The 261,456-nt window shown below is 41.3% G+C and overlaps 3 protein-coding genes across 10 annotated transcripts; 2 read left to right on the top strand and 1 right to left on the bottom strand.

Moving 5' to 3' along the window:
- The first annotated feature begins 24,558 nt into the window (after positions 1-24,558).
- Fgf2 (fibroblast growth factor 2) lies at positions 24,559-81,078 on the top strand. The gene is made up of 3 exons (XM_041659162.1): positions 24,559-24,933; positions 64,930-65,033; positions 75,659-81,078. Exons 1-3 carry the CDS (start codon positions 24,759-24,761, stop codon positions 75,842-75,844), a joined length of 465 nt encoding a protein of 154 aa, XP_041515096.1. The 5' UTR covers positions 24,559-24,758; the 3' UTR covers positions 75,845-81,078.
- On the bottom strand, positions 76,045-93,200 carry Nudt6 (nudix hydrolase 6). Of its 5 annotated transcripts, none has more exons than XM_041659161.1 (5): positions 92,935-93,200; positions 88,862-89,065; positions 83,442-83,497; positions 80,506-80,560; positions 76,045-76,574 (listed from the first exon to the last, which is right to left on the bottom strand). In XM_041659161.1, exons 4-5 carry the CDS (start codon positions 80,549-80,551, stop codon positions 76,177-76,179), a joined length of 444 nt encoding a protein of 147 aa, XP_041515095.1. In that variant the 5' UTR covers positions 80,552-80,560; positions 83,442-83,497; positions 88,862-89,065; positions 92,935-93,200; the 3' UTR covers positions 76,045-76,176. The 5 variants fall into 5 exon arrangements, with proteins under 5 accessions (XP_041515095.1, XP_041515090.1, XP_041515092.1 ...); XM_041659156.1 differs by lacking the exon at positions 92,935-93,200 and adding an exon at positions 92,397-92,634; XM_041659158.1 differs by lacking the exon at positions 92,935-93,200 and adding an exon at positions 91,775-92,049.
- Positions 93,201-93,369: 169 nt separating this feature from the next.
- Spata5 (spermatogenesis associated 5) lies at positions 93,370-258,281 on the top strand. 4 transcript variants are annotated; one of them, XM_041659595.1, is made up of 17 exons: positions 93,370-93,590; positions 97,511-97,635; positions 99,310-99,467; positions 104,468-104,526; positions 106,209-106,829; positions 107,864-107,993; positions 108,380-108,436; positions 111,242-111,365; positions 113,784-114,039; positions 118,302-118,456; positions 131,276-131,485; positions 136,137-136,190; positions 137,644-137,723; positions 143,211-143,337; positions 200,841-201,005; positions 202,909-202,947; positions 257,174-257,301. In XM_041659595.1, the coding sequence occupies exons 1-16, from the start codon at positions 93,431-93,433 to the stop codon at positions 202,945-202,947; spliced, it is 2,520 nt and encodes an 839-aa protein (XP_041515529.1). In that variant the 5' UTR covers positions 93,370-93,430; the 3' UTR covers positions 257,174-257,301. The 4 variants fall into 4 exon arrangements, with proteins under 4 accessions (XP_041515529.1, XP_041515528.1, XP_041515527.1 ...); XM_041659594.1 differs by lacking the exon at positions 202,909-202,947 and having other exon boundaries at positions 97,514-97,635; positions 257,174-258,281; XM_041659593.1 differs by lacking the exon at positions 202,909-202,947 and having other exon boundaries at positions 257,174-258,281.
- The last annotated feature ends 3,175 nt before the right edge of the window (positions 258,282-261,456 follow it).

Below are 261,456 nucleotides of genomic sequence, written 5' to 3'. Positions count from 1 at the left end.
ACGTCCACTTTGTGCTGTCCTGGAAATGGAAGCCAGAGCTGCATACGTGCCAGATAGGCGCTCTACCAGCTGAGCCACATCCCTAGCCTCACAGAAGTAGTTTGTTCTCTCCATAGCTCATACTAGTGTTTAATAAAAGAGCATCCAAACAAACTGATAACAAAATAAAACCATTGCATTTGGGAGTACAGTTAGGAAAGCCTTCACTGAGCTCCGCAGGCTTCCTTTGAAACAGGTTGGCTGCTGACAGCACTTGGAGCACACCAGCCTCAGGTTGGGCAAACACCCAGAAGAGTGCCCAGTAATGATGGCCGCTTGCTAATAAAGGCCAGTTTCCAGGGGCTCAGAAGGGAGATGGGAGCATTCTATGATTATATAATGGTGGTTGTTCAATAGTAGATGGGCTAAAAACCATTGAAATGAGCGTTTAAGGTGGAGAATTTTATATTTTATATATATCTTAATAAACTCACTAAGACCATTTTTATAATTTCTGAGCCAAAGGGCTAGACTTGGAGTTAGCAGCTGTTTGGGGGAAGAAGGAAACTAGGAAAGCAAGACAAGTAATAGGAGCTGCCTGGTCAGACTCCTTACCTGGTGTTGGGTACAAGATGAAGTAACTTTGTGATCATTTTGTACTACATATTCATGGTTTGTGCTTTGGAAAGACAAGGAATAGTTTAAAGAAGTTCAACTTCCTTCTGATAATGAAGGAGAGACTGACCCAGATTCCACTTTAACATATAACAGAAATAACTCACTGTCGAGAAAAGTCTAAGTTCTTTAAATGACATATTTTGAAGGTCTTTGAAGTGTTGAAGATTATCTAACTGAAATATATCTATATATCTAGAAAACCTAATGTAACTAAAAGTTTGATTATTATAGATGGTTATAACTCTGTATTTAACTATAAATTACATTTTTAATGAACTATATAATCATAATACCTTAAAAAGAGTAGAAATATACATATAACAAAATTGATCATAAATTTGTATCAATAAACCAAAGTTCTTACCAATGTAAAATATTCATTACTGTATCATATCCCCTGCCTTTTGTAGAAAGAGATTGACTATGACTATTAACCATTTACACCCAACCCCTTTTAAATGAAAACAAACATTTATAAACAGTCATTTTGGGAATTTGAACATAGTTTTCTCCCAACTGTTTTCTGTTGTTGTTGCATAAAGTATTTTTAGGGTTCATGGAGACCTTTGTGGGGGGTATTTTTCCATCAAACCACATTAGCCTGAAAGGAATCCACAGGTTCCCATCTTCTGTGGAAACAAAAGCAGAACCTCCTTTCCAAAGTAACACATCCTTAGGCTCAAATTATGAAATCAGGATACCTTTAAAATATGTATTTTGGTTTAGCTTAGCAGCCCCCAGAATCAAATGTCTCTCTGCAGTTAAAAAAATTCAAAGGAAACACAATAACATACAATATCCAGATTCTCTGATTTTTCCATCTTTCCGTGACTTTTTTTTTTACTGTATTTCTTTTATTTTTATTTTTAATTTTTGGTTTTTTGAGACAGGGTTTATCTATGTATGTTTGTCTGTCCCACATCTCACCCTGTAGACCAGACTGGCCTTGAACTCACAGAGATCAGCCTGTCTGTCCCTGCCTCCCAAGTTTTGGGATTAAATGCATGTGCTACCATGCCCAACTATATTTCTTTTTCAAAAAGACTTTCTCTATCCTTTTTCTTCTCTCTCCCAAGCCTACATATATTTTTAAACACACTGTAAACCATTTAGAGGGTTTTTCATCCAAATCTGTCTTTACTGTATAGATCTTTTATCTTTTTCTGACCACATGAGTCTTTAATTTGCTAAGCAATATGGCTAGGATTAAACCTGTGGCTTTGGTGGCTGGATTTGTCCATTTCTTAGCTTCCTAAGAGTCTAGCTTTATGGTAGAGGTACTGGCAGGAGCCATGTTTATTGCCACAACACTGTGGGGGTTTCAAGGTCCCTGCTACCACCAAGAAGCATACTGCCAGCTACTCATAAACACCATATAAGTGTTTGGTGGCAGGACCTCTTAAAAGAGCTGCAACGTTTTGCAGCTAAAGCTGAGTAAGGAAGACTCTCTTAGAGGAGCCAGCAAACAGAGCCTACTGGAGAAAAAACAGTTACCAAGAAGCTGTGCTTGACTCTGTTCTTGTCTGTCTAGAACCCTTCTTTAAAAAAAAAACAAAAACAAAAAACCAAGACAAAACAGAAAAGAAAAAAACTTTCTCAGGCTTTATGTGGAAATTCTATTCCTAGCTCTTACGTCTTAAATTAACCCATTTCTATCAGTCTATGTATTGCCACGTGGCCGTGGATTTACCTCATTTCCTACTTGTCTTGTTTCCTTAGTGGCCAGCTGATGTCTGCTTTACTCTGCCTACTATTTTTCTGTATCTCTGCTTGGATTTCCCACCTGGCTTTACTCTGCTAAGCCATTGGCCAAAACAGCTTTATTCGTTAGTCAATAAAAGCAACATATATACAGAAGTACATCCCACTTCAAACAGCATGTAATAGCAGAATGTTTCACTGAGAAGTTTGCAGAATGTCTCTGAACTCAGATGAACCGCTTGCTTTGTAAAAATCAGTTCTCTTTTAGGACCTTAGGGCAGCTGGTCAGATAACCTTTGAGACTTAATCTAGCCTGTTTTTAACTTGTATCTACTTTTCAATATTCAATTCTATAAATCAAAACAAGAACAAAATAAAACTCAAGGATGCTTGGATTTCCACACCAGGTATATGGGTTATTTTTCACATTGCTGTGACCACAAAGGCATGACAAGAAGCATCTTGAGGGAGGGTTTGATTTCACACTACCATAGTCGGGAAAATACAGTGGAGTTCATAGTTGTAGTGTAGGTGGCTGGAACTCCTCTTTCTAACCAAAACCCAGAGATACTGGCTAGCAGTAGGATGGAGCTATAACCCCGCAGGCTGACTTCCCAACCAACTCACTTTCTTAGATATATCCCATGTCCTGAAAGATCCACAACCTCCCAAAGAACACCACCACCAAGTGTTTAACAGACAAGCCTGTGTGGGCATTTCACATCCATACCTAACACTAGGGTTCTTGCTTAGGAATTTCCCGCAAACTTTATTGTGGTTTAGTAGTGATAAACCAGAAACAGTTTCCATGACTGTTGCCAGTTTCTTTGCCCACTTGCTGCTAATGAGACAATCCTAGACTCTGCTTCCTCCTTGGCTGATGGCTTTTCCAGGCTAGGACTGGTTCTTTCTGCTCCTTTCCTCCCAACTCCATACCACCTTTCATATTTCTCTGGCTCTTCACATATTTCTAAGAGCTTCAGTTTTGAGAAATGACGATAAAATATTGAGTTCTGGAAAATAGCTTCTTTCTGGAGAGGTATGTGTACGCCTCAGCATTGCTCAGCGCTGACTCCTGCTTCTGTCTGTGGAGCTGACTCTCATATTGCCACTGATTTCTTTTTTTTTTAAATATTTATTGATTTATTATGTATACAATATTCTGTCTGTGTGTATGCGTGAAGGCCAGAAGAGGGCACCAGACCTCATCACAGATGGTTGTGAGCCACCATGTGGTTGCTGGGAATTGAACTCAGGACCTTTGGAAGAGCAGGCAATGCTCTTAACCTCTGAGCCATCTCTCCAGCCCCCTGCCACTGATTTCTTAATCTACTTTGAATGCAATGCATTCCCTTTGAAGTGTCATGAATATCCAGAACTCTATTCTGTTAACCACTTGTATACTATACCTTTTTATTGTTATATGCAAATTTTTATTTATTTAGTTTTTAAAAAACATGGCAATTTATGTCCAGCACTACCGTCTCGCCAGCAAGAACGACGCGGCACATTCAGGATCCTTCTGCAGAAAAGCTTTATGCGTCTTGAGAGGGAGAGCATAAGCTTACAGAGCGAAGACCTCAAGGGTCAAAAACCCGGCCCTTATATAGCTTAACAGTCCTCGCCTCGGACGTGTCAAACTCTAACTGGCTGCAGCCTGTCAAACCCTATGACGCCACGGGAGAGGCAGAGAGCAAGGGATGGAAAGCTACTATGTGCATGCGCACTGGCTTGACAAGGTAAACTGTCATTTACCATGCACATGTGCACTGGCTTGATTACAGTGGTGGTGCTGATGGTCAGCGTCATCTTGCAATGGAGTATGTGGGAACGGCTCCCCACAAATTTAAAACTTTCTGTGTTCCCCTTGGCCAAGATATCAACATAAGAACGTATAATATTAACTTTTTCTACTTGTTAGTTGTTCTAATAGTTTTTATCACTGATTGACAAAGCTGTCAAATCTTTTATTAATGATACATTTTATTTTAATTTAAGGAAACAGAATCACATGCAGAGCAGCGCATCTTGTTCCTCAGATGGCCTGTGGAAGCCATGCTTTCATAGCTAGAAGAAACTAGGTTTCCTCCTTTTTAAAAAGCTTTTTCTGTTATTTAAAACTTTTTAGCAGAGTGTTTGTCTTCTTTTTTGTACCAATTGTTCAAGCTAAGCCCTTAAGTACCCTAAAATACAGTATTGGCACAACTTTAGAATTATTCTGACTGCGTTTAATTGCAAATCATTGGTAGACAGGGTGTGTAACTAAAAGAAGCTAACAAAATCCAGAGCATGTCAGACATGGGGCTTGTGTCTAATGCTAGAGCCTGTGGGCCATGAAAGTTGCATATCAGATCTCCTGCACATCAGATATTTACAATACTCTTCACAACAGTAGCAAAATTACAGTTATGAAGTAGCAAAGAAAATAATGTTATGGCGGCGGGGGGGGGGGGGTCACCACAGCACAAGGAACTGTATTAAAGGATTAAAGGGTCACAGTACAGGATGGCTAAGAACCACTGGCCTAGAGGATTCTTAGATGTGATACTAGAAAACACACACTTTGTATATCAAACTTGCAGAAGGAGAAAGCCAGCATCTGAAATTGGGCTATTGCTGTATTGCTGGGTGATTCCAATAATCTCAGGTTTATGCTTTTCGTTCTGGATTATTAAAAACTGTTTAACGTTATACTGGAAATTGACTGTCTTCCTGCTGCTTTCCTGGATGTGGGCGAATATGCATAAAAAAGACCCAGCACACCATCAGCTCTGGGGCCTCAGCTCATCTGCACCCCTTTTCTGTTTATCTTGATAAGACTGGTACAGAAGAACAACAGTGCCTGGGTTCTTTTGCTTATAATATTCTTTCCTGTGAACGTTCTTTGCTTTTGTTTTGTTGTTGTTTTCCTGACGTCTGGGCATTTTGATCTCTTCAACTGTAAAAATCCACCGGTGGTGGAGCAAGCCTTGGCGTGATACAATGGCTCACATGCCAGCATGCTTTGCCGTAACCTCAGGCCATCAGGAAGGCCTTCTGGGAAGACTGGCATTACGGCCTTCCAGATCTCACCTTCCAGATGGCTCTGCTTCCTACTCTCGGTTCTTGCTCTACTGTCCACCTGGAATGGGAAGTAAAGCGGGGGGTGGGGACTCACCAGGAAATGAGGTAAAGATGTGTAAAGACCACATAACAATAAGATGAAATACACATTTCCCATCTGGATATTACATAATCTGGTAGCCAGATTTTCTGTTAATAACACCTGCTCATCTGCTTAATAATATTTGCTTTGTAAAAATCAATATTCTTGAAAACGCATTGGTAACATTTAAATAAAATGGAAAAATGCATACAATTCTTATATTTTAAACAAAAAATTATTTTTTATGGAGAGTTACTTTTAATAATACTTTAAATCTTCTTCAATACCAGTCCTTTGATTTTTTTAAATTCTCATGGGAAGGAGCAATTTGGGGACTGGGGAGATGGCTCTGGGCAAAGTATCTGCTGTGCAAGCATGAGGACCTGAGTTTGCATCCTTGGTACCCCCATAAAAGCTGAGCATGATGCACATCTAACCCCGTGCTATGCTGGGGAAAGGGGAGGGGCCGCAGGAGAGGCTGGGGGCTCTCTGGCCACCTAGCCTAGCCAGTCAGTGATTTTCAGGTTCAGTGAAAGACCCTATCTTGATACATAAGGTAGAGAGAGGAGCAGAAGAAGGGCCCTTCCACCTCCACATACTCATGCACACAGAGACTTGAACACAGAAAAATCACAAAACAAAGGACCAGTTTAGGAGAGATAGGAAATCAGCATTGTCTGAGTAATATAAACTCTCTGGCTCCATTCCTGCTGCTGTTGCCCATCTGCACCCAGCACTGCCCCTCGCCTCTGTGACCTCCATAGTCCTTGATTCTGCTGTTTAACTAGACCCCGAGTCTCGGCTCGACTTTGATCCTGCAGCAGAGTTTCTGGCAGATGTCTAACAGGGCTCTTTTGCCTTAGTTCTCACGGGGACTCTGTCAGCTTCCTCTGCTCTGCTTCTTGGGCCTGTTGGTGCTCCTTGAACTCTGCTGTGGCCTCTTCCCATTAAAACCATTGTGAAAGCTACAGATGTAGATATAGATATATTTACTCTGTGATATGTAATGTATGACCTGAGAGTTAATATTAGTAATTAAGATTAGAATAAAAGAACATACGTTTGCCTGTACTGGTTATCCAGGAAGTCGGGGAATTATATGGGAAATTACAACCAATAAAACCACTGTACCTTTTAAATTAATTGCTATTCAATAAATTCTGGGGCTAGAGATGGCTCATTGGTTAAGATTGCATCCTGCTCTTGCAGGGGAAAGTTCAGTTCCCAGCACCTACATTGGGTGGCTCATGACCTCCTGTAACTCCAACTCTAAGAGACCCAATACCCTCTTGCAGCTTCTGTGTGTGCCTGCACTCATATGCACACACCCCCACAAAAACACAGACATTGACAGAGTAGTTTTTAAATCTTTAAAAATACCTATCAATAAAGAAATTCTGACATGATTTGCCAGAAAGACACAAACATGTTTGTCTATGTTTCTGACATAGCACACTTACTGTGAGGGAACATTGCTTGATTCCAGTTTCATAAATAGAAATTACTGTACGATTAAGAACAGGCCTTGTAATTTAAATGAACAAATGCGTTCCAGAAACTCACCAGGGTAGAGTGAGGACACCTAATTCTTCTCAGCTCTAGAAAGCTGGATCAGAAAGACTTTGCCAACTCATTCCTACATAAGTGTTTTTGTTTCTAAACAAATGCTGTTTTTAATAGTTTGTCCTTTTAACTAGTAGTGCATCATCAGTAGGGTAGCTCTAAATTGGCTTTTGATCACATCAGCATTTAGAGGGTTAGAATACTGACTGTACATGTGATAGCTCATCTAGTGTAGCATTCCCATTGTACAATGAGGAAGGTAAGGAAGTTTAAATACTAAACTCCAGGTACCAAGGGCCTTATTCACAGTGTCTCAGTTTTGATATATCCACACTATAGAATATTATGCTACCACTAAAATGATGCTGTGAAATAACAACATATGTGTAGTCTAGTTTTATATTAAAAGTCAATAAAAATGCATGCCCATTTTCTTAGGAAAGAGCATAGAAGCAAACTTAAAATATGCTCTTGCTCAAAAATTAATTTCAAGATGGCAACAACAAGCTGGTGTTTAACCTGAGCACAGAGTCCTCTGAAGCTGTCTATGTCTAAACAGCTCTTCCTGTCCTTCTTTTGTTTGTCACCGTTACATAAATTGTGTTTCTTGCTTTGGTAATAACAAAGCAATAAACAACAGAATAAAAGTTGCCAAGTAGGGTGGTAACTGGAGCACACGTTTGTGACTACAGGGACCCACATGACACTTTACTGTCTTTGTTGCCTACCCCCTTCCCCTTTCCTACCTTCTCCAGTGTAAATACTGCTAGCTTCCTAAAGGTCCATATGTTGGTCCCAACTGAGGGGCCTGAGAGGTGGTGACCCTTTAAGACCCAGTAGGACCTGGTGGGAGGAGATTGAGTTACCTTGGGAGGGAAGCATGTCCTTCTGGGACAGGACTTACTAGGAGAGAGCAGGCTGCTGTACAGAGGTGTGACTTTTCTCACCCAATACATTGCTGCTTCTTGCCACACAGCCTCTTTATCTCTTGTACATGATTTTGTCATGCAGTGCCATCTGCCATGAAGCTCTCACCAAACACCGATGTCAGAGTAATTAACTGGGAGCTTTAAAAATTATCCAGCCTTAGGTATTTCATGGCAGTAACACAAAGCAGACTAAGACATTGCCTAAATATGCTCCCCCAGTTGTTTTGGTGTGTGGGGGTCACAGTCAACCAGGAGCTGCTGGCCACACCCGGGTCTAAATCAATGGGAGACACAGATGGTACTTCCCCAGACTTCTTAGTCTGGGGGTGGGGGTCACTATTAACCAGGAGCCATCACCACTGCCCCCTGCCCTAGGCCTGAATTAGCAGAGGACATAGATGATACCTCCCCAGACTTCTTGGTCTGGGGATGGGGTTCACGGCTAACCAGGAGCCATCATACTGAAGTGCCATCATACCAAGTGCTGCCCGGGGTCTCTAGGCCCAGGCATGGGAGAGAGGAAAGGCAACAGCTCTGTGCCATCCCTCATGGCTGGGTCAGGAAGTACTCAACCAAAGACGCCTGTGACCCAACCAAGAGCTCTGGCGCTGGGCAGTCAGGTACCGTTGTAGTGAAAGAGTACAGGGTGAGGGGAGGAAGGGAAGGAGAAGTGGAATGGTTGGTGGGCTGGAGAGAGAAGTGGGTATGGAAGGGGGAGGGTGGTGGGGAATGGGATGACGTGAATGACCAGATGGATGAGTCCAGGGAGATGTCTGAGCCTGGGCTGTGACCAAGGCCAGGTCTTGGTCCCAGGCCCTGGAGCAATTAAGGGGGTCTAGGTTGATGGCTGTGCTTCCTGTTGTCACTGCGAGCAGTGCAGGGGCCTGTGGACTGGGCTGACACCTGAGGCCATGTTGGTGCCTGAAAGCTGTGATGCCACCAGGGCCAGGCCAGTTTGGGTGGCCAAGACTGGGATCATAGTATTGTCTGCACCAGGGCTATAGCTGAGGGCCATGTCTGGGTCCATGGCCTTGCTGCAGCCAGGGTCTGTGATGATGTCTGTGATTCCTGAGACCATGCCGGGGGTCTGAGCCTCCACCTGGGGTCATTGGTGTTCGAGGGCCAAACTGCTGAGGGAGCCATGCTGTGCCAGGGGTGGGGTTGTTGCATTGCCACCTGGAACCATGTCTGGGCCCAGGGTCCTCCTACAGCCAAGAGCTGTACTGATGTCTGTGGTTCATATAGCCACCAAAGGCAACATAGATGCCTGGTGTCTGGGCTGCAACCTGTGGCCATGAGGGTGTCCAAGGGCCTGTACTGTCACCCGGGACCATGATGTCATCTGGGCCAGGGGTGCTGCAGAGGGCCATGTCTGGATCTGTGGTCTTACAGCAGCCAGGGTCTGAGTTGATCCAGGGTTCCCATTGTCACGGAGGGCCCTGCAGATGACCGGGTTCTGGTCGTCACTTCAGACCATGTGGGTATCCAACGACCATGCCACATCCTGGGCCATGCTACCTGGGTAGCTGATGCTGCCACCTGGAGCCTTGCAGATGTCCAGGCACGGGCCACTGCCTAGCTCCATGTCTGGGTCTCTGGGTCCATGGCCCTGCAGAGACTGGGGTCTGGGGTAGTGTCTGTGACTCCAGTTGCCAGTGAGGGCTCTGTTGATGCTTGGGGTTTGGTCAGGCACCTGGAACCATGTTGGCTCCCCAGGGACTATGCTTCTGCTGGAGCTGTGCTGATCTGGGTCGTGGCGGTGTTTGGGCCTGAACTGTTGCAGAGTGCCATGTCTGGGCCCATGGTCCTGCTGTGTAGCTGGGGTCTGTGATAATGTCCATGGCCCATTTTAGCACGGGGGTCCTTGAAACCATGCCTTGTTGAGCCAGCCCCACCCTTTACTGTCCCTGAGATGGCTGTCCCTGTTCCTTGTTGGGTACTGCAGAGGAGGCAAGTTGACCCTACCCCTCAGGGGAGAGCTTGCCCTGACACTCCTCTCAGGAAAGATGGCCCCACCCCTCACCATAGGCATGAACCTCTCCTGGGAAGTACACCAGTACTGACTCTGTGACTGGGGACACGTGAGCCAACCCTTGAGAGTAGGAGAGCTGAACCCAGCCTCCCGCCTCTCCCCATCTGCCATGTGGTGGCATGGGTGAGGGAGCTAGCCCCCTACCCATTAGCACCTGGGGCAGGGTCACAGAGTAGGAGCTGCACCCTGACCTCACAGGCTGCAGCTCATCAGAAAGCAGCCTCTGCTCTCCATCTAGGCTGTGCACTAGAGCTGACTCTGTTGTCAGGGATGCAGAGAAACCCAGCCCAGAGGGCAGGAGAGCAACAAAACTGATGCCCCCACCCCTGTCTGCCATGTAGTGGCATGGATGAAGGAAAGATGTCCTCCCTGCTTTGCCCCTTGATGCCTGTGGCAGGTGAGAGAACTGGCCCCAGGGTACGGGAGTGAGAGGACTAGCCCTGCCCCACTTCAGCTGCCACACAAAGGAGAAGAGGCCCAGCACCCCACCTGGGCAGCACACTAGTGCAGACCCTGTTGTGTTTGTGTGTGTGTGTGGGGGGTGCGGGTGAGCCAGCCCTGAGAGCATGAAAACAGAAGAGCTGACCCTGCCATCCCCTCACATTCTACTTCAGCAATCAGCATGATGTGAAATGCACAAAGAATAATAAATAAAATAAAAATAATAGAAGTAGAAATAATAACAATAATAAAAGACACTGCCTGAATAATTTTATCCTAAAAGCAGCTAGAGAGAGTCTGAGCAAAGCCTTCATATCAGGGAGTTGTGTGTGCAGTCATATTGGAGATGGAATCTGAGAGGGGTGAGAAGGGCTTCTCCATGGCGGGGATGGCACCCTGGTACCCAGGCTAGATGAAGAGAACACCCACAGAAGGGGACAGTCACCCAACTTAGCACATGGAGGCGCAGTGAGGTGAGGAAGAAGCACATTTGGGAGAAGTATTGAGGAGAAGAGATTGGTTACCTTGCGGAGAGGTCCGAAGAGCAAACACACAACAGCATTTGGAATAGTGTTTCTCCCTGTTATAAAGAACCACACATATAGAGAGGGAGCACACTGGTGACAGGTCTAATGTGTATAAGATCCAAACTGGATGTGTCACTAATCTAGTGTTGTCCATAAAATAAGTGTGAGGGGTGTGTGTGTGAGGTGTGTGTGTGTGTGTATGCGTGTGAGGGTGTGTGTGTGTGTGTGTGTGTAGGGTGTGTGTGTGTGTAGGTAAATGCATTCCCCATTAAGAAAGCTGAGAGCAGAATCTTCTCAATAGTGCAGAGCTGATCTTGCATCTAGATCTGTGTCTAAATTCTTTTCCGTGCAGACTCCCCCCAAATAAGAACAAACATCTCAAAATTTCACAAACACAAACCTCTTACTTTCAGGGGCAGGATAAATTATATATTTGATCAATTTCATGATGTCAGAAACTAGCAAACCATGTTAAATGGATGACTGGAGTGTGTTAAAAGGACACAAAGCCAACTTGAAGGGCTAGGCAATTCGGGCATAATTCAGCTGTCTTTAAACAATGATAGGAAAATGCATTGCCTAACTGAATAAACAGCCGTGAGTCTATGCTGTATACAAGTGGGTGGATAAATGGGTGAAGGAAAGGAAGCTTTTTCTTACAGTAACATCAACCAGCAAGTAAAGGAAATGCTATTCAGCATCACGCAAGAACCTCATGTGTCTAAGCAAAGAGACCACTTTCAAGTGTAAAATGCCAGACAAGACAACGGGGCTGGTCACAGATTTGTTTATGTGACCTCACTGAGTCAGACTGTTACATATATGTGTTCAACACATAGCTCTTAGCAGTGCTCCTACATCAGCAAGTGTTATCCTCAACATGTGTGTGCAAAGTAAAGTCTTCAACTTGGCATGTCCTCTGAAAGTGCATGACCAGGTATCACTCGAGAAATGATCCTATCAAGTGGAAACAAATTTTATGATAAGAAAAGTGAAAATTTCCCAAAACACCAGTGAACAATGAAACTTGCAATGCTCTAAGTGGGTGATGATGGTTCATTGGGAATTACACTCTGACTCCATGAAAGCCTGTAATTGTGTCTGGGATTGAAGTCCCGTAATCAGCTCCAGATTTGGTCAATCAAGAGGATGAGCGGGAAGTTCTGAGGTCTTATTTCAACAGAAGTGGAGAAAGCAGCATAGAACTAGATAAATAGTCAAAACCCAAAGTGGTCAAAGTTGTTCCTTTGGCCAGAAGTGCATGGGTTTAATCATGATGATGAGAGACTGGAAGACAATGTTAGTATAACTCAACAGCATGCGAGCTTTTTCCTATCAGTCAAAAGTCATGAAATTTATGTTGGGGGTGGCATTACTGAATGTCCATTCAAAAGAACCACTCCCAAACCGAGGAGCCTCAATAGACTGCTAGAATCTAGTAGTTAGACTGCTTTGGGCACATCAACTAATAGCCATCGCCCAAGATCATATGGAAGGGAAAATAGGGAGGTCGGTGATTTGTGGGCCTTGGTTAATTAAATAGGTGCTTTGGCTGAGAGGCCCTTGAAGGAGTCCAGAAGTGCTTGGAAGGCAGGACCTGTATTTCTCTATGACCGCAAGATTGTTGAAGTGAGCATACGCAGGTTCAACCAGGTGGAGCTTCCAAAGCCATGCTGGCCAGAGAGCTCTTGGGAGCTCGAGAGAGAGAAGTGTGGGCCACGCAGGGCCATGGACATGGTGACTGCCTCTGGTCTTAAGGCCGAGATGGCAATCATGGTAGGAAGGCTGGGGCAGAAGAAAATACCTAAGAAGATAGAGAAGCACTTCTCCTGGTGCTGGCTCCTGCGGACTGTGATACTACATAGGGATCTCAATACCTTTTCAGCAGTGAACTGTTGGCGCTTACAGCTTAGGTGCAAACCACTGTTGGAAAGATTCTAGGCTGGAGATGTAGCTCCTGTGCCTAGCACACCAGTACTGCATAAACCAGTTACAATAGTGCATGCCTGTAACCCTAGTGCTCCAGAGACAGAGGCAGGAGGATCAGAAATTCAAGGCTACCTTTGTCTATATAGCAACTTTGAGGCCAGCCTGGGGTACATGAGTCGTAAATACATGAGTCTAAATAAATAGGGTTTATTTTATTTTTTAAAATTTATTTTATTTAGTTTATTCCACTAATATATGTGTGAAAAAGCAATTGCCATTTGACAAATTATGTATCTAAAGTACATAAACCTTGGGAAAAAGAACTTAAATGGCCAGAAATATCAGGAGGGGGAAATGAGTTATACACACACCCATTTGATGAAATTTAATGCTTAACAAAAAGGCCTACCAAAAATCTATTTTCATTGTATACAGTATTGGGATAAATTAGGACATTTTCACACAAATACACTGTGCTGAAAGACCCTCTGGGTTTTGAGGAGGGGGTCTGTAGGGTCTTTCAGTGCATTGAGCATCTCTCCATCCTCTGCTATCCTGACCTTTATCTCCACCTCCTGCTGGTCCTCTGTCTTCTCCTAGAGCAATTGTTCTCAACCTGTGGGTCGTTACCCCTTTGAAACCAGCCTTTCACAGGGGTTGCCTAAGACCATGGGAAAAGACAAATATTTACATTACGATTCATAACAGTAGCAAAATTACAGCTACGATTTAGCAATGAAAATAACTTTATGGTTGGGGTCACCACAATGTGAGGAGCTGCGTTAAAGGGCCATGGCCCTGCTTTAGACAATCTCACTTATACTTTCAAATGATAGGTACGTATGCCCATATGAAAGTAAAGGATATGTGTTTGTATAAAGTCTAGAGATCCCAGATAAGAGACAACATGAAAAACCAAAAGCTACAGAGAAACCCTGTCTCGAAAAATCCAAGAGAGAGAGAGAGAGAGAGAGAGAGAGAGAGAGACAACATGAGCTATTTATCTTTCTGAGACTGCCTTAATTCACTTAATATCCATTTTCCTGTAGACACGAACTTAAAATTTCATCCTTAAAATACTAATCCTACAAATTAAGTAGCAAGGTAGGAAGCTACAAGGCTAAGTAAGAAGAACATTAAAATATTTTTATATAAATAATCTCAGCCATGGTTGCCTCAGAGCACAAACGAAGCATGAACAATTGGTGTCTTAGGCGAGTGGGATGCGAGGGAAGTATTATTGTGTTCCTTATCTTGTCGTCATGAAGTTGCTTAAGCAATAAATGAAATCAAACACTTAAAAATAGGAAATAAATGGGTGGAAGCAACAACAGCTATTAGAGAATGCTTGAGGAATTTTTCTGTAGAAGGAAACAGAAAATGGGCCATTGTGTGGAAAGCAGAGTGGGCTCGGGAAGGGAAAGGCTGTTTTGAGATAAACAGCACTGATGTTTGATGCTGGTGAGAATGAGCAGCCAGAAGGGGACCGGGTGTTACAGGGAGCAGAGCTGTAAGAGCCAAGGGCTCTAGGAAGGGAGAGGGGCAAAACCCAGCTTGCTGTTGCAGGGTTCGTCTGGGTACCTAAAGGATGCGAGAGGGTGGGTCCTTGACTGCAGAAAGCTGAGGGAACTCTGCCCTGGTTGGTTACACTGTATCCATGGCCTAAGCTAAGCAAGGATTTGACCTCGGGTTGTGGCTGTTGGAAGAGAGTCCCAGACCAAGGCAGGTGGAGGGATTCCAGAGGGGAACCAAGCAACCAACCACGGCTGCCATGATGGATTACATCTTCTTGAACTGTAAAACAGAATAATCCCTTCTTCCCTTGAGTGGTTACAGCCATGCAAACACAGCTCATCTGTTCTCCTTTGGGTTTCCTTTCTGTTCTTGAGTATCCACCACAGGGCCCATCTCTCTGCAGAATTGGCAGCCCTTCCCTTCCAGTTGCAAGTTGATACTGAGTGATTTTAGCCAGAGGTGACGTCTGTCTCTCTGGTGACTTCAGCGCGCCTCTTTGAGTCTGCTCCTTTGGGCCCTCTGTGGGTACCAGAACTGTTTCTAGAACTAGCCAGAGTAAAACCTCATAAATCACAGAACGAAAATACATACATGTTCATTTTTTTCTACGGTAATTTAAAAATCTACATAAAATCATTAAAGAACTGCCCCTGTGTATGAAGTTGTTCAAAGACAGCTTCTAAGACATTTAGTGTTGAAGAGAGACAGAGAAGCAACTTCACATCCTGCTTTTGAATAAGGCTTGAGAATACAGAGTGGATTCAATAATAAAGCTACAGAAAACTGCATTTAAAGATTTATTTGTTTTGTTTTGTTTTTTGTTTCTTCGAGACAGGGTTTCTCTGTAGCTTTTGGAGCCTGACCTGGAACTAACTCTTGTAGACCGGGTTGGCCTCAAACTAATAGAGATCCGCCTGCCTCTGCCTCCTGAGTGCTGGGATTAAAGGCGTGCGCCACCACCTCCCGGCTCTAAAGAAGATTTATATTGATTTTTAATTATGTTTAAGTGTGTGTGGGGTTACATGGGTATGTGCATGTGAGTACAGATGCCCACGAGGCCACAAGAGGGCGTCAGATTCCTGGGAGTTATGTGTAGTTTGTGAGCTGTCTGATTTTAGGCTGGGAACCAAACTCACGCCCTTTGGGAGTGGAAGCACATCATGTGCTTTAGCCACTGAGCCATCTTCCTAACCCAGAAAACTACATTATAATATATAGGATATATTATCTTCATAATATATTGATAAATGGAAAATCAGGCCATAAAATAGTGTGTTTCATATGACTAAATTTTGTAGAAACAAAGCAAAGTAAAATCTACGTGTATATTTCTGTAATTACATCTATCTTCATACATCCTCTTCATCTATCCATGACAGGTTTGCCAGCAAAATGTATCAGTAACAATTTTTGGCTAGAGGCGTTTAGCTTACCATCATGTCGGCTCATTTATTGGCATAAAAAACATATAACTGGACATAAGAGAGCCGGCAGTGAGAGGAACTGAGAGACGCATTAAGCACCCTCCCCTTTAAGTTATCTGAAGTCTGTCTTCTTAGATTAGATCAACAGAAAGTAATGTTCTTCGAACATCACTTTAATCCCCTGAAGTAATGCTGTTGCATAGCTATGAGTAAATATTGAACCCTTGGTTTTTATTAAGATGAAATAAAGAACATTTTCTTTCTCTTTTGCAAAATCATAGTTACAATCACTGACCCTTCTGCTACTCACTACTCTTGTAAAGAGTGACTAGCCAGGGTCCAGGAGCATTGCCACAAGAGATAACCTTTTAGTGAGCTTTCCTCATAGAACACGAATTACTTCCTTCTTTGCCCAGCCTGCCTGCCTGCCTGCATTAATAGATGTAAAGAGCTGGTACAGATCTTGTATAATTAGGTGCTAGCCTATTAACTGGTACATTATACACACTCTTAATTTTACTTAAAATTAAATTGCACATGTGCATGTACACACGTACGTGTATGCATGTTATGTGTGGGCACATGTATATGGGTGCATGCACATATTGGGCATGTAGAAGTCCAAAAAAGTGTTTCTTCATCATTTTCTATCTTACTCACTAAGGTAGAGTCTCTTCCCTGAACCTAGAGCTCACTAGTATGGCTGACGCAGCAGCCAGCCTGCTCCAGAGATCCTCTTTCTCCTCCTTCAAAGCCTTGAGATTACAGGTGGACCATCACAATCACCTCACATTCATGTAGGTGATGGGAATCACACTCCAGCCCTCACACTTATGTGTGCATGGCAAGCAATTTATCCAATTAGCCATTTCTCTAGCCCCTTGTCTTAAATTTTCAGTCTTCTATCAGATTTTTGATAGTCAGTTCTTCTCAAAACAGTTCTCAAAGTAGACAGGTAAGTTCTGAGACTTCCAAATATTCTATAGTAAATAAAAAATTGGAAAATTAATGCTTTTAGCTGTCCACATGGATTTATAAGATTGGGGTTTAAACAGTTGTCCTTGTGGCCAACAGTGTATCCTGCGTATTATTCTCTTATGTACATGAGCCTAACCTGTGGCTCTCATTGAACTTTTACTATAATTTCATTAAAAAATAGTAACTTCCCAAACAGTATATTGTTTCAGATACTTTAGTGGCATGTACTATCCTAATGTAAAAAAATAAATAAAAATAAAATTTTCAAATCTTGCCAAATCTTATTCCAACTTTCAAAAAATTACTACTCATTTCTTCTGGTAGTTTGAGAGGAGGCCTTGGCCTTCAGAAGACTGCACCGAGCTGGAATGCTGTATTCTCCGGAGGACTGCAGGCTGAGGTGACTAAATGACCTTTTCCATGCCGGTGGGGAGTGGGTGACTGCTGTAGGTCAGGACTGAGGTCACTGGCTGGAAAATTACAAACAAAGTCATAATTTTGGCTGAGGGAAAGTAAACTTGGACTCCAGACAAAGCCAGCGCTTCCTTAGTGATGAAAGAAAAAGGTCCCATTTCCCCTGTGTCAAGGCAAACACTGGGCATGAGCACCGTCTTGAGGGCCAGCATTTGTCATGTTCCTGAGCCTGGTGTGTGGACTGCCTGTGTGTGGTCAGGGTGAAGCTACTGATGTCTGGGACATGTCTGGAAAAGCAAAAATGTCTCTCAGGGAACAGAGCTTTGAGCTGTAGAGATGGAAGAAGCCTGCGGTGGTCAGGATCCTTTTGTCCCAAAAGGCTGAGCCCTGGAAGGGTCATGGTGACTGCATGTTCTGCTTGGAGACCTGCAGGAGGAGTATTCCTTTCTCTTGCTCTGTGAAGCATTACTCTGTCCCTGAACAAGAAGACCCTGCCGCTACGTGGGAACCTGTACATGCTCTTCATCCTGCATGGTGGCCACACTGCCTCCATCTTTAACACCATCTGTATTTCTGTATTGTCTGGGGATTTCCCAGTTGGTAGAGTGCTCACCGAGCATGCCAGAGGCCCCGAGTTCAACCCCAGCACTGTATCAAGCTCAGAATGGCAGCTTGTGCCTGTACTATCAACGCTTGGGAGATGGGAACAGCAGGACCGGGAATTTAAGGTCATCTTCGGCAAACTCATAACCAGCCTTGGAAACACAAGATCTTGTCTGAAAACAACAGTTACAAAGCCGGGTAATGTTAGCTCTTTGCATAGGTAGGTGCGGCAGCTCCTCTTGGTCTCTGCTAACCCGGTATCTGCCATGTTCCACTGGCCGAGTCTTTTCTTTTAACCCTAGCTGCAGAGCCCTTCTTAGATCCACACTGTTAATTTTAGTTTAACCTTCCAATTTGTGGAATGGCTTTTCAACTTTAATTTTGTCATCTGTCTACTTATTAGCATCCTCAGCTTTCTAGTGTGGATGCTTGGGCAAGAATGACGTGAAGTTGTGTTCATGGTTAGTCTCAGAGCTGGACTTACGGTGTCTTTAAGGTTGGATGACTCTGTTGAGCAAAGTTTGGGGAAGAATCTTTGACGTCCATGCACATGGAGACAAGTACCAAGGACATTATTGCAGCAAACACATGTATAGCTTGCATGGGGGTCAGCACTGGAGCCTCAGTGTATGGCCATGCAGTTCTCTAGGTACCTGGCAGCTAGAGCGAGCCGAACAGAGCCATAGAACATCTGAGACACAGCTGGAGCGAGTGCCAGCCGCTAAGAGATGCCAACAGCATTGGACCAGCTCTGTCCACACACACACGGTGCTGCTTGTTTCCTGTGGGAACAGCACGGTTGCAAACACACAGGAAAAGGTGTGAAGGGAGCGCAGCAAATCGAGCTCAACCGAAGAGAAAAGATGGATTTGGACGGACCCAAGGGCATCCTCATTATTTGTTAACTTTTGGGGTTTTGTTTTGTTTTTGCCTGTGGGTTTTTTTTAAGCAAAAATATATCTTAAGTAACTAAAAGCTGGCATAAAAGACAAAAATAAATCTAACTCAAATTATCAACGAAGTATTTCAAAGAAACACAGCTTTAAACTTGTGTTTTAAATTTTCCCTTTAATAAAATACTAAATGTCTGGGCTGCTGGAGAGAGCACTGGTGGTGCTCTTGCAGAGGACTCGAGTTTGGTTCCGAGCACCCACATACAGTGGCTCACGACTTCCTGCTTGGATGCCAGGTATACACGTGTTGCATGGACAAACAGACATTCAGGCAAAGCAGTCGTACATGCAAAATAAAAGTAAATAAATATTTTTAAAAATGAATACAATACTAAATTTAAAAACAAGAAACCCATGTTAGAATACTAGTTACATGGAAAGGGCTGGAGCACTGCCCACTTGAGGAGTCCCCTGTGCCCTTGTGAAGGTTTGAGGCCAGGCACGAAGCCACCACACATTGTTTTTGTCTCTGAGCCTTCCTTTCCTTATATCGCCTGAGCTCTGGATCCATGTGTATTTCTGTTTCACCGCTACTATGGAACTGAACGCCAAACATATGAACCTGGGATGAGTGAGGCAAAAAGCAAATAAAGAGATACCGAAGTCTCTCAGAATATAAGGGGAACCATTTTGTTTTTCTAGTTGAAAGGATAAGATGAAGCTCAGAAGCCATTAGAGGGAGAGAGAGAGAGAAAGAGAGAGAGTGTGTGTGTGTCACTGGCAATTTATAGGACATGGCTAGAGGTGACTCATGGGAGCTCTACTTTCTGGACTGTCTGCTTGCTGTCCTTTTCTCTAACACTCTCTCTTCCTTATTTCCTGTGCTGTCTTTCCAAAGATTCATTTTCGGACTTAGCCTTAAACGACAGTGATTGTACCTCCACTCTCACATACAGCATGCAGGCTTCTGACTTATACATGATCACACAGGCTTCAGCACACACAGGCTCCAGCACACACAGGCTCCAGCACACACAGGCTCCAGCACACACAGGCCTCAGCACACACAGGCCCCAGCACACACAGGCTCCAGCACACACAGGCTCCAGCACACACAGGCTCCAGCACACACAGGCTCCAGCACACACAGGCTCCAGCACACACAGGCCCCAGCACACACAGGCCTCAGCACACATAGGCTCTAGCACACACAGGCTCCAGCACACACAGGCTCCAGCACACACAGGCTCCAGCACACACAGGCTCCAGCACACACAGGCCTCAGCACACACAGGCCCCAGCACACACAGGCTCCAGCACACACAGGCTCCAGCACACACAGGCTCCAGCACACACAGGCCCCAGCACACACAGGCCTCAGCACACATAGGCTCTAGCACACACAGGCTCCAGCACACACAGGCTCCAGCACACACAGGCTCCAGCACACACAGGCCTCAGCACACACAGGCTCCAGCACACACAGGCCTCAGCACACACAGGCCCCAACACACAAAGGCCCCAGCACACACAGGCCCCAACACACATAGGCTCCAGCACACATAGGCCTCAGCACACACAGGCCTCAGCACACACACAGGCTCCAGCACACACAGGCTCCAGCACACACAGGCTCCAGCACACACAGGCCTCAGCACACACAGGCTCCAGCACACAGGCTCCAGCACACACAGGCTCCAGCACACACAGGCTCCAGCACACACAGGCCTCAGCACACACAGAGGCCTCAGCACACACAGGCTCCAGCACACACAGGCTCCAGCACACACAGGCTCCAGCACACACAGACTTCAGCACACACAGACTTCAGCACACACAGGCTCCCCTCTGCATACTGCTGTGCTCTTTTTCCTTTTAGACAACCTCACAAGCACCGTAGGGCTCTTGGTAGGGCTCTCAGGTTTTCCTGAGCCAAGGATATTTGAGGGTTCTAGTATTCTCTAACCTTCCTGGTGTATAATAAAGATTTCTGTAATCAATCCATCCACCTGGCTTTTGTTGGAAGTTGTACTGTAAAGCAGCCTAGACTGGTCCTTTCTGAGTGTTTCTGTACACTGTCCCCTGACAGAGGAGCTTTATGTTTTTCTTGAGGATTTCATATCAGATTATTATATTGCTTTATTATCTGTATGTTAAAATAAGCCATGTAAGTAGAAAACAATTGTACATGTATTGGGTGTGTCCTAAAAAGCCAAAGAGTATAAACACAGTTTGATGAGAACTCTTCCTCTGTGGATGCTTAGAAGCAGGTGTTCCTGAAATGTAGCATGCCTAAGCAGTGGACATGTTGTATGTATTTGTTGAAGAACTCGACGTATGTGGGATGCATAGCAGGACATCCTATATTTTTCACTTGCTTCCCAGTTTCTCAGTACATGTAGAAAATCATTTCTTAAAAAAGCAACAATAGTTCATTAGAGAGGTATATCTGGTAATGACAGGCTCACAAACTTTCTTAAGTGAATTACTTACTCACTAATTAATATTTATTACATAAGTCATTTCATTAAATGTGCTCCTATTGATAACCATTCATGCTTTAACTTCGAGTTGTTTTGACTATTAGCAATTTATCTTGGAAACCGGATTTTCATAGAATTAGTTTAACCATTTTCTAAAGTATGGTTGGTATTTTTTCTTTGTTTGTTTTTTATTTTTCGATAATAGGTTTCTCTGTAGCTTTGGACCCTGTCCTAGAACTAGCTCTTGTAAACCAGGCTGGTCTTAAACCCACAAAAATCCACCTACCTCTGCCTCCCGAGTTCTGGGATTAAAGGCGTGCGCCACCACCATCCAGCATGGTTGGGATTTTTAGGATAAGGGAAGATTTGAATAGATATTTCCCCCTTTCTGTATGCTGTTAATATGTTTTATTGTCATTGGTTAATAAGAAACTAATTTGGCCAATAGCCAGACAGAATAGAGCCAGGTGGGAAATCCAAGCAAAGACAAAGGGAAAAAGAAGACAGAGTCTGGGAGATGCCAGCAGCCACAGGAGAACCAAGATGTGAAGTAATGAATGCCAGGGCCACATAATACCACAGCCATGTGGCAATACATAGATTAACAGAAATGGGTTAATTAAGATGTAAAAGCTAGTTAGTAATAAGCCTGAGCCATCAGCCAAACAATTGTAATTAATATTAAGCCTCTGAATGGATATTCAGGAACTGGTGAGTGGGAGAGAAACCTCCAGTTACACCCTCTCTCCTGACTTTGGAGGGAACCAGGTGTGGAATGGAACATAGTTCCATAAATATGTGGCCCACACCAGCCAGCTAACTATTTGACATTGATGCTCCTCAAATTTGTATGGTAGTTGCTATCCCTTATCTTGTATGCCTTGCAGATGGAGTGCTGGGTGTGGTTCTACTACACATTCCCTGGGCATTCTCAACATCTGGAAGGGAACTGCTTGTCTCAGCGGATCCTCAGTGAAGATGAGAGTAATATTCTGGACACAGATGTCAGAGAGCTGATGGGGTTGAGGATGTTGTCCCCAAATGGCATCTCGGCATTTAAGAATACAGCAGCAGGCTGGAGAGATGGCTCAGTGGTTAAGAGCATTGCCTGCTCTTCCAAAGGTCCTGAGTTCAATTCCCAGCAACCACATGGTGGCTCACAGCCATCTCTAATGAGGTCTGGTGCCCTCTTATGGCCTGTAGACATACACACAGACAGAATATTGTATACATAATAAATAAATAAATATTTTAAAAAAAAGAATACAGCAGCATTTAAGAAGGGCCAGCATAATAGCAAGGCTGGGCAGTGCTGGTACACTCTGGAAGCAGAGGCAGATGGATCCCCGAGTTCCAGGCCAGCCTAGTCTGCAGAATGAGTTCTAAGACAGCTACTATAGCACTTCACAGAGAAACCCAGCCTTGAAAAACAAAACAAAACAAAACGAAGGAAAAGAAAAGGAAAAAGCAGGACAGGTGCTCTCACAACCCCTTAGTGTTCTCTTATTCAGGTTGTAAAACCCGCATTTGAGAGATGTCCACCTTATACCTTCAGGTCAGGGAGTTCCCATCTCTGAGGACAGGGTCATAGAGAACCAGAACAACCAAGACTCACTAAGTTCCTCACACCAGCTTGTTGTGAAATATTAGTTGAAGATGTGATGCATTTGTTTATGCTGTGGAATATTTGTTTAATGATACTAGGATGTGTTGGATTCTTTTACATGGCATTTGTTTAACTCTTAGGTTGAAGCTGTGCTACTTTGCCTGTCTAAAATACCTGATTGGTCTAATAAAAAGCTGAACAGCCAGTAGCTAGGTAGGAGAGAAATATAGGCGGGGCTGCCAGGCAGAGAGAATAAATAGAAAGGAAGAAGGGAGGAGGGGAGGAGTGAGAAAAGGAGTAGAGGCGGACAGGAGGGGCTAGCCTCCTAGCCACCCAGCCAGCCAGAGTGAGAAGGAAAGCAAGATAAAGAGAGGCAAAAAGCCCAAGACAAAACGTTGTTAAAGGGAAATAAGATAATTTAATTTAGAAAAGCTGGCTAGAAACAAGCCAAGCTAAGGTGGGGGCATTCATAGGTAAGAATAAGTCTCTGTGTGATTATTTGGGAGCTGGGTTGTGGACCCCCAAAAGAATAATGCATAAAAAAATTTAAAGAATGAAAACTAACTACACCAGTTTATGCCCATTAGATGGCTCTCCCTTCAATCACTGTTCTCCGCAATTATACACAAGTCCCAACCCAAAGACACAGGTTCCTGTGTAGCATGGGGCTTTTGTTTCCTTTTCAAGATTACAGATTTACATTAGATAAGTTAGTAATTTTCTCATGTTAATTTGTCTCATGTCATGGGGGCTTCAGCCATGAGCCTAGCAGGAGGCAAGGGGAAAGCGATCGTGCGCACACTCCTCTGATTGCTGGGGAAAAGGCATGATCTTAAAGGTTTGGGGAATTTTCTAATGCCCGTCACACACTTGAGTCAAGACCTCCGTGGAGACTAAACGCTCTTCAGCATGACCTTTTACAGCTAGCATACAGTGGCACCTCTAGAAGCTTCCCTAAGCCCACACTTCCACAGGGCAGGGCACTCTGTTGTGTCTGAGTCCTCGGAGTAGTCTGTGCCTGTGCCACCGTGGACCACACATCTCAGATGCTTCGAGCATAGACCTAGCGGTGTGCAGCTTTTCCAACTGGTATTTGGTAATCACCTTCACTGGAAAGGTGTGTCCCCAGCAGAGAAGGACTTAGGGGTGAGAATCACCTCGTTTCCCAATACAGAGTGCAAAGAATCTGAATCTACAACCTATTAGGGTCTACTGAAAATCACCAACCGCAATTAACTGTAATTTTGTAAAACTCAGTTTTTCCCAAGAAACGTCTAACAACTGAGGCAGGGCAAGCGCCAGCTCTGCGCTTTTACGTGTTGAGAACTCCGAAGCCGTTTTCATCTTCCCACGCTGTCTAGGGCTAGGCGCCCAGAAAGGGAACCCAGGCGTCCCCTTCTTGGCCTCTGTCTCCTGCACCCTATCTTTCCACAGTTTACGTTCTGCGGGGACTATAGATTTTCAAAGCCTGACGGGATCTCTCCCCCGATCAGACCCTTTCTGCTGCTTTGCGGGTGGAAGGCCCGCGCCGCATTAAAAGACGGAAAGCAAGCGAGAAAGTTGCCTTTAAACTTTAGGAGCTGCGTCAGCGCAGTCGCCTAGAGAAAGCTCCTCCAAGCCGGACAGATTCCTTGCAGTTTTCAGGCGCCAGGCGTGAGGAGGAGGCGGCGCGGGGGGCGGGGGCGCGTGGGGCTGGGGTGCAGGCGGGGACTTGGGGTGACGCGGTCCCGGGCCGCTGTGGCACACAGGGGTTCTAGGCTTCTGGCAGAGTCTTGTGCCGGGCTGCGTGTGCGGCGGCGGGACGCGGACCGGGAGGCTGGCTGCCCGCGGGCGAGGCGCGCTGGGAGGCCGAGGCCGGGGTCGGGGCCGGGGAGCCCCGCGATCAGCCACAGCGGGGTCCCGGGGCCGCGGAGGGGCCATGGCTGCCGGCGGCATCACCACGCTTCCCGCACTGCCCGAGGATGGCGGTGCCGCCTTCCCGCCCGGCCACTTCAAGGACCCCAAGCGGCTCTACTGCAAGAATGGTGGCTTCTTCCTGCGCATCCACCCCGACGGCCGCGTGGACGGCGTCCGCGAGAAGAGCGACCCACACGGTGAGCCATCACCTCCCACCCGCGAGCGTGCGTGGTCTAGACCGACCTGCTCCCTCTCCCTCGGGGACCTGAGGACACTGAGATGAGGCGCCCTTCAGTCCCTAGGCACGGGAAGCAGATCCATTCCTGTGCCCTCATGAGTAGGGTCCCCGCTCTGCACCTCCTACCAACTCCAGGTGGGCTGGCTCCATAGTCTCTGGTCCCTCAAGGGCCACCCGCTGCAGCCGGGTTGCTAGGATGCTTGAGGCGAGGGGTCCGCGGCTCTTGGGGTGGGAGTAGGTGTGTCTCCTCCAGTGCTCTAGAACTCCTTGGCATTCTGCAGTCACCCAGGGAAACGGAGGCAGGAGGACATGTTCTTCAGCTGAGCCCTGCACTTCAATTCGGACTTGGTGACCAGAGCGATGTGGACCCCACCCCCATAGCTATCTCTCACTTCCAGCACCCAGCTTCTCCAGGTTATTCCAAAGAGAAAAGCTAAGGAAGTCAAAACAGACAAAAGACTAGCAAACCAACCTTTGGCTTCCTTAGAGAGCAAGACAGATCTTGTTTCAGTGTGAAGTGCAGTGCAGATCCGTTGACAGCGCTGAAAGGAGGGTACAGGCTTTGTGGTGGGGTGACGGTGACATAAGAATTACGACCTCCATTTGTGGGATAAAAATATACCCGGTAGTAGATGTAGAAACGGTCCTAAGTCAGTAGGCTCAACCGTAAGGGCTCCAGAACATCACCTGCGGCGTTTGCTCTAACAGGTTGAACCCAGCCCGAGTCAGGGATGAAACCCCTGCATTTTTGAGTTTGTATTTTCAATAGTGCTCCCCCAGAAACCACACTCGGGGGAGCCACTGTCTGGAAAAGGTCCAAGAGGGCTAGTTTAGGGATCTAAGGGTTGAAGGTGAGAGAGATGACCTGCGGTTAAAAACAAATAGTTTAAACATCTGCTTAGGCCAGTGGTGGTACTGCATGTCTTTAATCCGAGCATTCGGAGAGGTAGAGGTAGGCAGATCTCTGTGAGTTCAAGGCCAGCCTGATCTACAAGAACTAGTTCCAGGACAGCTAGGGTTGTTATACAGAGAAACTGTGTCTCGGAAAAAAGGGGGGGGGGGTTGCTTAAAGGGCTGCAGGCTGCATTCATCTCTAAGAGTTTGGATGTGTAAGGGTCTGAATTATTTTATTTTTATTTTTATTTTTATGGGGGGGGGCTGAGAGAAGAGTGGTCAAGGGCCCGAGTTCCCAGTCCCCAGTTCCCAGTTCCCAGTCCTGAGGTTTTCCATTCAGGAGCTTTGTCTTTGTCTTAAGATGGCTAGGGAATTCTATTGGCTCTGTAAGGAACAAGAAGACCAGAATGCCCCATGAACAAAAGGAACTGCCCTGCGTATGCAACATACACTTTCATATTTGCTGAATATTTTAAAAACGTAATAATAGAATTTTTAACCGACATATAAAATATAAAAGTTGGGCCGGGCGGTGGTGGTGCACGCCTGTAATCCCAGCACTCAGGAGGCAGAGGCAGGCGGATCTCTGTGAGTTCGAGACCAGCCTGGTCTACAGAGCTAGTTCCAGGACAGGCTCCAAAACCACAGAGAAACCTTGTCTCGAAAAAACCAAAGAAAAAAATATAAAAGTTGGACATATTAAGGGGAAAGGTTGATTTCCCACACACTGTGCAGTGTTTAAATAGGTTTTTAAAAATCCCCATCTCCTCACTTACATTTTTTACGGTCAGACCTTATCCCGATGCTTTCTTTCCCCTTGAGATGTGGCACAGTGGTTTCTGTCATCACTGCCGGTGTCACTGCTGTGTCCCCACAGCGAGACGTCTCGTTGCCACCTCCTGCTCTGTAGGGACCACTAAGAGACTGTACATCTATTCTTTGTTTCGGGCCCACAGTAATTTGGAAAAGATGCTTGAAAGCTATGATGTGAATTAGCACTGTGTCTCTATTTTAGTTTATTGTGGATGTTTAAAAGAAAAAGTATCTTTGCTTTGAGATTTGTCTGCTGCCGGCTCTGCTGCTAGGACAGGCTGCACATGTGTCCCAAGTGGTTTTATTCTTTCCCAAAGCATGTGTTGTTTGAAAGCCTGTCATGACTAAGGGCAGAAGGAATACCTTCCAGTCTGGGTTCTGTGTGGAGCGTTACCTAATGCTCTTTTTTTAAATGCTGTATTAGTTGCAGGATTATTTTTTCTTTGAAGCTGTTTACCTTATAGTAAGACAGAAGTGAGTAGGGATAATTCTGAATTGCATAACATATTGCCATACTGTAAAAACAGCTGTGCATTCCCCCAAGTAGCGCGTGGTTATTGTACCATTTTTTTCTTTTCTTTTTCTTTCTTTCTTTTTTCTTTCTAGAGATTTTTCTGCTTCGGTTTCCTGCCTCTTGAGTTTTTACAGGATTATAGGCTTTATAATCTTGGGATTGACCATGTGTCACAATGCCCAGCTCAGTTTGTAATTTTTCTTAAATTTGATCTTTTAGATTTATCTTATTTATGTGAGGGTTTTGCCTGCATGGATGTGTGTGTGCCACCTGCATGCAGTGCTTGTGGAGGTCAGAAGAGGGCATTGGATTTCCTGGAATTGGAATTAGGATTACTGTGAGCTACTACCACGTGGGATCTGAACCCAAGTCCTCTTAAAGAGCAGCAATTGCTCTTAACTGCCTAGCCATCCCTCCAATTTTGTAGTCTTTAACTCCGTGATTCTCAAGCAGAGTAATTTGGCAACTCTTAGAGGCATTTGTAGACTTCATAACCTAAAATGGTATTTCTGGGGTTTATTGGGGGCACTCCTGGTGTTTAATGGGGTGCATTCCTGGGGTTTAATGAATGTTATTACTGGATATTTGGTGGGGACCTATTCTGTGTGTTTATTTAAACACTGCTGGGTGTTTAGTGGGGGAGCACTCCTGGATGGGTGCTTAGTGAGGGAGTACTCTGGGTGTTAATGAATGGCACTCCTGTGTGTTTAGTGGGGACCATTCTGGGGTGTTTAGTGGCAAGTACTTCTGACAACTTAGTGGGGACACTCCTGGATCTTCAGTGGGTAGGGAGGGACCCATCTCTTAAACATCATGCTGCACTCAGGACATACACACAGCTAAAACATTCTAAAACTAAGGTCTGGGATCTTCCTGACTGTATCGTTAGCAAAGACAGGATGCTGACAGTCAAGATAGTCTGACAGTCAGGAGTAGAATAACTCGTCCAGACGTGTGCCGGCAACTAGGTCTCCTAGAGGACATCTTTCTCCCAACAAGAATACCTAATAGATCCTTTTGTGTGGTCTCATATGTACGGTATATTTTCCTAGCACGTGAAAGGTACACTGATGGTTGAGCAGATCGGGATGAGGCTCAAGGGAAAGATACAGGAAAGCACAGTTAAGGGCAAATTGGCGGTATCTCCTCAACCACACACTTCCCCGAACAAACGGAGAAATAAAAGCAGCCGCTTTCCCTCTGCAGTAATGGCACTGATTCTCAGCTCTCTGTGGTCTCAGGCCTCAAAGTGTCCATTTGGCCCAAAACTATATCATCCAAGCTGTATTCCTTTCTAGGTATCTCTTCCAAGTTGCAGAAAGCTCTGGAAGGCGGGCACAATCTGATGGCACTGCTGGCTGGTGTTGACAGAAGCTGGAGTCGGCAGTGTTTTTCTCTTTGAGAAAATACCTCCATAAGGTCGGGCTCTAAGCAGACCTATAAAGCACTGTCTTAATTAGTGATTGATGGGAGAGGGTACAGCCCATGGTGGGTGGAGCCGTCCTCTGGGCTGGTGGTCCTGGGTTCTATAAGAAAGCAGCCTGAGCAAGCCAGTAAGCAGCAGCCCTTCATGGCCTGTGCATCAGCTCCTGCCTCCAGGTTCCCATCCAATTTGAGTTCCTGCCTTGGCTTTCCACAGTGGACTGTGATCCAAGCTATGTAAGCCAAATAAATCCTTTCCTCCCCAAGTTGCTTTTGGTCATGGTGTTTCACCACAGCAATAGTAACCCTAGCTAAGACAGTAACTCGGAAAGAAATCGTGAGTGTTATGGAGTTTTGGGAAGCATGCTTCGAAGACTGTGCTCTACACAGTGGGTGCTGGCTAGGTGGGTTGTGCAGTTCGGCTGGAGAGGAAGGAGCAAGGTGGGGACAGGGGTAAAATGTCCCTGAAGGGAGGCCAGAGATGACAACCAAACACGGATGTGTCCAAGGTCACAGAGTCCGGCATGTGGAGGAGTGTGAGATGCTGGCTGCTTATGGACCTGCTAGCAGTGGATATATCCCAGATGCTCTTCCTTAGAGGAAATGGACGCAGTTAGAAATGCTGGATCTACCCTGAGCTGATCCCTACTGCTCGTTGGGAACCAGTCTCTGCTTCCAGGCATCGGGGAGACCTGAGATGGGCAGAGGTTGTTAGCTAACCCACACCCACGAGGAGGGGGGTGATGGTCAGGTCAGCTTGCTCCCTGCACTCTTTCCCACTGCACACACTCCACACCGCACCAGAGTAAAAACATGGATTGTGAAATTCACAGATCTCGTTTTATAGAGGCTTGGAGTAGTAGCCGGTTGACTGAGTTACCCCCCTGATTCACTCTCCTGACCCAGCTTCTTGCCCACCTGGCTGCTGGCCTGCTTCTACAGCCTCCTCGCTCTCTCCCGCTCAGTAGTCGTGGTACCCTCTGGATGCCTGTGGCCAAGCTTCCTCAGGACACTGAGGGCCAGTTGCTTCCAGGGCTCTGTGAACCCAATATTACTGTTTTCTGAGGATTCTGGGCAAAGCAGCCTTAGCTTTTCCATTGCCCTGTGTAAATGCATCCTTTCATTAATGATTCTTAATGCTTTGGCCTCCCCCTCCTTTGGTCATATCTGGCAAGTGGCTCCTGCCAATTTGCCTTAATAAGCATGGTATTTACTGTAATGCTGCTTTGTGCAGTAAACAAATGAGGTCAGGCTCTTGGAGCTGATGCATCCTGGAAATCATGTAATCTGCACAGAGAGAAAGGACAATTCATGAGTCACAGATATTACCACACCTTAGGAGTCTTTACAGATGCACTCCATGCCAAGTGACTTCAGCCCAGAGAAGGCAGCATCCCCCTCTGATGTGCCCTGAGGGCTTTTGTTGGGTTTATAAAACATCCGTTATATAACCAGACCTCTGACACTACAGCAATCTGAGTGTTCTCTGGTTATGTCATGCAACACGGACAGACATGATTTTAAAGTTCAGTCTGAAAACATAGTCTTGTAGAAACAGTAAACAAACCAGATCCAAGCTTTGTACGTCACAAATGAAAAGTCCACAGAGATGCTGGGAAGCTGTCATCAGTGGGGCTGGCAGAGGCATTTAGGGTCCCTGCTACAGGACACTGCTTCCTCTCCCGGAGGATGCTGACAGTGGGATGGCTGCTGCACATGTCAGGAGTCTTCTCGTCTTTTCCCAATTCCTGTCCTTGTTGATTTTCCAACACTCTTCCCGGGCCTCTTTGCCCTGACACATTTGTAAGGCGGCTGGCCTGGGGCAAAAGCCTGTGATCATGAAATGTGCACATCTGGGACACGCATCTTAGCCTCATTAGCATATTCTGTGCAAACAAACCTGTGCATGTGTGTGTGTGTCTGTGTCTGTGTGTGTGTGTGTTTTAGCAAAACAATGATGTAGAGTGTGGGCCAGTGGGCTGTCATGCTCTTGGTAATTAGGATATCCACAGGACATTTGCCAGTCAGAGATGCTCTACTTTATACACCCAAACCTTTCTTGCAATGCCGTGCTCTTATAAAGGTCATGGTGATCTCATGTAAACAGACATCTCACCAAGTAGGGCACTAGCGGTTGGTCAGGTAAAAAGCCTGCAGGTTTTCCCTGGGGAATCCTCTCTGGTGAGAATGCTTTGGGAGAAAGCAAAGCCACTAAAAGGTCCTTTAGGTGTAGCAGGTCAGGAGGATGGCACCATTGGAGGTCCCTTAGATGTAGCAGGCCAGGAGGATGCCACCATTGGAGGTCCCTTAGGTGTAGCAGGCCAGGAGGATGGCACCATTGGCGGTCCCTTAGATGTCACAGGCCAGGAGGATGCCACCATTGGAGGTCCCAGGAGGTCCTTGAGAGCGTGGCACAAGGGACTAGTGCTGGTGGGTGGGCATGTGTGGACTAAGCAAGCCAGAGCCACCCAGTGGCCAGTTGCAAAGTCCCCTTGCCATTGGGAATCTGCACAGGGGCTTGGGATGGTGTGTCTCGGGAGCATGGCAGTACAATCCTAGGAGCTGTCTACGGAGTTCCAATGTTTGTAGTTTTGGGCGACTGCAGTGCCCAGCGTGGGGCTGGTTCATTAGCATGCGTACCAAAGTCTGTCTTGGGTTTGGCTCATCTATCTTGAAAACATTACATTATTCCAAGTCACAGAAAATGGTTTTCAAGCTACATAAAATGGCTTCACTCGTGTTAGTAACAAATTAGAAATCATTCTTATACCTACAGGCCTCCAGTTAAGCATTAGGTAATAAGAGCTAGCTGCAATTTTGGGTGTTTCCTCCTCCTGCCCACTGTTAGCTCAGCAGCTAGTTATCTGCCTGTCAAAGTTACTCTTAATAATTGTGTCTGGGGATCCTCTGGAATTTGGGAGGGGTTGAGAACAGGTTGTGACTTCCCTTTTGAGCCACAGCTTGTGGCTCTTAGAAGTCACACTGGACTCTCGTTAACCCTTGTCTGAGATTTTAGCCAGAGGAAATGTAGCAACGGTGAGCCAATAGCCAGTGTTTAACTTTGACTCATCCTGGCCGACCTGTTACTCTTCCAACACAGGGCAACCTGCCTGTGGTGACCCTGCTGCTCGTCCACCTGTTTATAGAAACCTGGAGTGTGTGTGTGTGTGTCCTTTCAGAGGGCCACTGACCCCAGTCTAACCTCTGTCTTGGATTATTCAGAGAATTCCTCAGTAAAAGTTCCAGGTTTTTAAGGTATTATGGATGTTAACCATATAAAGGAAGACAGGTGGAAAGTAAGGATTACATCCCAGGTGCAACTGAACTATCAAAAAGCCCGCTCTCAATAATTAATCCTATATTAGTTTATAACAGAAATTTGTCTTACTAATAATTCAGATTATCCCCTAAAGGGGTGGTTTATCTAAAAGAAGTATTTCCAGAGGAGTAATGATCCAGCCGGGTTCCGTGAGCTTAGAGTTCTTTTTTTGTTTTTGTTTTTTTGTTTTTTGTTTTTTTCAAGACAGGGTTTCTCTGTGGTTTTGGAGCCTGTCCTGGAACTAGCTCTTGTAGACCAGGCTGGTCTCGAACTCACAGAGATCCGCCTGCCTCTGCCTCCCGAGTGCTGGGATTAAAGGCGTGCGCCACCACCGCCCGGCAAGCTTAGAGTTGTTTGTTTGTAACTCAGGCCCTGTGAGAGGATGCTGGGACTCATGGAGGGGCCCCGCATCCTCTGCGAGATGTTTGATTCCGTACATCCTAAGTGTCGGAGAGTGATAGAGGCATTCATTCCCCAGGGATGTCTGCTCAGCTGACAGTTATAGTTTCCAGTGTTCATCCAGACACTTGCTGAGACTTCACTCGAGATAATTTTATCTACCACTGTTACAGTGGGGAAGCTTAGGGAATCTTGGAGACTGGGTTTTCTAAGGGTTGTCAATGGAAAAATAACACATTGCTCAGTGCAAATGAATGTTACAAATTTATTAGCGGTTCTGATTTCTTGAAAAGCATTTAAGATTTTTGTTTTATATCTGACAGAATGTCTGATTATATCGTGTGTGTCTGTCTGTCTGTCTGTCTTGTACCTGCATGCCCACTGAGGCCAGAAGAGAGAGTAGATCTCCTGGAGCTGGAGCTACAGATGTGAGCGGCAAGTGCTGGCCACTGAACTTTGGGCCTCTGAATCAGAACAAGTGCTCTTAGCCGCTGAGCTCTCTGTCCATCCCCAGCATTTTGTTTTGTTTGAGATATGAGTCTTACCCTGTAGCACAAGCTGGTCTGGAATTTTTGGTGATCCCCTTGCCTCAACCTCCCCAAGTGCTGGGATTGCAGTTATGAGTCACCACAGCCAGCAGCATTTAGGATTTAAAAAAAAAAAACAAAAAAACTATGTGTAGGGGCTGGAGAGATGGCTCAGTGGTTAATGGGGTCTGGTGCCCTCCTCTGGCCTGCAGGCATACACACAGACAGAATATTGCATACATAAAAAAAAAAAACACCCAACTATGTGTGGTAGGATAAATTTTCCTCAGGATTCTGAGAGCTATTGGTTCTTTTCCAGTGGCTCATGCCCTGGAGTCCTGTGCTTCCTTCCACTTTACTTGATTTTCCTTTGATAAACTCGTTTAACTCATCCTGGTGCAGGATTCTGTGTCAGTCACTGGGAGGCTTGCTTCCAGTTCAACCATGTAAACTTTCCCAGTTTGTCACCCTCTGGTGACTTGTGGCCCTATCGCCTGCCTCTGCCTCTAAGGAATCCTTTGTTTTCATTACTCTACAGGATGCTCCTGCCCAGCTGCCTAGCTCCTGCAGGCTCTCTTGGGCCTGCTCCTTAGCTTACCTGCTCCCTGCGTCTCTGCTTTGGGCTCTCCCTTCCTCCTTCTTTCTGTGTATGTTCTAGAATTTTTTCAGCACATCATTTTTAGTCTCTAGTGATACCAGCTCCTGTTTCCCCTGTCTAAGGACAGGCACCCCAGCACAGCCTCTGTGAACACATCATTGCCTCAGATGGGCTCCTTTCCCCACCGAGTTTCCATGTCTGGTTAAGCTGCTTTTCCAGAGGCCAGAGAGCTGCCAGCTGCCTTGCGCTTTCCTCAGTGTGCGAGTGTGCGTGCACGCACGTGGGTCTGTCCCTCAGTCTTGTGGCAAACCCTACTCTCCATATCCCCTACTCCTCTCCTGAACTTTAACTAACCCTCTGATATTCTCAAATATGGCTGTGCTAGTTTCTATGTTAAGCTACTCGATGAAAGGCAACTTAAGGAAAAAAAGGTTAGTTTAGCTCAAAGTTCCAGGTTAGCAGGGAGCTAAACATGGCAGGAACAAAGAGCAACTAATCAAATCGCAGCCACAGTCCAGCAGAGATAAGAGGAGACCAGCAGGATTGTTGCTCAACTCACTTTCTTAACACTCTTAACACAATCTAGGGCCTAGACCCAGAGAATGGTGATCCATCCGCTCACAGTAGTTAACATAATCAAGGTAGTCCCACAGGCCCGCAGACACGCCCACAGATAATGCCCACCGGCAATGCCCACCAATAATGCACACACACACACACACACACACACACACACACCCATCTGATCGGGACAGTTCCTCACTGAGACTCCCTTCCTCCTTGATTCAAAATCATTTCACAGTTTAACCTTACCATCCCTGGGACCTTCAGCATCATCTGTCCCTGTCAGCTGCCTACGCTTGGTCCCTTGATGTCTCCAACATGGTAGAGCCACCTCTTTCCATAGTTGGTCTTTTCTAATGCAATTCTCCAAAGACTTTTTCTTCTTAATTCCCTCTCTCACCTCCACCCCCCACTCTCTACTATTCTTAACTTTCTCTGGGAAAATCCACTTTAATACCTCAACAGTCTTCTATGGCCCTTTCCTCTGTCCTGGGGAGAGCTCATAGAATCTGCTTTCCCATAGTGCTTGGCTCCTTTTCTGTATCTGATGGTCTGTGTCTGTCTATTGAGCTGGGTCTGTGAGCTCCTTGAGGGGAAGGAGTGGGTCAGATTTTCTTATCCATCCTCACACACAGTGGCCACTCAAAGATGTTTGCTGTGTTAACTGTCCGGGCTTTTCACCTGCTTTCCGACCTCCTGGTCACGTCCCTTTCTTAGTTCAGCCAAGGTGACCTCTATACCTGGACCCATCTCCTTTCATCCCAGCCAGGTCCTGTGTACCATCCACAACTCAGTCGGGTCACTGAGTTCCTGTTACATGTCGCCCTTGGATTGAGCTGATAATGGTTTTTAAAGCACGAAGGTAATCCTCGATGTTCCCCAGGAACCCCGCATGTTCTGGGAGTCTGAGGTTCAGTTACTCCCTGAGGCTCCTTGTGCCTCAGCAGCTTAAGGCAGGTCCAGCGTGAGGTGTATGAGGGTTCAGCCAAGCTCCCCTCTCTCTCTGTTGCCTTCCCTCCCTTCGTTCTTATCTCCCTTATCTTTCCCTGGAACTCTTTCCTTCAGCGCTCACTTTCTTTCTCTCTCCCTTTCCGCCTCATCTTTCTTTACCTCATACCAGGCGAGCATTCCCCACAGAACTGTGGCATGTGAGGGGTGTGAAATGCGAGTGGCCAGGGCAGCTCCACCATTCTTTTGTGGGGGCATCTTTCTCATTAGTCTGAGGAAGCAACGCAGGAACAGCAGTCCTCTGTCCCCGTCACTTGCTACTGAGGAAGACTTTCTCCTCAGCTCTGGAGATGTTTCTGTTTGATCTTGATGCTCAGCTCCACTGTCGTCTCACAGATCTCCGTGCACAGGGCCTGAGTGCTTCCCCATAACCTGACTGGGGAGCGCAGGCCCGGGGTGCACACTTGACTCGGGCACCTCAATGCCTAAGTCACTTTTCCTCCCAGTGGCAAACCCGAACCACCTCAGAAAGGAGGGCTGAGGACATCTGGCACGGCCACTGGTATCCTTTTGGGCTGCGAGGAAATGGCACAGAGAGCTCCATTCAGATTTGTGAGCCAGTATTCATCATAACAATCCGCAAACAATCTGCCAAGAGGCTGTGACCGTGAGTCAGCCTCTTTGTGATGGGATGTCTGCAGGGGAGGGTGGGGGCAAGAGGGCTGAGTGACCACCCTGAATAACTGTCTCCTCTGCCTCCTCTCGGTGCTGAATCATTTTACAAACAGGAAACAATTCACAGGTTTTGGAACTGTCATTATACAAATAGGAAACGGAAGAGCGTGAATGAGCAGAGCAGCACCTCCATCACAAAGTTCCTTTGCGGGGGACAGTGGCGGGGTGTGGGAATTTTTCTAGCCTTGGTCCCATTTAAAGGTGGTGTATGCGTAGGATGCACGTGGATGTTGCGTATGCTTGTCTACGTTGGGGACGGAACGGTGTCATTTACTCCCTGGATGCTGGGGACTCGCTGGATGGTGCAGCCCCTTGACTTCGGGGGCTCTGGTTCTTGGATGGTGTGTTCTTGCATTTTACATAGTTGGTGTTTTCTGTTACTCTTCAGCTTACTAGAAATAGATGTTTATAGATCCTTTGTGTAAGCCATGTTTAAAACTTCCATTTTGAATGTGAAACCTCGTAACCTTATTTCTTATTTATATCAGCTATCCAAAACCCGATAGTGCAGAATTGGAATATAATTAAAGTGGGGCGGGAAAGGCAGCTTTGATGGAGTTCACTAATATGTGAAGAAACAATCTTCAGAAGGTGCCAGAGTTAAAAATAATCAGCTGCAGTGATAATAGCCTCAACAATTAGAATAGGAAGGTGAGGCACGTGATGATTTCTGGAGAGGTTCATATGAAAGTCATGATCCATGGATCTATCTAACTCCATTCAAATAATGGAGATTCCTACACCGAGTAGCTGATTCCCTGTGTCCTACAGTGGGAGGAAGGCCAGGTGCTCAACTGTCACTACTCTATCTCAGGATCATAACTGAGGAATGAATGAAGGAAGGAAGGAATGGACAATTTGAGGGCATGCTCTGTTTCATCTTTAGAAATAGAATCTTTTAAACCTAAAATACAAACTTTTTTTTGTTTTGTTTTATTTTGTTTTGTTTTGTTTTTTCGAGACAGGGTTTCTCTGTGGCTTTGGAGCCTGTCCTGGAACTAGCTCTTTAGACCAGGCTGGTCTCTAACTCACAGAGATCCTCCTGCCTCTGCCTCCCGAGTGCTGGGATTAAAGGCGTGCGCCACCATCGCCCGGCTAAAATACAAACTTTTAAGTCAAAGATTATTCCTCATTTTACAGGTAAGAAGGGCTTTGTTTTGTTTTGTTTAACTTTAGACTTTTCAAGCCATAGTTTCTATGATAGCAAGCGATGGATTGTGCATTCTAGAATCTTCCTGTTGAGAATGCAGGCTCACAGCAGAGTTCCACGGGGACAGAAATAAAAACTGGTTTTGTGGCAGTGAGATCCAACTTCTGATTTTGCTTGACATACTGAAAACTACATCCATGTTAAAGAGCGTAAGTAAGAACCCAGGCTCAGGGGCCGGCTGAAGAAAGCTGCTGTCCTGATGCCAAGGTGGCTGTCCCATGAAGACCATGACATGGGGCACGGGAGAGCCCTCCAGAAGAAGCAAAGATGGCTTTTCTCTTTCAGGTTGTCTCAGTTTTGTAGGGATAGATAACCAAATATCTATTAATGGTCTTTGAAGTTTTGACATTGCCTTTTGGATGGGAGAAATTGTTAAACTAATTTAACTGTTGGCTCTATTTAAAAACTGGTTTGAAGTAATTCTGGGGCCGTGGTGTGCCAGAGTTATAGGAGCCGACCGTCTGGCCTCCTCCCATTTGGCTCTTGTGTTCCTTCTCTTAGGAAATAGCTGTCTTAGTACTAAATATTTCTTCACTATTGATGAGTTGTTTTCTAAAGAACTTCTTTTCCTTGTAAAATAAGATTTATTGTTAATTTACACGTGTGTGTCTGTCTGTGTGAGCGGGTGTGCCCCCAGAAGACATGCAGGATCCTCTGGCGCTGGTGTTGCAGACATTTGTGAGCTGTGCAGTGTACGTGCTGGGATCCATGCTCTGCTTCTCACCACAGAGCAGCAGGCACCCTTAACCCCGGGCCATCTCTCCAACCCTTGGAACTCAAGCTTTCAAATGCCATTCTAAAATTAGAGGTAATTTAGGAGCAAAGCTGCAGAAGCATGGAGTGAACCCTGAAGTCAGGATCTGAAAGATGAAAACCCTGGGCAGGATGGTTCTGCAGAAACGCTGAGAGTAACTAATGGCCATTTTAACAGCATAGGAAGAGTCTTTCAAGGAATCTGAGATAGCCTTACTATAAAAACATGGTGTAAGATTTATAAGCAATTCAAAATAACTTGAAAGTAGACACACTTGCATCCCTCTTATTCAGTTTCCTGTACCATGCAAATGTGTTGAAGGTGCCTGTGAGGAAGTGAAGCCCAAGATAGATGAAGAGACATCAAGAAAGAGCTCTACTGCCTGCACCCATAAGACTTCCTGAAGGCAAATTGCTCTTTGCTCGGAGTCTTCTGCCATGTGTGATGTCATTGCCATCTTCCCTGTGGATCAGTCCCTAGGTGGTCTCTCCACCATCCTTGCTTCCTGACTAAGCCACCCACGTCTGGTCTGCCTGGCCTTCCCTCATGCTGATATCTGCCCGCTTACCATGCCATCTACTTCTAGCCCCAAATACCGACTTCCTTGCTGCCCAACCTGCCCCATCCATGCTAGTTCCTGAGGCCACAACAAAACACCAGCTTAGACAATGCACATTTATCTTCTCAAATCTTGTAAGCTAGAAGTCTGGGATCAAGGTGTTGGCTGACTTAGATTGCTCCTAGGCCACTCTCCTGGGTGTGGGTCGGGTGCCCTCTTCCCACCTCCACACCTGGTGTACAGACCTGTGTGCCCCCTAGATGTCCCAATTTCCTGTTATGAGGACACCATTCTTATGAGAGCTGAAGACAAGTATGCATTCACCTCTTCTGGACATGGAACCAGTCCATCTCCGAGCCAGTATTCTATCCCTCAGGCCCCGTGAACAAGGCTTCCTGCTATGTCTCTCTGTTCCACTTACTCAGGTGACATCATCAGTAGCATGAGGGTTTGCTCACCTCAAAATTATAAGCTTCAGCCAGACAGGTAGGCTCAGGCCTTCATACTTAGCTACTCCAGAGACTGAGACAGTTCCAGGTCCTCCTGAACTACCCAGCATCTTCAAGAACAAGACCTTGCTTCGACATTTAAAAACACAGAAAAAGGTAGAGCACTTACCATGTGCCGTGGCTTGAATGTGTAATGCTCCCACAGGCTCGTGTGCTGCAACAGTTGGTTCCCATCTGGTGGTACTTTTTTGGGGTGGTTCTAGAACCGTTATGGGGTAGGGCCTTGGTGAAGGAGGTTCGTCGCTGTGAAGTGGGTCTTTCATATTACAGCCAGCCACAGTTACACCCTGGCCTCTGTTTCTTGATCCACCAAGATAAGCAAATAGCTTCATATTCCTGTCACCATAACCTCATTTGGAGGTAAGCACTCCTTGAGAGGCCCTGTCTCCAAATACAGTCACATGCTGCAGCACTTGGGTCCTTTGGGATTTAACGTCTGAGCTCACAGATATAACTTGGCTCTTAGCACCATCTTAGTAGCTGAGCTTTGTGCTTTGCTGGAGTATTTATTCAGATACCCTGACTAGTTGTTACAGCTGGGCCTGATTCTCTTCTGTTCCGAAGAACAAATGAACTTCTCAAGGCAAACCCTGGTGCCCAATCCCCTAGCCACTAGTGGGTCCCTAGGAGGCAGAAGCATAGGATAGGAAACCGAGTATGTGGGCAGTAGTGGTAAACAGCAAAGCGTTCTAGGAATAGGATTGAGACAGCTGAGGAAAGAGTAGCAGCATGAGGAGTAACTGAGGCACCGCGTGGAAGAGCAGCGATGGCCATCAGCTGCAATGGCATATCTGCATTTCTCAGAGCTGTGCTTTATGGGAGAACTTTGCTCCCTTCAGGAGAGCTTCACGTGTTAGCTTCTTAGGCCAGATCCTACCTCATTTGTTTAGATGTTACCTGTGGCTGCTTTTTTCATGGCAATGGCCGATGCCCATCAAAGCCTCAAGCTTTTATTATTTAGCCCTGGGGTTTTATTTCTATTTTTATTTTGATTTCTTGACTATGGTGTTACTGCTGTTCCCACTATTAAATCTAATATAATAAGCTCAAAGCTTTTACTCCTCAGCCTTTTGTGCATGGGCAAAATTGCTATCTCCAGACTGATCTCTTAAAGTGTTTATTATCTAATGTCATGTAATACATCGGAAGCACATTTCCCACTAAATGCATGGAAGATAAAATGGTGATACTAACTTATTTATCTGCTTATTATAATAGAGTGTCTTAGGGTTTCTATTGCTGTGAAGAAACACCATGATCACAGCAATTCTTATAAAGGAAAACATTTAATTGAGGTGGTGGCTTACAGTCTCAGAGGTTCAGACCATTATCATCATGGTGGGGAGCATAACAGTATGCAGGCAGAAGGAGCTGAGATTCCTACATCTTTTTTGTTGTTGTTTTGTTTTTTGAGACAGGGTTTCTGTCTTGAAACTAACTGTCCTGAAGCTCCCTCTGTAGACCAGACTATCTTCAAATTCACAGAGGTCTGCCTGCCTCTGCCTCCTGAGTGCTGGGATTCCTACATCTTGATCAGCAGGCAACAGGAAGTGAACTGAGGCACTGGATGTGCCTTGAGCATATACGAAACCTCAAAGCCCGCCTCCACAGTGACACACTTCCTTCAACAAGGCCACACCCACTCCAACAAGGCCACACCTCCTCATAGTGCCACTCCCTTTGGGAACTGCTTGAATTCAGGGCCTCGTGCATTGTGGTGTATTGACTACTTCTCACTGTGACAAAATGCCCTATGCAAAGCAGCCAGAGGGAGGAAGGGTTTGTTTGGGCTCTCAGTTTGGGGACCTGGTGCAGTATACCAGGGCAAGGATGCATTGTGGGGGGGAGTGGCCTGTGATTGTGGCGGCAAGGAAGTCAAGCTGTTTGTTTATTTGGAGGCACATAGGGAAAAACAGAATGGTTAGGTCAAAATCAGGGCTATAACCCATAAAACACTTCTCATCCCCCCCCCCAGCAACCCACATCATTTAATGATGCTTCAGCTCCTAAAGGTTGCTCCACCTTCCACGACAGTGTCACCAGCTGGAGACTATTCGAACACGTGGATCCGTGGGGCATTCCACATTCAAACTCTAACCTCCTACCTGTGGCTCCCATTGGTTCCCAGCCATCTCACGTCACAACGTGCATTCAGTCCAGCTTCAAAAACCATCATAGTCGTACTCTTCCAACACTGTTTAGAGGCCAAGGCCCAAGACAGAGGAACGGGCAGAGCAAGGAAAGACTGCACTCAGGCAAGATAAAACCCAGCAGGGAAAACAGACTCCCATCTGGTATCCAGGACTACAATAGGCTTGGGTGGTCCCACCATCCTGCCCTGCAGCCCAAAGCCTACGGCCTTTCTCTTGGCTATGCTTAGTACCTGTACCTCTCCTTGGCAGGGGGCCCACATCCCGGGCATCTATTATAACCTACGTTCTCCACTACAGCCGGCTACCCTGGCAGCACAGCTTTACACAGTGACCTCTGGGGGACACCTTACAGGGAATCTGCCCAGCTGCACCTTGCCTAGTCTCTGTGGCTTTCTGGAGTGTTAGGTCCCTGTGTAACCGTTAACTCGATGTCTAGGAGGCAGGACCTCCAGCACAGCACTGAGAATGTCTGTGAGGGACCGTCTTGATTGTTAGGCCATCTTCTTCTTCTTGAATGGACCTGATGGAGGTCATCCACTCCTTCTTCAACGGACCCTGGTGGAGGCCATCTTCTCCTTCCTGAATAGTCCCTGGTGGAGGCCATGGCTCCTCCTTGAATGGATCCTGGAAGAGGCTATCCGCTCCTTCTTGAATGGAAGCATTTCTCATTTCACCAGTCAGAAACCTTCAGATATCTCACCAGGAAGTCACCTTGCACCCTAACTCCCTTCCCTTTCATAGATCATCCTTGAACACCAGGATAAGTGTCCCCTTTCCTGGGGTAAAGTGAGAGAGACAGAAGAAATATTCTTTCCTGTGGCCGTCAAGGAGGAGACAGGCTCAAAAGTCCAGCCTTCTGGCCTCTCAGAGATTGGTTGCAGCCTGGAATATCAGGGAGTCTGTTGAGATGGGGAAGTCTGTGGATACCTTAGGAAGGAGAGAATGTTAGGGGAGAACAAATACTAGGGTAAAAACCCTGCTGTAGGAAGAGCAGCATCTGAATGCCCTCCACACACAGCCACCTGGGAGCACTGCGGTTTGATTGGGTTCACAGGGAGCTGATGTTTCCCTGTTGTTTCTCTTACTGAGGGTTGAACCCAGAGCCCCAGACAGGCTTTCGGATGTTATTGCAAATCCAAGTTAGTATTTTTTTTTTTGCTAGACTTTTCCACCCAATTTTACCAGCAAAGTAATATTCCTATGCAGGCCATTTCCTTGCCTGGTTGTGTATGTGCCTTGCAATTCATTTTTCTTGGAAGGCACCACAAGGATTTGCGTTACCCAGGGTAGCTTTTTTCTCCATTTGTTCATGAAATTTAAAGGAAAAACAGTTGGGATATCTGTTTGGTTACACCTACTTTGAATATTTTCCAGACCTAAGTTACTTTTGGCCGTGTTTAATGAGGTAGAACTGGAAAGCTTTTGTGTTTCCGAGTTCCGGAGAACCTGGGCCTGTGTACCGCTTCCACAAGGGGACGGGTGTTCCCGGAGGGAGCACTGTTTTTCTGGAAGGAGCCTAACACACCCCTGGCTGACAGGAAGCTCGCGCTCTGCTTTCCCATGAGGCCAGGGAACAGAACCTGTCTAGGGTCCTCCGGTAGGGTGGTGTTGAGGGTGGCCCGCACCAGGCTGCATCTTCTCCTAACTTGGGAGTTTAACATGGGTTCCACTCGGATGGTCTCAACACCTTGAAAACAGATGCAAGCCGTTTCTCTGAACAGGTGCATAGTCTCTTACCAGGTTCTCACAGTCATCCACAGTCCAAAATGCAGTAAGAGGAGAGGATCACAGATGGGGAAAAACTGCTTTCTCGCTGCCCAGCTAGCTGTCTCTGCTAATCTTTGGAACTGCATTACTCTGAAAATGGAGTCATTAGATTGTGTGTCGGTGTGAGCCTGCTTGGTGAGTGAATCCAGGAAACTTGATTCTCTGTGAATTGTGAGATGTGGAGAGGTAAATTTTAAGGAATGGCATAAGAGAGTATAGAGGCAGCCTGGAAAGGAAACGAGAGGGAGTGTGAGGTGGTCTGAGCCCAAGAGCCATTGCTATCAAAGTCTGTCCTTCTAAGTCAGGTCTTTTTGGCCGAATGAGGATAGCCCACACAAGGTCAGAATAGACCTAGACTTGAGTGTCCCGAGAGGAAACTGAGTCAGCCCAGGCTCCCCGTGGTAGTCAGCTTCCTGCTCCTGTAACAGTCAGAGACAGTCAACACATGAGGGAAAAAGGTTGGTGTTGGCTGACAGTTTAGAGGTTCCGGTCCAGGATGGGTTGATTGGTACTGTTGCTCCTGCTGCTGTGGGAAGGTAGCGTGTTGTGGCAGGAGTGTGTAAGGAACACCGCTGCTTGCCTTAGGCCAAGGAGAAAAGAGAGTGTCCGGTGAGCAATGAAACCTTGATGCTCTCAAGGGCAAGGTCCCTAGTGGTCTGAAGATCTCCCATGCTGCTGATCACGCCAGCCTGGACACCCATTATTGCCAGTATGTTTCTGCTATGCCCAGTTATGCCAGTGTAGGACAGAAAGGCCTCATGACAATAGCTGAAGGTTGCTGTACTGCGAAGGAAAAGCTGGGGGACTGAGTGGCAGCCCACAGAGGTAGGTTGCAGGGACAGGAAGCTGGAAGGCAGTGGTTTCTAAGAGAAAGACGGAGCTGGAGTTGCACTGAATGGGCAGAAGGGAGGAGCAGACACTGCCCCTGTGGAGTTAAGGAACACAGCTGTAGAAAGAGGCTCCACCAGCAGCGTGGCAGATCTGGAGTGCTGTGGGCAGGGGTCCGGACGGATCCTATTGGAACAGGCAAATTGTAGGTTGCTTCCTGGTTTACAAGTTCTTCCCATGAGTCTAAAAAGTGCAGATGGGGTCTTGGCCCTGGCGCTCCAACAGGTAGGGTCTGGTAATCAGACCGTTTGAATTAGCATGTGTTCATTCCTCAGAATGATTGGCTTCACTGTGACAGTTTCATACATGAATATGATGCACTTTCATATCTCCTGCATTATCTTTTCTTACCCCCCCCCCCAACAAGCATGCATGCACACGCGCGCGCGCGCACACACACACACACACACACACACACACACACACACACATCGGCCCCAGCCCTGGGCTATCCTCTCTCTCTCTCTCTCCCATCACAGCCCTGGGCTATCCTCTCTCTCTCTCTCTCTCTCTCTCTCTCTCTCTCTTCTCTCTCTCTCTCTCTCTCCCATCACAGCCCTGGGCTATCCTCTCTCTCTCTCTCTCTCTCCCATCACAGCCCTGGGCTATCCTCTCTCTCTCCCATCACAGCCCTGGGCTATTCTCTCTCTCTCTCTCTCTCTCTCTCTCTCTCTCTCTCTCCCATCACAGCCCTGGGCTATCCTCTCTCTCTCTCCCATCACAGCCCTGGGCTATCCTCTCTCTCCCATCACAGCCCTGGGCTATCTTTCTCTTCCATTACAATCCCATTCTGCTTTCATATTTTTGTTTATCTCTAGCTTCAGCGAATGAGAGAAAATACAACGCTCACCCTCATCTGCCTTATGCTGTAACTATCTCCAGTTCAATTCATTTTTCTGCAGATATCCTGCGTTCTCTATTATGGCTGAAGAACACTCCATGTGTGCATCCTCCATGCTTTCTTTGTCCATTAGTTTAGTGGTGGGCATCTAAGCTGTCTCCACATGGGGTGCTTAGGGTTAGTGCTGTGCAGCGAGGCGGGGCGAGAGTACAGTGGGAGTCAGAGAACAGGGCCTCCAGTGAGAACATTGTAAACACTGGGGATAGAAACAAAGGCACTTGCTACTGTGAGGGAGATACACACACGGACCATAAAAGGCAAACAGGCTTTGAGAAGCAAGACCAGTGATGGCAGCCTTGTTGGCTCGCTTCCATGCGAACTTTCCTGTTTGGGAAACACACTCTAGGTTCTATTCCTTGTTTCATAGTCTTGCTTTAATACATTGCTTCTGGTGCAGCTCATTCAATAGTCTGAGGTGTAATTAGGATGGTTGATAACAAGCCAGCCCTATTTCAGGAACTCCAAACCATCCTAGACAAGGCGATAACCAAGAACCCTGCAGCTGCAGTTGGTGATTGTGAGACCCAAGAGCTCCACATAGCTAACAGCACTTGAGATCCCTGCAACATCAGAGAAGGCAACACCAGCCAGAGTCTAATCACCATCAGGGAGTCAAGGTCAAGGCTAACAGTGCCAGGGAGCTTAATGTGATTGATTGACAGCAAGCCACCTGCAAGGTGGGAAGGGAGGAAAGTAGCCGAGTGATTGGCAGGCCAGAGATAGTCACAGTCAGTATACCAGAGTCAGAGGTGGGAGAGGAGTCACAGGCAGTCCTAACTGAGTGGAGAGCACATGAGTAATGCATGACCATGCCCTTGTGCTTGGGGGACAGGCCTGCTATACAGTAGGCCCCTCCCCCATTGACTCAGCCGGTAATAGCTCAGAGGAAAAGAACAATCTCAGTAGAAATGACCTCAGCCTTCAGGCAGCTTCTGCCATGGTTCTACAGAAACCACCAGATGCAGGAAATCCAGCAGCCGTTTCCTATCCCCTCCCACTCAGAAGCTTTCTCACTTTTATTTTTTTCCATAACGCTTAATAAAGCTTGCCCCACTTTGCGTATGGGAGTCCTTCTCTTTCATCTTCATTTGTGTAAAACAATGAACTCGGATCCACAGTCCCAGGTCAGTCTTTGGTGACCATCGGTGGCTGGCACCTTAGGCCCTTGGCTCAGTGATTTAAGCTAAGTAGTGAAAGATCGAATTAGTCTTGCGGACCCTGCATTGTTAGCTTGGGTACGCAGAGCTTTCTAAGGCATACCTAGTCTGATCCCTTTGGGTGTGCTAGCTGTCTTTTGAGGTTTGTTTGCTTTTGTTTTTTATTTTGTTTTCTAATATTCAGACTAATATACATTCCAAACAACATTAGACCCACCCACGCAGCCCCCATTTATCACTGTCTTTTGTTGATGTTCTGTTTTCTTGGTTGCTTCTTTCTTCAAGTACAAATGACCGTCACCTTAGACCCAGACAGTAGGGTGCTCCAGGACAGGCTTGGGAAAGTAGGACACAGGGTGTGAATTGAGCAACATTCTACCTGTGTATATAGTTCTGGTCTTAGGATAATTTATTTGCAGAGGTGACTTTCCCTATCACCTGAAATAGTTCAGCTGGGAGCATCTCTGACAGGATGCTTTGAGAAGTGGGGCAGGGTAGAGAGGACTCAGAAAGGATGATTTAAACTGGGGATAAGCAGGTTAAGGGAAGTAGACCTGGGAGTAGTTGGGGTTTGGGGGCACAGAAAAGAAGCGAAGAGCGAGCAAGCAGGATGTGGGTGGAAGCGTGCTTACTCAGGCTCTTGAGCCTTCCCTGTTTAGTGCTCTTGGCTCTGTCTTCACAGTGGCTACAAATGTGACAGGAGGAGAGCCGTGAAAGAAAACAGTGATTTGTTCTCACAGCAGGGGAGGGAAGAGAGCCCGCCCCCTGCTCCTATTCCCGCCCTGCACCATTGTGGTTCTGGGCTCCCAGCTAGGGTGGAAGTGTCTGTAGTGGAGCCAGGAGAATTTGCCACTCTCCTCCTGCGCCTATTTTATGGCATTTTCAGAAAATTTTATAAGCTCCAGCAGTTGCCTCTGCCCACTCTAGAAATGGAGTCAGGTCAGGAAAGCCGCCTCAGCGGGAGATGCCTCTCAAGTCTTGGGGTTCTCTTCCATCCTCCCAACACTGCCCAAAGCCCAAGGCCAACAATTGCCTGGGTCAAAGCATGCTCTTATGTTTCTTGGTAGTATAATTCTTAAAAAGTATATTAAAATTGACACATAATTGCACATATTTATGGAGCACATGTTCACAACATAAAGATGGACAGTAGTCATGGGACCTGGAAGGGCATGGAAGGACGCAGGCGATGGCTACTGGGGTAGAGCTGGATGCTGGGTAGAAGGGCTAGCGCCTGGGATACCTGCGGCCGGCGCGGATTAACTGCATAGTCTCAGTTGTCTGGTAAAGAAATGCGGCATTCCTAACAGAAAGGAATGTTAACTATGTGAGGTGATGGTTTTGCCAGCCGCTTCTCTCCCTCTTTAGGACTCTGGAGTGTCACGTGACTTGCTGCACGTGACTTTTTCATGTGCTCTGAGTAAGGTCTACAAATGCCAGGATTTTGTTACCTGAGTGTTTCATATATGTACACTATGGTATCTATATATCTTTAACCATTCATCTGCTAGTGACACCTGAGGCGAATCCACATCTTGCTGTTGTAAACAGTGCTGCAATAAACTTGCTAGGGACGGCATCTCTGGCACACTGACTCTCCGTGCGGGCATAGGTCTCGGGGTGGGATCACTGCACTCTATGGGGCAGAGGGTCTAGTGTTTGGAGAACTCCCGTTCAGTTGTCCGTGTGACTGAGCTAATTTACATTCCCTTCACTTTCTCTATATCCTTGTTATTTTTTATCCTTTAAATAGAAGCCAAGACACAGGTTTTGCGATTTCCAAGGGGGCCTAATCCTTAATGGATGGTATCTCAAGATGCCATCATGAAGGATAGCATGGTATGCCTCATGGAGGCACCTGGCTGTGGTTCCGTACCCAGCTACCGAGGAAGGTGAAAATGCTCGGCTCTGACCCCAGGACACTGTGGCCTTGAGCGTGGTAATTCACCAAAGTGGCTCCTGCTTCCTTGATGGTTATGGAAAAACTCAAGACTGCATGACTCTGGGCTGGGACGTAGGGACTTTGGTCTTTGAAGGCTCACAAGTGTAGGGAAAGGAGTGAAATGGGCCACAGAAAAGAATACTCTTACGTTAGACAGGCACTGGTGCTGGCCTGCGAGTACTAACTGTGCTTCTGTACTGGAAGGCCTTGATACTAGACCATCATCTCATATGCGGGTTCGTGGGACTCGGGGAGCTGCTGTCTTTGGCAGAGTTGGGTGGGGGAATGTATTGCTTGGCTGCAGGTGCCGCCTCTGCCCTGCCCTCCCCTCACTTCCGCCCACACTTGTCCGGTCTCACTGGCTCTCCTCTTGAGGCTGTCACCTCTTCCTTTGTGCAGCTACTATGTTGTCATGGATATCAGCCTAATAACCGCAGCGGTTTGAATAAAACTGACCCCCCCCCAAGGCTCGAATATTTAAATGCTTGGGTCTCAGTTGGTGGAACTGTTTGGGAAGGATTAGGAGGTGTGGTCTTGTTGGGGGATGTTACTGGGGGTAAGCGTTGAGGTTTTAAAAGTCTCACCATTCTCAGATCGCTCTCTCTGCCTCGTGGTTTTGTCTTACGAGGTGACTCTTAGTTGCTGCTCCAGCACCACACCTGTCTGCCTGCTGCCATGTCCCCACCATGATCGTCATGGACTCATCCTCTGAAACTATAAGCCCTGTGTGAATTCTTTCTTCTGTGAATTGCCTTCATCATGGTGTTTCTTCATAGCAATAGAAAAGTAACTAAGATAATAACCCAAGCAGAGTCCTTAGGATGGTTCTGTCTCATGCTGTGTACTTGTTGGACTTTTTATCCTGGAATCTCCCTTCTAGAGTCTGGTGCCTCACTGTTCCCAGCGCCGTATTAGCCTATTGCTGTGCCACAGGGATCTCTAAGCCCAGCCCCCTAAAGTAAGTATCTCATTGTTAATCAGGGCGGATGGCGCTCAGCTGTGCCAGGTACGGCTCTGCTTGCTCACGGTTCTTACACAGCCGCAAACACACACGGCCTCCCCCATGACATCTGAAATGTCTTTTCTTATGTCTGGCACCTTGACAGGGCAATGGGAGCTCAAGGCTCTCCTTGCTCACGAGGCCTTTAGCCGAGGTGGGTCTGAGTGTCCTTACAGAGTGTCTGATCTGAAGAGCAGAGAGGTTCAGAGAGTGAGGATGCTCACATGACGTCTGCCTTCATCCCTTTGACTAAATCTCACAGCGTGTCAGGACCACGTCAAGTGTGGGGAGGATGACAATAGTGCAGAGCCCAGGGGTTCTGGTTCAGTGCAGCCCCGGGCACGGCTGTTAGGGGCCCATTCAGAGGCCCCCTCCCTGTCTGAAAGCATCTCTATGTGGGTACACCTTTGGCAGCTCTGTTACAGACACTGCTAATGTACCAAGGGCTAACGAGAGGTGTTGCCATCGAAGCAGAAACTCCAGGCTGTCTCCATGTCACTCTTGACATGACCAGCGTGAACTCCCCATCGAAGCAGAAACTCCAGGCTGTCTCCATGTCACTCTTGACATGACCAGCGTGAACTCCCCATCGAAGCAGAAATTCCAGGCTGTCCCCATGTTGCTCTTGACATGACCAGCGTGAACTCCCCTTTCTTCTTCTCATTCTTTACCCACACGCAGACTTCATGGAAGCCAGGCATTCCGTCCAGTGTTGGACACTCTCTGGCACCATCAAAATCACATGTGTTCTTTAACATTTGGGCAGAATTATTCTAATCCCCAGTACCGATTCTTCAAATGCTTTCAGTTCAATGAAATTCTTTCAAAGAGCCTGAAGTGTCTTTATAGTTCTGATTATATAAAACTCACTCTTTCCGTCCCACACCTCAGGAACCTCGTTTGTCTTTTTCTATTTCGTTTATAGAACTCAGAGCTAGAGCCTGTCATCCATGCCCCAGAGCCAGAATGAGGAGATGACAGAGTACCTCAGCGAACCATAATGTAGGGAAGAAAGCATTTATTAATAGGGGCTTGCAGTTCCAGAGGGGACAGGGTCATCATGGTGGGAAAGGAGGGGTGTGAGGCCTCACCTGGCAGTCAGGAAGGCGACATCATACCTCATGTACACACAAGAAGCAGAACAGGAAGTAGGGCCAGACTATAGGTCCTCAAAGCCCGCCCTCAGTGACCTGTTACCAAGGAAGGTTCCACATCATGTATGTTCTATAACCTCCCAGACAGCACCCCCAGTTGGGAGCCAAGTGTTCAAACATGTGAATCTACGGGGTGTTTCACATTCAAACCACAACGGGAAGGAAGTTACTTAAGAAAGTTGACGAGCATCCATGTTCAGGAATGTGCTAGGACCCAGCAATACTGTGAGGCCGTCTGAAAACCCTGACGGCTGAATGGGAAGAGAGGTTATTTTGTGGCTTTGCATGTTACCAAGGATTAAGGAGGAAGCAGGAGAAGGAGGCCAGAAGTAAGATGGCTCCAGCATTCCTGTGCCTTTTCTGCTGACCGCTGGACTCCCGCCTCAGTGGGTCTGTTTCTGTAGCTGGCGTTTCTGGGGGAGTGTGCCGTGGTACTGAGCTAGGTACACAGAGGGTGCTCCATCAATGCTGTGTGAAGGATATAGGCAAAGCCAAATCAGAGTCAAGCTCTTACAAACACAAGCAGGCAACGCGGAGGCAAAGCAAGGGGAGGCTGCCTGTAAGTTCTCTTCATCTTCACGCCACCTTGCTGTACCAGGGACTGAGGCTGTGCCTGAGTCTGTGAAGGCTTAGCTAGTGATGCTGCAGACAGGAATGCTTCCTCCTGCTGCTGGGGAACACAGGAAAGGCAATCTAGCCTGCCTCTTCTCTTGTAGATCTCTGAGACTTCGGGACCAGACAAGATAAATATAGAACAACACAAGGCTTTATATAGTAGACCTCCAGGCTAGTGCAAATCTAACAAGTTTAACCATAGGCTGTTGGTCCTAGTCTGTGAGTGTCAGCTGTGTGTTCAACTCAGGAGCAGCCAGGGACAAGATGGCATGACGTCTCCTTTAAAGCTGTCAGCATGAGGAGTCAGCCTACTGACAGTCAGTCCCAGGCCACTGCAACAGAGGGGAGAATGGTTATCTCAGCCCTGCTGGGGGGGGGCATTTTTTCCTGGAGACTTTGAAGCAAGAAAATAGTTTTCAAGCTCGCTCCTGCATCTACCCAGTGTCTCTCACGAAAGGAAGGACGAAGGAGGTTTTCCCTGCAAGGGCCTCGGAAATCTTGGAGCCGGTCCTCGGGCTCTTGGCAGGGAACAGGGTTTTCCAGAGTGGGGCTCGTCAGTGATTGAGGGACGTGCTGCAGGGCTATTTTCATGAGAGTCAAATAAAACTCTCTTGTCTCCAAGCTGCTTTGGAAGGTGTTTTCCTAATGATTTCCCCAGTCACACAGAATGGCTGTTCAGTTGCTGGAACACGTTGGGCAGCTTCCCGTCTACCCACACCACTCTGCTGTTCTGGAGCCGCCTGCATTGAGTTTTGTAGATGAATGTTGATTCTAATCCAGAAGGAAGTGCCAGGAACACAAACAGCCCAGCTAACTGGCACTTACCCGAGGGGAGGTCCGGGGCCAGCCAAACCGCTTGCATTATCTCCCGGAACCCTTACCTAACTCTGAGAGAAGACGCAGGCACGGTGGAAGTGTCCAAGAGCATTTCAAAAGGGAAGAAAGAGCTGCCAGGAACAGGCAGGAGTCGGTCCTCTCTTGGGTACATTGGATCCGTTGCAGGAATACTTGCTTGCAGCTTGTGTTTCTGGCTAATATCTTTCGAGCCTGTTATGAGTTTAAGATATTCTAGCTTTTAATGAAGGGTTTCAAACATATTGGTGACCACAGCTAAATGCCAATAGCAGATGTGTGTGTGTGTGTGTGTGTGTGTGTGTGTGTGTGTAGTTGGACCCTATCAAGGCTATCTGTCAGTTGGGTATTGTTTTCTACAGTGTCAGAGTTCCCACTGTGCGTTCCTACTCTTTAGTCTTAACCACAAGCATTCTTCACTGTTAAGTGTTTCCTGTGTGGCCCCATCTGTGCTTTTGTTGCTCGATTTTAAATTAATTAGGAGCCATTGGTTTTTAGGAGAGGGTTCAGGTTCACAACATTAGGAGGAAGACCTAGAGATGTCTCACAATCCCCCTTCCATCCACAGCCTCTCCATCATTGGCGTCTTACACTGCGCTCAAACCTTGGTCACAGTAAACCCACGCTCATCACTGACACAGAGTCTGCCTTTCGTGTTAGCGAAGGTGCTGTGCATTGCAGGGCTTTGGACAGATGCAGTGTGACACCATTTCTGTCACTATGTCACATGCGGTCATCTCACTGACCTGGGAATCTGAGCTCTACATATTTACCCCAGTCTCCCATAGCCACAACCCCTCTTCCTCCCTTTCCGCACGGTTCTAATGCTTCCCATAGTTGGTCACTCATTTCTTTTTAGTTCTGAGTTTTATTCCATTGCCTGGATGTAGGATGTACTGGTTTGTTCTGTGATTAATATAAAGATATCATGCCTTCAGCAATCACATTGTAGCATAAATGAAGTTGCAGTGAGTAGCTCAAAGTTTTCAACTTGTTTGGAGGTGCTACTCACTTCTGGTATTTGTGTCCTTGAATGCTAAGACAACCAAAGGGGTTGGCAAGGAATTTTCAAGAATTAATTTATATCACGAAATGAAACTTTAAAACTACCAGCCACTGTTTTCAGCGATTATGTTCCTCAGCTGCTGGTAGCTGCCAACCCTGACTAACACTCTGACTTCACACGGTTTATTCCTGTGAGGACTACTGGCTTGCTCAGGGCCTCCTGTTGCTGGGCTTCTCAGACAAGGGAGCCTGTGTCCTCCCACAGCTTCCTAAGGCCTCTTCCAGAAGACACTGCCTTCTGATAGCCCAAGCAGGCTGTGTGCACCCACAGCTTCCTAAGGCCTTTTCCGGAACACACTGCCTTCTGGGTAGCTCAAGCGTGCTGTGTACAGCGTGCGTGAAGAATGTGTGGGGAGCAAATGTTCTGGAGCCACCAGAGAAGGCCCCTGGGGTTGGTTACTAATAAAAGTTTTTAAACACCCAGCTGAAAGTCTTCTTGTTGACCCTTAATCCCCAACCCTGCATCTCCTGAAGCTAACATAACAACCCATGGGGGCATAGAGGTGTCTGAACCACAGCTCCCTTCTGCCTGGCCTCATTTGTCTCGGGTGAAAGCAGAGACCATAGGACTGAGGCGAAGGAAATTGAGTTCTGGTGAGTTCTGGATAACTGAGGGCTTAGTAAGTAGAATAAGCCATCGGGGAGATAAAAAACAAAAAAAAAACAATGACACATTCATTTTATATATATTCCTATGATGGTAAGAAAGATGAAATCATTAAAATTCATTTAATCAACTGTAGTAATAGGAGCCGCGGGGCTGCGTCCCCAGCACCCCGGCTGCCTGGCTAGCTTATACCCTGAAATAATTACACGGACACTGTATTCTTTTAAACACTGCTTGGCCCATTATATCTAGCCTCTTCTCGGCTAACTCTCGCCCTTTTCCAATCATGTGTTGTAGCACCCCAAGGTGCGCTTACCGGGAAGATTCTAGCCTACGTCTGTCCTGGGTCATAGCTGAATCGCGTCTGCCTCAGAGAGCAAAGCTATTGCCTCTGTCCGGGAGAGGGGAGCATGGCGTCTCTGCTCCAGAGCCAAGCTGTTGAGTCTGAGCTCACTTCCTCTTCCTCCCAGCATTCTGTTCTGTTTACTCCTCCCACCTATGTTTTAACCTATGAGGGCCAGCCAAGCAGTTTCTTTATTTTTTTAACCAATGACCTTCCTCCATCAATCAACTAAAACTTCTGGCCAGAGTTTTGTATTATGTTGTGATTTTGTGACCAGCATGTGTTTAAGGACCTGCATTCAGGTTGCTCTTTCTGCAGGAGCAGAGCCCCTCTATCTAAACGGAGCCTGGCTGAGGTCTTTGGGCAGCAATGGCTCTAGGACAAGACAATCTACAGGCCATGGGGGCAAAGCCTTTGGTCTGGGTGTGACTCTGGCCCTGATTCCCCCACTTCCTTCCCTTCTCCTTCTAATGGAAACCAAAGCCAGTAGAAAAATAATACCTAGAGGAAACTTCCTGCCTCGTGTAACATAACTGCTCTCAAAGAATCTGTAGACCTTATGCCCAGATACAAAACGTTGATTATCAAACTGTAAATTGAGATTCTGAGCAGTTGACTAATTTTTTTATGTTAAATTTTAAACTTTGGGAGATCTGAAGATGAATTCAGATGCAGTGGTAAGGAACAATGTAGATTTCATCTCCTTCCCTCCAGCTCCCCCCTGTGAGCATCTTGCAAAGCTGTAGTCCAGTATCCCAGCCATGATGAAGACATTAGCACAGTGAAGACATAGGCTACTCCTGTCTTAGTTCTTTTCCTGTGCCTGTGATAAAATACCCTGAAACAAGCGACTTAAGAGAAAGGGTTTCTTTTGGCTCACAGTTGAAGAGATACAGTTCGTAGGGCAGGGAAGACATGAGAAGATGGGGAAGGCATGGTGGCAGGACCAGAGGCTGGATGGTCACATTGCAGCCACACCCAAGAAGCAGAAGGTGAACAGGAAGTGGGGCCAGGCTCTAAAGTCTCAAGTCGTGACCCTGATGACCCACTTCCTCCAGCAAGGCTCCATTCCCTAAGTGTCCCACAACCTTTTCAATAGCTGGGCCCGAGTGTTGAAATATACAAGCCCATGAAGACATTGCACCAAAACCATAGTTCCACCATCACGGGGCCCCTCTGCTCGCTGTCATGCAGCCCAGCTAACTCCCCAGCACCGTGCCTGGCAGCTATAGTCTGTTTCCAATTACAGTGGTTCCCGGGCCACGTATTTTTAGAAACATTTCTCCATTGAACACATACAGGACTAATGACTTTTATAGGGAAGCCAGGTGTTTATTTTTAGCTTCATGTGCTCGGCACTGCCTTGTTTTGCTCTTCCAGAAGACAGCGTGGGGTCCTGAAGTCTAAATTTTTGAGGTGTCAATATTACAGCTGTTTTTGCCATAAATGCCCCTGCCAGAGGCTGACAGTACTCTTTCACTTGAACTATATGACCCCCCACAAAGCGGGCCAGAGAGAGTCCAGGGTGGCTGCATTTGGGGCCTCTTGTGTCTCTGAACTAGTCACCAAGGAAAGGGTAAGGGAAGAGCCTGGAGAGATGGCTTTGTACTTGCTGCTCTCCCAGAAGACCTGAGTTCTATCCCCAGGTGGGGAAGTTTCCAACTTCCTGCAACTCCAACTCCAGGGGATCTGATGCCTTCTTCTAGCCTCTGTGGGCACTCATATGCACATTCAAACCCCTCTCCGTGTGTACACATAATTAAAAAATTGCAGAAAAGGAAGGCAAAAGAAGGATTCTCCATCAGCTTGTGACTGTGAGACAGACCAGGGTTCTCTTGTCTCTCTCTGAACTGTGTCTGCTTGAGTCTGTGTTGCATCCAGAGCTTTGGGACGCCACATTCTGATTAGATGATGCCCCTGGAGGTCTAGAGCCGTTGTCATGGCACACAAGCCACTGTGCCGGTGGAGGGATGCCACCCTAGTGAGTCCTTGTCTTTCTAGACTTGTACTGTCTTTTCTCTGTAGACAGATAGCCTGAGTGTGTCTACCGTAGGGAAGGGAGGGACAGCCTGACAGAGGCGCTCCTGTGGGAAACTTATTTTCTGTGGATTTCTATTGATCAGAATGGCCTGTAATGGCCCTGTTCTTGGCATGAATCAGATAAACAGTGTCACAATTTTTAAATGTATAAATGAAATGGTGTACTCTAGAAGTAGGATAATTATGGCAGGAGATTCAGAATTTTAATCATGATACATTGTGTTAAATTTGATTAAATTTTTATGTAGATTATTATCACTGATAGTTTCATTTTATTTTGCCATTATTAGGGTTGATAACCAGAAAGAGTTAATGGACTCCTAAGCCTATGTTCTGGCTGGGCAGTGATGGAAGAACTCAGATATCTAAGCTGCTTGACTTTCCCTTCCCCTTTCTCTGTTCCCTTCTTCCCCTACTTTCTTCTAGGATACCCAACTTTAACCTTGTGTGCAAACACAATTTTTTAAATAAACTTTCTGCGTGTCTGATATGATTGATAAAATTTAGTTTTCTGGTTGAGTTATGAGTAGGGTTTGGGACGATAGACCAACGAAGAGTTTTTAGAAAGCCTTTTACTGAGAGGAGCCTTGCGAAGCCTCTAAGCCGAATCCGCTTACACACATGCGTGTTGGTGTGCACGCCATTCATATGCACAGAGCTGGCAGCTTCCGTCTGCAGCAGTGGCCCGGCATGCTTTCATCATTCTTAGTTATTCACATGTTCAAGGGATCCCCGTGGCAGGTCCTGATTAAAGACACACAGTGGCTCTCAGGTGAACAGTTGCCATGCTGTGCAATTTAGTTATCAGGGACTGATGAACTTTCGTTCCAAGGAGGCAAGCAGACCTGGTTTAGTTATCTGTTGACTCAATTGCACTAGCACAGGCCACCACTCAGTGAGACACAGTGTCTTTCTGAACGAGGAAAGAACGAGTGTGTGGCTGTGCTTTGCAGTAAGGATGTCCTGTGTTATGCGACCTGTCGCTGTAGGTCAAGACTGTGACCTTGATGTATATATAGTTTTAGCTGCTTTCAGACTGTCTTTGTGTGCCCTGTGAGAAGTTTTGCTTGGGTTTCAAAGACCTTGGCTGAGAAATGACTTTATTGCTGGCCCAAGTAAAGAAAACCCGCACAGCTGCCGCAAGAATGCATGTGTGTGAGGGGAGAGGCTGGCTTCATAGGTCTTGGTCACAATTTCATTTCCTGATCTTAAAATAATTGCTGGTGCGTGAGTGGCTTCTGACCCTGACCCTGACTGAATTATAGGAGAATGAGCAGAGAGGCCGTGTGCAATCGGCATTATTATTTCTGTCTCAGTTCTCCAGGGAACAGGGAGACTGGATGCTTTATGATACAGACAATGGGACTTCCTATAATAAGATAATGCACAGATACACATTTTCTTGATGTGTGGGATTGGAGAGGAGGAAGGGTCTTACTATGTAGCGTTGACTAGCCTAGAACTCATTATGTAGACCAGGCTAACACCCAACTCGCAGAGCTCACCTGCCTTCTGAGTCCTGGGATTAAAAACATGTAACACCAAGTATGGCCAGAAAAGAAACATTAAAAACAATGTCCCTGACATAGTTTGTAGATCATGCTTGCTCTCTCCCACAAAGTCTCTTGCCCCCGATTAAATGTAAGGTTTCCTAACAAATAGGTAATTCCCCAAATAATAAAGCAAAGTAGCTAACATAAGAGGCCACAGTGCTTAAAATCAGTTTCTCTGTCTCTCTTCGTCCCTGTCCCCACACTTCCCCAGGCAGTCTTCTGCCCGAGCAGGTGTTCTCTCTGCAGGTGAGAGGGTGAGAAGAGAGGGTACCCCTGCTAAGGAGGGGGCAATGCTGCTGCAGTGTCCACCCTGGCTGTCAAATTCAGGCTTTTGTTAAAAGCCACCCTCATGGTTTCTACGAGTTTCCCGTGTCCGACATCCTTCCAGGTTATATTTCTGGTTATTGCAAACTAGTCTCCTCCAGGGTTGTTTGTGGTCATGGTTCCAAAGGCCTTGCAGAGGTCAAGGCTAACAGGTGCTTTTTAGCCTGTTACCCGACTTCCGAGCTGTGATGACGAGGATCTCAGGTCTCCAAGGTTCCTGGCTTCAGTGGGCTCCTTACCACTCCTGACTTCTCAGGTCGATGCTACCCAAGGGAGAGGAGTGACTTTTAAGTAACAGTTTTCTCCGATCAAGCCCTAGACACTTTGCTATTATCATTTTTATTTTTTAAAGAAATTACACTTATTTACGTAGCAAGCCACAGGCCACAGTGTGCTTATGGAGGCCAGACAGGGACAGCTTTTGAGAGTCAGTTCTCTCCTTCCACCATGTAGGTCCTAGACTTGAACTCGGGTCCTCAGCCTCGGCAGCTTTGTTCTCTGAGTACTCGTCAGCCCGTTTTGCTGCTGTCGTTTCCCTAACGGACAGTCTGGGATATGGGCAGAGAATGGCCGTTACCTACTGTTACGGTAGACAGTCTTGCTAACTAGCTCCGCTCGTTCTGGAGAATCTTTACTTTGGAGTAATTTTAGATTGTGGAGAGTCACGTGATTTCACAGTGACTCTGTACCCTCTCTAACCCTTTCTCTAGACTGATCGCTTATGCAACAATCGCTGTTTCCAAAACTGAAAGACAGGGATGTCACAGAGTGAACTAACCCCAGCCTTATTCAGGTTTCTCCACTCCTCCCACGGGCGCCAGCTTCTCTGGTCTAGGACCCAGGCCAGGCAAGCGCATTGCATTGAGCCTCTTGAATTTTAACGTAGAAAATGGTCCCATCTGCAAATAATCATGCCTTTCCCTTAGTTTCCAAATCTGTATGCATGGGCATGGTGTGTGTATGTATGGTGTGTGTGTATGTGGTATGTGTATATATGTGTGATTGTATGTGTGGTATATGTATGGTGTGTGAAGTATGTGTATATGGTTTACTTGTGATATGTATGTGTATGGTGTGTGTGTGTGGCGTATGTGTGTGTACATGTGTGTGTGGTGTGCACTGTATATGTGTGTATGTGCTATTCACTGTATGTGTGTGTGGTGTATATGAGCGTAGTGTGTATATGTGTGTGGTATGTGTTTTGTGTGCATATTTGTGTATGTGTGTGGTGTGTATATGTGCATGTATATGTGTGTATGTGTGTGGTGTATTTGTGTGTATGGTGTATGTGTATGTATGTGTGTGGTATATGTCTGTGGTGTATGTGTGTGTATGGTGTTTGTTTGTATGTATATGTGGTATGTATATGTGTGTGTATGTATGTGTGTGGTGTATGTGTATGGTGTATGTGTGTGTATGGTGTATGTGTGTGTGGTGCATGTGCATGTGGTGTGTATATGTGTATGTATGTGTGTGTGGTGTGCACTGTACTCTTGTCCCAGATGGACTGAACGACTTCTCTCCTGTAGGTTCAGCTCACTTTGTTCCTTCCACACACGTGAGCTCGTGAATTCTGCTCATTCCCTTTGATTAGTGCCTGCTTCGCCCTCTCCTGGGGTTGTCACCCACTTTATAGTCCCCATCTGCTTTGGTGCAGCCTGTGCTCCCCAGGAACCCACCGTCCACTGACAGTGAGTATGTCTTGTGTGAGGCACACATTTCTGTAACTGGTCATCTGGGATTTCCTATGTGTGCTCTGACGTCAGCGTCCGTTGGGAATGTCTTTCTGCTGTCTCTAGTCACCTAGCCCTCAGCCGTCTCCCAGCTATTCAGACAGAAACGTATCCGCATTGCTCCTCTGAGCTCTCTCTCTTTCTTCCCTGTTCTCTGCCTCCCTTTTCCTTCCCCTTCTCCTCTATCTCCACTCATGAATCCTCTCATACGTGTTGACTACAGCTCAGCTCACGGTTCCCTCTGAACTCTCTTTCCCTGATCTCATGTCATACTAGAAAACTCCTTGACACAGAATCCCGAGCAGCCTTGGTTCCCGGCACACATCTCACGCAGCCAGGCCTGACCGCCTCACACTCCCTCAGTGGGCCAGGCCTTCCAGCTTCGTCCTTTCTGCCGTGGATCTTCTTTGAGATGCTCTCTTGTTAGTTATCTCTTCCTGAGCAACTGTTACTTCCTTTTCCATCCAGTTTTCCCGGTTCCCAGGAAACCTCTGATCTCAGGCTAGGTTAGGCATCTTCTGATGTGCAGCGTTCCTATCTCTTATTCATGTCACGGTTTGGATATTACCCCCCCCCCATCATTGTCAGCTCATGTTTCAAACGCTTGGTCACCAGCTCACGGGCTCCAGAAAAGGTGACTAGATCTTGAAGGTGGTAACTTCACCAAGGAATGACTCCATGGCTGAATGGACTAGCAGGAGACTGGGACCCGGTTACAGGAGGCTGGTCACATATTCTTCTCACTCGCCCTTTCCGCTGCCTCTCAGCTTTCCACTGATGCTAGGTGAGCAGCTCTACTCCATCCTGCCTTCTTTGCCATAATATTCTGCCTCCTCATGGGCCCAGAGCAAGAGCTAACTGTGCTGGCCTATTTTTGTCAGCTTAATATAAACTAGAGTTAGCGGGGGAGAGAGCATTTCCTCCATTGGATTAGTCTGTGCAGGCATTTTCTTATTAGTGATTGACATGGGTGGTACCACCCCTGGGCAGACTGAGCAAGTCAGGGAGAGCAAGCCAGTGAGTAATGTTTCTCCTTTGTCCCTGCTTCTGTTCCTGCCTCAGGCTTCTCCCCTCCCTGGCTTCCCACAAGGATGGACCATAAGTTGTAAGCGGAGTTAACCCTTTCCTTTCCTGACATCTAAGTCAACATTCTATTGCTGTGAAGAGACGCCATGGCTACGGCAGCTCTTACAAAAGAAAGCATTTAATTGGGGCTGGCTCACAGTTTCAGAGGTTTAATCCATTATCGTCACGGGCAGAAGCCTGCCAGCAGGCAAGCAGACATGGTGCTGGAGAAGTAACTGAGAGGTTACATCTTGATCCACGGGCAGCAGGGAGAAAACTATGAGCCACCAGGCCTAGTTTGAGCTTCTGAAACCTCAAAGCCCACCCCAGTGACACATTTCCTCCAACAAGGCTACATCTCCTAATAGAGCCACTCCCTGGTGACCAAGCATTCAATTCTATGAGCCTGTGGGGCCCATTCTTCTTCAAACCACCCCACCTAAGTTGCTCTTGGTCAGTGTTTTCTGACGGCGGCAGAAAATCACACTGGGTCATCAGCTGACTCAACCCTTTGACTCCGCGCCAGATTATCTTTTCCGCTGTGACTTGTTGTCTCGTCTTGACAAATCTCTCACTGGCTTGGATCTCACCAAGTAAAGTAGGCTGGCTGGCCATGGAGCCCAGGGACCTGCTTGTCTCTAGCTCCCCAGGACTGGGATTACAAGGACACAGTACCACGCCCAGTTTATATGCGGGTCCTGGAGTTGGAGCACAGGCCCTTGTGTTAGGTCAAGCTCTTTTAGTGACAGCATCTCCTCAGCCTTCGATGTCACTGAATATCATGTGGATTCTATGAAAAAGCTTCTTGGATAGAATGATTAATTTGGACCATTCAAGTACAGTGGGCACATCAGAAAGGATGACATGCCATACTGGTGGGGTTAGGATTTTCACACATCCTATTGAAGTAAATGATTGTGGTACCAACATGATAAAGATATATTAGATGATGTCTACCCTATCTAAAAGGCCAAGCTTTATTGATAATGTCATAAGATTGATGTTTTTAACCTATATGTCAGTTTCTGTTTCAAATACTCTAGAGTTCTGCCATACACTGCCTGTGTAAAATGCCTGACTTCATGCCATTGTGTGCTGTGTTGATCGTCTCTGGTTGAGCCTCTTGACTTGGTCTGGGTTGTCATGTGTGGCCACACCCGCTTGGGTTGAGGAGTTCATTTCACATCTTCCACAGCTATTCTCACTTTCAACTTGCTTGCATCTTTCCACCATCACCATAACAGCAAAATAACAGGAATCAGTAAACACTGCTTACTGACAACTCTCAATATTAATGGTCTCGATTCCTCAATTAAAAGACACAGACTAACGGCTTGGATTAGAAAACAAAGTTCGTCTTTCTACTGCATCCAAGAAACACACCTCACCACCAAGGACAAAGGCAGATATCCCCTTAGGGTAAAAGGGACATCAGCTATTGTGAATGGATCATCTGTGCTTGGAGTTAATATGTTTTGGTTTGAGTGCAGCTCGTTAACATCGCTGGTTATTTTTTAAGTCTCTACATTAATGCCCACTACTTAGTGGGTAGATGGCCAAGAACGTGTCACCTGAGATGTCTGTGAAGGAAGCTGAGTGGGTGACCCTGAATGATGACATTTACCCTGGGGCTAACACTGATCCATCCACACATTGATGCCACAGTCACTATTGGGAGTGGAAATGGACATTAGGAAGAGTGAGCTGGAACAGAGGCAGAGTTTGTTGACAGGAGTAGAGGGAGGATTGGTGACACGCTGTGCATCCTTGCCCGACCTGGCACACAGCACAAGCTAGAGTGGTCTGAATCTTTGCAGATCACCTCTTCTGGAGTACCTTGGACCTGGCCTGGTGACCAGAACATGATAGCACTAAAGTCCAGCTCCATTGCTTTTCCCAGTGATAGTGTGAGATTTCCCACTCCTATTATATGTTTAGGTTCTGTGTTTTGATTATCTTCTCTTCATTTTATATTATCTTTTAAATTCAGTCGAAGAGTTTGGCCGGGGAACTTTGTGCTTTACTAGGCCAGTGCTCTCTGGAGCCAGGGGTGACTTGCACAGAGAGAGCTGGAAATGACCTACCCAGCAGGACTACTGTTTTTCATATGAATTCTCAAACACATGTAAGATAGAGTAGAATCATGAAATACCATGTTTTGCATAGATTTGAAGCACATCAATTGTGTTTTACTTCCCCTACCTACTCCATACAGACAGACACATACTGCTGAGTATTTTAATACTAATCTCCTATATTAGGTCTCATTTTATGTATATAATGATTTTCTGATAGGAACAACAGTGTGATATAATAACGGAAACATATCTAGCAATTTAATAATTATTTTAGAGTCTTTCAGAAGTTGTTCTGTGCTGCTTCTTTAGCTACTTATAAACAGTAGGGAAATTAAATTTACCTTACAATCATATTGCATTGGCTTTTAAAATTTCAAAGTGTCATTAGGGTTTTCTACTCCTGTGGGTAGTGCCCAGATGGACCCATGGGCTATTTGTACTGGAGGACTTATGACTTCCTTTTTTTCTGGGACCAAACACATTTGATGAACACTCTGTACCCGACCCTGTTATAATGACTTACATCATAGGTTTTTACTGGGCAGAGTTGTGAGAAGTTTGGCAGTCAAGTTTGGTATTATTTTGAGTTTGAAATGACTGTTATGGGCTCACACATTTGACTATCTTGTCCCCAGCTGGGTGCTGTGTGGGGACTCTTCTGGTAGGGGTGGGTCACTGGAGGAGATTGCCTGGCCCTGCTTCTGGTCCCATTGGTCTACCAAGGTGGCTATCACATTGTCCCACTGAACTGCCCATCACGCCTTTCCTGCTACAATGGACTACACCCCCTGAAACCTTGAGCTACAATTGAAAAGAGAGAGAGAGGAAGAGAGAGAGAGGGAGAGAGAGAGAGAGAGAGAGAGAGAGAGAGAGAAGAGGCAGAAGCTGCCTCTTCGAGAGGGAGACAGAAAAGGAAGGGACTCAGGCTGCAAGCAGGAAGGAAGACCTGCCTGCCTCAGCCGACTGGGGTGGGGGGGCCTCAGCGGACTGGGGTGGGGGGAGTGGGCATGGCTTGTCTCTTAAAGAGACAGAACAGATCATTACAATAAACTTTCCTTCCTTTAGTTTACTTCTCTCGGGTATTTTGTTGTGCTCTGGGCTTTGTTAAGAATTCACAAAATTGCCAGGTGGTGGTGGTGCACACCTTTAATCCCAGCAATTGGGAGGCAGGCAGAGGAAGGTGGATCTCTGTGAGTTCAAGGCCAGCTTGGTCTACAGAAAGAGTTCAACAACATCCAGGGCTACATGGAGAGAAACTCTGTCTTGAAAGACAAACAAAAGAATTCACAAAACTTATTTGACATCAGGACTTGTTTTAGGTAACATTTGTTATGCAAAATACATTTTTGGAAAGGTTGTCCTAGCAGGCAGATGCTCCCTTGAAATAGCAAAATAGAAATGTTTAACTTCATTTTACTCTCAATTAATTTGATAACTTTTTGTCCAAGCCACATTATTATAATCAGTGTTGTTTTCCTGAAATCTCCATAATGTAGTGCAGTGTGCCACTCTGCAGGGGCAAATCATGTGTGAACATACTGGACTTCCACCGATACTTATAAAATAAGGATAGCTAAACAGAAAGTCCCTCAAGAGGAAAGATAATGCATTGGAAAATGGAAAATGGAAAGAAAAGATAGAAGTAAGCTGTGAGGAAGCCAGGGAGACGTCCAGGAAGAGCAGTGGACTGAACTGCTCTTTATTTGTGAAAAAATGGCCAAACACGGCTTTAAAATTGTTTCACAGACATCTTGCAAATGTCCTCATTTCCACATTTATTTTATTAAAAACAAAAGTCCATCAAAACTTTGTTCTAATGAACTCATAAGTAGAAACACCAGAGAGCCGGTTTAAGAAAGCAGTCAAGGCTTTCCCAGTCCTGTCGCTTAGAGTGGCCGTGCTGAAGCCATGGAGCTTTGCCTGGAGTCTCACACTGATCACCAGCTGCGTGTTCATTCACGTGTCTACCAGGGGGAACGACCAGGACAGAACTGAAGCTAGGAAACTTAGCCTTCTATCCTCTCTGATGCCTTTGCTGTGTCCAGTCTTTCCTCATCGCCCAGTGCCTGCTCACTCTCCTTTGTGAATGCTATCCCCACACCTGCTCCTGTTTGTACACGCACACTTAGAACCATACTTAGCGCAGGGTCTACATGGGAGGAAGGGCAGGAGGGTTTTCTCTGAGTTCAGGCTGCCTTACTTAACATTACCCTTTAAAATTGTACCTGTTCTGAGATTTTCATGGGCTTCTTCTTTACAGCAGAATAATATCCATTTGTTTGGTGAGGATACACAGACTGGGTAGTTTCTTTTCTGTAGTAAACAGCAGCACAGACGCAGGTGTGCCAGTCTCTCTGTGGTAGGTTGTCAAGCCTTCTGGGTATATGCCCAGGAGTAGAATAGCTGGAGCATATGGCGACTGTTTAAAGACATGAATGGGGAACAGGGTCAAAGCAGGCCAGCGAGGGTAGTTGTTCCCCATCCATTCCCTCCTCTGTCCTCTGTGTGCATGGTTGGGCATGGCATGAGGACTCTGCATCATCCCCTTTCTAGCCCGGCTCAAGTGACATCCACCCAACTCCTTCTATGCTTGCTGATCTTCACATTAGATCAGTACCTTGCTGGCACGGTGTGTGTGTATGTGTTTGTGCGTGTTGTGTGGTATGTGGTGTATGTGTGTGTGTGTGTTGTGTGATGTGTGTGTAGTGTGTGGTGTGTTATGTGTGCGTTGTGTATGTGTAGTATATATGTGTTTGTCTGTGTGGTATGGTATGTGTGTGTTGTGTATGTGTGGTATGTGGCATGGTGTGTGTTGTGTATGTTTGTGGTATATGTATGTATGTATGTATGTTTGTGGTGTGTGTGTGTGTGTGTGTGTGTGTGTTCTGTGTATAGTGGGACTGCCTCTTTGCTTTCTGGTGCCATAAAGATAATTTTTCTGTGTTACTTACAGTCAAACTACAGCTCCAAGCAGAAGAGAGAGGGGTTGTGTCTATCAAGGGAGTGTGTGCAAACCGGTACCTTGCTATGAAGGAAGACGGACGGCTGCTGGCTTCTGTGAGTAGTCCTTTCTTGGGGTTTTCTTTCATTTGTTTTGTGTGGTTCTTTACTAGCATTGGACCTGGGTCTTTGTTTGGGTTTTATGTGCATCACTTTAATCTTTGTATTCCCCTAGGTAACAGCATTCTCTGCATTTCATAGACTTTAGGACTCCAGTAGGGAGGGACACACAGTGCACGTGAGGTCAAGGCCAGGCATTCTGCAGTCCAGTTGACTCTAGACTCCAAATCGCTACAGGCTGGCCTTGGCAGGATAATCGACACGGCTGTGTGCAGGGCCCATAATTTTCGTTTGGTAGCTAAAAGCATTTTAAGACCCTCTACTAGAGTAGCCCACGCCTGTAGTGTACAGTATGGCAGATGCACTGGACAGCAGCCTTCCAAAGCAAGTATTCTCTGCCCCAGTGGGTCCACTGTGCAGGAAGGCAGAGGAAGTGTAGTGTGGGTGCTTTATTGAGTTCCTTCTGTATTTCACACATATGCATAGTATACATGCATGAGAAGGTTGGAAATAATTTAGGGAAGACAGGGACCAGCTTGCGGAGAATACAGGGAGGTGGCTTCTACGCAGGGTCTGAGGTGAAAAGGATCCCAGGCAGAGGTAGAGCTGAAGCTGTGGATCCAAGAGGCCACTTAGCGTATCTCTCAAATTACACGCCGCTCACCACAGCTGGAGTGTGAGCTGGAGAGGACAGAACACAATGAAAGGGACTGGAGAGGCTGGCAAGGCAACCAGCCAAGCCTGCTGTCAATTCTTACATCATGCTAACCATGCTCGCTGCAAGGCTGCAGAGTTCCCGGGCCAGCAGGGGTTGCCTCTGGGTGAGAGCACTCTGGCAGTGGAGCAGTGTGGCTTAGAGGAGCCTGGGAGGCTAATCAGAGTTGAAGAGGAAACACTGCTGTGGCCAGAACAACCGTGGGCATCTCCTAGGGACTGGGGAAGGAGGGTGAGGTAGACAGAGGCACACGACTCTGGGCTCACTTTAATGAGCGCTGTTTATGCCGCCCGCTGCTCTTCACACATGGCGAAGCTCGCTGTTAGAGAGAGTACTAAGCAGCGCTCCACCAAGCTATCTTTTACCCCTTTATCTGCATTCTTCTGCACTCCCTGCCTCTGTGACCTTGTTTTGTGCTGGAGGACAGTCCTCCTAGGCTTTATCAGCAGTTTTCCTGCAGTCACAAGGCCACATCTGGGCCAAAGTTTCTGCCTGGTAAACGAACTGCAGACTCTCTGGACACCACCAAAACACAAGCAGCATTTGCAGGGCTGGCCTTGTTTTGATCATAACCGGCTGTGGACAGCGCTTGCCCGGGAGCCTTGAGGCTCCATTCTTCCCTTTGTTTTACCTGGTGGATTTACTGGATTGTGGGGAGCCTAGACGGCAATCATGAAAGGAACCGTTCTCAAGAACTCAGGCGGGTTGGCTGGTTCGTCTGCAATGATTAAAAAGCACCATGGCTGTCAAGAGCTCTGGGGATGGAAGCCGCCCGCTCGCCACCACCATCTCTGTGACAACTGGGTCACAAATGAGAGGAAAGAAGTCAAAGACATTAGTGTTGAAAATGGAGTTGTGTCCAGGTCTTCATGGAGAATTCTGTTTCTCTTGACAAATGGGTGTCAAACTTTGTAATGTATTAAACTAGACCGTGTTTCCAAGTCCCTTCCTCAGCAAAGGTGTTGCAAGGTGAAGGCCATCTTGCCCTACTGAGTCTTACTGGATTTCTGTCCCCTTAGTGCAGGCCAACTCTTCATGATGCAACAGACTGCCACCAAGTTGATAGAGTAAAAGTCAGTTTAGGAAACTGTCACAAACTCTCAGCTGGGACAAAGTCCAGTTGTTAAACACACACACACACACACACACACACACATACATACACACAGACAATTCAGGATTTATCAGGCTCTTCTGGACAGCTGGCGTGTGTTCCAGCCCCCATCCGAGGGCTCAGCCCCACCAAGTCACAAGCTACTCTCTGGACTCAGCATCTAGTTCAGATGGCTGGCTGCCATGCAGTCTCAGAAAGTCCTTCTTCTCTGCTGGTCAGGGTGGGCTGAGTCTTCTAGTGAAGAAGTCGGTGCTGTCCCTCACAGCAGGAGAGGTGCCGATGGCCTTGCCAAGGGGCCCTTCTCCCTGAGTCTGATCTGCGATATTGAGCTGTCAACAGCAATGACTTCTGGAGTAACTCCAGTGTCCTGATCGGGAACCATCACTTGGAGAAGCTGTTTGTAAGCTTGTGCTTGCTCAGGCTTATGTCTGGCCACCTTCTAGCTGGCCCCATGTCACCCGGTGTGTGTGAGGGCAACACAGGATTGCTGTGAATGTCTCCCACTGAGTGAAAATGGGCACATAAAACGCTTCTAGGGATAGTTGCGAAGGCTTATTGTACATATGAGAAGAGAACAGACAGAGGCATCTGGAAGAGTCCAGACTGAGCACAGCCAGCAGAATAGACCAGGCCATGAGAGGAGAGAGGGCAGAGAACATGCAAAGAAGAGAAGAGAGGGGGGAGCAAGTGAGGGAAGGGGACCAGGAGCCAAGAGTGGAGAACCAAGAGCACAAGCACTAAGAGGACCAAGAAGGAGGCCAAGAGGAGGGAAAGAGCCCCGGGCCAAAAGGGCTGGGTTCTAAAAAGCGAAGCTGGGGAGGGGAAGGGAAGCTCAGGGCTGGAGCGGTTTAGAGTGGGGGTGAGAAGAGCTGAGAGGAGCCAGGATTCTGTAGCTGGTCTTGTGCAGAGAGAGCCTGGCAGCCAGGGTCCACTCTGATGTGTTAATAGGCTTCCCAATTAGCCATTGTGTTTCTTTGGGACCTAACATTCACTAGGTGACTCCCATGTGGCTCCCAAATACACACATCCTCCTGGCGGCAACAGCACTCAGAGAGCTGAGCTGGCTTTACTACTGGTTGAAGGTGCAAGAAAGGACTGCAGCACCTTTACGTGACGATGTCTGACGGCATTCAGGTTAAAGCTTGCTTGTCATTTAAAACTGTGTGTTTCTCTGTGTGTGTGTGTATTCTCATATGTGTAACTGCTTGTTTGTGTATGTATCATTGTGTGCAATTCTGTGGAGTCCACAAAGAGTAGCAGATCTCCTGGAACTGGAGTCAGTAGACAGTTGTGTACCTTGTTTAGGTTTGTTTTGCCCAGGATCTCTTGCTAGAGCTTGCCCAGTAGGCTAAGCTGACTGAACTGAAAGCCCCGGGGTCCTCAGCCTCTGCTTCAACAGTGCAGGGATTGCAAGCACATGACACCATGCCTTTTTTTTTTGTCCTATTTTTTGTCCTTTTTTTTTTTTATAAGATAGTGTCCTACTATGTAGCCTCAGCTAGCCTGGCACTACCTATGTGTAGCTGGAGGCTTTCTGTCCCCACCCACCTGTTCCTAATTAACCAATCTGAGACTTAATCTCAATTGTAATTGTTTGACCAATGGCTCAGACTTCTTATTGGCTAGCTCTACATATAATTTAACCCATTTCTATTAATCCGTGTAGCAACATGAGGCTGTAGCTTATCGGTAATGCTCAGACATTTTTTTTCCTTTGGTGGCGACATGGTGTCCCCTGACTCCGCCTTCTCCATATCTCTGTTTGGATTTCCCACCTAGCTCTAGTCTATCCTGCCATTGGCCAAATGAGCTTTATTTATCAGCCAATAAAAGTATCACATATGCAGAAGGACATCCCACATCACCTTTGTAGATCAGGCTGACCTCTGACGCACAGAAATCCACCTGCCTCTGTCTCCTAAGTACTGTGATTAGAGACCTGTGCTACTATGCCTGGCAGTGGCAGACTTTTTAAACGTGAGTCTGGAGCTCAGATGCAGGCCCTCATGCTTGCATGGCAAACCCTTTGACGGCATCTCTCCAGCCCTGGAAAGCATTTGTTAAAAGAGATGTTCCTCTTTTCAAAGCAAGGAAATATAAATGTCCAAACAGCAGCTGTACCCCACTGTAAAGGCCAGTATTTGGAAATAGAGTTGTAGTTCTTTGATACATGGCAGGCTTCTTACTCAGTTTCTTTTTGTTTGTTTGTTTGTCATTTTGTTTGAGACAGAGCTTCTCTGTGTAGCCCTGGCTGTCCTGTCTGTAGACCAGGTTGGCCTTAAACTCACAAAGAACCACCTGCCTCTGCCTCTTGAATGATGGGATTAAAGGCATGTACTACCACTGCCCAGCATACTTGAGGGGTTTTAACAGTGAGATAGATTCTATAATGCAAAAAAGTAGGAAAGATGGTGTTTTAGGGTTCAGTATGCAGCTTGAATGTCTGCACTGATCAAATCTGTCAGAAACAAGAGTGTTTTTTTAAAGTTGCATCATTGTAAAAAGATGAACTGCTAGATTGAATGCAGAAAGCATGGTCAAGTCAGAATTGCTGCTCTCAGAAGCCACTCCCAACAATTCTCCGCAGCCTTTTTATAAGATTGAGACCACATTGGCTCTTAACTTTTCCCATTTGTGGTTTTTATTTAGTTTTGAAATCCTCAACAGGGATACTTGCGTCACATCTGCTTTGAATTCTCAGAACTGGCACAATCAAATACATTTTGAGATTCCTATTGAGCAAACGTCTTCATAAGCCAAAATTGCAGAAATCAAAGTACTGTAAATGAGTAAATAACTCAGAAAACAGAGCATCGGGAAGTGGCTCTAAGGTTCAAACCTAAAACGGAGCAGAGGACCAGAGCCAACATGCAAACTCGAGAGGTACTGAGAAGCCATGGGGCATCTTGCCGAGGCACAGATTTCTCTAACTCTGGAAGTCATCTGATCTGGTGAGGCCTGGAGAAGGGACAGAGCTTGTTCAGAAATTGTGCATGTTAGTTAGGGGGTGAGGCAAAGCTGAAACCCGGGCTGCCTGGCTGGCTGGAAGCTGTCGTGGATGTTAGACTCTTGGAAAAAGCCGTCTGAGTTTCCCGAGAGAGTCTGTAGTCAGTACAGATAAACCACAGTCTATATTTCAACTCAAAGCTGGCTCTCTCAGGCCCTGTTTCTCCCCGATTCAGATTCTGCAACATCAGTGTAGCTTTGACCTATCTAAAATATTTTATTTGCTCATTAATTTAGCAGATGTTTATTGACCACTTACTATGTGGCAGGCATGGGTACCACAAACAGATATACTAAATAAAAATGCCACATGGATTTTATAGGAAGGGTGCCACCAAGTAGCTCTGGTTATTTCGAGATAGAGTTTCTTTGTGTAACAGTCCTGGCTGTCTTGAAACTAAGTCTTGTAGACCAGGCTGGCCTTGAACTCACAGACATCTGCCTGCCTCTGCCTCCCGAGTGCTGGGATTAAAGGCGTGCGCCACCGCCTGGCTGCAGTTTACTCTCTTACTATACTAGTTTTATTAATTCTTTGAGAATTCCTTATATTTTGATCATATTCATTCCCCATTCTTTCCCCTAACTTCTCCAATATCCATACCTACCTTCTCACCCCTCCCAACTTTATCCTGTATTTTTTAAAAACCCGAGTTTAATTTATGCTGCTCATACACTCCCGGGTGTGGGTCATACAAAGGAGTATCAGGGGTCACAGCCTTTAGGAAAACTGATTCTCTGCCCTAGAAGTCATCGCTGTCACGGGTGGAGGCTGGCAAGCCCCTCCCACCCCCTGCGTAGAATGCGAATTGGCTTGATCTTGTGTGACTCTTGTGCAGGCAGCAACAGCATCTGGGAAAGCCGTTCTCTCTTTAGGGATGATTACATTCAGCCCCTGGAGAAATGATTTTCTGCATGTGTACGTGTGATGGAGGCGGTGCGGGTGGTGAGTGTGTGCACGTGCATATAGAGGCCCAAAGTTGACATCTCGTACCTTCCTTATCACTATCCACCTTGTGTACCAAGGCAGGGTGTCATGGCAATTTTATGTCAACTTGACAGAAACTCTAGTCATTTGGGAAGAGGGAACCTTAGCTGAGAAAATGCCCCCAACAGATTAGCCCATGGGCAAATTTATGGTGTGTTTTCTTGATTGTTGATTGATGTGGAAGGGCCCAGCTTCCTGTGGGCAGTGCTGCCCCTGGGCTGGTGGTCTCATAAAGCAAATTGAGCAGTCCATATGGGAGAAAGTTAGTAAGCAGCACCCCTGCATGGCCTCTGCATCAGCTCCTGCCTCTAGAGTCCTCTCCCAACCTCCCACAGTCCTGGACTGTGATGTGGAACTATAAGCTAAAATAAACCCTTTTCTCCCAAAGTTGCTATCACGGCAATAGAAACAATAATAAAGACATAAGATTTCTTGCTGAATCTGGAGCGAGTTTGGCTAGTGTAGCTAGCCAGCTTGCTCTGGGGAATTGGTCTGTATTCAGTTTGCTGAGCTTACAGGTGACCACCACTTCTACCTGGCTTTTATGTGGGTTCTGGGCATCTCAACTTTTGTCCTCATACTTGCCTACCAAGTACTCTCTCCACTAAGCTATCCCTCCCGATGGAGGAGTTCTTTCCTGGTAACATTAGCAGTTCTAGGATTGGTCTTTTTGTATCACTTGTGTTTTAACTTTGTCGTGTGGTTTTACATATTTAGGGGGAACAGTGCATGTCTGGTATAGTTATATAATATATAATGATCACATCAGGGTAAACTTTTCTTAAAAATACAATTTGCTTTTATAACAGCTTTAACTGTGCAGGAAAGTCAGGAAGATGGTTCACTAATGGATCTTGCACTAGGGCAGCTGGCTGCCTGTCACACCGTGATACCAGTAGCTAAAGTCCACACTGACTTACAAAACTTTAATTTTTCCCTGAAGATCCTATTCAGAGCTAGCTTTGGTCATCCTGTCTCTGGAGTTTCCTCTAGACAGTGACCATTTCTTAGACTCTCCTTATTTTTCACTACTTTGACATTCAGGCAATTTAAGGATCCTCCAGTTTGGGATTTCCTGGTGTTTTTCTTGTGGCTAGACAGAGTCCCAAAAGTTTGAGAGGATAACCGCAGAAGTACAGACTTCATCATCTGGCTGAGAGAGTGGGTGTCTCCGCTCTGAAGTTAGTCTTTCCTTTCCTTGGAAAGGGAGTCACTAAGAAGGAGTACATTGTTAAGAGATGGAGCATCATAAGGAAGTCACCATGCAGCTGTTCACACCTAGAGGATGGTGTGTTGCAAGTTGGAAGTCATTATGTAGCAGTTCACACCTAGGGGAGGTTGTTGCAGGAAGGATGTCGCTATGCAGCTGTTCACACATAGAAGATAGTGTGTTGCAAGTAGGAAGTCACCATGCAGCAGTTACAGCTAGGGAATGGTGTGTTGCAGGCAAGAAGTCACCATGCAACTGTTCACACCTAGGGGAGGTACTTTTCAGGTAGGAAGTCACCATACAACTGTTCACACCTAGGGCATGGTGTCACCATGTAGGCAATCACTCTTACAGGGTGGAATATGGTGGTTTTGCTATATATCATTGAAGATGGGAAGTGTTACCTAGATAAGTTATTTGAAATTTCTTTGTGTAGAATATTTATCTATTCTCCATCTACTTCTCAGTTCAATTATTTTGATAAGTATTTAACCAAAGACTGATTCTGTTGCTGAAACTTTTGAGAACCCTTGCATTTGGCTCTCTGCTCTTGATACCTCTCAATGTGTTTATTTTGAGCACTCCATTACTTCTTGGGCACCAAGATTCACATGTACCCCCCCCCCCAGTGTGACCTAGAGTGACTTATTTCTCCAAGGAGTCTTGTTCTTTTTATTAGAAAGTGGAATCATACATGACTTAGTGTGCTTGCTGCTTCTGGAGCTGTTGTTGCTTCCAAGCTCTGCCAGAGATTTGTATATTACCAACCTTCTTATATGCATATGTATGAATATCTCTCTATATAGTTATCTGAGTCTGCGTTATACTAAATAAACATGGATTACTATGTCCTGACCACCATCTCACCCATGATCTGTTGGTGTCATGGAATATTAGGCCCCCATCTTGCTTGGCTCTCATTTTTCACTCCAATAGTGCCTTGGTCACGCCATCTCTTCACAACAATAGAAAAGTAACTAAGACAAATGGTTTCTTGGAAGTTTTGTACATAGTACCCTGTGGCATCCCAAATTCACAAGTACTTTTCAAAATCCTATTCTGTATTCATTAGTGAAGGAAAGGTTTCAGTGGTTAAGAGGACTTGTTCTTTCAAAAGACCCAGGTTTGGTTGTCAGCACGCATATGGTGGCTCACAGCCATTGTCAGCTTCAGTTCCAGGGGATCTGATGCCCTGTTCTCACCTCTGTGGGCACATACATACATACAGGCAAAGCACTCATATACATAAGATAACTAAATCTACAAAAATATTAAAGTGGATCCTAATATACCTACTAATACACATCATATATTTGTATATTTATTTATACATCTTGAATTTATTTGTATGGTTTAAAATATCCATGTTATGGTATCAAAAATCAGAAGCTAACACTAAGATGCTTCAAAATAAAATTTAATAATGGTTGGGCCATATTTTCAGTCTTCCATAGTAGGAGAATGAAAGTAGCCCAGATTAAAAGCACAGCAGTCTCTTTATACCAAGTAAGCAAGTGATTAAAAGTGGAATTTTGCAGTTATTTTTTATGATCATAGGAAAGGGACATGTTATAGGTTTATGGTTAGACAGTTAACATACTATGAAACATCTTATGGTCAGTCAATTCTCAGAACCATAGAAACAGTTTATGATATGATTCACAAGATTATTGGGGAAGAACCACCTAACATTGTTAACTAAAGAGAAAATGGAGTCAACTTTCCCTTACAATATATGATAAAAGGTATATGGCTTTCTATATAAGTATCATTTGGTTGACATATATTTATTAAGAAGCAGTGATTTTTTTTCCTGTTTTCTTTTAAAGGAATAGTTGATTCCCCATGACCCAAGGTTACTCTGTGAAGTTGATTTCTCAATATTTCCCTAAATAAGGTGGTAGCTTTTTAGACTGCTTTACTTACATTATTTCCAGACCCAGCGATTTGAAGGCTGTTTTCTTTCTTTATTTTTTTAAATTTATTAAAGACTTTTGTCTCTTCCCCGCCACCGCCTCCCATTTCCCTCCCCCTCCCCCAGTCAAGTCCCCCTTCCTCATCAGCCCAAAGAGCAATCAAGGTTCCTTGCCCTGTGGGAAGTCCAAGGACCACCCACCTCCATCCAGGTCTAGTAAGGTAAGCATCCAAACTGCCTAGGCTCCCACAAAGCCAGTACGTGCAGTAGGATCAAAAACCCATTGCCATTGTTCTTGAGTTCTCAGTAGTCCTCACTGTCCGCTATGTTCAGCGAGTCCGGTTTTATCCCAGGCTTTTTCAGACCCAGGCCAGCTGGCCTTGGTATACAGGCAAATAGACACTAAAAGGTAGAGTCTCTTCCTCCTCTTTAAAATGAGAATTACAGAAACCAGTATGTTCTAGATTGCTTATTCCACAGAAACCAGTACATTCAGCTGGGCAGTAGTGGCGCACACCTTTAATCCCAACACTCGAGGCAGAGGCAGGCGAATCTCTGTGAGTTTGAGGCTAGCCTGGTCTGCAGAGTGAATTCCAGGGCAGCCAGGGCTGTTACACAGAGAAACCCTGTCTCAAAAAAACAAGAAAAAAAAAAAACCAAACAAACCAAAAAAGAAACCAGTACATCCTGGGTTGGTTATTCTTCAGAAGCCAGTGTGTTCGATTGTGTATTCTTCGGGAAGGCGTATGTTCTAGAGTGCTTGTTCTTTGTCACTGGCTGGCATGTGGAGATGGTCAATCTCACCCCATTCACTGTCTCAGACAACCTTAGATGTTTCTACAGTGCAAACTAAGCAACTTTAGCCACTACCAACGCTTGTGACTTCAGGGAACTTACTTTCCCCATTCATTGTAGAAAGAGTACCCTGGGTTACCTTTTAACACTCTTTCCCTTAACCCCACGAGAAATGGAAAACTGAAAATGTCTAACTGTAAAGTTGCCCCAGGGATGAAGTGTGTGTGAGCCATACCTGGAGGAACTTCCCTCCCTCTGGTTCTTGTACAGCACGTGGCCCTCCTGGGGTGGCTCTAGGTACAGCACATGGCCCTCCTGGGGTGGTTCTGGGTACAGCACGTGACCCTCCTGGGATGGTTCTAGGTATAGCACGTGGCCCTCCTGGGATGGTTCTAGGTACAGCACGTGGCCCTCCTGGGGTGGTTCTGGGTACAGCACGTGACCCTCCTGGGATGGTTCTAGGTATAGCACGCAGCCCTCCTGGGGTGGTTCTAGGTACAGCACGTGGCCCTCCTGGGGTGGTTCTAGGTACAGCAGTGGCCCTCCTGGGGTGGTTCTAGGTATAGCACGTGGCCCTCCTGGGGTGGTTCTGGGTACAGAACGTGACCCTCCTGGGGTGGCTCTAGGTACAGCACGTGGCCCTCCTGGGTTTTTCTTGTATAGCATGGTGCCCTCTTGCGGGTCCCTGAGTAGGTGTGAAGTTCTGAGTCTGGGGCAGTCTAGTTCTTCCCCTCCGTGTGGGCTGCTCCTACCCCACTGTCTGATCCTAGGGCTGGCATGGTCCCTGGGCTACTACTGTCCAGGAGGTGCCATCCTACCGTCTCGCCACATCTTCACCTATAGCCTTGCTCACGTGGTTATCTTGCTGTCCTTCTTTTTCAGAAGTGCGTTACAGAAGAGTGTTTCTTTTTTGAACGACTGGAATCTAATAACTACAATACTTACCGGTCAAGGAAATACTCCGGTTGGTACGTGGCACTGAAACGAACTGGGCAGTATAAACTCGGATCCAAAACGGGACCTGGGCAGAAGGCCATACTGTTTCTTCCCATGTCTGCTAAGAGCTGATTCACTTTAGAAACTATTAATGAGAGAAACGAATGTACGCAACTAAGTTTGGACGCCTGGATAAAAACTCATTATGTAACAGTAAGATACTTAACCGTTACCTCAGTAAAGAAAAGCAACAATTTTTGGAAAAAGTTTAGAATTCTCCCTTTTATAGCTTTAGTTGTGACCCAGTGATGATCAGAGCCACAATATTTTTCATTTATTTTCTTTATTAGAAAAGAGGATTTAAAGCGATGTGCATTTACAAATTTCCATCATGGAAATCATGTATGTGAGAAAGAAAGCTGGTGCCAGGTATGAGCCGCAGACTGTGCCCACCTTTGTTTCACTCAATCTGTCCCCGTGGTGGCTGTGTAACTCTCCGGCAGTTCCCTGTGATAGAGTTTGTAGAACAGGCCTGTGTACACTGCCGGGAGTTCCTCCATGCTGAGGTCAATTTTGTCAAACCCTTCCCTGTGTCCATATAGCAACAGCTTAGCTACCCTGCTGGTTATAGGGGTTGTGTTTTTAGTCCTGGCCAGGTTTTCTAGATCCATCCATTCACACGTCAAGCATTCCTGCTGGCAGAAGTTGATAGTGAAGGAACACGGCTGCAGGCGGCAGATCAGGTACAAGTCTGACTTCCCGAAGGCTCCAGGGTGCCTGTGCTGCTGCCGGATGCTCAGCAGAGACCTGAATTCTGACTTCACCCCAGTCTCTTCAAACACCTCTCGGACTGCTGTGTCGCCTACGTGAAAGAGAGAAACAAACAGAGATTTCGTTCCTAGAGATGCTGTCAAAGGTTTTCAGTGACAATCTGGAAGGTTAAAAGCAAAACTTTGTCTTCGAACTGCTTTCTTGACGTTGTGAGATGCACTTTGTATTTAAGGTGCCTCTGAGACACTGAGGGTCTCCTTGAAGGCTATGCATGCTTCAACACATCATCTTAGCCTCTTCCTGCTCTGTTTCCCAGAGGCAAGAAGACACTTGCAAACACAGCTGCAGTTAACCTTCTGCTAAATCCTTCAGGAATCTGTAGTGCTGAGCTTACTTGAATGAGCAGTGAATTGACTCTGACTTGTTTGTGATCTAAGCCCACTGCCCCACAGGGCAAGGCCCTTCACCATGGTTATGCCCCCTCCTAGCCACCGGTGGAACCTAGCCTGATTTGGAAACTGCTTTCTCTTGAGATCAGATTCCAAAGAACTTGGGATTCAACCCCTCAACACCAAAATGCAATAGCTGTTTAATCAAACATTTTCATAAGGCTAGAAGTGCACATAATTTTATAATACAACAAGGGTTTTCACATTTTATAAATATTTTTAATTAAATACAAATTTCCATGGCAGGACTTTTATTGCCATTAACATAGATTTATGTCCAGTTTATCAAGACACCCAGGAAGACTGCCTGAATGGACTTCACTAGTTCTGATGCTCTATAGCTTCCTGTCCTAATCGCTTTTCTGGTCCTCTTTAGAATTATTATAGATTCTTTAACACCTTCTAATGCCTCGCTGGATGTTTGCCAAATAGCACATAAGTTTGTCTTGCCAGTAAATCGACTAATAATGTCGATGCGATGAAGAGCTATCAAAAGCACATAGTTCCTGTGCACACAAACCATAGACTGTCTTCCCTGCCCCCTGGGCACATACCCGCACCTAAGGCATGCTCTTGTTTCTAAGAAACAGTCCTAGAAAGGCTCACAGAAACAATATCTTACTCTAAAACACAAGACATCTATCCACCATTCTTTAATTATATACTGACTTCCCTGTGACTGAGATTTGTCCATAGGTTAAGCATGGTTAGAAATTACATTTCATAACCGAAAGCACCAAGACAAGGCATACCTTGTCTACACCATGTAGATACCTGCTTCGGCGTGTGTGAGATGCTGGGTTCAGATCCTGGTACCACATAATGAGAGGGAGGGAACAGTGGCATCAAAGAACATTCTAAGCTCACAAAGTCTCTGGTAAGAAAATAGTTTTCATCTAGCATACATTATTAAATTTATTATTAAAAATTGTGGCACTAGTCTTAAATGTTTATATAGTGGCCACTAACTCTTGTTTAAACATATATAGTCTTTAATATGCATATATATATACATATATATGTATGTATCTTTAAATGCTCTGAAAATGACCTTAGGGATCCCGCTCAGTTCTTAGCACCACTAACCTGACCAGCTGTCTTAAATGACAGAAACAGGACAGGGTAAACGGGGGAGTGAGTGTCCTGCTTAGCAGTCACTATAGCGCATGGTGGCAGCAGGATAGACACTGCTTGAGTAGACCAAATAGTTTAACTTGAATCAGTGCATCACCAACTAGCCGAAACCAGAAAATGCAAGCCGTACTTTTGTTTCTGAGATGTGGGACATCCTCCCCTTACACTTCAAAATGTAAGCCTCCCCCTCAGTTCCAACGTGAATTTAAATTTATCACGATAAACTGTTGTTTCTTTTCAATTATTTTAACAGACTTTAAACTCAGCTGAAATAATAGTCACTGTGTGTGCAGAATCTAGAAGCTCATTTTTGCTGCTGAAGAGGTACATGCTAAGCATGACAGGCTGGACTGCTGAACAGTAGGACAGTGCAGAGGCTCCAATTTCTCCTGTTTTGTAGGACGTAATGATAGGTGTCTTGAGATGACCTAAGTGATGGGAAACTTTCTTTGAGCTCCCTTGGGCCCTGCTGAACATCTCTGATTGCTGAAACAGGATTTGGTTTTCACCCATGGTAATATCATATTTTAGGAAGGCATTTTGTTCCTTTGAACTGTACAAGACACCTTTAAACTCTATACTTAAAAACTTCTATTTGTTTCGCATTTTCCCAATTCAATTTCTTAAAAAATTCTTGGCATATCAATGTTTTACCTACCTACCATTATCAGAGAATGAAAGATTCCAAACAAATGAGTTCCCAAATTAACTAGCATTTATTTACTGGTATTTAACTGGCTAATTACCAAACAGTAAATATCGAACTGTTCAGGATGGCAGCATTCCAAAAGTGCAGTTCATGCTTTCCTAAACACAGGTGTCAAGAATCGAATCTCCAGGTGGTCTAAACAATCTGACTTCTTCATTAGAGTACGTGTACTTTGTCCTGGAGATCACTAGAAACAGGCTGTAGAAGAGAATTCCAAGGCTATGGTGAATACCAACTTCCGCTTTACTTTTAGTTCAGATAAGTTATTTTGTTAACCACAGATACTTAAAAAAAACGAGTAGGGCATTTAAAATGATTTAGGCTTAAAGGTAAGATTCTGGAATTATACTTAAACCTGAATTTACACATACTTAACTTGAAAATGTGTTTTTTCATTTACATCTAAGTCTGTCTGAAATTCTTAGGATCTACTGGAGTTCAAAGGAAAATAAACCCACCTCAATTCATTTGAAAAGGCATGTCCCAGGAAGGAAAGGCACATGGGGCTGCAGACGGCTTCCCCTCTGTGCAGGGTGAGAAAGCTAGACTTGAGTTACCTTGTTCACACACACTCACATACCACATAGGTAATGGGAGAAAATGAAGAAGGTGGCCTTATAGAAAAATGGCCTTGGCTCTCAGTATTTGGCACCCCTACAAAATACAGATATTTTTTTGAAGACATGGTCTAAGTAGCACAGGATGGCCTGAAACACCATCCTCCTGCCTCAGCCTCCTTAGTAGTAGGCTAAATAGGCATGTGCCATCACGCCAAGGTCCCCAGAGTACACAGTGTCAACAGACTGCCTGCCAGAGAACTCAGCGGTCAGCGAGCATCTAAAACCAAGGTTTGCTTCACACATCTGAATGTCATCAACGTGCTCATGGGTGGTTAGGAGCTGGCCACGTAAATACGTGCAGGGCATTTGGGTCTATGTAAGGTGCAAACTCAGACTTCATGGACATACACTCAAGGAGACTGCTTCGTACAGTGCTGGTTAAAGAGAAATGAGGATGTGCATGTTAAAGGAGAGATCTTTGAGAAATAATATTAGTATCTAATGTATTATTTGCTTATCAGGATAATATTGAATTTAGCCTAATGGTTTAAGGAACAGCCTAATTCTATACTTTGAAGATCAGTGACTGAGTACTTAGTTTCCATCCTATCTCCCTATAAGCTGATTTGGTGGGAGAGGGGAGATACGTCATTTCTCACTTGAGACTTCCTCATAAGGTATTTTGGGGATAATAATAAAACATATTATTATGTTTTAGATTATTCATAAATAGTTGGCAAAAATTTTAAAAGATAATTATATCACTATTTCCTTGTAGTTGGCTTTATTATATTTCAAGCTCATTTTGAAATTATTATTCACCCATATGTGACCATAATGTTGTCAAGAATTCAAAATTTAATAATTTTAGCCCTATTTGAGAAACCTTTATAGTGAACTTTACTGACAAACGTCTCAGGTCGCTCCTTTCCCTATGGCCACAGAACGCCCTGGACAGGTGTGTTAACGCTCCCCTAGGGTTGAGGTGTGCCAGAAAACGCATGCTCACATGCTCACTGTGCATCAGCACTCATGAAATCTGCCTAAAAATTTCTGACTTGGTCTGAACCAATTAGAAAATTTAAATTCTTATTCTTAGATATAAAGCAGAAAAGGAAACATGAATTTTCCAAACATTTTCAACCTTATCAGAAATATATAAATACATACCGATATCTTCTCCAGGCTCTGACAGGCCTCCTGGAAATTTCCACATATTTTTCAGCTGCAGTACAAAGCAAATAAATAGCTCTCATTCTCTCCGGCCTCTCTCTGCCGCTCCTACCCTAGTCCACCCGCAGCTGGTTACGGTAGTAAAAACGTGTTTATTTTACTCTATTTCCTCAGCTTTCTTACTACTGCAGTTTTTCTCGTCTGAGGGTGATGGTGATTGATGAAATCTTTCCCTCTTACTCTTCAGGAAGCAGAGCGGTGTGATTCAGCTAATGTGATAACCTTATATTACTGAACCTTTGGAGGGAAATATCTATTGATTTGTGTACTTTACAGAACTTGGCTGCTAGTTGAATATGAACAATAGGATCTTACAGATGCTGCTATAAGTAGAGTACAGAATAAATGTAACCACCAAGGTTTGCTACTCCATAGAGTTTTACATGCATTTACTGTATCTGTTTCTGTTCAGAGATTACTCAAGACTTCTGCGTGTTAATAGTTTTACGTAAAATGTTATTGCTTTTTATGAATAGTGTGAATAAAATTACTTTGGTTTCTTGACTATCATTTCTTTGTATTTTCTCATTGATCACTTCTAATTTTTGGGGGGTGGGGTGGGAGGATGCTAAGGAGGTAAACCTGATCTCTGGAAGAAATAAGGATAGAGTGAAATAATTATGAGCTGGCACCAGACAGTTTATTCAAGGCTGACATGATTTGTCTCTTTGTAGAATTCTTTTGTTATGTGTTCATCATACTATAAATCTCAAGAATGATGTGACCTCATAAACCAGCAGATCTCATACTCTTCATTCGTAAAACCTTTGTGGACCTTCCACTGTGCGCTGTGCCCTCTGGCTTCCTGGAAGTGTGCTTCTGAGAGCATGCATCACCTCTCAGCTACGTGGACTTGGAGGCCTGTGGCAGGGTTCCTGCTTTCCATACACTGTTGCTTACTCGGTACAGGATCCAAGCTTTCCATCCTTCTGTGTCCAGCTCAGGCCTGACATGAACTCATAAAGCATATTATGCCTCACTTTACTAGCATCAAGATCTCTCTCATCTGCAAGGATACATTGTCTTTTGGGTCACACTTTGAAATGGTTCTGGAAGCTTTGTTTTTCTGGAAACTCCTATCTGTAATAAGAATGAATGATGCAATAGGGCACTTGAGAACTTGGTATTATTATGACATTGGCTGCCCATACACCGCCATTCTGTCTTCACAGCAAAGCCTGACAGTGCCTACGATTTGCATTTTAAACCTAAACCCGTGTCTGGCTCCCAGGGTCCCACACATGGGTCCTACCATGTCTGTCAATCACATTGCCTGCTCTCCAGTCATTACCATTAAATGGATACATTTATGTCCAATGCAAACATAAACCTTACTAAAGGCTAGGTCCAGTACTACCTTAGGAACTGCGTAAGTTTATGTTGATGGCAGAAAGTTTTGTTTGGGTCAGAGATGTGACTTTAAGCCTCATAAGTTACTTAGAATAATTTCAGATAGCGTTTCTGAGAAATTATGATGTTGTAAATATATATAATAAGGAAAATGTTTAATTTTGTCCATCAGTGTTTAACGAAGGGTCAGAAAGTGTAGAGTTAGATATTCTTGCTGGGCTGGCTATGGCTCAGGGGCAGCACTGGCCCCGACTTGATTCCCAGCATCACAGAAGTAGAAAAGGCATTCTCCTTCACTTTGACATCAATGCCAAGCGTGAAAACATTTATTTTTTTAATTATTTAACTTTATCTTATGTGCATTGGTGTGAAGATGTAAGATCCCCTGGAAGTGGAGTTACAGGCAGTTGTGAGCTGCCATGGGAGTGCTGGGAATTGAACTTGGGTCCTCTAGAAGATCAGCCAGTGCTTTTAACCACCGAGCTGTCTCTCCAGACCATGAAAACATTTCTAATTGTGGTGTTCCTCTTAATCTTTGATGCTTCTAGTAGCTTGGACTCCCCCTTTGACCTTTATGTACTGTTGCCGGTCTCTCAGGAGAAATCCCACTACCAGCATTCCTGACCACAGTGACGGTTCTGCATGGCATCCTTCACACAGTCAATTCTAATTTCTCAGTTTTTTTCTCTAGCCTTTAAATTTTTAAAAAATTATTTTAAATTTATATTTATGGGTACGAATTCTCTGTCTCCTTCTGTCTCTGTCTCTCTGTCTCTCTCTGTGTCACATGGATGAGAGCACCAGAAGGGGTCAAATTCCCACAAGCAGAGTTAGAGGTGACTGTGAGCCTTCTGACATGGGTGCTGTGAGCCAAACTCTAGTTTGAGTAGCAAGTGCTTTTAACTGCTGAACCATTTCTCTAGCGCCTAGCCTTTTATTTCTTTTCTTTTTCCTCCCCTCATCTCCTCTCCTTCCTCTCCCATGCTCATTCTCTCCTCTCCTTCCTTTTTTTTTTTTTTTTGGTTTTTCAAGACAGGGTTTCTCTGTAGCTTTGGTGTCTCCTCTCCTTCTTACCCCAGTAAGAAACTCCGCCAGTCTGAGTTTGAAATGTCACATCCGCTGAAGCATCTCTGGAGGCTCTTAGGGCCAATAATCCGTTCTGCAACTGTCCAGAGACTGAGCTGCAGGGCTGTCAGGATGGCATGTCCTCAATCTCTGTCCTCGCCATATTGGGAGCAGAGCTGGCAATGCTCAGGATGCTCCCTCAGTAATGTGTCTTCCCAGTAAACACCATCAGCTATGATATTCTACAGTCATGAGGAAGCACGACACTGAGGATCTCACTGGCACTTTCAGGCCTCTATCTTGACTCGATTTAAATACCTAAGTGTTCCATAACTGCTCGGAAATAACTATTAAAGTATCTCTCAGTATTCCTTTAGCCAGCTCAACATTTCTGCTACATGATCTTTTTCCCTAGGGAGAGTATCTAGAAAGCAATCTACAAGGCAGGAACAACTTACTTTATGTCGATCTTGTACAACCAGCACTTTTCCGGTGCTATCATCAAACACAGCACCTTTGGGGGGAAAAGATAATTGCAGAACATTAATTCCATTCGCCTTCAACTCCTCCCACAGTCACCTTTGGTCATTAGAATCCCACCCATATTTGAAGGTCCAGATACCTCAACCAAGAAGACTGTGAAGCACTTCTCCGCTAAGGAGAGCATTGCTCAGCTGACCAGTTTTCTTTCTTTTTCTCTTCTCTCCTTTCTTCCTGTTTGTTTTCTTTCCTTCCTTCCCTCAACAATTTAGAACTCCCAGGGTAGTTACAGCCGATGTTAAACTTGTACTAGAATCATCTGCATAACTTTTACTATAGATTGTCTATGTCTCATGGCACAGATGAACATCTTTTTCATACTTTAATAATTCTCTTTGGTGTTAAGTTATGAGACACCATCTACTGAGTGTTTAGAACTTTCTCTGTCTCACAGATCTAGAAGCTAAGAAGTCCAGAATCATAATGCCGATACATGTAGTGTCTCAGAAGGGCTGCTCCCCAGAGAGAGCGCCCCCACAGGGGGAAGGGGCTCTAATGCCTTGCTGAAGCTCTGCCCATGGGATATAGCCATCTGTGCAGGCCTCACCTACTCATGCAGCACCTGGGGACAGGGTCTCTAATCCTACACAAGCATTCATCCCTCAGGACTCAAAGCACTGAAGACACAACTGCACTTCTTGCTCTAATTCTTACTCCTGAAGCACAGTGCAGGCCTCTGCTTCCCGAGAGAGATCCCGACTATCTTGATATCCATCAAGACCTGTCTGAGACCAGTTCCGTTTCCTTACTGTGCACACATATATTTTATAGCACACTCATGCATGGAAAGCTTTATTCTCTATGTGCTTAAAGTTCCAATCTAGCACTTTCATTCCCCCATTCATCATGCACACTGCTCAGTACACTGTGGACTCTGCTAGATGTTAGGACCCAGACCAAATATTTCTATAGTATTTAAATATTTTTACCTTTATATTTGTATGGGTGTTTTGCCTTCATGTATGTCTGTACCACGTGCGTGCGGTACCTAAAGAGGCCAGTGAGGGTGGTGGATACTCTGGGACTGGAGTTACAGAGTATTGTGAGTTACCATGTAGGGGGCGGGAATCAAACTCCGATCCTCTGGAGGAGCACAAAGTGCTTTTAACTTCTGGGCCATCTCTCCAGCCCCTGTTTTTAGTATCTTTTGTTTGGGCAATCCTGGGTCAAAACAATAATAACACTTTAATGATTTGTAGTAGATTCCTTGACATGGGCTAAGTTAACCATATCCATATATGAAGGCATTTTCTATATACTTACCCATTGTTTCAACATTCATTGAGTCTTTTTATATAACAGACAGAAGTCCTTTGTGTATTAACTGAGCTCCTGTTATGCAGGAGGCATTTCAGCAGGTGCTGGGGATACAGTGGTAAACACGGCAACACCTCCTGAGACCTCATATCCTGCTGTGTGTGGAGGGGAGACAAACTGAAGGTAAGCTACACAGAATGTCAGAGAGGCCACGCTTGTGAAGAGCAAGCTTGTTTGTAACTGAGGGCCAGAGAGATGCTCAGAGGTTAGGAACCTATACCATCCTTGCAGAGGCCCCAAGTTCAGTTCCCAGCACTCATTTCAGATGCCTTACAACTACTTGTAACTCCAGTTCCCGGGATCTGATGCCCTTCCCTGGTCTCTATGGGTACCTGCTCACACATGGCAGACACGAACAAACACATGCTATAAATAAAATTTACTTTAAAAATTCAGCATTAAAAGGACCTGAAATGAAACACTGCACTTGGTACTTGGAGGCAGGAAAGGACACCAGTAATTGTAATTAACTCCAGTGAGGGAGGGGTCGAAGATGCCAGTCTCACTGGACTTTCCAAGGGTTAGAATGCCAAGAAACCTATTTTTAGATCTGAAGATTTTGTGATTCCCTAGCACCTCTTTTCTTTAATGTATTCACTACCGTCATAAATATAGAGTGAAAAGATATTAAACACAATTGGAGCGACCCCTGCTGGCCACAGGACAAAGCATAGAGCAATATGGGATTAAAAGGAAGTTCCTTTCTAGCACATTAGATAGACATGGTGTGGTTCCTGTGCAGTAGCTCAGACATTTGTCATATGGTCACACGAGTGTCCTAAGAAGTGACTGAGTTCACACAGCCATCTGTGGGAGAGCTGGGCTTAATAGTCACGCTTCATTTCAAGTGAGCACTCTCATGGACAGCATTGCTCCATTAAGATACAGCAACTGTTCCGTACTTAATGATGTCACCATCCATCTATCATCCATCCATCCATCCATCCATCATCCTTACAACCCACCCACCCACCCATCCATCCACTCATCCGTCATCCATCTATCTACCCATCCATCCATCCACTCACCCACCCACACATCCATCCATCTACCCACCCACCCACCCATCCATCCGTTCATTCATCCACCCACCCATCCATCCATTCATTCATCCACCCACCCACCCACCCACCCATCCATCCACTTATTCGTCATCCATCCATCTACCCATCCATCCATCCACCATCCATCATCCTTACACCCACCCACCCACCCATCTATCCATCACCCATGGTATACTGGGTGCCTACTTTGTACTTGGCTCTGTATTTTCTTGAGGAAACAATGGTGAACAAGACACAACATGTCTGGCTTCAGGAAGTTTGCATATTGTTGAGGAGAGTAAGTACATTCATAACTTTGGGTTGCTTTGGATGCTATGAAGAGAAACAGATCTGGATAAAGTATCATAGACTGGTGGAATAGGCATGGAGGAGGTCCCTATCTTAGATAGGAAGTTTGGGAGCTTTTCTGAAGTCAGCAAAATGCTTCCAATGCAAGCATGGGAAACTGGATCCAGATCCTTCGCTTCCACATAAAAAGCCAGGCACAGTGCATCTGCAGACCCAGTGCCAGAAGGTGGAAGATCCTCTTGGCTTGCTACCTCACCAGCCTAGCCAAATCAGTTGCTCTTGGTTATAAACCACAAGGCAGATGGCACCCAAGGTGGCCTACACACACACACAAACACACACACACACACACACACACACACACACACACACGATGGCTTTGCATGACTTCCAGTGAAGCATCAGCCTATCACCAAGTGCAGGGGAAGAAGGCTACAGATAGAGCATAGTACTGGACATTCCCATAAGCTCACTTACAACACTTTAGATATGCAAACCAGCCTAAGACCACATACAGATTACACGCAAAACCCAAATTACTAAGGTAGCCATTAACCTGCATTGTTCTTTTATTTATTTAAGAATTCCTTTCTATTTTAGTTTTTTTTCCCCCCTGCAAACCTAAGAATTCCCTTAATCGTGGTCACAAAGGATGGTCCTGAGAGCTGCATCAACAACAGCTGGCACAGAGAAATTAGCAGGAGTCAGAATCTTGGGGATGGAGGTGGCTGCTCATTTGGCAAGCCCTCTAGGAGATTTTAATGACCTCTGCAATGAGACTTTCCTGTTCCGAAGCCAATGGGGAGTTCAAGGCTCTACATTAGTTATGTTCTTCTCTCAAACCACTACCATTCGGCATAGAAACAATGTAAAAGTGTTAGGGAGGAACAGTCAAACTGCCTGGCCTCAAGTTCAACCTAGAAGTTATCCTGCATGACTTTACACATTTAGTGCGTATTTAATACTAGGATGTGTGAAACAACCATGAGCGTTGTCATAATCAAGATGGGGTTCCTTGTGTCAATCCTAACAAAAGGAGATAAAGCTGGGAGATTAGGCAGACAAGTTCTTAATATGAATGCCTGATAATAACGATTACGAAGAACTGCTGGAACCAGAGCTGGCTGAAGCCAGCACAAAGAGTACCCCACGCCACCATTATCCTTACTGTCTGTGTGCAAGGATTACTCTTTTAAGTACCTGCTCTAATAGTCTCAATTTATCCCCCACCCCCACCCCGGTGTATGAGACTCTGGCCATGATACTACAGTACATCTCTACTTGGCTCCTGGAGAGAAGCAGCAGGTTAGGAGGGAGCAGCTGCTAAGCCAGGATGGGACATGAGTCAAGTTCCAGTTGGCAGCTGTCTTGACTGTGCCTACCTACAGAGAGGCCCATAAAGTGATGCCATGGCCAAGACACCATGCATATGTGAGAGGACAGACCTAACCCCTGCCCTGTTTCTCTGTACTATCCCAGGTAGGGAAAATCTGGCTTCTTGTTGTCACCCTGCTCCCCACCTGCATGGGAAAGGTAAGTCAGATCCACTAGGAAGACAGGGCAGATAGCTCTGAGAGAGAGAGAGCGAGCGAGAGAGACAGAGACAGAGACAGAGAGAGTGTGTGTGTTCTGAGCATGCCTGTGTCTCAAAGAGCCCAAGGACACTCAGCCCAGCACCCTGACTGAAAGAATATCTCATGTACTCCAAACATATAATGCAAGGAAGACCTGGGAGATTGTGCTTCGGGGTTTAAAGTTTTTGCAAAACAGATTCAGGCACTGTTGAACAAAACATTCATACACAAAAATAAATCTAAGGGCTGAAGAGAAGGGTCAATTGTAAGATTACTGTTGTTCTTGCAAAGGGCCTGAGGTCAGTTCCCAGAATGCACATGGGGGCTCACAACCACCAGTAACTCTAGTTCCATTTGATCTGACACCCTCTTCTGTCCTCTGCCAGCTTCAGACATGCATGTCGTGTGCTTACATGCATACTGCAAAACACTCACACACATAAAACAACTGGCTGGGTGTAGTGGCACATGCCTTCAATCCCAACACCCTGGAAACATAGGCAGGTGGACGCTGTGGGATGGAGGCTGGCAGGACATACATAGCGAGTTTCAAGCCAGCCAGATCTTGTCTCAAAAAATGTTTAATTGAAAAAGAGGCCAAGGACTGGAGAGATGGCTCAGAGGTTAGTAGCACTCCCTGCTCTTCCAGAGGACCCGAATTCAATTCTCTCAATTTTATCTTTTAAAACTTATTCTTGCCTCCTTGAATATGCTCCAAATTTACTATGACATGTGTATTCTATTGCAATACACTTGAATCACAAAAAAGTAACTTTCTGGAGAATATCATTGTTTTTTTGGGGTGACATATGCTTTATTTCCTTATCCCAATTCAGTGCCACCCCTGAGAAGTGGCGGTCAGTCATCTGTGTGGAACATGCCCAGTGTGGCCTTTGGGAAGCCCACTCCTCCCCTGTTCTCTGTGCCACCCTGTGATTCACATGACAGACAGCCTTTGCTGTTTTAAAAGCACGATGCCACAGTCACACAGTGCTCACTGAACCAGCATCCATGGACAAACTCGCGGCTCAGCTGCCAGAAGACATGGCAAACCTATGAAAAGGTATTTCTGGTAGGCATGGCTCTGAAACTGACCTGCAACTCCTACTTGGTGTGTAGCGTATCCTGGCAGTCTGCTGGGTCCTTCTCCCAGCCAGAGGGTCAGCGTGGAGGAATCGGATTCTGCGTGGTGGAAGTGAAAGCCCAGGGAAGCGGCAGGGGCGATGAAGTGGCTTTGCAGGATGGGGACGTGCAGCCATGCAGCTACCCTTCCTTCAGAGCGCCACCGTTGGATGGCAGCTAGAAGAGAGGGAGGGAGATAACAATCTGTAAATCTTTTCTGGGACGTGAGCAGTCACTACAGCCCAGTTATGCGATTCTTCTTCACCTATCACTGTACTGGTGTTTATAACCATACCTCCTAAGGACAGGTCAGCACACAGCAGGTGTTCAGTCAGCATAAAGTGGACTTCAAGGAAATATGGGCTTAATGATTTCTTAGTTTCTTCTTTCCAGTGTTGGGGACCAAAGCTAGGGTCCTGCATGCGCTACAGGACATACCACCACCGAGCCACATCCTCAGTCCATTCTGTTTCTTTTAATGCCCTTAATTTTATCATTCTTAATGATAATGTTTTTTTAACCCTTCCTGTGAGAGTTCCGATGTTAATTTTTGGTTTACAAACTGCAAGGTGGTTAAAAATAGAAGTAAAAAAAGTCAGAATTCTCTATTACTAGCTTGAAGAAATTTTAAGTTCTTTTTCTTCTGATTTTTGATTTTCACATGTCTACAGCTTATATTATGCCCTTTATAATATGTTAGATATTAAGCAGTCGATAATAGGAAATATCACTATTCTTACAGTGAAAGTGGATTTCTCAACAGCAGCAGCTTCCTTCATGTATCCTATGCTACCCAGCTAACTTTTACTCTAAACATTTGTTATTTAAAACTCTCTTTATTGTAAACACCATTCTGAATATAGATAGGTTTTCTATTGAAAGACCCTACAGACCCCCTCCTCAAAACCCACAGCTAGCATGCTCCCGGGGGGACGTCCTGTTTGTTTTAAACAAATCTCCGGATCAGCAGCCAGCCTGCTCCCGTTAGAACATCCCAGGTGCCTGAGAGAACAGGAGATAGAGATAGGAAGACTGCAAGGCAAGATGTCAATAAGATAGGATGTCAACAAAGCAGGTTAGCTATAAGATAGGAACAGGATGATTGTTGCCAGGCATCCATGCTGAGAGAGGAAACCTTTCATGCCCCCCCGCCACATTCCGATAACCACGCTTTTGCTTCTGTAAACTTGCTTCTTGCTGACACCCCTGCTGAGAGGGGAAACCATTCGTGCCACGGCCTCATTCCGGTCGATCGATAACCACACTTTTGCTTCTGTAAACTTGCTTTTTGCTCTTCCCTATAAAAAGCCCGCCCTCCAGTTGGCAGGTGCGCAAATCTTCCGAGAGATCTTGCTGCCCACAGGTACCTGTGTCTACTCAATAAACCTCTTGCGATTTGCATCCGTGCGGTCTCGGCCTGTTCCTTGGCGTCGGGGAGGTCTCCTCCCGAAAAGAGGTCCTCATCGAGGGTCTTTCACTATCTTAGAAATCTTTAATTATTTTATTTTCCTGTGAGATTAAGGCAGGGGTGGTGGCGGGGAGGGGCTCACTTCCTTGAGCCTTAGGTGTCTTAGAAGCTCCTTGTCAGCCAAGAGCTCAGACCTTGAAAGACCTGTGACTTGTGGGCGGGGAAATGCAGTGTCACAGCTGAGACCTCAGCAAAGCCTCTCAATCACTGCTCACTCCCCCGCCCTTCATCCCACCTTGGTTCCCAGGTACGTCATTATCCATTTCCTGGTCACCTGCCTTTCTCTTCTCTTCCTTGGCCTTAGGTAAACTTCTCCCTGCTAAGGATCATGGGCTCACCATCTATGGAGGTCAATTTTCCTAGCACAGTGACAAGTTGTTGGTCCTTAAGAGACTTCTTGATTCGATCCAGCATGAACTATAGCTACAGAATCAGATTCAGATTCTTCCAACTGAATCATTTTTAGTTGAGGTATAATGGCAAAGAGCAAGGTGCCTTTGAAGAATTCTGACCTCTTGCAGACACCATAGCCAATAAGAACATTTCTACCACACATTCGCCCCCCCCCCAGTCATGGTAATTACTTCTGTAATCCTGGTGATCTGGAAGCAAAGGTAGGAGGGTCATGCGTGCGTGATAACATTTGCCTGCCTCAAAACTCCTCTGCCAAGGAATAGTCTACATAGGGCTATAATATGTAGGGTGATAGCACACTGTAATCCTAACACCTGAGCTGTCCGGAACAAAGCAGCAGTGACCGGATAGTGACCTTTACGTGCAAACATGCTTTAGCAGCCATCACTAACACATTACAATGTTTAGTCTCCTCCAAGAGACAGGCATCCTATCAGGCTTTCTTCTCTGATTAGTTCTTCTTTACAGGCACTGACGGTTAGCTTTGTATGACTCCATCACAACAAACTACAAGTAACTCATAGAGCAGCGTGGAGAAAACACAGACCCAGAGCCAGGGGAAGGTACACACAGCCTCCGTGCCTTGGTGCCATGGTCAACTGGGATGAGCGTGTACGCTTCAGGTTATGAAGATGACATCAACTCCTATTTGTTAGAGTCTTAAAACGATAATTACAGTGAAATGTTTTATTAAAGAAATGCAAAAAAATTGTACTTCATAGCTGAGGGATTTCATTCAGGTTGTCTTTTGCTCATCCATCCCCAGTAACTAGGGCTGGCTAGCACTATTCACTAAGAAGTCTTTTCAGGGGTCATCTGGTTAGTGCCTGGGAAAGCTCGTGGAACAGTCTGGGACTTAAACCCTGGACACGTTTCCAAATCCAGCCCACTTTCTGGAGTGGCGCTTGAATTAGCACTGGTCACCGGCACTACAAATCCACACGTGTAAACATCCCAGCGGATGCGTGGATCCGATTCTCCCACTGGGGCTTCTCAGCACTTACTAGCAGGAGAGATGATGTGAAGCGGACTGGTTTGACGAGGAAGGTGACGCAGCATTAGAGATGCTCACTTGCCATGCTGCTCACAGGGTAAGTAAGGTTCATCTGTGGTTGCCTGGTTGTGTGCAAAAAACCTTTCCACAGCCGAACTTCCATACTTTGTTTTCAGTTTGAAAAACAGACTGCTCGAATAAACCACACTTATCCCAAAGTTAGGGCTCCTTCTCTCAAGCTTCCTTTCAGCTACTTGGGCTCATCATATGTTCCTATTGGAAACAGCAAAGCTCTGGGGGTAGAAACAAGCACTGGTTCTTGACCTGTCAGCTCCTACCTGCCCCGACTGGGAGACGGTTTTGCCTATCAAAGACCGTGACAGAATCTAAGTGCCAGCAAAACTAAGGCTGCAAGGTAGCAAACAGTGAGCTTATCAGCATTTCCTAAGAGTTAAAAGTGTGGGTGCAGCGAACCAGCGGCAATCGCAAGGGCGAATATCCAGAGTTTAGACCCGGACGTGGCTGAGGGCACTTGCAGGTCACAGCTAGAGGACTGCGGGGTGTCCTTTCAGCTTTCACTTCAGAGCCCGCACGCTCCGCCCTGGTTTCCGGGGCCCGAGTCCCGCACTTGCCCTCCAAGAGCCTCCGGAAGGCGGCAGCGTCCAGCCCGTGTAGCGCGCGGTGCCGTGCCAGATGCACCGAGACGCCCCCAAATCTGTCCAGCTCGCCTTGCAGCTCGCCCGCGTCCCGCGGGCTGCCCGAGGCTGCGCGCGCCCCTGCTCGGAGCCAGGCTAAGCCCGCACGGAGGAGCGGCGACCGCCAGCAGCCGGCTTCCTGCAGCCACCTCATCGTAGCGCCTAGCCAGTCCGACTCCTGACACACGCCTCCGCCCCGCCCACGCCTGCCTCGCATCGTCCCGCCCACGCCCGAGTCTCACCGTCACGCCCACACCCGCCCCGTCCACCTGGCCTCGCATCGCCCCGCCCAGTCCCGCCTCGCTCCCCTCGCATTGCCCCGCCCACGACCGCCTCACCCCGCCCATATCGCATAGCTCCTCCCACGCCTACTGGCTCTCCCCGCCGGGTCTCACCGTCCACGGCACGCCCCGCCCCTTCTCGCCCCAGCCTCGTCACAGCCTCGCCTCTCCTTCCGGCGATCGCCCCGCCCCACCTCGCCGAGAACAATCTCGCGGCGTTTTCCGGCGCTCGCTCCGCCCCTCTCGCCGGGAGGAGGGCTGACCGTAAACTCTAGAAAAGTGTCGCCACCCGCTGAGACTGAGCCGGGTTTCCTCTTCGGCGGCAGAGTGCAGCGGATTCGACCGTGGAGTGTCTTCGGTGGCTCCAGACCGGAGAGAGGGGAGAAATTTTAGTGTTTTTTTTTTTTTGGCTACTTTTACCGACACTTGCTTCGGGTCTCGGCAAAGCGGCGGAGCACCCTCAGTCCGCTTTTCAGGGGTTCATAGCGTCAACGAAGGTTCCCGTTCTACGCCCATCTTCCTTTACGAAAGCGTCACGAGAGCCCCTCGCTCACCAGCTCAGGCTGCGCTCTACGTGGAGCTTTACGGACGAGCGCGCCGAGCCGCTGACCTCTGACCCGGAAGTTTTCTCCCCGAGCCGCGCACGTTGAGCCGGCTTTGGCTCCGGTTTGTTTCCGACAGCCTGCGGTCATGTCTTCCAAGAAGAACCGAAAGCGGCAGAAGGAGAGCGCCGAGGGCACCTCGCCTTCGCTGTCTGCTGCTTCGTCTCGCTCGGGGACGCCGGGTCCACTGGCCCGGCCTGACGTGGCGGCGCCGGGGATGCTGGTGGTGACCAACTTCCTCGAGAAAGGTGAGGAAAGCGCGGGCAGCGGCGAGGCTGAAGCGCCCGAGGGCGGTGCGGCGTGTGCAGGTGGGCGTGACCCGGGAGCCCGCGGGCTACGGCGAGCCCGGCCGCTCCGACCCTCTTTGCACAACATTCCGAATTTTCCCCTTACTATTCGTCCTTCCTTTGCTTCCTCGGGCGGCGGCACCGGAGGGCAAGTCCCTGGGCCTTGCCGAGCGAGACTAGCAGCCCCGCTATGGCCGCGCTCGAGATGGCCTCGGCTCCTTGGAGATTTTACTGCCCAGCTAACCCTGCAGTAATGGTTCTTACTCAGCAGGCTGACGCTAAAAAGCCAGATAGCGGTTTTTGGTGGGGAATCCGTGCTGCCTAGCAGACAGCGTCGTGGCTTTAGGAAGGACGGCGCTTTCTTCATTGACCACGCAGGTTCTGATATCTAGTTGTTGCTGTTGGTGCATTGCACACTAGCGGTAATGGTCACACGCACAGCTCATCCAGTTTTCGCAGAAGCCGTGATGGATGAGCACCGAACGAGGGCCGTTTTACAGAGTAGAGAAAGCTCACTGGGTTCCATCTGGGTTACACAGCCACCAGGGGCAGGGTCCATGTTTGAGTTCAGATCTCTTTGATTCCAGAGCCGTTGTCTTAGATGAGTTTTGTTGACTTGGGTGAATGAACAGACTTAGATCTGAAAAGTCAAGACTAACTAGGGACTTGGTTTTTATGTTCGGTAAGACTTTAAAGACACTCTTAGCGTGAGCATAGTGTTTTTATTCTGACATAGAAATTAGAATACAGCTTGCTCTGTACTGTAGACTCGACCTCTTTTCAAGTAGACCTTCCCCGCTGTCGTGTACATACGTTCATGTTTCTTCTAGTTCAAACCTCTGGGAAAGTTCCACGATTTCTCCCTGCGACCACGCTCTGCACACCTTCTTACTGCCTGCTCATTAAATGGAGTGTTCTCCGCCTCCTTGTCAGTCCCACTCTCCTGGTCCTTTTTGACTTACATGCCATCGTCCCTTGGGAGCTGCTCTGTAGTGGTCACAGCTCTTCAGTGTTGGCAAGCCGAGTGCACGGTTTTCAGTACTTGCCTTTGGATGCTGGTGGCCTTTGGCATTGTAGGTCTCTTCCTCCTCAAAGCATTTTGCTGCTTACTTTATTTATCGTTAGACTTTCATAATTTTTCTCCATGTGCCTTGGTGATCATTTTCTTTGCAGGTTTCACCTCTTCCATCTGACTCCGAAATATTGAAGTTCCTTAATTCTTAAGTCTGATACCCTCTTTTTTCTCTTAATTTATGGCAAGGATATCCAAAGTTAAGTTTCTCATTTATATCATCTTCAATTTTGATTCATTTTTGTAAAGCATTCTGTTTTTTATTCTTGATTCAGTGTGTTTTACATTAGAATTTCTCAAGCACTTCCTGTGGCAAAGTTAAAAATGGCCAGTAGGTCACATATTGACAGTTTTGTAAAGTAGTGCAATTAGAAAAATAAATTTAAAAACCAAAATAATGATATTTATTGGGTTCACAGACACAGACTTTTATCTACTTGCAGTAAAAGTTTTAAAGTGATTGGTTTTGTACTTAACCTTATTATGAACTTGTTAACAAGTAGTTTGTAGATTATATCTTGAATAGTATTGTCCATTACTTCTTCCCTTAGTTTTTCATAGTCCCTGTAGAATCAATTTCCTAAGTCTTCTACTTCCAGTAATACAAACTTTAGTCCTTAAATCATTCAGAAACTGCTGGGCGGTGGTGGCCACACTTGCCTCTAAAACCAGCGCTCAGGAGGCAGAGGCAGGTGGATCTCTGAGTCAGCCTGGTCTACAGAGTGAGTTCCAGGACAGCCAGGGTCACACAGAGAAACCCTGTCTCAAAAAAGCAAAAAACAAATGGAAATCTAGGGATTAGACATAGCACAGCTTTCTCACATCTCTATCTGCTCCATTACTGAGTTGTGTATAAGCCAGATATTTTCTGTATTCCTTCTCACAGCGTTCCTGCTGCTTCTATGTCAAACCCAGACACCATCATCTTTCACCTGAACTGCTACAATGGCCTTTATTTGATTTCTCTCCTTGCAATTTTGTCCTCTTACTCTTTTTTCTACTTTGTAGTCAGAATGATGTTTTAAAATGGAAATCCTATAGTGATACTACTGTTCTTCCCCACGGTTTTCCATGGTTATTAGGATTACAGTTGGAATCTTGATGTAGTACACTACCCTGCATGGCTTTTGCCTTCCTTAAGCAACTTTCTTTGTTGCTCATCTTTTTTAGTCTCTGAAGAATGGATCATACTCCACAGCATCTGTGCTTGCTTTTCCCTTAAGAAAAATAATATGTTCTTCATAGTTAGTTATTCCTTCCTCCTCCATACCTGAATTTTAACACCACTTTCGTTGATTAGCATTCTCTAATTCTTCCTAATTAGGTCAGATCACACAGAATAGGCTAAGTCTCACAGTCAATTTGAGGTTGTATGGTCTTAGTTTGTAACTATACAGTTACTCAGAGCTCACTGGATAGCTAGTCCTACTAGATTACAAACTCCATGAGGCAATGGAGCAAGGGTGGATGATTGTTTGAAATTGACTTTATGAGCTGGTGAAATGACGGGGTGAAGATCTTGGGGCACAGACATAAGGACCAGATTTCAGATATCAAGCACCCATGTAAAAAGCTGGATGTGGAGGCGGGGAGGATGATTCAGTGGTAAGAGCACCTGCTTTGCAAGCATGAGGGCCTGAGTTTGAATCCTGAGCACCCATTTAAAAAGCCAAGTATGGTTGGGTGTGTCTTGTTTTTGGGAGCTAGAAACAGATGTATTTTGAGAGCTTACTGGCCCAGAGTAGCCAAAAACTATCAAGGTTCTTTCTGATTGAGTAAGGCCCATAACACAGAGTTATAATGTAGTGATACATACCTGCTGATTGAGTAAGGCCCATAACACAGTTATAATGTAGTGATACGTAACCTGTGGTGCGTGTGGAGGCTGTCTTAGTTTCCTTCCCATTGCGATAAGATACCTGGGAAAGCAGATCAAGGGAGAATGGATTTATTATGGCTCACAATTTCAGGTTATAGTTCATCATCACAGGAAGGCACAGTGGCAGGACCTTGAGAGAACCGTCCACGTTACATCCACAGTTAGACCAGAGAACAGTAAGGTCTTGTATGTGTTCATTTCTTCCTTTTGATTGTGAATGTAATGTGATTAGCTGATCCAAGCTGTGAGTGCGAGTTTGATCCTTGGAACCTGCATGGTATAAAGGAAAGAGTAGATTCCTTAAAATTATCTTCCACTACCCTGTGTATGAATGCACCTACTAAAAAGAACTGGTAGAATTCTGTGGTCAGCTTTAGTGGATTTGGATGTTATAAGCAGAGAAGTGTATAATAGTGGTATATTAAGACACAAGGACTTGGCTGAAAGTTTGTACATGAGCTCCATTAGCAGGGAGATGTGGAGGGTTTTTTTTTTTTTTTTTTTCCGGTAGTAGTCTTTGAAATCTAGCACCTGACTTGGTTCTTTCTGTGCTAAGTGCAGAGACTCTTGGAAGTATAGTTAGTTTTTGTAGTTGCTGCCATTTGTGACAATGCTGAGGACAGAACCTGAGGCCTTGGCCATGCTAGAGAAGTGCTCTACTCTGAGTTAATATTCCCCATCACAATATGTCCTTAATGAACCAAAAGATTTCTTCTCCTTACGTTAAACTTTGTAGGTTATTCTCACAATTTACCAGTAAGCATTCCAAAAAGTTGGGTTTTACATTAGTTTAAAAAAGAGGTTTCTTCAGGATATGATAAACTCAATAGTATGTTTATATGAATATAGGATTTTCATTTATTCTAAAAATGCTTTAATTTCAGTTATAAGAGAGTATAAAATAAATTCTCTCTCTTTTTTTTTTTATAGTAGATGGCAAAGTTCCTAAGACATTCCAGAATTCCCTTGTTCATCTTGGACTTAATACTATGAAGTCTGCAAACATATGTATAGGCCGACCAGTGCTCCTTACCAGTTTGGATGGAAAGCAGGAGGTAAAATTCCTTATCCTTTTACTAGAAGCATTGGAAATCATTCTGGTTTTAACTTTGAATACAGTCAGGAGTCAGTGAACAGAAGTTTTTAATTGTATATGTGAATCAGGAGTTGATTCTTTCCTTCCATGTCTGTCTCAGGAGTCAGACTCAGGTTGTCAGGCTTGGGAGTAAGTGTCTTTGCCTGTTGAACCACTTGCTGACTCTAAAAAAATATACTTTTAAAGAGAGCTGTAGAGATGGCTCAGCAGTTAGAATATGTTCTTCCAAAGAATCTGAGTTCAGTTCCTGGCACCCACATTGGTCAGCTCACAATTGCTTATAATTCCAGCTATTGGGGAACCCGATGCCTTTGGCTTTTGTGGACACCAGCCCATGTGCATATACCTTCACACCACACATATGTACATATACATAATTAAAGTAATAAATCTTTAGAAAAATAAGTCTGTCATGTACATAGTAGTCAGTCAAATACTGTAGAGAAAGGGCCATTGCTTTTTTGTGTTTTTTACAGGGAGGTAGTGCCCGTGTCCCTTTAAGCTTTGTTTCTCCTAGTCGTTAAGTTCATTTCTGTGCAGAAACGTGGTCTTGAGGTAAGAAGAGCATCTGCCCTACATACAAATACTTACTGAGTCTCCCCAGATTTGCCTGTATTTCTCCTTGATGTCATGTGGATGAGGACTTCAAGACCAGAGCTTTTCTCAGATTTTCAGCAGCCTGACTGCCTGTTGCCAATTCCTGCCTCTGCCATAACCCCCGTTCCCCGCTCCCTGCTTCTTTCACCCATGGGAGATGTTTGTGTGTTCTTTCATGAGAATGTGTGTGCATGTGTCCTATGCATGTAGAGACCACAGATGTTTCTTTGGTTGCCCCACCTCATTTTTGAGATGGGTCCTGTCATTTGACCTGGAGCTCATAGATGTGTCTGTGCTATTTGGCCTGTGTGCTCCAGAGACCCAGTGCCTCCTCAGCACTGAGATTACAAGTGTGAGCCACCACACCTGGCTTTTTCCATGGGTTCTGGAAGTTGAACCCAGGTCCTCATACTTGCATAGCAAACACTTTACACTCTTCAGCCCTAAGACCCAGGATTAAAGAGACTCTTTTTGTTCGTTTGTTTGTTTGTTTTGTTTTATTTTTGAGACAAGGTTTCTCTGTAGCTTTGGTGCCTGTCCTGGAACTAGCTCTTGTAGACCAGGCTGGCCTCGAACTCACAGAGATCCACCTGCCTCTGCCTCCCGAGTGCTGGGATTAAAGGCATGCACCACAACTACCCAGCTGAGCCACTGTTTGCAATGTGTCATAGAGAGGAAGTACCGGACTGTGTTCATTACAAGTTATCCTGCTTTTAATATTTTTCTCCTTTACTTATTACCATCTATTAATGTTTTTGTCTTTTTTTAAGTCTGCCTTCTATCATCTCACTATGAGCTCCTTTCTGATCTTCAGAGAAGATGTAATAGTTGTTAAAAATAATTTGCGAACTTACATAGGATTTCGTTTTATATTTTTGAATTGCAGTTTATCCCACTACAGGTTGTGTGAGATACTGTTTGGGAATAATGATTGTTTTCTGTGTAGTGAATGTGCTTAACATTCCCTTCCTTATAAATTGATGGTATTATATGTACTGATTTTCTGATATTGTTATTTTTTTTTTTCTCTGAGTAGGTTTATACAGCCTGGCCGGTTGCAGGATTTCCTGGAGGCAAAGTAGGCCTGAGCGAAATGGCACAGAAGAATGTGGGTGTGAAAGCTGGAGAGACCATTCGAGTCCAGCCTCTTTTGGGAGCTGTGCTCCAGGCTCAGGAAATGGACTTGGCACTGAGGTTTGGTTCTTTTCTTTGGTGACTATCTAGCTCAAAGCTGCCCAAAGGAAATGTAGTGAAGGGTATTGGAGAGATGGATCAGTGGTCAAGAGTTCTTGGAAAGACCCAGCTTTGGTTCCCGGCACCCACATGATGGATCACAGCCATCCATTACACTGGTTCCATTGAATCCAAAGCCCTCTTTTGACCTTGGGGAGCACCAGGTACAAATGTGGTACACAGATATACATGCTAGCAAAACTTAAAATAAATAGGTTTTTTAAAATAAAAAGAGAAATATAAACATGTTCATTTTGGGTTTTCTAAATAGACGAAGAAATGGATTTATTCACACATACACACTCTGCTCCTTCTCCAAATCAAATCTTTAAAATCCAACATGTCTGCTATATTTGTAGCTCATTTGTCTGTTTGAAGCAAGTTCTTACCATATAGTCCAGGCTGACCTTGAACTTATGATCCACCTGACATAGCCAATAGATACTGGAAAATTTCTCCTTTGTGTTTGGGGTGGAAACCAGGGCTTTGCATATACTCATACTCCCATGTCTAGCCTTGATAGCCACATGTTAAATGAGTAGTGATACACTATGATAGCATTGGCCAAATAGGTGGATACAATTTATGTATAAGGGACTCTGATGCCCTGTAGTTAAGTAGCCCTGACATTTTAAGTGAAGGGATTATAACTGAATACTTAGCAGTGTATTTTATCTTAACTTGCAGTTAAATCAAGGCACTTACAACTTATTGTGACTAGCTAAGAAATCGTTCTTTTCTCTTTGCCACTGAAGAATATTTATTCTTATATGAAAATGTCAACTACTTTATAATTAACAAAGCATAAATTAACTTCTTAATGAGGCATAACCCCCAGAAATACTTTTTTTATTTTTTTGTTGTTAATTCTTTTGAGAATTGAATACAATATATCTCAGCCGTATTCACCTCCCCTTTACCATCTCTTCATTCCTTACCCACCTAGGTTTATGTTCTTTTTGTAAGCACTAATTTGTGCTGCCCACATGCCCTTGGATATGTAGCCTTCTACTGGAGCAACATTGACTAACCAGGGTCTACATTCTTAGATAAAACTGGCTCTTCCTCTCCTAGCAGCTAGCAGCTGCTCTCCCAATAGCTTCAGGTCTAGGGGCAGGGTTTTGTGCCCAATTCCCTTCTCCCTGCTGGGATTTGGTATGGCTTGTTCTTCTACAGGCCATGTGCATGGTGTCACAGTGATGGTTAGTTCATATAGGCAACTCTCTGCTGTGTCCAGAAGATACTGCTTCTTTGTATCCACTGTCTCTGGCTCTTACACTCTTCCTGTCCCCTCTTCCACAATGATCTCTGAGTCTTCAGAAGAGAGGATGCCATATGTGTCCCATTTGATGGCTCAACATTGTGCAGTCTTATATTTTTTGCACCTTTGCTTGTGGTCTCTTTGTTAATTAGCTACAAAAAGAAATGTTTTTAATTTTATTTTTAATGTGTATGAGGTCTTGCTTGTGTGTATGTATGTACATCATATGTGTGGCTGTGCCTGGTGCCTGCCAAGGCCAGAAGAAAGAATAGGATTCCTTGAAACTGGAATTGCAGGTGCTTGTGAACTGCCGTGTGGGTACTGGAACCTGAACACAGAACTCTAGAATAGTAGCAAGTTCTTTTAGCAACCGAACTGTCTCCATGTGTTTTTATTTGTCTGTGTTTTGAGGCAGTTTTTCTTCAACTTTTTAGCTCAATCTGGCTTGCTCCTACCTCCTCCTTTTGAGTACTTTAGATACATGTCACTGTAGGCAGCTCAAGAAATAATTTTAACTATGATAGTTCAAGCAAAGAACTTGATTGCTCACATTCAATCAAGTAAAAACAAAGACCTGTTGCTACCAAGAGTTTTAAATTGCTCCTACTGAAGGGTGAATATAGTGTCTCACGCATCCTCCAGTAGAATTTTGAGTTAAATTGATTGCTGATGAAAGTCTAACCCAAATTTGCTTTAATAAATAGAGCCTTTTGATAATTTAATGCCAGCTTAGTAATAATTTAGGCAATGTATGTGTAAGAATAAAAAAAATTGTTATCTTGAGTTTAAAATGTTTTCTTTTTTTGTATATTCCAAGCTTGGGTTTTGGCATCATCCCTCTGCCCCCTTTGAAAACAGGAAACTGTTTTCAGAACAGTTAATGAACATTTCAGAACTCCTTAATGAACATTGTTTTAGATAGCAAAAGCAAAGACTATAATATTGAGAATCAGTTTTATGTATTAGATGCTTATACATGTGTGCTGGTTTGAATGCGAGTGACTTCCGTGGTCTCATATATTTGAATGCTTGTCCTCAGTTGGTGGAACTATTTTAGCAATGATTAGGAAGTATGTCATGAGGGTGGCCTTTGAGGTTTCAAGATCCCACACCATTTCCACTCGCTCTCTCTCTGCCTTGTACTTATGGATCAGTTGTGAACTCTCAGCTCCTTTTCCAGTACCATGGCTGCCATGCCTGCTGCCGTGCTCCCATCATGATGGTCATAGACTCTAGCCCTCTAGAACCCCCAAATTAAATGCGTTCTTTTATAATTTGCCTCGGTCATGGTGCTTCATCACCACAGTAGAAAGGTAGCTAAGAACACATCACTTGCACACATTGGTAAGAATGAACAAACATGCATTTATCCTTTTGATTTTTATTTTCTTGTCATGCCTTTCAAGGTATCTATTTCTGTCTGTGTACCACCCCTCCCTGATTTAGGATCTCACTAGGTAGCCCAGGCTGGCCTCCATCTCGTGAGCCTCTTGTCTTACTCTCAATTGCTGGGCTCATAAGTCTGTGACTGGTTTATTTACCCCTTTGAGGCAAATGAAATGGGTAAGTTGTATGTTTCATTAAATACTTGATGGCACAGTTGCTGTTAAAGCAGGTTATCATCCGAATGTGTTGAAACAGCGAGACAGGAAGTAGTCATTGTTGACTGGAGTTAGCACTGGTCATTGTCTGAACTAGTCTCACCTTATTGGGGCTGAGCATTGTTGAATGATTTTAAATGACTGTGGATTTAAATGGTATCTTGGTTTTCAAATTTTGATTTCTTTAAAAAATTATATTTTAAATAGGGCAGCAGAATGTAAACAAGAAAGTTAATTTCCACTTAGGAATATCAGTCATTTAAATCAGGGTAGCCAAAGAATTTTATTAGTGATATTGGAGCTATTTCTAATGGAAATGACTTTTATCTATACCTGTTCTTCAAATTTGTAACTGTCTTTTATTCACTTAATAAATAAGTAAGGGCCAGAGAGACTGCTCAGGGGTTAAGAGTATTTGGCGCTCTTGTAAGATGGCTCAGGTTTTGTTCTTGGCACCCACATGGTTTTCTAGTCACCTGTTTTTCTAGTTCTAGGATATTCAGTGCCTTCTGGCACTTAGATTGTGTGTCCGCATACATAAAGGCAAAATACACATATATTTAAAAAAACAAATCTTAAAAGTAATGTAAGTATAACTTGATTTGGTGTTTTACAAATATAATTCAATTTAAGTTAAACTAAGTATGTAGTTGATTCTCATTGTTTATTTGTGGTAGTTATGTTCTCTGAGGTTTCTTTCCTTCACACTGATAGAGAAAACAGAGCCATTGTTCTTGGTGAGGAATTTGTATAGCTGTGTATCTCTTACATAGATCTTGAATACCTAGTTCTGATAGGATTCTATGTATGCTGCATCGGAATAGGAGCACCATTATGTTAAGAAATGGAAGAGGGAGAGAGTGTTTGAAAACTTTATGTAATTATTTAAAATATTTTCTTTAGTGGGGTGTGTGTGCATGTGTATACAAATGTATGTGGGGCTGGAGGTGTGCTCTCTTGTGTACAAGTGTGGATGTCTTTCTCAGTCATCTCATTCTATTTTTGTCTGTTTGTGTCTATTTGTCCATACATTTGTTTCTCTTTCACTGAATCTGGAGTATGCCATTTTGGGTAGATTTGCTGGCTAGAAAGTTCCAAGACATTTATCTATTATATCTTCCTTTGCAGTGTTGGGGTTACAAGCCCAACTTTTATGTGGGTGCTGGAGATCCGAAGCAGGGTCCTGTTGTTTGGGCAACAGATACCCTCCGAACCTTCTCTTTAGCCCTTTGGAAACTGTTTATAAACAGGCTTTTAAAAGTAGGTGCAGTGGTATTAGATGTGCCTACTTCCCGTACTCCTGTATACAGCTCTTCTGGTGGAGACAGTGATTACTAGGACGATCCCAAACTTCTACCAATCAGAGACCCTCAACAAAAGCATTCAAATATTATGAGCCCTATGTTTTCCTTAGGCATATCCCTCAGAATCAATTTTCATTGCAGTTAGTACCTATTTTTCCCTACTTGTATCTCTTCAGGTAATGCACTATACAGGATTTGATTTTCCTGAAGATCTAATGTGTAAATTATGCAAAAGGGATGAAGTTAGCTATGAATAAAAGCCTTTCTCTCTTCTAGGCAAGTTCAGAAATGGAGTAATCAGTTTAGGCAAGTGTGTTTTCAGATGTGTTTGACTGATACACACAGAAATATCCTTCTCATTATGATTTAACATGCATGGTTCTTGAATATCTAGATAGATGGATAGCTATACATACACATGTATATGATACGTGTACATGAAGTATATGTGTATAAGAAAATGTTTTATAGAACAGTATTTACCATTTCCATGCAGTGTGCTCTGACATTTCATATGGGATTGGTTTTTATGGTTTTGTGTTCTCCTAATGAATATTACCTTACGTTTTGAAGATCACTGCCCTTAACCTTCTGTAGAATCAAACTGAAGATATTTTCCTGCAAGAAATATGTATCTGAAAAGTATAAAAAACTGCCTAAATTGTGCCTTTTGCTTTTAGGTTTTAGACAAATTGTTCTTCTGTTCTATAACAGCCATGCTTGGCACTTTTTCTGTGGTTTAGTTTTTAATGTACCTAATGCTGATTTCTGTTTGTTTTTCTTTTCTCTCTGTAGTGACAAAGATAAGGAAATTAATGAAGAAGAACTGACTGGTTGTATTCTGAGAAAACTAGGTGAGAATAGTATTTTAAATTGTCTTCAGTTTTAAGCAACAAACAGTGCTTGTTGACTCTTTTTTTTTTTTTAAATAACTAAGTGACTATTCTCTTATTTTTGTCCATCTCTCCGGCCCAGACTATTTTCATTCTTCAAATACCCATTTGAAGACAAAACTGGTAGTAGAAGTAAAGCGCGCGCTCTCTCGCTCTCTCTCTCTCCCTCCCCCCCTCCCTCTCCCTGTGTGTGTATGTGCGTGCATGCATGCATGCATGTATGTATTGTGCCGCAGTGGTTTGGGTCCTCACACCCTAAATAGGGGTAAGGGAATGAAGAAAAGACAAACACAGAAAGACATATACAGGAAAGCTTGGGTCTAATGTGCTCACTCTGATGAAGTAGCAATTGCTACTTCCACCAGACAGAAATCTCAGTATTTTATTAGGTACAACAAAGAGGGCTAATCTCGGGAGGAAGTGTCTGTAGGTCGACAGTCTCGGGCTGTAAACATCTGGGAGGAAGAGGAAGCTGCAGTTACTAGTTTAAACACACTCTCACCTGGACCCCCCAGGAAAGCTTTGCTCTCCTCCTTTGGAACCTGGTCCATAGGGTAAATAGCTTTGCTAATTTAAAATGGGTTTGAGACTTTGGAGTCCTTCTCATAGCTGTGCACGTCTTCAGTACATACTGACTCAACGCGTCAGTCACTCAGGACTTTCTCTTCTCCATACACGACTGCATGCTTGTGTGTACATGCATGTGTGTGCTTGAGTAGACATGGAGGCCAGAGGTCGACACTGGGTGTTTCAGTCCCCACCTTCTTTATTTATTTAGAGTCTTTGACTGAACCCGAAGTCGGTGGGTTCAGCTAGACTAGTTGATGAGCAAGCCGAAGGCTTCCTCCTGTTTGCTTCTCCGGGGCTGAGATTACAGGGGTGCATAAAGATGCTAGGGATCTGCTGGACTGTGACTGAAAAAGCATGGGATAAAACTGGACTCTCTGAACATGGCGAACAATGAGGGCTGATGAGACGCAAAGGACAATGGCACGGGGTTTTGATCCTGCTTAATGTGATGGCTTGGTGGGAGCCTAGCCAGTTTGGATGTTCACCTTCCTAGATATGGACGGAGGGGGGAGGACCTAGGACTTACCACAGGGCAGAAAACCCTGACTGCTCTTTGGACTGGAGAGAGGGGGGGAAAGGAGTGGGGGGAGGGGGAGAAGGGTGGGAGGAGAAAAAAAAAGATGCTAGGGATCTGTGCTCGGGTCCATGTGTTTGCTCAGTAAGCACTTTACTTTTAAAGATTAACTTATAAAAATTGTGATTGTGTTGTACACGAATGTTTGTTTGCATACACCACGTAAGTGACTAAACTGAGATTTTTGACCTTTGTGCTTGCACATTTTCCAATGAGGAACATTGCAGTGATGGTTTGAATGTGCCATTTAAGCTTAGTTGGTAAAAATGGATCTTTTTTGCTATGATTTCTAGAATTTTAGATTTACTGGTGTATAGGATTTGGAAGAATGAGTTTTTTATACATCTGATACTGTGTCAGGGGAATTTATCCCCTCTGTTTTTTGTGACATTTTCTTTATTAGTGTTCCAGGTTTGTTAATAGCAAGTAAGTTGCTGTTAAAACTGTTAAATGGGAAAATTATGCTGATGTCTATATATTTAATCAATTGTTTTTTTAGATGGCAAGATTGTTTTACCGGGCAACTTCCTGTACTGTACATTCTATGGACGACTCTGCAAGTTACAAGTTTTGCAAGTAAAAGGGACAGATGGCACTACATTGGGAAAGCCTCAGAGTGCCTCTGACACCCAGGGAGTGGCCTCTGAACATTCTAGCGTGGAGAGCAGTGACGTGGATATATCTTTCCAGCTCAGCCAGTTAGATCTGAAAGAACCTCAGAGCCCAGTGTCACAGAGTACCCCCTGTAAATCCGCTCATGACAGGACTGTGAGTGAAGCAGGGGAAGTTTTGTCGGATGTTACACAGAGCCCCAGAGACGGCAGTGGACTTGGACTTAAATGGAGTTTGGATTCATCCAGAGAAGGAAATACACGGCCTATCAGTGAAGAGAAACTACTGAAGTCTACCAATGCAGGGGCAAAGAACAATACTGATACATTTTATTTTATTTCTTCAACAACAAGAATCAACCTTAAAAAAATTTGTACAAATTCAAAAGAACAAGACAGCCAATTCAAAGTAACTTACGACATGATTGGAGGCTTAAACAGTCAGCTGAAAGCAATAAGAGAAATAATTGAACTGCCTCTCAAGCAGCCTGAACTTTTCAAGAGTTACGGTATGTCACCTTTAGTTTGCTATGTTCGTGTTCTATTCAAACTCAGGCAGTTGGTTAGCCCCGCTCTGATACAACTCCTCATCCTCTTGTCCTTAGCTTCTGTGTTGTCTCTTGTACTGTCTTTGGGAGATGATAGTTGAACGGCTTTTCTCGATGGTTGGTCTTTTAAGTTGTGATTTGTATGAGTGACAGGTGTGTCCCCTATGTTAGCATATTACCCAATGTTGGTGGACTGGATCTTCAGAAAATACCTTTATTTTATTTTTGGTTTTTTGACACAGGGTTTCTATTTGTATCTCCAGCTGACTGTCCTGGAACTCACTCTGTAGACCAGGCTAGCCTCAAACTCACAGAGATCCGCCTACCTCTACCTCCCTGAGTGCTGGGAATAAAGTGTGTGCCGCCATCGCCTGGCTGAAAAGTATCTTGTTATGCTAGATAAGTCATAATGTCTAGAGAAATAAGCAGATAGTCATGGTTCAGTTTAACCTTGTTAGGAAATTTAGTTCTTTGTGTGTCTGCCTTGAAGCAAGTAGTTAACGAAGTAACTCACTGCTAGGAAACTCAGAGCTATTTCTCCATGTTGTTGTACAAATTCTGTGCTTCTATTTCTTATGTAGTGCCACCCATTTTCCCCCTTTCTTATGAATCTTCACGTATGTAAAAGGAACTCATGGATTTGTGTAATTTTTTTTAGTAATTTTTGTATTAAGAGTGCAACTTGGAAGAAATTATGTTGTGTTCTGATTGCTGAACTGTGCTACATGAGATGGCACAAGACAAGGGCTCTGTTTTAAAAAAGAAACAAAAACACCAAAAAAAATTCATGCTTCCCTCACTGTGTGATTTGTAGAGATAGAGAAAGTCATTGCTGGGCTCAGGATTTGGGATAAATAGTACATCTTTCTGGGAAGTAGGGAGAGGTAGGATTCCATTTCTAACTTATATTGGAAGTTGTATGGCAGTTTAACAATAAAATTAATAATCATACTGAATACACTGTGTATTTTTGTGTTTTTTTTTTTTTCTTGTAGGAATTCCAGCACCTAGAGGGTTGTTACTCTATGGTCCTCCCGGCACTGGAAAGACAATGATTGCTAGGGCTGTTGCTAATGAGGTTGGAGCTTATGTTTCTGTAATTAATGGTCCGGAAATTATAAGCAAGTAGGTATATGATTTAAAGTAAATGTTCACTACTAAGTTTATATATTTCAGGTGTGGCTTCTTAAATAGTTGTGTTATATTTTTGCCTAGATAGTCCATGCTTTAAACTGTTTTTGAGTATTTTAAATTTGCCCCTCTTTTTCTGAGGCATGGTCTTACCTATGTAGCTTAGCCTGACCTTTACTTTCGATCTTTTTGCCTTCATTCCCCAAATGCTGATATTTTATATTTGCTTCTAAATTTGCTTTATATTATGCACAAAATTTGAAAATAAAAGTAATTTTAAGTATTTTAGAAATGCTTGAAAATTCAGACCACCTTTTTATAGAAAAAAAATTTATAAATCCTAAGAAATGTAAAACACTACATGTTTTTATTCCTCACAGATTCTATGGTGAGACTGAAGCTAGGTTACGCCAGATATTTGCTGAAGCCACTCTACGGTACTGTTAATATTGGATGTTTTCAAATTAATAATTGAAACTCTGTTTCGTGAAAAATAGTGGCACTTTATGTAAAACTAAGGAGTAACACAAAGATAGTGATGGCCTTAGAGATTGATGGGAGACTTCAGGAAATGTTATCTGTTTTTGGAAGTTTGATAAAGAAGTTACTACATGACATAAAGTAGAAGAATTAAGACAATGAAGGAAACTTAGGCTGGGTGGAGATTCATCGCAGGAGAATAGACTGCTTTTGTTGGTTCTCGGTAACATTTCCCATGCTATTAGAGTCTTTTCCAGAAAGTGTTTGTCTGTACTGACTCTTAAAAGTATTTGTCCATGATTTCATATAGCATTTTCAGGATTCAGGTCTAGTAGTTTTTAAACCTTTGCATATGTTTTGGTGTAGTATATGAAATATCTTCATTCTACATGTGGGTATTTAATTTTCCAGGTTTTTTTTTTAAATCCAACAATTGTTTTAGACATATTTGTTAAAAATTGTATGAGTATTGCTGTGTCCTTTATTCCATTAGTCTCTGTGTCTGTTTTTGTGTCAGTACTGTGCTGGGTTTTTTTGTTGTTTTGTTTTGCTTTTCAAGATTGGTTTATTTTTATGTGTGAACGTCTTCTCTGCATGTATGTCTGTCTACCACTTGCATGCAGTGCCTCAGAAGAGGGCATCTGATCCCCTGGAATTGGAATTGCAGACTGTTGTGAGTCCCCAGGGTACTGAGAATCAAACCCACTTCATCTGCAAGGCTCCCCGAGTGCTCTGAATTGCTGAGAGCCATCTCTCGGGCGTGCTGTTTTTCTCACTGTGGTTCTGTAGTAGTCTGAGATTAGAACCTGGTAGCTCCAGTGTTCCTCTTTCTGCTTACTATGACTTTGGATGTGATAGTGTGCCACAGAGGTCTGTCCTATCCTTTATTTCTGTTACTGTGATAAAATACTCAGATAGAAAGCAACTAAATGGGGCAAGGGTTTTTTTTTTATTTTCATGTTTTCCTTTTTTTTCCCTTAGCTTACAGTTCTAGGTTGTAGTCCATTATTGTGGGAAAGTCAAGTAGCAGCTCAGCTCAGCTGGTCATATCACGTCCATGGTCAAGAGCAGAAAGAAATGAGTGTATCAACATTTGCTTGCTTGTGCTCAGCTTGAGTTTTCCGCTCTTTAACGGTTCAGGGCATGTAGGGAATGGTGTCTTTCCTATGGATTTACTTCAGACAGAGTTCCTCATAGACATGCCCAAGAACCAATTCAATTTAGATAGTTCCTCATTGAAATTGTAGAGTGATTTTAGGTTGTGTTAAGTTGACATTTATAGCTAGCCATTATGGAGTCTTATTTTCTATGGAATGTTTTTCTAGTTCTATGAAGAATGTCACTAGAATTTGATAGGGAGTACATGAAATCTATAGGTTGCTTTTAGTGACCTTTGTAACGATTTTAATAATATTAACTGTCAATCCATAACATGGAAGGTCTTTCATATTCTCTTGCCTTCTTTATCTTTTTCAGTGTCTTGAAGTTTTCATGTAGTTTTTTTCACCTTCTTGGCTAGATTTTTTTCCTAGGTTGTTTTTCTTTGTCCAAGTCACTGTGTGTGGATGTGAGTTGGTTTAGTTGTTCTGATTCTCTCTGGGAAAGTTTGTTATCACTGTATAGAAAGGTACTGGTTTTCATGTAATTTTGTATTGGTACTTAGCTGAACCTGCTCACCATGTCTTAAGTTTCCTGCTATAGCTTCTACGTTCTTATATGTAGGATTATGTCATTTGGGAGTAAGGATACTTGGGACTTTTTCCTTTTTGTTTGTACCTCTTCCCTTTTACTTTCCCTTTCCTTTTTGATGATACTGAGGATTGATCCTAGGGCTTCATGGATGTAAACAGAGTTACAGCCCCAGCTGCCCCTCTTATTTTTCTTACTTACTGCTGTCCCTGTGTCTGAGTACTGTCTTGAGAAGGAGTAGTGAGGGTAAATACATTTGTATTGCTCCTGATTTTAGAGGAAATGCTTTTAGTTTCCCCCATTTTGTGTTGTGTTGACCAAGGGCTTTCTTGGCTTCATTATGTGCCCTAAGTTGGTCTACTTAGGCTCAGGGCTATGGTATGACATGCCAGAGTTATTATAAGTATATAAGTTCTACTCTTGGCCCCCAAGTCAGGCTTGTCTTTCTCTGTGCACTCCATTGCCAGAGCAGAGCTGCTTCAGCTTGTTAGTATTTGGCCTCAGGCTTTCCATAACTGCCTCTTAGGGCTTTGGCTTTGCTTCACTTTCTGTCAGTTTCAAATAATGGGTTTTTTCTCAAGATCTTCCCCAGTCTTGCCCTTAGTGTCGTACATAAAATGGGATTTCTCTTTGCTGACCCATCTGCTGAAAGAAATGCTGTCTCCCTGACAACCACAACTGGCTTTCAGGCTTGTGCAAGCTCTGGGCTTGTTCCATGTTGCTTGTGTCTTTTCACTAGTCTGCCTTTGAAAAGTGGGGGTTGCAGGTGGTTCTTCTGTTTTTCCTCCTTCGGCTCAGAGACAGGTGACTGGAGCTGTGTACCTCCTGACATTTTATCTATGTCTTTGAAGCATCTTGCCACTACTGTGAATCTTTGGAATCGTCTGGTTTTTCTTTTACTCTTACCCTTCCCCAGGTCACACAGAGGTCTTTTATGAAAGGCAGATAGGCTAAAATGTGAGGTTGATAACTTTGCAGTAGAAATAATTGAAGTTTTTTTTCATTTAGCATTTGAGTGATTTTGTTTTTAATATTGATAAATAAAATTGAAATGTAATGCGTTTGTTTTTTAGGCACCCATCAATTATTTTTATTGATGAGCTGGATGCACTTTGCCCTAAAAGAGAAGGTGCTCAGAATGAAGTGGAAAAGAGAGTTGTAGCCTCACTCTTAACATTAATGGATGGCATTGGCTCAGTAAGTCTAACACTGGCATTTAGAGTATGCAGTAGCAACACCTACCAAATGTATCTGGGTGTGTATCAGGGTGAGGGGAAATCAAGCATGAAGCTGGGTTAACAATCAAGTAATTAGCTTCCGTAAATTTCTTGGTAACTAAGAGACCCACATAGCCTGGCATGTTTTTCTGTTACATAAATAATTTACCAAGATATATTTGTGTGTGTGTCACATGATATTAATTTAAAACCCAAGACACACGTCAGTAAAGAAGATTCCTTATTAAATCTTAGTGAATTTTATTAAGTTTCCCTGGATATTATGGTATATGCTTGTAGTCCCAGTTCTTAAGGAGGCTGAGGAAGGACGATCATTTTAAGGCCAGCCTTGGCTAAGTGAGATGTGTCTCAATAAACTAAATTTTAATAAGTTCATGAGGTGGGGTTTTTTTTGCCTTGAGATATGTTTTGCTGTGTAGCCCAAGGTGTCCTAAAAACTGAGTTATTCTTGTAACTCATGAGTCTCTTTCTCTTCTTGAGGTAGAGCCTTGCTGTATAACTCGTGTCTTAAAAACTCAGTTCTTTTCTCGCAGCCTCTGAAATGCGTGACTACAGCCTGCTTTATATTTGTGTATTAGTCAAAGCTATGATATGCTAATTCTGAAAATGACTAATATAAACAGGAGTAGAGGAAAATTCTCTCAGACTTTTGACATCTGTTAACCAGAAAAATGTACTTAGATTAGATTGAAAATGGCCAACGTTCTTAGATTCACAGTATGTTAGCACCAAGAGAAATCTTAGACAGCACATAGTCCCACACCTTCCTTTTGTACAGTAAAAAGCAAAAGGAATGTTTGATTTTTATTTCCCATTGGTGGGAAATGAATATGTGAAAATAATGTGAATTTTTGTATTCAGTCAGATTTTCTTTAAGCAGGCCAGGTGTCTGGTTCTGGATGACTGTGATACAAAGAGCTGCATTATATTTGGATATAAGGTCTTTGGTAAGAAACGTGTATTGGGATCAGTGTTGGAGAGTCTTAGACATAAGGGCTTTTTTGGTGGCTTTTCTTTGCAACTGGGACAAGCCATTTGTGGAATGTGTTCTTGCTTTTGACAGGACTAGAACCACGTGACACAGATTTTTTTTTTTTTTTCGAGACAGGGTTTCTCTGTAGCTTTTGGAGCCTGTCCTGGAACTAGCTCTTGTAGACCAGGCTGGCCTCAAACTCACAGAGATCCACCTGTCTCTGCCTCCTTAGTGCTGGGATTAAAGGCGTGCGCCACCACCACCCGACAGACACAGATATTTTAATCTGCAAACATTTAAAGCGCCTGGATGTGTACTTTTAAATTTATAAGTTCATAGTAGTTTATACATTTTCTGCTGGTATTAATTGATAATGTTTTTTTCTTTTCTTATGAAAAATCACTAGATTCTGTTAATTCTTATCTCTGAAATTACACTTGGATCATCTGATTAAAACATTGGATAATATCTAAAAGTTACTAAACATGGTGATCATAGTTCTTTATAATTTGCTATTCTCAACCTCATCTTCAGATTCAGGGATATTGGTTATGGTTCCATATTTTCTGGAATTTAAAAAATTTATTACAATTAAAAACCAGGATTGGCAAGATGGCTGGCTCAGCAGGTATAGACTAGCCACCAAGCCTGACAACACGAGTTCCATCCCCACAACTTACATGGTAAGAGGAAAAGACCTGTTCCTGTAGGCCGACTTCTCTGTGTCTTGGCAGCTGCTCCCAAGTAACCACACAAAGACTTAATATTAATTTTAAATGCTTGACCAATAGCTTAGATTTGTTTTTTAGCTAACTCTTATAACTTAAATTAACCCATTTCTATTAATCTATGTACTGCCCCAGGCTCGTCTACCTCTTGTATGTACTTTCCACCCTGCTTACTCTGCTTCTCATGGTGTCTCCTGACTCCTGAGACTCTGCCTAGCCATCGGCCAGTCAGCATTTTATTAATCAAGAAGAGTAATACATATTTACAGTCTACAAAAAGATTATATCACAGCACACTCTTAAAAATTTTGGTCTCTGAAAGAAAACAGTTGATGTGTGAGAAAGAATTCTTAGATAAGTTGTTAGTTTAGCCTGGTTCTGTATGAATACTATTTAGGTTGTAACCTTCACTTCTAAGTAGAGGAAAAACTACTTAACTACTAGAAAGCTTTATCAGATAAAAGGTATTTAGACCAAACTTTGAAATAGCTATTCTAAAGTTAATAAATGTTTAATAAAAGTTTATTAGAAATAAAATTTGAAAATTTGTTAGTGGAAGTATATGGATTAATGCTTAATACTCTAGACTATCCTAGTCATTCTTTTCCAGAGTCAGTTTTTACCTCTATTTTTTTAAAAAACAAATATGTAATTCATTCTTATTTTATTTTGTTAGGAAGGAAGTGAAGGACGGGTATTAGTTCTTGGGGCCACAAATCGCCCTCAGGCGCTAGATGCTGCACTCAGAAGACCTGGACGATTTGATAAAGAGATTGAGATCGGGGTTCCTAATGCCCAGGACCGGCTTGATATTCTCCAGAAGCTACTCCGAAGGGTGCCACACTTGCTCAGTAAAGCGGAGCTTCTGAGGCTGGCAAACAATGCCCATGGATATGTTGGCGCAGACTTGAAGGCTTTGTGTAATGAGGCAGGTGAGAGTGACTGTCTCTCATGAGTCTGTATTGACAGTTTATATATATACTGATAATTTGGTTGTTTCTAATTAGAAATAGCTTTATCTTGTTTAGTCATAAAATGTATGTATTAAATAAAAATGTACATAACTTAGAAAACTATGAAGAAAAAACACTTTCATTTTTACCTCTAGTAGAACATACTCTTGGAATTTTCTTCAACATGTATGTGCATGCACACATAGCAAGATATGTACGTGTTAGAAATGCTGACATTGTTATTCCTTTGTTTTGGAACTCAGGAAGTTACAGTTTATTTACAGAGTAGTCTGGTGATTGTGTTGGAACCATAATAGCAAAACTCAAGAATGTGTTACAGAGACATTTTAACTGAAATGTGTGAGGGCTGTTAGTTAACTCCTTCACTGTCTGCTTAAGAGCATCATAAGGACATAATGGAGGATGTGTGGACACACATACCATAGTGCATGTGAGGAGGTCAAAGGAGGCCTTCAGGTGTCTGCTCATTTTTTCCAGGCTAGACGGCTCTGGAGTTTCTGGTAAGTATTCTCCTTTCTCTGTGTCATGCTGCTGCAAGTGCTGAGATTCCAAACACGCACTACTACATCCAGCTATACACGAGTTTTAGGATTCAGACTTGGGTCCTCATGCTCTACCCCACTGGGCCGTCTTTGCAGCCCCTGTACTTACTTTTGAAGCTCTTCTGGGCAATAGTTTAGAGTATTTTCAACTGTGGAAAGTATGCTTAAGTGAAGGTAACTTAGAAATAGTTGATTCAACAACTAATTTATTGAAAGAAGTCCATTATGTTTTTCTGAAGGATCAGGCATATCTGTAATCTTAGATGTATCCCCAGGTCTCTATATGGCATGTTTTCACATTCTTTCCTATACTAGACTCTCTTTTTCTACTGTGGCATTATGTCAACATCCACCTTATAGTTTCATATTATGCTTTTTAAAAGGTTTAATTCTTGTGGTAATAGAAGAAATTTGTTTTTAAATGAGAAATTTCATTATGTTGAGCTTTAATTTTGAATGGAAGGCAAACTTTTGTGTAACCAATTTATATTTATTATGCTTTGAAGATTTCTTTAATCCTTTACCCTTTTCAAAAAAGGGTTTATTTTATATTTAGTTTTGTGTATGTGTGTTTTCGCATATGTGCACAAGTACTAGTACCCTCAGAGGCCAGAAGAGGACATGTGATCCTTTGGGCCTAAGTTACAGGTAGTTGTGAGCCAACTGATGGGTGTGCTGGGAACAAAACTGTGGTCCTCTGTAGCAGATGCTCAAATGCTGAGCCACCACTCCAGCCCCTTGTTTTATTCTTTTTACCTGCCCCATGTAAGTATGGGAAAAGAAAGAAATATAGGAAAATAAATTCAGATGAGATAGATGAGAATGTTTGAATGTCTTTCTTTTGATGGAAAAAATATTTTTTTTCATTTTCTCAAAGTTGCCATAATTTCCAAATTGGAGGACTACTGGGTGGGGGAGCTGGTAAATAGAAACATTACATGTGTCTGGTACCTGTAGGGAGGCCTGAAAAGGATGTCATATCCCCTGGGACTGGAGTTAGAGATAGTTGTGAGCTGCCATGTGTCTGCTGGGAATCAAACCCCTGTCTTCTGGAAAAATAGCCAGTGTTCTGCTGCTGAGAACTTCTCTCCAGCGTGTAAATAGGCTTTGAGGAAGGGTTGGGTAGGTTTGCATTTAAAATCTCATTTGTGATCTTAGTCAAATTTGAGCCTTACTCTTCTCCATTTGTGAATTGAGTAGTTTAGAGGAGATGATATTGAGGTGCTGTTGCAACCATGACATTGGTTAGATAAGTGAAAGGGAGAAGATAACAGCAATACTCCAGTTACTTATTAAGCCTGCTGTGGCCTCATACAGAATATGGATTTCCAGGCTGTCCCAGTCTGTAGGACTGAGGCAGCATCTTTCGTGAAGTACTTAGGCCACACTGGCTGTAACTTCTGGCCTAGTTCTTCTCTGTGTCTCTTTAGTTGAAATATGAAATATGAAAAATATGAAAATTGGAAATATTGCAGTAGTATATACCTAACAACTGGATCTTTTTTTGGTCTCCTACCAGTTATAATATTTAATGTTGATAGTTGGGGGTCAAACTTATTTCAGATGTTAATTTTTGAGGTAGTGTGATGTGCTGTGCACAACTTGTCCAGGACTTTGTTTTGTAGCTCACCCTTGTAAGCAAAGAGCAGCTTTTTGAAGTATTTTATCTCAAATGGACATTCTGTTTACAACCTAGACTGTCTTATCCTGACACTTTCTGATGGCCTTTCTGACTAACCAGCTGCATAGCTTTTTATTCCCTTATTTTATAATTTTCTAAAGTAACAACATAGACAACCTGAGTGACCTCTTTTGGAAAACATAAAATATTAATTATGTAAACTATGCTGAACGTTGGAAGATGCTTAGCAGCAGTGTTTTCCATGTATAGAGATTTATAAATTTACCTTTTAAGACTGCCTAATTATATTATGAAATAGAACTTGATTTCTTCAAGGAGTGGGCTGTTGATTTTTTTTTTAATAGAGAAAGGAAGAATTTGCTTTATATTGCTGAGAATTTATCTTAGCATTTATGTTAATTACACATTGTTTCAACGTATCCATATCAAACTGGGGTCCTTGTAAGATAGCATCACAAAACAGAAGAAATTAAAATTTATTTCCATTGATATTGTTATGGCACTTTAATTGGTTTAATAGCAGTACTGAATCTGATTTTTATGACTCAGAAATTCTTAACCTATGGTGTCCAGAGCTATGAGATGTTCATACTTGCTTATTTTTTTTTTAGCAGAAATTTTTGGAGTATCTGCTTTGTGCCTGAAAGAACCTGTTTCTGATGTTTTTTCACCAAAATTTGAATTCTACCAACTTTTTCTTTATTTGAACTAAAATATTGAGTTAATAAAAATTCCACATTTTAAAGACCAGGAAATAACATGGCTTACTAGAAGAAAGCTTGCAAAGCTCTGGGTTAAAATGGTAGTTTTATACTTTATCAGCTAAGAGGTAGGGCAATCCATTCTGCCTCTTGATTTCTGTTTCTTCAGAAGTTAAATAGGGGAGATAGTCTTAAGATGTCACAGTAGTTGGCCTATTGTATGTATCTGTCTTACTTACTATTAGTGCTATGCTGGAAGAGATAGACATGCTTTATTTATTCAGATACACAGGCGCTCAATGTGTTTATTGAATAGATTGTAAGTGTAGTGATATTTTATTTGTATTCTAAGATCAGAGGGCAAAGCAGCCATACTAGATGACGATACTGGCTAGGGAGTGGTGGCTCACACCTTTAATCCCAGTGTTTGGAAGTTACACAACTTTAATCCCAGAACTAGGGAGGTGAAGACAGGAAGGGATATAGCTGAGCATACTGAGGGGAAGAGACAGGAATTTGCTGGACTGTAGAGTCTGGGGTTTGGTGGAGATGCAGTGCACTGTAGGCAATCTGAGGATCACCCCTTTGGTCTGAGCATTGATAGAGGTCTCTCTAGTGGCTTACTGCTCTGCTTCTCTGATCTTCAGCTTTAAACCCTGTCTCTCTCTCTCGGTTTTTATTATTCTTGCTACATCTGAGACCCAGAGTTTGGGGTATGAATTTACCCCAAAGCCTTTTGCTTTTTAGTTCTTTTCTAGCTTTTCTGTTCTCCATACCATAAACTTTCTTGAGCGAGCATTTTACTCTTTTTATCTTCAGTCTCCCTCAGTACCCTCGTAAAATTATCACTCATACAGATTATGTATGTGCATCTAACTCTCAAGTCATCTTCTGTCTTGTGTTCCACCTCCTTTTAGATCTTCTCCCAGTCTCTCTAAAGTCATGGCTTGGTTTTAGTGCATTCAGGAAAAGGGCAGTAGCAAAAGGCATGCGACTATTGTACTTGTTTTAATGACACCATATCAGTGCTATTCTTTGATTTTCTTTGTAAATATTATTTGTAAATCGTTTTATGTTTGCAAAATACCTGTTCTCTAGTATATAATTTCAGTTTGTCATCTTCCTGCTAACTAACTTAAGCACTTGAGTTGTGCTTTATCTTCCTTATATTTCTGTCCCCATCACCATTAATTCCTCCCTCCATTTTATACATACCTCTAAGTACAAAATACTGTAAATGCTATAATATCCACAGAGTTTGGGGTTAGTAGTGTTGTTACTTAGTCGGTATTTATGGAATAAGTGATCAATTTTGTGTTCTTTTCCTCTTCATAGGTCTGTATGCCTTGCGAAGAGTGCTGAGAAAACAGCCTAATCTCCCTGATAGCAAGGTGGCTGGTATGGTGAAAATTACCCTCAATGATTTCTTACAAGGAATGAATGACATCAGACCTAGTGCTATGAGAGAGGTAGCAATTGATGTCCCAAATGTAAGTAATTTATACCCTATGCCACCCTTACTGTTTGAATACTGTTCTTAAGGAAACTGAGACTCCGAGATGACTGACTTAACTAGGCTAACCTTTTTAAAATAGACATGTAAAATTAAATGTTCTCTTGAGATAGTTATAAATCCAGGGTGTAACATGAAGGCCTGCTTGTTGGGGGTTTCTGTCCTCCCACCAGGTTCTATCGCTGTTTAGCTCCAAAGAAAATCACACAGAAGTGTTCATAAGTTATAAACTGATTGGCCCATTAGCTCAGGCTTCTTATTAACTCTTATAACTTATATTAGCCCAATATTCTAGTATATGTTAGCCAGATGGCCTCGGTACCTTTTTCAGCGGGGCAGATCATATCTTCCTTCTTTGGTGTCTGGACAGGACTGGGGAGGAATGGGCTTCCTCCTTCCCAGGATTCTCCTGTTCTCTTTGACCCACCTCTACTTCCTGTCTGGTTTTCCCGCCTATACTTCCTGCCTGGCTACTGACCAATCAGCGTTTATTTAAAACATAATTGACAGAATACAGAATTGCCCCACATAACCAGGGAAGTTCTTTGATAACTCGGAGAGGCTCTGTGTTGTATATCCTTTGCCTAGTTTTCTCTGGTGATAGCATCCTGCAAAACCAGATGGGGTATGCATATTGCTAAACTCTGCTGCTCTGTCTTGAACTTCCTCACTGTCAATTGGACTCTGAGTATTTGGTGTATTTAGGCATATGGGGTTTTGTCAGATGGAAACACTTGTGTTTTTATCATCATATTCAAATGATCACAGTGTCCTCATCCCACTTAACTTTAAAAAGGATATATAAATGGAATTATATGAGACACAACCTTTTAGAATTAGCTTTTTCACTTAACATAATTCCCTGGAAATTTTTCTAAATCAGTAGTTCTCCATCTTTGACCCTTGGGGGTTCAAAAGACCTTTTCACAGGGGTCACATATCATATACCCTGTATATCAGATATTTACATGATGGTTCATAAAAGCAAAATTACAATTATGAAGTACCAATACAATTTTATGGTTGGAGGTCACCACAAGGCATGAGGGACTGTATCAGGGGTCACAGCATTAGGAAGGGTGAGAACCACTACTCTAAGTAGTTACATTTTTCAGTTTGTTCCTTCATATTGGAGAAGTTATGTCACAAGGGATGTCCAAACTCAGGTCCTCATGCTTGTGTCTTACGTACTTGATCTATGTAGCCAGTTCCTCATGCCTTGCCTCAGGTTTTATGGTGTCATTGTTTTCAGACCTGTGATGAGGCAGAGTGGTAGGAGTGCATGGTAGAGGACATTTCTTGCCTGTGCAAGCTAGGAATTGAAAGTGAAAAAGGACTGCAATCCATAAAGGCAGATCCTTGTGACTTAAAACCCTCATTAGGCTCTGTCCTGTAATATTTCCACCACTGCCCCAAGTTGCTTAATTAGGAAAGAAGCCTTTACTACATTGGTTTTTGAAGGAAGTTTTAAAATAGAAACTATAGCAATATTCTATAACAAATGCATTTATTGATGACATCTTGGTTGCCTCCAGTTTTACTGATGTGCTTGAAGCTGGTGTGGACTGGTATTCTATGAGTGTAAGTTTTTCTTTCTCTTGAATAGATGACCAAAAGTAAAAAAGAATTTTTTTTGGGGGGGGGGGTTCCAGACATGGATTCTCTGTAGCTTTGGAGCCTGTTCTTTAACTAGCTCTTGGAGACCAGGTTGGCCTCAAACTCACAGAGCTCCACCTGCCTCTGCCTCCCGAGTGCTGTGATTAAAGGTGTGTGTCACCACCAACTGGTCCAAGAGTAAAATTTAATTGCTAGGTTGGGTTGTATATAAAACTTTTTTTTTTTTTTTTTTTTTTTGGATTTTCGAGACAGGGTTTCTCCGTAGCTTTTGGTTCCTGTCCTGGAACTAGCTCTTGTAGACCAGGCTGGCCTTGAACTCACAGAGATCCGCTTGCCTCTGCCTCTCGAGTGCTGGGATTAAAGGCGTGCGCCACCACCGCCTGGCTAAAACATTTTTTAGTAAGTTTAGTTTTGTTAGAAAACATCAGTGAGCCTAATCAAATTTGATCATTATCAACTAATGATCAAATTCTTCAGGGCTTACTGTGCATAGTTTCACAGGAAAAGAAAGTGTGGGTTTTGTTAATGTCCCTCATGACCTAGTGATGCCTAATGTTCAAAAAAGAAAAAAGAAGATAAACGTGATCTGGATGATTAGTAATAATAATTATTACTAGACTAGACATGGGCTTATTGCTGCCATGTTGTTTGTTTTCTGTATTATGGTTCTTTTGTTCTTTGTATTATGAGGATTTTTTTGATTCTTTACTCTTGATATCTGTGTCTGTTACAGGTTTCTTTTTTATGATTATGCTTACCTCTGATTTCTAATAGCTCAATGATTATTTTAAACAGATAAATGCAGCTGCATACAAACTACAACTTTGCATCTTTAGTAATACTGATATTTTACTTCACATTATTTATATACTGTCTGTCTTTACAAGTTACTATAGTTGCTACTAATAACATTTGCCCTTTAGGTTTATAGTAGAGTTAAGATGATGTATATGCCACTGTTAATGGTTTACACTATCTGAATTTTAGTATGTTTTTACCATAATGGGGACTATATATCTTATTGATAGATCCCTTCATTTCAAATTGGAAAAATGCTGATTGCCATTTTCTACGAGGCAAATCCAGTTATTTTTGCTTATCTGGTAAAACTTTTCATTTTCCTTTATTCCTGAAGGTTCTTTCTTTATATATATATATAGCATTCTTGGTGGACTATTTTTTAAAATACATCTAGTTCTGGGGATCTGGTTTATAGTGGAGCATTTATCTGCTTTTTCCAAGGCCTTGTTTTCATCCCAAGTTCCACAAAGACAGAATTTACCTCAGCCTCCTAGTCTGAAATCTCTCTGCTGAGTACCCTCATTGGGGGCGAAGGGCCCAGTGTGCATGATGGCCTGCTTTTCTCTTGCGTGCGTAAGCATCCCTTGATATTTGAAAACTTGGCGAAGCATGTTGGTGAATGGTGAAGTCTCTGGTCCTCGGTCACCCAAGCAGTGTTGAATATGGGTTACATCTATCTGATGGAGTGGGCCTTAAATCAAATCAAACATTGGTTATTCCCATAAGTTCTGTGCTTCCATTGCCCTAGTTTATTTTACAAGCAGAACAGATTGTAGATTTTTTTGGCTGGGTTTACATTGTTTCTTGTTTACATTTCCCTTTTGGTAGTGTGCACAGTAATTTGTCATACCAAAGATACTAATGTAGGGGTGAAGGCTCCATGTAGACACCAGCTGGACTTCTTCATGTTCAGTTAGTTGTCCTAGCGATGGTGTCCCGCTGTCAGTTTGTGGAGTGCAGCCCATTGTCTTAACAACAGCCTTGGTTGTTTGGGGATTTCCATGTGACCTTTTTGGTCAACAACTCAATTGAATGCAACCCAGTCTCACTACTGGATTCTTGTTTGGTAACAGAGATGGCTAGTCGAGACTCTGTATCTCCATTATTAGGAAACCTCATTAGAATTACCTTCATGTATTTTAGGAAGTTTCCACTGCACTTGGTTTCCATATCAACCCTCAAATGCCCCTCAATTCCAGCTGTTTCTTCCTGCATTCTTTCTTTCTACCCTATCTTCCTTCCACTTTCCCATTTGATCTTCCTATTCCCTTCCCACCTGCCCCTGTCCACCTGAGAAGTCTTTCTCTCCCAGGGATATCCATGTGTCCACCCTAGACCTTCCTCTATATATCTAACCTCTCAGAGTTTACAGATTGTAGCTTGGCTATTAGTCACTGTGTTCTTCAGCATTAGAATTTCTGTTCAGTTTTTTTCTTAGAGTGTCTCTCTTGAATTCCCTTAATTATATATTGCTTTCCTGACTTTATGCAATTGTTTATATATGGTCTCCTATAATTATAATTCACTGATCTTTTTAGCATGACTCTTTTGAGGTTTTTGTTGATGAGTTTGAAGTTTCCCGGTATTATTATTGTTAAAGTTTTGTTTAGTGTGCATGTGTTTGTGTACAAGCACATTTATCCTTGAGCCATCTTGTGTGGTTCTTGATATCCAATTCTTTCAGATATAGTACAAGATATAAAAACATCTTTACCAGTTGACCCTTTTAGGAGATCTCAGGTTCTACATAGTAGTTTGCTGTTCAAGCCTCATATGGTTTGGCCTGGTTCCTGGATCAGCAGATGAGTAGATCTAACCTCTTGTTCTGTGAGTTCTGGCCTAGAAACTGGGTCTGTGGGACTTGGACTTGATGATGGGCTGATAGGACTGGAGCCTGAGTTCACAGAGACAGGCTTGGAACCCAAACCCTGAAGACTGACCCAGTGCTAGGGTAGTCTAGAGAAAACTATAGGAAAAGACTTCAAGCATAAGGCCCGCCTGGGTCTGTGAGAGCTGTTTGAAGTTTGGGGTTGTGATCATAAGCCCAGTACATCAGTGCCTTTCTTTAGGCCAAATGTAAAGCTCCATCACCTCAATAAGCCCACATCAACTTGAGAGAGATGGCCATCAAATTAATGTCACTTAGGAAGTAAACATTGTTGAGTCCTGTCTTACAAGTAACACAAACCACTTACATAAACCATCAGAAGTCTGTTTCACTAATTAGATATTCAGAATGTACTGCTATGTTTTCTTCTGGCTCCTTTTTAGGTGAGCCTACCTCTGGATGTGACTTTTCAGTTGCATTTTATCAGATGAACTCATTAGCTGCTCTTTTTCCTGCTGTAAAGTTTGAATGAAGCAGTTTAATTGACTGTAATTATGTTTCATTCTTCATATGCCCTCAGGATAATTGTGAGGAATCTTTTGAGTTTCTATTTTTTTTTAGCTGCATGAATCAATCCTTTCTTTCTTTCTTTCTTTTTCTTTCAACAGACTCCATGAATTGAAGGTTTTTATGACGTGTTGCTAAGTAAGATTTACTTTTTGGAGTAGATGATACACCCTGTAGAAACTGCTAAGTCCATGTTGATTCTTAGCAGACCTTTTTAATTTTATTTGTTTTGACTTTGCTTATTGTTGTCTAGACAGAAAAGTGTCTTCTATCACTCCCAAGACTCTAGTCTTCCTGGCAGTTTGTCTCTTACGTTGTTATGGTTTTGAGTAATAAAATTGAACAGTAAAGCACATTTGGGAAATAGATTAATATTAACCAGGAAATATGCACTGCCAAAAACAAGAATGTAATTTCAATCTTATGAAATATTTTAGGGTTTTAACACCTTCATTCTGCTTTTTTATACCTTTTTAGGTGAAATGAGAGACAGTACAAAAGTTAGTGAGGAGATTGTTACTGTTGCTGGCAATCCTAATTACTGTGCTAAAATCAAATAGCTTTATTCTTACAATACAAGTGGAAAACTTAATTTTCAGTACCTGATAGTTATCCCTTATATTTGTACAAGTGTTGAAGTACAGGTGGCATATACTACACCTGTATATGTTTTTACAGTACTCTGCACACTCTTAGTGACTGTTGCTAAGAGAGTGTGTTGTGTGTGTGTTTTAAGAACAGGAGAGAGATCTAAAGAAGCCTCCTGGCATCACAACGAACTTACAACACAGGCTCTTATTGGGGAAGCATCACTGATTATCTTTATGAATAGAAAGCTCTGCCTGTGGGGTTGTGGGGCTTTCCTTTCTTTACCTTATCCATTAGTATGGAAGAGCACACTTTCTCATTAACATTTTCTTGCTTTATCTCTACTGAAGAAACATCTAGAGATTTGGTTTGTTTTTTTTTTGTTTTTGTTTTTTTTTTTTTGTTTTTGATTTTTCTGGAATTTAAAAGTTAGGTTTACATTTTTTTTTGGACAGATTTGTGTATTTTAATGTTGCAAAGTTAATGTTGGCCCCTGAAGAGCTTTAAAACAGGTACTAACCCACTGCCTGTCTTTTGCATTTATTTGTTTCTTTTTTTTTTTTTTTTTTTTTTTTGATTTTTGGAGACAGGGTTTCTCTGTAGCTTTTGGTTCCGGTCCTGGAACTAGCTCTTGTAGACCAGGCTGGCCTCGAACTCACAGAGATCCGCCTGCCTCTGCTTCCCGAGTGCTGGGATTAAAGGCGTGCGCCACCACCGCCCGGCTGTCTTTTGCATTTATGTTGGCACTTATTAGTGCAAAGTGACAAAGTGTGAAGTACTTTTGTCATGTTCTGTAAAATACCACCTTTAAGAGCATTTTTGTGCCTGACATTGTGAAACTTGGCTCCTGATTAAAGATCAGCAGTCACTCCAGAGCTGTCACAGTCCCCACATTAACCCCAAGGCTCTGTTAGTTTTTCTTTCCCCTTTGGAACTTGTCCTTTAAATGTTTTTTTTTAAATTTGTTTTATGTTTTTAATTTGATTATTGAGTTCTTGGGTTTGTGTGGCTATATAACTAAAATGTTCTGCTAGAGTGCTTATTTAGGAAGAAGGATGTTGCATTTTCCTTGTGAAGTTTTCTCTCACTTATCTGCTTGTTTTCCAACAGCTGTTTCTTTACTCTCAACTGTATTAGCATTTAAATATATTTTAAAGCTGTATTGACCAGGATAGGAGCAAAAGAAGAAATGGCCCAGCCATAGAGCATATACTTATTAAGACAGACCTAGAAAGCTTAACATAGCATTTATTGAAAGATGAAATATTGAAAGCTAATATTATTGTCTGAAGTTGAGGTGGTAATCAGCCAGTACTTTATGATTTCATGGTGGTGTTAATCCTTCTAGTACAACCATCTTTTCCACAACTTCCTTCTGTACCTTAGAACTTTTGCTCCTGCAAAAGTAAACTGTGAAAGCTTATGTTAAATTTTTTTACTTTTAAATTATTTTCTTAGTACATTGAAAGGTTAATCAATTTTTGACTTTGAAAAGCTAAAATTAAAAGACATTCCTTAGTTTAAGGATTGTAGTAATTGTAGCAAACACACAACACAAAAAAATCCCCAAAGATATAGAATAATTATAATAGTTAAATATTACTCATGAAATTACAAATGCAGTGACTTCTTTATCTTTTGCCACTGGTCCCTCAAAACATAATAATGACTGTCTCTCAGACATCTGAATATAGGGATACTTAGTAAATACTCCAACATATGTAATTAATTTGATATATGCTATCCTAAAATCTCAAAATAAATCTGAGGTTTTTTTTTTTTTTTGATTTTTCAAGACAGGGTTTCTCTGTGGCTTTGGAGCCTGTCCTGGAACTAGATCTTGTAGACCAGGCTGGCCTTGAACTCACAGAGATCCGCCTGCCTCTACCTCCCCAGTGCTGGGATTAAAGGCGTGCGCCACCACTACCCGGCCTCTGAGGTTATTTTTATCTTCTAAATTAGAAAGAAATTTAAAGAGATGGAATAAAAGATCCAAAGTTACTTTGAGTAGTGTCTTCAAGATTTAAGCTCTTTTAATTATTCTGAATTTTAGAAAATAGTGTTTTTAAAAGGCATGAAACTAAAAAGAAACAAAAGACAAAGCTGTAAGTGTGCATTATACCCAGTGCTGGTAATGACTACTTTAAGACAGAAATACAGCTGGTTTTTAAGATTCTTCCATAATTTCTTATAGCTTATTCTTCTGTCAGCTATCTCTGGCATAAGGTCTTACTCTGCTGCATAGTAAGGAAACTTAATGCATAACTCCTGTGCTCCAAGGCATGGGCATCTGCTCCTGGAATGTGTTGATGTTCTTGCTATGTACATGTCACTATAGAGTCAAAAGTGAATGACTTGCATGCAGGGTTCTGTTCTTGGAAGTTGGAGAAGTTCTTCTTTGACTTGCACATGTATGCTGTGCTGCAGTGCAGCTCGTTTACTCTTCACACTCATAGGATAGCCTCTCAGGTGTGCACATGTGAGGAGAGGCATGCGCATACATATGTATCCACTGGCAAAGCATTGAACTGAAAAGCACTCCCGTGAGATCATCTTTCCGTGCCTTAATATCAAATTAATTGAGCGATATCTTATTAATGTATGTAGAGAAAAGGGACATCTCTCCAACTTACTGTTAAGAAAGATCTGCAGAAATTCAAAAATTGATTATGCCAGTATGTGTACTGTTTTATGTATAGAACTGTCAGAGGCACGAAAATACTACAAATATGGCCAATTGATCATTTAGATGTCAACCTACTGGAGAAGAGACTCTCTGATGTAGGTTATTCCTGTCCAGGCAAAGCCTGCAAGAACTACAGGACCATTGACTCTGGAAACTATTGCTCACTTTTGCTAAGGCAGCTTGATGTCTTCTTAATACCTGCACTGTAGTGTGTATTATGTGATGTGTATATGTAATCTCACGATTACATCTCAATCTTATGGACACATATATCTGTGGATGGTCAGGAAGATGACTTTTCATTAAACTTCATGATTTTGATATATAGAATATATAATAGGACATGCTTCATTACTAGATCTGTTTGTTCCACGAGGACTGTAGACACTTAAAAACCTGCTTTGTTCCTTTTGCTCAAACTAGCTTCACACAGTCAGCTCATTTTTACCTCAGACAAATTCAAACTAGATTAAAGGCTTTGTAAATAGATCATAAGTTTAAAACTTTACAGCTGTGTGCAAGGTCAGAGTCACAGGTGTCTAAGGAGGTTGCTACACAAAGCACCCTAAGGAAAACATGCCTGTTCTTCACTTGCTAGTCTGCTGGCAATAGACTTATGTCTCAAAGTTTGTCACTGGGCACTGTGCTCCCCTCCCCCCAGTCTGGTTGGTAAAACTCCTGTAACTTTGAAACTTTGTATAGCCATGGCAATGGCTCAGCTCCTTATCACTTACTCTAGGCGTGTGCTTTTGGCCAATGAGGGGTAACTCTTAAATCTTTTTTATTGCTTCAAGACGCCTGTAAGAAGAAGAGGGGTTTTTTTTGTTTGTTTGCTTGCTTGCTTTTTGTGTTTTGTTTTTCGAGACAGGGTTTCTCTGTGTAACAGCCCCAGCTGTCCTGGAACTAGCTCTTGTAGATCATGCTGGCCTCGAATTCACAGAGATGTGCCTGCCTCTTGAGTGCTGGGATCAAAGGTGTGCACTGTCACTGCCCACTAAGAAGAAGAGTTTTTAGGCTAGAGGAGAAGAAGCTAGGAGGAATTAGAAGTAGGAAAGGAGAATGAGAATGGAGGAGAAAAATAAAGAGACTTGTTCAGAACAGCACATGCTTGAGAGAGTTCAATCTGAGCCCTGAAGAAAACTTTGGAGCAGGAACCCTAAGTCCCTCTTTAAAAAACAGTGTTTACTAAATCAGATGTGGGAAATATTGAGTCATTTAGAAGATAGTTCTTATGTGTACTTGTTCATCTTTTGTATATGTTTGAATAAAATTAAAAAGAAAAAGTAAAAAAAATTAGAATGTACAGAAAGGAACTGCTCATCTGGGTGTAACAACCCTGTTGTACTTCTGCCAAACGCACACTGGTTTATACAGTAAGTGTGATTCTGCCAGTCATTGGTCTAGCTTCTAAGCTTATGTGTACCAGTATCAAGGCTAATTTGTAAAATCAGCAAATTATTTATTGAGTTTTCAAGCATGTCTTAGTCACTATTCTGTTTCTGTAAAGAGATGCCAAGATCAAGGCAACTCTTATAAAAGTAAACATTTAATTGTGGACTTGCTTACAGTTGAGAGGGTTAGTTCTTTGTCTTAGTGGGCAGTATGGCAGCACTCAGGTAGGAACTGAACCAAACCTGAGAGCTATATCCTGATCTCTAGGCGTCAGGCATAGACTAAACCTGACATGGGCGTTTGAAACTTCAAAATCCACCCACAGTGATATACATCCTCCAACAAGGCCACACCACCTAATCCTGCTCTGGTTCTCAAACAGTTCCATTCCCTGATGATTGAACTTTCAAATATATGAACCTTTGGTATAAATGGGCTATTAGTATTCGAACCACACCCTGAGAGATGTGCTTGCTTTTGAACTAGGAATATGTTGACAGCCAAAGCCTCATGAATAAAATGAATCTGTTATGCCAACACTGCCTACCAAGTTTCTATTTAATATGACCCTGAGTCTACAACGGAATTTATACATATCTACATTCCAGCACCACCTGCTTTTAAAGTATCTAGTAGTGACTACATGCTCAGAAAGCATGAAACACAGATTATAACCAGACTTAGACAGCTATGTATTTGCCTTTCTTGAGACTTTTAATGGTCTCAGCAAATACCGTCCAAGCATGGAAAACATCGCTTAGTTTTGTTGAAATCTGGCATGCATATCATCTGAGTGCTTTACCACCTCCATCCCCCAGCCCTTTTGTCTGAATGAATCTTGTAGAAGCTTTGCTGAAGCTTAGATAAGACTACATCCAGATTAAAAGCTTTCAGTGACATCTCAGTGTGTTCAAAATGTATTGATCTGCTTTATTTAGCTTTTATGGTCCTCTTTTCCGTGGCTCGCTCCCTCTCTCCCTCCCTCCCTCCCTCCCTCCCTCCTTCCCTCCCTCCCTCCCTCCCTCCCTGTTGTCACATCTTACTCTCATTCAAGCTTGCAAATGATCTTCCAGCTGGAATTGATGTTTTCTTCCTGCGAGCTCCTGAAGTTTCTGTTTCTTTTAGTGCACTTAGTTTTGTACATGTATATTGTTTTTCAAACTTTGTATTTATAGCTTACTCTCCTATTTCCTTTGTACATTATCTAGTGCATAGAGTGTGTCCTGACCTGTATTTATATGTAAATTTATAAAGAATACTTTGTCAAGGTAAGGTAGTGCATGTCTTTAATTCCAACACTCTGGAGACAGGCAGGGGCAGACTGATTTTGTGTATATGTGTGTGTATTTATTTTACTTTAAAAGTACACCCAGACCACAGTTTCTCAGTGTCATCTTTTGTATCTTTAATGTTTGAATGTGACCCTTTTTTAAATTTTGAGAGTTTCTTACAGTGTGTTTTGATCATATTCAATCCACATCACCTTTCCATGACTCCTCCAATATCTTCCCCTTTTCACACTCCATTTCCCAACTCCATGTTCTCTTTTTTTATATAATTCAAGGCATCCAGTTTGTTTTGCCCATTGGGTATGGGGTCAACCACAAGAGTTATGGCTCTCCTACCAGGGGCTCTACCCTTAAAGAAAACTGACTCTTCCTTCCCTAAAAGCCATCAATGATTCATAGTTAGAAGTTGGGTCTTATGAACCTTTTTCCCCTCCATGCTAGAAGTTAACTAACTGCCAGTCCTGATAGGCGACCACAGCTGCTGTTTATGAGCTCACTTGACAATTGATGAAAGTAATGCAAGTAGATCTAGGTATCCCAGTCAAAACATTGTTGTGCTCTGGTCCTCTCTGACCTGCGGCTCTAAAAACTTTCTGTCTGCTCCCCATTGCTGGTACCTGAACCTTGCAGGGGAGTCAACGTGTTGTAGATATTATCTTATTTATGCATGAGCACTTTACTGAGTCTCTGAATGTTGATTAGTTGTGAGAAATTTCTATGATGGTGTCTGAGAACTGAACTAATCTCTGGCACAGAGACATGAGTGGAGAAGGCAGTTATTTTACTATGTCCATTTTGCAGAGTAGTTATTGTAGGTTCATCCAAAGGGACTATGAGCTCCAAAACCATGAATTTTTAGAAAGACTGAGGCAGACAGATCTTTATGGATTCCAACCTAGTGTGGTCTACATAGTGGGTTCCAGAATAGCAAAGGCTACATGGTGAGACCGTCTCCCTCCTATTCCCCCGGGGGGAGGGGGAACAGCTTTGTTTGAGAGTTATTTCTTAGTTGAGAAAAGAAGCAGGTATGAAGATGATTTATTCTAAAGGCAAGGATTTACAAAACTTGTACTGACTGGTTTTGTGTTTCAGCTTCACACAAACTAGAAATGTCTCCTTGAGATCCTCCCAGTATTTTCTGAATTAGTGATCAGTTCGGGAGGGCCCAGACCCCAGTGGGTAGTGCCATCTCCTGACTGGTGGTCTCTGTTCTATAAGAAAGCAGACTGTGCAAACCAGGGAAGACAGGTAAGCCTCATTCTTTTATGGCTTCTGCATCAGTTCCTGCTTCCTGGAGCCTGCCTGCCCTGTCTTGACTTCCTTCTAAGGTGAACAGTGCTATAGCAGTATAAACCTTTTCCTCCCCAACTTGGTTCTTGAATCATGATCTTTCACTGTAGCAGTAGAACTCCTAACTAGGATAACATTATTCTTTAAAATCGTTTTGTTAAATTTTTAAATTTAAAAATTGGTGGTACTTTGTGCAGTGACATTATCAGTTGACATGCTCGTGGATGGGGGGTTCTCACAAGGATCTACCCCCAGATGAAGAGCCATAGACAATGGCTGAGAGGAGAATCAGTTGGCTTTGAGATGGTCAGCCCTAAACACATGTGTATATTACTCACACCAAATGAGCCCAGTAAGTTGTATTTATAAATTTGTGTGTGCATATGATGATAAGTAAAGAATAAGAGGCGGTGAATTTGAGAAGTATTGGGCAGTGAGGGGTGACGAAGTTAAAGGATGGAGAGAGAGGGGAGCAATGTTATAACTACAGTACTCATGCAGAAGTACCAATAAATAAATAAATAAGGTATTTTGATGAGGTGTTACTTTTGTTTTGAGCAGGAGTCCTGTGGTTAACTAACTTGAGATGAGTATCATAAAGGTCATGTTATACTTACTAAGCACATGTTAACCTAATGCTGCGAACATAATATATTTACTTAAAGAGGCTTCATTTGTCCTTCAAAGACAAATGTTTTGTTAAAATTAATGATAAGAAAGAAACATTTTGTTTTGTAGGTATCCTGGTCAGATATTGGAGGACTGGAAAATATCAAACTAAAATTGAAACAGGCTGTGGAATGGCCCTTGAAACATCCTAAGTCTTTCATCAGAATGGGTATTCAGCCACCTAAAGGAGTTCTCTTGTATGGTCCCCCTGGATGCTCCAAAACAATGATAGCAAAGGCTTTGGCCAATGAAAGCGGGCTGAACTTTCTAGCTATAAAGGTAGGATATTGGAGTTTCAATGGCTACTCTCTTCTGGCTTCTTTTCATTACATCCTGTATGATGCCTGTTCTATAAGGAGCAGTTAATTTTATTTCTTTATCTGAGGTAGATGACAGTAAAATAGTAGGTAGAGAAGATAAAAATATAAGCTGGAGCAAATACCCAGTTTAATTAGAGTTATCTTGGTACAATCAAAATTCTGAGGAAATACGTCTTTCCCTGTCTTGCCTCCCCCAAATGAATGGTTAGGAAGTATATATTTTTGAGAGAACAGTTTAAATTCCCTTCCCTTTCCTGCTAATCCCTTTCCCTTTTCAGAGCGTCTTCTTGCCTGCAGCGTGTCTGACTCAGACTTGCTGTCTTTTTTCCTGCTCTTTAAGGAGTTTCCCGGGAGTGGTCTTCTGTGTGTGTGGATCCTTTCCTCACAGTGCCTTTGTGTAATTCTATCCCTTGGATGGTTTGCTTTTTGTCTAGTGTGTTAAATGTGTCAGGACCAAGTTGCTGAGGTTATTTGGTAAATAAAATTGTTAAACAAAAGCCTCCTGTGATCTTAACAGTATCCAGACTGTACTGTTTTCACCCCAACTGTATAGTTAGGTACAAAAGGGTGTCTTATTTATAGCACAGGATTTTCAAATTAGCCATGTAGTTACTTAAAAAGATTTAGAAGTCATCCTTACAACTTGATCTGTTCACTGCCTTTTAAGTTACAGTGCTGGCATTCTATGCAGTGAAAGAGACATTACCTTTTTCCTTTCTGGATATGAAGAAGACAAAGGTGGCACAATTACAGAACAGCATTGTGTGTGAAGTGCAGCCCTGCACACTATCGCTGTTAGCTCTTGCTGGGACTTTGAGCCTGCCATTCAGCTTCTGTGTCCTTTTGTTTACTTGAGTAAAACCTGCCCAGTGATAAGTTTGGTGCAGTTCTCTAGCAGTATGCTGGTTTTTCACTCTTTTCGGTTCTTTCTGGGGCCCACCGCCCAGCTCCCAAATAAATCACACACAGAGGATTATTCTTAGTTATGAATGCCCAGCCTTAGCTTGACTTGTTTCTTGCCAGCTTTTGTTAAATTATCCTGACTGCCTTTTGTTAAATTATCCTGACTACCTTTTGCCTCGGGGCTTCTTTCCTTTTCTTATTTCTGTATATCTTACTTTCCTTCTTACTCCATGGCTGGTTGGAAGGATGTTTCTGACATCCCTCTCCTCCTCAGTTCTTCTATTTACACTCTCTGCCTGCCAGTCCTGCCTGTCCTTGTTCCTGCCTTGCTATTGGTGATTCAGCTCTTTATTAGGACCATCAGGTGTTTTAGACAGGCAAAAAAAAAAAAATAATAAAATATCACAACTTCATAGAGTTAAACAAATGCAGCATAAACAAAAGTCACACACCTTAAAATAATGTTCCCCAGCATTTCTCTGTCAACTGTAACATTTATGAGCTATGAACCCCATGTTGCCATTTAGCCTGTGTGACTTTGGCCCTTAATTCACTTCTTTGTATTTAATATTTATAGTTAAAATTATGACACACACACACATATATATGTTTATATATAGATACCATGATTAAAGCAGGATTATGATCCATTTTTTAAGATTACAATTATTATGAAACGTGCCTGAAGAAAGCTGATGCCTGATTTACTATACAAATTTTGAGGCTAAAATTCTGGAGGGCGTATTGTTAGGTAGCATCTTGGCAAAAGCACAGAAAGGTGTAAGAGTTCATTATAAAGCAGGTAGCCAGAGAGTGAGAGTCAGTGGCTGAGCTCCCTCTTGTAACAACTCATCCCCCAGAAAGTCATGCTCTCACAAGAACTGACATTCTTCCTGAGAGGAGGATGATCTCATTGATCAACAAGTTTGGTAGCAGATTGTGAACTATTTTCTTTAAATGTAAGAGCTGTCTTTAAAACTGAATATAAACTTGTTACTCTGTACTAGAATATAGTATATTTAACAGCTTGAACTTCAACCTCAAGGTAACCTTTCTTGGTGATGAAACTGCTCTGATAGACTGAATTCTAGAGCAGTGCGGTATAGCAGTTTAGCATTCTGTGTTGCATTGTACTGGCACTCATCTGGCTGAGGTTCAGGAGCCTGTAATTCAGTACACAATCACAGACTCTCTTGGGCCTGTCTTCCATTACTGCCATTACTTGTTAGTAATACCTGACTTGAATTGTTCTGGCCCGTTTTTCTCATGCTAAATAATTAGGTTAACTTCAGATCTGTGTTGTTCACCTTCTCATCTCCCTCCCCTTTCCTTTGTTTCTTCCCTGGGCTTCTGGTGATCTGCTTTTACATAACTACTATGAGGTATGAAGGATCCTCAGATGGTTCAACTGTTTGGCATGCTTTCACATTTCCTATGTGTTATCAAGTCTATACAATGGATTTATGTCATGCTTATATTTCTGCTAGTGGTGCTAAGACACTCACATAATACTCAGCAGAGAGGATGTATCACAGAATCATCATATTCTTCTTTCCAGCATTGATATTGAAGTAGTCTTTTTTTAGAACCCTTACCTATGAAAGAATGAAGACCTTTCTTAATATTCTCTAACTGCTCTTACTTAAGCTTAATTAAAAAGCTGTGTATAATATGCCTGGGTTTACATTGCTTTTTTAAAAAATTATCTTCATTATATTAGTATTTTATGTCATATTCTTCACTTTTATGGATAGTTGTTACCAGAATAACAGTAGTAATACCGGCTTAGCATGTACATCCAATAAAAATGGTGACTCCAATATTTTTCTTTCTGATGTTTGTCAGGACACACGTGGCCTAATTAGTTGCCCTAAACTAAATAAAATCGACATTCAAACTCTTTACCAAATCCTGCCTCCAACAAAAACTCATTGTGCTAATTAAAGCCTGTTTTATTGGTTGGGGCTTGAGGTTTGTCTGATTCACTTTGGCAATGCCTTTCTGTGCTCATATTTAGGAAAGTAATGTATGTAGCATGTGTGAATGAAAAGCACTCTTTGCCATGTCATGAAAGGACAGTCCTTATTCTCTATCATTTTGTGGGACTATAGAAATAATCTTGCCAGATAAAACCATGCAAAATGGTCTTACTAGTCAGTGGGGAGGTTAGGAATGTCACACCGTCCTTCAATTTTCCGTCAGAACAACACTTATTGCTTGCACTGATGCAAGGCAGTACTTCTTTGGTCTTACGGCAGCTTCTTTGCTGGCTTTTCTTAGAATCTTTCTCTTCTTGTCCTCCACTCAGACCTCGACACCCTGGTCTCCACTTAATGAGCACCTTACAAATTTATTTACCCATTTTATATTATTATGCTTTGAGATTTTTTTTTTCCAGATTTTGTTTTCGTTGCTGTAACTAGTGCATTAGTAATACTCTTTCACATGTTTCCTTGTATGCATGTAATGGTCTCCTTAGGGTATCTATGTATGTAGAAGTTCCGACTGTTGCATATGAATGTTCTTAATAGTACTAGATAATTTGAAATTGCCTTATTTTGGTATGTTACGGGGTTTTTTTTTCTCAATGTCTCGTGAATTTTTTAATATATTGAAGTCCATGTTTACTCTCCAGCAGTCAAAGCGCTGATATTGTAGATGTTTTTGAGTATTTCAGACAGAGTTGAGTTCTTTAAAATTGTAGTAGATAAATCTATAGCAGATTCAGACAACTATAGTCTTTAGACAAAATGTTTTGGTTCAGACATTTCATATTTTTAAGGTTTTTTTTTTCAAAAATGAAGAGGAAGAATAATATCTAGGCTGTTATTTCCAGAGCCTAAAATGTATAAATAATTGTACTATTGTGTTATTTTTAATGTGATTAATTTTTGCTTGTACAGGTAGGTTAGAAATTCTCTTATTAAAGTCAGTTAGTACAATTTGATAGAATAAAAAGCAGTTAGACAGGGGCAGCATATTGTGACTAGACACTGTGAAGCTTTACCACAAGGTGGTTATGAGAATGTGTTTCTGGGGTAGTTAATAGTCTGGATGGTCCCGAGTCTCCTCGGCAAGGGTAGTGACTAAGACGTGCCTGCAAGGCCTTGTCCTGTTGAGGGCAGTGTTGAAGCTGGTAACATTCAAGGACTTTTATCATAGATTACTTGAATCTTCTGTTTGCTTAGTTTTAGAGTTCATCATGAAATTATAAGAAGACTATTTCTGCCATCTTTACTTCTTGCCAGATAGGGCTTTTAATCTAGTAGATTTAGGTATAAACTACTAAACAGATGTGACTGGGCTTAGGAATCTATACATGTGACTTCTTTGTTGGTCTTCTAAATTAGCCTGTTATATCTTTGGTGCTTATACCATTCTTGGTATATCATAAAACTACCCATAGGTGGACAGTCAGCGAGCAAGTTGCTATCAAACATAATTAGTCACAGCCTCTCCTTTGTATTGATGTATGGCTTTAGAACATGTGACTTTAATATTTGAGGCATAAATAACACCTACGGGCAATAAGCATGCTTTAGGAACTAATTTAAATAAAAGTGGTGGGTTGGGGGTTTTTGTTTGCTTTGATTTGATTTTTTTATTTTGCTTTTTGCTTACTTTCTCTTTGTGTTTTTCCCCCTCCTTAAAAAGAAAATATGGGTGACTGTGTGAAGACACTAAAGCACTGGCTTCTTCCCTTACAGGGGCCTGAGTTAATGAATAAGTATGTTGGTGAATCTGAAAGAGCAGTTAGAGAGGTAAGGAGAGAATCACACTTTCATCCTTCTGTGTAGTTCTTACTTACTTTGGGGTAATGGAAAGTGGAATAAATCTTCAAGCAAATGCTATTTTATTATTTAAAATGCAACTTTGAGTATTCTTTAATATTTTTGTTTGTTCTTACCTATCATACTATCCTAACTTTTATTTTTCCCAAAATTAATTTTAATAACGTATCATCCCTTCCCATGTTTGTAAAAGGAAATGTCTATCTTTCTGAAGGGCAGTCAGTCTTATATGGAATTGTAAGCTTTTATATTAGGTAGCTTTTTATTTTGAAATAAGCATTGTATTTGAAATTTTCACCTTACTGACTTGATCTTCTGCCTTGTGGTTTAGACAGTGTATCTTCCTTATGTTGACTGACTTTTAAATCCAGCTCCTGACTGATAATGCTTCTTCATTCTTGTTGTTAAAGTTGGTCCAAAGTTGGGGCAACTAGAGTCACCATTTGATCATAGCCATAACTTTACTACTTTTTCCCGCTTTGTTCATAGAACACACAAATAACAATGGGATATTGGCTCTTATTTGTGAAGACTTTAGTGCTAATCAGGAGAAATGGGCTTTCAAATATTTTGTCACAAGAAAATATTTAAAATTATGTTTTGTCTTTTCTGCTTAAAATATAGATGATGGTGAATTTTAGAAAGTGTTAGTTGAAACGATAGCATGAAAAACAGCAGTATTTACTAATATTGAATTGGCCCTGTATCTTTATGATCATGTGACACAAGAACAAAAAATAATGGTCTAAGTTATAAGTGATACATATTTGGATTTTTTTTTCTGCCCATGCTGCCTTCTTCCAAGTTCGTTTTCATGCATTGCTTTATTGACTGTTCCATTGGGTAAGACACTGACTTACATTCAGTCCAGTCTATGGTCCTTAACATCTAAACATTTTTCTTACCTGGGTTTTATGTCAGCCATTTTTCCTGTACATTCTTAAATGCTTTTAGCTTTGAGATGTATGAGCATCATATATGGCTTTTATTTTAATGTTTTATGATAGTGTTATTTATAAAGTTTCAGGTATTGAGCCAAATGTTTTATGCCCCTGTTTGTTGCTCATTTCCTAATCTTCCTGAGATCTGTATGAATTATTACCTTCATCATTTTCTAGATGTGGAAATTGAGTTCTGCTGAAGCTCATATAATACTTGATGGAGCTGGTATTTAGCTGAATTTCTCTAATTACGTAACTGGTTTTCCTCCTGTAATGTATTAATTGGTAGTCTGTTCACCACTAAGGAAGTTACTCTTAAAGCACTAAGTGTTTTGGGCACCTGTTATGAGGTATAAATCACGCGATCAGGCTAGTAGTTTTGTACATGAGAGATTTGATTCTACATGGTTTTCATAAGGAAGCCAACTTTGGAATTTTGTAGCATTTGTTAATTTTGTCTATTTTGGTATTCTTTCCTCTAGATATTCCGTAAAGCAAGAGCAGTGGCACCTTCCATTATCTTTTTTGATGAACTTGATGCTTTGGCAGTTGAAAGGGGCAGGTAAGAATTCTTAAATATTAGCATGCTAAATAATAGTAGCTAATATCATTTTGATGCAAATTTTACTTAATACTATATTTTTCTAGAAATTATTTCTGAATCTGTGCAGTTAATTTCTCCTTTATCTACTTTTTTCATCTAATTACTCTGTATAGTAGTTTTTTATACAATTGGGAAAAAAACTGATACAATTGAAGCATTTGAATTAATTTTTAGTTTGCTTATAAAGTTCCCTCAGTACTATATATTAGAAGTAATAGTATTGATATAAATACATAGTTAAATGTGAAAACAAAAGTGTAATTAAATACAGTTATTTTGTATAGGAGAAGTAAATTATATAAGTTGTTACTATATGACCCACACAAAACCCTTATTTTCATGTTTCTCGCTTTGTATTGATAAAGCACATCTTTAAACAGTGTCGAAATATAAAAGATTTGAAAGAAAGAAAATATATAGATTTTAGAATTCTTTAGAATAAACTGTTGTAATTCAGTAGAATGTAAATTATCTAAAATGATTGGCCCAAAATGCCTTAAATTTCAGGATTTTTTTCTTTTAAGTTTTGGGATTTTTTTAAGATATTGATGACAAGATGCTCAAAGAGTTTTAAGTCCTGGAGCATTTCAGAAGTGTTATTTATCAGCTTTTCAAAAATCAGCTTAATAATTATCATGGCAGTGAGCTTTGTTTGAAGATAGATTTCAGTAATCATTTCGTCACTTTTTTTGGTGCTGGGAACCAAACCTAAGACTTTGGCTTTGCTGTGTATGGATTCTACCCCTGAATTAAATCTCCTGCCCAACAAATACTTTCTGTAACAGGACCAGTTAGTCCATGTCAAGTTTCTGTTCACAGCTGGTTTTCTGTTCTGTAGTGCGAAGACATCCACAACAGATACACAATGGTGGGAAATTGGCTGGCTAGCCACACAGTCTGTGCATCGTTTGCCAGTGTCTGTTCTGTGTTTTCATATAACCCTTTGATTATATTAAATGCCTCATGGCATTGCGCGTCTTTTGAGAATAATTTGCACAGCGGTCTTGACTTAGGAAAAGAAAGAGGAATTACTATATTATAAATGTCTAACTAGTACTTCCTATTGCTGAATGTTTTTGAATGCCCTGTTGCCTTTCTCTAGCAGATAATAAAGTTTTATGGTATTTCATTATTTTAGTGACTTAAATGTTTGTAGTTAAGCTTTTTATTAATGTTGGTTTTGATTTTCTAGGATGTCAGTTTTATGGATTTTGTTTCCTACTGATGTATTAAAAGTCAACCAAGCTGTTTTCTTGTCCTATGAAATGTTTTCACCTAGTTGTTCTCAGACTAGGTCTAAGTGGTTATGTGGAAATAAAGGCAGAAATGATATGTGTTATCAGAATGGAAGAATTCCCCTCTTATTCTTAATGTTAAACCACCACTTTTTCCTATAAGATAGTGATTGGATGTGTTAACCCTCCCTACTATGTAGATGTGACAAGAGCTGTCAATAATATGTTTCTAAATATATGTGATTTACTGAGTAAAAATACTAAGTAGTTTCCCATAGGTACTATATAGCAGCATAGAACCACAAAATTTTTAATCAGAAAGGGCATCTGCATAGCTGGATTAAATCAAGTCCCTAGATTATAATTGACAAATCCTCAAGAGAACCACAGGCACACAGTCAAGTAATCAGAATATTGACTAATAGGAATGAGGGGCTAGAGGGTCGGAGGAGCTGGTGATTTTGATCCTTCTGTGTACTTAGGAGCACCTGAGTCCAGCTTCTGCTCATAGGTTTTCCTGTCATTGGTTAACAGATTTTCTGTTGTATTTAAATAAACTTCTTATTAAATTTTATTATAGCATTTCTGTTTCTGAAACCTTTTGTTTTTTGGTATAGACTCTCTTAGAAACTTTGCAGTAATTCACCGTAACAAAGCCTCCCCTCCCCCCCCCCAAAAAAAAGAATAAAATGCACTTGGGAGGCACAGGTAGATGGATCTCTGTGAGCTCAAGGCCAGCCTCTTCTACAGAGCCAGGACAGTTAGAGTTGTTACACAGAGAAACCCTGTCTGACCACCACCACCAAAAAGAGGGATGGAGGGAGGGAGGGAGGTTGAGCATTTCCTTAAGGGAGGGAAGGAGAAGGAGAGAGAGAGAGAAGAAAGAATAGAATGCTAAGCAAAGCTGAAAAACAGCAAAAAATCCCAGTTTTTTTTATGCAAACTAAATTGAGAAGTGGGCCTGAATTGAAAACCTTTGTCACTTGTGCTAAATATACAGAATTGATTTTGCTCTTTGTATGTAACTACTAAGAGCAGTAAAGAAAGGATAAAGGTTAGCAATGGAATGAGGACTATGCTCTTTTTTAACCTTATTTGTATTATTTTAAAGTATGTGCATGAGTGAGTGTGTGTGTGTGTGTGTGTGTGTGTGTGTGTGTGTGTCTGTCTGTCTGTCTGTCTGTGAATGTGTGCACATAAGTTACAAGCAATTCTGAGCCACCTGACATGGGCATTGGGAACTGAACCCAGATTCTCTGTAGGAGAATACACTCTTATTGAACTCTGAGCCTCTCTTCAAATGGAGCATGGTGCTTCTTGGGCCAAAGAGAAAACATTTCAAAAGAGATGCCGTCCAATCATGAGTAGTACTAATTCATTTTATAGAAAAGGCATTGTATTACTTTTTACCCAAGGGTCATTCTTTTGCACTTAAAAATGTTTTTGCTATAGAGAAATCTAATACTCTTTTTTTTTAAAAAAAAAAAAAAGTAGATGAATGCCCAAGTTACTAGGTTCAAATGTTATGTGCCAAAACCAACCTAAAAGCTTAAAGATTATGATCTTGAAGCGTTATATACAAATGCTGGGTAGAATTCTCCTCCTAAAAATACACATCCCCCATTTTTTTTTAGCTAAGTAATGAGAACTGTTGAAGAAGTTAACAAGAAGCTAAAGGAGTTGGAATTTTTTTTTAAAACATAGTTTATTTCCTGAGTGAAGCATTATTGTGTCTGAGTATACAGTCTTTGTCGGGTTTGGAGGGATTTACATTTTACTTTTACATTGCAAAACTCTGAAAAGAATATACTATATATAAATCTTAGGTTTTCAAAATAAGTCATTTCTTGAGGACTCACAAGGCACTTGAGCATGAAATAAACTGTTGAAACTAAATGTAAGGAACTCTATAAGTCTACAACAGCGGTCCGCTCAGATACCCAGGAACAAAGGCCTTTAGTAAAATATAAGGAAGTCTATAAGTCTATGACTGCAGTCTCCTCAAACACCTAGGAATGAAGGCTTTTTGTAGTACATTGAATACAGGCTGATGCATTCCATCGTGCCTGGTTGTTACAAAGCATGTCAGAGGAACTATTCTCAGTACTGGATTGATGGTTTCCATAGCAAGACTAAGGGATGTTTTCTACTATTTCATTATGAAGGCTTTGAAGGGAACTGGCAATTGATTTCTTGTTTTGATTTGTTTTCTTCAGACAAGGTTTCTCTGTGTAGTCCTGACTGTCCTGTGTTTTTGGTTTTCTTTCTTTCTTTATATATATATATATATATATATATATTTTTGCTTTATGCCTAAAAGCCACTTGTGAGTGAGTACATATGATATTTGTCTTTCTGGGTCCGAGTTACCTCACTCAATATGATGTTCTAGCTCCATCCATTTGCCTGCAAATTTCAAGATGTTATCTTTTTTCTGCTGTGTAGTATTCCATTGTGTAAGTGTACCACATTTTCCTTATCCATTCTTAGGTCAAGGGGCATTTAGGTTATTTCCAAGTTCTGGCTGTGACAAACAATGCTGCTATGAACATGGTTGAGCACATGTCCTTTTGGTATAATTGAGCATCTTTTGGGTATATACCCAGAAGTGGTTTTAAGGAAGGTTATTTCCTAATTTTCTGAGAAATTGCCATATGAAATCCAAAGAGGCTGTACCAGTTTGCACTCTTACCACAATGGAGGAGTGTTCCCTTTACTCCGCATCCTCTCCAGCATAAGTTGTCATCAGTGTTTTTTATCTTGGCCATTCTTACAGGTGTAAGATGGACTCTGAGTTGTTTTGATTTGCATTTCTCTGATGACTAAGGATGTTGAGCATTTCCTTAAGTGTTTTTAAGCCATTTTAGAATCGTCTGTTGAAAGTTCTCTGTTTAGGTCTGTACTCCTTTTTTTTATTGGATTATTTCTTCTTTTGATGATCAATTTCTTGAGTTCTTGGTATATTTTGGAGATCAGACCTCTGTTCAATGTGGGCTGCCATCTGGCCCTGACTGTCCTGAAACTCTCTGTAGACCAGTCTGGTCTGAAACTCACAGAGCTCCGCCTGCCTCTGCCTCTGCCTCCAAGTGCTGGGATTAAAGGCATACATCAACACCATTGCCAGTGGAAACTGGCAATATTGATTTGAATGTGTCGACCCCGAAGTGTGTTATTTCTAAGATTCTGAAAAGCTTACGTTATGTTCTCCTCATTGCTACTGTCCCTTACTTCCGTCCTTTCTTGTCCTTCCTCTTTTTTTATGGTCCTTTGTCTCTTCTTCAACTTGGCACTTGGCATCATATAATAACTCATGTCCACTTGTAAGTTGTGGGTCTGATGATTCTGTCCTATAGATGGTCAGTAAGTTTTTAAGCTTCTACCGTATGTTGAAATCTGAATCCTGTCAGTAACTATACATGGTGATATGCTAAATGTCCTTTCACAGTTAGCATATGTTAAATGTATGAAGGTAATATTCATCCTAGGACAGAAGACTCTGTGTTCTTTACTGTTCCTCCCCAGTACATTTTACTTGATATGTGTGTTAATATACACACAGTGCTGTTTCATTCCGTAGATAAGATAAAAGAAGTCAGCATGATTGTGGATGAGAATTGTTATCTTTTGATCTTGATAAAGGGTTCTCTTACAGTATTCTTACTTGATTTAAGAGGTTTTGTATCTGTAGAACTGGTTTTGTGAATGGACTTCACAAATGAGCCAGTTTGTTCAGAATTGAGGACTGTGGTGACTACCCACCTGCTGCTGTGTTTTTAAAATGCTTGATAATTTCTTTGCATTCCATTCCTGGGAAATATGCAGAGTTTTCAGCCTTCCTTTGAGCAATGAGTCTATACCATAAGGAACTTAATTTCAGTACCTATCCCTGTCAATAGATATATTGCAGATATAAATTTTGGCTGTCTTTAAGTCTTTTGTGTATTTGAGGAACTGGTTAAAGTAATCTTACATCTCGCTTCCCAATCCTAGTTTCATTTACTATTTTAGTTTTAGAAAAATCACCATATTTCATGATATAGGAAAGGAAACAATTGGAATATAGTTTTTGATATAATAATTCATTTATTAATGACTCTTCAAGCATACATTTGCAAACATATCTTTTTTCTTATATAATAAAGAACTTTTAAAATAGTAAGTGTATTTAGGATAGGAAAGAAGATTTTTAAAACTGTTTTCAAAATATCAGTTCTTCAGGTGCTGGGAATGTTGCAGATCGTGTATTGGCTCAGCTGTTAACAGAGATGGATGGGATTGAACAGCTAAAAGATGTAACTGTTTTGGCAGCTACTAATCGCCCAGACAGAATTGACAAGGTAAGAAAGGAGGTGTTATCGGTGTTGTAGTTATTGGGTTTATGTCTTTTTGTATTGTATTGTCAAGTTTGTTTTGTTGTATCACTCTTTTGAGTTTTTCATTAAGAGGACATTGGAGGATGTGGGACTGTTTTAGTTACATGCTGCAGTTTTACTACTTCCTGTTAGAGGACAAGAGAAACCTAGGGTTTTTGGTGAACCAGTCTCCCAGTGTTCAGGAAAGTTTTGAATGGAGTTTTGACTATGCATGACCCATTTGTATTTACACTAAGGGTATTAGAAAAGTCTGGTCCCAGGTTTTATTCTCTTGAGTGTAGATGAACTAGAGTTGGAATGGACTAGCCAGCCTCTTCCTAACGCAGAATGTCATACCCTTTCATTGAGAATTACAGTGAAAAATGGGGAGAATGACTAGGTCCAAGGCCACCCAGGGAACTACTCTGTTAATGAAAGTATCTTGCAACTCTCCAGCATCCCTTCTACCCCCTCACTGCTGTCACAAACTTTTATATCTCAAGATAATTAACTATTCAAGACATTTTTTTAAGTTAGTTAGGCTTCTTTAGGATTTTTTTTTTATTCCTCTATGTCATGGTAAATGTCCAAGCCATTTCATTCTTGAGAGAATCATGTAACCTACCATAACTATAGAAATCTTGTCGTAACCATTGCTTTCACTGTATTAGAATGAAAATAATAATGGATTCTGTTCTCACAATATGTACCTTAGATGTAATTCTCTGAAGTTTTTAAATTGTGACTTTTAAAAGTGCCTTGAAGGTAAGAAGGATCCTTTCTGTTAGAGGAGCATTTCTATTTAGCTCAGGCCTTTGACTGTAGTGAAGGCTTTGGTCAACAGCAGGTAAGCGGACATGCTTTCCCTCACAAGCCAGCTGATGCCGAACATCTCACAGATTTGTATGGAAGGTAGGAATAAATTTTATCAAGGAGTATGGAACGTGGTGATACCAAATAAATCCATTCCTCACCAAGTTGCTTTGATCATGTGTTTCACCACAGCAATAGAAACCTTAGTTAACTGGGACAGAGGTGTAGCCATCTCTGAGCATGCTGATTTGGGTGCCTTTAGGTATATTCCCAAGCATGAAGCAAATCATATTAGTTCTGCTTTTAGTTTTGTGAAGCTTGGATACTGCTTTCCGAAGTGGCCTGTGCTACTTGTACATTCCCACCAGCAGGGTTTAAGTATCCCTTTGCCCTTGTCCTTTCCAGTGTTTGTTGCTTTCTTATGATTGTCTTTCTCACTCATGTGATGTGGAACCCCAGTTTAGTTTTGTTGTGCGTTTTCCTCCTAGTTATGGATGCTTAAGATTATTTTCATGTAGTTTTTAGAAGATATACATTATCACCACAGGGCCTTTACACAGTCAAACATCAAGATTCAGATAATGTATTTGACCAGGATGGCCAGGACCAGAATAGTGGCTGCAGGAAATAGAGTTGCTTGAAATCGACGAGAGACATCAACTTTGGAAGAATTTGAAAGACATGCAGGGAACTTAGCTTCCAGTATTCATGAAAAGTATTCAGCCTATTAGTTTTCTGTGTCTTTTGAAATGTAGTAGACAATCGTATACATCATTAAAGTCTACAGTTTATTTTTTTTAACTGAAACATATAATAATAAAACATTCCAAATGCTACCCAAAATGGTGTAGTATAGCAAAGTTTGTGCTTTTCGTTTCATTGTAGTTATGGGTTGGTTGGTTGCTTTTATTTTGAACGCTACCTTCTTATACTTAAGATTATAAGTTTCTTTTTAAAGACTTCATTAAAAAAAAGCAAGTCTTATCTAGGGGTGGAAAAGTGACTTTTCTTTTTTAACTATGAGAGTTTTCAGAAGTAGGGGGATAAATTACCCTTAAGCTGGTGGTTGTGTAAAACCAAGCAAACAAAAAACCCTTTGACCATAGAACACTAACTTTTTATTTAAAAATTACTACAAAGATGACTTGTCAAAAGCTACATATTTTCTGTTTTCGTGGTTGTTTGTTGAGCTTATAAGATTTAGATTATGTTTAATATGCTATCCTGAAAACTGCAAATTTAAAAACAATTTTTATTTAGATCAAAAGTAAGTAGTTGTATAATTGCTTAAAGTTCGATCACTTTTAAATTTAAATATAACTCCTTTCCTTTTATTGCAAATATTCCTAGATTCCTGAATTTTGTAACTGATGTTGAAATTAGCCAGGAACCAAAGTCATATATTGAATATTTTTAGAACCATTAGTAGAATTAATTTGATAATGTTTTCACACTTAATAGAATATTAATAGTAATGAAATGCCCTTTCCTGTGTGGTACTCGTGTGTGTGTGTGTGTGTGTGTGTGTGTGTGTGTGTAGTATTTGAAGTAATAAAGGTGTGCATATAATTATAAGGAGCTTCTTTTACTATGTACAGTCTAATTTGTCTATCTAGGCATTTTAATGCACTATAATCATGAACTGTTAGTGTTCCAGACTTTGCAATATTTTAGTGATATGAACAGATCAGATGTTTTTGACAATGGATTTGGTGTTGCAGTTACTCTGTTCTAACACAAGATGGTGATCCTCACTTGAAATGCAGAGTGGAAGCCGCTCTGCTTTCAGAATAGTCAATCCCTCTGTGTTGATGTGTTCACTGTGTAATTTATGTAACAGAAAGTGAGAGATTTATGTTTAGATTTATGTGAATTAGAGACAAAGGAGATGTGAGCTTTAGGAAAGGGCAAAGTTGAATGGTGAGGTGATTAATCAGTTTATCATGTGCTAGGCTAAATGAAAGAATTCAGATGGAAAAGGCACACCAATGTGTACTTAATGATTCTATTTATTTGACATTCAGAAACAGCAGGACTTTGGTATCTAAAAATAGATGTGGCAGAGGTGGCTTAGCAGTGAGAATACTTGCTGCTTTTCCAGAGGACCCACATTCAATTCTCAGTACCACGTGCAGTTCAAAGATCTGTAACTCTAGCTCCAGGTACTCCAGTGCCTTCTTCTGATCTCCAAGGACTGATATGCATGTGGTGAACACATATGCATGCAGGAAAAACACTCATGCATATAAATTAAAAATAAGATCTGGGAGCCAGGTCATGGTGGCACACACCTTTAGTACCAGCACTCTGGAGGCAGAGGTACGTGGATCTCTGTTAATTCAAAGTTAGCCTGGTTGACAGAGCTAGTTCTAGGACAGCCGGGGCTACACAGTGAAATCCTGTTTCTTAAAAACAAACAAAAAAATAGATTTGAGTCTTACAGAATTTGTAACAAAATGGTACACCAAACCTTTTTGAGATTATATAAATATCCTGTGATTTGGGTGTGAGATGATTTCCAGGCTGTGTGTATGTATCAGAATTCTTAGATTCTTGCACAAGAATGTGCAGACTTTCTAATATTACAAATTATATCAATAAATTTTATTAGTAAGGAAATACTCTTGAACAAAAAAGTGTTGTTTTTGTTTGGTTGGTTTTTTTTGAGACAGGGTTTCTCTATATAGCTTTGGTGCCTTTCCTGGAACTAGCTCTTGTAGACCAGGCTGGCCTCAAACTCATCGAGAAATCCACCTGCCTCTACCTCTTGAGTGCTGAAATTAAAGGTGTGTATCACCACTGCCTGGCACTAAACAAAAAAGTTTTAAATTCAAACAGCAAAGAAAATTTTGGCAAGTTGGCTGGAGGTGAGGCTTTGTACTCCTTAGCTCTCGCCAAGCCTTTGATTATCTTTGCTAACCCATTTACCCAGATCCCACATTACCTGTCTTCCTGAGTTCAAAGCTACATCTGTCTATAAGAAGGGCACTTTATTTCAAACTATACTGCCTGGAGTTCGGCTCTCAAGTAGTAAGAGTTGTAATGCTACAAAGATTCTTAGAGAATGGTGTGCATTGTTAACACATTGGACTAGAACTAGAGATTTTACCAGTCTTTGAGATGTTATTCGGTAACATGAGTCTGTTTAGTTTTGTTTTGATTGCATTTTTGTATGTTGTGTGTGGTGTAATACAGTATAATCTAAAGTATCTCTCTTTTCTTTCCCCACTACCTTAGTGCAAGATCATCTTCTAATTTTATAGAGCAGGTAGGACAGGGGAACTAGAATAGTGAGTAGCAAACAGTTTAACCTTCCATGGCTTTCAGTTTGTGATACAGAGTGAAGTGTGTGGCCTATGTAACAAGCTTACTCAAGGCTATGTTTTGTTCTTAAAAAGCAAAAACAGAATAGTAAGCCAGTTGTAAGATTGCCTTTTAGATGTCTGTTCTTGCCTCCCGATTTTCACTTGTGTGTTAAAATGCAGAAAAGTATTTATGATAGTACATTTAAAACAGGTGTGTATTATTTAATTAGAAATTTGAACACAATAAAAAGCACTGAGCAAGGTGAACAAGATAGTTTCAAGTATATTTATTGGACTTTTTAAAAATTTTTCATTAATACCATATTTGAGCACTTGACACTCTGTTTCCTTTCTCTTTAATGAAGTTTCTGCCCCCTTTTCAGACATTGGCAGAGGCATGATATTTATGAGTGTAATAACTTTTTGAGATTTATTCTAAACTTCTGTAAAATGTATTATTATGTGCTTAATTCTTTTTTTACTATTCATATCTGAAATCCATAATATAATCTTTGACATTCACATTGTATTACTTGATAACCCACATACAGTGTGAAGCATAGGAGAAAAGATGGGGAGTGTAGAAGAAGGCAGAGGAAGGGTAAAATTGTGTAGCCATTTTTCTATTTCTGTGACCTTACATATCTGGTAATTTATGAGTAAGCATTTCTAAAACAGTTGATAAGTTTTGTTTATGCTCCAAGGAAAATGTAGCAAAAGACTGAGGGCAGTGAGCTACATATAAAACAAGCTAAGTAGAAATTTGCACACCACTGTAGTTGGTGCCCATGTTTGTGGTATTTTTGGAGCCCAGATACACTCATTCATATACTGTTGTATCTCATTTTCATGAATCATGACAATGATAAATAGTTATTATATAGACTGTATGGCTGACAACTAAAGTTATGTATTTGCTTGCCCTTTAAGGAAAAAAAATAGTTTCCAGAACCAAAGAAAGTGAAGCTTTGTGGACCATAACTTTTTGGATGAACTGTTTAATTTCTATTATTAGATTATTCACCAAATATCTGCTTAGTACCTGTGTGTGATGTGCAATAAATAAGATTCTAGAGAAAGGAAACCAACCATGCCGAACAAAAATGTTCACCTTTTTTTTTTTCCAGTTACAATAGCTCACAGGAAGCTGATACTTAGGAAAAGAGCTGGGCATGCTTGCATAGCAGGTGCTTCTTCATCTGAAGCACAGCAAGTGCCTGACATTATACAGATGTTGCAACCTGTTTTCTCTTTCTGCCTCTCCTAGTTCCTTACACTATTTGTTAATGTACAACATAACTGACTACTTGGAAGGATTGTTATCTCTTGTGTTCACTGATATGGCTAGAACCTAAAACACATAGCACTAGTTAGTATGTTCTTCTTAGCTTATTGCATTTGGAAAGCATCTGCTTTTCATACATCAGCTAAAATTTTACCAAACTAGGTTGTGTCAGGCTCTAACTTTTGTTATATGTACTTCATTGAAAAAAACTAGTATTTCCTATTTTTTTAATTTGTCCCTTTATTAAGTTACATGATATATATGTAGTGATTTTCTTGGAGATTGGCATATTATATACTTTGAGTAGTTCAGAAATACTTTATTGAATGCTTATGATTAAAGCTTACATTAACCACTCTGATGGCTCTGAGGAAGTAATGAAAAGTAGAGAATTTTACCACCTTTAGCTATGAAGTGTCTCATGGAAGTTAGCTTTCTTTCTATTACCATTGTTACTGTATGCTGATGATGATCCATCACTTTCCCTACATAGCTGCCAAGTTAGTGAGGAGAATAGTATTCTGCAGCTAGGATCTTATGAATTGATGTTTTATGTTCACCTTTGTGGTCTAAACCTTCAGATAGTGAGAAAGGATGTTTTGTCAACTTGACACAAGGTTAAGTCATCTGGGAGGAGGATAGCTCAATTGAGAAAACGCCTCCATCAGCTTGCCAGTGGGTAGGTCTGTGAGCATTTTGTTAATTAATAAATGCTGTGGGAGGGCCTAGCCCACTGTGAGCTGGGATGCCCCTGTGCAGGTGGTTCTAGGTTATATAAGATAGCAGGCTGAACAAGCTCAGAGCATGAAGTCAGTAAGCAGCATTCCTGCATGGCCAGTTCCTGACCTGGTTTCTCTTCATGATGGACTGTGAGTCAAAATAATCCCTTTCCTCCCCATGTTGCTGTTTTGTCGCGGTGTTCATCATAGTAATACAATGCACACTAATATATGTCCCCTAAGCCATCAGAGTTTTCTTTATGGAAAACAAGAGTACAGTTTAGTTAAAACCAAAGTATATTTATTACTATACATATTAATATTCTAAAATATGAAATTGAGTCCTTGAAAATAATTAGAACAATCTAGATATATTATATAGCAACTTGTCCTTGAAAATAATTAGAACAATCTAGAGATATAGCAATTTATTAACCACTCTTACTTACACATCTACAATATGCCAAGTAATATACATTATATTGAATTATCTCTAATTCTTCTAATAATTCTAAAGGTAAACTTGTTTTTCAGTTTTGAAAATAAGAAAATTACTGTTCAAAGAGATTAGTTTTCCATAGTTGAAAAACTAATAAGTAATGAACATAGTGCTGTAAGTTGACTTGTGTCGAAATTTGCCTTTTATTTTAATCATATGGTGTTACTTTCTCAGTATTAATTACCACAATGCTACTTATTTTTTAACCTTCACTAGAGATTGCTTTAACATTTACATTTCTATACTGTAGCATACTTTTAAGTAATCTGAGAGTTGTACAGTAGAAGAAATGAGTTGCTAATTCCAGAGAATAGTAAATTCTTCATTTTGAAGTTAGTACTTAGGTTTCTTTGTAGCTTTGGAGCCTGCCCTGGAACTAACTCTTTAGACCAGGCTGTCCTCAAACTCACAGAGACCTGCCTGTCTTTGCCTCCTGAGTGCTGAGATTAAAAGGCATGTGCCACCACTGTTGTGCTTCTCTTAAAGAAGTCTGACAGATCTCATTTGGTTTTGTCTTGCTCACCCCCTCAGGGAGCTTGTGATTGGCCTTATATAACCATGTTACACATGCAAAAAATAATCAAAACTCATTTTTATTTGGAACTTTTTAATCACTATTTTATTTGTATCATTAAGAGGGATTAGTCTGCCATATGAGCCAGGAGTTGGTCATTACTTCATTTTGTCATCTGTCATACAGCATTCCCTTTGTGTCTAAGTCAGTTGTTTAGTTCCAGTACTGCATTTAATCAAGTTTCATTGTTTTAAGACATTAATTGTTTAATGTGTTTCCTTCATTGTGGTTTACAGGAATACGACCAAAGAGCACTAGTATAGTGTTTTATTCTTTTGGCTTTTTGGTGGGGGCGGGCACCACTCAACTCCCAGACAAATCACACACAGAGTCTTACTCTTATGATTTTCTGGCCTTATCTTGGCTTGTTTCTTGCCAGCTCTCATTAACTTAAATTAACCTGTTTACCTTTGCCTCTGGGCTTTACCGTTTTCTTACTTCTGCTTATCTTACTTTCACTCTGACTCTGGCTGGCTGGGTGACCCCTAGAGTCCTCCTCTCCTTTTTTTCCTCAGTGCTTCTTCTGTTTATATTCTTTGCTTGCCGACCCCGCCTATCTTGCTCCTGCCTTGGTATTGGCCGTTCAGCTCTCTATTAGGGCCATCAGGTGTTTTAGACAGACAGAGAATCACAGCTTCACAGAGTTAAACAAATTAAGCATAAACAAAAGTCACACACACCTTAAATTAATATTCCTCAACACACTAAAATTTGGTGCTCTATCGTTGTTTTGAGCATCCAAGTTTTTAACTCCCCCAGATTTCACACTTAACAGGATAATAGAGAAGATTTGTTACTATTCATTTTGAAAATGAGGGAAAACCACAGAGAAAGAAGTGAACATTTCTGGTCATAAAGTTTGTATATGAATGTAACAGCATATGAAAATGATACAATGGAAAAACTAGAAGATTTTTCAATATTATACTTAGATTATATTTTTAATCAAATATCTTCATTTTTACATTTATTCTTCACAAATCTAACTTTCCCTTTCGTGGTAGAATTTACAACCAGAAAAGAAGTAAAGATCAATTATAATAAATATGATGAACCTTTTCACTAGACTCAAAACATTGACACTGGGTTTATCATAGTAAGTTTACAGAGAGGAACTTGTAGACAGTGTTCATTAATATCTGAGATCACCTTAAGTTGTTATTTATTTAGTCAGAGCTCGACCAAACCCTAGAGCCTCCTGTAGAGTAAAATTTTCCTCTTAGTTTAAAACATTAAGCTAAAAGATAACATAGCGTGTGTGTATATTATTACAAAAAGAAAATTATAATCTCCCCCTACACCCAGTGAAAGAAAAAAAAAGCAATATCTTGCTGAATTCTCTTGTTAATTTTCCTTTATGTATGCCTTGGGTCATTGAGATTAAAATTCAGACAGGCAATAAAGATGGCTTAATTCTGTTTTGCTGTGAGATCTTAAGAATCTAGGTTTTTATCCCAGCACTATATAACAAGTCAGGCATCCCACTAATGATGTAAATTCATCTGTGAGGACCTAAGCCCTCGGCTCGTACACGCGTGTGTGCGTGCGTGCTTGTGTGCATGTGTGTGTGTGTGTGTGTGTTTGAGTTACTTTGAAGAATCTTATCAGACAACACTGGTTCTTTAGTTTAAGGAGGTGCTGATTTGATTTGTTATTGAGACAGGCTCGTGTTCTTTAATCCAAGCTGATGTTAAACTTACTGTTTTCCTCATATAGGTGTTTGTAACCAGGAAAGATTTGAAGTTTTTATACTTTATATATTTACATATCACATTTACGTCTTGTGTGTCTTGGTTTTTTCTGTTTTTCTAGGTTCAGTTTCCCTCCCAGCAGAGACTAATGATAAGGAATCATTCTGTCCATATGGTAGGCTAAAATTATACAGTACTAGCATAAAAATGGATATACAAAATAGTATATTTTCTGAATTTTCTAATTGCCAAACATTAGCATCTTTATCTTATGTTTTATATAATTTCAAAAGATCATCCTTTAAAAATCACAGGGCAGAGACATTTTCTTTTTATTTATTGGCTAACGCTTTTTAATGTAACCTCAGAGTAAAAATTAACTCTTGAATGATTTTAATTCAGGCACAGAAGCCAAAGTGATCACTGTATCAGTTACCCAAAAACCTTTCAACAGTGGATCAGGTTAGCCTAGGGATAGCAACACATTTCTATTTTGAGAGTCCAAATGGACTGTAAAATTCCCACCACCTTAGAGCCATATTTGAAAGGAATATATTTTGTCATGAACTTAGAGATGAGAAATAAAAAACATCGAAGATATATCATGATAGGTACATTGCAATTAAACAATATTTTGAGGACATTTTACTTTTTAAAACATTAAATTTTTTCCTCTGCAAGCACCAAAACTATACAGAAAAGCCCTGTCTCAAAAACAACAACAACAACAAAAATTGGCATGTCTGTGCATAAGGGAAACAGTAAAGAACTACAGAAATGGCTGGTCCATGGTGTGGTTAAAGGAAAGGTTTTAGGAGAGGCTATCTAGAGGCATATGAAGAGTCCAGAGCAGACAAAAGAAAGAAAGTAGACTGAACATGGGAAGCAAGAGAGCATGCATATCCCATCCATAAATTTAAAGCTTGTTCTAATACCTAGTGTTCTAAACACTCAGGTCCTAGATACAGGCATTAACAATTTTCCCATTAATGTGTCATAGTGCTGTGTAAGTATGATACCTTCTGTAGAACATAGCAGCAGCTTTTTTGTTGTTTTTCTCCTTCTTTTGCCCCTGAAGACATTTTCTCCCCAGCATGAATCACTTTGTTTAGTTTTTGTAGCTTATGTCCATTTAAAAATCTTTCATTTTCCCAACTGTGTTAAAAGTATACTTGCAAAGACATCAGTGATTACAGAAATATTCAGTTCTGCTTTCCCCCATCCCTAGAATTGTCGTTAGCTCCAATGACAGTTTTCTGTTCTGTAAACTCTGCTCTTTGATCTCAGTTAAATTCATTAATGATCATTATGATGTAGGAATTAGACACAAATTTGAATCCAGTCAGGTCACTGGTTGTCCTTTTTAATTTAAAACATATCCCATTTTTCTTCCCCATCATTTTGCTGTTCTGGTTCAGTTCTTTCCCAGGGTTATTGTGGTTGCCCTGAACTGGTTTCTGTGACACTGCTTTCTTCCTCTTCCACTTTATCATGATTCTGTTTTATACTATTATTTCTGAAAGAATGTCTACCATGACAGCATTGCCTGCTGAATGACTTAAAATCCTCTTTTGACTGCTCAAGTATAGCTTTCCTGGCTCTCACTGTTGAAATAAGTGTGCCACCCTGATCTTGCCTCCTTACCTTAACAGTTGTGACTGCAGTCAGGGTCCTGCACCTGCTGAGCTCATTTATTTCCTCCCTACTTACTTGAAGACCTATCGAACAGCTAAACAGCTGTTGTTCACACTTAATTACCTTGACATTACCTAGTTTCTCTCCTGAGGTTTTGTTGTTGCTTTGCTGTTTTTCTCACTTGGTACATCTGTTTTCTACCTTGCTTCTCTGCCCTGTCCAGTCATTGATTTTCTGACCTTGTTTATCCTTTGCTGTTCTTGAAGTCAGAAGACATAAAATCGTTCTGAATAACTCCCAGATAGCTGCTGTTATGTGACTGTTTGCCCACTGAAAGAAGACATACAAACATTCAAATGCTATTACTACCACATAATTTTTTTTAACATGAAACATTAGTTTTCTTAGGAATTCTAATGAAATCATCAATTAGGAAAAATTGTTTCAAAAGAGAATCTCAGTTTTATCTCTTGTATAGTTCTAGAAATTTTGAATCAGCAGGGGGCAGTCAAAGCAAAATTTCATTCTGCTGGCTTATGAAAACATTAAATTTTTATTTCTGTAACAATTGTTCTAGAATAGAACGTGAACTGCATTCTATAATGTATTTATGAACAGAATTCAGAGATCTCTATTGCTGGATCTCTTAGAACTGTACTAAATATGTTTAGCTGTAAAAAATAGTCTTTTTTTCTTGTTAAATTGAAAAGAAATTTGACAAATATAACTTTATTTGTTGGGTTTTGATGGTGTTTTTTAGTTTTTGTTTTGTTTCTTTGTTTTGTTTTATTTCTAAGTAAGTGGACACTACTTAGAAAATAGTTTTTCTAGCTTAGCAGCTTTTCTTTTATTAATCTTTTTTTGTTAAAATTATTATAGTATTTATTTTTTCCTGTGAATTTGGGGATAGTCATTTAGAAGCTGTGGCATAACACTATAAAATATGGCTGATTTTTTTGGTCATATTTGTTTTCTTCCCGAGGCTTCCCTGGCAGTTTCTGTCTACTAGTGATGCAGATAATGTTCCACCATGTTAGCCTGGCTCTTCTGAGGAAGAGAGAATTTATTCTAAACAGGATTTATCATATACTGGAGGTACCCTTGTATCTCCTGTTTTGTATACACAATAAGAAGATTCGGGAAAACTGCCTTTGTGTAAACACTTGAGTGGCTCCCAGACAAGTGTAGTCCTGTCTGCCGTGGGCAGGAAAGAGCTGTGTCTTGGAATGTTGCTGAGAAGGAAATCCCTTTTGTGTTCCACAAATGATATCCTTAAACTTTTTAAGAATGTAATTTTAAAATGACAGCTCTGTTTGTGTTTCTTTCTATTTATTAACTTTGCATGCACATAGTTCAGAAATGGATTTAATCAGGGGGGAAAAGGATTGTGTTTGAAAACACATCTTCTTGGTAGTTTTTTTGGAAATCGTTGGTAGAAATGTTATGGCAAACATTAAAATATTTTAGTATTCTTTGTTCTCTTGGCATAAAACCTTTTGATAAATCTTTGCATACTTAAAGAATATAGCATCTGCCACTTCCCTTGAAAACTTGCACTAGAAAAATAATATGGGAAAGTGCTTTTTAACACATAGGTTATATTGTTTTCAAGTTTGGTGTGATGAAGCTTTATTTATTTTATTAAAATTAATTGTATAAGTTTAACCTTGAAAATGTTTAATGAATGACTTTATGTGTTGAATTATAATAGTTAATAATTCACTTAGAATTGTATTTAAGTTTCTTTTTAATGACTAAAGATTGGTTATGGCTAGACTTTGTAAGCAATTAGCAAAAAAAATTATAGACTAGAATTATGTCCAGTTTCCTGTGCGTGTGGTTACTTTTCTTCTTCCTTATGAACTCTCATCAGTAACTATCTCATTGCTTAATAATGATTCTCTACTTCAACTCTTCCTCTAAAACTCAGCAGCTTGTACCAGGCCTGATGACACACCATATACCTGTAATACCAGTTATCTGGGAGCTGAGGCAGGAAGGGTCCTGTCTCAAATATAGAAATCAAAACAAAAGCATAGCAAAATAGGGAGTGATCTATAATAATGTCCAGATGCAGGATTTTAAATGCTTGTTGATAATTTTAGAAAATTATCACATACTTAATATGATCAGATAAATATATATATATATATATATATATTTTTTTTTTCCACCAGTGGTTCTCAACCTTCCTAATGCTGCGACCCTTTGATACAGTTTTTCAGGTTGTGAGAGCCCCTCAACCATAAAATTATTTTTGTTGCTACTTTATAACTGTAATTTTGTTACTGCTATGGCCCGTAAATAAATATTTTTGGAGAGAGAGGTTTACCAAAGGAGTCCCAGAGTACAGGTTGAGAACACCAGCCTTATACCCTTCTATTTACTTAAAATACTTCGAATATTATTCATCATAATAAAATTAATGCCCATTTTGCTAAAACTGTTACAACGAATCCTAAGTATTGGAGCTACAGAACTTTTTCTTAAGTCTTTGAAAGAGAAGACTGTTCTGTTACAGGGCTGCATACAGTGATTTGATGGCATCAGGATTATATTGCAGTTTTATTTGTGTTATGCTAATATTTAGGATATCTGCCTATACATGTCTAAGATATTACTACTTCTGCTTATTCTCTTATTTTAGATTTTTTCATTTCTACTTATGAATGACTGGAATAATTTTCATCTCCCCATTTTAATTTTTCAGTAATCCTTTTTGCCATATTTCTTTGGTGCACTTTTATTAGCTTTTGCAATTATGTTCATAGTTAAGCTTTCAAGGTCAACTTAGCATTAAGGATCTTTTATTTGAAATAACGTCTAAAAATCTTGCAACTATGTAGGTCAAGAAAATAGGAAGAGAACATGTGAGGAGTACTGGTTGCGTTCTGTCCACTGTGCTCCTCACCTTCCCTGCCCTGGCTTTCTACTAGGGACTCTTAACTTCGTGTGGTTTTATTTTCATCCTATAGTATAGAAATATATGGAAAATACCTTAGATCCATGTCTTCCTTCCTCAGATTTGTTTTTAATTTAGTGTGAGATTATTGTTAACAGATGAGAATCCCAGAGTCAAAGCTTTTGTTTCTCCAGGTCCTCCATCTAAAATGTGTAAGAGCTAGAATTTGTACTGTGGCTTCAGGATGTGCACATTTGAGGAAAGCCTTTTTCAACTGTCTTTAAATTCTGCTTTTCAGATTGACCCTGCAGTTAGCTTCTGTTGTTAGGAATGTTAAGTCTACATATTCCTGTAGATTTTACTGTTAGAATTCTGGTTTCCTTTCTCTTTGTATTGAGCTTTTCAACAAAAAAATGATGTGAATTGATTCTCATAGGATTATGACTAGTCTGTTCTGTCATAATTTCCTTAGACGGTGATTGTGGTTGAGGGACCCTGTCTTCCCTGAATTGCAGTGTCACCATCCATTTGATAAATACACAGTCTTCATTCTTGTCCCAAAGAACAAGTAATAATGCTCATTCTTTAATTTAGATGGCCTCTTAGTGTAAACCTCCTAACAATTAAATAGCCCAAACTATTTATGAGCAGTGTAACTTTCCACAGCACAGCGTGATCTAGCTTCCTTTGCTTGTTATTTTCTTATGTAGATAGCCTACACTAGAAATGGGTTTTCAGTCATTTGAAGCTAGATTTGAGTTCTAGTTTGGACTTTGTGTGAGAAGAGGGTTACTGTCTATAAAATAAGAATAGCTCCTTGGCAGGAGTGCGGGAGAATTGGGTGTGGGCAACTCATGTAAATCTGTGAGCTTAGAGACTGTTAAAAAGTGCATAGGTAAGACATAGTAGTTATCGGTTCTCTTCTGGTAAGGGGTGGAGAATGAAAATATCATGGGTAAATACCTGATTTTATGCTTTGCTTGTTTGAATTTTAAGTTGTATTTTAATTAAATATTAAATTGTACTTTATCTTATGTTTCACTTTATTTTTTAATTGTGTTACTGAAAGTTTTCATCTCAGGTGCATCAGCTGTTTTCAGAGCAATCACTGTTAGTAAACTACAAATACTCCTTTGGGACCTCTCAGCACCGGTTTCTCTCAGTGTGAAAGTAAATGACAGGCTGCTCAGACTGTCTGAAATTCCATGTGTTTGGTGTTTACGTGGTCCTTCATCATATTAGAAGTCCAATTTCATTTGAGCTTTTCAACTTTTGGCAAGTGCTTCAGTGGATTCTTTCTTCTGATCACCTTAACTTGATGAGTAACTTTGTTATTTTTAGCTATCCCATGTTGATGCAAGTCTACTTTGAGTAGAATAGACTAGAAAGTATTTAGGTATAAACAAGGAAGGCTGACAATTGAAGAATCCCGTTCATCGTCCACATTTCCCCTGGGTTTTTATTCTAACTATTAGTAGCTCCATACTGGCCTAGCAACAACATTGTTCTCTTTCTCTCCCATTTCTGCCTTTCCCATTGTCATGTGATTTGCTTTAGATCCGCATACTTACCAGACAATCTATAGCGTGTACTAATTGAAATACTATCTAAAGCTTCTGTCTATTCTAATAGTTTGCCAGCATCTAATAGTACTATAGAAGTGTGGGGAAATTTGAGTTCAAAATAAACGCGATCTAGACCTAGAGACTTTCTTCTTTTAGAACTGTTTCCCATTTTCTGAGGTATTATGAACATCTTACTATGTATTTGCCTTTTTAAATTTTTTTTTATTCTTTAGAATTATCACAAGATAATGAGCAAAACATGGAATTCTTATTGGGGTTTTTTAATGTACAAATTCAAGGAAAAGAGAAAAGGCATTTAAAAGTTTTCTAAGCCAGATTTAAATGAATAAGGCTAAGGTGGGATGTCACTGTGGACTGAAATCTCCTGGATACTTCAGAAAGACTATGTAAAGCTCTTCCATTTCAGTTGCAGTGTAAAGCTGGAAATCACACCCTTTATAGTTACTTAACCACACACATATGTAAAGAAACAATAATCTCAATTTTCTTATTTAGGTGTGCACACTATTCTTTCTCAGCACCTAAAAAATTACGTGTATGCAGGGTTTCTAGCAGAACTGTGAGTTTCTGGAGAATGGAGTCAAGCAGAAAGACACTAGCAGTTAAGCTGCAGTGAGACTTTTCTGGGGCATGGTGCACAGTGGGTGGTTACAAAGTGGGTTTTGGAAGCAGATCTGCTAGAAAGGTGTATGTTTCAAAAACAGGTATAGCACAGAACAACGAAGGTGATCCTTGGCCAGACTAGAGCAACTGCTGTATTCAATTTTAGTACTGTATATGCCATTATATGTCTTTTGTTTCTTTCTAATTTTTGCCAGAATGGCTGACTGTAGTAATGAGAGTTGACTTAACTGGCTCATTGCTTGTAGCCTAACCTTTTCTAGTTTACTGTGCTTTTCTAATTTGAGAGAGAAGGCTGACAGTTCCAATTTTCCATAAAAAGAATATGTCTTGACAAAAGCTTATGATAGTGCAGAACACACACACACTTCTAAAAATAATGTTGGTTTACATTTTACCCAAGTAGAGCAGAGATAGATAGTAAGCCATCAAAATACTTGGGAGTAGCTTAAAGTACATAGTGAAAGAAATTGTAGGAACAGTAGAACCTCCCAGGAAGGAGGAGGGTCAGCAGTAGTATTGAGCATATTTAGTAGTTCAGTGGACTGCTTTGTATGATGTCATGGCGCATGCCATGGATATGTGTCACTGTGCTTTTCTCCAAGTCTGTAGACTACAGCTCCAGGATCACCCATGTAAATGTCTGCTTCTCTGGAAGAAACTAATGATGGGGGAGGTTATGTGACTGTGGAACTGCTGAAAGAAAAAAAGTGCCCTAAATGCCTCTCTTCTTGACAGTAATTTTGGTAATAATCATTTAACTGAGGTACAAGTCACATAAGAAGAAAGAAACCAAGCATCTCTGTAATATATATATACTCTTTAGAAAAATTTTGTTACATTTATTTATTGGGAGAGAGGCATCTATCTGTGTGCCTGAGTGCACACATACCACAGTGGACATGGTGGGGGTCAGTGGACAAAAGAGAGTCAGTTGTCTCTTTCCACCATGTGGATGCTAAAGATTGTGGTGGCGAAGCACTTCTACCCTCCGAACCATTTCCGTGGCCCAGATCTCCATCATTTTTAAAGGGAAAGGAAGATGGGATGGAATGCTTTGAGTGTGGACTGTGATGGGTGCATTTAGGCTCATTTGAAAAGAGAAAGCTTCTTTTGGCCAAATCACCCAATAATAGAAGACAACAACTAACATTTCATAGTTAAAATAATAAATTTAAGGGATAGTTTGAGAATTTTTTAAACAACTAATTGTAAAAGCAGACATTTCTTAAACGTACTGTCCTGAATAACTTACAAATGCTGAATTGTCTTCATAGTATTGACCATGTACTTGTCCTACTTTCAAAAAATATTCCAGTGTTCTTCCTGCTTGCTTTTATCTTTTAGAAAATGAATTAGCTTTGTTTTTGTCTGAGTAACAAAGCCTTGTCTTAGCTTCCTTTTGTCTTGTACATGTGTGTATGTGTGTGTGTATCACATTTATATACATGTTCACATGTGGGTGAGTGGATGCACATGGATCCTTTTGCTTGTGTAGGCCCAAGATTGATAACAGGAATCTTCCTTAGTCACTCTCTGTCTTAAATATTAAGGTAGGCTCTCAGTTGAAACCAGCTTCACAGATTCAGCTATTCTGGCAACCCAGCTTTCCCTGGGGATCCAGTTCAATTGCAGGTGGTCACCAAGCCTGTCTTAACTTTACATGAATGGAGACTCTGAACTCCCACCCTCATGCTTGTCTAGTAAATGCTTTGCCTGTTGAATCTTTTCCCCAGCTCCTGCTTCCTCTTTTCATTAGAAACTTAGGATGCTAAAATGTTTGCTATAATCCACCTATGTGTCTGTGTCAGGTTCATCTTGGCAACTTCCTGTTATACCTTGGAGCAAGCACCTCTGCATGACCTTTGTGCTTCTTATGCATAGTAGACAAGGGTCTCATGATGATAAGAAATCACCCTGAAGGGGCTGGAGAGATGGCTCGGCTGCTCTTCCTGAGGACCCAGGTTCAATTTCCAGCGTCCACATGACAGCTCACTGCTGTCTGTCACTTCTGTTCAGGGAGTGGGATGCCTACATACAGACATACCCAGAGGAATTGGATGCCTACATACAGACATACCTAGAGGCAAAACAGTAATGCACATAAAATAAAAATAATTTAAACAAAAGAAAAAGAAAAAAAGAAAGCAAGAAACCACCCTGAAAGTTTCAGGTCATACAGTTTTTTACTGAGCAGCTATGCTGTCATTTTGTCCATTTTTTCCTTGTCAAGTGTTTGATCACAGAATGTGAATGAGAGGAGAGCAGAGTTGGCCTGTGGTCACTGGTAGCTTTCTGTACTGTCACTATTGTTAGATTCCATTAGAGGTCTATTTACCTAGTTTATTTGTGATGTGAGCCTGATTTGTCTGTGCCCTGCCTATGGCAGTTTTTAAGGAATATCTGATAATAGGATAATGTTTTAATACGAGACCATGTTAAAGAGGTGAAGATAAAGAATAAATGGGCGTGTGTACAGTTTGGATCATGCAGGAATCTTTTCTCAGTGTTGACATTAAAGCAATTCAACTTAAGGAATGTGGTACAAGGGAGGTTGCAGTTACTTCATTCCAATGCTTTCCAGAAGCTGTCTGCTTTATTGAGATGAAGTGAAGCTGTCTTAAAAAAAAAAAAATTCAAATAGGAAAGGCCACAAAGAAGGCAAGACTCTCCTTCACTTTTCCTTTCTGAACTCTTGCTTTTTGAAAGGGAATTATATGGCAGACACTGTTAGATATCAAAAATCACAATTGGAAATGGAACGTTCACTATTTAATAGCACATGAGACAATGCAAAATAAAGAACAGTAAACAGATGAGCTCTTGGCAGTGACCTTGTTTACAGTGAGTGGCGCCCTCAGAGAAGAGACAAACAGCATCAGTAAAGCAGGACGTGGAGTGGGTGATTAACAAAGATGACATTAGATTTCTGGCACTGCAGTGGGAATAAGATCAGAAAACAAGCTTCAGGCAGTAATGCCTCAAGTTTTCATAGAAATAGCAATGCGGTATATTACAGTAACTCAAAGAATATGCAGAATGAACAAGCACAAAGGAACCTCCTCTTAAAATCACCTTGCCCTGCCTCTGCATCATGATAGGAGCTGTGTTGCCAGACCTTCCCTTCTGAAACCATAAGCAAACAAATCCTACCTGTTCTAAGGTGGGTTTTTGTTGGGGTTTTTGTTGTTGTTGTTGTTGTTGTTAGTGGTATCAGTAAAGTCATTTATCACAGTAACAAGAAAAATGAAAGCAGAAATTAGGACAAAGAAATGAGGCCACTGTGATTAAACCTCTTCATGTGGTTCTTAGTCTTTTGGAACTGTTATTTCAGGATGAACTTGGAAGGTTTTGCAACTTGAGGGTAGAGAATCAGAGCTAGATGAGAAATTCTGGTGGGGCTGTAGAAGACCAGAATTCTAGTAGACAGGCACACAGAAAAGACTGTGCTTTTGATGTTTAAGAAAAGAACAGTGACTCTTGGGTGGGATGGTTGGACTTGAAACCATTCATTTTAGATTCTGACAAGGAATTGGTCTAGGCTTTATGTTCTGAAACCTTGTGGAAGTCCTTTAAAAATATGACAGTCAGATTTGCTGGAGTAACTTTGACATCAGCAAGCATTTAGATTGTGGGTTAGGATTACAGTGGAAACCAGGAACACAAAGCAGAACATAGATAAAGTCTGATGTTGGCATAGGTGTTTGCGGGGGTAAGTTAGAGCAAGTTCTGGCAGAGACCTCAGGAAGGGGGATCAGAAGGTATAGGTGAGTACTTTTGAAACTGCACAGCCTGAATCTTTTTCTCTCCACTGATGCCTGTATTCCTTCTCCCTCCCCTCAGGCTTACTTGATGTGTGGAACCCTAATCTGTGTCTTTTCTCTTAAAATAAAAGTGAGTAGAGCAGCGGCTCTTGAGTAGACTCTAGATCCCAGGAAAAGGATATAGGGTTTTCTTTTTTGAACTTAGCTGTTTCAGTTTTCAAGATTTTGAAAGGACATGTTAACAATAAAAAGGTGAAGAACCCCTGTGAAAGAATGTTCTGCAAAGAAGAAATAAAAATCTTTTTGCAAGAACCTTTTTATTAGAAAGAGCTCTACTTTTCCTGCTTGATGGGCACAATAATGAACTCATTTTTTTTCTCAAGCTACTGTTAAGAGTAAGTCACCCTGAAAAGAATTCTAACTCCTGATTTATTTAACAAAGTATTACTCATGCACATCCTATTAACATAAAACTAATCCCTACTTAAGCTCACGTATTCCAACATCACAGGCTATGTAGTTTTTACTAAAAAGGACAGCTTCCTTTATCATCAAATGTAAGTAAACATCATCAACTCTGAAGGAGCAAAGCCCATTCATTCATGATAAACTGAAGTATGCTGTTGTGGAAAGTACTTTCCTGTCGTGGAAACTGGACCTGATGTAGTCCCCAGCAGTAGAAACAGTGAGAAGTTCAAATAGACTCTAGCCCCCAGTGACATTCACTCCTCCAGGTTTATCAGATACACCTGGGGACTTCATAGACACATAAACCAGCCCCACCACAGCCTTCTCTTTCTCCATAGCACTGCTAGGGAAGGAACTGAATGGCAGCAGTGATGGGTGATGTTGCTGGCGTGTTACAGCAGAGAACAGATTGAAATTGCTGCCAGTCTGAATCCTCGTTTTTACATGAATGTGACAATTACAGCTTGGAGAAGATGGAAGAACTTGTCTAAAACTACTTTGGCAAAGAAAATGACTAACTTGGATCATAGATTAATTTCTGTCCTCCATCTATCTACATATCCGCCAACTTTTGACATTTCAATTTGGGGAGTCTTTTCAAAAGACCAGTCTTGGGTCTTGATACAATTTCATATAAACATACTATAAAAACGCAAGTTTACTGGGGTAGTCTTAACTTCTATGTAGTTTGGTAACAGTAGGGATGAATAAAACATCCTTTCAGTGTTTCACTTTCAAATTCAAGGTGTGCTAATAACTGTTGTATAGTAGCTTCTCAAAGATAGCTGAGTCAAGAAATATAGCACACGGGTAGAATATAAACACAACTGTTGCTTTATGTCAGTGGGACAAAACACAGACACATTTTAGCACAGTAAACCTCCTAAAGAAAACAATGCCTGCCACAGCCAGGAAGGAAGTCAGCCAGGAAGAATGCCAAAGTGTCTCAGCACTGCAGCACACGAGACCAGATTCCTATAGGAGAGCAGACTTCTAACTCAGCTGCTCTAATTACAAAGGTGTTGATTTCAAAATCTATTTAATACCAATAAAGTAGACAATAGCATTTAAAAAAAACTTTAGAAATCCTGTTTAACCCCTCTGTTTTCAGTTGGTGTTAATATTGGATCAGTGAGTATTGTTTTCTCCCTGCTTCAGCATTCTGTCTATTGTGCTGTGGGAAGAAGAGCCATTCTGGGGCCTGGAGAGATGGCGCAGTGGTTAAGAGTACTGACTTGCTCTTCCAGAGGATCCGGGTTCAATTCGCAGCACCCACATGGCAGCTCACAACTGTCTGAAGATCCAGTTGCAGGGGATCTGACACCTTCACACCAATGAACATAAAGTTAAATAAACCATAAAAAATATTTTAAAAAAAAGAAGAAGAGTCATTCTGACAGATTGCTTTCAGAGTTCAGGCAATTAATTCTCCAGTAAGAAGCAAGCTTCCTTGCTACTTACTGATAGCTGTTCCATGATTCTGAAGAGATAGTTCTCACAGATGTGCAAATAGTTTGTTAGTAGGTGTTTTTTGCTTTTAAATTTTTGCAAGTTTTTAATCCAGTGTTCCAGTATATATACTTACAAAGTCTCGGTTGTCTATTCAAAATAGCCTTGACCTCCAAGAGAATAAATACAATATAGTTTTGAACCAGATATTAGTAACCATGATCCAAGAACAGGGATTCAGCTTGCCCAAAGGCATGTTCTACTGTAAGAGTGGTTATATGAGTTTAGTCACACAACAAGTCATAAATCTAGGTATTTAACAGATACATTGGTAGGGACCACAGGTATGGGGTTTAGAGCAGAGCAAACTCTGTAGGTTCAAGTGGCAGCTGATGGCATTCTTAGCTTTTAGATTGGCAAAAGCTTATGTTCTGCTAAGAATACATTTTACAGATTTTGATATTCTCTAGAATGTTAGGTCAAATACAGAAGTGAAGAATAATTGGTGTTAATTAAGATAGATAGCCAGAAGTAATTTGGCTCTCATCTACAGCTTTTTAACTCCATTAATTTTAGGTTCAGTCATTTGACCATGTGAGATCAGGTGTTACTTTTAGTTTTTTCTGGTAAATTCATATTTCTTCCTCAATTCAAGCTTTGATAAGTTGGCATGGATTTATAGGAAAGTGTTGTAATAGCTGCACTGCAGTCAAGTTGAAGTCACACATGTGTTTTCAGTTATGGTCCATTACTTATAAGAATCACTGTTTATAGATTATAAAGAAAAAAGTCATCTAGTTATACCATAATGTGTGTTGATCTGAGTCCCAGATGCTCATAGATAAGAAATGTGCTCCATTATTTCATTTAGATACAGAACATAGAAAGCTAGGTAGGCCGAATCCTTCCTGAAGGGAAGGCAGTAGAGAAGCAACAGGGCTCTCAGATAGATCAAGCTTGTGAGGGAGCACAATAAGATAAATGAATGGTTGGAGGCTGTTGGGTCAAGAGGTGCAGATAGTAAAGATGTGGTAGTTTGAATGTAATTAGCACACATAATCTCATAGGGAATGGCACTGTTAGGAGGTATAGTGTTATTGGAGGGAGTGTGGCCTTGTTGGAGGAAGTATGTCACTGTGAGGGCAGACTTGGAGGTTTCTTATGTTCAGGATACCAGTAGTTCAGTGTCTCAGTCAACTTCCTGTTGCCTGCAAGATGTAGGACTCTCAGCTACCTTTCCAGTACCATGTGTGCCTGTATGCTGCCATGCTCCCTCTGAAACTGTAAGAGAGCCATCCCAATTGTCTCCCTTTGTGGGAGTAGTCATGGTCATGGTGTCTCTTCAAAGCAATAAAACCCTACGACAAAGGACAAGGTACAGAAGAGAGCAAGATGTCTGGAGCTTCAGCCTCCTGGTTCTGTTCAACAGTGAGCACAGTGAAGTGTCAGAAGCCAAGAGTGGGGAGAGCTGTGGTTGAATTGGTTACTTTCCTAAGCTGTGAGGTCCATCCCTACTTATAACTACTGCTACCAACCACATACACACACAAAAAAAGAAATAAGTCATGAAAATGGGCGAGCACTTCTCAAAATCTTGAAGCTTACAAGCTATGTGAAATTATTAAATGTCTGTGTAAAGCACTTACTTAACCTTACTGTAACTTTTTATGAAGCTAAGCTAGCAATCAAGGGTATGTAATTGCCATGATGTGATAATGCCAGTGGCTGTCCATAGTAGGTTGTTTTGTTTGTGCCTACTAGCTGATGGAGAGAGGGGTGGGGGGGGGAAGAAGAAGGAGGAGGAAGAGAAGGAGGAGAGGAGAAGGGTACACTATTGATGAAAACAAGAAATACGTTTGGAGAATGGTGTATATTCCGAGTTTTGTGGGTCAGAATTGTTACTATATTAGTAGCTGGGAAATAAGCTTAAATTACATTGTGAAACAGTTTGAAATTTAGTAGGCCATTGGAAAATAATTTCTGAACTAAACTCATTTTATAAAAGCTATTCAGTGTTGTACTAAACTAGAAGAGGCAGACACTAAAGGCTAGAGGTAAGTCATCAGTGGTTAATTTAGAAGATGAAAACAAACAAAAGGCTCCGTACTACCTGCTGGTCAACTCACATTACATCTCTGATTTAAAAGAAAACAATAGCAGCTCAGAGTAAATCCAAATGAAAGTCATCAGGATTTGAGTGCTAAAGAGAAATAGCATCTTCATCCTGGTTAAATATACAGTTCCTGAGTATCTAGAAGGGAGAAAACACTTGAAGAAAGGATTGACAGATAAATTCGGGTGTTGGGACAATTATCTGGAAGAGACAACACCCTCTTCAGTTAATTCCAGGGAGCCTGAACGAAACATGATAAGTGGTCTGTGCCAAATAGTAAATATTTTGAGACATTAAGTTTATGATAAAGGAGTCCTATAAGAAATTTAAATTCTCATCATTAGATACTTGCAAGGTCTGCCATGTTGGAAAAGATTTAAATATATTAAACTACCTTCATACATAAAAACTCTTTTGTAAGTTGTATATAACTTCCCTCCCTCCCTCCCTCCCTTCTATCCATCCATCCATTTATTTAAATGTGTATTTGAGTATGTTTTGTTTGAGTGTGGGGGTGGGATGTGAAATACCATGCACAGAGACCAAAGAAGGATGTCCAATATCTTTCTTTATATTTGAGGCAGAGTCTCTCCTTGAACCTAAAGCTTTCCTTTTTATGTTTTTATGTCTTAGAGCCAACAAGTACTTGACTCCCAGTTGTCGTGATCCGTCCCATTACTGTTCTGTCAACTGTCCCATCCCCTACCCATCTAATTGTGTATGTACTGGGGTAATTCTGATCCCATACTTGCACAGCAGACTCTCTTAACTGTTAAACTGTCTCTCTTACCACAACTTTTTAACATTAAATAATTTACTATCAATGTGAGCTGGCTATCAGAAATACAGAAAATGTATATGAGGAGAGAATGGTGACAGTACCAAATGTTTCAAAAGGTCAAACTGTGAATGTGTTACATCTATTGGTAATCCCCTCCCCAAAAAATAGAAAAAAATAGTCAGTGGACCACTAATAGCTTTAAACTGACTTGTATTATTGCATGGGCACTTCAGACTTACAATGCTCTAATAATCATAATATAAAGACATATCTAGACTTTTAGATGCTCATGTATTTAATAGTAAATCTGTCTTAAAATGAACACAACAAACTTCATTTATAATAGGTCATCATGGCATTGTTTGTAAAACAACTGGCTGACCTCAGGCAGGCATACCTGAATTGAGACACTGCTCCGCCACTTCCTGCTCTAACTTTACCATGTTCTTTGGACTGTTGCCCCTGCCATTGATAAAATAAGTCAACATAGGATGTGCTCCTCTGTCTTGGAAGAATAAAGTTTGACATGATGGTTTGATGATAGCAAAAGGGTTTCTAAACCAGTTAAATAGATTATTTCAAAGGTCATCTGAACGATAAGTAACAAAGACCAAGTTGAAACTTGAGAAGCCAATTTGAATTGTATCTATTATAGTTTTTCTCTTTTAAAATCTGAAGTGCAGGCAAAGCAAATAATTATGCCTTAATGCTGACCATTTCCAATCTACTACATCAGTCTCACTGGTACCAAGTCTTTTTCAGGTTAACAGTCTTGCTTTATTTGTGTCCTGGGCATTCATAGGGAACAGGAGGTGAGCAGTATATAATCAAAATACCCATGAAATATTCTAAAGAATGTTTAGGAAGTTGATGTGTTGGGAAAGTTGGTGAGTTCCTTTCAGCAGTTATGACACTTGGTGTTTTTAGTAATCATAATACAGAATTGTATCCGTTCCTTCTTGTAATTATAATGTGCACGGACTGGTTGCATATGCTCTGACCAAAGTTCTTGGCACTGAGAACCCTAAACAAAGTGGCAGGCACTAATTACCTTCTTTCCCTAATCTGCATCTGGTGTGCCTTTGAACTAGTGATTCTTGTGGTATTCTGAGAAGCCTTCCCAATCATTGGGAGGGCTTTTACTTCATAATGCAGGAAACTGGATCTTGAATTAGTGTTTTTTAGAGGAATTTTTGGTGTTTGTAACACTATACCCACACAAATAAATGGGTGTGTCTTTATTTTCTTGAACCTCAGTAAGCATTTGCTTGTATATAAGGAGGCAAGTTAAAATGATTTGAAGATACTTGTATAATTAGTTATAAAATGTAAACACTATAAAGAGGATTTGTTTTTGTCAGATTCAACCTAAGAGCAAATCATATAGTCCTGGACCTCTTTGACATGCTGTTACCTGAGTTTTCATGGCAATCCTAACAGAGAAGATAATAAAAATGAATTTTGATGGGAAAGTGATTAATTAAACTGTTGAGTGAGTGCATCTGAAAAAGAGCAAGTAACTCAAAGAGAAAACATCAACTTCTTTGACTGGTGACACTGTATTGACCAGATTTATTTTATCCAAGGGAATGCCATCTCCTAAAAATAAAGACGATGTACTTTTTCTCTTCTTGACTTTGAATTTTTTTGCTTTTTTCGCTTCTTTTCCAGATGTTAGTTAATGCAAGGAGACATCTCTTAGCTTATTCAATTACCATTTATTTCCCTCCCATTATCACCTGTCTATTTAATGAGTATGTAGTGAGGTTTGGATGAGATCATGAAATGATTAGCAGTTAAGCTGAAACTAAATGATCTCAAGATTACCATATGATGACATAGCTTTACTTTTTGTGACCATAGGAACTTCTTTGTACTTCAGTTTCTCTATCACATGGAAGTGGGATTGATATCTATCTTGTACTTGTAACGTTCTGTACTACAGAGGTAAGAATATCTCAGTAGCCAACATCAAAGCCAGTCTGCACTTCCACAGAGAAGGATGGTTCTTATGGCCTAGCTTCTGCTAGATTTGCTGTCTCTTGCATGGTTTGGTACTTTTAGTCTTTCCCAAGTCTTTTGAGCGAAGTTATTGAGGTGTCTTCCTATAGCCCCAGGATGGCCTAGAACCTAGTGTGTAGTCCAACTAGCAGCAAACTTGCTATTCTGCCACAGCTTTTGAGTGCTCAGATTATGTATGTAGTATGACAGCTTGTTTATCTCTTAAAATATTGCAAAGAAGGCAGTTGTGGGGGTTTGAATGAGATGTTCTTTAGTCACAGACATCTGAGTTCTTGATCCCCAGTTAATGTTTTCGGAAGTCATGTTCTATCCCTAGTTTGCCTGCCCTCTCCCTGCCCCCTTTTTCTTCGCTTTCAGCTTGCAAATCAAGATGAGATCCCTCAACTTGCTTCCATAATTGCCATTCTACCTATTGCCACACTTCCCTACCATGATGCTAATTCTTATGCCTCTGGAACTCTAATCCCAAATAAATTCTTTCTTTTATAAGTTGCCCTGATCATAGTGTTTTATCATCACAATAGGAAAGTAACTAATATAGCCAGATATAATGACATACACCTAAATCCTAACACCCTGGAAGCTGAGGCAGAAAAGTATTCAAACTCCGAGGGTAGCCTGTGCTATAAAAACAAGACTATAATTTAAAAATGTTAATAAAGAGAGGTGAATTATATCTCCTTGGAGGCATATAACATGACTGACATACTTTATTTGCAGTAAAGAATTGTAGAAAACTAGTGCTGCAAGAGTAGAGGCCAGCACTTCACCCTGCTCCTTTACTTCTATGCATTTCTGCAGACAGCTTCCCCCATGCTGGACATCTAAGCTTATTGCCATTAGCTTATGAAACAAAGGGAAATGATGGTGTCATGATTGTATGCATACCCACCAAATTTTTCTTTTTTAAATATATCGTTTATATTTACTGTATATAACATTTATTTAACATTTGTCCCGTTTTAAAGTTCAGTAAGAAACCAAAACAAATGAACATGTTGGGAACGGGTTTTTTGTTTTTTTGTTTGTTTGTTTGTTTTTTCTCAAGCTAGCATGCATTACTGGACAAGAGCCATGGAATCTTTTCCTAGGACTCTGTCAGGAGAGAAGTGCAGAGCCAAACTAGTTGTTTCCTTGACTGACTGACTGACTGACTGATTCACACTCACTTTAAATAGAACATAGTGTAAGTTATTTTGCTTATCAGAATAAAACTTGATACAATTTTACATTCATGCACAACAAAATAAACATCGTCTTCTTATAACTTTATTTATAAAGGCTTATAACCACTGTACGTTCTGTTAAATTCATGAGCTTGAAATGGTGTTGCTTTTTTACCCCAGGGGAGTTTTACAAAGGGTGTAGGGCAGTCAAACTATGTAACTCCAAAGGAAGGGAAAAAACAGTGAATAACTTGGTGAAATTGCCATTTCCTTAGCTATTTTTAGGTTCATTTGGGAGCTAAGATTGATTTTTCTCCCAAACTCCTTCAACCTTTAATAGTAGGAGACAGGTTTCATATTTTCAGTGGTTCTTAGGTAGCACATTTGGGATGGCAGGGAGCACAGGACAGTCTGTTCTGAGCGGGAGTAGATTTCTGTTATAGATGGTGAATATGTCTTCGTAGGAGAATCCTGGTTCCTGTGATCTGTACTTTATAAGTAGTAAATATGGCTTTTCCACTCAGAAATTATTGAGAGTAAAGTGTTTAAAATCCATATTCAGTTTGTCTTAAAATATTTTAATAGTTTTGAAAGAGAAATTGATTTTATACTAATACTCTATAAAGAAGTTTTTAACTAAACTTGAAAATTGACTCATTGTCCTACACACAGGAGTATGGATGCTGCTCTGTATTCTCACCCTTCATAAGCTGTTTTCCTGGTAAACAGAGGTCAACAGACTCTTCTGTAAAGGGCCACATAATAAATACTTCAGAGCCAGGCAAGTCATACACATTCCACATACCAGGAAGTAGGGCAGGCCAGGTCCATCTCTGAGTTTGTGGTTATCGTGGACTACAGAGGGAGTTCCAGGGCAGCCAGGGCTACACATAGAAACTCTGAGGGGATTTCGTTCATTTGTTTTGTTTTGTTTCTTTAATGGGTGAATAAATAAATACTTGAGGCTGTGTGGACCACATATGATTTCTGGAAAATCTTCTCTCCTTCTGATGCTTATTTTAAACTTGAGTATGCTATAGTATGCTACTAGCTACTCATTTTGAAACCTTAGTTCTTGATACAGCTTTTCTCCAGACTAAATTTGAACATTTGGTATGATTGGCTTCAGCTTCACTGACATCTTTTTGAGACTTAGTCTCTTCCAGCATGATCAGTGAAATTCATGTTTGTTTTCATCTCCATGCGCTGTGTTAGTTGGTTTTCTCACTGGTATTACCAAATGCCTGAGAAGTACTGCACACATCAGCCCACATACATTTTGTCTTTTTAGTCATCTCATGGGTAGCCCACTTAAATGTAAAGAAAAGTAACCTTTGAATAGAAGAGGCGATACAAGAAAGTATTAGAAATTGTTTGCCCAAGCATGCACAGCACAGGTCTACACCTCTTTCTGGGGGAACCAACGTGCTCTTAGGGGTAGACTGCATGCCCAGTAGACGGCCAACAGAAACTGAACTCGACTCAACAGCATCTTTGGGAGGTTCCTTGTCTCATAAGGTCTTGTCAGGGCTCTTTCTCCCTCCCCGGCCCCTCCAGAATTATCCTTTTTTCTCTCTTTTATACCATGGTCCTTTGCATATTTATTACAGCTTCTGTCTTTGTGGGTGTTTTGGGGAGGGGGGCAGTGGAAGATTTCTGTGTCTGCAAATGAATGGGTCTCTGCATCTATAGCTGATTTTTGAGCATTTTCTTGTTCTTTTCCTTCTGTTTGTTTTGTCCTATTCTAGTGTTAGATGTTTTTTGTTTGTTTATCTTTTTATTTTATTAGTAACCTTTAGATGCTTGTTTGTTTTCTAATGAGAGACAGAAAGGGAGTAAATCTAGATGGGAAAGTAGGTGGGAGGAACGAGGAGGAGTAGAGAGGGAAAACTATAATCAGGCTATATTGTATGAAAAAAAATGTGTTTTTCAATAAAAGAAAAAAGTTGCTTGTTGATATCCTAACTTGGTTTTTGAGCAAAATCCAGTATAAACCCAAATTTTATATATATATATATAAATATATATATATTTATATATTATATATATAATATATTAAAATAGCAGAAAATAGTGTTAACTATTAAAACTATTAAAATTTTTTCTGGCCACAGATTTTCCTGCTGGGTTATATTTTTATTTTTTGATACAAATCCTGTTTCAGAGTCCAGGGTTGGAAAGTGTTTTAGTTTGATGATTTTTTTTAAAATTTGAGTTTCAGAGAACATTATTAAATAGCTAATTACTAGGAGTTAGAATTTAAAACTTAAAGACAATCTTCGTCTCTCTCTTGATTTCGTTATTTCACTGTATAAAGTGGGTCTTAATGCCTTTCAGAGCTACATGAGAAAATTTAAATCTTTGATTCCCCATCCTTAGGTTCAGTAAAGAATGGCAAATCCATCTTTCTGACTTTTCCTGAGTTCATGTTGCAATTCATAAAAATGGTACCATGCAGAAGAAGTGGAAGCCTGTCTTCACGTATTAACTAGCTCCATTCTTTAAGTATCAACTGTAATAATAAATTTTCAGCTAGTTGTATGTGGTGGGACATGTCTGGAATTCCAGCACTCAAAAGGCCGAATCAGGAAGATCCTGGATTTGAGGTCAGACTGTACTACATAGCAAAACGAATATTTGTTTTAAAGGAACTTCTTAACTGATGGATTATGTTGGGCAAAAGACTTGGTCACGTTCATTTTGACCCATTATTGCCTGTTTCTGGAGCTACCTAGTGTTGAAGGGAGTGGGGTCCTTTGTTTGTCTTGGCCGCCCAGATAGCTTTCACCCGAAATAATCACACAGAAACTGTATTCATTTAAACACTACCTGGCCCATTATCTCTAGCCTCACAGTCAGCTGCTCCTTTGGGTCGCGTGATTCAACCAGTCAAGCAGAAAATTCTAATTTGTGAGTTTACCCTTTAATACATGCCTATTTCTTATTTCTGAGCTAGCGTGGGATTTCTTTTAAGCATCTGACCACCTTAACTCTTGGAACAACCTAGAGCCCCACAGTTTCTCTGATGCCTACTATCCCATGCCTGAGAAGGAAGGAAGTCAGCTAGCACCTGTGATTATGTAATTTGAAGGTAAAATATTAGCAAATCCTCATAACTGTGGATGTGAGCTACATCTGCCAATCATAATTAATAGTGTTTTAATGTTTGATCACAGACCCTCTATAGTCTTATCCTCATATCTGTCCATGTCTCTCACATCATGCCCTCTCCTTGTCTATCCATCTATCTGCCCTGACCTCTGACCCCACTTTTACTCTTGTGTTCAAATAGGGAAGATAGGATGGAGGGAGTGATTCCAGACAGGGTTTCTTTGTGTAGCCCTGGCTGTCATGGAACTTGCTTCATAGACTAAGCTTGCCTCAAACTCAAGTATCCTCCTGCCTCTTCCTCCGAAGTGCTAGGATTAAAGGTGTGTGCCCCCACAGCCTGGATGGATAGATAATTTATTTTTATACTCCTTGTCCCCAAACATTACCCATTCCCTTTGCCATTTTTGTTTCCATCTTTCCAATGACTTTTTCCTATCAATTTGGGGGGGGGGGGATTTTTTTGTATATTAATGGTTAGCAATTCTTTTCCAGATATACGAAGATAATTGTTTTCTTATCCTATTGTTTTTGTTCTTTGTTTAATGTTGTCTTTTACTATAGAAGAGCTCATCGCTGTATTTAAATTTAGCAATCTTTTACCTTATGACTTTTATTTTTATCTTTATAATCCTTTTACATTAAAATTATACATTTCAATCGTTTTTATTTACGAGTCTGTGTGTGTGTATGCATGCATAATGATATTCCCATAGGGACCAGTAGATGATATTGAATATTCTGGACCTAGAATTGCAAGCACTTGAGTGCCACCAGATGTGGGTTCTGGAAATGGAACTCCAGTCCTAAGAAGGCAACAAACAATTCCAGAGTTAGACTTCCAAACAAAACAAAACAAAACCTCTTTAAAGTGCTGCATTTTTATGTTCTTAATCAGTCTGGGGTTTTTTTTGCTACTAACTTATTTACACATCTCCCCATGCAGCTATGGACTGTGGAATACAGGGGTGTGCCTGCTCTCTGTAATGCAGATGCAGTCTTCTCTCTGCTTGCTTTTGGTGTGCAGGGGGTTGTTTGTTTTTTAACCTAGATGGCCTTCTTGCGTTGTGATGCCCTTTCCTTTCTTCCTGGACCTAGAAGTGTGTTGAGTGGGGAGCTAGTTTTCCATCCTTTATTAGCTCCTTCCAAATATTAGAACTGCTGCCACATAAAAGGTAACCCTGAATTCTAGTCCTGGATATCATCATTACCTGCTAGCTTTCTTAATTTGTGAGTTCATCACGGTTTGGTGTTATTGTCTATATTTTTGTTTTGAAACAAGTTCTCATATAGCCCAGGCTTGTCTCTAGTCCTAGAAATATAACTGAGGATGGTCTTGAATGCATATGTCTCCTTGTTCCTTCTCTGGAGTACTAGAATTGCAGATGTGTACCATTCCACTAGTTTACATGGTTCTGGGGATCCAACTGGGGCATTTGCATGCTGACCAAGCACTCTCCTAAGTGAGCCAGAGCCCTAGCCTCAAGCTTAGATTCTTCAAAGTAATGCTTAACATCATTAACAATTTGGGTCTTTTATTTTTTCATTTTGAGCTTATTATAAATTGGATTTTATTTTTAAGGGAATATTAAATTCAAATCCAGTTTTTTTTTTACATTCTACCTTTGATTTGGGCTTGTGTAAGAAAGCATTTTAAATAATGTTGAATTCAGCATTAACTTCAAACATAAAATGTAATGTTTGTCTTACTCATGTTAGTAAATAAGAAATAAATCTAGTCATTATCTGGAAAAATGCATGGTTCATTTATTTTTATATTCTTTGCTTGCTCTGTCTTTAATGCTTCTGAGAATACCAATAAAGTCCATGTGAATATAAGAGGCTTTGGAAACCCGAAGCTTTTAGTAAAACTTTGCTGAAACATGATTCTATGGAGAGAGTTATGAGATCTGCAGATAAAAACAGTGTTATTGATTTTCAGTAAGGCTGTCATTGGTGTAAATACACTTAAGATTTTACTGTGCCTAGCTTTTAACAAGCAGTATATTTCTTGGGGTATAGATCAGCTCGGAGAGTGCTCTTCAAGCATGTGCAACACTGAGTTCAAGCACCAGCATTGCATAAATTGAGTGGTGGCGCATATCTATAGGCCTGGTCCTCAGGAGGTTGAGGCGGAAAGATCAAGACGTTCAAGGTCACCCTCTCTTAGCTTTATTGAGCACGAAGTGACCTCAGTCATCTGCTTGCTGCCTTGGGAACAGCAGGGCTGGGAGGGAGAGAACAAGTGTGGGTGAGGCCTGGAGAACACATGCAGTGAAATTCCCACCGTAGTTTCTCTAGTGCCTTTCTGTAGGGTACCTGAACTTGTGTTCAGTAGAGCCATTTTGTAAAAGATGTTTTCCTCTGTGAGGAAATAAAGAATACAAAGAATTTTGGTTACGTGTTCATTACAGTCTTGGTTATTTGAATTTGTGAGTGATGTTTCTATTTTTTTAGTGTTAAATTCAAAGTGGATGATTGATGCATTATGTTATATACAAAATCACCTCTTTTCATTATCATGGCAAGACAAGTTTGTGTGCTCCGAGTACTAATTGTAAAATGGGAAACTTGAGTTCAGAATAATGTTTCTTACTTACCCATCTTCTTTCAGAATGCTTCCCATAACACTGCTGTTCCTAAAGAGTAAATGGGGAAATAATTCAAAAGCAAAAAGAAACTTTATCTTTTCTCATTCTTCCATTCATTTGCTTCTTTTATTTATTTCTACTTTCTCGAATAGTCTAAAACAACATATAGTGGCTTGAGTAGATAGTTAAGAAACTAAAACAATTACATGAATGGTTGGCACAGTTCTCTAAATCATGTCAGTCAATTAAAAAGCAAAGAAATAAACATGGCAAACTGCTGAGTATTTGATCAAAATTGTTCCTTTTTCTTGCACTTGCTTTCTGTCCTCAGATGTAATCTCTGTTGACTGATGAGAATCACTCTACAACCTCTCGCAAAAACAAAGCTCTGTCAAGTCAGCATTATAAATTTCTGACACTAAAATAAATTATTTAAAACGTTCATTAAAATTGTAGATTCAACTATTAAGTAATTCTTGCTAGGTGAAATAAAATCAGTAGTAGAAATTTCAAAATATATGTAAAGCGAGGGATTGTATGTTTACTATGTCCACAGTTTTATAATCTACATTACATAACTAATAAAATTCAAGTTGATTGATACCTTATTCAGATGAACATTTTATTTCTCTATGGAAAGAAAAACAAAGCAAAGCCCTACCAACAGGACATTTGGGGTAGGATTTCCCTCTCTTGCTTTCTCTGCATCCCCCCCCTTTGCTAAAGCATCACTCCACTAACTGTTCCTGTCAGTATGGGTGGCGACAGCCAGTCTGACCTGACAGAAACCCACACTCTTTTTCCGTCTAGATATGCTGGTAATTTATCTCACCATCCCCAGTTCCTCTGTGCCTATCTAAAACACATAGTACCTCTTACATGTATATGGGAATTGTTGGTAGTTCTTACAATAACTTAGTATAATTTGCCTGAGCATGTCACAAAAAAGAAAAAACATTTTTACATCTAAGACTGTCATTTCTAAAATTCAAATATTTTCTTATGTGAATGCTGTAAATGGAATCAGATTTGTTTGTTTGTTCAAGGAACAGTATGGCGATTCCATGAGAATGAAACGTGGGACTGGTTTCTCTTTTGCAGAAGCAAGGCTAGCTTTGTCTTCATCAGCCCTGTTGGAAGCATTGTCCGTGGCACTGAGTCACGAGGAAAGTTGCATTGCTTTCTACAGCTTCCCTGAGAATCATCTGAGAGCCTGGGGGCCTTATGTGTTCAGAATAGCAGTGTCTGTTACTTATAGGCTTGTATTTTAAACAGTTCCTACAGATCCTGATTTGACAGAGCTGAGAGCATCTCGGGGCTGATACATAAGCAAAATCTGTTAGAACATTTCTTTGGAAATACTCAGCTACGGCTGTGCTCTCAGTCTGTTGTGACTCTGGGTTTGGAATGGCTCCTTCATTGTTTGACTTGGGTCATGATGAGAAAGCAAGCCTGTTAGTTCATGTATGAAGAAAGTTCCTGCCCAAGCACGCTGTACTCTTGACAGAGCTGCTCTTTGCCTGTCTGCAACTCGGATAACTTGTTAACCTCTCCAAGGCAGGGGAGCTATGACAAGGTGTCAGTTACTTTCAACAGTAAATAAATCATAGACTTTGAGTTTCATCCTAATAGCAGTGATCCCGTATCCTCACATGACTTTTTCATTCCATAGTTTTGAATCATAAGCTTTTTGGTGAACATTCTACCTTCAAAGTAGAACATTTTAAAAGTTCATTTTAGACAGCCTAGTACCCAGAGGAAAAACACTACTAGAACACTAAGCTGTCTTTAACAACATGAGCTGAAGGGGAAAAAATGAGGATATATTTGAAATTCTATCTGGTATTTTCTTTACCAGATCATTAAATATAAGCCATAGTGGGAACATTTTTGTATTTGAGAAGTAATTTTAAATATTTCAAGAAACTCTGTTGTAAACAGTTTAACACTTGCTAGATGATCACCCGCAAGTTAGAAATTTGGGGGAACTACGTTAAATTTACTCTGAGAAGTTCCTCACATACCTGCAACTTAGCCTTATTAATTTATTAATATTTTAACAAGAATCCTTATTTGGCAGGTCCTATTCCAGATTCATGAGTTGGACTTTTTCATTAAGGCAGTATAATTTCTCAATCACTGGTTAAATACAAACACTATTTTATTTAGAATAAAATAGTCTATAAATATGTTGCACTTGAGTTGCCAGTGTTTATCAATTAGCTCAGGACTTTGCAAGTATGATTTACAAACAAGCTTTCTGAGCAAGCCTGGGTGTTTCACTTTTAGTTCCCTGTGTTCTTCTGATTTCCAGAACTGTTGGTTGCATTAATCCTGAGTCATACAGACTGGGGAAGAAAAAAAAAAGGAACAAAGGAAAGAAGGAAAAGCCATATGGCTCAGGCCTTTAATCACATTTCCTACAAGGCTCAGGCTAGAAGTTTGTTATGATTTTGATGCTAGTCTGGAATACTAAGTGAGACCTATCTCCAAAAAGTAAAATAAACACACATACATACACCACTTATATTTCGTAGTTGTTTAAATTTTTTATGGCTTTAGCCCATTTGCTAATTAAACTGTTCATTCATCTACTATTGTTTTGAGAGTCTATCATGTATTTTAAATATACATCCTTGGCTGGTATTTGCAGGTTTTCATCAATATTGCCCTCTGTAGATTTGCCTTATCTTCTAAAGCTATGATTCATAGCTTTCCTAACACTGTGGCCCTTTTATAGTTCCTCATGCTGTGGTGACCCCCACACACCATGAAATTATTTTCGTTTCTATTTCATAACTGATTTTGCTACTGTTATGAATCGTAATGTAAATATCTGATATGCAATCCCTGTGAAAGGGTTATTTGACCTCCAAAGAGGTCATGACACACAGGTTAGAAACCACTGTTCTAAAGAGGAAGAACCCATTACTCATTGAGTTACACTAGTTTGCTACAATTGTGACTTTCTCATAAGGGCTTATAGTATGTCATGACTTAGAGCTGTTCGAGTTTTGTGAGTGTCTGGATATATTTAAAATTGGACCCAATTAGGTGCTTAAGCTGTTTCCTCTACACTGCCAGAGGCACTTTTTAAACTTTCAGAAATTCTGCAAGTAAGTCTATTTTTAAACAGTCAGTAGCCACCTTGGGAGGAATGTTCTATGTTAGGGGAGCTGGTGCTCGTTCTGAATTAGTGTTGTCTTTCCTACCGTGAAAAAACATAATATAAAATATTCATAGCCCTTTACTAGTAGAAAGAGCCAAGAACTGTGAAAGAAAATAATTGAGGGCCTTGAGAGATTTCTCAGCAGTAAAGAACACGGGCTGCTCTGCCAGAGGATCTTGGTTCAATTCCTAGCACCCACATGGCAGCTCATAATTGTAATTGTCTGTAACTCCAGTTCCAGGGGATCTGATTCCCTCTTCTGGTATACAAGGGTACTGCACACACATGGTACACAGACAGGCATTTAGGTAAAATATCCATACACATAAAATAATAAAAAAATTTAAAAACCGAAAGAAGAAAATTGAAGTTTGTTTTTCTTTGTCAGTGCCCATTGAGGTAAATGTCGTGGATAACTATAACAGTATGTATCCTCTTGATTTATGGTTTAACTTGTATTTGTGTTTCTTCAATTTTATTCAAAACGATATTTTTTCAGAATATAGTAACAGCATAGTGATATGTTAAGTACTTTAGTGGTGTGTATTAGACCAGGAACTTGATAATCAGATATTCTTGATTCAGTTTCCACATTAATTTGGTAGCCGTATGACATTGGCAATACTGACTCAAATGTAAGATTATGGTAGTGATGAAGTTTTTATGGAGGTGGTATTTATAAAGCATTTAACATACTTTGACTCACTCTGGTACCACTGTGCCATATTGTTATGGGCACCTTCGAGCTTGTACACATCCTAACTGTAAAGGAACATTTGCTTGGTTGACAGGCAGAGGAACTTTCCAGAATACCGTGACCCAACCTTTCCGATTCTATTGAAACTGTAACTTGAGATGTTTGTCCATGTGTCTTTGTTTAAAATGTTATGTTAAATTTGAGGAATATACTTATACATTATTTCCTGACAGATGCAAAGTGTTGACAGATATAGTTTAAGATCGGGTGGCGTTCTCTCCTGAGGATAACAGGGTGTATATTACATGTACCTGTCTGCTGTATGTTGTTCACTTAACTGGATGAAGTATAATATAATAAAAAATATGCCTGAATAATGTTTCACAATTTAAAAATGTACTTATTATCATAGAATCTTTGATGAGAAAATAGAAAATGGGAGCCAGTGGCTTTTAATTTTGCAAAAGTTGGCATAGTTTTGTATTGCTTTTTGAGGTCTCCTATCCTGGGTAATAGTATGGAAGAGCTATTATAAAACTTGAAATGCAGCAAAGAAAATTTTCTGCAGTGTCTCAAGCAGATCCAATGTCGATATGGTAGATTAGTGTCCTGCCTCCCTTTCTGCTCTGCAGGAGGTTTTACTTCCTGTCTTATCAATGCCATTGTGTAACATAGAATTAGCAAATTTTTGCTCTTTAGTCTAACTTAAGCTTTCTTCTTTTATGCTCTACAGTTATTTCCCCCAACTATATCTTTTTGCCTATTATATATTCTCAGAAAAATGATGATGGTGAAAAGTATTGAAAAGTTTGCTAGATTGTTTTTCTTTTACTGTCTGATAACATTTCATGTACTGAAGAACTTGACTCAAAAGAAAGTCTACTTGTTGAGCCAAGCATACCATCCTGCTGGAGGTATAGGTTACAAAAGAAATGAGTCTTCAGTGGGGAGATGAGGTGATGGGGAAGGAAAGTGTGGATTAAGACGATGTATACCAGAACGTTCTATTGAAAATTTGCTTCTATTTAATGCTTCTATTTAACTCAAAAGTTCTAGATTAAAAAACCAAAACAAAACATTATTTTGTTCAGTGTCAAATCACATTCTGGCCTTCAGGTTTCTTAGGTAGCATTTACTCATCCTATTTACATTTCCTGGGGGTCCATCTCTCTTGAGCCTGACACATAATAGCTTTGCCTATTTAACATCAGTGCAAGCCCTTGGTCTTTCTTATGGCTGTGCCCATGTCAACAATATACATTTTTAAGAGGACTTCACTCCCTCAGGGCTTTCTCAAAGCCCTATACTTGACCTTATTCAAGACATTAAACCTCTTTAAGCCTTAATTGTATCATATGATCTCTGGGTTCAGTGAGAGATCCTGTCTAAAATTAGGTGGTAAACGAAGAAGCCACACAGGTACACAAAAACCACATATGTACAAAGTCATAAATGCATTATATAAAACTATGTTTGGAAAAAACTTTTCTCAAAATGTTAATGGAGCCTTTTTTACTGTTAACACATATTAATATCCTTTATGATAAATATGAATTAACTTTATGTTCAGAGAAACCATGAAGTTGTTTTAAAACTAAATGTTGTATTAGTGATATGGCTCAGGGTTAAACACTGTTACATCACAAACCTAACAAATAGGGTTTGATCCCTGAAACTCAAAAAGGTAAAAGTAGAGATCCAACTCCACAAATTATCCTCTGACATCCATGTGCACATACTCACATGCATTTATATGAGCATACCTGCACAAACACATATTTCATTAAAAATAAATCTTTAAAAGAGGGACTGAAGAGATGGCCTAATGGCTAAGAATGTGTACTGCTCACAGTAGATCAGAGTTTGGTTCCCAGCACCCAGGTCAGGTCTCTTGCAACTGCCTGTACCTCCAGCTCCAGGGAAATCTGATGCCTCTGGCCTCTTTTGGCACCCGTACCCATGTGCACATATTCTACAGTTACTTTTTTATTGCTATGATAAAACTCCATGACCAAGTCATCTTATAAAAGACAGTGTTTACTTGGTCTTATGGTTCTTTGCGGGTTAGAATACTTGATGGCAGAACAAATTCATACTCAATAATGAGGGACCAAGTATTCAGATGCCTGACATTTAACAGGGGACATTTCATTCAATCTGTCTCTCTCTCTCTCTCTCTCTCTCTCTCTCTCTCACGCGCACGCGCACACACACAATTAAATGTCTTTGTACAGGTATGATTTTAAGTAGATAAAATGTTTTTGTTTTTAACCAAATGTCCATAGCCTTGCAGGTTATTAACAATGAAACTTTTAATTTTTGTGCATGTAAGAGGAAGGTAATGATAAAGTCTTGAGTGTAAATGTCAGGCATATTCCCATTCTACCATCACATGCTTTCACAGAGGCCCAGACTTTTTGTCAGCAATAAATGCTGACCAAGATTGGAAAGATTAATGGACCTAAAAAGTGGACCAGCTTTGGTGAGATGAGCAAAGCATCTTTGGCACAGGGTAGAACAATACCGGCCATTGAGGACTGTTTTTATTCTTAGTTTTATTGTATGGTGTATGTTCATATTGAGACCCTGTACCTGGAAGTCAGGTGACAACCTTAAGTGTCAGTCCCCACTTTCCTTACAAGTTTCCTGAGATTGTCTACTTCCTATCTCCATTAGAGGCGTGCTGGACTTGTCGAGGTTTGCACTACAGTGTCCAACTTAGTGGGGTTCTGTGGAAGTGTAAGCCAAATAAATGCTTTAAAAAACAGTGAAATAACAAAGAAAAGCCTTAACACAGGGAGCTGACAGAAATGGTGTTTGAGCTGAAGGTGTGTCCATGTGAGTCACGTTCTTCTTGCCTACCCCAGAAACTCTACATTAAAACAAAAGTGATTTTTCTCTGGCTATTCTTAGAAATCATAACATTCTTAAAATAGTACACTGTCATCTAGCCTGAAGGGTTTAAAACTATCCTAGCATGCAGCATATAATTTTGAGCATTATGGCCTCCCATACCTCATCTTACGTAATATGAGGCAATAAAAGTCTATTTCTAAATTATTGAGAAAGAAGAAAGTAGCATATTAACAGCTGGAGCTGCAGATGTTCCCTGGGACTTAGAATAAACCCTGAATTGACACCAGACTTCCTCTACCTAAGACAGTAAAATCTGAAGTCTTGTGTAGGATGACTTACAGTGTGTATGCAAGTGCTTGAAAAGGTTGGTTTAAAGTGCCTCTTTTTCAAAAGCAAGGAATAAGAAAATCAGAGGGTGGGAAAAGGGTGATGTATTAGATCCTCGGCTAAGATTACCATCTCCACATCTGCCCCTGAAGACTTTAAACTTCCTGTAACATTCTTGCTGTGAGGTATAGCAGTGAGTCTTACAGAAAGTACTACATAGATTTTCTGTATGATCTGACTTCTGTTTAGGTGTGATAAAAGCTGGCAACTAACACAAGAAAACAAGAGTTTCACTTTACTGAACTACACACTGGTCTGTCTATGAACTTAAAAGTATCTAGAGGTGTTTGTTATGGAAAGTTACCCATTTTGCCTTGAAAAATAAACTTGCAGTTTCTCTAAGAGGTTATACTTACACTATTATCTCTCCTTGACACAGGCAATTTTATTAATCTAATACCATATTAAATCATGTTAAATTTGTTTTTTGATTGCTTTTTCTTCTTGTATGTGTATGTACATGTTCATGTGTGTGCACATATGGACAGAGTGCATTCACACATGCATATTCTTGTGTAGGCTAGAGATTAATGTCAGGAGTCTTCTTCTGTTGCTTTCCATCCTTTTTTTCCAGTTGCCTTTTTTTTTAAAAAACAAAAACAATTTTTACTTTTTTTTCAAGTTTTTCCATATTATTTTTGAGATAGAACCTCTTACTGAAGCTGAAACTCTTCCAGTGTCTCAGATTTATTGAATAAATTAACATCCACAAAATCTAAAGGAGTTTTTTTCAATAAATACTACTCTGGATCTATATGAGGGAAGTTGTATGGGAACATTAGAATGAACTGTGCACAAATATTGAAAAAGAGAAATCTTTTTTGGTTAACTTATTGTAATAAAAATCACTTGATATGAGGTCTGACTTTTTAAATTTCTAAAGTGTTGGTGGCTTAAGGGACTGTACATATTTTGTTTAACTGAAACTGTGTGCCTGTTGATTACTAATTCTCCATGTTCCTTCTTTTTTAGCCCTTGGTAGCTACCATTCACTCTGATTCTCTTAAAGTGCAACATGCCTTGTCTCCCACAAGTGAAATGTTTTACTATTTTTCTTGTGTCCTTATTTACATAATTGAGATTACTTAAATTATTAAATAATATTTAAATACAAATTATCAGGTGTTGATATCACTGTGTCTAACCTCTGTCCTTTCAAAACTTGGAGCCCTCTATAAACAGATGGAAGACTTTGCCAGTAAATTTAAAGCAAAATCTAAAGTATAAATAAACTGTTGGCCAAGAGCAAAATGTGGTACAGAATAAAACTCTATTCAGAGCCTCCAACTTTTGAAAAGACAGAGGTTGCCAGAGTGATATAGATCACTTGAAGTCTGATTTCAAATATTATTTAAGCATTTGGAGCAGTCCTAATGAGCAGAACTATAACTCAGCTTTAGAGGCTATGACACAAGAATAGACACCAGATAGAGGTGAGAACATAAAGTAGAGTAAAGTGGGTGGAGATACTCAAATTCACAAAGTTTAGGTATGGAAATGAAAAATAAGAATGCACAGCTCCAGAGTGAGTTGATGGAAAGGACAGCTTTCTCAAAGCTAGAAATGGCACCATTGGAGGGAAATTGTGAGCTGTGTGTTTATAGTAACGTTGTGCCTGTCAAATAGGCAGTTTGACACACAGGCTGCAATTTCCAAGAAGAAATTGCATTGCACGAGTGAAGAGTCTAGAGAAAGCTGTCACTTATTCACGTCTTCAACTGTTAGTGTAAGAGTTGGTTGAGCAGTAGCTGAGACAATATGAAGTGTTAGACCAAGACTTCTAGTAACAGTAGACAGCAATAGAGAACAACCTGGAAAGCTGAGAAGTGCCACAGCCAAGGGAGCTGAGCACTGTATCCGTGTGGTAGTTGAAGGGTAAACAAAAGAATGCTTTTGATAGAAACTGTTGACCTTTTGCAAAAGTGGATAAATATTTAAAGCTGTAGTTTTAAGTAAAAACTTTATTGAAAACCTTATTTATATAAAAACCTTATATATTTAAAAATTTTTTTCTTTTTTTATTGAGAAAAGGAGAAAAAAAAAACAAGTTTCCGCCTCCTCCCAGCCTCCCATTTCCCTCCCCCTAAACCCCCCTACACCCCCTCCTCCCACCCTTCTCCCCCTCCCCCCACTCCTTTCCCCCTCCCTCTCCAGTCCAAAGAGCAGGGTTTTCTGCCCTGTGGTAAGACCTAGGACCTCCCACCTCCGTCCATATCTAGGAAGGTGAACATCCAAACTGGCTGGGCTCCCACAAAGCCATCACATTACGTAGGATCAAACCCCCGTGCCATGGTCCTTTGCGTCTCATCAGCCCTCATTGTTCGCCATGTTCAGAGAGTCCAGTTTTATCCCATGCTTTTTCAGTCACAGTCCAGCTGGTCATGGTGAGCTCTCAATAGATCAGCTCCACTGTCTCAGTGGGTGGGTGCATCCCTCGTGGTCCCGACTTCTTTGCTCATGTTCTCCCTCCTTCTGCTCCTCATTGGGACTTTGGGAGCTCAGTCCAGTGCTCCAGTGTGGGTCTCTGTCTCTATCTCCATCCATCACCAGATGAAGGTTCTATGATGATATGCAAGATATTCGTCAGTATTGCTCAAGGATAGGGTCATTTCAGGTTCCCTATTCTCAACTGCCCAAGGAACTAAAAAATGGGGCACTGATCTGAACAGAGAATTCTCAACAGAAGAAGTTCAAATGGCCAAAAGACACTTAAGGTCATGCTCAACTTCCTTAGCAATCAGGGAAATGCAAATCAAAACAACTTTGAGATATCATCTTACACCTGTGAGAATGGCTAAAGTCAAAAACACCAACGATAACCTTTGCTGGAGAGGTTGTGGAGGAAGGGGTACCCTCATCCATTGCTGGTGGGAATGCAATCTTGTGCAACCACTATGGAAGTCAGTGTTTCGGTTTCTTAGGAAATTCGGGATCAACCTACCCCTGGACCCAGCAATACCACTCTTGGGAATATACCCAAGAGATGCCCTATCATATGACAAAAGCATTTGTTCAACTATATTTAAAAATTTTAATGAAAGATAAAAAACAAATGCACAAAGCAAGATAATAAAAAAAATCTATAAAAAAAACCCTTATTTAAAATGAACCAAAAGTAAATAATCACTGAAATGACATTAAGAAGAAAGACTGAATAATGATAAACAAGTCCCTTCTCGCGTTTCAAATAAGTGAAGTCTTACTGTCTGGTAGTAATGTTTATATCCATAGTCCTATTAATTTTAGTGCTCTGAGCAGTGTATTTATTTATTTATTTATTTATTTATTTATTAAGGATTTCTGCCTCGTCCCCACAACCGCTTCCCATTTCCCTCCCCCTCCCCCGATCAAGTCCCCCCCCCTCATCTGCTCGAAGAGCAATCAGGGTTCCCTGACCTGTGGGAAGCCCAAGGACTGCCCACCTCTATCCAGGTCTCGTAAGGTGAGCATTCAAACTGCCTAGGCTCCCACAAAGCCAGTACGTGCAGTAGGATCAAAAACCCACTGCAATTGTTCTTGAATTCTCAGTATTCCTCATTGTCCGCTATGTTCAGCTAGTCCGGATTTATCCCATGCTTTTTCAGACCTAGGCCAGCTGGCCTTGGTGAGTTCCCAATAGAACATCCCCATTGTCTTAGTGTGTGAGTGCACCCCTCGTGGTCCTGAGTTCCTTGCTCGTGCTCCGTCTCCTTCTGCTCCTGATTTGGACCTTGAGATTTCTGTCCGGTGCTCCCGTGTGGGTCTCTGTCTCTGTCTCCTTTCATCGCCTGATGAAGGTTAATATTCCTGAGGATGCCTATGTGTTTGTCTTTGGATTCACCTTATTTAGCTTCTCTAGGAACATGAATTATAGGCTCAATGTCCTTTATTTATGGCTAGAAACCAAATATGAGTGAGTACATCCCATGTTCCTCTTTTTGGGTCTGGCTTACCTCACTCAGGATAGTGTTTTCTATTTCCATCCATTTGTATGCAAAATTCAAGAAGTCCTTGTTTTTTACTGCTGAGTAATACTCTAATATGTATATATTCCATACTTTCTTCATCCATTCTTCCGTTGAAGGGCATCTAGGTTGTTTCCAGGTTCTGGCTATTACAAACAATGCTGCCATGAACATAGTTGAGCATATACTTTTGTTGTATGATAGGGCCTCTCTTGGGTATATTCCCAAGAGTGGTATTGCTGGATCCAGGGGTAGGTTGATCCCGAATTTCCTGAGAAACCGAAACACTGCTTTCCAGAGTGGTTGCACAAGTTTGCATTCCCACCAGCAATGGGTGAGTGTACCCCTTTCTCCACAACCTCTCCAGCAAAGGCTATCATTGGTGTTTTTTATTTTAGCCATTCTGACAGGTGTAAGGTGGTATCTTAAAGTTGTCTTGATTTGCATTTCCCTGATCGCTAAGGAAGTTGAGCATGACCTTAAGTGTCTTTTGGCCATTTGAAGTTCTTCTGTTGAGAATTCTCTGTTCAGATCAGTGCCCCATTTTATAATTGGGTTGATTAGCCTTTTACGGTCTAGTTTCTTGAGTTCTTTATATATTTTGGAGATCAAACATTTGTCAGTTGCAGGGTTGGTGAAGATCTTCTCCCAGTCAGTGGGTTGTCTTTTTGTCTTAGTGACAGTGTCCTTTGCTTTACAGAAGCTTCTCAGCTTATTTATTTATTTATTTAAGATTTCCGTCTCTTCCCCGCCACCGCCTCCCATTTCCCTCCCCCAATCAAGTCCCCTCCCCTCATCAGCCCAAAGAGCAATCAGGGTTCCCTGCCCTGTGGGAAGTCCAAGGACCACCCACCTCCATCCAGGTCTAGTAAGGTGAGCATCCAAACTGCCTAGGCTCCCACAAAGCCAGTACATGCAGTAGAATCAAAACCCATTGCCATTGTTCTTGAGTTCTCAGTAGTCCTCATTGTTCGCTATGTTCAGCGAGTCCGGTTTTATCCCATGTGTTTTCAGACCCGGGCCTTGGTGAGTTCCCGATAGAACATCCCCATTGTCTCAGTGTGTGGGTGCACCCCTTGCGGTCCTGAGTTCCTTGCTCGTGCTCTCTCTCCTTCTGCTCCTGATTTGGACCTTGAGATTTCTGCCCGGTGCTCAAGCAGTGTTAATCTAATGACCCATGTAGAAGATGTTTTTAAATGCCTTATTAGGAGAACATGTTATGTTTGTAACACGTACAGTTTCAAAGCTTCCAAACCTTTTTAAGATTTGAAGTATTTGGCTAGAGGTCACAAACACACACACACACACACACACACACACACACACACGGGGGGGCGGGAGGAGAGGGAGAGAGATTACTATCTCCAACCTCAGGAGATGTTTAATTGCCACTACTTCTGCCAGAATGCCACTGGTCTCTAGCATCTGTCCCTTCAGATAATACTGTCTCCTTTTCTCTCTCAGCTCTCTCTTCTGCCCTTCCTACCTTTTTTTTTTTTTAAAGAATAAGAAACTTATTTCTCCTTTCTTACTGAAATTTAGGCTAGAAGAAAAATAGTAAAAATCATCTGCCGGCATAGCACCAGCATGCCAAGTTGAGTATTTAGTTTGGAAACCATTTCTTCCCTACTGCTTTAAAAACAGGAAACATCTCTGCTAAAGGGCAGATAGCTCCCTGTTGCTGGAAAGGAAAGATTCATTTTACTTCTGAGTACATTTTTATGCAGTAAGATGATTTCTCCATTTCCACACACAGGGTGTGTTTCTGTTTTTATATTGCAAAAATCAATTGTCATTTTTGCATGAATACATACTAATGTGGATATGTTAAAATACTTTGAAAGAGCTTAGTGATGGTGGTGCATGTCTTTGAGTTTGAGGTCAGCCAGGGGTACACAGAGAAATCCTGTCTCGAACCCTCACCACCCGCAAAAAGAAACAAAAGCAAAAGATTTTAAACATAGACTCTTTTTGCTGGTTGGTGGTGGCTCACGCCTTTAATCTCAGCTCTCGGGAGGCAGAGGCAGGCGGATCTCTGTGAGTTCGAGGCCAGCCTGGTCTACAAGAGCTAGTTCCAGGACAGGCTCCAAAGCTACAGAGAAACCCTGTCTCGAAAAAGTAAAAAAAAAAAAAAAAAAAAAAAAAAAAAAAACCAACATAGACTCTTTTTAAGCTAGCCCAGGTACATGACAGAAGCAGCCCATAGGTTTGCGGCAGGTTGCCAGACACTTCTGAGACTGTATTCCACACTTAGGATTGTTGCCTTTTCTAAAAGTGTTCTTTTATTAGCCCCATCTTTAAAAGGGGTGAAGTATGCAATTCCAAGTATAGCACTTCTTAGGAAAAATAGGGTACAATACTAACTAGTCTACAGACAGTTTTTCTCCCACTTTTATAAAGAAATTATATTTTAACTCATGGTCAGTCTAAGGTGATAGCACCTTGGAATGGGGAAGGTACAGTTTAGTAATCCAGGGCTGAGGACACAGGATCAAAGTGTATTCAGTCTCTTGCTCATGTCCTTTTTGACTTGACAATTCATCTCTTTAGGCTTCCCTTTTTTTTCCCCTTATAAACTATTTCTGCATGTTGTGGAGAAAACTGCATAAACACCATTTTAACATAGTTGGAATATGCAGTGGAAGCTTGGTGGCATTATCATGATTATTGCTCATCATGCTTGATCTATTCCATCCCTTAAATCAAGTGTAGTTAGTTTTGCCTTCTGGCTCTTGCTTGTCTCAGTTGGTGTAGAAAGCTTCTTAGAGTAAGTAATGCCCTGTGGTTCTATAATGACCTTTATATCAAGTGAAGGAAAAGTACTTTCCCTTGAGTTAAAGATCTCACTTCTGCTTGTGTGAGAATCTCTGATCCTTTGGCTTTGAGCCTTCACTCATTTGTATTGTGGTGCAATCGTTAAATATGGACTCTAGAGCAAGACAGATTGCAGTTCTGGTTTCACCACGTAAAATATCATTTAGGCAAGTTAGGCACTTTGTATAGTGGGAGTAATAATAGTGTAATAATAGTGCCCCATCCTTGGGACTATTAACTCTGGTCTGTGAAATGCTTAGAATAGCATCAGGAGTCTGGAGATTTTCATAGCCAAATACTATTTTTGCTGTCCATCATCATAGCCCTACACACCCTCTTCCCTCTTAACCATAGCATATAGTATGATAGACTGTGTAGATCACAGCATGGCTCTTTATAAACACAGAGGTGGAGCCATTTGCTCTGGTCTGTGCTCCACTTGGAAACTGAATCTTGGATGTGAACACAGTAAGATAAAAAAAGCCGATTTGGGTTTGTAATTAGTTTTGGCAGCGCTCAGATTTTAACGTGTACCTCTTTGTTATACACAGTATATTAATATGAGGACATAGCTATGTATTTTCTAAATATAATAAAACTAAGACAAAACTCAGGTTACTTTTGGTAATGTAACAAAAGTTTGACGTGAACATTAAAAACTTAAATTATTAGAAAAAGTAACGTAAGAAAATTTAGTTAGATCAAAATTTAGGGGCTGGAGAGAGATGGCCCAGTGTTTGCCACAGAAACCTGTGAGTCATGAGTTTGATACCAAGAACCAACAAAAAACACTGAACATGGTGGTATTTGCTTGCAGTCTCAATACTGAGAAGTCTGGAGGATTCTTTGTAACCGTGGCCAACCATTAAAGCTGAATTTGTCCTCTTGGGGCCATCAAGAGGCCCTTCTTTAGAAAACAAAATGGATGGCTGTGGTAAAGAACATCACTCATCGCTGATCTTCAGCTGTGTGTGCACATGAACACAGAAATAGAGACCCATAGGAATGTTAGTATTGCAGATGCATGCAGCCTCATCCATCTCTTAAAGGTGAAACAAGCATGTCCTTTGAATAACTGTTCTCCAGGGGCCTTAGAAGATGAGCAAATACATTTCTGTAACATGTGCAGTAGAAATGTGACCAATGTGTAGCAGAGATACAGAAAATGAAAGGCCTTTTCTTGTGTTTACATCAGTGGTTTGGTGGAGTGACTGGAGTCTGTCTGGAGGACAGGACATGGAGTATGAACAGTACTGCTCCAGCAGATACTCCTGGAGAATAGTCCTGTCTTCTGGGAGTTGTAAGGATATGGAGGGGTGGTGGTGAGATAAGCCGAGAACTGCTCACCACCACCATCCACTCATTCCACTAACAGCTTGTGGATGGATTTTCCTGCTCCTTCCTACCTTCTGGAAACCTGTTTCACAACATGAAGTTTATAGGGATACTTGAGGAATTAGTTGCATCTTTTTCCTCCTCTTATAGCTTTTTAAAAATCAGATTCCCATTATATAATGGAAAAATTAAAATAATTCTAGATATATGGTATCTTGACTTTATAAAAGGACCTGTCTTTTAGATGTAGGTGAGAACATGTCAGGTTAATAAAGAAAGATTGGAGACTGAGTTGTTCTTGTTCAGTTTTCACCCTTAAGGCTGCAGTGCTCTTGAGGTGCATTCCTTCTGAACACCTGCTCTCACATGCATCAAGTCTTTTCTTGCACAGTACTATGGGGTTTTTACAGACCTGAGCAAGCCCAGCAATAGACAGAAAGCTATGGATTGATTGATTTGTTTTAATACAAACATATGCTCAGATGTTGACACATAGAAATCTGTTTTTAAAAATTGTTTTTCCAAAAACATTGTAACCGTAGCTCCTGGTGCTATGCCTGGCACATTGTAGACACTCAGTGGATCTGCTTTGAGAAGCTCGGGCTGGACAGAGCTATTGCCTCAAGTGCTGTATCATGAATTTCAGTACTAAGGAAGTTTCACTAGCATTTGAAGGTGAAGTGGCTAATGAGGGTTCTGATTGGCAAGCACTATTTTCTTTGCAGAATTACCAGTCCATTTAAAGGAAGGGAGGCTTCTGTGTCTTTATCTCCTTTCACAGTGAAGAGGTATGATCAGAAGGGAGTGTCTGGTAATAAATTAGGTCATGTTCCCTGAAATGCTGTTGTGCTTTATTCCTGTATTTCTTCCGTACTACATCTAGAACCAAAAACCAAACCTCTCACCTGATTAAAAATCTTCCACAATTGTCTGTGAACTGTGAGATTGCCTAATGTATAATGCCGTTCATGCCTGTGGTTTTTTTCCATCTCCCTACAATGTATCTCCATGATCCTGTGTATCCTCCAGTGTTTCCCAGATGTGTTCATCATCATCATAGATAGAAATCACCATCCATTACTGTCTTGGTCTTCTGAAGCTGAAGGAAGCAGTCTCTTGGGAGTGTTCTGCCCCTGCTCTGCCCATTGTTGGTGTAGAATATCTCCCTGAATGGACTACATGCTGCTGTATAAGTTCATTTGCTCACAGAATTCCCTCTGTAGCACCTGGCCTTCTCAACATGGAAATCTTCACTTTGTGATATGGCCTAACTCCTTGTCATTAGAAAATGTTTGTAAATATTTTAAATCTCTTCGACCTTTTTGTTTGTTTGTTTCCAGAGTATCTTAAATTAATAAATCTTAACTTAGAAGTTCTTATTTTGCATTTTCTGAGCCAGTTATAATAACTTGGTTTTAATGTTAATTACCTAATATATTAATAATGATTTTATATTGGTAAGTTTTTATTACATTTATTTATGTGGGGTAGTATGGGGTTTGAATGAAAATGACCCCCATAGGCTCATATGTTTGAATACATAGTCCCCAGTAGGTGGAAATGTTTGTGGAGGGTTAGGAGGGGTGGTCTTATTGGAGGAGGTATGTCACTGGGAGTGGACTTTGAGGTTTCAAAGGACTCCAGCCATTCCCAGTGTCTTCCCTCAGCCGCCTTTTTGTTGTGTCTCAAGATGTGAGTTCTTATATCTCATATTCAGACTGATCCAGTACCATGCCTGTTGCCATGATGGTCATGAACTCCAACCTTCTGAAATCATAAGCCTCAAGTATTCTCTTTTATAAGTTGCTTTGATTATGGTCATAGGAATAGAAAAGTGATTAAGTGTGTGTGTGTGTGTGTGTGTGTGTGTGTGTGTGTGTGTGTGTCAATGTGGGCATACATGTGGAGGACAGAGGACAACTTAGAGGAGTCAATTCTCTTCTTTCACCATGTAGCACCTGGGGACCCTCAGGCCCTCAAGCTTTATAATAAACACTTTTTCCTGCTGAGGTTTCTGGACTAATTATGGACTTTTAGAAAAGACAAATAAAATGCTAGTTAGCAAGCAGTGCCTTGAGTTCTAAGAATTAAGAAGCATCTTTCTCCCATAGATGATACTTTCCATTATTTTCAAATGGAAATCTCCAAGGAAAGTACAAACACATGCACGCTCTAATGCAGATCCGAGGAGGATTGCTGACTTGAAGGCTGTGAGTGAAGAATTAGAGGTTGGAATGAGTTTTCTGAAAATATAGTTGTTAAATGATTCAACTAGAATGTTAATTCAGTTAGGTGGATCTTTTGCCCTCACTTTTAATGTAGCCTGCCAGATTATAAGTTTAAAGTCCAGTTACATACTTACAAAGATTCAGGAATTTTTTTATAAAGGAAAACATATAAATTTGAGCTTTTATGCAAGAGATTGTGCTTGCATGATAATGGGGGAGAGGGACATCTCATTCTGAGTAGAAAAGTGTGTGTGAGGACAGGGAGGCAGAAAACCCTGTGGTCAGTTTGCAGCGGGAGCTTCAGTAGAAGAAAAGATTAGGAGCTGCAGATTGGGATTTCATTAGAAAACAGGAAATTTATGTTTCAATGAAATCAATCACTTTATGTAGTTATGCATATAAAGAAAAGGGGAGACAAGGAACAAAACAAGACTGCAGGCAGAAAAGTGTCCAGCAAGGCAGTTAGTGTTCCAAGCGGCTTTATTGGCTTGCTTAACTGAGAAAGCATTTATTAAGTGGCTCATGTGTGCCATGGTTGAATAGATGAGTGAGTGTGGTTTCTGCCATTCCTTTCAGCCTGCAGTCTGTTGGGAAAGAAAGACCATAATTAAACACACAAATAGAATGAAGGACCCAGTAGAAGCCATGATGTCAATAGAGGCTTGGGAGTGGCATTAACACACATACTACTTTGCTAGATTTAGAGGAAAAGTGGAGTGACAGAGAGAATGCCAATATTTCTCTGAAACAGACCAGAGCTGTTACCAAGCTTTACCTCTTCCCTGTTCAAGAAGTTTTCTCCATGAATGGTGGGTGACTCTGTAGTAATAAGGGCGGTGGGGCTGCGTCCCCAGCACCCCAGCCGCCCGCACGGCTAGCTTATGCCAGAAATAACAACACACAAACTGTATTCATTTAAACACTTCTTGGCCCATTCTCTTCTAGGCTAATTCTTACATATTAATTTAGCCCATTTTTAATCATCTGTGTATGGCACCCCAAGGTGTGCTTACCGGGAAGATTCTAGCCTATGTCCATCCTGGGTCGGAGCTTCATCCCGGGAGCGGGGCATGGCGTCTCTCTCAGGCGTCTGCTCCAGAGAGGAGAGCAGTCGAGACTGAGCTCACTTCCTCTTCCTCCCAGCGTCCTGTTCTGCCTACTCCTCCCACCTATCTTCCAACCAATAAAATGGGCCAAGGCAGTTCCTTTATTAGCCAATGACCTTCTTCCTTCATGACTCAGTGGTCTATTTTGATTAAGAGATGAGGTCTGTCTGCCCTTCTGTACTCGAAGAGTGCACACCCTGTACTACAATGCCCTTTCTCACGTTCAATGAACCCGAGCCAGTGGGTCCTGATTTTTCTGCTTTTTTGGTTTGGCGGCTTTTTTTTTTTCTAGACAGGGTCTCTACATGTAGCCCTCACTAGCATAAATTTACAGCAGTCTTCCTGTCTCAGCCTCCTGAGTACTGAGATTACAGGTGTAATAACACCATTTTTGATTTCAGAGTATCTATTTTAATACTTTGAACTACATGGGTATTTCTATACTGAGTAAATTAAGTTGGAATGTTTGATAAAATCCAAGTTTGCAAGTGTTAAATTTTAGAGCTTGTGAAACAGAAATGGAAGCCGTGTAGTTGCTACTAGGCTTTACAAAAATATTTGCATTGTTTTGAATTGTTTTTGTACAAATCAGAAAGGGAACAGGTATTTTTTTTAATAAAGAACATGTTTTCTCTAATGGTTATGTATTGTAAGCTATGTAGGATGCCATGTAGACTCTTAGAACTGGAGTCTTAGAAGCCCATTTTAAAGGCTTTCTGGCTCTGATAGAGAACCCTTGCTTAACATGTACAAAGTCCTGGATTCCATTTCTGTACTGCAAAATACATACATACAATCCTAATATATGCACACACATGAATACATACAAAGTTCATGTATTAATACTGTCATTCCTTATCTGGGTACAGAAGCAGAATTCAGTGACACCCTCAAAGTGTTTACAAAAGTGAGAATTTGCATATTAAATATTTGAGGTTGTCTGTCAGATACACACTGCTCCTCTGCTTAGTGCCCCTTTATTCTCATCCATAAAGATACCAAGGCTGTTAGAGGTGTACAAACTTGCCCAAAAACTTAAATGAGTTCTCAGAAAATGCAGTTAGGGACTGGGAAGATGGCTCAGCAATTAAAGCAATTTTGCCTTGTTCTGATCCCCAGAAACCTATGTGAGTGCTGGGTTGTTGTGTTAGCCCCCTTGTCATTCCATTCAGTGAGTATAGAGACGTGAAATCCCCAGAGAAACCTGGCTGGCAAGACTAGCCATATCAGCATGCTCTGAGTTTGAGTGGGAGACCTTTCTTCAGTGTCTACATACCTGTAAAAACAAATACCACATATACATGCAAAGTGGAAAAAGAAAGAAGCAGCAGCAGCTTGCTCTCAGATTGGTTTTTTTTTTTTTTTTTTTTTTTTAATGCTGTTTAGATGAAGGCGCTACAGCATCCAGTGTGACTTCATAGCAGGGAGAGTTCAGTATTAGAAAAGACCTGGCCAGCTTCTTCAACAAGTACTATGCTGATTTCACAGAGTACTCATCACTCAATATATCTATCCTCTTATCCCAGAACAATACTTTAAAAAAAAAAATCTAGGAAGGGTGTTAACTCATTCATAGTTGTACAGGAAGAAAGGCTCTTTCCTACTCCTCTTAAAGTCTGACTTTCACCGACAAGATCAGACCAGAAAAGGCCTCTCTGGCCGTAGGCCCAGACTTTGACCTGCACTCAGCCTGCACTGCCTGGAGCAGCCTCCATAGAGCTGAGCACAGGTGCATGCTGGACGATCCAGCACTAGCCAGTATTCATACTCTAGTCATTGCTGTGGGTTTTTTGTTGTTGTTTGTTTTGTTTTTAAGCATTAGAAAAGAAAATTTAAGCTATCAAGGAATTTATGGGGTTTTTTTTTTAAGAAGAAAAAAAAAAGACCAGCCTATTGACAGCTGTATCCCCAACAACCAAACAGTGTTCAGTCCGAGTCGTTATTTGGGCAACAGGGAAAGACTTACCTTTGCTTTCTTTCTCTCTGTGTTTTAAGTTTCCACTTGTAGCTCTAGTTCCAGAGGATCTGACTCCCTCTTCTGAAGTCCTTGGGCAACTGCACTCATGTGTACATATCCACACAGAGGCATACATACATACACATAGTTAAAAATTTAGAAGCATAAACTTTTATGGTTTTTTTTCTGCCCGATGTTTCGCATACGCATTAAAGTGCCTTACTCCTGTTAGCACTAACTAGACTATTTTATTGCCACTAAAGTGACCCACACACATGCGCAGACTCTTGAGGATTAGCATTGTGGGTTAATTGAAAATTAAGAAGTGATTACTGTGGAATTGAAACAGTTGTAATAGCTGTCACTTGCACTTAGAGCCAAGTCATATGGTCGCTTAGAAATTGTCATCTCTTATGTGATTCTTACGTAAATTCTGAAACTGCTTAGTCAAAGAAAATAGTCTTTTCAAAGAGAGGAAGAAAATGCAACGATAAAGATGTGTGTCAACACACCCGGTGTCAGTTTCTTATTTAAAATATCTTATGGGAATTGCATGTGATCTATAAATTTTGGAATAATTATCTTAGTAACATTGAATATTCTAATCTTAATAAGCATCATATAGTTATTTAGATCTTTTTAAATTTCTCCCAAGAGTGTTCTGTATTTTTCAGTAAAGAAGTCTTTGCTTATTTTTATTTCTAGGTTGTGTTTGAGTTTTATAATGTATTTCAAATAAGAGATCTTTTGCTGTTTATTATGTAGCACCAATTAATTCTTTTAAAAAACACTAAACTTGTACTGTGTGGTGTTTGTATAGTTTTATACTTTTTAAAAGAATTTTCATATAAACACATCCTCTAAAGTCTTTTTAAATGTCCTTTATCAATTTACATGGTCTATATATTCACTTTTCTTTCTTTCTTACTGCTTTTTTAGAATCTCCAGTATAAGAGATGGTAGATAGCGTTCATTATTTAGTGTTAAGTATGTTGCTGGCTACAAGTGACAGTAAGAAAATACCTTTTATTATACTGAAGAAGATCCCTTTTGCTCTTCGTTTCTGGAGAGTTTAGCATCATGAGCAGGTCTTGAATTGATTGGCAAGTGCTTTTTCTGCATATATCAAAATGACTGTAGCGTTTCTACTTTTATAATCAACGCTGCAGTGAAGTACTCTGATTAAATTTTAAATGCTAACAACCCAGGCTTTCCAGAGTTAACTTATTTATCCATTTTGTAAATCAGATTCTGTTTGCCAGTATTTTGAAGATTTTGGGGGTCTATATTTATGAATGCCATTTTACTGTCATTTTCATTCTTTGCCAAGTTTGAGGTTGATAGCCTAACCTTATAAAACAATTTAATGAGTATGTCTCTTTCTGTATTCCGAAATGGTTGTATAATTTTAATGTTTTATTTTTTGGATTTGTGTTGTTGTAGTTTTGTTATGGGCATTGAAGCTCGCTTTCATTCCTCTTAACATGGGGCTTCTAAGTTATCTTGGCTAGTTTTGAACTTCTTCAGTAGTCTAGATGGGTCTTGAGCTTTTTGCATGCTACCTTGGCTCCTATTGTTGGAGGACTGACTGGCATTTGTCAGACGACCAGCTTTAAAATTGTTTCTGATTATACCAGCAGTAAGTTTAATTTAACAGTTTTGAAAGGGGAAGGAGACCTTCCCCACTTTTGAAGTATTTATTTCCTGGTGCTTTTCTTTTCTTGCTGAAGGTTTTGTACCATTTGCCTTCCATCTGAAAGGTTCTTGGCCATTTCTGTGACACAGATCTTCTTTGACCTTCGTTGTTGTTTTTCTTTTATCTGAAAAGACTTTTGTTTGTCCATTATTGAAAGCTATTTTTGTTAGGAATACGATTTTGTGGTAGATGTTGTTGCTGTTTTAGCACTTTAAAACTGTTACTGCCTATGTGTTGGGTTGGAGAGTCAGTAGTTGTTTGCTGCTCTAATTGGTGCTGTGAACCAGGGCCTAAAACTGAGGTGGTCTAAAGTCTCAGCCAATAGCCAACGTTATTCAGAACATCAGATGGTTTATACTCTGCCAGTTACAAAAAATCATCCGAATAAAGTATACACACTCACAAGGACGAACTGCATGTGGCAAAAACATGTTTTTCCATAGAGGCGTATGAATAACAGCTGAAATAAACTCACTCCTATCCACTACACATGGGAGGAACATGAAAACCCATTGGAAGAACAATTCAGTGTTTCGAAGAAACTGAGGTCACAATACTTGTTTTCTCGAATTTTCTCACAAGTACTCAGAATTCCCCTCAAACAGCTCCATTCTTGACAGTGTTCTGATGAGTAGTGAGTCCAGTGTCACTTTATACGCCTGTGTTCAAGATACTCTTGAGTTTGATGTTAGTAGTTTGACTGAAACTTTTTTTATCCTCTTAGAGCTTCTTGACTGTGAATGTGTTTTGCCTGCTTATTTGGGGGAACTTTGAGGCCCTTAGTTCTACAGATATTTTTTGTGCCAGATTTTCTTCCTTTTTCCTCTAGATCTCTGGTTATGACATACTAGTCTTTTTTTTCATTTTTTTACTTCCAAGCTTAAGCAGCAGAATAGTTTTTAGTGTGTTTGTGTGTGTCTCTCTGACTTGACTTCTTGCTTTCTTTATTCACTGTTGGGTTTCTTTCTTTCCCACCATGTGCCACTTATTTCCCTTTGTACTTGATCTGCTCTTTACCTTCAATGGTCTTCCCATGTTGCAATACTAGCGGCGGGGCTGTGTCCCTGGCACCCGGCCGCCCGCACGGCTAGCTTTACCCGAAATAATTACATGGAAACTGTATTCTTTTAAACACTGCCTGGCCCATTAGTTTCAGCCTCTTATTGCCTAGCTCTTACATATTGATCTAACCCATTTTTAATAATCTGTGTAGTCCACGAAGTGGCTTACCAGGAAAGATCTTAACCTGCATCTGTCTGGAGTGGGAGAATCATGGTGACTATCTAACTCAGCTTTTTTTCTCCCAGCATTTTGTTTTGTTTTCTCCACCCACCTAAGGGTTGGCCTATCAAATGGGCCTAGGCAGTTTCTTTATTAACTAACCAATTAAAGCAATATATTAAAAAAATCACTCCCACATTATTCCCACATCTCTTTGTCTGGCTGCTTTGGGTATCTGTATAATTGCCTTCTCAGCAAGGCTTTTCTGATTGTCCTATCTACCCCATTCCCTTAAAAAAAAAAAAAGTACATTCAGTTTCTTTATTGAGTTAAACCATATACCATAAAATCCGCTCATTTAAAGCATCTTTATTGGTTCTTATTCATAGGCATTTGTATGTGTAATTGTTACTACATTAGCTTTTCACATGTATACTTTACACATTTGTTATTTTTCCAATACCAAAGCTTTCTGGCCAGTAACACATGCTCAGTAAGCTTCCTAAGTTCATTAGTCTGGCATAATATATTGGAGGCCTTAGCCACCAATAAAACGCTAAAAAGTGTTCAACTGACTAAATTAATCTCTGGGCCTCTTCTATTATCATAGCTGTGCTATTTTTAGGACTCTTTGAAACAGCAAATAGCCTAATATGTATTTTTAAGAGTTATTCAAGGAAGTTTTTAAAAATGTTGAATTTTTTTCATATAAAAGTACAAGTCATACATACATTTCCTTAATTGTTATCATTTTTTACTTATCTTGGCAGTTGTATAGAAAGTTTCCCAGAACTACTGTTTGCTTATCCCCAGAAATCAACTAGACACTGTTTATATCTTGAAATTATAGAGTATCTAGTACTTGTCTTATTTGTTTAATTGAGGATAATAGTTATGTGGGTATTTCTGAAAAACTAGGTACTCTTTTTTCTGCCTGCCTTTAATATGGAATGTCAGTTCTGAGCCTTGCTGTTTCATCTGTATAGGCTTTGATGAGGCCTGGAAGAATTGACAGGATCATTTACGTTCCCTTGCCGGATGCAGCAACAAGAAGGGAAATACTGAACCTGCAGTTCCACTCGATGCCAATCAGTAACGAGATTGACCTGGATGAACTAGTTCTCCAGACTGAAACTTATTCAGGAGCAGAGGTAAGATCATTCCCTAAAATGCATGTGTAGCTCAGAGGTAGAATACATGCTTAGCATGCAAAGGGTTCCTGGATTCAATCCCCAAGCACACACCCACATCCCACATACCCCAAAAAGAAAATAAAAACTGGGTGTGGAAGGGAAGTAGTTTCATAAAGAGAGGCTACTTGTTAATAACACCTGTTTTGAATTTACTGTGAACCATCAAATTTTAAAACAAGAAACCACTGAGTCACATTACACTTGACCTCTGTTGAATCTCATTGTTATCTGGCTCTGAGTATTTTTCAAACTAAATTTTTTCAGTATACCACATAGCACAGTGGGAGGAACATTTTACTAGAAGTAGCTGACTCCATTAGGCTTCCTGTCTCTATTTTCTAGCTAGTCAGCTAACATACACTTTACTGAATTTTGGTTCCTTTTGTTAAATTACAAATTAGGAAAGTAGAATAGATTTTTCAGCTATATTTTGTGGATATTAGGATATCATAAACATAGAGGACTTTGCAGAGAGGTAATATTATTAGTTTTTATAATTGTGGACAGTTTTAACTATTTAGATCTAATTTTGGTCACAAAGATTATTTCAAAAAATAGTGAAAGGGACCGTCTGCTCTTAATCTTAAAGAACTTTTTTTTTTTTCTTTGTTTTTGTTTTTCAAGACAGGGTTTCTCTGTAGCTTTGGAGCCCATCCTGGAACTAGCTCTTGTAGACCAGGTTGGCCTTGAACTCAGAGATCCATCCACCTGCCTCTGTCTCCCAAGTGCTGGGATTAAAGGCGCACGCCACCACCACCCAGCTCTTAAAGAAGTCTTATCAGTAACTGCAGGACCTCTAAAAACTCTAAGATTACTTTTATATATGGAAGATAAGCATTTTTCCTTTTCTTAGAAAATCTTCCTCTTAGTCTATTTTTGTTACAAAATAAAATTCCATGAAGTAATTGTGTAACTTTTCTTCATTCAACCCCCCCCCCAATTACTGGGACTTGAACCCAGCTCCCATGCATGCCAGGCAAGGACTTTACCACTGAACCACATCTCCAAACTCGTGTGTGTGTGACACACACATATATTGAAAAGTATATATACAGTATACTGTAGCAGAGAATTAGCTTCAAAATACCACTCAAGTGGATTTTATTGGTAATTTAATATTTTAAATTAAAAAAATGTATATTCTTTTAATTGTTTGTTGCTAGTAGGTAGGGGCCCCATACCCTCTTTTATCTGCTGTTGTCATCCAACTTCATAAAATCAGAAGTGATAAGCACATATAGTCAGGCAAGTTTCCATAGAGCTGTCTTTAGTGTCTCATGCACCCGTAACAGCTATCACATCTACTCTCCACTTTGTCTTAGGAGCTGTGGCAAGTAGCTTAGGAGGCAGTTGGAATGCACTGACCTAGTCCCATTTGAAACAGTGGTCTTTATGATCATCTCTTTGGTCATAAGGTCAGCGTAAGGTTGTAGTTAATACGGCAGAATACTCCAGCATTTTCTGGCATTGAGTATATAACATGTCAAGTTACAAGAAAAAACAAGAAGAAGAAAGTATAAATCCCTCATTTGAGCAAAGTGGAAGAGTAGTTAACAGGGTGTTAATGTGCCTTTCATATTGAACTAATTCATGATATTCACACTTTAGTACAAAATAGAAACAGAAGAGACTGTCTTCTTCCACAATGGGGTATTTGGTGGGAAGGGAAGGTACATCTGTCTGGTTGGTTGGTTGGTTGGTTGGTTGGTTGGTTAAATAGTTAATTTCACAGACATATTTTTAAGTTTTAAGACTGATAACAGGAAATTTAACAGTCAAAACTTAAATTTAGACCAAAATGTAAGATCTCATCTTTCTCTTTCTCTCTCTCTCTCTTTTTTTTTGTCTGTCTTTTTATCAGAATGACAACAGTGCTACAGTGTTTGAAGGCCAAAATTAGGTTTGATTTTTTTTTTATAGTAAAATGAATTTAAGATGATAACCTCAGTCATCTAATACTGCAGACAGTACTTTGTGAACTCTGTTGTGATTGACTTTCTCGCTAGGGTAAGGCCATGTCCTGCAGTAGAGAATGTGTTTACAGATGCTTGCTAAAGTGGGAGGGAAAAAAAAAGGTTTAACTTACAGTTGGGAAAAACAGGCTTCCACTCGTCAACAGGAGCTGCCAATGAAATTTGAACTTAGATAAGATTGATTGTATTTGACAATTGTCAGCCACATGAGGGATAGAGATGAGTAAATTCCTGACACTTATGTTGCAGTTTTGAAAATATTTAGCTATTGTTAACGTTTTCTCTTTTTCATGTCTAATTAAAACAGTATAGCTGTGGTTGAAGTATAGATGATTCTCTTTTAATGACTGGGATTGGGTAAGGTTGCTTTCAAATGAGTGTCTTCATTTGCCCAATCAGTGTCGTTCCATGAAAGCCTTGTCATGAAGCAGACCCTGTAATTCCCGAGACACTCCATGTTCCCTCCTGGAGGGGACTTACCAAATGATGTCTATGCTGGGCAGTGGTGGCGCACGCCATTAATCCCAATGCACGGGAGGCAGAGGCAGGCGGATCTCTGTTAGTACCAAGCCAGCCTGATCTACAAGAGCTAGTACCAGGACAACTAGGAATGCTACACAGAGAAACCCTATCTTGAAAAACTGAAAAGCAAAAAACAAACAAACAAAAGAACCAACAACAACAACAAAATTTTTTTTTAAAGGACGTCTATTATAAGCCCTAGTAGTATTCTAGAGGAAGTGGTACCACACCAGTTCTCAACCTTTGGGGGTTAATAGGCCCTTTCACAGTAGGCCCTTTCACAGGGGTCCCCTAAGAACATTGGAAAACATGGATATTTACATTACAGTTCATAGCAGTAGCACAATTACAGTTATGAAAATGAATGAAAGTAATTTTATGGTTGGGGTCACCACATGAGGAACTATGTTAAAGGAAGGTTGAAAACTGCTTGCAGAAGAAAATGGAGTGTGGTCGGCTGTCTGGGACTCTAGCTGCTGAGTTCCTCTGGAAGGGTGTTATTTGTCTTCTGGCTGCCCCCTGGCTAATGGGACAGTGTTGCCTTAAGCAGATGGAAATTAATCTTGGAAGGAAGAAAATCTTTTTTTTCTTCCAGTGGTGGGGGAGCTGTTTTCTTTTGCTTTGATTTTGTTTAAAGTTGTTTTTTAACAGTCAGTCATCCTTTTATGAAGTTATTCCTGCTAGTTTTGGAAACCTTTTATCTCTGACATGTAAACTAGAGCTGATCTCTTTGCTGGTTTTGATTAAGTGATGATTTCCTGTGTTTTGGAGAAAGTACTAGTGCAGGCGGATAGCCATGGGGGTCTGTGGCATTTGGGTTGAATTCTTATTTGCATTTGAATGTCACCTTCTTTTCAGTGGTTATCTCAGTAAGGGGCATTTGTAAAAATGGTTCCCCAAGTTAGAATGACTTCACAAGATTAATCAGCTTGATTGATGGACAAAAAAAAAAAAATGATGAGCATTTGACAGAAGCCACAAACCATGCTTCCACCTTTAGTTTTGATTATTTATTCATTTGCTTATTTGCTGTCAGGTTTTGTATTTTGAGACATGACCTTGCTATCTAGCTTTTTTTGACATGGCCGGGAACTTATTATGTAGCCCAGGCTAGCTCCAGGGCATAAAAATTCTGCCTCTGTCTCCCACTAAAATGTCACGTGATGTTGTTATGAAGTGGCAATATTTTGTGTTGACACAATAGCTAAACTTTTCTAAAAACAGAATAATTATTGTATCTTTCACTTTATTAATTTTTAAAGCTTTCACTTCTTAAAAAACTTAAGCCTTTTGTGTTTGTTTCAATATTTAAATGATATGTCTTATCTAAAAACCTGTTTTGTAGTTTATGACCCCCTGTGGTCCAATAAGGGTTCTTGAAGTTTCCATACCTACTTGACATGAATGGAGCCTCAGTAGGCCTCATTAATTCAAGAGGTTCTGTTAACTTTGGATGAGCTGTGGTAGCTGCCTAAAGAAGCGCCTTGAGTTACTTTTTGTCTCACTATTGTTCCTGTTAGCATCATTACCATTGAGTGAAAATAGAAACAGGTAACTGGCAAGTAGGAATGTCTTTTCTTACCCTGTCCAAAGTCTCCTGTAGTAGCATTGCTTAGCACACTAAGTCAGAACCCATGTCTGAGAATCTGGTATGCATTCACTGTTCATCTGAACAGTTTGCCTAACAGCACATCTTAGATTGAAAGAAGAATTGAGCATCAGGACAGGAAAGCCTTTTTGTGTCTCGGGTTCTCCATTTGTGCTAGTAAAAAACGGCTGATTTCAGGGCCCATCTCCACAGCTTGCAAAACACATCACTGCAACATCCCTCAGCCCTCTTAGAATCTTCTCCCAGCCCTAGGGAGGAGCCCTGTGAAGATCACTGCCATAACCAATAAGCCTTCCATTCACATTTGAGATCTGCCTTAATCCTCTCTGCTCTTTTTGGAGCTTTTATCCTAAAGCCTAACACCAGAATTCAGTGTTCTTTCCTTGCTCAGTCTGCTAACAGCATGATGTCTTCAGAGCATCGGGAGCACCTACTGTAGAGTAGCCTTTTCTCTAAGCTGTTGTACTCCTGTTTCTGTTTGACGTTTTTACTCTTAGCTCATTGTTCACAGCTTTGTATGAGCTGTACCTTACCTCCCCTGAACTCTCTGGACAGAGGCTAGGTCTTGCTATAGATGATTCTTACATCATTTTCCAACCAAAACTACTGGTTGGCTTCAATACTCACTAAAATGGCACTCTAGTTTTATCTTTTCTCACATGCTATCTAAGTATTCTGATTCCATGTAAGCAGTCTAAAGAGATGGCTCAGCTCTTAAGAGCACTCACTAACTCTTCTTCTAGAGGACCCAGGTTCAAGTCTCAGTACCCACATAGCAGCTCAGAAGTGTCTGTAACTTCAGTTCAAGGGGATCTGACACCCTCATATAGACATACACACAGGCACAACATCAATGCACATAAAATAAATAAATCTTTTAAAAAAAGCTAGAGCTAAGCAAAAACAACCAAAATTAGATCTTACCTTCCCTTTGAAAGACTCATGACCTCTTGATTCCTTGACCTCAACAGTAGAATCTCCGTAGCTGTTTGGTTCACCTTTGGCCTCTCCAAACATTTGATGAAGTTTTGCCTATTGTTATGATAGCAATTTAACAAACTAAACGTATATGAAATGGGTTTACTATGTACTAAATGAATTTATATTTCTCTTCATAATAATTGTCTTTACCTTTTTAAAACTTAACCCCAAAAAAATGTATAACCTATTTGAAGTTGAGAATCTAAGGGTTTTAATTCATTTATTTAATTTCCCAAGCATTATGAATAATATTTACAGTTTAGAGAAAAGGAATGTAAAAACTAAATTCTGTACAGACATGTTTGTGTTGCCAGATCTTATGATGTGCACAGCGAGTGCCACAGGAGTAAAGAAGGGGAACTCACAGGCACATTTGCTCTTAGTGGCCAACAGTCTAGGTTAAGCATAAATGGAAGAAAGAATTATATTCAAGGAATAGAAGATGAGGCAGGAAAAGTAGGTCAGGCTTAGAAGGGAACTTATAGTCTGCCTGGTGGAGGTCCTTGGGAAAATGTGAGGTTGTTACCAGATGTATGTTACTGTTAGATTAGTGGCATAATGTAGTGAGCTGGACAGGATCGCCATTACAAGATGGCGCCGACATCCTGTCTTGTTGGTTATAAACAACTCCATATTTGGCTATGGCTTTGAGAGCTGCGTGTCCCTGCTTCCCGCATGCGGGGTGGATGAGGATCCTTGAGCCTATCCCGATGCGGTCTGGTGTCAGCTGTTGGTGGCAGCCAATCACAGGGCGACCCGTGTGCCAATTCCCTATTTAAGCGGCTGCCTAAGTGCCCCCCCCTTCGCTTCCTGCTGTCTCTCCCCTTAGCTCCCTGCCCCTTCGCTTCATGCTCTCCCTGCCCTTCCCTTCTTGCCCCTTGTTTTCCTGCTCCCCTCGTTTCATGCTCCCCATCAATCAAGGGCACTCCAGTAAAGCGTGTTCTGAGTAGAATCCTGATGTGGTGGTCGTTCTTCCTCGCAGGTCGAGAGGTCCGCCACAGCATAAGTAGCTAGCTGGCCGAGCATCTTTATGTAAATATGGGCTTTTGTTTGTTTGTTTTGCTTTGTTTTGTGGGTGTTGTTTGGTTTTTGTTATTATTGTTGAGTTTCCTTGAAAAACAAAGCTTATCTATCACTTAGTACGTTTAGAGTATTTCAGTTCTTTTCACCTCTTATCTGACCCTTTGTGTAAGAAATGAGTGGAGAAATCTCTGTACCTTTTGTCTTGTTTACTTTTGTCAATCGTATTACTGAGCACACTACCTTGTATAGAATGGTAAGTGTTCATTGAGCAGACCAATTTATATTTTCTATTTTAGGTAGATAAACTACATTCTGGCTATAAGATTTGCCTTCTATGACCTTAGAGGTAAAGAAATCATAACTGTATTAGCACCTCAAACCTGCCATGTATTCACAATACTGCTATGAATTACCAGCTAATTATAGAACATGTGTATAGAACATAAACTTTGAGGATAACTTATATGGCAAAGACTTCATTTGCAGACTTGATGTAAATGAATTACAGAAGCATCCTACAGAAGCATCCTTCTGAGCAGGAAGGCAGCTTTTCAGTATATTTGCATACCAGAGGTTGTAGAAGCTAGCTCGATTCGGGAAATAACCAGGCCAGCTTAAAGATAAACATTATATTTTCAATTGTTATAAGGGGAAACTCATGCCTCAAGAATGGGAAGTCCGAGTCCCACTGTGTTCGGCGGGAATCGCCCTGAGAGAGAGCGTGCACTTGGTCCCAGTTTTTCTTCCTGGGCTCCAGGTAGCCATGCCTTAACTAGGCTCCACTTCTTAAAGGTGATTGGTTAACAGAGCTTCCCTCGTCAAGAGGTAGATGTGTCAGAATGACTTTCAGCCAGCTCACCCTTTCCTTTATACTTTATGGTCTACATGTTAAGTGATCAAACATGGTAAAAATTAAGACCCATCTTAGCTGTTAGCTATAGTATGAGTTTTTTTTAACTAAAAAAATTTCTCTCTTCTTAGACTGTCTTCCCATATTTTAATAAGGGGAGTAGGATGTGGTCTATTTGATCTTCTTCAGTGTTAAAAATATGATTCCATTATTATTATGGATTATCATTCTTGTATAGGAATCCACTAGAGGTTTGAATGGTGTTTGACATGGCCATGCTTAAGATGCTTTTGGAAACCGGTGCTCTAAATACTTCTTGTGTGATTTATAGGTCCTCATCGTGGCAGAGGAGTAAGAGCCTTAACAGACCGTGCTCTACACTCATATTTCAATGAAAGTCTCCTTAGGACACTTAAACACTTCTACAATAAAGAGAAGTGGCTCTCTCGCTTGCCTAGGTCTCAGTTCCTTTTTTGAATGCACAATGTGGTTTTGTTCATTTTTTGTTCTGAATTCTTTGGTTCTTTTCTTCAGTATCCTTCAGTACCTGATCAGGTTCACAAATATGGTTTAGAAGATACTGTAATAAATAATATAAATAGAAGTACATATCAGCCAACTTCTTCTTTGTGGTCTCTTAGTAAGTAAATGAAGGCTATGATATTGTTCACTATAACTTTGTTTTTAAAACTTAATATATTGTAACATACAGCCAGTTCACAGTCACTTTTGTATTTCAACACCTCAGTTTTTACTTAATCTGAAAAGAACACACCACTTGAACTTTCCTGGGGCTGTTCTAGATGTGTGATTGTTTACACCACAACAAGTCACCTGCCAGAACACTTTGTGCTGCTGTACCTGTACTCTGGGCTGCTTGGCAGGTGTTTAACACTGCTGTCATCTTTCAGGAAGCATAGTCAGAAAGGAAGTGAATGGCAAATAAGCAGCAAGCTTAAAACAGTATTTTATAACCAGACATATAAGCCCCACTGTAGGAAAGCCTATCCCAGCAACAAATCAGGGCCTACCTCAAGGCTTGAATTCAAGGTAAACCTGTATCTCTAGAGGATTAAACTTGTGGTGATAATGACTTAGCTTTTTAATACTCACCCTTGTTTATTTTGTGCCAAATTTTCTATTTCTTCAGGCTAGGTCTTCAAAATTCTTGAAGTACACTTGCTTCTCCATCTTCAGAGGAATTATAAAATTTAGTAATTTTTTCCAATTTATGAGACCCTATGATTTCTTTTTTATGAAGTGTAATAAAGTATGTTAGCTCTGTCACTTAAGTCGTTGTATGATTAGTTCTTTTTATTTGGTTTTCTGAGGTGATGGGAAGCTAATTTCCAGTTATATTTCTAATCTTTTTATGTGAAAACACATGTCCTCATTTTATTTGAAAACTGATCCTTGTGTTAAGAGCTTTTTTTTTCTGCGTGAAATTGCATGATACGTAAGTACAGATTATGGAATGAGGACATTGTAGAACCAGATAACAACCCTGCCCGCAGAGTTCTTGTCAGATTCAGTAGCACAGTTCTTGGAGAGCTGCTCTTCTTTGTCAGCGTAGGGCAAGTGTTCCAGGAATAATGCTTTTATCATCAGCAAATCACATTTGATCTCTATAATATTAAAAATTTGCAACTTAGCCTAAGCTTTTTCTATTTTATCTTAGAATTTTTAAATATTCATAATCATTTTACATGTATTGTTTTCAGTTTTAAGTCACTAAGCTTATATTTCATACTTTAATGTAGTGTTTATTTCAACTGTCTTATCCGTACTTTTGATTCTTAGTTTAGTCTTTCCTTGTTAAAAATATGTGATATTTTATATCTTTAAAGCAAAAGTTAATGTTTCTTTTTAAACTATTAGATATCTCTCTTCAGTATATTTTCAGGAATCCCATTTTCCTGACTTGGTGCTTAATTTTGTTCTCTTTTTATGTAAGTTTTCCTAAGTTAAGAAAATTATTAAAACTAGTAACTTTGTATAACTGAGAATTTCTGATTCTACAAAAGTAGCTGTTTAGAAAATAAGTATTCCACGCCTTTAATCCCAGCACTTGGGAGGCAGAGGCAGGCGGATCTCTGTGAGTTCGAGACCAACCTGGTCTACAAGAGCTAGTTCCAGGACAGGCTCCAAAGCCACAGAGAAACCCTGTCTCGAAAAACCAAAAAAAAAGAAAAGAAAAAAGAAAATAAGTATTCCGTTACAACACTCTTCTTTAGACTGGGATTGAACAGAGTTGTGTCACTTGTCCGTTGTATGTTGAGCAGGTTGTCTTGTTTGATCTCCAGGGCTGAGCTTTCATCCCATCAGAGTGTTCTAAAACTCTTACAGTGGGTGTCTGGACTTTTAGTCTGCTTACTCTGTAATATAATTTTGCCTTGAGCTAAGAAAGGAAAGCGATTTGTTTCTATTTACAGAACTTTTATGTTTCTTTGTTGTTATTTATTTATATTTTTTCTGATGTTCTTTAACACAGATTGGATATCCTTTTAAAATGCTTGGAGAACCTTGGCTATTTTCAACATTATTGTGTTTACAATAATTTGTGTGTGTTAACTAGACCAGTAGATGCAATGCACATGCTTTGCTGTCATGGGAAGTCCTCATGAATAAGGTGTTTTCTCTTCAGAATGCAAAAGTTGTCACCCTTTTGGCATTTGCACAAGGTATTCTTTCAGTTGTAGCAAAAGTCACCCCCTCACATAATCTCACTTGAAAGGAGCCACAGGAACTGCACAAGGGATGTGGTGATAGGGCACTTCTGTGCCAAGCACAAGGCCCAGTCTGATCCAGTCCTAAGAAAATTAAAAATCAGTGTCTTTCTTTTTTTTTTTTTTTTTAAGAAAACAGAACAAAGGTTTCTTATTTACGAATAAAATTAACTAAAAGCTTCACTGTGATCCATGCACTGATATCTGTAGTATCTTGAACTGTTTTTTATTATTCTGGTAATGAGCTGCAACATAACTGTAGGTGTGGAGAAATCTGTACAATTACTGAAATCTAATCTGTCTGTAATGATTTGTCTGAATAAAGCTTTTTGTGTCAAGTGTCCATAAGCTAATCACCCAGGAAAATCGAACATAGGTTTTCTTCTTTGGCAGCGAATACTTAAGATATATGTCTTAATGTTTATATTCATAGTATAGACACACAAAAGCAGGGTAAAGTGAAAGAATGTTTTTGTAGTACTTCACATAGAAAGCCACAGAGTGAGGAAAAAGGAATCAGTGCCTAATTATGGTGCTTTCTTGCCTTTTTTCTTCCTAATGGTAATTTCTCCTAAGAATTCCCTGTTGGCTGAATTGAACCCTCACAGAATTCATACTGAAGCCCTTCTCCCCCTCTTAACTGTTTTTAAACATAGAGCTATAGAAAGGTACCAAGTTTAATAAAGCCATAAGGGACGTCAAAGCAGCAATTGGAAGAACACAGTAAGTAACTCTAGACAAGCCAGATGAGAGGCCTGACCAGAAGTTAATCATGCTCATACTTGATCTGAATGTTCCAGCCCCAAGATACATGAGAAATTAAATTCCTGCTGCGGAAGTCACCTTGGCAATGATAGGCAGCCTTTAGTGTCTGCAATTTGGAAAAACATCCCCCAGACATGCAAACAGTTCCAAAATGCAAAACTCAAATCATCATGCTCCAGGCACTGTGCTGACTCTAAACGGCATGATAGAGGCATACCTGCTGTGATCTGCTCTCCATAGAGACACAGTCTTCCTCTAGCATTTGTTTTTTGCTGTCCTGTGTATGTCTTGTGTTGTTAGACTTATGATGGTTTTAAGTTTTTTAGTCTGTATGCTACATTTATTAGAGTTTAGGTAAGCATTATTGTTGTAGATCCTTTGGGTGTTGACAGGTATATTATGTGTCCACCATAACTGTACCATGTAGAACAGCTTTGCTACCCTGTGAATCCTGCATTATGTCTATTCATCCTTCTTCCACCTGCCCCAATCCCAGACAACAGTTTTGGTTTAATTTTTGGCTTTAAATGTCTATGGCTTTAGCTGGGCAGTGGTGGCTCACGCCTTTAATCTCAGCACTCAGGCAGAGACAAGAGGATCTTTGTGAGCTTGAGGCCAGCCTGGTCTAAAAAGTGAGTTCCAGGACAACCAGAGCTACACAGAGAAACCCCATCTTGAAAAAACAGAGAACTAGCCTGTCTGTGACTTCACCGTTTGTATCATGTCATCATTAGAGTCTTTTCACTTAGTAGCTTGCACTTGGAATATTTCTGTGTGTATCATTCCATTATCTAGCTATACCAGTTTGACTATCCATTGGCATATTGGAGGACAGCTTGGTTGCTTCCAGGTTTAGACACAGGAAGATAAAGTTGCCCTAAAATGCTTGTGTATGGGCCTGTTCTTGAATTTGCAGTTTTGACTCTAAGGAGTAGATGCTAAAGAGTCCTTGGGTTATATGATGGAGTAGGGCAGTTGTTTCCAAAATTTCTGCACCATTTTTCATTTTCAGCAGCAGTAATTGCTGCTTTGTTCCCACTCTTGCCAACTTTCCTGCTGTGGTGGCTGTGTCCGAGTAGTGCTGTGGTGTTGCTGGCTGTGACGTTCTAGTGACATACGCTCTGGAGCATCTTGGTGTTTGCCTGCTTCCCAGCTGTGTGTCTTCATGAGTAAGGTGTCACTTCAGAGATTTAGCCTGTTTTTTTAAACCGATTTTTTTTCTTACTTAGTTTTAGATTTTCTATTTCATATTCCAGTTCTTTATCAGTAATGTTTAATGTACAGATTCTGTCTTAGTCTGAACATTATTATCTGTCCTTTATTATCTGGTCTTTCGCAATGGGGAAATTAACTTTAGAATCACTGTAGTTACTCCATAGTTTTTGCCTTCATTTATAAGTGTGATAATTTATAGCTTTAATATCAAGGAGACTGATTTTCCCCCAAACTATTACCTGAGAAGTAAACCTTCATACCTTCCTCTTCTTCCTCTAACTAACATTATGCTACTGTATAGAGCAAGAATTTCTACCTACCCAAGTCTCTGGGTCCTAAATTAGGCAAATTTGATGCTTTGTGTGTTTTGGTCGGCAACAGAAAGATTACTTTAAGTACGAGACACAGAGACAGAGAGACAGACAGAGAGAGGCCACCTGGCACTCTTTAGTGCTGCTAATTCGCAGCTGTTAAGACCTGGTTAACTTTTTTGTTTTGTTTTGTTTTGTTTTGAGACAGACTTGGTTAACTCTTAACACTGTACTTTAGCTTCTCTGTCTTGAATAAAATTCTTCCTGAGAACCGATAAAATTCTCATGGTTTTGTTTTTAATTTGAATGTTTATTACTACTTTTTTCAAATCTCCTAGGGAAATATTTATATCACTTTTATCCCTCTCTCTCCTCTAAATCCTCCAGCTTCCCCCTTCTTGAATTTATGACCTCTTTGATAATTATTATTGCTTACATTTAATGTTTTCTATCCAGTATTTGATTTTTATATTGTATATTGCTTACTTTTTGTAATGATGTCAGAGCTAATGTTGGGGAAATTGTCTACAGAAATTCTAGCAATGCCCTGTTTTAAGATGATAAAGTCAAGTCAAGTGTGATGGTGCATACCTATGATCCTAGCATTCAAGAGAAGGAGGCAGGAAGAACATGAATTCAATACTAGCTAGGTATATAGTGAATTTGAGGTCTCTCTCTCTTTAAATAAATAATAGCGAGTAAGAAAAAAAAAGGTACTGATATTTAAAGGAAGTAATTTATCCTCTATTTACTGAAACCTAAAAGAGAATTGAGAAATTTTTAGTGGCATCACCTCTTACAGACTTATTTTTGGGGTTGGAATACAGGAGTCTCATTATCTGAAGTTAGACTCAATCAAATACATGCTCCTCCACCCTTCTAAGAGCTGGGACTACATGCATGAACTACAGTGTCCTTTATACATATGTATAAAGAAGCAGAACTCATTTTTCTTTAATTACTGTGCCCATATTAGAAGGCTTTATACCAGAATTCTTTGTTTCCTCCGTGAGCAAAAGAGAGGGGAAGCAGACTTAATAGCCAAGAAGCAAAAGAGAAACAGCATCCAGAAGATATAAAAACATGCTCTAACTACTGGGCTTCGGTTTACATCATGTGCTGATATGACACATTGTTCTTTATTTGATTCTTGCTGGAACCATGCTAATAATGCTTGTGACTTTTGTAACTAGAGCTAAAGTTCACTTAATATACACAGTGTGTTGTTTACTGACTCAGACATTCCTTAAGTTAAAACGGCCTTGTCACCTTCTCTAGTACCCAAAGATGCTTTCTCTACAAATCTGTAATAAGTGTGTGACACTCTAATAGCATCCCTACCCCAGCATTCTTCATGTTCTTTGCAGGCTTGATAACAACCTTCATTGCTTCTCCTCTAATAAGCTTTCTTGCTGCCTTCAGAAGATACCTTTCACTCACATGAGCACATTAAAGGTTGAAACTTCTGCTTGCCTTACTTTTAAAGCCGTCCTTCGTTGCTTTCTTCTCTGTGCATGAGTGTCTTGATTGCTGATGTTATTCTGTAACTTTTTAAATGGTGTGTACCACCACCCTAATCCACATATGGCTAGATTTTTTTTTTAATTGGGTGAGAAACACAGGAATATTTAGAGACATTGCAGCTTTATGGAACCCTGATTTTGAATCCCCCTTCACCATATCATCCCTCCCAGAAAGTTGTGTTCATTCCCAGCCCAGAATAGACACCACTACTCATCATTCTTAAATGCTTCCATGTTCCCTGAGCCAGAGATGCATGAGCTGTACTACAGGTGTGTCTGTTGTGGCTGGGCTCTTACAATCTTTTGATCTTTGCATGGTGTCCAGTTGAGGTTATCTCCAGGGACCTCCATTATGTTAGGAAAAATCCTAACATGAGCCACTCCGCCTGTGCTAAGAAATCCAATTAGGTCAGATTAAACCAAATTAAATGCCCATGTTTTATTAAGTAGCGGCACTCTTGGGTAACCGAGAGCTTGTCAGGAGAGACAGAAAAGTGGGGAGAACATGCAAACCCGGGACCATGTGTTCCTTCTCTGGGAGCCCACTTAAATACCCTATGGGAGTGGTCCTGACTGGCATGCTGGGATTTGGAGTCCAGACTAGTGCAACTCCCAGGCCAAGGGGCTGAGATGGATTCCAGGGACTGCACTCCCGACTTAACAGTTTCCATTTGCTGTGGAGAGAAAATCTTTTGACAAGGTTTGATAGCTACACTTAATTGTGGGTATTAGGATAAAATTTAAATCTAGTTAAGGAATTATACTCATCAAAGTGGTAGTAGTAAAGTCTCTTCTAAGATCCAAGACCTCACCAGCCCTGGGAAGTTGACTGGATTTCTGGTACCAGGCATTATTTCTTTCCTGTTGAGTGGGATTAAAGACAGCAGGAGTGTTTCTGTTGTACCTTAGTGGATGTCTTGCCCTGCTGGTCATTATAATGTTTCATAGTTATCACAGATGGGTAGTACTGTTAATTTCTGCCCTCCCTTGGCTGCTTACGTAGTACTTTCAGGTACACTGGAGACTGTCCACAGACAGGAGTCTTTCATGTTAGATTTCTAATCCATGTCCTGTTTCCTAAGTGTGTGTTATCTTCAGCAATAGGTGCTTACCTCCAGCCTCTAAGAGGTTATCCAAAGGCTACATCCAAAGGCCCTGTATTGTTTTAGAGGAGTCATTTGAACCATGACCACTGAAGAGGAGGTCTCTCATGACTGATACTGGGGTTTTTGTTAGTCTGTGGTATTTGTGGGGGTCATTGTCATTCCTCCAAAGTGGCATGTCTTCATTTAAGCTATAGATGGAAACACACACACATACACTTAAATGCATTTTGCATAATTTTAGGTAAATGTAAAAGTTATTTGATTCGTTAAATGTTTATCAAACAACCTTAGTGTTATTTGACTTCTGTCGGGGACCATCCTTGACAAAAATACTTCTCCTTACCAAGGTAGGGGCGTGGAAATTGAAGAAATATAAGTAAAGGCTATCAAGACACATAAAAATATCAGAACAGAAATCATAGAAGGTATGAGGAGGACATTTCCATGACTGAAATCCTGAAATTTGCCCACGTTTATTTTCCCACAGCTTTTATACCCAACATAAATGGGAAAGAAGGTAACAAAAGACTTTATCAACATGATACAAAAGGATAACTCACACAGTCAGTGACTTTATCACTCTGAGGCATCAAATCATTAGCATTCTGTTGTCTAGGTAGCAAAGCTGCTCTAGATCACATTATGTGCTGAAGACCACAACCCTTCCTTCCCTAGGTGACCTCATAGGTACAAAAGAAGGAGCAGAAGTACATTTGCATATCCCACCACCTGTCAGGATGGCTTTGAGCTATCTTAATTTCAAAAGAACCAAGGAATCACCTCCTTGAGTTAGGACTTTCAGCTATGCTTGTCAATCTCCAAACTCTGACCATCAGACAAGGTGGAAATGGTCCAGCCTTTTTCCACCTCCACAGACTTCTGTTTCCTTTCTGTGTTTCTGTCTCTCCCTTTATATCATCTTTATTCTGCTCTTTCAAGCCCTTGTTTCTACCAATCTTTGTTCCTTTAGACTTTCCTGATATCTGTGGTTAATTGATGTTCTCTGAGAATTTGGATCTAGGAACCACGGGTGAGAAAAAATTATGTGGCATTTGTCTTTATCATGCAGGATATTTTCTAAGTCCATCCATTTACCTACAGATTTTATGATTGCATTTTCCTTTATAGCTATATTGTATTTCGTTTGCTGTATGTTCATTATCCATTCCTTTGTTGAAGGACACTTAGGACAACTGAAAAGGACATTAGGATAGTAATTTATTTTCCCTTTTAACAACGACACGGAATGAACACAGATCACCCAAAAGCACTTTGTTTGGGGTGAGAGAACCTGAGTTTTCAGTGTTTCTTACAATAGGCCCTTTAACCTCTTGATGCCATCCTTTTTTTTTCCCCCATGACACTTCTGTAAAAGCAACATTTAAAAGATGGATTAGAAAGTATTTCAGTTACAGTCTTCTCTGGTAAATAAAACTAAAACATGGAGTTAAAGTATGAAAACAAATGATAACTCAATGCTTTGAAAACTAGGATTTTGTGCTATGATCATTGTGAGGTGTCTATCACATCATAATTGAACCTGCCTCTACACCTTGGAAATACAAATGCCACAGTAGTAGAACTTGGCCATGACTTTTTAGTGTTAAAATATGTTTGTCCTTTATATTAAAAGTGCCAACTGTCTTTATATTAAAAGTGCCTTCACTGTCTATAAAGAACTTAGTGAGAAGTAACTTATCCAACTATTTTTGTCAACTTGTTAATATTATTTGTTAGGCATCAAAATTTTAAATTAATGTTTTGCTTGCTCACCCATTTCTCCTTAGAGTCTTTAAATAAATCTTGTAGAACACATCCTTCATGAAGTTAAAGAAGAAAGAAACATTTGGAATTCTTTCATGTCCCTACCTGAAATTTTTGAGAATTACAACCTTGAGCAAGTGCCTATCTTGGCAACAAATTATTTTAACTTGATCAAAGTACAGTGAGAACACTGAATCGTAGCTTGAGATGTTACTATTTATGTTAAAATAAAAAGTGGAAGTACAGGTTAGCATTTCAGCTGAGGATATAACTTACGTAGAATACCATGAAAAGTGGAACACATAGGAAATATATTTTTCTTTCTGTCTATCTGGGGATGAATATTTGGGGAGACACCTAAAACTATGAGGAATTATATCAGAAAGCATCCTTCTGTCCTAGCATCAGCCTGGGTTCTTTAAGAATCTCCATGGGACCCTTGGCCAGCAACCTCAACTTATTGCAACCCAGTTTCACCTTTGGAAACCTTGCCTGGTAGTTCAGATTCTGTATCCTCCATAACGAGGAGTCCTCTCTAGGGTCTCCTTCATAGATTCCACAGAGTTCCCACTGCACTGAGCATCTTCATCATTTCCCATAATGCTCCTCAGTTCTAGCTGTCTCTTCATATTCTCCCTCTACTCCTCCCCACCTGGTCTTTCCCACTTCTATCCCCAACCATGCCCAGTCAACCTGCAGAATTGATTCTATTTCCCATTTCCAGTGAGATCCGTGCATCCCCCCCCCCCCACACACACACACATAACCATCCCTCTGGGTCTGTGGATTGTAGCTTAATTATCATTACTTAACAACTAATATCTACTTATTAATGAGTACATATCATATTTGTCTTTCTGAGTCTGAGTTATCTCAATCTTTATTTTATAGTTGCATCCATTTGCATGCAAATTTCATGATGTTAATTTTTTTAACAGCTGAGTTATACTCTATTATTTTCTTTATTCATTCTTCATTTGAAGGATGTTTATGTTGTTTTCAGTTTCTGCCTATTATGCCAAGAGTGTTAGTTATGTCTTGAGATAGCTCAAGACCCAATTTTCTGAGGAGCCACCATTTTGATTTCCATAGTGGTTGTACAAGTTTGCACTCCCACCAGCAATGGAGGGGTATTACCGTTGCTCCACATCCCCACTAGCGTGAACTGTCATTTGTGGTTTTGGTCTTAGCCATTCTGATAGAATCTCAAAGTAATTTTGATTTGCATTTCCCTGGTGGCTAAGGATATTGTTCAAATTTCTTTAAGTGTTTTTCAGCCATTTGAGTTTCTTCTATTGAGAATTATGTTTAGATCTGTACCCCATTTTTAATTGGATTATTTGGGTTTTTTGATGTCTAATTTCTTGAGTTCTTTATATTTTTTGAATGTTAAATTTCTACTCAATATGGAGTTGATTAAAAAAAACTTTTTCCTTTTGGTAGACTTCCTTCCTCTTTATCCAATTGATAAGTGCCTTTTGCCTTACAGAGGCTTTTCTGTCTAATGAAGTTCCATTTATTAATAATTGATCTTAGTACCTGTGTTATTAGTGTTGCTGTTCAGATAGTTGTCTCTTGTGCCAATGCATTCACGACTATTCCTACTTTTTCTTCTATCAAGTTCAGTGTGTCTGGTTTTATGTGGAGGTCTTTGATCCACTTGGACTTGAGTTTTATATATGGTGATAGGTAGGGATCTGTTTACATTTTTCTACATACAGCCATCCAGTTTACTAGCACCATTTGTTGAAGATGATTTCTTTTTTCCAGTGTGTATTTCTAGTGGCTTCTCAATGAAAAATCAGGTGTCTATACATGTGTGAATTTATGTCTGGATCTTCAGTTCCATCGATCAGTGTGTCTGTTTTTATGCCAGTATTATGCAGTTTTTATTATTGTAACTCTGTAGCACAATTTGAAATCAGGGATACCTTAAGCAGTTCTTTTATTGTTCAGGATTGTTTTAGCTGTCCTGGGTTTCTTGTGTTCTCACATGAAATTAGAATTGTCTTTTAAAGGTCTGTAAAGAATTGTTGGAATTTTGATGGAGATTTTGTTGAATCTATAGATTTGCTTTTGGTATGATGGCCATTTTTATTATGTTGATTCTACTGATGCATGAGCATAGAAGATCTTTCTATCTTCTGATATCTTCAATTTCTGTCTTCAAAGACTTGAAATTTTTGTCATGCAGATGTTTCATTTGTTTGGTTAGAGTTATCCCAAGACATTTTATATTACTTGAGGCTATTGTGAAAGGTGTTTCCCTGATTTCTTTCTCAGTCCATTCATCATTTGTATGTAGAAGGGCTACTGATATTCTTGAGTTAATATTGTATCTAGCCACTTTGTTGAAAGTTTATATCATGTAGGAGTTCCCCTAGTGGAAGTTTTAGGATCACTTATGTATACTATCATATCATCTACAAATTATGGTACGTTGACCTCTTCCTTTCCAATTTGTATCCCCTTTATCTCCTCTGGTTGTTTTATTGTTCTAGCTACAACTTCAAATACTATACTGAATAGGTAGGGAGAGAGTGAATAAGCATGTCTTGTTCCTGATTTTAGTAGAATTGCTTTGAGTTTCTCTCCATTTAATTTGATGTTGGGTAAAGGCTTGCTGTGAATTGCCTTTATTATGTTTATAATATGTCCCTTGTATCTCCTAGGACTTTTATCATGAAGGAGTGTGGGATTTATCAGAGGCTTTTTAGGAATCCAATGAGATGATTGTGTGATTTTTTTTTTTCTTTCAGTTTATTTATTTGGTGGATTACATTTACTGATTTTCCTATGTTGAACCATCCCTGCATCTCTGGGATGAAGCCTACCTGACATAGTGGATGATCTTTTGATGTATTCAGTTTGCGAGTATTTTTTGAGAATTTTTGCATCTGTGTTTATAAAGTAAATTGGTCTATAATTATCTTTCTTTGTTGAGTCTTTATGTGGTTTGAGTACCTTGGTAACTGTGACCTCATAAAATAAATTGGACATTGTCCCTTCTGCTTTTATTTTGTGGAATAATTTGTGGAGTATTGGCATTAGCTCTTCTTTGAAAGTCTGATAGAATTCATCTGAAACCATCTGGTTCCGGCCTTTTTTTGCTTGAGAGACTTTTAATGACTGCTTCTATTTTACTCGGGTCATACATCTATTTACATTGTTACCTGATCTTGATTTAACTTTGGTAAGTGGTATCTCTGGAGAAAAATTACCCATTTGTTTAGATTTTCCAATTTGTTAGAATACAGGTTTTCAAATAGTGTCCTTATGATTCTCTGGATTTCCTTGGTGTCCATTGTTAGGTTCTCCTTTTGGTTTTATTAGTTTGGATATTTTCTCTTCATCCTTTAGTGAGTTTGGGTGAGGGTTTGTTGGGAATTAGGTCGGTACGATAAATAACCAGGCTAGCTCAAGAATAACAGTTATACTTTAATGGTTAAAGAGGGGAAACTCACATTATAGGAGTAGGTCAGACTTAGAATCCGGCGCAGAGAGAGCAAGCACCTGGATCTCCCAGTTTTTCTTCCTGGGGTCCAGGTCGCCACGCCCCTATTAGCTGTGATTGGTTAACAAGAGTTTCCCCCATAAAGGGTTTGTCTGGAGATTTCCTCAACTAACCAACTCTTTGTTTCATTAATTCTTTGTATTATCTGTTTTTATTGATTTCAGCCCTCAGTTTGAGTATTTTTTGTCATCTACTCCTCTTGGGTGTGCTTACTTCTTTTGGTTCTAAAGATTTCAGATGTGCTTTTAAGTTCCAAGAATGAGATCTTTCCATCTCTTTTCCTTTGTTTTTTTTTTTTTATGTAGGTACTTAATGCTATGATCTTTCCTCTTTTTCATGTGTTCCATACATTTGGATATGTTGTGTATTCATTTTCATTGAATTTTAGGAAGTCTTTAGTTTCTTTATTTCTGTCCTGACCTATTTTTTTATTCAGTAGAGAACTGTTGAGTGTCCATGAGTTTAGAAGATCAGTGTTGTTTCTGTTATTGTTGATATCCAGCTTTAATCCCTGATGGATGATGGACTGATAGGATGTGGGGAGTTACTTCAGTTTTCTTGTATCTGTTGAGATTTGATTTTGTCTAAGCATATGATAAACTTTGGAGAAAGTTCCATGAGATACAAAGATGTGTTTAGATGAAATGTTCTGTAAATATCTGTTAAATCCATTTGATTTATAACATCAGTTAGCTTCTGCGATTTCTCTGTTTAGTTTTTGTCTGAATGACCTGTATGTTAGTGAGACTCTCCCAATGTCAATGTGTGATGGTCAGTATGTGATTTAAGCTGTAGTAGGCTTTCTTTTATAAAAGTGGGTGCCCTTGTGTTTGGAGTGTAGATGTTAAGAATTGAAATCTCATCTTGGTGAATTTTTCCTTTGAATATGTTGTTAATTTGTATATTTTTATTGGGGGAATTGAGGCCAGTGATATTCATAGATATCAATGAATATTGATTGTTAATTCCTGTTATGTTGTTGTTCTTGGTGGTGGTGTGGGGGGGTGTACTTTTGGTTTTGCTGGTATTAGATTATTTTCTGTATTTTCATGAGTATATTTATTTCCTTGGTTTGGATTTTTTCTTCTTGCTCCTTTTATGGGGCTGGATTTGTAGATATATATTGCTTTAATTTTATTTTTATTATGTGATATCTTTTCTTTTTTAAGATTTATTTATTTCTTATGTATACAACATTCTGCCTCCATGTATGCCCACATGCCAGAAGAGGGCGCCAGATCTTATTACCGATGGTTTTGAGCCACCATGTGGTTGCTGAGAATTGAACTCAGGACCTCTGGAAGGGCAGCCAGTGCTCTTAACCACTGAGCCATCTCTCCAGCCCTTATGTGATATCTTATTTTCTCCCTCTATGATGATTGACAGTTTTGCTGGATATAGTAATCTAGGCTGACATCTATGCTCTCGTCTTGATCTCATCTGTCCAAGCCCTTCTGACCTTTAGAGTCTCCATTGAGAAGTCAGATGTAATTCTAACAGGTCTGCCTTTATATGTTACTTGGTCTTTTTCCTTTGCAACTTTTAATATTCTTTCTTTGTTCTGTATGTTTAGTATTCTGATTATTATGTATAAGGGGTACTTTCTTTTCTGGTCTAATCTATTTGGTGTTCTCTAAACTTCTTGTACCTTTATTGGCATATCTTTCTCTAGGTTAGGAAATTTTTCTTCTATATTTTGTTGAAAAATATTTTCTGGACTTTTGAGCTGTGATTCTCCATCTTCTATTCCTATTGTTCTTTGATTTGGTCTTTTCATAGTGTCAGATTTTCTGGATGTTTTGTGTCAGGAATTTCTAGATTTAGCATTTTCTTTGACCAATGTCTGTTTCTTCCATTGTATCTTCAATGCCTAAGATTTTCTCTTTCACCTCTTATATTATGTTAGTCAGGCTTGCTTCTACAGTTCCTGTTAGCATTCCTAAATTTTTCCTTTCCAGATTTCACTCAGTTTGTGTTTTCTTTATTGTTTGTGTTTTCATTTTTTGGATCCTGAAAAGTTTTTTTTTCTTCAACTGTTTTGTGTTTGTTTCTTGTTTTTCTATAAGGAATCTGTGTCCTCCAATTATTTGTTTCTGTTTTCCTAGCTTTCTTTGAGAGATTTATTTGTTTCTGCTTTAAGGACCTCTATCATCTTCATAAAGTTGGTTTTAAGCTCTTTATCTTATGCTTCAGTTATATTGGGATATTCAGAGCCTGCTATGGTAGGCAAACTGGACTCTGGTGAGACGTTGCCCTGGTTCTTACTGGTTGTGTTCTCACACTGGCATCTAGGGATCTGGGTTTGGGGTGATCTAGGTACTGATTTCTGGGTTTGTTTTTATTGGGTAGGTGTTTGTCCATTGGTTTCTGTTTCCTCTCTAGATTTTCAGAGCGTGTGTTGGCTGTGTGTTGTCTGCTTCATTGGCCTGCTTATGTGGTATGTTTGTGGGGAATGCTTGCTGGTCTTAGAGGCTGGGGAAAGGGGAGGCCTAGGGAGATAGTCTGTTGCAGTGCTAGAGGCAACCTTGAAAATTGGGTCTTGGGGAACAGATTGTGGAGAATGTCCATGTGCGGCCTACCTGGTCTTCTAGCAGGTGTGACCTATGGTTGAGCTAGTGGTGTGTGCCTGAATTGGGGCCTGGGACATAGCTATGAGTCAGGAAAAGAAGTTGTGTGGGGAGGGTGGTCTGAGGAATCAGTCCATGGAAGGTATGGACAGGATTCTCTTTTTCATTGGCACATGAATGAAATTTACTAACATTCATTTTGAAAGGCTTAATTAACATTTCACATGCTTTTTTTTTTTTTTTTTTTTTTTTTGCGACAACGTTTATCTGTGTAGTTTTGGAGCCTGTCCTGGAACTCACTCTGTAGACCAGACTGGCCTTAGACTCACAAAGATCTGCCTGCCTCTGTCTCCCAAGTGCTAGGATTAAAGTCGTGCGCCACCACCGTCCGGCTCGCATTTTACATGCCAAGACTAATGATATAAACAATATCACACTGTATTACAAGTGGCACTCTTCGAGGAGTTGGCAAGGATGATCTTAAACAGTGCCTCACAAGTCACCCAGGCTGGTCTTGAACTTTGCTCTTTCATGGTGGGGATTATAGGCCTGCTCCACCAAGCCTTAATGACAAAGTGTTACCTTGAGCTCTGCAGACCTCCTTTAAAATGTGTTCAGAGCCCACCCAGACTTTCATTAGCTGCAAAACTTGGTGTATACAATTTCGTATTTGACCTCACCTTCCCTCCATTCCTCATTTGGATTTATTGTTTCTGGTGTTGCTCACTCTCTATTCTCACCAGTGCGTGCTGTGACTACAAAACTGGTTTGATCTTGCTGTGTGCGGTTTAGTCATCTTAACTCAGAGCTTCCACTGAGCAGTTTTTGTCATCTCTAGTGGGGAAGAGGCTTTAGCATATCATGAGCTTCAGGAATAGGAGACAAGTACAAACAAAAAGAATATATCCACCTGCCAGGTATTAAAATAACTCATGAAGTGTAAACATCCTACATGAGTCACAGTGATATCCACTTAAATTCATTCATGTCTGATTTTCGTTGGAAAGCGCTATGGGCAACCCCTAGAGCCATTGAGCTCCAGTTTTGTGCTGATGATAGATACTACTGATGTTTATTACAATCTTTGTGTATACTTTGTAAATTATCCAACTTACTACAGCTAAGGTACAAAATTGGGATACTCGTTTTTATAGAACAGGAAACTACAGATTAGAGTAACTTTCTCAAAGTCCCACAGTATAACCAGGATGTGAGCCAAAGTCTAGTCCCAAAGTCTTGTGTCCAGAAGTCCACATTTTCTTGGTATGCATTATATATTTAGAATGGTTTTGTCTTTAGGTGACAAAGGTACTAACAGTGGAAACTTTTGTTCAAAACCTCAGAGTCAGTAATTCCCAACATAGTAGTAGGTAATAAGCTCTCTGGTTCACATGACTATTGGTTGTCTTCTAAATATTCTTAAGGAACAAGATTATACCTTCTAGAATACTATCTTTAAGGACATATCTGAGCAAGAAAGAATTTATTGTCAGACAGGCCCGATCTCATTGATTCAACGTGTTTGTGTTCTCTTCCCTGAACTCAAAATTAGGCACACTTATCTTTCTGTTTAGTACCTAGTCATGATGGCAGTCCCACATGAAAGCACTAAGAGGCTTCCATGGAAAGTGAAAAGTGAAGCTTGGGTTTGCAGTAGAAACACCTAGGTGCTGGAGAAGCCAGAACAGTGGGATGATTTTCCATGGAGAGGTGCATGAGGAAGTAGAACCAACCATAGAGAGAATTGGATGTTGGCAGGCAGCAAAGCTGGAAGGACAGACATCCAAGTCTTTTAATACCAAACATAAAACTACAGGGTTCCATGTTTTCTCTGCTGGGTTTCAGTCTTGCTTTGGTCCGGTATTCCTCACTATGCCCACTTTCCTACTCTTTGGAATGGTAATGTATACCATATAGTCTGTACCATTGTATGTTGGAAGTATATAGTTAGTCTTTGCGTTTTTTTTTAATGAACAAAAAGAGCATAATTAAGAGGTTGTCTTGATTCTCAGATGAGACCTTAGACTTTTAAATTGTGTTGATACTGTGAAAGACTGATGAAGACTTTTGAAGTTGGATTGAATGTTTTGTTTTTGCATCATGATATGGCTAGGAGATTATAGGATCCAGGAAGTAAAAAGTAGAAGCTTGAATGAGGAATGTCCCCAAAGGCTCAGGTGTTCAGTTAGTGGTGCTGTATAGGGAGGTTTAGGTGATGCAGGCTTCTTAGAAGAAGTATATCACTCTGGGAACAGGCTTTGATATTAAAGCTTCAAGCCCTTTTCAGAAAGTTTGCTCTCTGCTCTGTGCTTGCATTTGAATCTGTGGACTCTCAGTTTCCTGTTTCTGCTGCTATACTAATTTAGCTAGCTACTGTGGCTCCCTCCCTGCCCTGATGGACTCTTATTCCTCTGCAACCAAAGCCAAAATAAACTCTGTCTTTCCTATGCTGCTTTGGTCATGGTGTCTTACCACAGCAACAAAATGTAACTAATACAAACTACATCCCCTCTTAAATTGCCCCTTTCTTGAGTTGTATTTAGTCAGAGTAACAAGAAAGCAACTAATACACTATTTATTCTATGAGTAGCTATAATATTCTTCTCCCCAACTAAGGAGTAACATCCTATTTGATACCACAGGACTATTGTTCTTCAGGTTAGTAATATTCTGTGGTTCTCATTTGTTCCATGGCTTTGTGGATTCTATCTTGCCTTGGAAGATGCTGGTTTATAGAATACAATAGTAGCATCAAATCCCCTCTTTTTATATATTCTTGACATCACTATAAAATAAATCAGATTTATAATTAACCAACAAACCCTGTAACTTTTTGCTTATAAATATAATACAGTAATTATGTTAACTACTTTTTCTGGTGGACTACTTTGTATGAGAATAGGATGAATGCAGTAATTCCCTTGACCAATAGTAATAGAGCAAAAATGGTATCGTAGCATACTCTCAAAGTGCTGTATAAAATAAGAATTATTCACCCGAGAAGGACACCTCAGAACACATAAAACAGCAAGAAACTAGATGTAAGTGAGGTAAAACCAACTAAGCATACAGCTAGAAGGTTTGAGTCTATTGTACTAAGCAGTCTGCAGGTAGTTAATGTCTTTACTGAAAGCTGTTCCCATGGAATAGTGAAGGAAGAATCTGGATTTTAGAGAACTGAAGTGAGCACAGAAGGTCCTTGTTCAAGAATCTTAAGTGAATAATTCAGGCTTGGAGAAATGGCTTGGTTAGTAAATGTCTGCTGCCTAGAGAGAGGATCTGAGCTGAGATACCAGCACTCATATGCAAAGCTGGGCACGTGGTTGTATGAATCTCTAACTATAGCCTTTAGTGGTGGACGGAGGTGGCAGGAGGAGCTCTATATAGCACATGCTGACCACCTAACCAGTCAGTGAGCACCAGGCTCAGTGACCTTTGGCCTCCACACTTATCTTAGAGATGATTTCCATACTCTCTGTGTGTACATGTATGTACAGATCTATGTCTGTGTTTGTATGCATCTGTGTATGTATCTGTGATATGTGAATGCATGCCTACGTGCGTGCATGTGTGTGTTGAGGAAGAGCTTAGAGATTGTATTCATGACCTTACATATGCTGGACAAGCATTCTACTGAGCTTCTATCTCCAGCTGTCCAAACATTGTGTTTCCTTTTCCCCACTCCTTTGTAAATATCCAGTCTGTGTAATTTTAATCACTGTATGGATCGATTCCATAAAGAGAAAGGAGAAAGCAGTCCTGTGTGTGTTGATGGCAATCTACTGGTGGGCGTTGTTCAATTAAATGTTTCTCTAAGTTAATTAGGAGTGGATGTACTTTGAGCACTAGACTTTGGCTTTATGTAATTACTAGTTTCTTAAGACCCCCTGTGCTAGAGACATTTTTCATGTAATGCTTCCGATGAATTTAAACTCTAACTTATTGTTGTTTTCTTACCTGTTGTGCAGTCTAGTCATATATATCACAAAGAATGTTTAAAAATTGTCTGTTTTAATGATTGACCTTCTGCATTCATCTGAGAACCATTTCCACATTACAGACCTAATGTCTCTGTAATGCAATGTTAATGCTTCAGAATTTTAAAAATTGATTGATCAAAAGAAGTGATGGGACTGAAATTCAGTGTGGTGGAGGGCTTGCTTAGCATGCTAGAAGCCCTATGTCCTCCCTAGCACCACATAAACCAGGCATGGTGGTTCCATACTTGAACTGCCAGCTAGCTGAGGGTCTTCTCTGTCTACATAGCAAGTTTGGGGCAGGATACGAGACCTTTTCTTTAAAAAAGGAAGAGGAGACAAGAGTGAGGGTTGGGCCCATATTTTGCACTTCATGAATGTTTGATGATGGATGGGTGGGTGGGTGGGTAGACGCATGGATGCAGTTTTCTTTTTTATGAAATTTTGTCATTAAAAATTAAAATTTCAAAAGGTGTGGTGTAATGCACTGTACACCTTTAATCCCAGTACTTGAGAGGCAGAGGCAAGCAGATGCCTGTGAGTTCAAGACCACCCTGGTCTACATAGTGAGTACCAGAACTGTATAGAGACCCTGTCTTTAAAAAGCAATAATAATAATTTTAAAAATCTTTTTTAAACTTCACTTGGGAAGAAGTACCATGTGCTCCTTTTAGAACCTCTGCAGCCATTCACATTCATTTTCTGTCATTACAGATCCCTGAGTTGCTCAGCTTAACAAACAGGTTTATTTGGGCTCACAGTATGTTAGTTTCAATTTGTTTGACCACATCACTTTTGCACCTGTAATGAGACAGGAAATCGTGGCAGAAATGTGGCAAAGCCAAGCTACTTTACGTCATGACCAAAAGAAAGGAAGAAGCAGGCTCACTGGTGCTCACTCTTCCTGTAACTGACACCTTCATTGACTTTATGACCTCCTATTAGCCTATTAGACCCATCCTCTTACTGCCTTACTGAAGACTATACCACTGACACTAGACCTTGTCAGAATCTTGGCATCCATGTACTTATTCTTTTATGACATCTGGATACTCACAAGACTGGAAAGTTTTTTAAAAAATAAAATAAAGCATAGTCACTTCCTTTTACCTTGGTTATAAGTTCTGGTGATTGATTATAACAAGTTTAGGTAATTGCTGGCTTGGGCAAGGTTCAGATCAGTTATTTAAAAGTTTGTGGTTTGTTAAGCCCTGGTGTATCCTGTTACCCAGTTCTCTGGTCCAAACCTTTAGATGCTGATTTAATCTGGAAATGGTAATTAGATTAGACTCCTAGTCAATAGTCCGTGTTCTAAGAGGCTGTCTGGTAATGAGAGGATATCATTCCTTTATTAATGACTGTGAGACAAGAATTCAGAATGTAGACCCATCCATTTGTTTGAGCAGAGTTCAGGCAGCACTGATCTGAAACAGTGGTCAAAGTCATATTTACTAATTATCTTAATTTTTAGTAAGAAGAATTCTAAAGAAAGTGACCATCTAATGGGTAGGGATAAAAACAATATTTTGCCAAGTAGTGGTGGTGCACGTCTTTAATCTCAGCAGGCAGAGGCAGGTAGATCTCTGAGTTTGAGGTCAGCCTGGTGTACAGAGCAAGTTTCAGGACAGGCTCCAAAGCTACCCAGAGAAACCCTGTCTCAAAACAAAACAAAAAAACACATTTCATACACAGCTAAGCTAAGCAGGCTAGCTGTGGGGAGCAGGGTTAGTTGCTGTTGTTGTTTTGTGCTGCATAGATAGCATTCCAATCATAGCTTTGCTGTTTACAAGCTGTAATACATTGAATTTAGTGAGTTAGTTATTGTTAACACTGTAAAATTGCATAGTAATACTTGACAAGTTGTAAAGATTGTCAGTAATATGTAGAACACTTAATAAAAATAGCTGTTTTATTATTATTATCTTTATTGAGAAATGCTACTGTTTTCATTTAATAAAGTTAGATTCTCACATATATAAATTTTTCCTATTCCTGCTATAACAAGTTACACAAAATAGCTCCTCAGACAATGCCGGTGTTTTGCTACTTGGACCATAACACAGTCACAGGCTCTGACACTTGAGTTGGGAGTTGTTCGTGGGCAAAGGAGATAATACTCTTTCTAAAGAAGAGTATTATCAGAGAAGGCAACTGTTGAGCAAGCCTTCTTGAGAGACTTGTAAATAAATAGAGCTCATTTGGTGCCACCTATCTTCAGACCTTACTGTTCACTTTCATCTTTGGTTTATATGTATATTACTATCATTGTAAAAATTCACTTTCTTGATCACAGTAGCTCTTACTTGCTTTTTACTTAGTGCCATCTTTAAAGACTGAAAGTTGCATAAATGTTTGTGTGTAAAACTTGGAACTTTTATAGATAAAGGCTGGATTTGGATCTTGTTTTCAGCAGCAGTTACAAAGCTAGTAGGGAGTGCATCTTCCTTCTAAGGTTTAAACGTACCTTGGTGCCTCTTAAGAAACATTTGTTAAGAGACACATGAGTCTTTTGTTTTTGTTGTTTGAGACAGGGTCTCATTATATAGTCCTGGTTGGCCCAAAGATTGTCATGTAGACCAGGCTGCCTCAAGCTCGTCTGCCTTGGCCTGCACCTCCCAAGTGCTGGGTTAAAGGCCTGCATTACCACACCTAGGCTCCCAAATAAAACAGATGTGAACTGGAGTGTCAACCCTGCACTAACGTCAGAACTCACAGATTAGTAGACCTTTAGACTGCCAGACTTACCAGCAGGGAGAAGAACACCATGAGTTGTGATGAGGCCTGGCTGACTAACCTGTGAAGAGGGCAGGTCTGTGTGTTAGTCACTTAACTGCTGGGCTTATTTTCTCAGACCTGCTCTAAAGGTTATTAAGACTTTATCTGCATGATGCCCTTTGATTCAACAGTGACAACAAAGCAAGAACAATACTGAAAACAGTGGAAGCCACAAAGATGTCCTTTAGCAGGCTAACAGGCATATAACCTGTGATACAAACAGTACAATATCATTATACATTATAAGTAAGCAAATTATTATGTCAGGAAAATACACACAAGAACCTCAGGGGCATGTTACTAAGTAATAAAAGCCAATCTGAAGAGGCCGTATTTCATGATCCAAATATAGAGACTATGATTCCAAATATACGGCATTCTGGAAAAGATAAGAGAGAGTGAAAAGGTTTGGGAAGGAAGGAGCAAGAAGACAGAGAAAAAGCATTTTTCGGGACACTATTATGGTTTGAATATGAAATGCCCCCACCCCCAAGCTCAGATGTACTCAGGCGTTGGAGCCCATCAGTGAGAGATGACTGAGTTGTGATTTTAATCTATGAGCAGGTTTATAGTCTGATGGTGTGTGGCGGGGAGGGGGGGGGTAGGGATAGGCAGTGGTATCTGTTTGGAAGGCGGCCACCTGAGGTTGTGTTTGTTCCCTAGCCCATTCCTATCCATCTCTTTGCTTCCTGGCTATCCTGAGGTTTGTAGCCTCCAGTCACATGCCCTTAGCACGAGGATGTTCTGCCTCACCACAGGCCTGCCTCACCATTGACTGAACCTTTCAAAACTAGGCAACAAAACAATGAGTCCTTCTTTAGATGATTTCTTTTAAGTGATTTGCATAGGGCTAAAAAGTATGACTAAAAGAAACAGTGAAGCTAATGCTGTCTAATAGAGTATACAGTGAACTCTGATGTAAGCCGTGAGCCTGGGGGACAGTCAGTATGGCCTCAGATATAACCAGTGTGTACTGATTGGGCAGGGTAGGTGAAGAAGGATGCTGTATGTATTGGGCAGAGGATATATGAGGATTCTGTACTTAGGAATTAAACTGTGGGCTTGAACTACTCTAAAAAGCACCTTTTTAAAAAAATGTAAAGGGTGGGTGAGAAAGTTAAAGACCTCTCTCTGTCCCCATCTCCACTGCCAGTTTTCCACAGTCTTCTCGCTCAGCTTTGTCTCTGCAGTGTAGCTGATCAAGCCTTTTCCTACCCTTTGGGTTCTTAGTTCCACAAGGCAGATAGATGACCGCAAAGTTGATTCTGATGGAAAGAATCCTGTCTTTCTAGAACTGCTATCTCATAACTAAGAACTGCATTCCTGATGAAGAACTTGCTATCATTTTAATGTATGGTCTACTTCCTCTGGAATGCAAGTGTACTCTACCCACGGAGGTCCAGTATGCCATGAGTGATTGGCCTATAAAAACAGTTCAGGAAAGTCATTCTTCATTGTTATTCCCCAGATGCCATTAGCCTGGGCCAGATGGTCTTAGAGTACAGGGCTGTAAGGCTGATCTTTAAGAAGGGTTGGAGTAGCTGAGGACAGTTTCTTAAAGAAGGCAGCCTCATTTGTTTAGGAGCTAAGAATTACTAGAATTATTTACAAATACATGACTGAAGGGACAGAACAGAACGATTGGAGAGAGGGAAGAGAAGGGGGTAAAGGCACAACACCATGTTCTCTGCATCGTGGTTTTGAGGCACCTGCTGGTGTGCTTTACAACATTTTCTACATTGACAGAGTAAGAAAAACAGTGCTTTGGTTTTTTAAATCAGAGATAGTATATAAAAAATATTTGCTTCCTAAGAACCGTAGCCACATAAGTGTGTCACAGTCTTATGATTGCTTGGTTTCTGAAGCTAGGTCAGGTGGTCTGTAAAGGTTTTACCACCCTGTAATCGAAACATCATGTGTTCAAGAAAATCTTTCTGGGGGCTGGAGAGATGGCTCAGAGGTTAAGAGCAACCACATGGTGGCTCACAACCATCTGTAATGAGATCTGGCGCCCTCCTCTGGCGTGCGGGCATACATCTAGGCAGAATGTTGTATACATAATAAATAAGTAAATCTTTAAAAAAAGAAAATCTTTCTGGGCATCAGCTTTCTAGTTTTTATAGAGTGAGACACTGGGTATTATTCCAATCCAGCATTGGGCTACAAGGGATGCCAGAGCAATGTGAGATTCTGCTTTAAGTGAGGAACATTTTTTTTTTAAATAAAATATGTAGCTACAATAATTTATTCATTCTCACATACATTTTTAATTAATGGTTTACTAGGAACTAAAGAAGTTAGTGAATTAAATGTATAATTTTTGATTTTATAAAAGAAAAAATATACAGGCATCTCTACCAGTATACATAACAATCAGTAGGAACAATGGCACGGGGGTTTGATCCTACGTAATGTGATGGCTTTGTGGGAGCCCAGCCAGTTTGGATGTTCACCTTCCTAGATATGGACGGAGGTGGGAGGTCCTAGGTCTTACCACAGGGCAGAAAACCCTGACTGCTCTTTGGACTGGAGAGGGAGGGGGAAAGGAGTGGGGGGAGGGGGAGAAGGGTGGGGGGAGGGAGCGTAGGGGGGGAGGGGGAGGGAAATGGGAGGCTGGGAGGAGGTGGAAACTTGTTTTTTTTTTCTCCTTTTCTCAATAAAAAAAAAAAAGAAAAAAGAGAAATACTATTACTATTGTTCCTAATGTTCCTAGTGAGGAACATTTTTAAGTCAGTCTTGGCCCCTGCGTGATGCCATGGTGTTAATGGTTAAGTAGTAGTTCACCTCAGAATCTCTCATCTGTACACTTTGATGTTTATGTTAGTGTATAGAGATGCTAGAGAGGAAAGCATATCTTTCAAATAATTCTTTCCTTCTGTTACTGCCATCTTTTAATTCAGGTAATTTAGAAGAATGAAAAGAACAATTTTTCTTATGCAGAATCTCAAGTGAAGATCAAGTCAGTTCCATAGGAAGATTTTACTTCATCCTAGGGAGGTAACCAAAGTCTGAGGAACCAATATGGCTCGCAACCTGTTTTCTACTTCAAAAGCTAGAAACAGAGTTACATTTTTAAATAGGTGGAGAAAAATCAACAGATTTTGTGACACATTATTATGGTTAGGGTTTCTGTTTCTGCACCCGAACACCATGACCAAAAAGCAAGTTGGAGAGCAAAGAATCTATTCAGCTTACTCTTCCACATTGCTGTTCATCACCAAAGGAAGTCAGGACAGGAACTTAAGCAGGGCTGGATTCTGGAGGCAGGAGCTGATGCAGAAACCATAGAGCTGTTTACTGGCTGGCTCAGCCTGCTTTCTTATAGAACTCAGGACCACCAGCCCAGGGATGGCACCACCTACCTTGGACTGGTCCCTCCCCCATGATCACTGAGAAAATGCTTTAGAGCTGGATCTTGTGAAAGCATTTCCTCAACTGAGGCTCCTTCTCTCTAGTGACTATCTTATGTCAAGTTGACACACAAAACTAGCCAATACACATGTTAAAAATGTGTGAAATTCAGCCGGGCGGTGGTGGCGCACGCCTTTAATGCCAGCACTCGGGAGGCAGAGGCAGGCGGATCTCTGTGAGTTCGAGGCCAGCCTGGTCTAGAAGAGCTAGTTCCAGGACAGGAACCAAAACCTATGGAGAAATCCTGTCTAGAGAATCAAAAAAGGAAAAAGAAAAAGAAAAAAATGTGAAATTCAAATATCAGTGTCATAAAGTTTCGTAGGAACACATCACACTTGATCTTTGCATCCTCACCATGCTTCACCTGTGACACACTGCAGGGACAGTGCTTATAGGAGACACTGGTTTCTTCCCTAAACCACATCTGCCCTATCAAAAAATCACAGGATCATTTTGCCATCCACTGATCTTTTCAACTATTCCCTACCCTCACCTACACACTGGATTTTTCCTCTTCCCTCCCTTTGGCTTCACGTGTGTACCCACATGAACACATCTCATTCCTTTTGCATTGTTTACAATTACAGTGAAATCCTTTGTGATTCTGCAGTAAGTACTCAGAGTAGTGGTTGTCTGCCTTCCTCCCTGTGGCTTTCCTTCCCTCTATCTTTATGGAGAATTTCTAAGGTGGCTCCTTTTTTCCCCCAGCATGTTTTTGTTTTCAGGGTGGGAGTTAGATCCAGATATGGTCTTTCACTTCCATGGAAAGTTCTGTGTTAATATGTGGTCTCATTTTTAACCTACTTGCAGACGCCCAGTTATCTGAGATCCTTTCACATGGACTGAGGCTAAGCTTTATTTCTTTTGGCTTGTCCCTCCCTCAGCAGACACTTCCTCTTTGCCTTGAAAGGACAAAACGATGTTCAGCTGTCTGGGCTTTGGCCCAGTATTTGATTTATACATTATTTAATTTCCTCCTGAAAATTGGAAGCAGGGCTCTCAGGAATGGAAGTGAGTAGTTTTCGTTTGTTTAAGAACACTTTTAGATTTAATATAATCAGTAGTAGATGGCAGCGTGTGATTGGGGGCGACTTAAGGTGAAACAAATACAGGTTAATACAAAGGAAAAGTATATGCCAATAGAAAAGTGCTGAGGTTTCTGAATCACCGCTGCTTAGGTTGTCTGTGCCATACTTGTGGTGTACTTGTTGGGTGCCCTCTGGCCTGGGTTAAGTTGCAGTTCCAGAGCCTTTCCTTAGAACCACTATTGCCTCTACATCCACAACTGCCCACACCAGTATGTATGTGAGTGCCGAAATGATTGGAAATTTTTATATTAGTGGATTCAGGAATTAACATTCTGTGCTTCCTAAGGGATTGGGGGTGGCATATTCCTCTTGACAGATTCCTCTGAGGTTCCAGCCTACCTCCTCTTCACCACCTACATTCCTAAGGATCTGGAACACCTGCTGCCTGCTCCTTCCTGATGGGGACTGTCTGCTCACACCTCCCTCCCCACACTGCTGATCCGATCTCACTGCAGCTCTTTCCTGCTGGGAATCAGTCCTAGCTAGTTTCTCTGTCCTTGCCCCATCTGCCAGGTAACCTTCTGAGGACCTTCAGGCTTCATGTTCATTTGTTTCCTTTTTCATACAGACCCCATTCCGTAGTATGGAGATGAGCTTAAATGTTCCCAAGGTTGTTTCTTGGACATCTTTTCTCCTCAGTGTGCTCAAACTTTTGACATTGTGTCACAGCATTGTCATTGACAAAGTTCATACGTGAGAACTGCTCGGTCACTTTACACAAAAAGAAAATGACAGGGGCTGGGAGATGGTTCAGTCAGTACAGCACTTGCCATGCAAATATGAGAACCTGAGTTCAGTTTTCTGGCACCCAGGTAAAAACTAGGTACAGTAGTGGTACATGTCTCTACCGCCAGCACTGGGGATTGGTGAACTCCAGGTTCGTTGAAAGATCCTATCTCAAAAGATAAGGTGGAGAGGAATTGAGAAGGACGTGCATTATGCATATACTTACACAAACATGCATACATCACACACACAAAATGGAAATATTTTAAGGCTTATAATTTTGTATTGATGTATTGAGCCCCATTCATAGCAGTCTTTGTCTACATGTGACCCATCACTCACAGATTGGACACACCAGTGTGGCTGCACTTTTCCAAGTGCCAGCACCGTAAGCTTAGAAGAAGCCTGCAGATAAGCATAGTTGAAAAACTACTTCAGTCCTAGCCAGCTGCTTCTAACTTCCTTAAAGGTGGTCTAGCCTCTGCTACTTCTGTGTATCACACAGACCAACTTCCCAGGGAGTGAACACCACCTGCACATCACCATGGTCCTTTAAAGCTCAGGCCCTGAAGAGCTCCTCATGGATGTTGCTCAGCTCCCAGTGCATGCTTGCTACTCATCTACCTCAGGGCAGTCTGCAGGATTAGAGAGAGAACAGTTGCTGTAGGTGGGCATGTGGGCATTTAAACCAAGGGCTACCACATAGCTCTTGTGTGATTTGGGGCCATCTCTTCAGATACATTATTAGAACCTGGTTTGTTGGTTTTCATTTATTAGGTGTGTTTATATCCGAAGAAGATGCAGTCTGCATGATGGATTGTTGGAAAGCTTAGATGAAGGCCTGGGGCCCTTGAGACTTCTCATCACCGTGTGGTGGTGCTATCAGTAGTCCGGACTGTCATTAGAACTATTCTCCTTTAACAGCATTCCATGTTTCTCATGTCAGCCACGTTGGTACACATTCTGAACAGGCATTGGTGGTTTATTTTCCCATCTGCATTCCACAGATGTTGAGGTTTTCCTTCTAATCCATTTCCCATGAGTGTAACGCAATGACTTGTCACAAAATTTTTCATAAGTGGGTTCAGGTGAATAGAATAACTCTTCTTCTCCCCAAGGGAAATGCTGGTTATATGGTGCTCGTACAATTCAGAGGTACAAAGTTTACAGTTGTGTTTTCTCTTACGTTAGTATACTGAAGCTTGAAACAAACCAGCTTTTTAATTTACTACTTTGTAGTTAAATTTACATCTGTTCTGAGTAATTTTGTTTTTCTTTGAGACATACTTTCTGTGTAGCTCCACTTGTCCTGGGACTACAAAGTTGGAACTGCTTTGCAGACCAAGCCAATCTCAGACTCACAGATACCAACCTGCCTATGCCTCCCTAGTGCTGGGATTAAAGTGTGTACTACCACGCCCAACTAGCAATTCTTTTAAAATAACCACTTTGGTACCCATTAGATGGCTCAGCAGGTAAAGGTACTTGCTGCTAAGCCTGAGAACCTAATTTCATTCCTGGGACCCAGTTCCAGCCGGTTGTTCTCTAACCTCCACTAGTGTGAGTCTGTCCCCCATCCTAATACACACACTCAATTACATTTAACTTTTAAAAGAACTACTTTGTAGTTGATTTACAAATGCTATCAGAAATAAAATATTTGAGATAAGATATATCCAAGCATTAAGTTACTTTTTAGGTTGTTTTTATTTTATAAGGTCAGCCAGCTTTTAAATACCAGTAGTTTTTCCATCTACGTTTTTTTTTTTTTAAACAAATGTTGTTTCTTTAGCATATTTCTGAAACATAACTTTTCTGCTTTGGAGAAATAACACTTCTTCACAAATCACACATGGCCAGCTAGCTTGTCATCTAAAAGCTAAGTATAGATTAGGCTCTGCTGCTAGTTTGAAGGCCCGTTCCCACAAGTCTGAACTTGTCTCAGGACAGAACCCACTTAGATTTGGCATACAGATCAGACATATTGACATGGAGTACCTTCTTAAAAGTACCAGCATGCCTGCTGCTGAAGGGGTGCTGATCAGTGCTCAGAAAGGCCACTCAGCAAAGTGGTGGGTCAGGACCTGGGGCCTACTTGAGGTCCACACTGAATCCACACTGGAGCACTTGGAGAAACTATTTATACCCACTGTGGAGTGTAAATAGTGTCAAAGTTGAGATCTTCATTTAACATTCATTTTGTCTAATCCTATTTAATTGCTAGAATTTTTATTTTCTGTGTTTAATGCAACCCAGTTTTGTAGAACTCCTGCCAACCGCAAACATTAAATAACTAGTCACAGGCAGCTCTTTACTGTTGTATAGTTCGGTGGTGCTCAAGTTATTTTAGTTTTTGCCAAATCCCTCTTTTTAAATTAATTTTGTTTTATCATTTTGTGTGTTTGGGTGTTTTGCCTTTCTGTGTGTCTGTGCGTCACATGCCTACCTATGTTCATAGCTATGGTACATAAGTGTGTGATCATCTGGAAGTTAGAAGATGTACATGTCAAGTCGATGTGGTTGTACCACACTGGTTCTAATAACCCTAAGCCTATTGTTGCTGCTCAAGAACTTCTGAGCTCAGACTAAGCTGACCTGAGACAACCCTGAGCCTCATTAGCATGGCTTCTGCAGCAGACTGTCTGCAGCCATGGAGAGCCCCAGAAGACTGACTAACTCTAGTAACCATGCTAGGAGAAAGGCCAGGTCAGTGCTGTGTGTGTGTGTGTGTGTGTGTGTGTGTGTGTGTGTGTGCGTGCGCATGTACAGTATGTATGTGTGTATGTATGTATATGAAACTCCTTGGAGAAATGTAGAGACAAACTGTGCCTGGAGCTGGCAGGCACAAAGCCTTGGAAAACTGGTGAGAAAAAGGAAAGTGGGCAGGTGGGGATGATTTTTGAAATTATCTTTTGTAAAATTTTGGATGAACCGTGAATAAAAAATAGATTCAGGTTGGGAAGGCTTCTGTGACAACACCCACCCCCACCTCTAAAAAGTAACATTCTAGACAGGAAGCCACCAAAGAGAACACTAAAAAGTGTAATGGAGCCGGGCGGTGGTGGCGCACGCCTTTAATCCCAGTAGTTGGGAGGCAGAGGCAGGTGGATCTCTGTGAGTTCGAGGCCAGCCTGGTCTATAAGAGCTAGTTCCAGGACAGGCTCCAAAAGCTGCGGAGAAACCCTGTCTCGAAAAATCCAAAAAAAAAAAAAAAAGTGTGATGGCGATGCTGAAGAGTAGCTCTCCACAGTTGATGGCTGCTGGCAGAGGTGTGGGGGGAGAAGGATTCTGTTTAAGGGGCAGGCCGCTAAGAACTTGATCATGCTCCAGCAAGCAGAACAAAGTGAACTTTCTTTTGGAGAGGTCACAAGGAGAGCAGACATGGAAGAACTGTGAAGGGATTGTGGTGGGTACATGATGTGAAACTCCCAGAAAATAAATAAGAATGTTATGATGGGGTGCAGGTTGCAGGGGGGTGGTGGCACACACCTTTAATCCCAGCACTTGGGAGGCAGATCTCTTGAGTTCTCTGCCATCCTGGTCTACAGAGCTAGTTCCAGGACAATCAGTGTTCCCGGAAAAGCCCTGTCTTGAGGAAGGGGCGTCATATAGGCATATTCATGTTCAGTGAAAGGGAACATTTAACTAGGTTTGGCTCTTTGTCCTGTTTAATTGTCTTGACACTTGGCATATAAATAAGTCTTAAGAGAAAAGGGAAACAAAGGACTGGAAACAGCTCAGGTGCCTTTTACAGGGGACTGGGTTGAATAAGCTGCAGCTGTGAAGGGAATGAGAAACAGTTCTACATAGAATGTGAAGTGGGCTCTTGGGTATGTTGTTATCTGAAGAGGCAAGGCAGAGGAACGTGTAAGATAATGTGCTAACGTTTGCCTAAGGAGTTAGGAATAGGAAAGCTTCCCTTTAGAGACAGTGGCCAAAAACTAGGCATGAAGGCATACACATGTAATTACAACACTTGGGCAGTGGAGACAGAATCTACCCAATACAAGAAGTAACTCCCAAAAGTTGCCGTCTACAGGTTTGCAAAAACATACACATAAAAATAAATAAATGTAAAAAAAACACATTAATGTAGACATGAGAAAATACATAGGCCATGAATCAGTCCCTTTAACAAAGTGGTAAAAGAAAGATGTGTGCTGTGCTAACTCGGTGCAGTAGTTGTGAACCATGTTAAGTCAGTGCAGTAGATGTGGGCCCTGCTACCTCAGTGCGGTAGATGTGAGCTATATGCACTCAATGCAGTATGCTGTAACTGTTTTAACCCCAACTCAAACATTTGTTGCTAATTGGCAAGATTTTAACACTGATTACTAAATCACTGATTACTGATAATATTAAGTACTTTTTACACTTTTTAATGTAGAAAGTATTATTTTAAAGTTATGTACTATTTAGTAATTAGATATTCTGATTCTGGATTTTTTTAAAAATCCAATGTGTTCTAGGGATTAGGAGAATGAAAATCAATTGTGAATATGTTGGTGTAAAAGCTGCTCACAGGTGAACGAGTGTTCTCTGTGTTCTCTCTCTCTCTCTCTCTCTCTCTCTCTCTCTCTCTCTCTCTCCAGCCCCAGAAGGCATGTGCGTGTGTAAGTTTTTTATAGTTAAGTACTAAGTTTCCATAGAGTGTTTTTCTCTCCCTAAATGGTCATTGATAATTTAAGTCTCCTCTATCTTCCCTTACACTTGAAAGAAAGTGGGTTATGTAGGCAGAGTTTTTCTGTGTCCCAGCAGTTACTTCCAAATAACCACAACAGACTTAATAGTAATTATAAATGCTTGGCCAATAGCTTAGGCTTGTCTCCAGCCAACTCTTACAACTTAAATAAACCCACTTCTGTTCATCTTGTGCTGCCCTGAGGTTTGTTCACCTTATGAACTTCCATGTTGCTTTTTCTAAGCATCTGGCTCAAGACTCTCTATACTATGCCCTTCTTTCGAGCATTCTCTATGCCCCCAAAATCCTGCCTTGCTATTGGCTGGCCAATCAGCTTTTTATTAACAATGAGAGCAGCACATTTTTACAGTGTACAGAGGATTTGCTGTCATTTCCATCTATTCAGAAACTACAGCATGCAGTCAGAGGTCTTTTTTCTTGGGATGCTGTCCACTTCATTCTTCTTTTTAAGCTGTGTCAACATGCATTTCTGATTATATGTGTAATCTTAGTTAGTTTTAAAGACTGTTTCCATATAAAATTTCTATAAGCTTCAAAACTGAAAAGCCTCACTTTAGAACTTTGGAATCAGTCTATTTTGACCACTTCCCCCAACAAAAAAATAGTTGGCACATGTCTGCTTTTTATGTAGACATCTCTGGTTGCCAAGGAAAAGAATGAATTTAACATAAAGAAACTGCTACTGACTGTGACACATTACTAGAATTAATTTCAAAAGAATATCTTAACTTTTCCTATATCCTCCTTAAGAATTTCCAAAGTTATTGATTGGTGTCCCTTGAGGATTTTCAGCCTAATGAATTGAATGTTGTCTGTGACCTAGAAATCAGTTGTATGGTCCTGGTGTTAGGAGGATAGGTAGAGTCCTAATGACACACAGAACACTGGTTTTTGGGAGTAAGCACTGCTTTTGGTACGGCATAAATTGCAGTGTGGCACACAGCACTTCACTATAAAGCAGTTTGTCACCAAAGCTGTAAGAGAGGAAGGAATGTGTAAGCAGTACGTGTTGGCAGATGCACAAAGAAGCCAAAGACCTGGCTCCGGTCACCAGTCCAGCCAACCCAAGGATCTTCTTCCCACCCAGGAAACAACGACCTTGTCATCACAAAGTGACAGCGCACACTTTACTTTATAAGTGCTCACTTCAGGCCAGTTAGTACTTTTTATGGGATTTTTGGTCACGTCAGCTGTTGAGATGAGGACTTTTGGGTGCCAAAGCTGTGGTCTGTAGAACACAGGAAGTATGCATGGCTGTATTTGCCACCACAGAGAGGGAAGAAAGTACAGAGAGCAGTGGGTGAGGACCAGTTGTAGTGACATGCATCTACAGTCCTCCCTGTTCCCGGGATTGAGACAAAAGGCTCACTTGAGGCCAGCCTGTGAGACCTCTTCCCCATGAAGAAAAACAGTTGAGAGAATCCCTGGTGGCATTCTGGGCCCTTCTTACAGTTGGCGCTCTGAAGCTTACCACCCCCATACTTAGTTTATAGTAGACCCAGTCTGTCCTAAAAATTCCTTCTTTAATTTAGGTTACATTTCTGTCCCTGGCAGTTAAATCCTAGTACACCACAGATATAACAACTAATTGCATATAATTGGGGAAATAAAGAAGTTGAAGCAGAAACTAGAGCAGCTGTCCGAAGGGCGTGCACAGGTGCAGTGTGAGGTCACACCTGAGGACCTTTTGAGCACAACTTTCCTGTTTGTATTTGCAGTGCAGTTAAAGACTTAAGGATTTGGATTTCTTTTAAAATAAAATAAATCACAGTATTAGTTTAAAAAGGATTTAAAAAATCATAATTCTGAGCTTAACCCTGAATTTAACATAACTTACATGGGAAGATTTAAATATAGGAGAGGTCAAAATCTACAAATACTACCAAAATGAGAAGTTGTCAGAAAGATGTTTAGAATGTTTTGTTTCAGCAACTAAAATGTTTTATGGCAGGCTTCCTTTGTTAAAGGTACAACTGTGTTGCGTTGCTACCAGAAAGGTGTGAGCTTAGCAGTCTGGTTCATTCAAATGATTGGCAAATTCCAGAACTTGGCAACTGCTTGCAGTCTCACAGTATAGTTAAATTATACCACATCTTCAGAACATTCTGTTCTCCCGGTGAATGTGTATGTGCTAAATGAATATGGATATTCTTACTTCAGAGAGACCAGAATTGATGGAAAATGAGCAGGGCACACTGATGAAGAAATGGAGAATCTCTGCTTGCTTTCACATTCTTTACTTGTCTTTATAAAACATGTTGAATACACTGGAGATCAGTAGTTTCAGTCATATCATGATCCCTGTGTCCAGTGAGTTTATATTTCTATGGAAAAGATAGTTAAGAACATTTACTGATCTCTTGCCAGTGATCCTCTTTTTCTTTTTCTTCTCTTTTTCTGTGGTAATATTTACCTAGTTAAAATGCTATAACATGCATGGGTACAGGCTTAAGATTTACTCAAATTCAATTAATTTTGTATATTTAGATTTTTAGAATTAGATAAACAATATTCCTAAAATTCACCCTCAACCCATCAGAGACAACAGCTGCTGCATTCCCATTAACCTAGTTCATCTTTATATTAGTTGTGAGGGATGTTCCTTTACCTGCTTGTATGCTCAGCAAGCATCCTTAGGCTTCCTCACCATTAGACCTTAGAGCAAACATTTTCATTAGTATTCTTGAAAAGTTTGAGTAGTCAGTCAGGAAAGACCTGTTAGTTTGCTGTCCGTTTTGTACTCAGTGGCCAAAGAGAAAAGTGTGTTTGGGTTAAGGCTTTTCTCCACCTGAAGATCATTCAAAATCCACTCTGGGCAAAACAGGACAATACTGGAAATGTCCCTGAAGTTTGTTATTATCTTTGAAATTATGTCAGTAACTCATTTTTATTGTTAAAAGCAGGAAGTATATTTCACTGTTAGGCTCTAACTCAGTGAAATTGGAGACTTCCTTTTGAGTAGACATTTAGAAAATAGAGTTTAAAGTTTACAAGAGTTCTTAACAGTTTTCAGATGAGACTCTGGGTTACTTAATGTGTATCTTGTTACCAGATCGGCAAAACAGACATGTGTGTGCCTTCCCCCTCTATTACACATGGTTATCTCTAATTATACATTGTTAATGCCTGCCACTTGTAAATTCTAATCTTACCTTGGCCATTGATTTGGTTTTACAAGTCCCTTACTATATATAATTTGTAATCTTAGTGTCTACTGCCCTAGCATTTTTTTATTTGAATAAAGATAGGATATAAATCTTTCCAGCAAAGATCCAAATAAATGCACTAATTTCTATGTATGAACAATTGTAGAAATTTTCTGGACACAGAAAGTAGAAGCTAGGAAAGGAAAAACTGCTCAACTAACTCTTTTACTCTGTATTCTCCAACCTCAATAATTACAGGCATGTGGATTCTGGCCCAGTGGGGTAGAGAGGTCTTGTGAGTCAGGGCAGCATGGATAGTGCAAGCTCAGGATGCTTGCCATTAATCCAGAAAAGAATTTCAAGACAAGCCAGTATGAAGCAGAGTTATTTTATATTAAAATAAAATTTAAAGGACTGGGAGATGATGTAGCCTGGAAAGTGCTGGCCAGGTAAGAATGAGGTCCTGTATTCAGATCTCCGGCACCTGTTTAGAAGCCAAGCACAACAGCTCATATTTGCAATCCAGAGTTATGGGAAAGAAGTATGCAGTTTTCTGGAGCTTACTGACAAACCTGCTTTGCCGAATTGATGCACTCAAATTCCAGGAGAAGAACTTGTCCTCAAAGAAAATTTATACATGTTGAGGAGTTGCTGAGTTGGCTTGGTGGTTCTTCCTAGAGACCCAGGGTCAATTCTCAGCTTCCACATGGTGGCTCACAACCATCTGTAACTCCAGTTCCAAAGAATCTGATGCCCTCTTCTGGCCTTTATGAGTATTGCATGTATGTGGTACACAGCCATACATGCAGGCAAAACAGCCTTTCACATAAAATACAACTTTAAAAACTTAGTGTTGAATTGTAGACAGATTTTTCTTAGGCCTGCCAGCTCATAAAAAATGTCATGAAGACCTATTAATTATGAAAGTTCATCCAATAGCTTATGTTTGTCCCACTAACTCCTATGAATTTAACCCATTTTGATTAATCTACATTTTGTCTCAATGACTTTTTATCTCTCTTCAATCTTGCACCTCTTGTTTCTTGTCCATGTTCTCTGGTGTCTCTCCCTGCACCTAGATTCTTCTCCTCCTTCTCTCTGCACAGAAGTCTTGCTTAGCCTCTTCCTACCTAGCTGTTAGCCATTCAGACACATCTTCACAGTGTACAGGAAGGTTATTGTGCAACACTGAATAGCAGTGGAAAAGGACACCTGGTGTTAACCTCAGCCTTCATGGGTACATGCTTTTGCACACACCCACATGAACACATACATACATCATTCACTCATACACAAAAAGAAGTTCCAACACAGATTTTAAGCTCAGGGGTTAAGAGAAAGAGAGGCACTCTGAAAGAAAATAAGACACACCCCAGAGAGCATGGGTGTTGGTTTATTAAAGATGAGTCTCAACTCACTGTCTTTAAAATAATCATATATTGGATTTTGACTGATTATTTTTTTTTTGGTTGGTTTTGAAATTGATATCTTCAAAGGGTTGCTGAGGAAATAAATAAGATCACAAAGTGATCCCTGTGATGTACCTGACAGGATTACAGGTGACAAAGCAGAAATCTAGATCATGAGGAAGGAAACAAGGGGTTCTTCACTGTAAGCCAAATTTACAGTCTTGTTGGAGATTTCCAAGAATTTCTGGGAGAAGAGTAAGGCCACACTTGAAGGTCGTGTAGGCTGTAAGTATGGTTCACTGATACCTTAAATGAAATGGCTAGTATATGAAAGCAGTATTGTATCTCAGTGTCAGTAACCTTTACAGCAAGTATTAATTCTCTTTTCTCAGCTGGAGAGAGGCTCCAACTGGACTCTAGGGTGATGGGCTCCTTTTCCTTACCGTGTCCCTATAATTTCTGACTTTCTGGTGACTCAGTGAAATTTAAGGAGGTTTGAAATGTGGTTATTATAAAACAGTGTGGTAGTTCTTAACCTCTTTTAGGTCATGAGACCTTTTTATTCTGTGATGAGAGCTTTGAACCCACTGGAGTCTAGACAAGTAGCAATGTTTATTGCTAGTAGGTGTTTTCCCAGGCTTCAGCTATATGCTAAGGCCCATCTAGATAGCCATGGACCCTAGAGGACTTTAATATGTGGTCAACAGTAGTACACAAAACTGGTGAGATACCACTTGGAATACTGATAAGTATATTTAAGAAAGATGACTATTTATTTGAATTTTAAGCTTCATGGTGTCAGTGTCTATACAAATGTAAAACATTATAAACATTACCAGTCAGAGGAAACACACCTCAAAGTCCAAAGCAAAGGTATATGGAATGTGTCCTGGATATTTGAGGATATCTTAGCTAATGAAAACTATGTACCTTCCCTTAAATGAGATGTATTTCTATGCTGGGAGGACATCCTTCCTTTCAGAAGACTCCACTATCAGTTAGAGTGACACATGTGAAGTAAGTATGAGCTAGTGACATTGTCTCCTCCCTCTGGTAGGTGATGAATACAGTTACTCTTCCCAGGACCTATCTCTAGCTCCCCTTTAGCTGACTATATATATCTAGCCTCTCTCTCCTTCCTGTTTAACATAAATAGCCATAAATACTATACCATACTAAAAATGATTTCAGGATAGGGCAACATATCTCTCTAATCTCTAACCTCAATACTGATGCTGAGGCCGAAAGATCACCATGAAATTGAGGCTAGCCTAGGCCACGGAGCAAGCTGTCTTGTGTAAGCAGAGACTGCTCTTTGATTTCCCAGCGGCCCAGACCCGAATAATGGCACAAGAACTATATTAATTACAATACTGTTTGGTGGGTGGCTTAGGCATATTTCTAGCTAACTCTTACATCTTAAATTAACCCATCGCTATTAATCTGTGTATTACCTCAAGGCTGTGGCCTACCACTAAGATTCTCCGACATCTGTCTCCTTCAGCAACTACATGATGTGTTCTTGACTCTGCCTACTCTCTCTATAGATCTCTGTTCAGATTTTCCACCTGACTTTACTCTGCTAAGCCATTGGCCAAAACCACTTTATTCATCAACCAATAAAAGCAACACATATACAAAAGTACACCCCACATCATCTTCCCTTTTTTGTCTAATTACAAAGGAAGGCTTTAATTTTACCATAGTAAAATTACATATACAAACCCATTAAGAATTAAGCAAGAATTATAGTTAAAATATTAAATCTATTTATATTTGTCAAATTAAGAAAAATATCACCTATCCTATCTTTGTAATACAGTTTAAAGTTTTATATCTAATTTACCTTTTATCATCACTAAGAAAATCTATATGTCTTCAACTCCACCAAATTCCCCAGAAGGATACACTATTACCTAAGTAAACAGGAAGTACATTGTAAGCAACTTCCAAAACTCTAGAATTGACAAAGACATCTCGCTCCCCGGACAGTCACTCAAAGTTCTTCTGTGACGTTGGAGCATCCATATGCAGTGTATACTATCTGGCAGACTTTTTCATGAAGCAGAAAATTTGAAAGACTTATATTGTCAGTTTGTCAATCACTTTCTTCTCTGTGTCCTGCAGAATGTTCACTGCCTCTACTAGCCATGCTCACCACCCCAGCCCCAGGACCTCACGAAAGATCCAGAGTTGGTGCTGCCAGCACAAACCAGGAAGCTGTCTCTTAAAGAGGCCATACAGGTTTTGCTGCGAATGCTGAGTCAGGAAGCCTTCTTTGAAATGAGCCATGCCTCTGCTCACCTCCAGCAAACAGAGCCTGTCTGAAAAAAAATGCAGCTACCAAGATGCTCCAATTGTCTCCTGTTTTTTGAGGGTCTAAAAGCACTTTTTTTAAGTTTTTTTTCTTTTTTTTTTTTTGGGTCTTATACATGTCAGATGGTGAGCGCTATGTTGTAAGCAAAGACTGCTTTTTGGTTTCCTGGCCACCCAGACCCAAATAATCACACAGAAACTATATTAATTGCAACACTGTTTGGTGGATGGCTTAGGTATATTTCTAGCTAGCCCTTACATCTTAAATTAACCCATCTCTCTTAATCTGTGTACCATGAGTCTATGGCCTACCATTAAGGTTCTGGCATCTGTCTCTTTCAGGAACTACATGGCGTCTCCTTGACTCTGCCTACTCTCTATATGTATCTCTCTTTGGATTTCCCACCTAGCTTTATTCTGCTAAGCCATTGGCCAAAACAACTTTATTCATCAACCAATAAAAGTCATACATATACAGAAGTACATCTCACATCCGTCCTGAGTGAGTGTAATGAGTGGTGTCCAGTCAGTTGCTGATCATCAGGCCAGCACACAGGAAAGAGAATGACTGGCCATAAAGATGAAAACATAGCACACATTAAAACTACCTCAACAGCAGCTGTTTCCATCCACGGTTCCAGAATACTGGCATAGAGAATCAGACCCTCCAGATTTATTAGGGAGTCCTGGAGCTACATAAAGAGTACCTGTCTCAGAAACAACAAAAACTGGTGCCTGCATTAGGACTCTTCCCAGCAAGCAAGGTCTCATAAATGACATGGCATCATAGCATGTTCATTGTGCCCAGAATGATGGTGCTCTTTTACTCTAGGTAAGGAATTATCTTGAGGACAACTAAAAAGGCAAAAGCTAGCTCATGTGTATCTTCAGAGATGATAAACAGCGGGAGGTCTAATATTCTAACCTAGTGTGTCTTGGAAGTAAAACAGGACTTAGCCTGCAAGGCCTTCACAGAACTAACGTGTAGGGAATAGCCATTTAGCATAGGTAACTCTCAATCTTGACAATTGTGGTAGTGGAAACAGTTCAAGCAGCAGGCAATTAGTTAGAATCTGAAACCAGAATTATTTGTGGGTCATGAAACAGCTGCCGCTGAGGCACCAGTACTACACTGAAGGAAGACTAGAGAGAGGCCCTGTGCACCTTGCATTAACATGAGCTTTGGGTTTTACTGGTGTGTTCCCTGGATCCTGCTGCCTTGTAGGCAGTCAGATTCTTTGAGACCAGAGAACGGAGCTTCTGCCAGCTAGTCCATCTTAACATTGCACTGGAGTGCTTCCTGCCCTGTTCATTTCCATGATAGTTTTCTTTTCAAAACCAAAAATAGCCCTCTTTTATCTTGTTATGATGGTTCCATTGAAAGTAGAAACACTTGAAATTCCATAGGAACAAATAATATTCCTGCTCTTTGCAGCCCAGAACTTCTGCAGGATACTTGATCTGTGTGTAAATTTTCTTTTGTGTTTTCTTTTGTCTTGAGCCCAGGCAGGCCTAGGACTCACTGTGTAGACCAGGCTAGCCTCAGACTAAGTCTGCATCAACCTTCTCAAGTGCCCAGATGATGTGTAAATTTGAAAAAAACGAAAGCCATTGCAGGCATTTCCTTGTGAAAAATAATGAAAGGTTTTGCTCCAAAAGCAAAGTTATTTAACCATGTCCCAAAGACCTCAGAGTAGCTTTTAATCAGCAAAGTTAAACCACCAAATGTTTTCCCCATCTCTGTCATTGGGTGTGAATGTGTCTTATAGACATTTTTGCTTTATTTTGAACGGAGTGCTATGCATGGCTTTCTAAAGTATATGACTTTAAGCCCAGATGTAGTAACTGTGGTGAAGATTGTTTGCAAGAGAATTCAGCATAAGACCATAGTTAGGTATTATTACTCTAAACTTCAGTTCTTGCCTCACCACTTAGAAGTTTTCTAGTGAAGAAACATTTTAAAGGATAGGTGCTGTGAGCGACCCTTAATTAATTAGTTCTCTCTGCAAGGCAGCGTGGCTCCCTGAGTCTGTGAAAGCCCCACTTCAACTGCCTTACCCCCGCCGCCGAGCCTGCTGCGCTAACCCAGACCCACCTTTCAAGCTGGCCTTTCAGCGTCAGTTCAGCAGTTCAGTGGCCCGCCTCCTCCCTGCACAGGAGCATAATCTCCCAGGTAGTCTCCTTGAAGCACCTCCAGAGCATGCTGTTCAGGAACAGCAAGACACCACTCTCACTGGGTTCCTAATCCCTCCAGCACACAGGGGAAGGAGGTCTCAGGACTGTGAAAGTGAAAAGAAAAGAGATGGGGGGCGGGTGAGCCAGGACAGCACAATGTCCGTGCCGGTGCTCCAGTGGCAACGCCACAATCTGCGCCAGCTGCAGCCCAATTAAGCTCAACAGGTCACAGGTGTTCCAGACAGAAGACGCTTTTAACAAAACCACTTTCTGAGAATACAAGAATTTTTAAGCATTATGGCCCGTTTCTTTTGGTGGATTTTTTAAAAGCTATTTACTACACTTGAAATACAAAGCTGAGATTAGGCCTCGCTAGATGGTGTGCTTTCTTCCTGCCAAACAGCAGGAGTAGCACAGACAGCTTCTGGGCCATTGTGAGCTCATTGTGCAGCTGCAAGGGATGGAAGGGGTCTGTCTTGAATGCAGTCGGAAGCCTGAGGGGCAGCTCTACAGCTCCAGCACGGAGCAGCAGTATGTCTGTACCTTTGCACTCTGAAGTCACTATCACACCAGTATGCTGGAAGTTGAACTGCCATGTATGTTCTGTATGTCCTGAGGAGTGCTTTTAAGAAGGGCACGAGTTCAGCTATCAAGAAATACTTTTCCAATGGAGAAGGATGGTGGGTGAGATGTAACTCAAGTGGTACAGTGCTTGGCCAGCATGAAGGAGGCCCAGGGTTTGGCCTCCGCACAACAGGGCATGATGGAGTTTGCCTGTGATCCCAGCACTGGGAAAGTGGAGGCAAGAGAATCAACATTATTCTCAGCTCCTGCAAGTTCAGAGCCAGCTATGATACATAAGACCCTGGTGGGTGGAGATGTTTTGATATACTAAAAATGTGTAGCTTGGTGATAAGAGCATGTGAAACACAGGCACTTCATTCGCCATCAAAATTTTAAAAAGGAACTGGAGAGATGGCCCAGTGGTTAGCAGTACTTGTTTGGTTTCCAGCTCCTGCAGAGATAATAGAACGCCAGTTCCAGGGGATTCAACTCCCCTTTCTGACCAGGCACCAGGCACACCTAGTACATATATATACATTCAGGCAAAACACTCTTAAAATAAACCTTTAAAAAAAAAAGTAGCCTGCCATGGTAGCACACACCTTTAATTAATCCTAGGACTGGAGAGGTGAGGCAGTCGGATCTTTGTGAGTTCTAGAACAGCCAGGGTGTGTGTGGGGGGGGGGGGGCTTTTCCCGTCTAAAGTCACCTTGTTCTCTTCTGCCCATAGAGCCTGATTCTATTATCTCCAGATCTGCCTCTGTTCTCTGTCCAGGCTAAGGTCTGCAGGGTGGCTCACTCATTGATTGTGTCACTTGGTGTTCAAGGCAGGAAGCAGATTCCCCACCCCGCCACATCCCCACACATTGATCCTACTTGTGTGCGTGTTTCCCTGTGCTTGTCTGGTAGCAGAAAGCAGGTTCACCCAGGCCATGCCTGGAAATGGAAGCAACTGCTTAAGTTACTGTTTCTGATGCTAAATGCACCAGAAAAGAAGCCAGTTCCACTTGTGAAGCTGAAACAAGCAATAAAAGAGAGGGCTCTAGTACACAGGGGATAAAGGCCAGCAAACTGCCAAGATGGTCAAGTTGTTTCTATTGACTACTTTTTATTAGACAGTGGTGACCTTGACTTACTTATCACGTTTTTAAAAACTTACTGTCTGCTCAAAAGCTGTGTTGGTTTTAGTTTTTGCTGTTGTCCTGCTTCTAACTTGCTATGCCAAGACATCTGTTCAAACCCTACTGCTCTGATAGATTGGAGAAAGAAACAGAGTTTATATATAAGAGATTTCATTTTTTTTCTCCCACAGTGAAGTGCAACATTATTTATTCTTTATGGCATTCAGAATTCCACACAGTTGCCTCTTTTGCCCTTTTGCATGTAGTAGTGAAGTGATTACATTTCCCAAGGCTCACGGGTCTACCACCTTCTCATCCTGGGGCACTGCTTCGCCATGCAGCCTGCTGCAGAGTGCACACAGAAAATGAAATTTGTACTCGCTTGAGCCTCTCCACTGCTGACTACTTTCCTCTCTGTTAGGTGAACCTGGTAATTTGTAGATGTTTTTAATAACAGAGTTTTCCTCCTAGGTGTCCATCTCAAATTCACTCTTTCACATGGTGTTCCTGTTTGTCTTGAGTTCTTGTTACGTCAGCAGATATATTTTAATTGCTAAATGAATGGAAAGAAATTTTGTGATATATAGACATCAAATAAAGTGTGGTAGCTGCCGAAGTAAACACATCTTAGTCTGGACCTGACAGAAAGAGCTTAGCACAGTCCTATAGTTTTTGTTTCATTTTCTTATTCCCACAAACACGTTTTCAACCTCACAGCAAGGCACCTATGAAAGTTTAAGCATTGATTGTTTAGTCAAAAGAGACTATTACACACTCATTTTGTAGCCTATTGTACCCCACCCACCCACACCGTTCTGACAGCTTGCTGATAACTCCTTTAAAATATGTAGCCTGCACTATCGGGGGTAAGGTCAGGATGCTGAAGAAATTAAGGCTGGCTTCTAAAACCCTCTTTGCTAGAGCAATTAGAAAACTTTCTGAGCAGTCTAATATTCCTGACTGTGAGTCAAAGTCATCCATTTATCTACACATCTTTTCAGCAGAGTTCTTCTGTGGCCTCATGGAAAAAGGGAAAAAATGAAATGAATCCCAGTGACTAAAACAGTCCTGGACATTGTCTGGTTTGGGGCATGATGGGTAATGTTTGTGTGCTTTGTCAGGTGGTCAGTCCAGATCTCACACACAAGCTCATCTCATTGAATTTTCTTTTTATGGAATTTATTATATAAACTACCATACAATTGTAGTTAAACTGAAAGTCTTTCGTTGTCATTTCTGATTCCCAGAGAGACACGTGGGCAACTTTATCTAGAAAATGTGCTCACCCTCCCAATGCTTACTGCAGGAAGAAGGCCAAGGACAGGTTCCTTGTTACAGGATTCCTTCCCCAGGGGAATACCCATCTGCATGTTTGCTTTTAGCAAACTTCCATTTAAGCCCTCCAGACTAATATATATTACTGTACTTTTTTGCAAAAACATCCCTATCCCTGTGTGACAAATCTTGATAACCTAAAGAAATACCCTCAAAGCACACTTGTATTCTCAACAGAGATGCAGAAGTGGCTGAAGCCATAGTAGCACTCCAGACCAAAACATAGCGTGGTAAGAAACAGTGTTTGTTGTTGATTCCTCTTTGTTTCAGAAACTTAAAAGTATTATTGGCAAGCGTATATACAATACGCGTAAAGGCTCTACAGACCCTGACCACAGTGCCATAGCTGAACATGTAGAAGATGGTAGTTACAAACATGCTCAGTACGAAGCTTGAGTAAGGGGAGCTGTGGCTCTTGTCTGGCTCTGTAGCCCTCTCCTTAGCTCCTCAGCATGTCCGTTGCCCTTGCATCTGCCCTCAGCCCCTTTCCTTTGGTCTCTATTCTGAAATACAAGAGAACAGAGTTTGAAAGGATATAAATGGAAAAGAACTGCACTGTTGGCTTTGAGCAAGTTTTCTGGTATAGCCATGCTGAAGATCATCAGTAAGGACTAACAAGATGGCTTGTTGCTAAGCCTGACAACCTGAGGTCAATCCCCAGGGCACTGCACACAAGAACTGACTTCTACCCTTTGTTCTCTGACCTCCACGCTTGTGCTGTAGCATGCACACACCACCTCCAGAAATAATAATCAAATATAATAAAAAGTTTTTTCCAAAGAAAACAGAAAAGACCAGTAATAAAACAATTTATTGGTGGTCTGCTAAAATTAGGAGGGGAGAGGAGTTCTGTGGGAAGCACTGGGTGTCTTATCTGATCCCAGGTACTGTGTTAGATTGACTGCCTAATTGGGTGTCTGTGGAACCCCAAACCAGGCATGTGGATTTGTTTCTCCAAGACAGAACTTTCTCACTTGAGTCTTCATGTAGTAGATGGATCTAACCAGCTCTGAGGACCCTTCTATAGGGTATTAGGCCTGTCCATGCAGGTGGAGATCTAGTGGTTTGCATTCCAGTGCCGCTGTCTTGGAGATTAGGCTCCAGTGTGTGAATCTTGGTGTCATAGTCAAAGTTCTGTTGTTGTGGAAGACACCATGGCCATAGCAACTCTCCTTATAAGGGAAAAATATTAATTGGATCTGGCTTACAGTTTAGAGTTTTAATCCATTATCAACAATGGCAGAAAGTGTGGCTGCATGCAGGCAGAAGACAGGTGCTGGAGAGGTAGCCTAGAGTTTTATACCTGGATCCTCAGGCAACAGGAAGAGAGCTACACTACGCTTGGTTTGAGCATTTGAACGCCTACCACTCCCTGTGGGCCTGTAGGGGCCATTTTCATTCAAACCACCACACTTGGGGACAAAACACTAAGATTAGAGCAGACTGAGCAGCTGTGATTGCTGAACTGCAAAGTCTGTCAGCTTCCCTTCCTCTACCTGTTCCTGGGTGGAACAGAATGTGTTTTATGTTGGCTTAAATTCTTTGATCATGGAGTACTGACCATTGATATCACCCATGTTGGCTTGGTCCATGGAGCTGAGTTGCATTTTTTTTTTTTTTTGAGAAATATGCTATCTTGGAAGTCTTGCCAGGGTGGTCTCTAGAACAGAAGAGGAAACCCCTGGTCGTGAAGTAGACCCACCCTTTATTTAGGTTAGAAGAAAAGAGCTGGTAATCACAACACTTCTTTGGATTCCTACTGGAGGTCTTCTGTGCAGAACAAGTGAAAAGAAAGAGGACCTTAGTGTCAGCAGGTTGGGTTAAGGGCTTCAGGGGACTGGTATCAGCAGTTTTGCTGCTATTGGTGACTTCAAAAGCTCCTTTCAAAATTATCCTAATTAATCCTTTTTTTGGTTCCTGAAGCGATAGCACACATGGAAGTCAGAGGACAAATTTTAGAAGTCAGTTCTCTCCTTCCACCATGGGCTCTAGAAATTAAACTCAGCCTTGTGCAGAGAGACCTTTACCACTGAGAGACCTCTCCAACTATCTTTGCTCACTTCTGTTTCATCTAATCGTGTGTGTGTGTGTAAGTATAAGTGTAAATTCTGTTCTTCACGCTTTGGTTTACAAGATGACAATGTCTTCTTTCCACACAAAATTCCATGATTTTTCCTTCCTGACAGTCAACCTGTGTTTATCCCCTGCTGGTGTGTGGGGACAGGAAGACAGATAGAGTTCCTCACACCCTGAATCTTGTAGTTGACCTTCTGTAGTTGCTGCTCGGAGCAGCTGGCCCCTTGGTACTGACTGAAAAGTGGAAGCCTGGCTAAGGAATCCATACTGTCCTGTTGTTGGTTGTATATTGCTTAAGTAAATGTGGTAGGAAAGCAAAAGATTAGGTTTTTTTTTACAGAAAGGATTATGTAATTGCTTCTTCCAAGCATTCCCAATCATGATAAAGAAACAAGGTAAAAGTTGTCGAAGTAAGTGCTAAACTTACCAGTAGGAAATAGAGTAGCAGCTCCTTCCAGAGGTGTCTAGTTGGTGCATTGTGGTAATATTTTATCTAGAGATGAACTGAGAACCATGAGTTGAGTTACCTGAACACCCCATAAACCTTGCAGTTTACTCCTCTTTGTTGGGGCTCTGTGGCAGCATGGGGCCATCAGGCCCGGTCTTCAGCACTTGTCTCACATTGTCTTCCTTCAAAGGTTCTACAGAACATCTCATTTAATCCAGATATTTCCAAGTGGACTCTTTCAAAGTTCTATCCCACAACATAAATGAAATTTTATTAAATAAAATTTAATAAATCAAGGCCACTCTCAGATAATGATACATAGTAAGAACCTCAAGTTATAAGCATTTGCATTTCAGCAGCTAGGGTAGTCATTTCTTTCTATCCCAGTTTAATCATTGCATGCTAACAAGAAGCCTGGTAGATTAGACCATTGATTCCCTTGCCCCAGTGTGCCATGGTGCTATCCATCCACCTTCTGACAGGTTCCAGGCATCCTTTTTAGCATCTCTTGTCTTACCACATTCCCCTCCCCAACACCACATCACATATGTTTCCTGTGGTTCAGTACATGCTTCAGTCGGGGTGCGAAACCTGAGTATCAGTAACAGCAAATGAAGGAGTAAAGAAGTGTCTGTCTAGCACTTACGGGAGATAGTCAGAATAATTACGTGCTGGGCTCTGTGTTTTCTGGTATAAGACTCAGGTGAGGTAAGGAAAATGTTATGGACCCAAGGCCTAGCACTTTGCTCTCCCTTATCAAAGAGCCACACTCTGGAGATATTCCCTGCACTGTGAAGTATGTGGAAGGGATACTCCAGCACCCAGCATTCCCTGTTTCTCCAGTGACACTTCAAACCTTGTCAAGATGAAAGACGTGCTTCTTAGCTGAGGTCCCTCACCTCCCTTTGTGGAGGCTCAAATTTCCACTGAGATCACCAGGGAGCGTTTGCTGTGTTTTCTGCCTTAGCAATTTGGTGGCCACTCTATTTTCAGAAAAGCATTGACATCATGTCAATGCAGTTAGCTTATGTGCTCATTAATGAAGCCCAGAACTAATAGTTACATTATTGGAATTTGACAAAGCCACTCAACTCAATCAATCCCTGCCTTGTGTGTGTTTGAAAACTGTCTAAACATGCTGCTAAATCCCCTAGAAAACTATTCAACCGCTTTGGCACCATTAGCACAGCTAACCAGAGGAACTATTTGCAGTAAATGGACAGACTGTGTGACTGCGTGGCTAGAACCCTTCCTGCCCTTTCATTCACCTATATAAGGTGTGGTTGGTATTGCTCATTGTTTTCCCTATTGCCCTGAAAATTGAAATCCTCTTCTCATCCAGTAAGCTTGTTCACCACATCAATACAGTTTGAAATGGCAGTGGCCTGGGCCAGCTTCGGCTCTCTGAAATCCAGAGAACCGTTCTTCCCTAGCATTTCCCTCTCACGTGCTCACCTTCCCTCCCTGAGTAAACAGTCCACTCCTCTGATATTACCAGGAGTCAAGAGCTCATGAAAGAGATGTGAGAAAGGAATGCTGCCTATTCTGATCATACAGCAAAGCAATGTATAAACTCTGTGCCTGACAAGAGTGCTGATTAGCAGGCCCACTGTGCATCATGGTACCTCTGCTAAGGGTTCCCTCCAGCTCACAGGCCATCCTGTGTTGGGAGTGGGGATAGAAGTAGGGTGGCACATCCGATCCACACAGTTAACGGGAGATGCTGGTCATTCATCTTTGTGCTGGTTCTGGTCTGCTCTGGAAATAACACTCTGATGTGATTGCTTTTTCTATTTGTATGCTTAAAGTAGAGGGTTTGCCTAACATGTAAGGCCCTGGGTCCATTTTTTGCACCATCAAAAGCCAAGCCTTTAAGTTGAGTAACTCCCACAGGGATATGCTCATAATGCAGAAGTCATACCACGTGTCAGAAGCTATACCCAATATGAAGTCTCATCAGCATGGCTGCCTGAATGTGACCCGAACAAGGACAACCTATAGACATGCTAACATGGAAAGCCCACAAGACCTTAACCATACACAGCAACTAAACAATGCCGAGAGCACCCAATTGGTCATCCAGTTCCTAATGGTCGACCATGAAAACATACATACAAATAAGACTATACAGACTGAGCAAGTTGTATGTACGTATTTAGAATCACATCCCATTCCCATCACACACACACAATAACAAAGAAAAGAGGGCGTGAACTTGAAAGATGGGGGGAGGGTACATGATAGGTTTTAAAGAGACAAGAAAGGGAAGGGGAAAGATGTAATTATAGTATAATATCAAATGTAAAAGATTTTTTTAATGTCACACCACAAATAAATATGTTGAAAACAGTTTGTTGACAAAGGAGTGCTTAACTGCTTTCTCCCTCATTTTCCTTGTTCAATTTCAGATCATAGCCGTCTGTAAGGAGGCTGCTCTCCTAGCCCTGGAAGAAGACATTAAAGCTGACCGCATTATGAAGAAGCATTTCACTCAAGCCTTGAGCATTGTGACACCTAGAATCCCAGAGTCACTGATGCGCTTTTATGAAGATTACCAAGAAAAGAGTGGGATACACACCATCTAAGAAATACATACTTATATGCGTATATTTTGTAGAGAAAAGTTTGCAAATTTTGTCTTGAGTGTTTACAGTTTCTTAATAGGTAAATGTTTGAAATATCCTCATTGGAGTTGAAGAGCCTCCCCTAAATGTTTTTGAATCATTCAAGTACAATAAACATATCTCTGGGCAGGAGTTCAGACCATCTTGATTTTCAACAGCATACGTTCACCCCTGCGTTATTTCTGTACTCCAGAATTAGCCAGGTCATTGCTTTAAAGATAGGATTTTAGCCGCGCCGTGGTGGCACACGCCTTTAATCCCAGCACTCGGGAGGCAGAGGCAGGCGGATCTCTGTGAGTTCGAGACCAGCCTGGTCTACAAGAGCTAGTTCCAGGACAGGCTCCAAAGCCACAGAGAAACCCTGTCTCGAAAAATCCAAAAAATAAATAAATAAATAAATAAATAAATAAATAAATAAAATAAAGATAGGATTTTATGATGCCTAGGTTGACCTCCAACTCTGTGTATAGCCAGGGGTGACCTTAAACTTCTGAGTCTGCTTCCTCTGCTTCCCAAGTACTGGGATTACAAATATTTTCCACTGTGCTGTTTATGCAGTTCTGGACATTGTACCCAGTGCATGCTAGGCAAGTCCACCAGCCAAGCCACATCTCTTCTCCCAAATCTGCACTCTAAAAAGCCAGCCAGGTTTAGTAAATGTGTAGTTTTCGCTGCTGTTGACACCTGCTTTTATGGCCAGAAAACATGAAATTATCACATACAAAAAGGCTTAGAAAAGTTAAAGTGTAGGGTCAGTTTGAGCCCAGAACAGGACCCTCAGCTTTTGCTACAATATTGTAAGGAAATCAAACAGGGCTATCGAGATGGCCTAACAGGTAAAGGCATTTGCCACCAACCCTGACAACCTGAGGTTGCTGTCTGGTGGACAGAGAGAACCCATCAAGCTGACCTTTGACCTTCATATGTGCGCCATGGCATTGAACACACATAAATAAATGTAGTTTAAAAACTAACAAATTTTACCTATAACTCTGTTGTATTCTAAATATGTATGTTGATGCCTCTAGGTATATATCCTCTAAATTCCTTGACACTTTAATACTGCGTAAACCCTCTTGCAGTAGTGGTGTGGTGTTAGTGCAAAGAAAGAAGTTGGAAGGTAAGCCTTTAAACAAATTTTAGAGCCAGGCAGTGGTGGTATTAAGATTTAAGATTTCAGAGCACCAGTTGTTGAAGATAAAGGAAGCTCTGAGTGGTAAAGTGACTATATCATTGACATAGACAGCCATAATAAAGATTCCTAAGCCCTTATCCCCATAGTCAGTTGGCAAAGCATTCATATGGGCCATGCTCAAGATGAGTGGCTAAACTTCCTGGGGCTTCTAGTGTAAACAAGTGACTGCAGCTTCCTTCTCCCTGGTGTTTACAGCCTGAGCCTGCTCGCCTATTAGATACCTCCTACCAAGACTAGCCATCCCCTTCATGTGTGCTCTACAGAATAAACAGTGGGTTCTGGGTTGCTGGCAGTAGTAAGTGTCCTCCATCAGCATGCACACCCCCACCAGGCCGCAGCTTTCCTGCACATGTGTCTGGGTGTCTGTCTTTTCTCCATTTCCCCCTCACCCCTAGTCAAGGTTCCAGGACCCAACCTGCACACGGGTTGCAGTAATCCACCCCAAAGTCTTATTTGACTTGTGTCTGTTTTATACCAATACTGTTACAAAGCATTCAAAAGACCAGGCCAGCTTTGTCTGAAAGGTTTCATTTCTGATCCCAGAGGCTCATGTTTATGGCCAAGTGATGGAAGATCCTACTATTTGTGTTTTTTTGTGGTGGAATGCATACATAGTACATATAGGTCATGGCCTATTTAACACAAAAGTGACCAGCTTCTTGGCTTCATATGGATTACTTTTTTGCATCTGATCAGAAGTTTGTCCTTGTACTTTTTCTTTTTTTTTTTTTTTGGCATTTCAGGAATATTTGATATTGATGTCAGTAAGTGTTCCAAAAGGTTTAAATAATTTGGATCTTTTTCTGGCTATTTTCTAACACTGAAATTTTAAAAAACAGCCCCCACCTTTTATCTTCGTGTCTGATAACTCACCCTGATCTTTCTTTAAAATCCTTCAGTTTTTATCTCTGATATGTGAAATGGTTTTCAGAGAAATGTATAGTTTGTTTTTGCTTAAGACTAGGTCTCACTTTAGGACCCAAGCTAGTCTTGAACTCAGGGCGAGCCTCCTGTCTCGGGCTCCCAAATCCTGGGATTGCAAGCTCAAGTATCTGCTGGGGATATATCCTAATGAGAAGACAACTATAGAAATCTGGAATGAAGTTATCTTCTGGTCTGTGACTAGGTAACTTTCTGAAAGTGGAGGCCTCGGGTACTTGGTTGTTTGCCCTCCTGGAGTCCTGTCTAGAAGTGCAAATACACACCTGAAGCACTCACTTGCTTGTTCCTCCCAAGCCAACCTGGGTATATCTCAGACAACACAAATAAATTCCTTATTTGAAAACCACAGGACGGCTGTGCTTCAGTAGTGGCGTTTCACAGCTCCTGACCCCAGACCTTGAAGCTGACCCTTGTGCACACTAAGACTCAAGGAGAGAAGGAGTACCGGAAGGGTAGGGCTAAAGAGTAGACTCAAGATAGCAGCTAAACTCCTGTGCCAGTACAGTTCTCATCATGAGAGGTGTGCAAACAGAATTAAGATTACCTTTGAGTGGGGAATAACCACAGGTTGAAGTCCCCCACATGGACCCAGCAGAGATTATGCCAATAATCTAGTAGGGACCAAAAAAAAAAAAAAAACTTTAACAGTGCAGGGGAGAAGTATTTTCCAAAAACAGGAAAAAATAGTCTAAACTAAGAATAGGAATTAACAAAGGTAATCCCTCCAGGCACTACCTTTAGATTGAGAAATCCTACTTTTTTCTGCAAATCCTTGGGGAGGAATGCCAAAGGGAAAGCCGGCAGCCTTATTTACATAATGACAGTATTCTAAACAGCTCGATTACCGAACATAAAGGGTGACTTAAATCTGTGTATCTTATCCACATAATAAAACATTACACTTATATTAAAAAGGGAAGAAAAGTTCTTCTCTGACCTGATACCTTATCCCAAAATAGAATAACAATCCAAGGCAAATGTGTTTGAACAGCAAACCCCAGCACCTCACAGTCTCAAGCACGGCTGCTTGCAGAAATATGTGATCCATGCTTTCTAACTGCATCACAGAGAAACCGAAACCCAGTATAGGGTCAATACATAAACAATTGAAATGATCCCTTGGCCAAAGGAAAAGCCGTTACATAGATGTGAAGATGAGTGGGTTCATGAGTACCACACAGTGAATGGCACAGCTGGATTAAGCATTCCACTTGTGGTGGGTGGGGGAGTTAGCCCCAGGGAAAAACTAAACATTAAATTAACACATGAAAAACAATAGAAATGACAGCCGTCAGTGCAATTTTTTTTTTTGGAAGGCAAAACCCCAAAGCATGCTCCTCTGTGTGAGTTAGAATGAGCTCCTTACAAAAAGCCTCTTAACTTACAAAGGTCCTCTTAACCTAAACTGGATGCAAGGTCTCACTCTCACCTGGCCCAGGTGACAGTCCTGGACTTGCTAGGTCGTCCTGCTGTGGTCACAAGGCTCCAAAGAACTGTGAAGATGCACAGCTGGCTTTGTGCTTGAAAGATGGGCTGCAAGCCAGGGAGAGCAGGGTTCCAGAAAAGGAAAGAAAGTTCTAGAGTCTCCAGATTGATTTAGTAACCCCTCAGTTAAGCATAACTTGGCTTAAGAATCCATCTCAATCCTGTGAGCTAACAGTCGGTTTGTATCATTTTAATCCGCTGGAGTGGCAATACATAGCAGAAACAGGAAGCAATATGACTTTCAGCTGGATCTTTAGAAGATGACAGAACTCAAGAAAAGTGAACCTCAGTAAAAAGAAAATGTAAAATTAGGAAGTTTGTGTAGGTTCAGGCCAGTATGTGAAAATACACAGCCAGCGATATAAACCTGCAGCCTCAGCACAGAGGCCCTTGCTCCATCTGGTCTCAGAGACCTGGTGGATGCTTCTTACAAACTTCATAGCAA

This window comes from Microtus oregoni, unplaced genomic scaffold (genome assembly GCF_018167655.1).
Source record: "Microtus oregoni isolate MIOR12 unplaced genomic scaffold, Mior012 000010F_ref0000083, whole genome shotgun sequence".
Lineage (NCBI taxonomy): Eukaryota > Metazoa > Chordata > Mammalia > Rodentia > Cricetidae > Microtus > Microtus oregoni.
The sequence above is the reverse complement of the archived record's forward strand: the minus strand, read 5'-3'. Positions and strand labels throughout refer to the sequence as shown.

What these genes read in the sequence shown, in the direction of transcription:
- Fgf2 (XM_041659162.1), top strand. Translation starts at nt 24,759, where the DNA reads ATGGCTGCCGGCGGCATCACCACGCTTCCCGCACTGCCCGAGGATGGC. An exon ending in CGAGAAGAGCGACCCACACG is followed by an intron (nt 24,934 to 64,929) that starts GTGAGCCATCAC and finishes TGTTACTTACAG; the next exon opens with TCAAACTACAGCTCCAAGCA. An exon ending in ACGGACGGCTGCTGGCTTCT is followed by an intron (nt 65,034 to 75,658) that starts GTGAGTAGTCCT and finishes CTTCTTTTTCAG; the next exon opens with AAGTGCGTTACAGAAGAGTG.
- Nudt6 (XM_041659156.1), bottom strand. Translation starts at nt 92,613, where the DNA reads ATGAGGTGGCTGCAGGAAGCCGGCTGCTGGCGGTCGCCGCTCCTCCGT. An exon ending in CTTCCGGAGGCTCTTGGAGG is followed by an intron (nt 89,066 to 92,396) that starts GCAAGTGCGGGA and finishes CCTCTCTTCTAG; the next exon opens with CTGCCATCCAACGGTGGCGC. An exon ending in AGAGCCTGGAGAAGATATCG is followed by an intron (nt 76,575 to 80,505) that starts GTATGTATTTAT and finishes TCTTTCACGTAG; the next exon opens with GCGACACAGCAGTCCGAGAG.
- Spata5 (XM_041659593.1), top strand. Translation starts at nt 93,431, where the DNA reads ATGTCTTCCAAGAAGAACCGAAAGCGGCAGAAGGAGAGCGCCGAGGGC. An exon ending in GGCTTTGTGTAATGAGGCAG is followed by an intron (nt 114,040 to 118,301) that starts GTGAGAGTGACT and finishes TCCTCTTCATAG; the next exon opens with GTCTGTATGCCTTGCGAAGA. An exon ending in GCCCAGACAGAATTGACAAG is followed by an intron (nt 143,338 to 200,840) that starts GTAAGAAAGGAG and finishes TCATCTGTATAG; the next exon opens with GCTTTGATGAGGCCTGGAAG.